Source organism: Bos indicus x Bos taurus, chromosome 24, assembly GCF_003369695.1.
Source record: "Bos indicus x Bos taurus breed Angus x Brahman F1 hybrid chromosome 24, Bos_hybrid_MaternalHap_v2.0, whole genome shotgun sequence".
Lineage (NCBI taxonomy): Eukaryota > Metazoa > Chordata > Mammalia > Artiodactyla > Bovidae > Bos > Bos indicus x Bos taurus.
The window spans coordinates 60633104-60866687 of NC_040099.1; the positions used below are offsets into that span (position 1 = coordinate 60633104).

Genomic DNA, 233584 nt, shown 5'->3' on the forward strand with positions numbered 1-233584 from the left:
CTAACCATTTCAAGTTCCTTAATCCAATCTCCTAGCAACCCCATGGACCGTAGTCCACCAGGCTTCTCTATCCATGGGATTCTCCAGACAAGAATACTGGAGTGGTTGCCATTTCTTTCTCCAGGGGATCTTCCCAACCCAGGGATCGAACCTGGGTCTCTTGCATTGCAGGCAGATCTTTACCAACTGAGCTACAAAGGAAGCCCCCTAGCTGACATATAGAGGCTCAAGCAAAGTTCTTTAAAGGGAGAGAGAGAGAGAAAGGGAAGGGAGGACGATGGGGTAGATGAATGAACGAAAGAGAAATTCATTTTGTTTCTTGATCTTTGTTGTTGTTCGGCTACTAAGTCGTGACTGACTGACTCTGTGACCCCATGGACAGCAGCACACCGGGCTCCCCTGTCCTTTACTATCTCCCAGAGTTTGCTCAAACTTATGTCTGTTGAGTCGGTGATGCCATCCCACCATCTCATCCTCTGCCACCCCCTTCTCCCTTTGCCTTCAATCTTTCCAGCATCAGGGACTTTCCCAGAATCAGCTCTTCACATGAGGTGGTCCAAGTACTGGAGTTTCAGCAATTGTCTTTCTTGAAAGAAGTCACATTTGCTCTGTTGGCAGCCAATAGAACTGATGGAATTGGCCAAGTTGAATTTGATGAGGCAGGAAATGGGGAGTTTAGTAGAGCTGACTGTAGCACTTCAGGGTATATTCAGGAGCAGGGCTGTAACTTCGAACTGCCAGTCAGAAAACGGGAGGGGAGAGGCGACCAGGTGGCAATAGAGAACAGCGCAGGTCCTCCTGATAGGTCTGTTATTAAAGGCCGTCGAGGAACAGACAGCAGTCGCGAGCATCTGCAGTGCGTGTTGAAGCACTCTCTGCCCTGGGCCAAACCCACCAAACCTGATCCAGGCCCCACCAGCTTCCCGATGCCGGCGCCTCCCGGAGGAGCCAGTCCATCAGACAGACGAAGGAAGCAGAGCACCTCATGCCACACTAGGGCAGAGACCCAGGGGACAGCTCAAGGGCCCACCTCTCCATGTTCCTCCCTCTCAGACCTCCACGGCCTCAGAAGCAGTAAAAGCAGCAGCTCCATCCAGCCTGCAGACACACATGGGATAAGACCTCGTGAACTGGAACGTCATCACACGAGACTCACGGCTTCACAAGGGGCTCGCCACTGGAAGGCATCCCTCTCAGGTGCAGAGAGTGTGCTCACGGTGGGCTGCCGGGCCGTGGCTCATGCTGAGTCTGGACCAAAGGCTGAGCGGACTCGCGTGCAAGGATCCCGTGGAAAATGCCCTCACCTCGATGAGGTCACGGACGCCACAGGGTCAGGGCAGGTGAGGCCGTGGTTTAAAGGACAACCAGATGCAGGACTTTCTGGCTTTAACTGAATCCAGACATAGAAGTACCAAAACTGAAAAAGCCTCAGGATCTCTTGACTACTTCCAGAAAAATACGGCAGGAATGTCCTAGGAAAGCCATCAGCGATCTTGACGTTATTTTACTGTTCACACTTCAGGCTGAACTATGGGGCTCATACTCATGACCTGGTGAGCAGTATGGCTTAGCCAAGCAAGTGCTAGAGCAAGTGCTCCATCTGAAAAGTGGCTGATGAGTCTGTAAAAGTCACCTCCCCAAGTGTGTTAGCTTCCTTGGGCTTCCATAACACATCACAAATGGGGGACAACAGTGGAAATTTATTCTCTCATAGTTCTGGAGGCCAGAAGCCCCTGGTCACCTTGTTCTCTCCTTCCTGCCTCTTCCAGCTTGCAGTGGCTCCGAATATCCCTTGGGCTAGGGCAAATCACCTCGATCTCTGCCTCGGTCTTCACAAGGACTTCTCCTCCTTCTATCTTCCCCTTTTCTCTCTATCTCCTTTTTTGGTATCTGTTCATTTATTTATGGCTGCGCTGGGTCTTCATTGCTGCACCCAGGCTTTCTCTAGTTGCAGCAGTTGGGGGCTACTCTGCATCGCAGTGTGTGCGCCTCTCAGCACGGGGGCTTCTCATGGAGCGTGGGCTTCTCACCGCAGGGGCTTCTCATGGAGCATGGGCTTCTCACGAGCGTGGGCTCTAGGGGGCGGGTTTCAGCAGCCGTGACTCACGGGCTCAGCGGTGTGGCACACGGGCCTGGGGGGCGGGTTTCAGCAGCCGTGACTCACGGGCTCAGCGGTGTGGCACATGGGCCTGGGAGGCGGGTTTCAGCAGCCGTGACTCACGGGCTCAGCGGTGTGGCACACGGGCCTAGTTGCCCCACTGCATGTGGAATCTTCCCGGACCAAGGACTGAACCCACGTCCCCTGCACTGGCAGGTGGGCTCGTAAGCACTGGAGCACCAGGGAAGCCCTCCTTTTCTGTCTTTTCTACGGACTCTCGCCGTTGGATTTACGGCCCACCTCGGTAATTCAGAATGATATCATCTCAGGAGTCTTGACTTTACTACTCCCTCCACGACCCTTTTAAACGTCACGATTCACAGGTCCCAGGGGTTATGAGGTGGACCTATCTTTAGGGATTGAATTGGGATCCACAATTCAATCCATTGCACTAAGCGTCTTCTGGTCTTCCAGGACTTGACAAAACTCCAAGTGCTTGAAAATATTCCCTTCCTTCCAATATTTCCTTCCTTCCTTTAATGCTGATTAAAAAGAAGAGGGAGGAAGACAGCTGACACGTGCCTGAAAGATGAATGGTAAGAATCTGGGTACACGTGTGCTCCATGCCCGGTGCACACGTGTGGGCAACTTCAAGGGCTTCCCAGGTGGCTCAGTGGTAAAGAATCCGCCTATAATGCAGGCGACGCAGGAGACAGTGGTTCGATCCCTGGGTTGGGAAGATCCCCTGGAGGAGGGCACAGCAACCCACTCCAGTATTCTTGCCTGGAGAATCCCAGGGACAGAGGAGCCTGGCGGGCTACAGTCCATGGGGTCACAAAGAATCAGACATGACTGAAGCAACTCAGCACACATACAGGCAACTTCAAAAGCATGTTTTCCTAATTATAGTGGATTAGACAAACACAGCTGAAAAAGTCTACCTTTTATGCCACCTGCTTAGGTACAGTAACTGTGTTTACAGAAGCAAAAAAATCTGCAAATGCTCTTATGCAGATTTCAGGATAGAATGTTTGAGGGGAGACTACTCATTAAAAAAAATTTTTTAAAGGCCTCATGCTAATTGTGGGATCCTGGGTAAGTTATTTATAACCATCCTGTGCTTTGGTTTTCCCATCTGTAAAATAGTAAAATAATACCTCCTTCACAGGGTTATTATGAATATCAAAAAGGTAGTATTTGTAAAGCATTTAAAACAATGCCTGGCACACTGTAAGGGCTGTATAAGTCTTATCACAATATTTTAAAAAGCTGTAATTAGAAACCACACTAAGCATTGAAGAGACACTTACAAATACATGCATATCAATTAAAGTTCTTGGGGTGTGAAAGTAAAAGATGCAGATAAAAATTTTAAGGAAATGAATGGCTTATGGAATAATTAGGAAGAGTTAAAAAATGGCTGGAACCAAGGGAAGCTGAGCAGCAGAGGAGACTGCCTAAAGGGACTGCAAGGACACTGCTGGGCCGTTCTGACCCGTTGACCCCAGTTTGGAAGGGATAAACAAACAAGTATATACAACTGAGCGCGCGCGCACGCACGCACACACACACACACACACACACACACACACACACAGATAAACAGCACGTAAGTGGAACTTTGGACTTGTCATTATCCACAGTGTTCTCAGAAATACCAGTAAAATCAATCCCTCTTTTTATTGCATAAAGATGTGGTGGAAAGTTACTCATTGGAAGGTTACTGGACGGTCTCACTTAGCCATCAATGACTCCTGACATTTGAATCTTAGTGTCTCTTTGTTCTAGCTTGAAAATCTTGCCCAGAGCTCAGATTGGCCTGGCTTGGGTCAAATGTGTACCCCTAGTCAACTGTGGTGAGGGAAGTCATTAAAAACCATGTGACCTGCTAGAGACACGTGGTTAGCAATGGAGGCAGTTACTGCAGAAGAAAGAGAATGCCACGGAGATGGCCCAGCTGAGCGCCACGTGCTCACACCGCATATTGGATTTAAGAACTGATGGGAATTATAATCAAACCTAGAATAAAAAGTTTTTAAAAAGAACTGATGGAAACTAATTCATAAAGAAAAGCACATTCACGAAGAAAAACACTGTGTTCTAACATAACTAAGGGAGGGGAGAGGAGTGACCTGGGAAGAGAGAAATAAGTAAAATAAAAAGCCAGGGAATGCACAAAAATTTAACTAGTAATCACCTTCTCTAGTGGCAAGTCACAAGAAAAGGTGTCAGTACTTGTCATGAATTTATTTTTCTGGTAGAGGACCTAACCTCGGATGCATAAAGACTTGGTTCAATTTCTAGTTGACTGGATGTCCATCCCTTACTACTGAAGGTTACCAGTCCAACATGACTCATGCAGAGGCAGGGAAAATTGCCAGTACTTTTTAAAGTTTTCCCACAATAAAAGTAAAAATGAAAATGTTTTTTCGAGCTCTCAGAAAAAACAAAGATTCAATTAAGTATATGACACTATTTTTTGAAACAGTGTGATAAACTGAGGTTTTTAAAACATAAAGGTATGTAGGGACATTTCTGAAGTATGTGTACTATGCTGAAGGGGAACTCGGAGGTTGGGTGCGCAGTCAAGCAAGTGGAAATTTGGGGCATACTGCTATCTTTTCTCTTCACAATGCATTCATCAGGTTAAATTCCCCAGTTTGGACCCATAGCAACTGTGAAATGTATGCTTTAGGCTGGTAAGTTTGAGGTAGTTTGCTATGCAGCAGAAGATAACTAATATCTTCATTTTTATTTGTCTGACCTTTTATCTGTAGATCAAATCCATGGGCTTCTTGCCCTTGGTACGGCCAGCATTTGACTTATTTCCAAATATATTTGATCAGGGAACGTTTTTTTATTATGACATCTATTTGGATCCTCAGAAACTCATGCTCCAAGGGATATACTTTGAGAAATGCTGCTGTGTGGCAAGTACTCCAATGCTCAGGGTGGTGACTTGACAATTAACGACCTGTATTAGTGTCTCTAAGGAAATTAATAAGTGATACGTTAGTTCTGAAACATTTTTATAGAATGAGTATTAAGAGCAGAAATCCTGCCCACCTTTTTTTTTTTTTTAACAAACCATGCTGATGCAGAAATGGGAACACACTGCAAGATATTAACATTACCATAGTGTTGAAAGCACCCACCCTAACAATCCCATTCTGCAACACTCTACAGATGGAGAGAATGTTGATATAAAAAGAACTCTGAAAGGCTGAGAAGTTACCGAGCCATCTCCCGTCCCTTAAAGTGGCTCTCAGAACTGCTTCAAGGGGACCCTCTCCGAACGACTGAGCCGGGTTGGCTCACCCTCCTCTGGGGGGTGGTCAGCCCTCCTACCAAAGGGCATCCAATGCGTGTCCAGAGCTCACCTGGTTCTCCCCAGGAGAGCACCAGGAGCCCGCAGCTCGGTGCCATCTCGAGACAAGCTCCCTTCAGCTCGGCCCGCTCCATCGGAAATGACGTCTTTGATGGCCCAGTGGTGGATCAGAGGCGGAGGGGCACACGTGTCCCCGGCCACCACAGAAGTGGAGGTGGGGTGCGGGTGGGGGAGATGCACGTCCTCACGTCTGGGCTGGAGAAACTCAGGGCCAGTTTGTCATGAGAAACAGTGAGTGGTGGGTGGATTTTCTAGGTGTGTAGTTCAGCTCTATCATGGTTCAATCATCTGAGGGGATTATTGTGAGAATATGCCTGGTTGGGAAGGTCCCCTGGAGGAGGGCATGGCAACGCACCCCAGTGTTCTTGCCTGGAGAATCCCATGGACAGAGGAGCATGGGCAGGCCATGGGGTTGCAGAGTCAGACACGACTGAGTGACTAACACTTTCAAACTACCACTTATTTCCCTAAAAAATAAAAAAAAGCACTTTGTGTTCTGAATATAGCACATTAAATAAAATGGTATAGAGAATTAAAGCATTAGTAACTTACAGACAGGCTGCAGGCAGTTTCCTAAATCCTTAGAGTTTCCTCCAAGATTTATTCATGCTCCATGAGACAGTGGTTTTTGGTCACTGTTGTTGCTCAATATTTTCCCAACCTGATATCCCCACCTTAATTCTTACACCATTCCTAATTTAAACACATGTTAATCAGCAAATGCCTTAAGTCCTGACTTGAAAATCTGGTATTCATAGTTTGGATGAAAAAGTAATTAAATATCTTAAACAGAAATACAATTTACTAAATTAAAAGCCCAGGGCGGAGTAGAAAGACGAGTCCTCATCTTCTCCTGCCAGAGCACCAAAATCACAACCAGCTGTTGAGCAGCCATTGGCAGGAAAACACTGAGCCCACCCGAAAAAGATACCCCATGTCCAGGGACAGAGAGGAAGCCACAGCGAAACAGCAGGAGAAATACATTTCACTTACACTTTATTTTTCTGTTATTCAATATAAAAATACGCATTTCAAAATACTTCAAGATATTGTGATAACCCGTGCAAAAGAAAAGGCCCAGCGTGCAAACTCTGTCCCCAGGTGGGTCCGAGCGGTCCCGTCTGGGTACTGCAAGGCCGGCCTGCAGCTGCAGGGGCGACCCCTGTTGTGTAAATTCACACTGACTTGAAATAATATTAAAGAGACATGCTTCAAAAATAAAAATAAAAATAAAGTACAGAGCACCTTTTACCCTGTTGCAATAAAATATTCAGTAATTCCTCTGTGTGAAACTCTGGAAAAAGATGAAAGGCAAAACTAGATATAAAAGGAAAAATAGCAATGTGTTTATAAAGTCAGTTTTCTCTGACTTGTGAAAAGACTGATCAAACGCCCTTTGAGGCGCTGTGGAGGTTCACGGGCTCCCCCTCTGCCAACACGGTTCCAGCCACAGCGGCTTCCTCACCGTCCACCTCGATTCTGTACCACAGACCGACACGATATCTCATATTGACATCAGCACATCTTTTTTTTTTTTTGTACTACTGTATGCTTTTGCTGTTATACCATGAAATACTATCACAATACTATTTATACTTCGTCATAAATAGGCATTAAGAAAGCAGTTTGCCAAGCTGATTTTTGAATCTCCTAAATTATATTTCTTCACTCACCTGCCAATTTGAAAAATCTACTAATCTGTAGAGGGCTTTTCCTCATCATTAATGTGAATTAGTGATGCTATAACTTAATTTAAAATCAATTATTTTTTTTTAATGGGACTCAGACCAAGAAAGCCTAGCATCAGCCAGACTCTCCTGGCACATCATGGGCAAACACCCAACTCCACAGTGATATGTAAAGGTCACTTCAAGAAAAATCCAAGTAAAAATTACTCTCAAGATGTTTTGTCCATTACAGTTAGTTTATAAATAGAAATTAAAATTTAATAAGAAGGCTTTGGGCCTGTGGCACAACCTGAAAGAAAAGCAGCTTCAACATGGATTCTTATGACAGTGCCAGCAAGTTTAACCACTGATTAAAGACTCTGCCAGGGGCTTTTCCCTGGAGGCACAGAGGTTAAGGCTCCATGCTTCCAGTGCGTGGACGGCACAGGTTCAACCCCTGGTTGGGCGAGACCCCGCGTGCCGTGCAGTGCACCCCGAAAATAAATTAATCAAAGATTTCTGTTGGAACAATGCATGATAAAAGCTACGGAAATTAAAGTTATTAAGTCTTACAATTAAAAAACACCTGCAAACATTTTTCTCCACATCCTGATTTTTTCTAGTGCTGTTGAGTCATTAGAACTACTTGCAAAACCAGTGCTGAGAGCTGATGGATATTTACGGGGCCGCCTGGTGATTGCCTTCAAGTTCAGCCAGTGCACTGATTCCGGATGTGATCAGCACTGCCCCCTCAGGAGCATGTTACACAGGAAGCTGTACAGTGGGGGCTGGAGATTGCTATGGCTGCTCTGAAACATCAGTGAGAAGAAGAGTTTCCAACCAGAGGGAAAAATGAAAATGGAGAATGCCTTACAAGGCTTTTCCACAGGTGTAGCCACCATTTCACGCACGCCAAACCTCAAGAAAATGGAAGCTCTTTTATTCCAGATAACCTGTAAATTCAGAATTCCACATGTAATTTCCTTATAGATGCAGAATGTGCTACACGTTGATTTCCATCTTCTTAATGAATCCTTGACAAGACTTTAGTTGAAAAGGAGAACGAGAAACAGCCCCTGGATGCTGAAAGATGGCTTTGGCAACTTTATATGACGTGGCTTTTGGGTCTGCCACACAGACTGAGTTTCCTTGTCGTGAGCATCTGAGCTAGGCAGTTGAGAAACACCATAAAGATGGTCATGGACATGACAATCACGTAGTGGCTGATGCTGCAGGAGAAAAAGAAACATGTTACAGGCGGACAGAACACTCAAGAGGAAGAGCATAAGACTCCGCTAACATTTCTAAACGTACAGGTGATCCTTGAACAACTCAGGGATTAGGGGTGCCAAGCTTCTGAGCAGTTGAAAATCGATCTACAACTTTATAGTTGGCCCTGAGCCTCCTAGGTTCCTAAGTATCTGAGGTTTGGTCTCTTTGCCCTCAGCCAACCACAGATCATTAGTACTGCAGCATTTACTATCTAAAAAAAAATCCACATATAAGCGGACCCATGCAGTTCAAATCCATGTTGTTCAAAGGCCAACTGCATATACAAAATACATAAATTACAAAGGATATGAATGCTTTTTAAATAGAATCAAAATGTTAAAAAGAATGAATTTGTTGCAGAAGTAGTAGTGAAAGTAAGTAACATTTTGAGACAGCTCCGACAACTATAACCTGACGTGAAGCTGGTATTAGCAGTGCCCGTGTCTCTGTCACCATCAGAAACTGAGTTTAAACATCTAGCTTCTACAAAATAAATGTAACTTTCCCCTTATAATTCTCATATCCTCTGAATCACAGCCACAGACTCCCCAAGATGTCCCCAGATTCAGTAATATGGTATTTTGGAGCACGGCATTCCATACTTTGACAAAAATACAGGCCACAGAGAAAGAAAGAAAGATGTTACTCAAACTCAAAGTCAGTGAAGTGAAAGTTTTAGTCAAAGAGTCTAAACAAAACAAAAAGGACACATCTCTCTGTTAATCTGAGTCAAACCACTGTGTGCCAGACTTCTGGAAAAAGAACACTGTTAGAATTACTCAATCCCAGCTCCCATCTATCAGCAATAGTAAACGTTCAGTTTTTCTTTTTAAGCACCATACTACATTGTCCACGGCTTGATAATCAATTTGCAAATATGGAAAGAAATTGAGGATACAGATCTGACAAACGTGCAATAGAGCAGAGGTCTCCCACAGTGAATGCCAAGCTGAGCTTCGGATGACACTGGCAAGTTACTTATGTACTAGGCCTATCAGAGTTACACTGAAGGATCTAACTTCATAATAAACTTATATCCGGCTTCCCTGGTGGCTCAGCTGGTAAAGAATCCACCTGCAATGCGGGAAACCTGGGTTCAATCCCTGGGTTGGACCAGGGTTGGACCATAAAGAAAAAATGAGCACCGAATAATTGATGCTTTGAACTGTGGTGTTGGAGAAGACTCTTGAGAGTCCCTTGGACTGCAAGGAGATCCAACCAGTCCATTCTAAAGGAAATCAGTCCTGATTGTTCATTGGAAGGACTGATGCTGAAGCTGAAACTCCAATACTTTGGCCACCTGATGCGAAGAACTGACTCACTGGAAAGATTGAGGGCGGGAGGAGAAGGGGACGACAGAGGATGAGATGGTTGGGTGGCATCACTGACTCGACGGACATGAGTTTGAGCAGGCTCCGGGAGTTGGTGATGGACAGGAAGGCCTGGCGTGCTACGGTCCATGGGGTCGCAAAGAGTTGGACACGACTGAGCGACTGAACTGAACTGAGAGTTACACCCTTCAACAAGCTGCTTCTCAAGGATGGCCCCCAGGGCAGGCCCCAGGGAACTTGTCTTAAGAATATCTGGGAAAGTGACTGCTGGGTGAATGTAAAACAGGGCAATCACCTAGAGGGACATGGAGACTAAGAAGGAAAGAGGGAAAAGAGGCCTGCAGTCCACCCTCCCACTCCCCCAGTAACTCTGGTCCAGCAGCTGGGCAGCCCCCAGATGCCAGGTTGCGGGCTCTACACCAACTGCGGCGAAGCTTCAGGGTGCTCACCCATAATGGGTAAGGCCCTCAGGCCAGGAAAGAAGAGCCTCTACGCTAAGCAGATTTATTTTATTTATTTTTGGTATTATAAGCTTTTAAGTAAGAATCTCCAATTATCAAGATTTATAGTTTGATAATATTTTCTTTGGAATGGCACTGGTTAGGGCATTCTTATTTAGAATCTTTCTCTAGATTAACTGGTTAATCTTATAAAGTAAATTTGAAATAGAAAAAAAGAACTGGCTAATTAAAAAATAAGAACGAGAACTAGTTATGTCAGAAATCTGGTTCTGGACTAGGGTAGGCTTCTGACCTAAAAAGAAAACAATACAATTGGATCTTTAATTGCTAGACAAATACTAGCATTAAGGCAAGATTTTTGAAATGTTTGTTTTCATTGTAAAAATAATGGAACAGAATATTGGACGTGGACTTCTTTCCTGCTTAAATGTATGTGTGTGTGTGTTTGCATATATGTGTTTTGGTATATTTTTAACATGGAATGGATATGATATAGATCTTATCTACCACTTAATTATGCAGATTTCACAAAGCCATTTTCCAACTTTAGTAGCCACAGTGGACATAAATCACCAATAATTATCTATTTAAAAATGAAAATGATGACATTTCTCATTCTACAGAGCCCTCCTGGGAACAAAATGATCGAGATATTCATTTTAACAGAATACTCTTAAAAACCTCATGCCAAAATAGACAATATTATGTTACTAAAATTATGTGAGTTATGCTGAAATTTTATCACACAGAAGTTGGTAACTGGTTGACTGATCTTACTTTATGTGTCTTCCAAAGGGGAGCAATTCAAGCTCATCACAGCACAGAGGTGCCCAGAAAACATGGTATTAGAACACTAGAAACTTTCAAACGAACAAAAAAAAATCAGAAAACTTTCCTTTTCCGGGAGATGGAGTAGGTGTATTTTCCCCTATTCCTCCTGCCAAGTGCAGCTAAAACCTCTGGATGCTGTGTATAAAAGAAACCTAAGGAGACTGAACAGTGGAAAGACGACAGATGGGTCAGGAACCTTGGGACCCAGGGAATGACACGGTGGTTGAATTTGCTGGATTTTCTTCTTGCTGGCAGAAACTGGCCAACCAGAAAAGCCAATGTTCATAGACTAAGAACCCCAAACAACCCAACGTGGTAACAAAAGCCTACTCTCTCCAGTCACGGATGGATAAGGAAAGGGGCGGCCCCCAAAGATGGAAAACTTTCAGACACTAGCTGCTCCATTTCAGCCAGACAGCACAGAAGAAGGCGGCTCTGCTCCCGCCTGCTCTGCAAAGGCCGAGGGGGAGCACACAGGTCTACACTCACGCTGCTGGGATGGGGCAGGAGTCAGTCCTGACTCATCGTTTTCTTCCAGCACATCCAGTCCGTTAACAGACTCCACTCGCCTCTCTTTCGGGACACTTTGTCAATCTAGCCTCTTGCCACCGTTCTGAATCGCTGCCCTAGTTCAAGGGCATCATCTCTAGCTGAGCCTCTTAAGTAATCGACCTCTTCCCTTTCTTGGCCCCTCAATGGGTTCTCCATCCTGTGGCCAGAGTGTTGCGTTAAAGTGTAAAGCGTATCAAATACGTCCCTGCAGAGTCTAATGCTTTGCCTCACTTAGAATAAATTCCTAATTCCTTACAGTGACCTCAGTCTAAACCGTAAGTGATATCACCTGTCTTTCTGAACTCTCTCCCTACCATCTTTCTCCTTGTATCCTTCTCATCATAACAGCGTTCAAATTTTCAAAACTATTTGATGACATCGGGAAACGTGACTTTCATAGAAAGTCAACTTAAAAAAAAAAACCCAACCCTGAATACATTTGCATATAAATTAAATCTAAAACGATATATATCAATCTGTTGGACTCTGGGGCTGAATTACAGTTGACTTCTTATTTTTTCTATGTGCTTTCAGTATTTTCTACAATGAGCTTATGATACATTTCTTTTTATGAGACGACTACAAATTATGGTAGGCTTAGACACAGCACTCCTAGGCTGAGCTCATAATTTCCACAGATACCTCCTCTATCCCATTTCTGTTCCTCACAGGACATTTCAAAATCTGCAATGGATTCTGAGATCAAAATCCTCAACCCAATAAGCTGGATGTAACGGTCATAACTTGTTCATGTTATGTAAGAAGGCTCACTCCCCAACCCAGGGACTGGAGTTTGGAGTCAGCGGTGAGAGGAGGGAGGGAGTGTAAAGTGCCCAGGTTACAGCCTCAAGGACCAAATCCAGGCAGCCCAGACTGACCCTGGTTCCCTGGGGAGGCCGTGTTCCATGGGGAGAGCAGGCAAGGAGGTCAGGAGGCAGGCGGACGAGAGGAACGCCATGAGGTTGTACGAGAGTACACTCCAGAAGTGTGTACAGGGTGTGGCCCGTCCACACGGTGGAACACCGCTCAGCGGTGAAAGGGAACAAAATACTGACACACTGCAACACAGGGGAATGCCGGAAACGTCACACTGACTCAAAGAAGCCCGACATAAAAGACTACATGTCGTCCGACTCCATTTCTCGAAATGCCCAGAGCAGGCGAACCTGTGGAGACAGAGAGCAGCCTGGCGGTTTCCTGGGGCTCGGCGTGGGAACTGGAGAGACCAGAATCAGGCATGGGGGAGTTTTCTGGGTGACGGAAAGATGAAAAACTTGATGGTAGTGATGGTTGCACAAATCCATCTATCTGCTGAAAGTCACTGAAGTAATTTAAATCGTTTAAAACTTTAAAATGGACGGAATTTATGATATATAAATTATACCTCCATAAAGCCATAAAAACAAAAAGATTATATTACAGCAGGTGATTTTTTTTTCCATTAAATTCTGCTATCACTTTTAGGCCTTTTATCACTTCTAATATTTTTTTAAAACTTTAAAATATTAAATGACTTGATCTCCGAACAAAGTAAGTTTTGTAAAACCAGAAGGCAGGTGACCCCGCCTCAGTCTGAGTGACAATCTATCTCTAAAGGGTTTTCCACACATCACCTATCTCCTCGACCTGAAATGGCCTGAAATCACGGATTCTTGGCTCGTTTAAGCTAACACAGTCGGCAGGGAACAGGTGTGAAGCTCGTTGTCTCATAGTCTCCATGCGACTGAGTCCAAGGAATTCAGTTTGTGATAGCTTCCATCAAGTCTGGGAGCCACCACAGCGTAGCAGACTTAAAGGAGCATCAAATTTCTATCTGAAATGAGTTCAGCTGTTCCCACTGTCTCCTCTTGACTGTTCTGTCATTTAAATCCGCAGTTCTAACCCCTGAAGAAGGAAATGGCAGCCCACTCCAGTATTCTTGCCTGGAGAATCCCATGGACGGAGGAGCCTGGTAGGCTACACTCCACGGGGTCGCAAAGAATCGGACACAACTGAGCGACTTCACTTTCACTTTTTCTCAAGGTGTGCATCATATGAGACGGTGGAGGGCAAGGTGTACGGGTACAGAATCACCAGGCAGGTCTGTTCAACCCACACAATGGGTGATGAAAGGCTGATGATTCTTCTCAATTAGGATAATGGGCAATCGAAGCTGGTCCTACCTGTCAGATGTACTGGGAAGACACAGGTGGAGACTCATTAATTTTAATAAAACTTAATGTTCACTGTCAAGAGTAAAGAGATTTTATGGTGCTTATTAATTACATTTAGGAGGACATTAAAATATCACTGAACTTAATGATAAGTTTTCATACAAGGAGAAACGACGCTGTAGCTGTCATTTATATTGTGGTGACGTGTAACAAGAGCGCTTGGAGGAGAGAGTCCAGATGAATCCTGCTGTCAAACTAAAGCGCCAACTGATGGGGATGACGATGCGCCTCGTACAAGTGCGTTTAGAACATACATTTAAATATGCTTTTATAGTTATGAAAGCTCCCTCAATAGCACTTTTTCTCTAGTTCAAAAAAATACTACTTCTCTCAGAATGCAAAATAAAGGCAATACTCTGTAAAGTTTATGGCCTGCCATAAGTGAAGAAACAGTGTAAAATATTAAATCAAGAAAATACGAAATTATAGCTCGGTTGGCCCCACTCAGTTTCACAGCCTGGGTAGGATATTTTTCATATGGCTGTTAAAAAAAAAAAACACCCAATGCCAGAAGGTTCTCCAGAAAACCACTGAATTTACACTCATTGTTTCAGTTGATCCTACTGACTGGAGTGTATTCCTTTAAGAGTCTCAATTTAATTCTAAGATCTACTCCAAAGATGCACTTCAAACATATTGAACTACATTTATAAACAGATATCCTGCCTCATGCCCTAGCGGTTCGGTCTTTATTTTTAAAGAAGCCATTACTAACCTGGAACTAACGGCTGAAGAATCTCTCCAGCCTATTTTGAAAGCCTGCTGCAGTGCCCAAACGATACTACAGACACTGCAGATACACAGGCTGTATTCGTGTACTGCATTCGAGTCCTCCTCAAATTCTGGGACAGACTCTCACCATTTATACATTTAAAGAGCAATAAAGTAGAGAGGACAGAAGGACAACATTCCATCCCTGAGAATAACAGGCAGGGAGTGGCTGGAGTTATTAGCTGTGTCACTGATACAAAGGGCTTTAGAAGTAAGATTTGTCACCAAGGCGAAGCACCACAGGAGCACAGTTCAAATGACCCAAGCTCCCATTAAGGAAGCTCCGCCAGTGAGATTAACAATATCTGCAACATGACAAGGAGCAGCTCGGCTTTTCAAATGTATATTCACAGAGGAATAATTAGAAAGCTGAAACTAAGACCAACATTCTCACAAATAAAAGGCAGGGACAAGTAGCATAATGAAGTCTTGATATATGAACCTTGTTATATGGTGCTTAACTTTGAAGTCTTAAAGTGTATTTTCCCCTACTATCCAAGTCCTTTCCTGCCAATCAATTAGATGTATATGAAGACACATGAACCGCTTCCGCCCCTTAGACCTATATCACGTGGTTCCCTGCGGCTCTATATACCATTACTGCCATACAGGATGTGAAAGGAAGATTTTAGAGTCCTAACTCACCAACAGAAGCAGCAGCAGCAACAAAAACCTCACTGTGCAGCATCAACTGGGCAATTCCGTTTAGGAAGCCCAATTCTACTAACTCAGAGTTCATTTTGTTTCTCCATCCCAACCTCTTCCATCTCCCCACCCCTCATTGTCTTCCTTTCTTAAGTGGGAATCTTTTGTACAATACAATAATAGACAAAGAAGACAAGCAGAGCAGAGCGAGGAGGAATGACCGGCAGAGGATTCAGGGAATTTACGTAGGTTAGTTCAGTGCCCTCAGTCTGATGAACAGAACTGAGCTCTGAAATCGTCTCTCAGAGCAAGCATCCCATTTAACCTAGGGGAGTTAGACCGGTGAGGATGAAGCGCTGAGACTGAGATAAACTGAGGTTTAGCAGGCTTAGTACCTGGCCGTGCCTTTAGCCTCTTCACATGCACTCTGGGTTTTTAACGTTGTATAGATGAGGATGTAATGATTACACGGGAACAAATGGCATGAGCCAGGACTGCGCCAGGTAAACCGGGGTTACTGTATGTGCAGGGCAGCTGCCTTTAGAAAATACTGTTACTACAAAATATTTCTACAGCATAGTTTTTACCCTATGTAGCATCAATTAACTATGTATTATTTTCCTATTTATCATAAGTGAAGTATAGGGCTGGCACATGGAGTTAACGTCCTTTTCTCATGGTTAGTGCTGCAGTGAGGGGCTGTTGGTGCATCACAGGCTAGGAGTGCTAAGGCCCCGTTCTGTTTCCCTTGGTTTGAATGATGCTCACTGTGTGTTTTATGCCTCTGCAGTCTCTTTTTTGCTATTATTTTGTGCTCTGATGAACACTTTATTCCCATGATGGTTGTGTAAAGGAATACAAGGAATAGGCCCAGAGGTACCACACACATGCCAAGAAGAACATCACGCTAGATATTAAATTTGAGTTTTGTAATGGCTCAAAGCCTGTTTTAAAACCAAGCAAGCATAGGTAACAAAAATAAAGATAGATTAGACTACATCAAAATTTAAAACTTCTGTGCAAAGGACATAATCAACAAAGTCAAAAAGCAACTTACAGAATGGCAGAAAATACCTGCAAGTCATCTTATCTGATAAGAGGTTAAAGTCTAACATACATAAAGAAGTCCGCCACTCAACAACAACAAAAATAACTCTATTTAAAAATGGGCAAAGGACTTGACCAGACATTTCCTTAAGAAAGACACACAAATAGCCAACAAGCACATGAAAACTGCTCAACATCAGTAATAATGGGGAAAAGCAAATCAAAACAATAAGATACACTTCACATCCGTCAGGGTGGCTACTATCAAAAAAAGAGAAGAAGAGGTGGCGAATCTTCTGCACTATCGATAGCAATAAACTGGTACAACTGCTACGAAAATCACACCAGCAGCTTCTCAAAACAGTGAAAATATAACCACCATATGATCTGGCGGTCTCATTTCTGGGCATGTATCTCAAGGAACTGAAAACAGAGACTTGAATGGATAAAATGAACACCCACCTTGCAGCAGCCTGTGCACAGCGGCCAAAGGTGGCACAACCTAGGTGCCCACAGATGGAGGAATGGACAGCATGCGATATACACATTCAATGGAATATTATTCAGCCTTCAAAAGGAAGGGAATTCTGATCTGTGCCCCAACATGGATGAAGCTTGAGGACATTATGCTAAGTGAAATGAGCCAGTTACGGAAGGACAAATATTGTGTGATTTCACTTACATGAGGTACCTAGAGTAGCCAAATTCAGAGAGATAGATAGTAGATAGTGGATTCCAGGGGCTGAGGGGAAGGGAAAATGGGGAGATATTGGTACAGAGTTTCAGTTATGCAAGCTGAGAAAGTTCTGGAGATCAGCTGTACAACAATGTGAAATCACTTAATAAAACTGAACTGTACACTATAAGCCCCAGCAAGACAGTAGGCGCTGCAGCGGCTGTGAAGAGATGCCCCATGTCCAAGGGAGGAGGAGAAGGCGTGGCAAGACAGAAGCAGGGGGTGAAACTGTGTTTAGAATCAAACCCCATTCCCACCAGAGACGCTCAGAGGGCTCAAACAAACCCTGTGTGCACCAGGACCCAGGGACCCACAGAGACTGAGCCAGAGCTGTGTGTGAGCATCTCCTGCGGAGGTCCGGGTCGGCAGTGGACTCCCGCAGGGGCAGGGGCTCTGGGTGCAGCAGACCTGGGCCTGGCACAAGCCCTCTTGGAGGAGGTCATCATTAACCCATCATAGAGCTGCCAGAACTTGCACAGGAGTGGGAAATAGACTCTTGGAGGGCACAACAGAACCTTGTGCACCAGGACCCAGGACAAAGGAGCAGTGACCCCACACGGGACTGACCCAGACTTGCCCAGGAGTGTCCAGGAGTCTCTGGTGGAGGTGTGGGTCGGTGGTGGCCTGCTGCAGGGTCGGGGGCACTGAGAGTAGCGGTGCCTGCATGGGACCTTTAGAAGGAGGTTGCCATGATCTTCATTACATTCACCCAAGTTTGGCCCCAGGTCAAATAAAAGGGAGGGAACACAGCCCCACCCATCAACAGAAAACTGGATTAAAAATTTACTGAGCATGGCCCCCCCATCAGAGCAAGACCCAGTTTCCCCCTCAGTCAGTCTCTCCCATCAGAAAGCTTCCATAAGCCTCTTATCCTTCAGTATCAGAGTGCAGACAGACTGAAAACCACAATCACAGAAAACCAGCCAATCTGATCACATGCACCACAGCCCTGTCTAACTCAATGAATCTATGAGCCATGCCGTGTAGGGCCACCCAAGACAGATGGGTCATGGTGGAGAATACAGACAAAATGTGGTCCACTGGAGAAGGGAATGGCAAACCACTTCAGTATTCTTGCCTTGAGAACCCCATGAACAGTATGAAAAGGCAAAAAGATAGGACACTGAAAGATGAACTCCTCAGGTCAGTAGGTGTCCAATATGCTACTGGAGATCAGTGGAGAAATAACTCCAGAAAGAATGAACGGATGGAGCCAAAGCAAAAACAACACCCAGTTGTGGATGTGACTGGTGATGGAAGCAGGGTCCAATGCTGTAAAGAGCAATATTGCATAGGAACCTGGAATGTCAGGTCCATGAATCAAGGCAAATTGGAAGCGGTCAAACAGGAGATGGCTAGAGGGAACATAGACATTTTAGGACTCAGTGAACTAAGATGGACTGGAATGGGTGAATTTAATTCAGATGACCATTATATCTACTACTGTTGGGCGGGAATCCCTTAGAAGAAATGGAGTAGCCATCATGGTCAACAAAAGTCCGAAATGCAGTACTTGGATGCAATCTCAAAAACGACAGAATGATCTCTGTTCGTTTCCAAGGCAAACCATTCAATATCATAGTAATCCAAGTCTATGCCCCAACCAGTAACGCTGAAGAAGCTGAAGTTGAACGGTTCTATGAAGACCTACAAGACCTTATAGAACTAACACCCAAAAAAGATGTCCTCTTCATTATAGGGGACTGGAATGCAAAAGTAGGAAGTCAAGAAATACCTGGAGTAACAGGCAAATTTGGCCTTGGAGTACAGAATGAAGCAGAGCAAAGGCTAACAGAGTTTTGCCAAGAGAACACACTGGTCATAGCAAACACCTTCTTCCAACAACACAAGAGAAGACTCTACACATGGACATCACCAGATGGTCAACACCGAAATCAAATTGATTATATTCTTTGCAGCCAAAGATGGAGAAGCTTTATACAGTCAGCAAAAACAAGACCAGGAGCTGACTGTGGCTCAGATTATGAACTCCTTATTTGCCAAATTCAGACTTAAATTGAAGAAAGTAGGGAAAACCACTAGACCATTCAGATATGACCTAAATCAAATCCCTTACAATTATACAATGGAAGTGAGATTCAAGGGACTAGATCTAATAGACAGAGTGCATGAGGAACTATGGTTGGAGGTCCGTGACACTGTACAGGAGGCAGGGATCAAGACCATCCCCAAGAAAAGGAAATGCAAGGCAAAATGGTTGCCTGAGGAGGTCTTACAAATAGCTGTGAATAGAAGAGAAGCAAAAGGCAAAGGAGAAAAGGAAAGATATACCCATTTGAATGCAGAGTCCCAAAGAATAGCAAGGAGAGATAAGAAAGCGTTCCTCTGTGATCAATGCAAATAGAGGAAAACAATAGAATGGGAAAGAATACAGATCTCTTCAAGAAAATTAGAGATATCAAGGGAATATTTCATGCAAAGATGAGCACAATAAAGGACAGAAATGGTAGGGACCTAACAGAAGCAGAAGACATTAAGAAGATGTGGCAAGAATACACAGAAAAACTGTACAAAAAAGATCTTCATGACCCAGATAATCACGATGGTGTGATCACTCACCTAGAGCCAGATATCCTGGAATGCAAAGTCAAGTGGGTCTTAGGAGGCATTACTACAAACAAAGCTAGTGGAGGTGATAAGAGTTCCAGCTGAACTATTTCAAATCCTAAAAGATGACTTTGAAAGTGCTGCACTCAATATGCCAGCAAATTTGGAAAACTCAGCAGTGGCCACAGGACTGGAAAAGGTCACGTTTCATCCCAATTCCAAAGAAAGGCAATGCCAAAGAATGCTCAAACTGCCGCACAATTGCACTCATCTCACATGCTAGCAAAGTAACGCTCAAAATTCTCCAGGTTAGGCTTCAATAGTATGTGAACCGTGAACTTCCAGATGTTCAAGCTGGTTTTAGAAAAGGCAGAGGAACCAGAGGTCAAATTGCCAACATCCTTTGGATCATTGAAAAAGCAAGAGAGTTCCAGAAAAACATTTACTTCTGCTTTATTGACTATGCGAAAGCCTTTGACTGTGCAGATCACAACAAACTGTGGAAAATTCTTCAAAAGATGGGAATACCAGACCATCTGACCTGCCTCATGAGAAACCTGTATGCAGGTCAGGAAGCAACAGTTACAACTGGACATAGAACAACAGACTGGCTCCATATTGGGAAGGAAGTACATCAAGGCTGTATATTGTCAGCCTTTCAATTTAACTTATATGCAGAGTACCTCATTAGAAATGCTGGGCTGGATGAAGCACAAAGTGGAATCAAGATTGCCAGGAGAAATATCAATAACCTCAGATATGTGGAAGGCAATGGCAACCCACTCCAGTATTCTTGCCTAGAGAATCCTGTGGACAGAGGAACCTGGTGGGCTGCTATCCATAGGGTCGCATAGAGTCAGACATGACTAAAGCGACTCAGCTTGCATGCCTGCATGCACTGGAGAAGGAAATGGCAACCCACTCCAGTATTCTTGCCTGGAGAATCCCAGGGACGGCGGGGCCTGGTGGGCTGCCATCTATGGAGTCGCACAGAGTCGGACACGACTGAAGTGACTTAGCAGCAGCAGCAGATATGCAGATGACACCACCCTTATGGCAGAAAGGGAAGAAGAATTAAAGAGCCTCCTGATGAAAGTGAAAGAGGAGAGTGAAAAAATTGGCTTAAAGCTCAACATTCAGAAAACGAAGATCATGGCATCCGGTCCCATCACTTCATGGCAAATAGATGGGGAAACAGTGGAAACAGTGACAGACTATCTTTTTGGGCTCCAAAATCACTGCAGATGGTGATTGCAGCCATGAAATTAAAAGATGATTGCTCCTTGGAAAAAAAGTTACGACTAACCTAGACAGCATATTAAAAAGCAGAAACATTACTTGCCAACAAAGGTCCATCTAGTCAAAGCTATGGTTTTTCCAGTAGTCATGTATGGATGTGAGAGTTGGACCATAAAGAAAGCTGAGCGCTGAAGAATTGATGCTTTTGAACTGTGATGCTGGAGAAGATTCTAGAGAGTCTCTTGGACTGCAAGGAGATCCAACCAGTCCATCCTAAAGGAAATCAGTCCTGAATATTCACTGGAAGGACTGATGCTGAAGTTCAAACTCCAATACTTTGGCCACCTGATGTGAAAAATTGACTCATTGGAAAAGACCCTGATGCTGGGAAAGATTGAGGGCAGGAGGAGAAGGGTACGACAGAGGATGAGATGGTTGGATGGCATCACCGACTCAATGGACATGGGTTTGAGTAAATTCCAGGAGTTGGTGATGGACAGGGAGGCCTGGAGTGCTGCAGCCCATGGGATTGCAAAGAGTCGGACACGACTGAGCAACTGAACTGAGCTGAACTGTACACTTTAAAATGATTAAGGTGGGATTTTTATGTTATATATATATTACTATAATTTTTTTCTAGGCAAATTTTATAATTATCAAGGGAAAGGATAGTAGAAGCTGACAGTGCATTTTTGCAAAGTACTCTGACGTGGTGAGGGGCCCTGCAGCATCACGGCAGCCTGGGAAGACTGACCTTAGAGGGAGCTGGAAAAAACTGTGCCTGGGAGCACAGAAGAACTTCAGAGGGTCAAAGTGAATTGAAGCCTGAACGTTAGGGGCATGACACCAGGAAGCCCCGGGGACAGTGCTGTCATCACCCCGGTGGTGCGGGTGTGGTCAGTGCCTCGTCTCCAGACACACATCCGCCTCACTGTTCACTCCATGGAATGCACTTGCATGAAAGAGGCAGTCAAGATTCACTTGTGTAAGCAACACCTACAATGTTACAGCTCCAGCAGAAGCAAAGTACACGGCCCCTCACTTATTTGCCAACAGAATGTACACTGTAGTTTTGTATTCAAAGTTCTCCAAATTAAGGTTCTCAAAAGCTATTTGCTAGAAATTTCTTTATCCGAAACCAATGGTTTCTGAAATTCTAATTATCACACTGCAGATACGAGGGCATTGGGCTTTTTACCCCTCTGCTTTGCCCACATCCATTCTATCTTCCCCAGCCTCTAAGTTCCCAGCTGAAATTACACTCTTCACTCGGGGTTCAGCCCATATGCCGACCTTGCACAACGTGTTCTCGGTCACCGAGGCTGGAAGCGAAGCGGCCTCTGCTCTGTACTCACCAAGCCCTTAACCACATGCTGCCTCGTATCACAGTGATTTTGTCTTACAACCTGACAGCAGGGGCCAGATGCTTCCAGGGCTGGAATATCCGTTATAAGTTACACATTAGAATCTCACACTCAGTGCCTGAATTCGCTACAAAACACTCTGATGCAGTCATCTGTCTCTAGAGGTGGGGCATCACCAAGTCTGGAGGAGGCAATGCCATTTGTCTTGGGTCCTTGATAACATCTGGGAATGCTTTATGGATGGTGAGAGTGCTCAGTACATAATTTCTTCTCAAGAAATGATCTGTATATTAAATGTATACACATACAAAAAAATGGAACCTCGGTATGCCATGTTATTGCTAAAGTGTTTCAGAGCTGGTTTCCTCCTCTGTAAGACAGAAATAATTATACTTTCCTCATATCATTGCCATGAAAGTAATGAAATAACATGTACAACTCCAAATGCACTGTGTACAGTAAGTGACATTTAAATACTCAGTGGTAAGAATCCGCCTGCCAGTGCAGGAGACCTGGGCTCGACCCCTGGGTCAGGAAGATCCCCTGGAGAAGCGAACGGCAACCCACTCCAATATTCTTGCCTGGAGAATCCCATGGAAAGAGGAGCCTGAAGGGCTACAGCCCATGGGGGTTGCAAAGAGTCAGACATTACTGAGCTACTAATATACACATTATATCAATTTAATACCTTTCTCAATAATCAGTAATCTTTCACTTTCCTCATTTGCTACTTAATTTAATCTGGCTTTCCCCTAGGTTTGGGTATAAGTTTTTTTCTATGGCAAAACAATGCAATCCTCTAAATGGTTTCTGGGAAGTTTCAGGGACCCTAGAAGGGTGATTGCATCAAATTCCTTAAACCAGTTGTACTGAACATTTCTAAAGAAAGACACTCCAGAATTTTCCAGAGAAAAATGGTGACTATCTTTAAATAAGCAACATAAAAGTCTGGGAAAGAGAGAAAGTAGCTTTGGGACAAAGACTACAGGACTTCCAGAGTGGATTCAGGGCTGAGGCTGATGCCAGGAGATGGAAAACAAGATGCTCAAAAGGGGCTTCTTTTCCTTCCCCTCACTCTTTCCCTCCCTCCCTTCTTTCCTGCCTCCTCCACAGCCCTCACCTTTTCTTCCTTCCTTTTTTTTTTTTTTTTTTTTATGAAACAGTATATTATTAGAGAGGAAGAAAAGAAGGTAATTTGCGGGGTGTGTGTTGAGGGGAACATTCTGCCAATTAAGTCTTAGATGAAAGACTGCGGGTGACAGAAAGGAGACGGGAACAACCGTGTTGAAAGGAACGGGGTCCACGAGGCACTGCCAGGAGATGGGTGTGAGCAGGAGGCTGGGACGCCTGTAACTGGACAGACAGGCGAGGAGTCCTTGCTCAGTAAGTACTCGTTGAATGAAAGCAGGGAAGACTAAGTCAGTCGGTAAAGGGGGAAAAGGTCCTGAATTCTGGGATCCAATGCTGAAAAGAAATCTCAAGTGGAATACTGAGTAGAAGGTAATCAAGGTCGGCAAAGGTGGCGAAGCTCAGGAGACTTCCTGTTCGGGGCCTTGCTTAGGGGTATCTTGCTTCATCACGATGTTCCTGAATTTGCTCTTGACTCTGTAGCCCCAGCAGAAGTCCTTCTAGAGCATACGCAAAGCCTCAGAATTTCAGGGTCACCGCGATACTGTGGCGTGTCTTTAACTCTTTCAACTCCCCTAGAAAGAGAGCCTTCTCTATGTAGAAGGTTTTCCTCTCAAACAGGGATGTGAGCCTCACTATCTGCTGCCTCTTCTGACATAAACAAGAAGCCACTGTGCCAGCCATTTGGTTGGCGGTGTGTGCCCGGGTATGTGGCACCTGTTGGCACCCTGTCTGCCCTGCGACAGCCTCTCCTAGCAGAAAGCCACCTCCTGCCTCACTCCCTGTGTCTCAGCGTTTTCTCTTCGAGGAAATGACTCTGCTCTGTACCTTTAACAAAGGCTCCTGGCCCCAAACAGTTCTTTTCTGGCTGAAGACGCCCTAACTCTTGGCTCACTCCCTTCTAATCAGTATCTCTTTCTCCTGTAGATCCTAAATTTATATTATTCAAAAGTTTGCAACAATCACAAATATAGGATTAGACACAAAGCCACTTTTCCGAATAGGTTATCAGAATTACAAAACAAGGACTTGGGGCAATTCTCTCCAGGGAGACGCAGTGAAGGACAGTGGGGATACACAGCTGTGAGACCCAAGAGCTGCTGCCTGACCTGTTCAACTCTTCCCAGGCTCCGTGATGCGAGCGAGTTGCAGGCTTTCAGGGCCACAAGGTCCTCGGGGTAAAATGAGGCAGTGAGCATATCTTGCTGTGGAAAACAATGTCTATGTCACAGTGCCAAGATAAAGATCACGTGAACTAACAGACCAGAGGATCCTGTAAACACGGTGGTGATACCAGCATTGGCAGAGCTGTGACGGGGGAGCCTGTGCCCAGCGTCCTGGGCCTCCCACCCAAGTGTGAGCCTCCGTCTCGCTCTGCCTTTTCCAGAGCACAGACGGACCTCTGCCCTCTGAGCTAGCTGCCTGTCTGTCTCTAAGCCCACAGCTCGAATACCCAATGGCTGGTGTGATTCTGCTGCAACACGCAGCCTGGTTCTGACTTGTGCGGACAGGTCACTACCCTGCTCCGGAAACGAGCTTGTTCTATTTGGGCCCGCATGCTGGGCTCCAACTTAGACAGAGGCTTCCCTGGGGTCTCAGGTGGTAAAGAACCCGCCTGCAATTCCGGAGACTTGGGTTCAATCCCTGGGTCGGGATGATCCCCTGGAGAAGGAGTGGCTACCCACACCAGCATTCCTCCCTGGGAAATCCCATGGAGAGAGAGCCTGGTGCTTAGAGTCCATGGGGTCTCAGAGAATCAGACGTGACTGAGAGGCTAACACTTGTACTTTCAATCAGATCTAGGGAGGTTCATGCCTTCCAACCGGGATATCATCCCTCACACCTGCTCATGAGTGAAACGAAACGCTAACAAAGTCTCAAAAGGAGGTTGGTTTTCCCAGGTGGTTACTGCCCTCCTTCTCCTCCCCTTTCCAAGCAAGCTTAAGAGAGTGGTCGAGACTGAGAACTACCTCCTGACCTCCCATTCCACTTACGCCTTTTCCCTTCATTTTTATATGAGTCATACATGCAGTACTAAAACAGCAAAATAATGGAGAAAGACTCCACTGAAAAGCGACAGCCTTGTTCCTCTTGCTCACTTCTCAAACAACTACTCTAACCTCCTCCTGTTTTAGACCCGCTGGTGGTTGCCTCCATGGCATGAATCAGTATCTTATTGTTGCTCTACTGATGCATCAATTTAAAACATCACTTACTAAGTTCCTGCTAGGAGAGAGGGAGGATTTGGTTGACTTATACCATACCCTACTCATGTCAATTTTAGGCAATTATTTTAGTTCTGTTTTTCCTTATGAATCAACTTTGAGGTATAATTTATATACAAGAAAATGAAACCATTTTAAGTATCCAGTTAAATGCATACTGACAAATGATTCACCCATGTATCTGTCAGCACGCTCAAGACACGGAACACTTCCATCACTCCAAGGTTCCCACACACGCATTCAGTCATGCTCACCGTAATTCCCAGGCCCAGACAGCCACTGATCGGTTTTCTCTGACTGTAGACTACTTCCGTCTGTCCTAGAATTTTACATAAATGGAATACTACAATATGTACTCTTGATGCACCAGGTTTCTTTCACTCATTATAAAATATCTGAAATTCATCCATGTAGTTGAGTTCATCAGTCATTCATTTCTTTTTATTAATAAGAAGTTTTCTATTTTATGCATAGAGCATAATTTACCATTCAAGTGCTGATAAACATCTGGGAGGTTTCCAGATTTTGATTATTATTAATGTGTTAGTCACTCAGTCGTGCCCGACTCTTTACAACCCCATGAACTACGTGGCCCACCAAGCTTCTCTGTCCATGGAACTCTCCAGGCAATGATACTGGAGTTGGTTGCCATTCCCTTCTCTAGGGGATCCTCCTGACCCAGGGATCCAACTAGAGTCCCCTGCATGGCAGGCAGATTCTTTACCATCTGAGCCACAAAGCTACTATGAAAATTCCCATACAAGCCTTTCTGTGGACCTATTTTTCCCTTCTCTTGGGTAGACGGCTCGGAATAGAATTGCTGTACAATTCAAAATATCAATTAGAGGGTGGCGTTTATTTAGGTTTTTAAGAAAGTCTTGTTTTTCTCTAAGTCTACCTCCCAAATAGGGCAGTTGCCAGTAAGTTGTGGGTGTGTAATAAAAATCGCTAGGTTGTGTTTTGGGACGAGCAGGAGAGGGGCCTGTCTCCGTCCTTTGGGCCGGGGGCAGAGGGAGCTCCAAGCGTTTGAGTGGAGACAGGTTTCCCAGGAGTGGGAAGCACCTGGACGCAGCGGTCGCCCTGTCTCTTTGCAGCTGTCCTCAGGTGCTCCCGAGAGTGAGATCCTTTCTGCACGGGGATGGGGGAAGCAGAGGTGTGGGCAGACTGCCAGCTCCATCACTGGACACAGAGATGGTCAGGTCACCCCCGGCCCCCCTCCTCATTCCTACGCGACCCGTCACCGTCCGACTGTCTGAGCCGTCAGGGTGCCCGGCCTTCGGCAGGACTGCTAAGAGGCTCTGGGCTGCTGCTTCCTCTCTCGGATTATCCATCTTCCAGAAATCTGTTGAACTTGCATTTGCTGATGATCGTTTTTCTATTCTCTTTCATTTTGGCTGGGTTTGTTATTTCATTGAAGAGTTGGCAGAGAGGAGAAAAATGATTATCTTTGGCTTGCAGTCCTCACCCAGACATCAATGAATCTGATTCAGTGCAGACATAAGTGTTAAATCAGCCCTGAGCCGCCCCTGGCCAAGCTCATCAGTGGCTGCTGCTTAGCCCCATGCACATCTTCACGTCTTTCCCTACTCGCTCTCCCTGTGACATCTCGGTGACCTTCTTTCCCGAATGTTCTTTGGATCCCACAGCTCTGCTCTCACCTGGTTGCCTCCACCTTTAAGCTCCCCAAGAGCTCCAGAATGTGCTTCTCATCCCCAGCAATTCACTGGTGCTGCCTGGTTGAATTGAGACCATGGATATTTAAAAATGCTTTGTGTTTTATGCTTGTTATTACTGATAATAACAGTGAAATGTGTACTTTGAAGAAAAAAACCTGCCATGTAAAGATAAACCTCAAGCTAATTAGAGAAAACCAGATCTTTAGTTTGTGTAACATAAATTCATGATGCTGTGAAGAAGTTAACAATGCCTGTCTTCACGTGAGGAGAAGGCAATGGCACCCCACTCCAGGACTCTTGCTTGGAAAATCCCATGGATGGAGGAGCCTAGTAGGCTGCAGTCCAGGGGGTTGCTAAGAGTCGGACACGACTGAGCGACTTCACTTTCACTTTGCACTTTCATGCATTGGAGAAGGAAATGGCAACCCACTCCAGTGTTCTTGCCTGGAGAATGCCAGGAACGGGGGAGCCTGGTGGGCTGCCGTCTCTGGGGTTGCACAGAGTCGGACACGACTGAAGCGACTTAGCAGCAGCAGCAGCAGCAGCAGCAGCAGCAGTCTTCACGTGAGAAGTACGTCCTCTTCATTCTTTGGCACTTCCTAAGGGCCAAAACCAATATAGGTCCCTCCCACCAAAAAACAGGGGGATGGCTGCCAGGGCTGGTGGAGGTGAAGAAGTGAGTTGTTTGCGAGAGGAAACAGGTATGGAGTGGACGTTAATGACAGCTGGGTAACAACGTGAATGCACTTAGTGCTACTGGAGTCTGCACTTAACAAGGGCGAAGGTGGTAAACTTTATACTACGAATGTGCCTGTTGTCGCTCAGGCGTGTCCGACTCTTTGCGACCCCACGGGCTGTAGCCCACCAGGCTCCTCCATCCATGGGAATTCCCAGGCAAGAATACTGGAGTGGGCTGCCATTTCCCTCTCCAATGTTATGTATATCTGGCTACAATTAAAAATAAGATATAAAGTCTCACATGTCAAAATGTTACCTTTTGTCAGGATATTTTCCAAACAAAATTCTGATCTGTATCTAAACTTAAATTATGAAGCGAGTAAGGAGAGGGGTGTCAACACAAGAAACAGTCTGAAAGAAAGAAACAGAACTGCAGGGTGATGTCAATAACAGTGGTTTCCACTTACTGGAGGGAACTTGATGCCAGGCACTGTGCTAAATGCTTTACATGGGTTAATTCACTCAAAACGACTCCAAGAGACAGAAGATTAGACACGTCAAGTCAGCTGCTGACAGGCTCACAGCTGAAGACTGGGAGAAACAGATCAACCCCAGGAGGTCTGGGTTAAAGCCCTGCTCTGACCACTACCTGCCTGGCCAGTCTGGGGTCAGAGGGTGGTGAGGAGGACACATTCAGACACCCCTAAGCTGCAGGCTTAAGAGGCTCATGAGACCAAACCAATGGCCTACGGTGCCCCCTCTCTGTGCCGGGCGCACCGGGAGGGAGAGACTCCCGGCAGCTGACTGCGGAGGGAGGCAGACGGGCCACAGACACCAGGCGGACACGCCCAGCGGCCTCAGAGGCGGGGACCGAGGGGAGGACCGGGAGCCGGGGGCTCGTCCAAGCCGCACAATCCCTGGCTGAACAAGTACCGACTAAAGAAATAAAATTCGCCTATAGAAATGTATTCTATCTCTGACTGCATTTGAAAACAGACCGGTAAAAGAATCAACCTCACTTTCTTCCCCTCAAAGAAAAGAAATTTAACAGACTGTGGCCATCCTTGATGTTCAAATCACAATAAGGAGGATACTGACTTTTTGTTCAGATTATACTTGAAGTAATGATGTTACAGGGATCCCGTGTTAAAATGTCCCCACACTGAAGATTCCAGGAGGCGTATGGTGACCATCTGAAATGTAAACTGCAGCAGAAAGTTCACGTTGCAACCTGAAGCGTGCACTGTCGTCCAGACAGAGAGATGAGGGGAAAGCAGACACCGGAGTGAGCCCCCCTGAAAGCCCAGATTCCAGCAGCTCTCCTCGCACCTGCCTGCTGCCCTGCATTCCTCTCAGACCCCGCCTGCCTTCGCAGCGTCCCAGGAGAACAGCTGGTAACGTGCTGACGCAAGAACTGGAGGGACGGGTCTCACCTCTAAAGGCCAAAAGTCACTGCTGCTTGCGACGCTTGCTTGCTTCAAGAATCAAGTTACTTCTTGAGAGACTGCGATACAAGTTACTTCTTTTTTTAAGTACAGTCTTAAGAATTCTACACCATATATAGATATTCTATACTATACACAGTGAATGCATACTATACCTTGTTCCAATATCAAGCCAGCTGCCATAATCTTTGATCAAGAAGAAAAAATGCTGTAAAACAAAACAAGATACAGGCCCATTAAACACAAAGGCTACACAGAGTCAGGCTAAAAACAACGTCGCTTTAGGACTGTGTCTTTCAGATTTCCCTCAGAACCGCTATCTGACTAGAATCAATAAGAATTCGCCTTTTATTGAAATTTTCGCTTGGACTAAAATGAGCAACAGCCTAAAAGCAGAAACAGCATCTCCATTGAGTGACATGAGCACAAAGGTGACCCTGTGCACAGCTAGAGAGAAGGCGGCACCGTCAGCAAAGTGACTAGTGACACGGAGGCTCAGCGAGCAGAAGCCAGTGTCTAATCATCATCCTGAAGATAAACTCTTTCAGGAGCTTTATAATCTAGTGCCTGATTCAGTCAATGATCAGGTGTGTGTGCTGGGTGTGTGTGGATGTGAGATGAGTGTTGTCACTGGAAGTACAGGCGAGGACAGGAGCTCAGAGGAAGGGGGCAGACTCCAACTAGGGCGGACTCCAGCCAGGGAAGGCTGTCCCAACAAGAACTCTAAACGTCTAAGCGACAAGTAAGAGGTGAAGGGGAGGCTGGGGAGGTCAGCAGAGGAGCGTGATCTGACAGAGGGGGTAACTATGAGCATCAGGAGCCCACGGCCAGGCTGAGTCCAGGAAACAAGGGCAGGGGAGAGGCACGGCGCCGGGCACAAGCAGCGCTTTGCCCGAACGCGGCTCTCCAAGCTGAGCTCAGCAGTCTGATTCTTCACACAAAATTAACCACAGCATTTAAATTCCCTTCTGTTAACATGTCTCTGCCTTTCTGCCACTCTGTGAGCACACCTGAAAGCCCAATCGTCCTGACGTTATGTGAGGTCCATGTCAGGAATACATCCAGTTCAATACAGCATAAAAGTGCTCTCCTCGGAGCCAGGTGACGAGGACTCTGATTTGGGAAGCTGTCCTAACAGCCTCGTCACCTCCAGCACACAAAGGTGACTAGCGAAGAGGGACCCTTCTCTAAAGAGAGGGCGGCTGTGGCCGTCAGCGACTACGGGGCGTCAGCAGGTCCTGCCTGACAGGAGCCTTTTGCCTCGGGGACCTCAGCCACTGGACGGTCTTATCCGGTCATTTATGTTCAGGGCTCTGGGTCGTGTGTTATCAGCTCCACCTCCAAAACGGCTGGAGATGAAAGACAGCCGTGGGAACGTGACTGAGCCCAGTAAAAAGTCTGGCCGTCGCAGCTCTGCCGAGCACTGTCGCTGTCGATGCGGGGGAGCCCAGCTGTCCCCGCTCCACGGGGCGGGCGGCCAGCGCTCCACCACGGGACCCTGTTGGACTCCGCCCTCAGCACATCTCCCCTTTGCTCATCTGCATCTGCTCCTTCCACTGTAACGGCCTTCCCTGCTGGCTCAGATGGTAAAGAATCTGCCTGCAGCGCAAAAGACCTGGGTTCGATCCCCGGGTCGGGAAGATCCCCTGGAGAAGGGAATGACTACCCACTCCAGTACTCTTGCCTGAAGAATTCCCATGGACAGGGGAGCTTGATGGGCTACAGTCCATGGGGTTGCAAAGAGTCGGACACGACTGAGCAACTAACGCTTCTCCCTGTAACAAGTCACACTTGTGAATATTAACAGTCTTCAGTGAATGCTCTGAGTCCATTCAGTGAATGATCAGACGTGAGGGTAGTGAGGGGAACTTCCTGGACTTGTAGGTGTAAAACAGCGTCTATCTGTTCATGCTATGCTATGCTATGCTAAGTCACTTCAGTTGTGTCTGACTCTGTGCGACCCCATAGACGGCAGCCCACCAGGCTCCCCTGTCCCTGGGATTCTCCAGGCAAGAACACTGGAGTGGGCTGCCATTTCCTTCTCCAATGCATGAAAGTGAAAAGTGAAAGTGAAGTCGCTCAGTCGTGTCTGACTCTTAGTGACCCCATGGACTGCAGCCCACCAGGCTCCTGCGTCCATGGGATTTTCCAAGCAAGAGTACTGGAGTGGGTGCCATTGCCTTCTCCGCTATCTGTTCATACACTACATATAAGAGGCCCAGCTACCTGTCCCTCTCTAGAACTCGTTATTAGAGCTGTGGTCTTGATAATATTATCCTCTTTCCTATTTCCCTTCCTTCACCCCACTCTTTTTCCTTTTTCAATCTGACTAAAACATTAAAAACCAACATTTCAAGTAGGAAAATGATGCATCACCTGACTCTAAAGCTAGCTGTTCATGTTACCTTCCTATGGAAGTTAATACAACCCACCATAGAAGACCATGTATAAGATACAGGTTCTGATAAGTCAAGTTAGATGATTTTTGACACCCTAAGAAGAGCATTTGTACTGCATTGAAAGTCAAAAAAATAATAATAAAAAGAAAGTAATTTATGTGTAACTTACACCAGCACTTATAACTCAGTATCTAAAGAGTTCATATACAGACATGCACTCATATTTCATTTGATTAAATTAACTTGTTTAGCTTCTCAATCTTATTTATATTGAATATCCAGTAATGTCTTACCAAAGCCATGATGTCTGATATGTTGATAACCATGAGGAAAAGACTGGAAAAAAATAAATAAAGGATACATGTAACACAGCGGGCACATTTTAAAAGCATATTAATATCAAAATTAGAATAATCAAATGACCTAACATTCTGGTATTAGTATTTCTGCTTCTGAAAATACATTTGACAAAAGCTCTTTTCACATTATCATGGACTCCTGTCCCACAGTGATGGGCTAGACTTCAAAAATGTTACTTAACATTTTGAATATTTATTTTAAGTATACGAAAGGGACATGAATTTTGATTTTTTATTAAGCTTTTTATATAAGATAATTACAGATATACATGTAATTTCAGAAATGATATAGAGGGAGCCCATGTACTCTCTTCTTCTCCAAGATTCTTGAGAGTCCCTTGGACTGCAAGGAGATCCAACCAGTCCATCCTAAAGGAGATCAGTCCTGGGTATTCATTGGAAGGACTGATGTTGAAGGCTAAAACTGTAATACTTTGGCCACATGATGAGAAGGGCTGACTCATTTGAAAAGACCCTGATGCTGGGAAAGATTGAAGGGGGGAGGAGAAGAGGATGACAGAGGATGAGATGGTTGGTTGGCATCACCGACTCAACGGACATGGGTTTGGGTGGACTCCGGGAGTTGGTGATGGACAGGGAGGCCTGGCGTGCTGCCGTTCATGGGGTCGCAAAGAGCTGGACACGACTGAGCGACTGAACTGAACTGAGCTGTTGCACTCTCTGCCCGGTTTCCCTACTGGTGAGTCTTTCAAAGCTCCAGGACAATATCACAACCTGGACACTGCCACCGGTGCTGGCAACACACACAGTGTTTCCATCGTCACAAGGATCCCTTATGATGCTTGTGTTACAGATTTTACTCTGGGTGGTTTTACCTTTTTACAGTGTTATTTGGTGTTTTCTACCAAGTTCAATTTTTCCCGGGCCACGTTTTTTCAGTGCTCTAGGGAATCGGAAGGTTGAAGACCTTAAGTCAGCCTTGTGTCTAAAAGAAATGTCACAATGTGCGGTAGCAGCCATTTCCAGTTTTATCTTATGCTAGTAACTTCTACCACTAATTCAGCAGATAAGTTTTCAGTTTCTATGGCATGCCAGTCACTGTGCTTATTGCTGGTAATACATCAGGTGACCAGAGCTTACCATCTAACGAAGGGAGACAAATAATAAATAGAACGTTTGCAATAACAATACAAGGTCAGGTGGTGTTAAATGTTAGAAGAGAAGTGGATTGACTGGACGAATATCTACGAGGAGGAGACATTTAAGCAGAGACGTGGATGAGCGGAGCGGACCACGAAACCGAATGAGCAGGAACACTACCGGCAGACCTAGCGTGGACCTACAAAGGGCGTGCGGACCGAGCGCGGACCTACAAAAGGCGTGCGACAGAACTGTGCATGGCGCCCAAGGAACAGCGAGCGCGCAGCCGGAAGCGGAGTGCGCGCAAAGGGCTGCGGGAAACAAGGACGAGAGGTGCAGGGCGGACCACAGGGCCACATTCAGGGCTGCAGAACTGGTCCTCGCTGGGACAAGAAGCTCCTGGAAGATCTAAAGGCTGCACTATCCGTTGCGTACATAACAATTCTCGGAGGACAGGAGTACAAGCAGGGAGGTCAGCTAAGGGTCCACTGAAGATGAATGACAATAGTGGGCTGTGGTGGTGATTGAAACGTGGACAGAAAGATGACACTGGTGACATTCAGCAAGTGGAAACACCAATGAGGGATGGGCGGACTTGAGCTTCTGCACTGGGTCAGAAAAAAAACAGGAGGAGCAGCTAGAGGTCGCCAGGAGGAAAGGGACTTGCTGAGTTCAATGTGCACAAATTGAGTGGGTCAGTATAACATTCCGGGGAAATGTCAGTGACTTATAAGGGTTTAAAGGTCAAAGAGAAGACATTTACAAAGTCACACTTTGCCTTCTTTGCCTCAGTTCTCTCCCTTTGAATTCAGTTGTATTAAATACTTAAATACTAAAACTGTGTATTTAGTTTTTCCCTGTACTAAATAAATTTAAGGGACTAGATCTGATAGACAGAGTGCCTGAAGAATTATGGATGGAGGTTCGTGACAATTGTACAGGAGACAGGGAGCAAGACCATCTACAAAAAAAAGACATGCAAAAAAGCAGAATGGCTGTCTGGGGAGGCCTTACAAATACCTGTGAAGAGAAGCGAAAACAAAGGAGAAAAGGAAAGATATACCATTTGAATGCAGAGTTCCAAAGAAGTTCCAAAGCAAGGAGAGATAAGAAAGCCTTCCTCAGCGATCAATGCAAAGAAATAGAGGAAAACAACAGAATGGAAAAGATTATAGATCTCTTCAAGAAAAAGAGAGATACCAAGGGAACATTTCATGCAAAGATGGGCTCAATAAAGGACAGAAATGGTATGGACCTAACACAAGCAGAAGATATTAAGAAGAGGTGGCAAGAATACACAGAAGAACTGTACAAAAAAGATCTTCACGACCCAGATAATCACGATGGTGTGATCACTCACCTAGAGCCAGACATCTTGGAATGTGAAGTCAAGTGGGCCTTAGAAAGCATTACTATGAACAAAGCTAGTGGAGGTGATGGAATTCCAGTTGAGCTATTTCAAATCCTGAAAGATGATGCTGTGAAAGTGCTGCACTCAATATGCCAGCAAATTTGGAAAACTCAGCAGTGGCCACAGGACTGGAAAAGGTCAGTTTTCATTCCAATCCCAAAGAAAGGCAATGCCAAAGAATGCTCAAACTACCGCACAATTGCACTCATCTCACACGCTAGTAAAGTAATGCTCACAATTCTCCAAGCCAGGCTTCAGCAATACGTGAACCATGAACTTCCAGATGTTCAAGCTGGTTTTAGCAAAGGCAGAGGAACCAGAGATCAAATTACCAACATCCGCTGGATCATCGAAAAAGCAAGAGAGTTCCAGAAAAACATTTACTTCTGCTTTATTGACTATGCCAAAGCCTTTGACTGTGTGGATCACAATCAACTGTGGAAAATTCTGAAAGAGATGGGAATACCAGACCACCTGACCTGCCTCTTGAGAAACCTACATGCAGGTCAGGAAGCAACAGTTAGAACTGGACACAGAACAACAGACTTGTTCCATATAGGAAAAGGAGTACGTCAAAGCTGTATATTGTCACCCTGTTTATTTAACTTCTATGCAGAGTACATCATGAGAAACGCTGGGCTGGAGGAAGCACAAGCTGGAATCAAGATTGCTGGGAGAAATATCAATAACCTCAGATATGCAAATGACACCACCCTTATGGCAGAAAGGGAAGAAGAACTAAAGAGCCTCTTGATGAAAGTGCAAGAGGAGAGTGAAAAAGTTGGCTTAAAGCTCAACATTCAGAAAACGAAGATCATGGCATCTGCTCCCATCACTTCATGGCAAATAGATGGGGAAACAGTGGAAACAGTGTCAGACTTTATTTTTTTGGGCTCCAAAATCACTGCAGATGGTGACTGCAGCCATGAAATTAAGACGCTTACTCCTTGGAAGCAAAGTTATGACCAACCTAGATAGCATATTCAAAAGCGGAGACGCTACTTTGTCAACAAAGGTCCATCTAGTCAAGGCTATGGTTTTTCCAGTGGTCATGTATGGATGTGAGAGTTGGACTTGAAGAAGGCTGAGTGCCAAAGAATTGATGCTTTTGAACTGTGGTGTTGGAGAAGATTCTTGAGAGTCCCCTGGACAGCAAGAAGATCCACCAGTCCATCCTAAAGGAGATCAGTCCTGGGTGTTCATTGGAAGGAATGATGCTGAAGCTGAAACTCCAGTACTTTGTCCACCTGATGCGAAGAGCTGAGTCATTTGAAAAGACCCTGATGCTGGGAAAGATTGAAGGCAGGAGGAGAAGGGGATGACAGAGGATAAGATGGTTGGATGGCATCACTGACTCAATGGACATGAGTTTGGATAAACTCCAGGAGTTGGTGATGGACAAGGAGGCCTGGGGCGTGCTGCAGTTCATGGGGTTGCAAAGAGTCAGACATGATTGAGTGACTAAACTGAACTGAGTCTCAAGTTAAAATTACTACACACACACACACACACTTTGATGAGTCTTCTATTTCTTGTCCCACATGTGCCAAGCACTTCTTGAAAGAAAGTGAAAGTGAAGTCGCTCAGTCGTGTCTGACTCTTAGCGACCCCATGGACTATAGCCTACCAGGCTCCTCCGTCCATGGGATTTTCCAGGCAGGAGTACTGGAGTGGGTTGCCATTTCCTTCTCCACAAGCTCTTCTTATTTAGACTTTAATTAAAAGTCCTTCTTAAAAAATTGTGTTCACTAACAGAGATGCAGGAAAGCACATGTCTGTCACTTGACTAGTTTTTTTTCCTTTAATTGCATGTAAGTCACTATTTTCTATGTGGTATTGACAAGGTATAAGTGCTTTTAATGTTAAATTCAAGTAAAAATCCTGTAAAAATGTACTAAATTAGACTAGAAATAAGATTTCTACTATTTTTAAACCATGGAAGAAAACCTTTTTTAATAAAATTATTATGGCATACACATAATAATATGCTATACTCAGTTCTAGCCTAAATTCATCAAGAAGAACATGCAAATTTATTCTAATATTCATTATTTCTTTCAGTATTGAATATTCCAGTTTGATTAAAGAATAATAAAACTGCTAGGAGACTACATATTTATCTCAAGTGTCTTTCAGAAAGGCTGATCAGTCCTATGCAGATGAAACAATTTCATTGCTTCAGAAGAGCAAACAGTTGGGTTGACAGCTTCTCTTCCAGTCTTTGATTACTTAACACATTGATTGTTCCACAAATTCCTAGAAACTCAGAAACAATACTTCCTATTCCATTTGTCAAAAGTTTAGTAATCAAGACTGAGAAACCACATAAATTAGGGACATCTAGAAGCTAATTTCAACTGATATAAAATGACATAATGTTATAACACATGTATCTAATACACATTTATGAGAGAATCCAAAAGAAAACAGGATGATATCACCTGGAGTTGTAGGCACAGCTATATCTACAATGAACAAGTTACTAACTACAAGAATTTGACATTTATATTTTATAGTTTTCTAGGGGGGGGTTCCTCTCTAGCTGGGGGCATTCTAATAATATTTTATAGTTGAAAAAGCATATTTTTATGTTACAGGCTGTAATCAACTATTTCCTCTAATGACTACACAATTCTGGCTAAAAGGGCGGAACATTTTTTCCCTCATTTTTATAATAAAAATCTATGTTACAGTATCTTAATAGCAATCACAGAAAATACCATCAAATGTTTACTTTCGTTTCCTAAAAGTGAACAAATTCAAAGCATTCATCTTACCTTTTTGAAGATAATTGAGTAGTTACCTGAACAGCTTCAAAAGCACACATCACAAGAACAAAGGGGATTAAAATCTGTTTGAAAGAAAAACAAATGATGCCGTGGGTGCCTGTAGCATTTGAAGAAATACTTCGATTTCTCACAATTTATCTGTGTTAGTGGAAAGCAAATGCTGAAATACAATCAAGATGCCAGTGACGTGTAGAATAGTGATCAAATTGATTTAGAAATCCACGTCAGCAGCAGAGGCAGAAAACGATAACAACAAACGTTTCAGATAAAGCCTATAGGGATCAAATGGATTTAGAAATCCACGTCAGCGGCAGAGGCAGAAAAGATAACAACAAACATTTCAGATAAAGCCTAGTCCAGCGTTTTGTTCTCCTGAACTCATTGTAATAATTAACGACTATGTTCAAATGATCCCAAGAGGGTGTGAAAGGCACACAGGCCCAAATCAAATTAATTATGAAGCCTGAAGATCTGACTCACAGATCCTTGAACTCATCTGGTTATTTGTCACTACAACTCTGTTAACATGATTTAACTGCCTAACCGTTGCTGTCTGTGGTTTTATTTCAATACTAATTTATTCCTGATTATAAAATTCATACTCGGTAAAAAAAAAATGGAGAAAGGTATAATAAAATTTATATTGGTTGAAAAAAAATCCTATAAGCCAGAAATAACACCATTAATATTTTGAGATACTGTTTTCCAATGACCAGTTAAAAATACACACACATGATGCTTAAACAAAGAGGGGAGGGAGAAGATATGGAAAAGAGATGATGCTCACAACTACATAAGATTCCTGTTCAAGTGAAGACTACATGAGTGAAATAGAGTTCTAAGAGGACTTTCACTTCCAGCCACATCAGTCAATAAAAGTGACCAAATACATTTAGTCAGTAAAGCTTACTGAATTAAGCTGGAGATTACAGATTGAGCATTTAACGTAAACTTTAGTTTTTCTTTCTTTTTTTCTTGTTTTTAATTAAAGGCTCATGATCTTTAACAGACTGAGAAAAGAACTACCACCATCAAGAAAAATGTACATAGACTAAAGAAACTATTAATACACATTTCAAAATAACAGTATGTGACATAAGAAAATGAACATCTTTTTAACATTTCCTAAAATCACCTTTGCATTTGTGCAGTAACAAAACAGGATATTAATCCTATTAAGATATACATACTTTCAACAATTATTACTTATGTAATCTGAATAGGAAACAATCAGATTTTAGGCAGATATTAGTTCTTGTATTTAAACAAGTACATACTAAGTATATAAAATGTGCCAGGCACTATGGTAGAGGGAATAAGACAAGCTTAATAATCCTAGAGAGAAAGGGAAAGAATGTGAATTACATTCCACTGGAGAGTCTGAACCCCTGGAAAGCTGATAATTTGTCATTATCTTAGAATCCTCAGGACCCAGCTGGTGCTGATAAGCCTTCAATGACATATTTATTGAATGAATAAATCAATTCTAGGTACAAGGATTATGAGAAAAGATGATAACGTGCTGGCAGTCTTGTGGGTGGGGAACACGGCTTTGGGGAACCTTTCATCTCGAGGAGCAAGGCAGTTTTGATCCACCCTTCACTTCCCAGGCTTTAATCACCTTTGATAGGACTTCCTGGGACTAACAGAGATTCTCTACTTTTTTGAAGTTAAATGGGCTTAAGACTAAACCAAGAAGATTAACTCTATTTTGGAGCATAGGCTAAAGCGTCCCCCACTCCCATTCAGCAGTGTCTGAGAAGGTGTCTACTTTCCAGCTACTTAGCTCTGCCACTTCATAATCTTAATGTCACGTGTCACATGATCTTCATGGGACAATGAGTTCCTAATCTTAATTAATCAGTATCTTAAGAAAAGAAGAAAACCAACCTTCCACATTATCAGGGCTCCCATCTTGAAAGGACTAAACACGGTCAGAAAGCAGTAGACGGAGGAAGGGTCAAAGCTAAGGAATCAACAAGAAAAGGGATTTCAGAATTCACATTATTGCAACTTGAATGTTCTTCTGAAAAGGATGTTTAAATTAACTTTCTGAAAGCTATTCTTACTATAACACAAGTATACAGTGTATCAAGAATTATTATGGGGGCTTTTCTGGTGGCTCAATGGTGAAGAATCCACCTGCCAATGCAGGAGACACAGGTCTGATCCCTGATCCGGGAAGATCCCACTGGCTGTGGAGCTACTGCGTGTGCGGTGGAGCCTGGGAGCGGCACTGCGCCCATGAGCCGCACCTACCAGAGAGGAGCCCCCGCTCTTCGCAACCTGAGAAAGCCCGCATGCAATGACAGAGATGCAGCGCAGCCCAAAGTAAAGAAAGTAAATATTGTCTTAAAAGAATTGTTACAGTATGAATGAGATAGACTTGTACGTGCCAATATGTACCAATTTCCAAAATACATCCTTCAGGATAAAAAGCAAGAACAAAATCCCTAATTTGTATATTTTCTGGTTATATATATATGGATATATATAGTTGTTATTTAAAATTACCTGTTAACAGAAGCTATATTTCCAGTTCCAAAAAAGGCTGTCACTAAGAAGAAGACCTAAATAGAGTTAAAGGAAATGCCAGAACAAGTCAGAATCCATAGAAGCTCCTTTTCGTTTAGAGAAGGCATATCTATTCTACCACGAGGGTAATTTGCTTTCTCTACTTGTACACTTGGTGGTAAATTGCTGAAAATGAGTGTTGCACCATATTTCCTCGTGAATGCATTTGGAAAGAACCAGGCTGAACAAGCGACATACTAAGAACAGCAAGGCCTGGGAGTCACACTCGCTCGTCACGGTCACCTCGGGAAGGTTACGATTTTCCTCCCCTCTCACATAGGTGTTGGATTAGTGTTATCTGTAGCTGGCAGCTAAAGATTAAAAAAAGAAGTGACAGACATTTTCAGCTGAAACCCAGGTTCAGTTCAGATACGCTCGCTGGGCCCACTATACGTGACATGGCTCTTCGGGAGGCTCAGGAAGAAATAAGACGCCGTGTTTTAAAAGAGTTCCGTTAGAAGATGAGAAAGTGTTAAACATCTTTTTGACGTTTCTTCAACTTATATTTGTAATAGTGCAGTAATAAAAAGTAGAAATTAGTTTTATTGGTGTCTAAGAACTTACTGCTAGTAAAGCATTTAAAATAGTGTTTGGTCCCCTGAAAGTGCTCGATAAATGTTAGTTACTTTATTATTATAGGCACATACACAAAAGTGGTACAGAACAGTGAGGAGGGAGGATGAGTCACGGCAGATCTCACCGAAGAAGTGGTATCTGAGTTGGTGACTTGAGCCTTAAATATATTCATGGTTCTATCCATTCAACCAATTCACTAACCAACCAATATTTATCACCTAGTATGTCAGAAGCAGAGCTAGGCACTAATAATATAATTATAAATACAACAGTATAAAGTGCTCATATGGTAACTAAAATTTGGATGATAGGTAGAAGTGGGTAAGATTCATTAAAGGTAAATAACGGGAAAGTAAGGGCATTAATGAAGGGTACAGAAAGTTGAAGCAAGAAATACAGATTGGTGGCATATTAATAAAAAGCCGTGAACTTTATTGTGGAGACGTTCAAGAGTCAGCAAGCATTTTCAGTGAGTGATACAAACAAGAAATATCAACAACAGTGAAATATTTGATCAGGGAGACTAATAATTAGAGGCAGGAAATTCAGATATGAAGCTCTTTTAATAGTCCATAAGTTGGGGACCAAGAAAGTCTGAACTGGTGTGGTCAGAGTGGAAATGGAGGAGAGAAACCGGGGGACCTTGGTCAGGGGCTAGTTAAATATGACAACAAGTTTGACGGCCTGGGAACACAGCAACAACATTAAATGAGATGAGGTCAGGCAGAGACTGACTTTGGAGAGGGGTGGGCAGTCGCCAGTCAGTGTGGACATATATTTGGTGACGCCCAGCAGGATGTGGTGGAGGTGGTGGTAAAGAACCGCATGCCAATGCAGGAGACATAAGAGATGTGGGTTCGATTCCTGGGTCAGTAAGACAGCATGGCGATCCAGTCCAGTATTCTTGCCTGGAGGATCCCATGGACAGAGGAGCCTGGTGGGCTACAGACCACGTGGTCGCAAGGAGTCAGACACAACTGAAGCGACTTGACACGCACGCAGGCGGCAGGAACGGTAGTCACGTGACTCTAGAGGTCAGGGCTGGAGAGGTCGGTCTCAGGGGTGTGTGCACAGAGAGAGGTGTCAGTCAGAGCTATAGGAGAGGGTGACACTACCCAGGCACGTTTAGAGGAGAAGGTTAATACAGAGCTCAGAGGAAAAGCATGCATCGTGTAGGAGCAAAGGAAGAGTGAGTTTTCGTGAAGCAGAATAGAGGTGGTGTAGAATCTGAGAAGAGAACCTGGATCGTGTTCTGGAGGACAAAGGAAAAGAAAGAAATCAGTTGAGGCGAATACTGTAAGAGCGGTCAAGTGAAACCAAACACATGGGACTGTGCGACGTCCACTCCTGGTCTGCAGGCCACACACACGAGAAACCAAACACACGAGAGGGTGCAGGAGAGGACGTCAGCACAGCAAGGACAAGCATTCAAAGGCACCCATCTAGGCTGAGGAGATCGCACATAAATGGGGAGGAAACGGTAGCAGCAGGGAGCTAGGCTGTAAACACTACGGACAGATGAAGGATAATTGAGGAGGAGGCAGGGCTCAGCAGAAGGAGCATCTTATTAGCACAGGCTGAGTGGAAGGAGTCGGCAAGACAGAAAGCCAAATTGAGAGTGAAGGCAAGAGGCAGAGGAGAGAAGAGGAGCACTGATCTCCCGGACCTCAGTGGTCCAGACTCCACTGTGTCCGTTCAAAGGAGATACCTCCCGATGGACACCTTGAAGCCGGTCAGCTCGCCTTTCCAAAGCGAGACGGTATTCCCGTTACATTGTCTTTCAAACTTCTAACGCTAACAGCTGTCACACAAGGTGATCCAGCGACCTCGTGAGACATGTTATATGAGTACCGTATAAAGTACACATAAAAACATACAGACCTAACACATTTGTCTGTTGCATCATTCTTTATGCTTTTCTACAGTTTCAGACATTTTCTGAAGTGCAATCTGTATGAGAAAACCGTGTTTGGGAGGCCGGGGAGACAGCCTCCAAGGTTGACACCACTGTCAAGCGACCGGTGGAAACCGCACCTCCCGCTCCCCAGCACTTCTCTTATTCCATTAAACGGGAGGCTGTAGCGCCTTAAAACAAAACCCCACAGAAAGGATACAAGGAAAAAGGCCCTGCGGATGTCATCCAGGCAGAGGTCTCGACACTGGGCCGCGTCAGTGTTACAGGCAAACTGGATGGTGGAGACCTGTGGGATGAGAAGAGAGAGAACGCACAATCGCAGGCTGCTTCCCTCCACCTGCAGGGCAAACTCACTGTCTCAGCTACAACAGCCAGGAAGATAGCTTGTACTGACACACAAAAAATAGAAATCTCTTCCTGCAGCTTAATTTCACTTAATAAAATCTGCCAAGGTAAAACACACTGTTAATAATACACTGAACAGAGTTGTAGTAGTGCCGTACGAGTAACAAAAGCGACACTTGGGGTTCCCTTACCCTGTATACATGCTTCACTTATCCTGTATAAATGCTTCACTTATCCTGTACAAATGCTTCACTTTAAAAGCACTATTATAATCTTTCCCTTTTCTAACACCTGATTTCTCAATGTTCTGATCTTCTCAAACTCAGGTATAGAAAGATATTAAAAAAGCATTGATAAACTAAATATTTCTCTGTGTAAATAAGTAAAATATTTCTGTCCTGCTAAAATAAAAAGTCTCTCAATTCCAACAAGATGGGTGCACTCTTGCTTAACCCCCCTTCCCCCACAAAACAAAAACTCATGGACAAGTTTAAAGGGAGGCTTTCCCTATCTCCCACTTCCCATGTAATCTTCTACTAAGTTCGGAAGATGCTTTAATCTTCTTCTTTAGAAAAAGACATATCTTTCAGTTAAAATATAGAATTTAAAAAATAACACAATGAGCCTCATTTTTAATTTAATAATATTTAGTTATTAAAATATTGAATATTTAATACTAAAGACAGTCTGATCATTTACTTGAATCTAATTAAAATTACTTTTTTATGTATTGTTTTAATATTCCAGGGCCGAAAGCTTAAAACCAGTAATTACTCAATAATATTTCAATAAAATTTCTTTATTGAAATTATTTATTCTAAGTCATCAAGTACTCTTTGCGAACTCAACTAGAACCAGCTAAGGCTGAATCGATGGATCAACTATGAAGGTATTTTCCTGCAGCATCCATTTTATCTGACCTCAGTAAAACTTTAAATATTCTATCATCAATTTCTTATAATTATCTTCAGTTTTGAAATAAGGGCAAGAGGTATCAATCAACTCTCCAGCCCAGCATGATAAAGGTACCCTTAATATTTGGTTGGCTTTTAGCCAATTCGAAGGACGTTATGTTGAATAAACAGTCTGAGATTTGGACGGAGGCCACGTCACTACGGCGACAGAGTAAGCGCTTTGGATTAGAATCACTAGACAGAGAGACTAACCCTGGGAACACATGTCTCACTTCACGGTCAGACTCATGCGCTGATGTGTGGCAACACGAATATTCTTCCAACAAAAATAAATGGAAGGAAACAAAAATAAATGTGAAAACAAAGGGAAACAAGATAAATAACACTCTTTGCCCTCTGTTCTTTCACTTATATTAATGGCTTTTTACATCAGAGAGTCACAAACAGTCTTTAAGAAAAGCCCAACCCATATGTTCATAAAACAATAAAATCATGCTTTTCTAAATGAAAATTTCCTTACAAACTGTTTGACTTAATTTTTAACTTAATTATTAATATGTTAAGTAGTATAGATTTTTAAGTAGAATTTTTTGTTCTGGCTGTGCTGTGTGGCATGTGGAAATTTTAGCTCCCCAACCAGGGATCAGATCCATGCCCCCTGCACTGGAAGCGCAAAGTCTTAACCGCTGGACAGCCATGGAAGTCTTAAGTAGAATTTTTGATGAAATAACATTGCAACTTCCTCATGGGATTAGAATGGGACTATTTTAGTATTCTCAAATGCAAGAGCGCTTTTGACAAGCTACCTTCTGTTTACAGGAGACAACAGAGTGCTGCAGGGTCTCTTGCTCCATGTGTATCCAGACAAACATCAAACAGGACAGCACTAAGGGGAAGAGAGCTTCATACCTGAGGGGTCGGGGGTGGGCATGGAAGTGAGAGGGCAGAAACGAAAGGAAAAAATTAAACACAAAGGCAAGTTAAAACAATTTTGATAATACTTCTAAGTTACATTATCATAAAATTTAATTTTTTTAGGTTTTCCAGAGGAAGAAAGTAGGGAAAGAAAGCAACATTTAAATATAAACTCCAACACCATCTTTTTTTGAAATTTATCAAAACTGGAGACCATTACGCGTTTAAAATAGCAGAGATATTTAAGTCACTCGTAAGGTAAATGACAGAAGTGCACCAACAAAGAAAACATAAGGCAGAGGCAAAAGTCATCAATATAAAGAGAACAGCAAGATAAACACTTCAAATTTCTTTAAAAATGGGTATAATACAGGAATACAAACCTCTCAAAAAGAAAAAAAGAGCCTATACATTAAAATATGTTTGACTTTACGGAAAACTGATGTAGAAATTAAAAAATAGATTCCACAGCCACTTAAAATATTTACTCATTAAAAAAATAATCCAGATAAAAGTATAATAAAAGAATAATTATAAAAGTATAATAAATACTTCCTGTAAGGCAGTCCAGTACTATGCATCAAGAACCTCAAAACTATTCACATAGTACAATCTAATAATGTTCCTTCTAGGAATTTACCCTGAGAAAATAATCAGACATATGCACCATGATTCCCATATGAAGACATTTGTTGTAATATGTTTATGGAAAAGAAAAACAAGAAAACAAGCTAATATTCACAGGGGAGTTTGATTAAATAATGTACAGTATTTCGCGAGGCTGGTGTATAATGTGGAAATTATAATGTGGACAAAGGAGAGATGTTCATGAGATGACACAGTGTCAGATGCTTTTCTAGTCCTTTTCTGCCCTAGTTTAAGGCGTGTTTCATTTCTGTAATCCCCCAGACACTCTCCACATGACAGCAGTTGTCATCTGCTCTGACCACGTTTACTGACGCCTTCCCCAGTGGTCTGCAGAGTCTCTGCCTGCGCCAGTCTTCTCTCCACACAGGCCCAGCTCAGAAGCACTTGCTGATGAGCTACTTAACTGGGTGGAAGTTGCAACACAAAATTAAGCAAACCAAATCGAAACAAAACAACCTGTATTTCTCATTCAACTTTTTCAACTACCGAACTCTAATCCATATGGTACTATTTCCTAAACAAGAGAAAGCAAGAAAACCAAAACCCTTTAAATGTGACCACCAATCATAAAACAAGACCCTGAAAATTGGGCAGAAGAAAACATTCAGCTTTGAGAAAGCATATATAAATCACTTGGTATATACGGTTTAGAACAGACAATACACATGCGAGAAAACACTACTAGTAAAACAAGTGCAGAAAATACACAAAGCTGTACTGTTTTCGGCCTACTAAAATAGCTTGTGATATTCTTATGTATAAATTAAAGTACAAATACTGCGACGGATATGATGAAGTGCGTCCCCTCATAGGTTGTTGGTAATATTATAAACTGGTGCTGTTCTTAAGACAAAAGTAAAAAAAAAAGTTCATATTCTATGGCCCACTTATAATACAGCTGAGAAGTGAGCAAAGAAAATAATCTATTAATAACTATATAAAAAGCTTATGCAAAACATATAACTCAAAATATTATTTATGATACTAAGAATTAGAAATAAAGTGACCAAAAATAGGGGAATAATAAAAGCATCAAGGAGTAGTGATATTACATAATATTAAAAATCTATTAAAATGATTCTTAGGAAGCCTGTAAACCACCTGGGAAAATGCTTCTAAAATTAAGTAGAAAATAAAGATACAAAATACTACATGGACTATCATTAATACTGTATTAAAAAGATAAGTACAGAGCTAAGACTGGAAGGAAATACGACAGAAGATCAAGAGGAGGGGTAGGGTTAGTATATGATTTTCTTCCTTATCTCTACTTCGCAAAATGTGATTGTATGATGTTTACAGTGATTTAAAAAAAACAATTGAAAAGGAAAGATTTAGAATGCCTGCATCCTAGCCATTCTTGAATATACGGTTCAATTTTCACCTAAGTCCGTGATGGCACCAATTCAATCCCTTTCTCTAGTCATTCTTTATATCATATTTTCACAATAAACTTATGATAATTTAACTGCAGAGTACAGCATGAGAAATGCTGGGCTGGATGAAGCACAAGCTGGAATCAAGATTGCCGGGAGAAATATCAATAACCTCAGATATGCAGATGACACCATCCTTATGGCAGAAAGTGAAGAAGAACTAAAGAGCCTCTTGATGAAGGTGAAAGAGGAGAGTGAAAAAGTTGGCTTAAAGCTCAACATTCAGAAAACTAAGTTCATGGCATCTAGTCCAATCACTTCATGGCAAATAGATGGGGAAACAGTGAAAATAGTGGCAGACTTTATTTTGGGGGGCTCCAAAATCACTGCAGATGGTGATTTCACTGTAGCCATGAAATTAAAAGACGTTTACTCCTTGGAAGGAAAGTTATGATCAACCTAGACAGCATATTAAAAAGCAGAGACGTTACTTTGCAAACAAAGGTCGGTCTAGTCAAAGCTATGGTTTTTCTAGTAGTCATGCTGAGCGCTGAAGAGTTGATGCTTTTGAACTGTGGTGTTGGAGAAGACTCTTGAGAGTCCCTTGGACTGCAAGGAGATCCAACCAGTCCATTCTGAAGGAAATCAGTCCTGAATATTCATTGGAAGGAATGATGCTTGAAGCTGAAGCTCCAATACTTTGGCCACCTGATGGCGAAGAGCTGACTCACTTGAAAAAACCCTGATGCTGGGAAAGATTGAAGGCGGGAGGAGAAGGGGATGACAGAGGATGAGATGGTTGGATGGCATCACTGACTCTAGGGACATGAGTCTGAGTAAACTCTGGGAGTTGGTGATGGACAGGGAGGCCTGGCGTGCTGCAGCCCATGGGGTCGCAGAGTTGGACACGCCTGAGTGACTGAACTGAACTGAATTGCTGCATTATATAATTGCCTAACATTGTAAAATAGAGTCCACATTTTATAGACGTTCACAACTGTTACAGACCTGGGGTATACTAATTATTCTATCCGTATGTCTGTCTAGTGTTTAGGATACTAGAAATGTGAAGGAACACAATTGTTGACTAATTGAATCAAGGTGTACTTTGAGGATAAAAAAAACATGATCTTAAAAAATATTTGTATTTATATGTGAAATTATTCTTTCCTACCACATAAAAATAGAAATTCCATAGTTCAACAAATAGTGCTACAGATTTACTTCTTTTCAAAACTATTAAATACAATTTTTGTAAAATGTAGGTGAATAAATCTGATAAAGACAATCTTCTTATGAGACTTTATTTGAGACAACTAATATCTCATATAAAGTCTCTGTATCTGAATTAATAAACTGAAATACCAATAAAATGTCATTATGGGCTCACAGTGTACTTAAAAGTTAGACTAAGTTAGGATCTGTTTAGTTTGGTCTCTGTGACAACTGAATTGGGCTGAAAAGACATTCAGTTTATATTACACTTTGTTAAGCAAAGGAATAATCAAAATTTTGGAAAAACATGTTTAACCAACTTAAGAAAACTATTTTTAAGTATTACAATAGCTTCCATTTGCATAAAAATAATCAAATGCTGATTAAAAATGAATCTTCTTTATTCACTTAATCAAGGATGCATTGTTAGAATTTAGAATTTCTATTAATGTACTTTTGTAAAGTAATAAAACTGCATTTCTTTTAAATATCCTGTAATTCTCACTATTCACACTTATTCACATAGAGAACCCTCTGGGTTGTCCAAAATAGTGGTGTGGAGCAATGGCAGGTGGACTACGTTTTGCAAAACTGATTTGCCATTGAAAGATGTACTAACTGAGATTATTAGGCTCCTGTTTCAGCTACCTCTGTTTTAATTATTTTTGCAAAGGTAAATACTTTTTGATGTTGCAAAATATATTTCTTAATACATTCATTAATAAGGTCACACTCATCATTAGTATTCTGATTTCAGATGTGATTTTTCACTTTTTAGATTTTTTTAAATTAAACATGCTTATGATAATCTGCTTTGGTATCTTTTGACAATGAAATTGATAATTTAAAACACTAGAATACTAAAAAAATTTTTAAATAAAAGATAAAACACTAATACTTTCCCTAATATAAGTCATATGATTAACTCACTCTACACTATGAAATATTTTTGACTTAAAATTCAACTTTAATTACTCTTCCTTCCTTCTTTTATTCCTAATCCAGGAAACCAAATATATTTCTAGATTTGTTTGAATTTTTGAATCTATAATACATTTCTTTAAATATTTAGATTAAAAGATATAGATTGCTTTAGAATTTAAAGGCTCAAAAAAGATCTTAAAGTGACTATGTAGGAGCTGGCACATATTCTGAACACTCTTAAACATCCACCTCCTAAAGACAACCTCCGGGTGTGATCTTAATGAAACTTGTGTGTTGTCCCAAATGGAGGGTTAGAAATGATTTTTTCTTCTACTTTTTAAATCTAGACTAAAACCTTGTGCATATTCTAATTCATAGGTACTTTAATGGATTCTGATTATAATTTAACTACTTATCCTGAAATTTCACCAATAAAGGAGAAAAGAGTGAATAGCATTAAGTCTTATTATGTTTACACTCTTGAGTAAGAACATGCTGATAGACTTCAAGTTTTATTTGAAAACTGAAAATTCTAGGCCTCAAGTCAAGGTGACTGGTGAAAATGTCCAAGTTGTTCATATTACATCTTCACAGACACACAACAGATCAGGTTCTGGGGGAGAAATGAAAAAACAGGTATGGGGAACTTTGTTAAGAGAAGGAGACTACAAGAACTCCTGGGTTCTAGATCACTTAGGATGTTAGAGTCTATATGAAAAGATTTTGAGAACATCCCTCTAATTCTGATATAGGAGATATTAGGCTTCCCACAAAATGAACCCAAGTCTTGGACACAAAATGGCTTTACAAAATCATATATAAACTATTGATAGATGATAATCTGTTGATAGCACAATGGTGAATCCCTAGGTTTATTCTAATTGAGATCAAGATCCTATATTTAGACTGAATTTTGAAACTCAGTAATGTGCGTATTTTTTGCCCCCATAAGGATTTAAGTAAAGATGAAATAAAATTTGAAAGCAAATGAAGAACGCTGTTCTTCAGAGCAGACACGGAGAGTATCATTGTTCTCACTGATTTCTAGAGAATGCTTCAGACTAACCCAAATCAAGCTGTTCTTTTTTGGTTTTACAAGAAAACTTCAATCTTCAATGACAATGTATTCTCTCACTTTTAAGAAAATATTCTAAAAGGTTTCTGAATCAAAAGGAATATTTGTACTAAGACATATTTAAGGGTAAATATAACAGAAGATGTATTCAAAAAAGAATGAACAAATCAAAACATAATTTACAGTGGATGAAAGGAAAGCAACAAAAACTAAAATTTTTATAAGTCATTGTTTGAGATTTAAAATTCCTCTACAATCTATCTGAACTTTCTAACACTGTATGTAAGCAACATTTTAGCAACTTTAGGAAATAAACAGAAACACAAGACAACAGGTAATACTCTGAAAACGGTACGACAAAGAAAACTGCAGAGAACAGATAAAGGCATAGACAGTTTTTACAGAGTAAAAATGCTTGCAATGCATTCTCAAGATTCACATGTTTTTCATTTCCAGAGGTTAAATACTTAGAGAAAGGTCAGTATATCATTTAAAACTTGCTACTAAAAATTAAAATCTTAAAACAGTTTATACCCTGTACTTAGAAGTAGGTAGGTCGACATCGAGGAAACAAGAATGCTGAACAATCGATCAAAGAGGACCGGAGGGCTCAAGAGAGGCATGACGAAGGAGGAGGCTGCAATAAAACAGATTTGGGTGGAGTCAGTATGAGGGACACAGAGTACAGAGTTTAAAGCACTGAATAATCTATTATCACTTACAGCATTTATTGTTGTGTGACATTTAAAAGGAAACTACACTTGCCCTACTCATTTTTGTAAGACACTTAAAACTCCATATGTTTAATGACATTCCCTCACTTTAACCACATTTTAGTTCAGATTTTTTCAGTGTATATCCTCACTCTTGCTCACTGTAATAACTCCTAAGAGAATAATGTAAATAATAAAAATAAATATTACTCAAGATTCAGCAACTTTTCTCTTAATTAGACATTTAATTCAAAGACAGAGGTTGATTTTCCCTAAACCCCACCCCTCCCCGCTTTTCCCCAAGTTTTCCCACTGCAAAGTATTGCATTGAGAGTTACAGCATGCTAGTTAGAAAAGGAGACAAGAGAAAAGGAGTTCACCATTCAAGAGAGCTGTAATAGGAGTAATCCAAGTAAGGGAAGTCGTCTTTCCTCTCAGGGTCAGAAAGCAGTCACGTCACTAGGGAGAGCAGATGAACTGGGGCAGGGGTGGTTACAGCTCAGCTAGGAAAGAATCTGCCTGCGAGGCAGGAGACACTGGTTTGATTTCTGGGTCAGGAAGATCCCCTGAAGAAGGGATAGGCTACCCAGTCCAGTATTCTTGGGCTTCCCCGTGGGTCAGACGGTAAAGAATCTGCCTGCAATGTGGGAGACCTGGGTTCGATCCTCGGGTTGGGAAGATCTCCTGGAGGACGGCATGGTAACTCACTCCAGAATTCTTGCTTGGAGAATCCCATGGATTCTGGTGGGCTACAACAGTCCATGGGGTGGCAGAAAGTCAGACATGACTGAGCAGCTGAGCACAACTAAGCATAAACTTCCCAATCTTGATTCTGGGAAGAAAATGTGCATAATTTCCTAACCCTCCTGGTTAAGATTGGCAATATGTGCCCCACTCTGCTAAGCTGTATCAGTTGGGTCTGACTCTCTGCAACCCTATGGACTATAACACACCAGGCTCCTCTGTCCATGCGATTCTCCAGGCAAGAATACTGAAGTGGGTTGCCAAGCCCTCCTCCAGGGGATATCCTGCCGCAGGCATCAAACCTGCCTCTCTTACAGCTCCTGCACTAATGCATTATGGCAGGCTCTTTACCAGTAGTGCCTCCTTTGGAATTAATGTTTCAGTGGAGAAACAACTCCAGAAAGAGTGAAGGGATGGAGCCAAAGCAAAAACAACACCCAGCTGTGGATGTGACTGGTGATGGAAGCAAGGTCCGATGCTGTAAAGAGCAATATCGCATAGGAACCTGGAATGTCAGGTCCATGAATCAAGGCAAATTGGAAGTGGTCAAACAGGAGATGGCAAGAGTGAATGTTGACATACTAGGAATCAGCGAACTAAAATGGACTGGAATGGGTGAATTTAACTCAGATGACCATTATATCTACTACTGTTGGGCAGGAATCCTTCAGAAGAAATGGAGTAGCCATCATGGTCAACAAAAGAGTCTGAAAGGCAGTACTTGGATGCAATCTCAAAAATGACAGGATGATCTCTGTTCGTTTCCAAGGCAAACCATTCAATATCACAGTAATCCAAGTCTATGCCCCAACCAGTAACGCTGAAGACGCTGAAGTTGAACGGTTCTATGAAGACCTACAAGACCTTTTAGAACTAACACCCAAAAAAGATGTCCTTTTCATTATAGGGCACTGGAATACAAAAGTAGGAAGTCAAGAAACACCTGGAGTAACAGGCAAATTTGGCCTTGGAATACGGAATGAAGCAGGGCAAAGACTAATAGAGTTTTGCCAAGAAAATGCACTGGTCATAGCAAACACCCTCTTCCAACAACACAAGAGAAGACTCTACACATGGACATCACCAGATGGTCAACACCAAAATCAGACTGATTATATTCTTTGCAGCCAAAGATGGAGAAACTCTATACAGTCAACAAAAACAAGACCAGGAGCTGACTGTGACACAGATCATGAACTCCTTATTGCCAAATTCAGACTGAAATTGAAGAAAGTAGGGAAAACCACTAGACCATTCAGGTATGACCTAAATCAAATCCCTTATGATTATACAGTGGAAGTGAGAAATAGATTTAAGGGACTAGATCTGATAGATAGACTGCCTGATGAACTATGGACGGAGGTTCATGACATTGTACAGGAGACAGGGAGCAAGACCATCCCCATGGAAAAGAAATGCAAAAAAGCAAAATGGCTGTCTGGGGAGGCCTTACAAATAGCTGTGAAAAGAAGAGAAGTGAAAAGCAAAGGAGAAAAGGAAAGATACAAGCATCTGAATGCAGAGTTCCAAAGAAGTTCCAAAGCAAGGAGAGATAAGAAAGCCTCCCTCAGCGATCAATGCAAAGAAATAGAGGAAAACAACAGAATGGGAAAGACTAGAGATCTCTTCAAGAAAATTAGAGATACCAAGGGAACATTTCATGCAAAGATGGGCTCGATAAAGGACAGAAATGGTAGGGACCTAACAGAAGCAGAAGATATTAAGAACAGGTGGCAAGAATACACAGAAGAACTGTACAAAAAAGATCTTCACGACCCAGATAATCACGATGGTGTGATCACAGACCTAGAGCCAGACATCCTGGAATGTGAAGTCAAGTGGGCCTTAGGAAGCATCACTATGAACAAAGCTAGTGGAGGTGATGGAATTCCAGTTGAGCTATTTCAAATCCTGAAAGATGATGCTGTGAAAGTGCTGCACTCAATATGCCAGCAAATTTGGAAAACTCAGCAGTGGCCACAGGATTGGAAAAGGGCAGTTTTCATTCCAATCCCAAAGAAAGGCAATGCCAAAGAATGCTCAAACTACCGCACAATTGCACTCATCTCACACGCTAATAAAGTAATGCTCACAATTCTCCAAGCCAGGCTTCAGCAATACGTGAACCATGAACTTCCAGTTGTTCAACCTGGTTTTAGAAAAGGCAGAGGAACCAGAGACCAAATTGCCAACATCTGCTGGATCATCGAAAAAGCAAGAGAATTCCACAAAAACATCTATTTCTGCTTTATTGACTATGCCAAAGCCTTTGCCTGTGTGGACCACAATAAACTGTGGAAAATTCTGAAAGAGACGGGAATACCAGACCACCTGACCTGCCTCTCAAGAAATTTGTATGCAGGTCAGGAAGCAACAGTTAGAACTGGACATGGAACAACAGACTGGTTCCAAATAGGAAAAGGAATACTTTAAGGCTGTATATTGTCACCCTGCTTATTTAACTTCTATGCAGAGTACATCATGAGAAATGCTGGGCTGGAAGAAGTACAAGCTGGAATCAAGATTGCCAGGAGAAATATCAATAACCTCAGATATGCAGATGACACCACCCTTATGGCAGAAAGTGAAGAGGAACTAAAATGCCTCTTGATGAAGGTGAAAGTGGAGAGTGAAAAAGTTGGCTTAAAGCTCAACATTCAGAAAACGAAGATCATGGCATCTGGTCCCATCACTTAACGGGAAATAGATGGGGAAATAGTGGAAACAGTGTCAGACTTTATTTTTTTGGGCTCCAAAATCACTGCAGATGGTGACTGCAGCTATGAAATTAAAAGACGTTTACTCCTTGGAAGGAAAGTTATGACTAACCTAGATAGCATATTCAAAAGCAGAGACATTACTCTGCCAACAAAGGTTCGTCTAGTCAAGGCTATAGAGAAGGCAATGGCACCCCACTCCAGTACTCTTGCCTGGAAAATCCCATGGACGGAGGAGCCTGGTAGGCTGCAGTCAATGGGGTCGCTAAGAGTTGGGCACGACTGAGCGACTTCACTTTCACTTTTCACTTTCATGCATTGGAGAAGGAAATGGCAACCCACTCCAGTGTTCTTGCCTAGAGAATCCCAGGGACAGAGGAGCCTGGTGGGCTGCTGTCTATGGGGTCGCACAGAGTAGGACATGACTGAAGCGACTTAGCAGCAGCAGCAGCAGTAGTCAAGGCTATGGTTTTTCCAGTGGTCATGTATGGATGTGAGAGTTGGACTGTGAAGAAAGCTGAGTGCCGAAGAATTGATGCTTCTGAACTGTGGTGTTGGAGAAGATTCTTGGGAGTCCCTTGGACTGCAAGGAGATCCAACCAATCCATTCTGAAGGAGATCAGCCCTGGGATTTCTTTGGAAGGAATGATGCTAAAGCTGAAACTCCAGTACTTTGGCCACCTCGTGCAAAGAGTTGACTCACTGGAAAAGACTGATGCTGGGAGGGATTGGGGGCAGGAGGAGAAGTGGACGACAGAGGATGAGAAGGCTGGATGGCATCACTGACTCGATGGACATGAGTCTGAGTGAACTCCAGGAGATGGTGATGGACAGGGAGGCCTGGCGTGCTGCGATTCATGGGGTCGCAAAGAGTCGGACACGACTGAGCGACTGAACTGAACTGAACTGAGAATGAAGACAGATCCCTCAGGAGGGCATCCTGGATGAAAGGCTTATGACTGTTTAACCATGAGGCAAGTCTGTTAACCCATTTAGGCGATCTCTTATTACTCTCAGGGAACAGAAGAGCACCAGAACATAGTACCATCTGAACACGTTTTTTAAAAAAATCCAAGAGTAGTCTGTCTATTGTCATGTAGAATAAATTTAAATAGTAACTCCGGCAATCAAGATAATTTAAAAGGAACAGTCTACATAAAGCCCATAATGAAATAAAGCTCATACAGTGAAAACAGAGTTACGTTTACAAGAGATGCTTCTTGTCCAGCTCCACTTACACAATGACCACAGTGTCTGGAAAAGGTGCAAATCAAAACTTGGAGAGACACATGTCAGTTTCCTGCTGTGTTTTTATACATCTGCTTGGATTTTAAGAGTAATCCAAGGTAAAACACTCCTATCCCTTAATGCTCCTTGTAAGGCAAAGATCCGCCCAACGATCTTTTTTATTAAAATGATGAACAAAAAGCATTTTTAAACAAATAAAGGTTAAACTGCACATCACATCATTCATAGGCATGACAAACTGTCGTCTTCTCCTTTTTTTAATGAAAAATCTGGACTTCCCATCTGCCCCTGCCTTCCAGCTGGAAGGAAAAGGCTGCCTTTAAATGGCGTGTTTGCTCCACATGCACATTCTCCAGAGAATGACAGAGGAGAGCGCTCTGAAACACACAACTGGCTTTATAGATGTGTGAGGTGTTGGGAGGTGACTAAGCAATGTTATTTTCAGCAAGGGAAATACAGATGAAATTTAACTGCTTCCTAGTCCCTGTGTAAGAACTGAGAATTTATGAACTGACATGAAACTTCAGCATAGGAATCTCTTCACAAAACCTTCTTCCCTCCTGGAATCACTTTTTATCAGGTGTGAATAAATATGCAGCCTTATTATCAAGTCATAAATATTCTCTCAGGAATTCTTATTAACACATGAATGCTCACAAGAGTTCTAATTTTCTTTATCAAATTCTAGCAAGAGACAGAAATAATAGGTACTCGTTATTTTCTCACAACAAATTTGTTTCAGTAACAATAATACAGATGTAAATGGATAATTTTAAGATGTACCCTGATGGAAAGTCACCTCATTCGATTTGATTGACCTCTTACCTAATATTGTCCAGCTAACAATCTGATTAAGAAGAGGCAGTCCTTGTTTCTTGAGTAGACTGTTATGGGTGCTGTACACAACACACATGGAAAACACGATGCTCAGCATCTGAAAACAAACCCAGAAGACGTGAGAAGAGAGGAGGTGGTGAGTGGCCAGGTATATATTGGAAAGATACTTAGAAAACCGCTTCAACCGCTGGAATCTGGCCAAAATGCTATTGAAATTGGACCAGCTCACCTTCCTGTGGCTAAGACCAAGGGTCGGAATTCCTGGACTAAGCAAAGGGCCGTCCTTTATAAGCACGAATGAGGCACTCTACACTTTCAACATACGTTACCACACTGTGTCTGCTTGGGAATACGTTCTCAATCTTGAAGGTTTCTTAAATCACGGGCATGCAGAGGGTGGACTGCACACAGCCTGGTGTGTCTGCCTGAATGTCTTCCCCCTCTGGCCTCACTCACGGCAGGTCTGTTTACACATAAAGTACACATCTGTGGCCTGAGGGGTCACTGGTGCTGAGAATGCAAGGAGTGTAGAATTCTTTAGGGAGTACACATAAACTGGCGGAGCTGGAAAACTATGGCTTGTAGGCTGGTGCTTGCTTTTAGAAATGCTGCTTTATTGAAATCTTGTTTTCTTTACTGTTGTAGTCACTCCCATTCGTTTACCTATTGTCGATAGCTCCCTTTGCCCTACAATGGTAGAGCTGAAAACTGACAAGACTCCATATGGCCCACAAGCCTAAAATACGTACAGTCTGGCTCTTCAGAAAAATGTGTGCTGACCCCTGAATTAGTGGATTAACAGCCAGTTTAAGAAATGAGCTAAACTATGGTTGTGAACCAAGTAAACTCTCTTAAAGTTCAGATTAGCAACCTGATCACCAAATCCTAAAGACACATTTAATTTACTCATGTTTTCAGTGAATTAAGGAGAAATGCTGTCAATAAATCTATGACACAATCCTAGGATCCTTTCAATTGTAAGACACATTCTCATTTCAGATATGTTAAACTGTGAAAAAACACAAATCTTCAAATCAAACATATATATATATATATGGTACACAACAGAGGAGTGAATGCAAATTAATAAGGTTAATATAAGAGGCAATTTGATTTACCTTATATTTAGGAGCATTTCTAACAAAGTCCATAAGAATTTTAACATGGTATTTTTTGTTCCTAAGAGTGAGATGCAGAAACACTCACCTTTGTCAAAATATTCACTATTACAGGTGAATTTTGTCAAAGCTACTATGGTTTAGTGTAAAGCCAATCCGTGTACCAAATACAATGAAAAGATATGTTTCAATGGCTTGATAGGATCTTTAATTAAAATATTTCTCTTTTTCATATGTTCTGTGTTGTTCTCCAGAATGAGTTAACATCTTTCATGTGTTGTATATTTTAATTTTTGAGTGTTCTTAGAACAACTATTATCCCAGCTTTACTCTGAGTAAATTTTTTGAGAAGAGTCAGATATGTTTTCTTTTTAATCAATGTTCTAGATGTGGCTTATTTTTTATTGTTTAAAAGGAAAAAAAAAAGTGACTTCTACTCTTATCTACAGTAAAGCTATCATTTTACAGAATATGACATCATATAACCTCTTACCACCCTATTGAATATTGTCTCTACTGATTAAAAACAAGCAGACTGAAGCTCTATTACTGAAAATCACACATCTACGTACAAAGAGTAGCTGGGAATTAACTCAATTTGGAAACATCAAGTTCAAAGTTCTTGTCACCACTCCAAAGCCACCAACCACGGTGAAGTTTATTTCTCCTAGCGTGTCATCTGAAGTCTTAAAGTGGCTAATCTTCATATAAACATACTCAGCGGCTGCTTTTACTTCAAAGAACTTATGCTTTCCTGACCCTAAAGAGGACAACACAGAATCTCAGAACAGAAGAAGCCCTTTTCAGTTCAACCTCTTGGTCAATACCTCTTCAGTTTAGTTCAGTTCAGTTGCTCAGTTGTGTCTGACTCTTTGTGACCCCATGGACCGCAGCACGCCAGGCCTCCCTGTCCATCACCAACTCCCAGAGTTTACCCAAACCCATGTCTATTGAGTTGGTGATGCCATCCAACCATCTCATCCTCTGACATCCCTTTCTCCTCCAGCCCTCAATCTTTCCCAGCATCAGGGTCTTTTCCAATGAGTCAGCTCTTCGCATCAGGTGGCCAAAGTAGACTTATACCTCCTTAATCTCTGCTCTCCAGGCATTTAGCGGCGAGGGGGCAGGGGGCAGCTCCTGTTGACCTTTTTGCTACTTAAGAGAATGTATTTCCTTTATTCCTTCTAGAGAGTGTATTTCCTTTTAATATCTTAAACAGAAAACTCTCTTCTCTGCTCTTTTTATTGAGAAGTAAAAACATGATGGCATCTTAAGAACAAGATAATTAAATACAACCATAAGGTGCATTTTATCATGTCATATATATAACATACTATTGAAAATCTGTAACCCACCTGTAATAGATGTAACACCAGCTCTTCATTTATAAAACTATCTTTTCTTTTTATGACAGATGTTACAACAAACAGGGAGAGTAGAAGAACCAGCAAGCCTGCACCCACTCTGTTTTAAAACACAATTCACAATAGAATAGGTCAGTGGCAAACTTATATGGAGACGATTTATAAACTTCTTTTCCTCTCAGCCTGAGTCCTGCTCATCTGTATCAACAGTGTTTGAACAGGACGGACAGGGAGAGACTGATGAAAGGAGCGGAAGGGTCTTTACAGAGACAAGAGAATCAGAGCAATGGGAAGTAACAAATAAATCAAAATGTTTGAATTCATCTTTGCACATGCTGTTTACAGTTTAAAACAACTGCAAAATGTTTTCACTTAGTAATCATAAGGTATGGCTAAGAGAGAATAGTCCTAGAATTCAATACTGTTTTTTGAGCTCTGCAGATAAATTGATTTCACAGAATAATTTCTAATCTAAGTCCATAATTATTATTCTCACAGAAATGAGAATAAATGTATTAATTTATAGATAACACATACTTTAAAATTAACATATACTTTAAAAATATTGTTGTGGTTTCTTTCAGTTAAAAAGAATACCATCATCTATTAAAGATTGAGTTAGACTGCTAAAAAATTTCCTTACACAGAGTTCAAAAGAAAGTAATGAAGATGATTACATAATTAGAAAACAAGAGAGTAAAAGGTTAATGAAATAATGATCATTTAGCTTCCCAAGCACATACACACACAGCCAATAGATTATATGATAATAATTTAAAATTAAAAACACAGGTAACCAGTAATTTTACAGATTCGTTTGGGACACACTGAGGGGAAATAAACCTAAGAGCAGCAAGGAGAATTCAAGTAACGTATAAAGAATTTTCTAACCGCATACGTGATTAAACATGAGAAAGCTGTCAAGGTGCACAGAGACGCCCCCCTCCCCAGTGGAGATCTTTATGTTCAAAGTAGAAGAGAATTTCATCTTTCTAAGACATTAAAAATGTGGACTTGCTCAAAGGCAAAGACAGAGTGTATCAGTCATCAGCAGCTTTTTAGACCTGTTAATTTCAGCAACTGAACATGTTTTTCATGTGAAATCATATACTGGTTCCCCCAACATACAAGAGCTTCTAGACATTTTTTAAATTGTTGGAAATTTAAGTTACCACTGGCACAATTTCATTTTTTATGAAGGCCCAGAAGCATCTTCAGGGAGTTTCAATGCCTCTCAGAGCCGGGCCAAAATGATGACTCATGGTTTAGTATTAATATTTTAACTTCCAGGTTGTTCACATGATTTTAAACTCATGGCCAAGATGTGGTTCATATAGTGTTGATTGAGAAAAACAATTGTATTCAAAAGAAAGTAAGTTAAAATAGTGTCCATACACTAAAAAGATATCTGGCTGTCGTCCAACAACAGGCATAAGTGGGAACACGGCCAGTAGCAAACAGAAGAAAATCCAACTCAGCGAGATGCTCTAAAATAAAGAAAAAAGTTATCTTTAGACATTATGGTACAAACAACTGTCTTCGTTGTTTCACAGACTACGTGGTTGTGAAACTAAGAGGAAAATTCAAAGCCTTACATTCGTTTACTCTAAAAGTAATAGAGCTACTACCTGTGAAGGATCTGTTAAGTTGGAGGTTCTCTATTAAGTATGATTTAGGTATTATCTCCTTTAATTCTCACAATAACCTCAAGAGGTAGGCTATATTATTCACAGTATTTCAGATTAGGATACTGAGCCCAGAGACGTCAAAGTGTGTAGCACCAGATCTATGACTAGTAAATGAAAGAGCCAGGATTTAAACCTGGATTTAAACTCTTTCAAAGCAAGCACTTCATTCAATTCTTTGTGCATGCTCAGTCGTGTCTGACTCTTTGGGACCCCATACTTTAGCCCACTAGGCTCCTCTGTCCATGGGATTATGCCAACAAAGAATACTGGAGTGGGTTGCCCTTTCCTCCTCCAGGGGATCTTCCTGACCCAGGGATCAAACTCACATCTCCTGTGGCCCCTGCACTGGCAGGCAGGTTTGTTACCACTGAGCCAACCGGGAAGCCTCATTCAATTTATAGTCTACTGTACGCTGATGACATCTTCAAGAAAGCTGGCCTAATATTAAATGATTGCATCCAGGAGGGATAAAAGTAAAAACATTTTTGTAGTTAGATTAAGGCCAAAAAATTATCAATAATTCCACTAACTGGAACATCTTGTAGGTTCTCATAGAAGAGAAAGAAGAAATGTCTATCTTCGTGCTACCTCCACCAAAAAGCATCAAAGTGGAAACATGAGAATATTTTTTGTAGCACATTGTAATTGCCTATATAGTTAAAGGCAGAAAATCAGGGTAATTATAATAATCATTCAGTAAAAAAAAAAAAAAAGTTGTGAAATATGAAGTATAGGATGATTCCTTTCTTCCTCTGTAAGAATAAATGTGTAGGAAAAAAATCCAGAAGAGTTCACAACATGCAATGTCTGGGTGACGGGACTGTGGGTGGTTTTTTCCTAATTCTTTGCTTATTTGTGTATTCTCATTTGTCTTCAGGGATACATGTAATGCATAAAAAATAAGCTCTGCAAAACATACACAAAACAAACAACAACAACAAAAAACCCCAAAAATCAGGAGTAATTCTATTTTAAAATCATCTATCATGAACAAATTCTTCTCCAGAGAAAGCATGATGGGGCCCTGGACCAGGGGACGTGACCCCTCGGATTTGAGCCCAGAACGCGGCCCCTCCTGCCAGCGCTCTGCTCTGGGCAGCTCCTCGGTGGCATTTAGACATTTGAGGCTAAAGGAACCTAGGAAGCCTTTCAGAGAAGGATGTATCAACTGCACTTCTTGAGTATTTCAATCACCAGAAGATGAGTTCACTTTGCTATGAAAATCTACACGAATCACTGACACCTTTAAGTCAACCTCAGTCCTCCTGTCAAAAGGATCAGGATCTTTATGTAAGGACACATTCTACGCTTCTCTTAAAAAATGAACAATTCCCAGAGTTAAAACACATATCCAAAAAAGTCGCTACGAATCCGCCCAGGGTTGAAGTGAGTAGTACTTATACCTTTGCTCGAGTCCACAGCGCAGTGATAAACGGCCAAGCGGCGAGGGCAACGAGTCCAGCTGTGAGCATGTAGCGGTAGAAGAAACTGAGCACCTGAGAATGTAATTCAAAGAAGACAGGGAAAAGGAGGTCACTGCCAACGAGATATGCACGTGCATGAAAGAGACCTGAAAACGTGTAAGTGGTAAATTACTTACTAATACTTCAACTCCCAGGATAAAGAGCAAGAGGTATCCAAGGAAGCGTCGTGGAGGGAAGGTCGACAGTAAGGTGACGAAGCCTTGAATAACTGGGATTCTGTGTAACAGGATTATTTATAAAAAAATTATTTATAACCTATGTTGAGTATAAAAAATTAGTTCTCGTATAGCAAAACATTAAAATCTTGTGTGTAGAAATCAGGAAATTTTCGATTCATAGATCTTTCAAAAACTAAGATAATTTCTAACAGATTTGTTTCAATGCTTTAACTTACCTACATCTTTTTTGAAATCTGTAAGTATATTAGGAAAAATGTATCTTCTGAATTAAGTTGATAATGATCATAATAATTTGCTTGGTTTTTTATAAACATTAATGACAATAAATGAGTCTTACTTGATCTGAGTTTAAACATTTTGTTGTTTAGTCGCTAAGTTGTGTCCAACTTTCTGCGACCCCATGGACTGTAGCCTGCCAGGCTCCCCTGTCCATGTGATTTCCCAGGCAAGAATACTGCAGTGGGTTGCCATTTCCTTCTCTAGAGTTGAAACATGGGCACATTGATACAACATCAGAAATAAAATAAATGAACCCAAATGAATAAAAACTGAGAACATTTTTAAAATTCACTAAAATTAATTTTATATTGAAATCTCAACTGTCTTCAACTTAATCTAGGTAGAGAAAATCTTAATTGCACTTTTTCATTGGGCAAAATAACCTTTTCCAAACTCAATTTAAGATGTCACTAATCGTACACTAATTATAATTAAATGTGACTTCACAACCATTTAAAATGTATTACATACTTGAGTACGTTTTACTTTTTATCACTAGAATAAATTTTTTAGCATTTGTAGTGCATTATTAAGTAGGCAATTATAAAATGTCAGTATGATTTGGTTTATAACCTTTTCTAATTAAAAACAATGGTTACATATTGTCATCAAAACAATTAAAGTACCATGTAGGGAAGAAAAGCTAACACCAGTCAAAAGGAGAATATTTCTTTTGTTCTCAGCAGTGATGATTCAATAAAATCACTTAGTTTTTTTCTAGAAGAAAAGTGAAATTTTATGTTTTATTTTCTTTATCTATCAAAAAGATACAGAACACAGCGTATTTTCAAAATCACAGTGTCCCTTAAAATTTAAATATACATGTGTTCTTCACAAATAGAACATTTAATAATTTACGAGGGAATTTTAGATAAAACTTCTCATTCTAAAAAGTTTTAAACCAGAAAAAATGACATTAGAAAAAATTGATTTAAATATGTGTAACCAGCAACTGTATTCCTTTCAAATGGAAAAGTAACAGGCTGTTCTTTCATCAGTGTCTTTTTACCTTGTATTTGAAAAAGTTAGTATTTAAAATATTTTAATATTAATTTTTATTTTTGATATTAAGAAGAGGTGATCAAAGCTGGAGTTAACACAAATTAGAATAGAAACATACATTGTATCGTTTCAAACGTGCTTGCCAACCCTGACAAGACCCTTATTCTGCACTGTCATTCCCTGGTCTGCTTTTGGGGTCTGGCTTGCTCAAAGGATGCCCAAGATTAAGTTTATATTCTAGACTACTGGTGCAGATGCAGAAATCAACACGGTCCACACCACGATCCTCACTTCCTATGAACATGAACCAACCCAGCGTTTCAGCAATTTTGTTTTAAAGAGCACAAGAGCTCGGCCTTGATGTTTTCTATGATGATAGAGTCCATTTCAAGTTCAACCTGTGAGGAAGTACTATAAGATGGAACCACAGCATACAGGAATAATCTCCCCTAATCCTTGCAAGTACACATTACTAGATTGAATTTAATTACAAACTTTCATTCATCTAGGTTTACATGATAGCTGAGAAAGGAGGGGCAAAAATGTAAGGAGCCAAAGCATGCAAACTGCCTCGTGAAAGATAAAGATAGGCTGGAAACTGGGACGATGAGACTTCAAAAGGCAAGCCACTCCTGACACAGAACAATCCATGTTAATTATTTTGTTTTCACTCCAGATTTTTCTTCTAAAAGATATATGAAGAAAGGAACCGAGGCCAAAGCTGTCTCAGGGGAAAAAAGATGAAGTCAAAAGGGAAAAGTAAAATAAAAAGCGTATTTAGGGAATTCCCTGGTTGCCCAGTGGGTAGGACTCCATGCTTCCACTTCTGAGGACCTGGGTTTGATCCCTGGTTGGGAAACGAAGACCCTGCAAGCTGTGAGGGGCAGCCAAAAAAAAAAGAGGATGTTTATATGCACCATTTATGCTGTTATACATGAAATCAGAGGGCTGGGAGATTTGACAGTACCGTAAGTCTCTTTCATGACTTATGCTACAGAAATCTACTTATGCTACTTAATGCCTTTGAAATACAGATGTAACTGTCAGTGAAGTGAGAAACAAGACCACAAGACACATTACTTACTCTCTGAGAACCGCGTACCATATTGGCAATGGCAACAAACAGTATATGTAGTAAGTCCAGGGGCAGGCTTGAATCAGCAGGAAGAATGTGACGGAAACGCCAACGGCTCCAAAAGCACACGGCAGGAGACGGCTGGGGTTCTGCAAGTCAAACAGAACACTGAAAACACTCTTAAAAGACATTTTACGAAGTAAAGGAAACATATTACTTTCTTTCAGTGACTCCACAACTAGATGATCGATCTAAGAACTGCATTTTAAAAGAAACCTGTCACTGGAGAATAGCAGGAAGCCTGGGACTGCGGCACTTAGGCAAGTCTCCATTTAAGGGGACGACGTTCCTACAGTTTGCTGTCAAATAACTCGTCTGGAACTCTGAGCATAGCTCTCCTTAGTAACAATTTATAGATGTTGACTGAGCTCACTGCCTAGCGCACAAAAGCCCACTGGATCTACGGTAAACGGTGGGACTTCATTGGGAACAACGCCTCTATTTGTTCCAGCTTCAATTGACCAGCCGCGCACGCTGCTCTCCCCACCGCTTAACCACAGGAGGATGGCTCGGGCACATCTTCGCTCCTGCCCCCCGCCAAGCAGCAAGGGAGCCGCTCAGTGGCAGCGCGTGGACGCGGCAGGCCTGCAGGTGCTCTGGGCCGGGAGCAATGAGGCACGTCGTCGGGGGAGGCAAGGCCAGCGATGAGGACAAGAGCATGCCGACAGCGGGAGGAAGGAGCAGGACTGCAGGGCCAGGCGGCGCCCTCTTGCCTCTGCTCCTTGTTTCCCCTTGCCTTGCTGCCCAAGCTGAATAAGGGGAGAATTACGAATTACCTTCTGGAGCAGGTGAGGTTAGGGAGGAAAAGCAAATGAGTTTCCCCCTTTATAATTCCTCCCTTCTGCTCTAAAATGTCACCAGAAAGGGAGCGAGGAACCAAGGATAAACTAGAGCAGGGTTTTAAAAAGGAAGGTGAAACACAGCACTGTGATTAAGCGTTTGGAGCTACACAGATCAGAGTTCAAATCCTGCTTCTGTCAGTGGCTCCCTGTATGACCATGAGCTGGAGAAAAAAAAAAACAACTTTAAGATTCTGAGACTTAATTTCATCCCATCTATAAAATGGGAATAATAATATCTGTATCTATTTATCAGGGCTAGTCATGGTTAAATGAGATTATGAAAAGAGCTTACCAAAATGCCCATAATATTACTACTGCTTAAGAAATAATGGCTCCTATTATCGCCTCTATTTTCCTTCTCTCCTCCTCTCCTTCTCTGCATTAGTCCCAGCAGTCAGCGGAGAAACCTACCCAGTGACTGGCCCTGGAAATGGAGACACAGGCCAGACAGGATGGAGGACCCCGAGCAAGGGGGCAGGAGGAGAAGGGGCAGAACTCAGAGACGGACAGGGAGGGCCCTAACGCAGAAGGTGCCCGAGGCAGGCAAGCACTGTAGGGATTGAGACTGGTTTCACATCACTCTGAGAAGAGCAAAATCATAAGAAAATAAATTTAAACAAGTACGTAAAAAGATCCTCGAGGGATCTTCCAGGTCAGCACAGTATCGTATAATTATCCAAACCTTTGACACATAAAGCAACAGACATTACAAATAAATATCTACTTGTAGGAAACCAAATCAAAAAGAAGTCAGTTCAGCTAAAGTAAAAATGGAAAGAACTTTAAATAACAGGAAAGGGAGACATTTTCTCCCTCATCACAATTAACTCGGGGCCTTTCCAGATCCTCCAAAAAACACCTGAGGATAATGAACCATGCTGTGTGCACTGAGGTTACCCCTCCATCCAACAGTTCTTAAGTCACACCGTCTATGCCACGCTCTGTACGAGGTGCTGACCAAGAAGGAATTTAATCCACACAGAGATGGAATCACGGGGCTTGGTTTAAGAGGTTAACCTTTTGAGATTTACCCAAGTAACAAGGGAACAGGAAAGCATGCAGATAAATAAGGATATTTACTTCTAAAGCAAAAGACGTCTGAACTAGCAAGCAGAGAACGGATGCAAGTTAAATGCAGAGTTCAACTTGGAGGAGCTGTGGCAAATTACCTTTAAAGAGAATGTTCACTGCAGACCTGTCTGTAATGGTGATACGTCAGAAACAACCTGTATAGTCTGAGGGACACTGTCAGGCAGAAGTGACATCAACTTTGGTGGTGGTTGTTCAGTCGCTCGGTCGTGTCCCCGTGTACGACCCCATGGACTGCAGCACACCAGGTTCCCTGTCCTTCACCATCTCCGGAGTTTGCTCAAACTCGTGTCAAACTCCCAGAGTTTGCTCAGACTGAGTCGGTGATGCCATCCAACCATCTCATCCTCTGTCACCCCCTTCTCCTCCGGCTTTCAATTTTTCCCAGCATAGCTGGAGTCAGACCAAAAGTTAATTTCAGCGCTTCTGTTCTATTTGCCGTCAGTCTGGCTAAACCATTTGACTCACTTTCACTCTCTTCACTGGCTAAACCACTTAGCTTGTCTCACGTCTGCTCCCACGTCTGGAGAGGAGGGCAGCGTTTGCTGCGAGCTCCTCTCTCCCTCCCTCCCAGCCGTCGACCAGCCCCCTTCTCGGTGACGTGCGGTCCCTCCAGGGAGCTGGGGTACCACGGACTGCTGAAGCCTCCATGCTCCCCAACCGGAGGCACCAGGCTCTGCAGCTGCAGCTCCCTTACCCCCAACTGCTCTCCATGGCCCCCTTTCGTCAATGCTTCCGATTTCTGGCAATGTATTCTTCCTCCCAAACTGCTTAGATGCTGTCACTTCACTAGATGATAAACTCTCACTGAAGAAGAACCAGAATGTTTTCGCAAACAGAACCAAAGGGTTCAAAATACTTTTAATGAACTCAACTGCAGTGGTCAGTTTGGGGCGATTTTTTAAATACTGTTTATTTTATATTGGAGAAAAGACAACTAACAATGCTGTGATGGTTTCAAGTGGACAGCAAAGGCACTTGGCATTACTACCCAGCACTCAAACCTCACTTCCTCCCCATCTTAGCCGAATGGCCTTGTGCAAGTTACTTAAACAACTCCAGTCTCCTCTTTTGTACAGCCTGCTTCCAGCACTGTTACAAGCTTAAAGGGGCAAAATAAACTTCAAATAGCCAGCTGAATGCCTAGATACATCCTTCACTAAAACATCTTTGTTTTTGTCTCTTTTCCTGTCATGTAAGAAATTATTTTTATTCTAGCTCATTTCACAATCATTCAAATAATGAAAATTACTTGGGTTAAATAATTTAAGATGCATTAAAGCACTATAAAAATGCAATAAACACTACTGTTCTTCCTTCCATTATAGAAAAATAAAATATAAAGTTGAAAAAACTTACTGTTGGAAATGTGTACAGACTATTACTATCAATAATACACCATCCGGATATATTACTTTTTAGAAGATTTAGACAAGGTAATCATCATTAGAGAATGAAGTAAAGAAAATGGAAGTGGCATATTATCCCTGGTAAATGACAGTAATAAATTTTAAAGAGTAAAGTATTTTAATATAGTAAACCATATATGTACTGTTATATTTTCTCAGTTGTATAAAGTATTACTAAAGAACAGGGGTTTTTTGGTTTTTTTGTTTGGTGTTGAAAGTACAATAAATGAGGGACTAGTTGTTAAAATGAGAATTAGAGGAAGTTCTGGAAATTCATGTTTAAGAATTTTAGAAAGATGAAAAAGGGAAGGACAGTTCCAAAAATATATCCATATTGTTTTAAAAGGAACATTTTGAACAAGTGATTTTATTTCTTTCCAGCTCCTAAACTTAATATCAGATGAAGTTAAATATATCGCTCTGAAATTGTTTTCTGATTACCTATACTGTAGAAAGATATGGAATACTTATAACACGCTAAATAAATATACAAATAAACAGAAAGTCCACACAGTTAATGCCATAGGTGAATGTAAACTACACAGCTACCTTTATAGCTCTCTTCTGTTACAGGACTTATTATTGATACGCTCTTTTCCCCAGTAAAGAAATAGAGATTTCTGAGAAAAAAAGACCTACCGCGACAAAAGCGAGAAAAAAAGATCCACCGCGACAAAAGCGGACGAGAGAGCTGGCCTGGAACAACATGTACCCTAAGCGAGCGCTCTACAGCTGGTCAGATTCCATTTCCTTCCTCAGGCCTTTGGCCTGGCAGTGTCGCCTGAATCTTCAGTTCTTCTGAACCTACCTTGGCCTCTGTGCTAACGCCTCTCATCAGGTTGCAGTGAGACTTGATGATCAACAGAGACGCGTAAGAGGTCCATCCCACGAAACCAAGGACGACGTTGAAAGCCAGGAAGAACCTGTCATAGGTGTGGTAGTAGGCCAGGCCTCTCAGGGCGAGGTGGATCAGCTGCCGACAGAGCGAGACCTGGAGGGAGCGGGGGCACAGCGGCCACGCGGAAAGGAGAGAACCAGGCGTCAGGGGGAGGGAAAGTACTACAGTTAACGTAACTGCAGACGGCACAGCAAAAACAGATTCTGGTTGTTCAAGGGTCTTCTTGCAAGGGATAAATAAGAAAAAAATCCTGAATAAAATAAAATTTAAAATCTTGATAAGAAAGGATATTTTAAGTGCAAACTATCAATGACATGTGTAGTGACTTTACATGATTCATTTTGTGAATTCATTCTCTTCAGAGGACACATGAAGGAAATGGCTCTTTAACTCACAGACTTAGCGGGTGAACATGTGGTTGCTGGGGAGGTGGGAGGGGACAATCAGGGAGTCTGGGATGGACACGTACACACTGCTGTATTTAAAATGCATAACCAACAAGGGCCTACGATGTAGCAGGGGGAACTCCGCCCACTTATGCGGCAGCCTGGCTGAGAAGGCAGTCTGGGGGAGAATGGGTACATGTATATGTATGGCTGAGGCCCTTCGCTGCTCACCTGAAACTATCCCACCAGTGTTCCTTGGCTACACCCTAATACAAAGTAAAAATATTTTTTAAAAAATGGCTCTATATGTCCCTAACAGAAAGGCCCATATTTATATTTTTTTACTCTATTATTATTAGATTACCCAAATCAGTTATAAAGTGAAAGTCACTCAGTTGTGTCCAACTCTTTGTGACCCCATGGACTATACAGTCCATGGAATTCTCCAGGCCAGAATACTGGAGTGGGTAGCCTTTCCCTTTACCAGGGGATCTTCCCAATCCAATCAGTTACAAAACATTATTAAAATAGCTTAATATTTAAGAGGAGAGTAATTTGCCATTGAAAAACTATAATAAAAATAAGCATTAGAAATGCCATTGTACTACTTAGGCAATTTTAGAAATGAAAATAGAATTCTCTTTTACTTTAAACTTTTATGACCATTTAACAAAGAGGAAATTTTATGAAAAAGACAATGGGGTAGGAATTGGGAAAAGTCAAAGCTTCAGAATAAACTATTAAATTTATAATAGTGTGAAAGTGAAAGAAAGTGAAAGTGAAGTCGCTCAGTTGTGTCCAACTCTTTTCGACCCCATGGACTGTAGCCCACCAGGCTCCTCCATCCATGGGATTCTCCAGGCAAGAGTACTGCAGTGGGTTGCCATTTCCTTTTCCAGAGGATCTTCCCAACCCAGGGATCGAACGCAGGTCTCCCGCATGGCAGGCAGATGCTTTGACCTCAGCTACCAGGGAAACCACATGATAGTGTGAAGCCAGCTCTAAATGTACGAGTATGTCACGTTCTAAAATACCACGCATAAGCAGGATGACAGAGGCTTGGGACATACTTTCTCATTACAGAAAACAGCAATCGTTCATTGACAACATTAACCTAAAAAAGTTCACCTACAACATTGTCTGAAATTAGAGAAGTCTATCCATGGGGCCAAAGCAGCTGCTTCTGAAATTCAGCCCTTCCATGCAGGGTCAGGACAGCTCCCTGGCTGGCTCACTCTGCTCTCACCATATCTGCCCCTCTCCATACCTGAACGGTCAGCTGTTTATACACACAAGGCCTGCATACTTACTGCTTCATCATACTTTTTCTGTTTTATGTAGTATCTTGCTTTTCTTAAAATGTTGGCCTGTTTAGTATCAGATAGCGACCTATAAAAGAGAAAAAAAAAAGGCTTAGGTTTAAAATGTTTTCTCATTTCAATTATATTTTTGCTTTTTTTTTGCTTGATTGAAAATAAAAGAATAGAATAGTGAAAATTGAGAAAGAGGGAAAGAAACAAACTCTGAGCCAAACTGCATCTTTGCTGGTTATCTGAACTCTCCCGAGAAATAGTTTATAGTTAAATTTGGTTTTCTGGACTCAAAGTTGCAACTGCCAAATTCCACTTAAAACAGTCATACAACACGTCACTGGAAGAAATGGAATGCTCTGGCTAACAAAGAAAAGTATGATTAGATCAATAGAATCAGTGAAACAGCAAACGAGTGATGTGCGTTACAACACTCAGCCCTCTCACGCTCGTGGTAGATGTAACAGACAGGGCGGATTCATTATCCTATCTTGTGTCCCTGGGGGTTTCCCTGTGGCTCAGCTGGGAAAGAACCCACCTGTAGTGCAGGAGACCCTGGCTAGATTCCTGGGTCGGGAAGACCTGCTGGAGAAGGGATGGGCTACCCACTCCAGAATTCTTGGGCTTCCCTTGTGGCTCAGCTGGTAAAGAATCTGCCTGCAATGTGGGAGGCTTGGGTTCAGTTGTCCCTGAGCCAGACATGGCCCGACAGTTTTCATTATCAAAGAGAGCTGGGCAGAGCTTAACCAGCAAGTAGTCAGTCAAAAATCTGAATCGATTTGCAATTTTGGTACTCTACTATATACTTTTTTGGTTTCCCTATCTTTCATTTCTCTTTCTACCGTTTCCCTACCCTGTTTTACCACAGTAAAAACCTTAAAGACACAGGAACAACACTCCTAATACTGCATAAGTAATTTTTAAATAAGTATAAACACAAAATTGAACACAAACTGCTTAACTAGAATCTACATTCCTAAAGTGCATACCTTTACATTATAAAAGTGTAAAAATGTTGAAGAATGTATTAGGTCAGATCATATGACGCTGATGTTTCTGTACGTCAAAAACTACTAAAAATTTTTTGACAATTTCATATAGCTCAACATATAATCACTTGTCTTTTACTACTTGGTTTCAGTAGCTTCTAAAGAGGTAAGATGGTGACTTGCAGGAAAGTCCTCTTTACGCATTGTTATTAATTTGGGTGGGTCACAGACATCTTTCAGGATCTGAAACTCACTCGAGTTTTCAAAATAAACATGATTCAAAATCTTACATAAGATTTTAAGAAAATTCAAGAACCATAGAAACTCATCTGTGAGCTCCCTCGAGTTCTGTACAGACCCCTGACTAAGAAGAATCCGTGCCCACTTCGAGGAATCTCAGATCCTCCAACTCATGGGAACCCGCACACTCTGTCAGGGCTTCCCTGTAGCTCATATGGTAATGAATCTGCCTGCCATGCAGGAGACCTGGATTCGATCCCTGGGTGAGGAAGATCCTCTGGAGAAGGGGATGGCAACCCACTCCAGTAACCTTGCCTGGAGAACCCATGGACAGAGCAGCCTGGGGGCTGCAGTCCGTGGGTAGCAAAGAGTCATACATGACCGAACGACTAACACTACTGTTAAACACTTCGCCAGACTGGAGGAAGATCCCGGGACTCACTGGGATTTGGAGGAAAAGGTACCAGGAAGCAGGAATTCATGAAGAAAAATAAGTTACTTCAAAATGTTGCCATGACCCAGTTCTCTGTCTTTCAGACACCTCGCAGTTTGGAATATCTTCTTAGAAGTCTCAGAAATGGAATTACTGGGCCAAAGGGCACAGGCACTCATTGAAGGCTACATCTAAGATGTAATTCCAAAGTTCTAAAGAAACCTCCTAAGATGATCTCCCTTCTCCTTGTTCTAATCCACTCCACACCCTAAAATCTTCTAATGAACTTGACATTGAGATGGGCATCTTATTGTCTACTTCATCAGTTCTAAACTTCCTGGACTACTGATGACCATCTCCTTCTATTCTATTTAATTTCCTGTTATCCCAAATATAAACTCTCAGCTTTATAAAATGGTTAAGCTTTTCAATCATCACCTATCTCGCATTCACGTCTGAGTTATTATTCATAAGGATCCTCTTGTCTCTGCTTTCCAAAATCAAATCTGCATCATCCTTTATGACCCACTCCAAATCTCACCTCACGCCATAAGCACTTTAGTGTGGTCTAATCACCAATTCATTTCTCTCCAACTAAATTTTAACCTCCATGCAGGCCGTTAATTATTTTCATTAATATCAATAATGCCTAGGAAAGTGCAAAGCACATCAATCAATATATCTTAATTGATTAAAGTGCCATCAAAATATCGCAGACCTAAAACAGGAAGAGAACAGAGGTGTGCTCGCTGCTCTTCTGAAAGCACCTAACACTTTCTAAAAAGAGGGGAAAAGCTTGTCCAGAAATTAATTCCTGGACATCAGAATGTTCATTAAAATGTTTTAAACAAACCTCACTGGAGCATTATGACATTAAGACTCTTATTCCCCATGTAATTTGTTTTTTAGTTTTCTGTTAAGTTGAGAAGGGTACAAAATAAGTCTTAGTATCACGTATTTTAAATATAAAGAAACTTTATGAAAAATGGAAAGTCCAGAATTAAGGTACGATATTTTAACATCATGGAAAAAAAGACAAAACAAATAACAACAATAAGCTAAGTGGGGGGTTGGCAAGGAAGCAGTCAAAGGAGCAGCACATATAAATTAAAGTGAAGAAGGGGTCTGTGTGCTCCATACAGGTAAATCTTGAAAATCAAACTGAACAGAAAAAGGAGAACTGTAAAAAAAAAAAAAAAAGAACAGATTTTAAAAATGGGGATTCAATGATATTACACCATTTTATTTCTTAAGAGAAAGAAGATCTAAAGAAATATGGTAAAATGTTGACGTTTCTAAAACCTGGATTGTAGGCACAAAGATTTTTATTATAGTCTTTATTCTTCTCAGTGTGAAGAGTTTCATAATTAAAATCGAAAAGATGTTAGCAAAAGGGATATATACACAGACGTACGTGTGCACTCAAGATGCACCTACAGACACATGAGAGGCTGCAGCCTTGCCCACGGGAGCAAAGGCTGTGAAGGGCGGAGCACAGGCACGGGGACGTCCCGTGGTCATCTGCGTGGTTTTTTATTGTGGAGATGCATTACTTTCTCATTCATATTTGATGAGCCAGATTTTTTAAATAAAATAATTAAAACATTAAAATTTAACCACAGCTTGATGGAAAAACTCAGGCATGCCAATGCTCCCACCAGTAACAATCTGAAAGCCTGACCAAACAAAAGAGGGTGGGACTAACGGAGAGAGCAGCATGGAGACGCATGTATCACCGTGTGGAAGTTAGACAGCCAGTGGGAATTTGCTGTCTGACGCACGGAGCTCAAATCTGGGGCTCTGTGGCAACCTAGAGGGATGGGATGGGGTGGCATGCGGGAGGAGGGTTCCAGAGGAGGGACATACATGTGGCTGACTCCTGCTGAGGCATGGCAGAGACAACACAGTGTTGTAACTAGCCTCCGATTACCTTCTTTAAATAAAATTTTTAAAAATAAATAAATTTAAAGGTACTGGAGAGCTAGCAGACCATCAAGAATTGAAGAGCTGGGAGCCTAGAGAGAAGAAAACCACACAGAAGGAAACCAACATTCTAAAAACTGTGACCCTTTGAACATCCCGATACCAGGAAAAACACTGAGAGCCTGGGCAGACAGCCGCTGCTGAGACCCAGAGAGTCCAGCAAACCCCCGGCAATGTGACCAGACTACAGAGACAAAAATGCGGCAGCCCATGCAGCCAGGACTTGGGGACCCAAAAGAGAATGAAACAAATAAAGACTAAAGAGAATAAAATAAATTAAAAGACAAGAGAATAAAAACATACGACGTTCATTCTGGATTTTTAAAAAAGACATGAAAAGAAAGCTATCTGGAATTACTTTACCTACTTTAATACAGATTTTGAAGTGAAGTCTGAAGATGAATGAGAGGAGTTTTGTAAGAAGAATTTATACGTGGAAAACTCAGATAAAAAAACAGAAGCCAAGTCCTGGTAAGAGGGGAGATGAACTTTAACATCAAGTTTTAAAAGAATCTATTATCAACATGTTAAGCTTAGCTAAAAAGTAAAAGAGAATATAAATATTAGTTGTGCACGTTTCTTTGCTGTGCTTGCTATTGTTCCATTCTTCTCATGTAGTTGTTTGAATGCTGTAGAAGAAACTAAATCACGTTTCAGGATTAACACGAATTTCATCATCAGTTTTTCAGGGTAAACTAGTATTTGGAGAGTGAAATCGCTTTAAGAGGCTACCCTTTGAAGTATTACATCTTATCCACTCACATTTTTATTACAAAGATATTTCACTTGCTTTAGAGATCTACCTAATGATATTTAGAACATTCTTTTTTAGAATATCTATTTAAAGGACATTATCAAGAAGACAAAGACAGAAAAAGCGGGATAAAAATTATTTCTAGAACAATCAGCATTCCTTTAGACTGACCAATGATGTAGAAGCTTATATTATATTTCATGTCACAATAAGGTAAATATTTTCCTATGTAGGTATACGATGTATAAAAGTTACTCTTTTAATGATTATTTTGAGTTTAAGGTAGAAAATTACACTTACAGTAAATAGTAAGTCAGACAGATGAAGTGGTAGAAAGATTCACATTAAAACCAATATTTAAATTTGCTCTAAGGTAGAAATGAGAAGTTTTTTTAAAGCTAAAGCAAATGAAGTATTACTAAGTATTAGAGGAACATGTGGAGAAGGCAATGGCACCCCACTCCAGTACTCTTGCCTGAAAATCCCATGGACGCAGGAGCCTGGTGGGCTGCAGTCCATGGGGTGGCAAAGACTCGGACACGACTGAGCGACTTCACTTTCACTTTTCACTTTCCTGCATTGGAGAAGGAAATGGCAACCCACTCCAGTGTTCTTGCCTGGAGAATCCCAGGGACGGGGGAGCCTGGTGGGCTGCCGTCTATGGGGTCGCACAGAGTCGGACACGACTGAAGTGACTTAGCAGCAGCAGCAGCAGCAGCAGCAGAGGAACAATGGAAACAGAAACGACTGAAGCCTTAATATTAAAATACCCTGAGGTGAACAACTATCCCTTATAATCCTTATAATTTTTTTTTCAACTAAACTGAGGCACTTCTGAGAGCAGCATGAAAATGAATAAAGGAAATAGCATCTAAGTGAAGGAAGCCCCGATCACTGGCCGCTGCTCGCCGAGCCGGGCAGGAGGAAAGGTGTCCTCCCGGCCCAGCAAGAGCGCGCCGCCGCCCCGCCGCCAAGGAGGAGCCGCGCAGCCCTGCCCGAGCCCTCCCTTCCGTTGGGCACGCCCCTCCTCCGCTCTACAGGTGCGCCTACGCTTCACCATTGTCTGCTTGTCCCAAGTTGCAATTCTCTGCTATTCCAAGATAAACTCCTTTCGCTGGTTTAAAAAAAAAAAATGGTCTAAGGGAGGACCTTTAATCTGTATCAGACTGAAAGAAATGTAAAAAAATATATATCTTTTATTATTTTAGTGGAAAAACATATTGAAATATTTTCTTAACATTTATTTCCGCTCCCTGAATTTATATGGTGATTTTTAAGTAAAATATATAACAAAATGTTTTGGCTTCAAATGGCAAGATATTAATATACTATCCCAGGTGGATAACCCACCTGCCAATGCAGGAGACTTAAAGACACCTGGGTTCAATTCCTGGGTTGGGAAGATCCCCCAGGAGGAGGGCATGGCAGCCGCCTCCAGCATCCCTTGGACAGAGGGGCCGGGTGGGCTGCAGCCCAGGGGGTCGCAAAGACTGAAGCGGCAAAAGCACACAGCACAATATAATGTCTCCTTCCCGTCTCCATTTTTTCCTATGTTATCTCTTAAGAGACCTTTCTTATTTCATGGAATTTTTTTTAATTTTTTTTTTTTTACTCTGGCCTCTATAGTACACAATTTTCAAATAGGGTATGTTTTTCCTCCAAGTCATCTTCGCAGGCAAACTACTTTTTCTAGTCATGCAGCCCCACCTGCTGGTCACTTCTAGGCATAGCCTCAGGGTCCATTAGACCCAATTTTAGTTTTGAGGGGTTTTTTTGAGCAGTTCTATCTGTCATGAGCATTTCATGATTTTTATTCTTCCTTGGAGGTCTTTAAAATATATAAGAAAATAAAATTTACTTACTTTTAAATAACAGAATAAAATGCTGCTTAGTCGCTTCAGTCGTGTCCAACTCTGTGCAACCCTATGGACTGCAGCCCTCCAGGCTCCTCTGTCCATGGGATTCTCCAGATGAGAAGACTGGAGTAGGTTGCTATGCCCTCCTCCAGGGGATCTTCCCCGCCCAGGGATCGAACCCGGGTCTCCTGCACTGCAGGCAGAGTCTTTACCACTGAGCCACCAGGGAACATGTGGATCCACTGGACCCTTTAACAAGTTTAAGATGTAAGATTCTAGCAATCTTGTGTTTCTGAATCTTGATGATACATTTACTATTTCATCACCCTAAGAACTATGACATTATTCATCAGTTACTCATGCTAAAAAAGACTAAATAAGACAACGGAAGAATGGTAAAGAGACATTAATAAACCAAAATCTAGTGATGCTGGTGAAATTGATCACCTGAGCAAAATCTCAAGACTGAATTTTCAGTTCTCAATACCTCAGAGATAAATTTTCTCACACGTACCAATGAGTGAACAATATATTTATAAGAAGAAAAAAAGAAATACAGTACTTATTCAAGAAGGAAGGATTTCATTGAACAATTACTTGTAACAAGAACCTGAGTGAGTGACTGATAGTCGCTCAGTCTGTCTGACTCTTTGCGACCCCATGGACTGTAGCCTGTCAGGCTCCTCCGTCCATGGAATTCTCCAGGCAAGAATACTGGAGTGGGTTGCTATTTCCTTCTCCTGGGGATCTTCCCAACCCAGGGACTGAACCCGGGTCTCCCACATTGCCAGCAGTCACCAGGGAAGCTCTGTTGTACAAAAAGAATGTGTAACCTCAGTATACTTTCATCTTTTATAATGTTTATGTGCCAATAATTATATTGTAGTTTCAAAGCAGACAGTGTTGACATTAGGTGAATATATAAAGGTGACTGAAACAGATGTGTAGAAATGAAAAAAAACTCATTGGAATAGAGAAAATTAAAGAACCCATTGTACTCAAATGATAAATGATGATAACTGTTTTTCCTGGTATACCGAGCATCTGTAATACGAAAAACAGGATACTACTCATAATATTTAGAAATAAAATATCTAGGAATAAAATAATGAGAAATGTATATTGGGTGAAGAATGATAAAATTTTACTTAGGGATATAACAGAAGATATAAATAAATAATATTCAATACTGTAAAAAATGTCAATTCTCTCCAACTGCTTCCTAAGTATATTAAAATAACTAAAGAATTTTATATACAACTGAACATGATTCTAAAATTTATATGAAAGAAGAAACTTCTTTTTTATCTGTGCCCATAGACTGCATGACTTTATGATTCATGCCAATGATTAAAGTATCTATCTTTTAAATCACTTTAATATTCACCATTTTTATTACTTATCTATTTTGCTGCGTTGCACAGCTTGCATACTTTTAGTTCCCCGACAGGGATGGAGCCTGGCCCACATCAGGGAAGCACCAGGCCCCAACCACTGTGCCACCAGGGGATTTTCTATTTTTTATTTCTTTTTAAATTATATTTTATAAAAGCTATATATATTAATATATTTGGGCTTCCCAGGTGGCATTAGTGGTAAAGAAGCCAACAGTCAATGCAGAAGACATAAGAGACACGGGTTCAATCCCTGGGTTGGGAAGATCCTTTGGAGAAGGAAATGGCTACCCACTCCAGTATTCTTGCCTGGAGAATCCTATGGACAGAGGAGCCTGGCAGGCTACAGTCCATAGGGTAGCAAAGAGTTGAACACGACTAAAGAAAATTCTGAAAGACATGGAAACACCAGACTACCTGAGCTGCTTCCTGAGAGAAATCTGTATGCAGGTCAAAAAGCAACAGTTAGAACTGGACATGGAACATCAGACTGGTTACAAATCCGGAAAGGAGTACGTCAAGGCTATATATGGGTCATGCTGCTTATTTAACTTATATGCAGAGTACATCATGAGAAATGCCAGGCTTGATGAAGCACAAGCTGGAATCAAGATTGCCAGGAGAAATATCAATAACCTCAGATATGCAGATGACACCACCCTTATGGCAGAAAGGGAAGAACTAAAGACCTTCTTGATGAAAGTGAAAGAGGAAAGTGAAAACGTTGGCTTAAAACTCAACGTACCGAAAACTAAGATCATGGCATCTGGTCCCATCACTTCATGGCAAATAGATGGGGAAACAATGGAAACAGTGACAGACTTTATTTTTGGGGGGCTCCAAAATCACTGCAGATAGTAACTGCAGTCATGAAATTAAATTACACTTGCTCCTTGGAAGAAAAGCTATGACAAATCTAGATAGCATATTAAAAAGCAGACATCACTTTGCCAACCAACATCCATATAGTCAAGGCTATGGTTTTTCCAGTAGTCATGTATGGATGTGAGAGTTGGACTACAAAGAAAACTGAGCACCGAAGAATTGATGCTTTTGAACTGTGGTGTTGGAGAAGACTCTTGAGAGTCCCTTGGACTGCAAGGAGATCCAACCAGTCCATCCTAAAGGAGATCAGTCCTGAATATTCATTGGAAGGACTGATGCTGAAGCTGAAACTCCAATATTTTGGCCACCTAATGCAAAGAACTGACTCATTTGAAAAGACCCTGATGCTGGGAAAGATTGAAGGCAGGAGGAGAAGGGGATGATGGAGGATGAGATGGTTAGATGGCATCACCGACTCGATGGACATGAGTTTGATTAAGCTCCGGGAGTTGGTGATGGACAGGGAAGCGTGGTGTGCTGCAGTCCATGGGGTCGCAAAGAGTCAGACACGACTGGGAGACTGAACTGAACTGAACTGAAAGTGCCTTACACACACACACACACACACACACACATATATATACACAAATATAATTTTTAATAACAATAAATAGTACAGAGGGGCATAATGACAACCAATAAATCTCTGCCCCATCATTCTCAACTCTCAGCTTCCCAATACAGAAATGAACCCCTCCCTATGTCTGCTCTGACCAAGTCGTCTCCCTCAGTTGTTCCAAATCACGTCACATCTTCGGTTGTCGCACACTGTAAACAAATGTTTCCTTTTCCTAAAGTTTCCACTGCAAGAGGGATGAAGAAATGATGACTTCTAGTGTTTCCTCTAGCTCCTCATCAATCCATATATTACTGAAAATCCATTTCACTTCATTTGAGGTCTACTTGCTGTTCTAATTTGGAAGACTGGCCTCCCCTTTCCTCATTCCTGTACAATTTATCATTCCATGAGGTTTTAGACACATTTCCCATTTTTAAACAATGCACCGTATACTCCTCCTTTTGTAAAGTTTGAGCCACTTTTTGTCTTATGGATAAAACAGCTTCTCAGATACTTATGAGGATTTCAAGACTTTAATGTTTTTCGTCCTTTGCTATTCCTTCAACTATCTATTTCCTCGTAAGTTAATTTTTTATTTTATCTTGGGCTTTTTTGGTCATGCTGCAGGCTTTTGACACGTGGTGCTTTTCAGCCAGAAAAGTTTGCAGGCAGGATGGGTGAGCCAATGGATGAGAATCAGCCCTTCTGTCAGGTCCCCAGCTGACACAAAGCTAGCAGCGGCTGCCAGGCAGGTGCTGAGCTTCAGAGCAGGGCAAGGTCACGGTCAGCTCCCGGGCCGAGGGGAAGAAATCAGGCAACGTGCATTTGAACCTCCTGCAGAAGAGCATCTCCCTGGTAAGTCTTTGTAAGGTTGCTGACCTAAGGTAGCTGTTATTTTCAACGTCCTGTGTATTTTCTTCATACCAAGAATTGATAAAATATTTATTTAGTTATTTATTTAGTTAGGTCTGACTATACTACTGTGTTATTAATAAACAGATGCATATGATATCTATATAATATACTATAGGGAACATTCCAATTGGTGGATTAGAATTCTAACTCTAATTCTAATTGATAAAGACTTGGCTTATAGTCTTTATAAGCATATGTGATGACCTTACAGCTAGGGACACTCTTCAAATGATAATTCTATCTTTGACATATATAATTAGTATAATATTTCACTAACATTATTATATATATCATTATATTATATAATTAATTTTGACTTGTGAAATCCTAATTTCGCTTTGTTTTTGCTCCCCTACACACACACACACGCACGCACAGAAGCAAGCTGCCATGCTGACTGGTAATTACGTGATTCCAAGGGTAAACGCCGTCGTTCAGTCACTAAGTCGTGTCTGACTCTTTACAGCCCCGTGAACTATATACGCCAGGCTTCTCTGTCCTTCACTATCTCCCTGAGTTTGTTCAAACTCATGTTCATTGAGTCAGTGATGCCATCCAACCATCTCATTCGTATCGTCCTCTTCCCCTCCTGACCTGATCCTTCCGAGCATCAGGGTCTTTTCCAGTGAGTCAGCTCTTCGCATCCTGTGGCCAAAGTACTGGAGTTTCAGTTTTAGCATCAGTCCTTCCAGTGAACATTCAGGGTTGATTTCCTTTAGGATTGACCACTATTGCTATATGGAGAAGGAAATGGCAACCTACTCCAGTGTTTTTGCCTGAAGAATCCCACGGACAGACGAGCCTGGCGGGTTCAAGTCCATGGGTTGCAGAGTCAGATACAACTGAAGCGACTCAGCACACACTAGTGCCATAGAAGATGGGTTCCCAGGTGGTGCTAGTGGAAAAGAACCTGCCTGCCAATGCAGGAGATGCAGGAGATGTGGGTTCAATCCCTGGCTTGGGAAGATCCCCTGGAGGAGGGCATGGCAGCCCCCTGCAGTATTCCTGCCTGGAGAATCCCATGGACAGAGGAGCCTGGTGGGCCACAGTCCATGGGGTCGCAAAGAGTCGGATACACCTGAAGCAACTTAGCACGCTGTGTAAGTTGTCAAAAACGACTCCAGTGAAGTCACGCAATCACATCCCTACTACCCATATTTGAAACAAATTGTATTTATTTTGGTCAAGAGAAAAATCCTTCCTAATTCAATGGGAATCCTTGCTAACTGCACACGACGCCCCAGGAGGCGCCCACCCGAGTGGGTCAGCCAGGTTTTGTCTCAAATAACCCCGTTCCCAGTTCAAGGAAAGCACATCTTTCTGGGATGGGACAATCTGCTCCCCACCAAAACCTGCTCTTCTCTTTGCCCAAGCAGTTGTCAGTGTTTCCCAGAAGTAGACCATCGGCCTTTTCACTTCATACGTTCACCCTAGGCCTCCTACACGTGCAATGGTTTCCACCCCATCTTTATGCTGATGGCTCCGATATCCTCCTAACCAACTCTCATCTCTATCTTGAGATCCAAATCCCTATTTCTAACTAATTCATGTATCTTCAAATGCAAGTTGAGCTCAGTAGCCTCCAGCCTCACCTCTCACGCCAGCTCTCCTTTCTTTCTGTAAGCCAGAATGGCATGAGCACCTCCCTCCTCGGCCAGGCTAAGAGCCGCACCCCTCCCCAGTCAAGCCGTGCTGAGTTTATCTCCTTCATGCTTCCTGTCTTTCTACACCCCTGTATCCCCTCTACGAGCCACTCAAAGGTATACAGCACCTGGTTCATTACTTGCAAAACGACAGAAGAGGCTTTCATTTGGTATATGACACTAATGTACACAAAAGAGACGAATTTTCTAAGAACCTAATCTATTGTGTCAAGCATTCAAACTCAATGAAAAATTCTTTCCTACAAGTTAATAAAAACATAAGAGACTTACTTAAATGGTGTAAACAAAAACGATAAAGTAGCTTCTTTTTTCTGAGTCATTTTTACCTGGGAACCAAGCGTGAAAATATTTTATATTAGATGAGAGAAAAAATGAACTAATTTCATTTCGAAATACAAATATCCATTAAAATGGTTCTTCAGAGACAGAAATAAATGGAATTTTGTGTTAGTATCCTACTTCATAAATATTTAAAGAAAATGTTAATGCTATATAGTACCATTACAACACGCTGAGGATGAAGTATATCAAGCCTGCAAAATGTCATATAATTAAGCTATACTTTTTAACTCTTAGGAAACAAAATAAGTCATGCTGCATTAACAGTATTATGAATAGCAGCAAGTTTCAGTAAAATGGTCATTTCTGTAAGTTGTTAATGCAAATAATAATATACGCAGAACGACATGAAATGCTGCAATCTCTAAAACTACTTCTACAAGGCAGAGTCCATTGACAGAGACTTGGTTTGTAGTCTTTATAAGCATATGTGATATCTACCAATTCGGGACGCTCCTCAGAGCTAATTCTACACCCTCAAACTGATTCATGAAAAGTGCATCTCAGAAATGTGAAACTTCAGGACACTAGTCAAATACAAACAATTTAAAGATAATAAATAATGAAAATCATTTCTTAAAATGCAAAATCAAATATTTTCACAAGATACATTCAGTTTTAAAATTGGAATCATGTCCATATTTGTGTGTGCTCTTGTTTTACCTTGAACTGCTCAAGAATCTGTACTGCATTTGTGAACATGCTCTCTGCTTTGAAGAGATCAGAGGTATTAAGCATATCCACAGGAATGATTCCCTGTAAATAATAAACACTGGTTTAATATTAGCGCTAACAAAGCTCAGGTTATTCTTATAAAACAAAACAGACTTACAAGGGAAGCAATAGAGATAAGATATATGGACAAATAAATTCTTAGAATAATTAAAAAATATTTTTTTAAATCGTAACTGAAAAATGTTCTATTACTTTTCTCACAAAATACATATAATAAAATAAATAAAGCAAAAGAGATGAATTAAGTCCAATAAAACCTAAAATTTATCAAAAGATTGCTATATGGCAGGCAGTGCACTAAATGCTCTGCACACACGAAACGCTACTGTGGCGGGCCACAGCCAGCACACTAAAAAAAAGACATAAGAAAACAGGAGTGTGCTCTCAGGGCTTAGCTGCTACATCTGTCCAGCTCTTGTGACCCCACAGACTGTAGCCCACCAGGCTCCTCTGTCTATGAGATTTTCCAGGCAATACTGAAGTGGTTTGCCATTTCCTTCTCCAGGGGATCTTCTTGACCCAGGGATCGAACCCGGGTTCTCCTGCACTGAAGGCAGGTTTCTTACCGACTGAGTGACCAGGGAAGCTCCACACTGTTACACTGTATGTAAAAGTGAGGCTGTTTTCTGCAACTCTGGTTTCAGTTACAGACACACACACACCTTTATGACTACAGGGATCAAATGACAGAGCTCTGAGGCAGATGATATTATTTTTTTAAACTTTGAGCTGAAGGGCTAAAAAGAATGGCTGATGGGAATGGATTCTGTTTGTCTTTTAGGTTTTCAGCATCCAGCTCCCATCTTAAAAACATTTCCATTGGAAGCTGAGATATTAGATGGAGCATAGTGGGTCTAACGAGGTCCCCTGCCTTCCCATACTGAAGGGTAGACAAGTAATCCAGGCTGGACCACTCAAATGCTAACAAACACTGGAATTTGAAGCTTTAGGGTCAAGGAACAGACGGTGCAACAGGCACGATGCGGGTCGGTGACCCTGCAGACTGGCTCTGCCAAGGAACTGCAGTGACTTTCTTTGTCCTGAGTCTCTGGAGCACTGATCTAGCAAACCAGCAATATCTTTGTAATAAATTTTCTTTAAATGGATTCAGAAGCACATAAAAAGTAAATTTTACTGTATGATAATTTTTCTTTTATTCTGAGAGTTGATAAGAAAATTGTACTCTTTACCACTGAATTAAGAGGGAAGGGAACTCCAATAAGAGCTGCCATCAACGGTGCAACATCAGCCTGCAAACAGAAGAAGTTAAATCTAAGACAGCGACAGATCAACAAGGACATTAAGTAATTTAATTTGTATAACTGTATTTTGAAAGATAACCATGATATCCATTTTAATCCATTATCATCAAATACTTATTCCATGCACAGTAGATATTGATCTCTAAAAAAATGTCATTTGCTAGAGGTACATGAACGTATGAAAACCTAAATTTGAAATCACTAGGAGCCCCCAAAGTAAAACATATAAAACAGAAAAGTCACTTATTCTACAAGTTAAAAGCCTGACCACCTAATGTAACAGTTTTTGGGTATTATGACAAGGATGCGTACTAGACAGAAAATAAACAGCAAAAGTAGACTTCAACTAGATATATATATACACATATATTATATATTAATTAAAGAAAGAATACAGCAGAAGGAGGTTGGCTGGCCAGTCAGTGACGTCTAGAAAAAGGCATCAAGCAGGATAAGAGGCTCTTTAGACACAAGTCCTCGAGCACGGCTTTGGAGGCCTGGAGAACCCCAGGGACGGGGGAGCCTGGCGGGCTGCCGTCTATGGGGTCGCACAGAGTCAGACATGACTGAAGAGACTTAGCAACAGCAGCGGCAGCTCCAGGTCCAAGTGTCCAGAAGAGCGGTCCACGCATCCAGTCTCCATGGCCTCACCTCCCCATCCGTCCTTGGGCTGCTCTAACTTGTTTTCACTCTTTATCATCCTGTAGACTGCACTCACTACAGAACTAATAACCTCCATTTTCTACATCTAATTGATTGCTTTTGTATTAGTCCCAATAATGTTTCAGGCAATCAAGTGCTTGGCTGTCAGAATGCCCAATTTCAAACACTTTGCTTGTGATCTCTGAGACCTTGGGCAGGTTATTTCAACTCTCCAATGCTTCAGTTTTCCTTGTCAGTTAAAAAATAAATAAAAGTTTCTCCCTTACAGAATTATGGCATGATCCAATGAGACAATTTATAAAGTACTAGTGTGTAATAATCCCACACTAACCAGCAGCTGCAGACGCTGCTGTGATTATAATGATCCGACCACTCGGCACTGTGCAGACCACCCCCTCTGGGTCTCTGTAACCCGGCAATTAGAGTCTCCAGTCTCCTACTTTCTCAGTTCAGTTCATTCAGTCACTCAGTCGTGTCCGACTCTTTGCGACCCCACGGACTGCAACACGCCAGGCTCCCTGTCCATCACCAACTCCCAGAGTCCACCCAACCTCACATCCTTTGAGTCGATGATGCCATCCAACCATCTCATCCTCTGTTGTCCCCTTCTCCTCCTGCCCTCAATCTTTCCCAGCATCAGGGTCTTTTCCAATGACTCAGCTCTTCACTTCAGGTGGCCAAAGTACTGGAGTTTCAGCTTCAGCATCAGTCCTTCCAATGAACATTCAGAGCTGACTTCTCAAGCCCTCATTTAAAGTTGGAGTTTCGTCCCAGGCTCTCAGTCTGTCTCACTTTCACCATCTACGTCCTCTTTACCAAGCCCCATCTCACAGAAAACTGACAACACCCCTGGCCGCCTGATTGCACCCTCTCCTTCCCCAGCCTCCACTGCTGGCCTCTGAATTGTCCTCCAACAGAGAGACGACCCTGTCGTAAAACCTCAGATCATGCCACCCCCCAGGCTTCAAACACTAGGAGGGCTTCCCCCAACTTAAGGATGAACTCCACAGGCCCACGAGGCCCTGCACGGTCCAGCGTCTGCCTTCCGCCTCCCACTGAACCACGGTGTCTGTGCTCTGTTCACCCGCCTTCTTCAGGGTCCTTTGAAGTGGCATGTGCCCCCTCCCAGACCTCTGGGCACCCGCTGCCCCTTGGCCTGCGAAGCTCCCGCCTCCTGCCCTGGCCTGGCCTCCTCTACTCAGGCTCAGTCTCAGCTCAGGCCTCAGTTTCTCAGGAAGCCTTTGCTGACCACACAGCCCACCGGACAGATCTGCTCTATGCCTTCATGGCTTCCCAGGCCTCCTCTGCTGCACTTATCACAGCTATAATTTTACATTTATTTGTATGATAAGTAAAGATAAATGTAAAATTTATCTTATTCCTAAACTATAAGCTTCCTAGGGGAGGGACTGTGTCTCTTTTTTCTTCACCATTATAGCTGTCACATGAAGTTTAATGTTAGTATGTCAATGCTGAGTGTCAGTGCTAATGTTTGCACAGGGCTTAAACATACTGCAGACGCAGAACGACACTGGCGGAAGGGATGACTGCAGAACTCTCATCTAATGCAGGTCTGAAGCGGCGTTCAGAGAGCAATGGCATTCACTGTTTGATTACAATCCAGTCTGGCTATAAATAATACATGCTCTTATTTTATGAACTTCAAGATATTCCTATCCCTCTGACAGTGGTTTTTATTGCAAATTAATAGACTGCTATCCAATTCTACACATTTTCATTTGCTTGGGTAATAAGCATTCATCTGGAGAGATGAGACCATTCTTAATATGCTGAGAAAGAAAAGGCTTCTGTAAGCACACAGCTGAAAATGAGACCCCAGGCCTTGGTTAATCCTCCACAGTAAGGAAATCCAGCTTCTGAGGTGAACGTGTGAGGTGACCTGGAGGAGGTGTAAGATATTCCTGCCATTCTGGAGGACACACACCAACGATACCATGCCTTTCACTTGCAGACAGCTATCTACATAGCACAAGAAAATTATGTGCTTCCTACCTCAGGTGAGGCTGCCAGTCTAACTATTCGATCGGCCGGTGCTGTCCTGTGGTGTAAGGTCTCCTACGGTGTAAGGATTCCTATAATGTAAGGTGAGGCTGCCGGTCTAACTATTCGATTGGCCGGCACTGTCCTGTGATGTAAGGTCTCCTACAGTGTAAGGATCCCATAATGTCAGGTTTCTAACCTATATACTCTTGTCACTTTTTCCCACTGCATTTGTAAAAATTTGGGGGTAGAATTAAAGATAAAACTTGTGTTAATAAAAGAGAAACAGTAACTGACACACTAAGAGGAAAGAAACCCACCACGGGGTTTTATTAGATCTGTGCTGAAAGCAACTGAGCAAGGCGCCCATGACAAAAAAGCCTCACAAATGTAACAGGCGTGCACATTTCAATTTGCATCATAAGTCTGTAATTAGCCAGTGGTATTTGGAGGCAGTCTTCTCCTTTCAGTTTTATTTGAGGCTGCTTTATTTTGCCAAAAAAGGATTACTCGGGGTGAAAATATTCACACTAGCAGGATTTCTCTTAGTAAATGAAATGTTTTAGAAAAATCTTTTATCATCTTTAATACAATTTTCTTTCCCAGATTTTTTTGTTCTAAACTTCTTATAGGAGAGAAAATTAAATTTGAACATGATTAAATATAATGAATACCTGATTAATATCTTGTCTCTTCCAATTCTCCAACTTCCATTCTGAAAGATACAAATAAACATAAGTGCTGATGTTAAGAATTAAAAAAAAAAGAAGTTATTTTATTATTACAGGTGGTCAATGGAAAAACAAAGTATTGGGACAGTCGATTTTAAGCCAAGTATGAACCACAAGGGTGCTAAAAAGGCAGAGCTGCAAACTTTTTTAAACTAGAATTTTAAAAGAGTAACTCAATAAAATATATTTGATGTTTTCTGTAATAGTTTATTAAACTTCCAAAATGCTCATTAGGGGATAATTGTTTCAAAACATCAAATGGCTAAGGAAGGAAAGATGGAAGCAAAAGGCACAATGATAACAGCTGTCACACGACAGCAGCGACAGTCCCGCTCCGATTACTAAGGCAGCCGACCGTCTGGTAGGCAATCTAAGCTGTTCCTTTTTGTAACGGCTGCTGCTGCTGCTGCTAAGTCGCTTCAGTCGTGTCCGACTCTGTGCGACCCCATAGACGGCAGCCCACCAGGCTCCTCTGTCCCTGGGATTCTCCAGGCAAGAACACTGGAGTGGATTGCCATTTCCTTCTCCAATGCATGAGAGTGAAAAGTGAAAGTGAAGTCGCTCAGTCATGTCTGACTCCCAGCGACCTCATGGACTGCAGCCCACCAGGCTCCTCTGTCCATGGGATTTCCCAGGCAAGAGCACTGGAGTGGGGTGCCATTGCCTTCTCCGTTTGTAACGGCAGCTGCTTGCAAAATACACGAACGTTTTTGGCTCTGACGCTCCTGCCACCACTAATTCCAAATGTGAGAGCAGCACGTGCTTAGCAGCTCAGTCTGTCCTACTCTGTGACCCCATGGACTGCAGTCTGCCAGGGTTCTCTGTCCATGAGGATTCTCCAGGCGAGAATACTGGAGTGGGTTGAAATCAACTGCCAAAGTAAAGTTCTGTTTCCTAAGTACAAACATACCGTTTAACCTAGCTCCTACTTAGACCCAATCTAATCCATTAACAGGCTTCCCTGGTGGCTCAGTGGCAAAGAATCCACCTGCCAAGCAGGAGATGCAGGTTTGATACCTGGGTCAGGAAGATCCCCTGGAGAAGGAAACGGCAACCCACTCCAATATTCTTGTCTGGGAAATCCCATGGACAGAGGAGCCTGGTGGGCCATGGTCCGTGGGGTCTCAAAGAGTTAGGCACAACTGAGCAACTAAACAACAAAAACAATCTATTTAACACAGAGTATAGGAATACAAAATGATGCAGCTGCTTAGGAAAACAGTTTGGCAGTTTGGAAAAATAAACATAAGGAACATATGACTGTTATTACTCACCTAGGAATCTATCCAAGAGAAATAAAAACACATACCCATACAAAAAGGTTCGCTGCATCATTGTAAAATAGCCCAAATGTGGAAACCACCCAAATGCCCATAAGCTAACTGAACAGAATATGATTTATACACATACAATGGAGAGGGGAGTGAGGAGCGACTGCTAATGGACAAGGGTTTTTTGTGGGGTGGGGGAGAGCAATGAAATTGCATAGTAGAGGCAAAACCGTGTGAACATGCTAAACAAAATTCAATTACAGACTTTAAAACGTGAATTTCATAGTATGAGAATTATATCTCCAAAAAATTCAAAAAAAGACAGAACATGTAAGAAAACTTTATTATATAAACCCAAAAGTCTTCTAGTAGAAACACCTAATACAGCTGTGAGTTCACATCCCTGGAGAAGTTTTTAAAAAGAAAATTTCCAGGCCTCACCCAGACTCATGGAATCGAAATATCTAGAAATCTGTAATTTTAAAAAAAATCTATATTCTTAACAAGTACTTTGAATGAGTTGACACAACTAATTCAGAGAAGGACACTTGGGAGGAATTTATTTTGTCCAATTAGTAAAAGCTCTGAAATTCTAAAAAGACCCTTACCTTACAAGATAACCAGAGCTCCAAGGAAAAAGAAATTCCTTTTTATCATGGATTGGGCAAGGAGGCTTGCACAACAGAGAAGGCCTTCAAAAGTACTAGAGACAGGGCAAAGTCTGCCCAGTTTTGAAACATAAATTATGACATATGTGTGGCTCATCTGATTGATAGTCTTTGCAGGTAAGATCTAAGCCAAGGGTTTAATCTGAGTCCTAGAGTAACAAGGTTTGTGAAAAAAGAATAGTACACTTGAACTTTCATAAGGCAAATAATAATGTGTATTTTAAGCTGAATATCATAAATGAAATATAAACTATACAAAACTAATACACAGAAATAGTAATGTCACAAATAACAAAATGAAAGCTATAATTTGAAAAGTCATTTTTTTAAATTAAACTTTGATTTTAAAATGTCACATTCATAAAAACAATAAAGGTAAGCATACCTACCTTGCAAATATGAGTCATCAAATTTCTGAGCTGACACTTTTTGGGGAAGCCTGATTCCAGCTCCCCAAGCGATAAAAGGAGTACAAGTCTCTAAAGGATGACCAGCTCCATGGGAGCCTACAAATAAGACACAAAGAGCAATGTAAGTATATAAAGATGAATCTATACCTGATTAACCTAGACCTAAATATTTTTTAATACTTCATTGTAAAGGGTTGACCCATAAAGAGCTAATTTCCGCCACCACACTCCCAAAAGCTTGCATCTCTATTTAACAATTAGTTTTAAAATATTCTCCAGGCAAATCAGAGCATCACAACAAACAGGCAGAAAGAAAAACCAGAACATCCGTGGAGTGGCTCTGGTTGAAAGAAGATTAAGAGCAACAACAACCAAGGCTTGGAGGAGACGCCACCAGAGGGCAGCGAAGGCAGAAACCACAGGGAAGGCTCCTCTGGGGAGTAACCGCCCAGGTTTGGGGCGGGCGGTCGAGGCCAGGTCTGCTCTGAAGAGGACAGCAGAGTCTCGGTCTGCTTTTCTTCCTGGCCACTCTGGCTGGTGTAGCCCAAACCCCCTTATAAAGTGGGACCCGCTCATCAGAATTCTACACTGTGATTCGGGGACCCAAGTCTCCGCTTTGCCTTGATTTGCTCTCTGGACACTGTGTCTGCCTTGGGAGTCTGGCAGAGTGGACAGTCTCCTCTAGTGGACAAGGTCAGTAGCCCTAGGTCCCCCAGCAACACCACCTTAAACTCACGCCCTATGCCATCACATACAGTTACTTCTAGGTAGATAACGTGGGTTTGGGGGAGGGGGGGTCCCTCTGTGTGTGTGTGTGGGTGTGGGTGTGCACATGTGCACACACACAGTTGTGTCCGACTCTGCAAGCCTGTGGACTGTAGCGCTCCAGGCTCTGTCCATGGAACTTTCCGGCAAGTATACTGGAGTGGGTTGCCATTTCCTACCCTAGGGGATCTTCTCAACCCAGGGACCGAACCCGTGTTTCTTGTCTCCTGCACTGGCAGGTGGATTCTTTATCAACTGTGCCACCTGGGAGGTCAGATGAGAATATGTTCCTTTCGTAGTTAAAAGAAACACTAAATAAGATTAGTCTTTTTTACACTAACATTTTATGCATACTATTATGTGCTAGACACTCTGCATATACTAAGACATCTAATTCTCTGCAATACCCTAAAATATTTGCAAGCTACATTAACCACTACTTTAATCATAAAGTATATATATCACTTAGAGACAAACTAACCCCAGTCTGTCATTCCATGGTCAGCGGTAAAGATAAATGCTGTTTTCCCATCGTTTCCATAAAAATCTTTAACAGTAGACTCAATTTCTTTCAATTCTTTATCAACTAATTTAATATTGTCTGAATATTCCCTGTTTAAAAAGAAAAAGAAGAGCAAATTATATTAATTACATTAATTTGGCAAAATCAAATTTATTCAACATGAATTTATGATAAAGTCAATAACTCCCAAAATACTTTCAGATTTCAACCTTAATGTTTTTAAATCAGAGCTCTGTAGATTGTTAAAATCACTTTTTCCTCTCTTAAAGAAGTAAAACAATCTGAAATCATTTTCAGAATTTTTTTTAAAAAAAGTATTGATCAGCAAATAGATTTTCATGAATGCTTTTTAAGTCTCAAATGCAACAATGATGACTTTTAAATTCATGTCTCTAATAATGTAAACTATGTTGCTTTTGCCACATTTATCAAACAGTTTAAGTATCACTGTTTCAGCTATAGAATATTTTCTTTCTTTAGTGTGTTTATGATATGATATAATACATTTTGGACAAACTATATTTAAGCTTTCCATACAGTTGAACAAGGGGTGGTTTAGTATAAGTTTTATTACTTAAGACAATGCATTGTGTTAAAGATGAGAAGCATGAGGTATTCATTACTGGAAGTTAATAGACTTTACTACCAGTTAGACTAATCTAAATCTAATCTAAAACGAAAAATAAAAGCATAATATGAATTCTTCCTATCTTATGCTCTGCAAAAGTGAGAAAAACAGTTGCTGTTTTATATAAGGAGTGCTACTGAAATATAGGATACAAAACTTTATACTATTATATAAGGAGTGCTACTGAAATATAGGATACAAAACTTTATACTATTATCTGCTAGATATAGCACTGTTTAAATGGAATGTAAGGAACAGCTAGTTACTTTTTGTGATATAAATATTATCATAAAAATGCTTTTTGTTTCAAAATTTATTACAATCCTTCTGAAATATAATCTTTTTCTTTCTGCTTTGATAAATGAGTCATATGGAACACACGTACAGAACATATTTTACTTATATTAATGTGTAGTGTGGTCACAGCACATGTGATTTTAGCCACAATATCATACTACATATAACTTAGAATGTATTCTAGAGTTATTTAAAATATAAGTTCTGTTGTGATCATTACAATGAAGACATTATAGTACTTTAAAAGTTCAAACAGAACAGGGATTTCCCTCAACACCATGAAAGTAAGCGTGGCATTAACATTACCTTGATGATGGTCGATGAGCGTGTCCATTTGTGTCTATTCCTAATAAATGTAAGAAAAAAACGATTTTGTCTTCATTTACTTTAGAAAACAAAGATTGGTTGTTTCTGGCAGCATGAAAGAATTCCTATATGTAACAAATCAGTTAAAAATTTTTAGTTCATTAATTTTATTTAAAAAATAATTCCGATAAAACATTTAATTAAACTTATACAGAACTAAAAAACTAAATTGTCCTATTTTGTTTAAATTTGTCCTCAGGACCTACCAACACAAAGTACTTGTCAGTTCAGACATCTACATTCAAAAAACAAGTGAGCTATTTTCCATGTTATAATTAGGCTGAAAAAAGATTATAGAGACGGGATCTCAATTTCATGAAATTCTAATAATACTGGAGAACTATTCTGACACGCGCCAACAATAAAACAGCACTAATGGCACAGTTTAGGAACGCTTCCTGAGTTTAAATGTTTTCCTGCTTCTTGTCCCGTGTTAGCATCCCAGTTCAACCATAACCTCTCCCTTGGAACATAGCAAATAGCCTATTTCTACTGTCCCAAGACTCGCATCTGTGCTTCACAAGGTATGATAGAAAAATGTCCACATAATGAATGGAAATACAGTTCAAAAATGATTAATTTCACAATGATAAACTGGGTTCATAAAGCCCTCTGAGAAGAGGGCTCATCCTGTACTTGCACACACATGAATGTGTAAGCAAGCGCCTATGGAAAGTACTTTTAAATTATTTTGAATAAGTCAACTGACTGCCAAGATATAGAATGATTATTCACATAAATGTCTTTAACTATATAAGATGTTAATTTTAACAAGGTATTTAACTTTCCAATAAAAGCCTGAAGTATTCCTTCAACGAATTCTTCATTATTACAAACACTAAAAAATATAAATGGTGCCATTAGAGAAACTATCTATTTCCGAATAGGAAAAAAAAAAGGAATACAGATGAAATTAAACATAAATAAATATAAATATAAATAAACACAATCATCCTTAAAAGCATAAAATGGCCCCCTAGCTTTCATATACATTCTAATTAGCCCTAAGAAACTTTAAATCTAGATGGAAATGGGAAGTTTTTCAAGATTAAGGACTTATATTCTAAAGATGTAATTGAAAAGCTGACAAGAAACAAAAAAACTTAGCAATTGAATTGGAGTCAAATTTACAATCTGTTTCATGACTGATATGATTCAGCTTTGTAAAAAGTGCTATTCATTCAAAAGTGGACACACGATCTGGGAAACCATGAAATACTAACCTTGCAGAGCTCAACCTGACAGATTCCCACCGCCTTGTAAAAAGTCAGTCTTCTGCACGCAGGAGGGGATATACACTCCTAGCTTCTTCCCCACTCCCAATATTTACTACAATTATGCCCACCAACTCCATTTTTTTCTTAGCTCAAAGGCACTTGTTCCTTCTTGTACTTAAATATTTATTATGCATTATGGGAGAGTGCATGCATTCTCCCTTTTTCTCCAAGTAAAACTTCTGATTTTATGGGACCATGTCAGTGCTTCAAACTTAAAACCTACATGTTTCTTATTCTCTCCCATGGCTACCTGTCTGTACCTATTTGGTTATGGCCAATGAGACAGAAATCAAACACTTCAGTCAAAAGACGATGGGTCTTTGAAATAAATTTAACTATTTATTAAGGTCTTTTTGAAATAAATTTAATTTAGTAGAAGAGAAGGTCCTTTTCAATTCCGCGTATTGTTGACCTAAAACACTGAAATAATAGCTGGAACTCCAGCATCTCCTGTCGTAAGACGACTCAGAAGCTAAGGCCACGCTCTGAGGACAGAACAGACGCTTAAGAGACCGGGTCTTAACGACACTGGGGAGCCACCACGGCAACCTTGGACTGCATCAATCCTGGGCTGCCTACTGGCATTATCGTTCACGGAGAGACAAACAAACTTCAAAGCAATATTTTCCTCTATTACAGAGTTCCTTTGGAGCCCAAGTTATCATTATGCTGTTGGCCTGAGATACTCTTCTCTATATGCAATCCGGGTCCAACCGTTTCTTTGTTTCCTAGGCTTCTCCATAGATTACCTCAAAAGTCACAGGAAGGTCTTCCTCTAACTGTTCGGCTTAGATTGGACTTGGATGATTTCATATTTTTGTTGTTACCTGATTAATGTACATACCTCTATCATATCTTACGAAATTATGGGGAATTTTTTTTTCTGGTCAATAGCAGTGTTGAAATAAGGTAAAAAACGCATAGAATCAAGCCAGCCACTAACTCTGTCTGCCTATCCACAAGGAATCAAACCCACGATGCTGCACATTTTTGGCTATGCTTATGAAGTTAGAAGCCAAGGGCCTTGAAACAAATACTAATGTAAATTGATTATATTAACAAGTGATACTGGGCAAAATCATTTGCTAATTTTGTAAAGAGATTTTATTTAACTTGAAGATTTTCACTTTCACTTTAAGTAAGAAAAGAAAATCTTAAGGAAAAAAATTCTAAGGAAAGAAATAGGGTTTATCAAAGAACATATTGAGCACTTTATTATGCATTGTGGGAGAGTGCATGCATTCTCCTGATGAATATGCAGACACCTACTGACTGTTTACAAACAAGCAATAAAAAATGACTGTGTTTTGGAGAGCCCACAATGTCAGTCCAGAGACACTACTGGTAAAAAGAAGAATCACTAAAGGTCAGTCAATGAATGCCTCTTACAATAGATGAATTATGAGTTCCAATTTTGAGATGAGAAGGAAGAGAATGATAGATAGGAGTCAGCCAATATCCAGAGTTTAGATTTTCTCACAATTTCTGAAAACATAAATTCTATTGGATTCCTGGTGAAACCATGAGGACTGACACTAACAAAGAGTCCAAAACACGACCTGTATTTCTTAAAGGGACTCAAATGTTTTATTATGATTAACTTATGAACTTGTTTTTTGATTATCTAATTTTTCTTTACAAATATGTAAAATATCTACCTTGTTTTACAATAAATGCCTTAGATTTGAACATTCAAAAGACTTTAACATACATCACTGCTTGTAAGAGACTGGTTCTGTGGTCAACAAAAGACCAGAAAGGTTATTCTGGGGTGAATAACCTCATTCAGCAAATGAGGAATGAAATGTGGGGTTCCTGAATCCCATCCAGGGCTCACTTCACTGTAGAAGTGGGGAACTTCATGAAAAGGGTTTACTTTTTCAAATTTTTAAAAAATCTGTATGTTTAGTGTAGAATGTGCAATTTCTTAGAGTCCAGTCTTTTCAAAATAGTATGCTACAATAAGGAACTTTCAAATTCATCCGAGCAGAAAAAACTAAGATGGATGTATTACCAAAGCAGTTTCTAGCACACTAGGTGCAGGTACTAGACAATCCCTGCACATTAGACAAATACCTGCACCTAGTGTGTTGCAGCGCAGCCACTCAATAGCACGTACCTTCACATGATCAAAAACCCACGTGTCCAATTTTGTCACATCGTGGGCACCAAAATCCTCACTGGATGCGTCGTAACTCTCTGTAAAAATATGGCTTCTAAGGTCACCTGAAGAGGAAATTTGGGAGAAAACATTTTAACGATACGCCATGGACCACAGTGCATGCTTGAGCATATGCTGCTGCTTTTGTTCTCACAATAACATTTTCCAATTTTACAGACACAGTTCAGTTCAGTCGCTCAGTCGTGTCCGACTCTTTGCGACCCCATGAATCGCAGGACGCCAGGCCTCCCTGTCCATCACCAACTCCCGGAGTTCACTCAGACTCATGCCATCGAGTCAGTGATGCCATCCAGCCATCTCATCCTCTGCCGTCCCCTTTTCCTCCTGCCCCCAATCCCTCCCAGCATCATGGTCTTTTCCAGTGAGTCAACTCTTTGCATGAGGTGGCCAAAGTATTGGAGTTTCAGCTTTAGCATCAGTCCTTCCAAACACCCAGGACTGATCTCCTTTAGGATGGACTGGTTGGACCTCCTTGCAGTCCAAGGGACTCTCAAGAGTCTTCTCCAACACCACAGTTCAAAAGCATTAATTCTTCGGCGCTCAGCTTTCTTCACAGTCCAACTCTCACATCCATACATGACCACTGGAAAAACCATAGCCTTGACTAGACCTTTGTTGGCAGATACAAGTGAGTTGTAATTTAAAATGCTAAGAAAAAAAAAATCACAATGCTAGTTAGTATATAATAGCACAAAGTAAACAACGGAGTTTGCCTTCAAGTAAGGATGAAACTAATCAAAGAATTTGGGCATCTAGGAATGGTACAATCTAAAACAGATTAAATCACCTGTTTTACAAAATTCCCTAACCAAGAAGAAAATTCACATATTTCAATTCTTTTGTTCATAAAATACATGCATTTTCCTCAATATATGAGAAAAAATATTGATAATTGCCAAATAGTTTGAAAGGGTCAACAAATATATTAATCTTAAACACTTGTATGATTTTATTAAGGATCTAATCAACCTAGTGAATTTCTGTGTTAGCCTCTCAAAGGTCAAAAGGAAGAGATATAACAAAATAATGACAATCTCTTTTAAAAATGACAAGCTAAGCTCTAATGATCAGAGAAGGCAATGGCACCCCACTCCAGTACTCTTGCCTGGAGGATCCCATGGACGGAGGAGCCTGGTAGGCTGCAGTCCATGGGGTTGCTACGAGTCGGACACAACTGAGCAACCTCACTTTCACTTTTCACTTTCATGCATTGGAGAAGGAAATGGCAACCCACTCCAGTGTTCTTGCCTAGAGAATCCCAGGGACAGAGGAGCCTGGTGAGCTGCCGTCTATGGGGTCGCACAGAGTCGGACATGACTGAAGCGACTTAGCAGCAAGCTCTAACGATACCGGTTCCACTCCTCAACCATTCTACTCTTCAAATCCCAAGTAAAGATCTGAGTGGGACTGTAAATTACTATAAGAAATGGAACACTCCTATTGGATTGTCTCCAGTTAAGGCATTGATCCTGTCCTATGAACTGCAGTCAGAAGTAGGGAGGTGAGTTTAGTAAACCATAGCAACTTCATCCTCACCACTGCTGCTGCTGCTGCCGCTGCTAAGTCACTTCAGTCGTGTCCGACTCTGTGTGACCCCATAGACGGCAGCCCACCAGGCTCCCCTGTCCCTGGGATTCTCCAGGCAAGAACAATAGAGTGGGTTGCCATTTCCTCCTCCAATGCATGAAAGTGAAAAGTGAAAGTGAAGTCGCTTAGTCGTGCCCAACTCTTAGCGACCCCATGGACCGCAGCCTACCAGGCTCCTCCATCCATGGGATTTTCCAGGCAAGAGTACTGGAGTGGGGTGCCATTGCCTTCTCCGATGGCCAACCTAGACAGCATATTAAAAAGCAGAGACATTACTTTGCCAACTAAGGTCAATCTAGTCAAAGCTATGTTTTTTCCAGGAGTCATGTGTGGATATGAGAGTTGGACTATAAAGAAAGCTGAGCACTGAAGAATTGATGCTTTTGAACTGTGGTGTTGGAGAAGATTCTTAAGTGTCCCTTGGACAGCAAGGAGATCCAAACAGTCCATCTTAAAGGAAATCAGTCCTGAATATTCATTGGAAGGACTGATGCTGAAGCTGAAGCACCAATACTTTGGCCACCTGATGCAAAGAACTGACTCATTAGAAAAGACCCTGATGCTGGGAAAGACTGAAGGCGGGAGGAGAAGGGGATGACAGAGGATAATGTGGTTGGATGGCATCACCGACTCAATGGACATGGGTTTGGGTAAACTCTGGGAGTTGGTGATGGACAGGGAGGCCTGGCGTGCTGCGGTCCATGGGGTCACAAAGAGTCGGACACGACTGAGCGACTGAACTGAACTTCAAGCAGTATGAGTTTTTGGACCTGCTCTACATAATAATGTTCTGTAACTATCGTACAGAAAATTCTGAGTATCTGTTTTGCTTTTGAGATATAGAATAATCTTTAATAATTCCAATTATTATAATTTATAGTATAATTATACCCATGGCTAAAGGTCCAAACCTTTTCATTAGGTGAAATGACTACAATGCTCCCACTAAAAAGCACTGAATAACATAAAATTCAAGTGGAATCCAGCTGATTCTAGAAAATGACGCAAATGAATTTTCTCATCAAGAGATTTCTCATATTTGCAGATTCATGCACAGAAACACAACAAATACAACAAATCTCAATGGTATGATCTGAATACATGAAAATAGAAGTTATAAATCTTAACATTTAAATCTTTATGTGATTATCTACTAACTTCTTACTAATCAAAGTAAGTGAACATCACCATCATAATGAGATCATTGTAATAAGCATTTTGGTCAATATTTCACATGAATTAACTTATTTAACTCCCCAAACAAACCTATAAGATAGAAATTATTATTATCACATTTTACAAAAAAGAAAACTGAAATTTAGAGAAGTTATCTAACTTACCCAAAATTAGAAAGCTGTTAGATGTTAGAATTATATACCATTTCACTGAATCCAAGGTATTTAAACTGTATAATCCAACATTTTAAGTATAACTAAGATGAAAAAAAGTCAAACTCACACATCTATTATAATTATACACTCACTTCAGAGACGTTAAATATGTCAAAACATGTATCTCATAATGAGTAAAATGTAGTATATATTTTAAATTACCATACTGATTTATTGCCTACTTAGTATCTGGGGAAATATAATCCGTGACTCCTACCTTTGGCAAACATAGCCAGGATGTCTGGGCTTCCCCAGGACCATGTGTACCTGGTTTCATTAAGAAGAGAATCAAATTCTACAGGATTTTCCTTCCATCCTTCAGGTAATTGAGAAAAAAAAACAATGACAATAGTAATATTTAGATGGTGACGTACTGGTATGGCTCCTGAAGAAGTATTTTTCAAATAATAACAAAGAGGATTAACTACAGAAAAAATGCAAAACTAACAACAGATTTTGTTACCTGTATTATACTACAAATTTTTTTTATAAAAAGCTTACAACAGTTAATTGACTTCTTACTAAAATACAGAATCACTTTTGAACTTCTGAGAGTTAACATCTAGGAAAACCAGAGATCCATGCAGTCCTATTCTATCAACAGGACATGATGATATAAGATTAAAGTTTTATTCTTGAGTCAGTCCCAGTGTGTGTTGAGTTAGGCAAGCTAAACGACTTGTCAAAAGGGTCTCAAAACATACTTCGCTTTGTGTCAGTACAAAAGAAGCAACTGCTTCAGTATTAAAGAAGCAATATTTATGCAATCAATTTCTTCATGTGATAAAAATCGTCTAAAGAGACAGTACCTTTGGCAACTGCGCTGACATCTTCGTAAAACCCTGCAATCATGGCCACGTGCCCAGGCCGAGACTCGGTCGGCACACGCGTGTGAGAGATCCCCCAGCTGCCTTCATTCATTATGATGTTCCTGAAAGATATCATAGATGAAGAGTCAGCATATACTATGATCACAGGCTCTGCTAAGGCTTTAGAAAAACAAAATCACCACAGAAGAAATCCAGTCAAAAGAAGGAGTCAAAATTTAAGAAGGAATCTTTCTGATCCCAGCTGGGCTCAGTGCAGTTCCTCCCACCAGCCGGATTCTGTAGCGTAAGAAAGCCCAGGCAAGACAAGGAACCACCCAAGCACTGCACAGAATCACAAAACAAAATACACGCTACGGCTCTAAGTCACAAAGTACTGAAACGCTGTGTCACAGAAGAAATCACCGACACACAAAGTATTACTGTGTCAGCCTTAAATTTTATTAGGCGTGATGATGGTGTTGTGATCATGTTAAAGTCCTTGTTCTTAGGAGATACACACTGAAGTGTTTAGGGGTAAAGTGTTAAAATATTTTGCTTTCAAATTATTCAGGAAAAAATAATTAAAGTTTAAGTGTATATATGTGTGTGTGTGTTGAGACAAGAGAATGAAAACATGAAAAATGTTTAAAATGGTCATATCTAGATTAAGGATATACAGATGAATATTCATGATATAATCCTTTCAGCATTTCTGTAGTTAAATGTTTTTCAAAATAAAAAATTAAGAGAGGAAACAGCTATACTCTCAATTAGGAGTTAAATTATCTTTCTAAATTTGAGATTAAAACAAGTCAAAAGTTTTTTTGCTAAAATGTATCACCATTCTTTGTCTAAGGGTGATTTGCAAAATCTGGAGAAAAATGCAAAATGAACAGTAATGCCATTGCAAGTGAAAGGTCAGCAGAGCAACAAGTTATGAAACACAAATTCATTTGTAACAGTTTTCAAGCTAAACTCTCAGGTGTCAAAATGTTCTGGAGAGAAGTACCTAAAAGTGCTGATTTAGATACTTTAATTGACTTATAACCAAAGACTGGTAAAATACATACATAAAAAGTCAAAGGCTTGAAAAACCATTAAACCACATGTTAAGGGAAAAATATTTTTTAACTTCTTCAGTTCTATAATGGAAACTGAACTCAAGCAAAAAAAGGGAGGTATAAAGCAATGTGGATACCTCTCTTGAGAAACATTTGATCAGATCATATTTTAAAAAAAACGAAGTGAGAAACAAAGAAAACCTATCAAAAAAGGCTTCAGAAGCAGCTAGAATGGCAAACAACACACAGCAGATCACCTGGGAGCCCTTGGCCCCCCCAGAACACCCCAGGGAGAAACAGGCGCGGTCAGAACTGCTCATCTTTGCCTTAACAACCAGTATATTTTAATGTCATTAACTTTGCAACGAACTACATTTCTCTCCTCTATGACAACTAAGAAATTCAACCAAATATATCACCCCAATTTTTACACTAGTCATAGAAATCTGCTACATATTTTTGTGTATTGAACCTAACCCTAACAATCTTATTTTCCTACATATTTTCCTATTGCCCTGAGTTGCTTGTTTCTTTGTATCCTTTAATATATTATCCATTTCTTTGACGCACCATAAATTTATTCCTGGAAATCTGACATAGAATTCAGGTTCATTCATTCTTCTAGCAGTCAACAAACATTTATTCACTGCCTACTATGGCATCTGGTCCCATCACTTCATGGGAAATAGATGGGGAAACAGTGGAAACAGTGTCAGACTTTATTTTTTGGGGCTCCAAAATCACTGCAGATGGTGATTGCAGCCATGAAATTAAAAGACACTTACTCCTTGGAAGGAAAGATATGACCAACCTAGACAGCATATTAAAAAGCAGAGATACTACTTTGCCAACAAAGGTCCGTCCAGTCAAGGCTATGGTTTTTCCAGTGGTCATGTATGGATGTGAGAGTTGGACTGTGAAGAAAGCTGAGCACCAAAGAATTGATGCTTTTGAACTGTGGTGTTGGAGAAGACTCTTGAGAGTCCCTTGGACTGCAAGGAGGTCCAACCAGTCCATCCTAAAGGAGATCAGTCCTGGGTGTTCATTGGAAGGAATGATGCTAAAGCTGAAACTCCAATACTTTGGCTACCTGATGCGAAGAGCTGACTCATTTGAAAAGACCCTGATGCTGGGAGGGATTGGGGGCAGGAGGAGAAGGGGACGACAGAGGATGAGATGGCAGGATGGCATCACCGACTCGATGGACATGAGTTTGAGTGAACTCCGGGAGTTGGTGATGGACAGGGAGGCCTGGCGTGCAGCGATTCATGGGGTCTCGAAGAGTCGGACATGACTGAGCAACTAAACTGAAGTGAACTGAACTATGTTTTAGGAACCAGAGATAATGTGTACAAAACAAAGTCCCTGCCTTAGTGGAAGTTGTACACGCTGAGTAGTACTATAAACAAAATCAAAATAGGGTAGAAGGATAGGAAGCAATGATGACAGGTAGGGACAGGGGAAATGTAGACAATTTTAGACAAACTTCCCTTGAATTTGAGCTTTAATCTCTCCACAGTAGCATTAGGAAGGGCTTTTGAGGGGCTTGCTATGAATGAAAAAAAAGAATAGTTGATTACAAGAACCCCACAGGTCCAAAAAATTAAATATTTCTTTTCAAAGCCACTTAACAGAATCCAAAATTATCATATTACAAAGTGATGTAAATTTGGAAGGCTTTATTTTATAGAAAATGTATTATGAACTGAAATTTATATTTTTTAGATAAATACCTTTGTAATTGGTAATTCACTGAAATTTATGCTTGTCATTACTTAAAAATTGAACAGTCTTACTTTACAAAAAAGAAAAAAAGATAATATACTGAGTTGTAAGCCAGGATTCAGAAATTAGGACAAGTGAGGCTAGGCAGCCAAGGTCATGCATTTCAACCACCTGGTATCAACTTCTACAATAACAGAAGTAACTGTAGAAGGAAACACACTTGCTAATTTCTATGACAGAGGCAGAGGCATAGGTGCCCTGCTCTCTTTTTCATCATCACCCCTCCACCCAACATGAGATAGACAGTATCAGTGTAACAATTTCCAGAGACGTCTTTGTACCAGTTGACATGCTTACCTAACAAACGGTGCCCTAGAATTTCCATCTTCATCTAATTCATAAAGTTTATCTGCTCGCAGGCCATCAGCAACAAACAGCATTAGTCTTTTTGCTGGGGGAGGCAGGGGCGTAAACTGAGGAGTCATTCCATGAACCAAAGGAGAGGTAAAATAAATGTCGAAGATGGAGGCGAAGAACACGAAGTGTACGAGCAATCCCAAAGTGATGTACAGCAGCATATCCAGAGGAGCTAAGCCCCAAGACACACTGCAAAGAGGCAACAGAGTCAAAGCTGGGTAAGCCTCAGCGCAAACAAATATGTTTTCAGTTTATTTGATGACTAGAGCTGCCTGCCTCATTTTTCAGTCTCAAAAAACTTCTTAGTTTGGTGGACACTTCTTACTTCCTCCATCTTTCAATAAGCTTCATTGTTCTGCGGCTACTTGCCTTATCTACATAGGTAATCGTTTTCAAGTTGTGGGAAGAGGGCTTCCCTAGTGGCTCAAATGGTAAAGAATTAGCTGGCAATGTGGGAGACCTGGGTTCGATCCCTGGGTTGGGAAGATCCCCTGGAGATGTGGAATGGCAACCCACTCTAGTATTTTGGCCTGGAGAATTCTATGGACAGAGGAGCCTGGCGGGCTCTAGTCCGTGGGGTCATGAAGAGCTGGACACAACTGAGTGACTTAAAAAAAAAAAAAAGGAGAGAGAGAGTTCTTAACATAAGATCTACCCTCTTAAATTTTTATGTGTAAAATACAGTATTTCAAACTATAGGCACTGTTATACATCAGATCTCGACAACTTCCTCACTTTGCATAAGTGAGATTTTACAGCCCTTGAACAACCACTTTCATTCCCACCACCCACCCACCATGAGTTCGACTCTTAGATTATCTCAGACAGGGAGAGATGTGCACATTTGTCCTTCTGTGACCGACTTGTCTCACTGAGCGTTATATCCTCAACGCCATAACCATTACATTGGCCAAAGCTTGGTATTGTAATGTGTTTAATTTTGTCCAGTCTTTTAACTTATTGGGGTTTTAATTTACATTTCCCTGGTGATCAATAACGTTGAGCTACTTTACATGCATGTAATGGACATTTTAAAATCCTCTTTTATCCCCTTTTCATTTTTTTAACTGTGTTTTTCAAAGAGCAGCCAGTACTTATAAATTCTGAAAGTTCAATGAATTAACTTTTCTTTTGGCAATTGTATTTTGTGTCCCACCTAGGGAATTTTTGTAGATGACAACACTTTCTTTAGTACACTTTTAATATTTTTATTTTAAAACAATTTCAAGTTCAGAGAAAAGCTGCAATAATGGTACAAACATCCATACACCCCTTAGCCATATATCTCTAACATTATCATTTTCCTCTGGTCCTTGCCTCATCTCTTCAACTTACCCCTCTTGTGTGTGAGTGTGTGTGTGTGGAGGGGTATACTTCAGTGCTTATTTTCTGACAATAACGATACTCCCTTATGTACCTACGGTGGCTACCAACTTCAGTAAACTCAGCGTCAGTATTTTACCTAATCTACCATCTATACTCCAACTTTTTGAAGTGTCCCAGTACTTTTCTTCACAGCATTTTTATAGCTTTTCTGAGGCATAACTGGCCTATAGTAAGCTGTGTACATATTTAAAGTGTATAATAATCACAGGAGAGAACATACTCATAACCCTCAAAAGTTTCCCCATGCCCCTGTGGTTCATCCCTATATATTCCATTTTTAATGTTATTGTAAATGGCATTTTTTATTTCAGCTTCCCCTCATTAGTTTTTAAATTACCACTGATTTTTACATATTCACCTTGTATTCTGCAACACTGAAAAACTGTTTGTTATAGTAGTTTTTATGGAGATGCCTTTTGATTTTCCAAGGAGAAAAATTATGTCACCTGTGAATAAAGGACTTCTTCCTTATCAATCTATAGACTTTTTATTTATGACTCATGCTTGCACTGTCTAGGACTTTGAGTGTAACGTTGAACAGGCGTGGAAACAACAGAAATCCCTGCCTTGTTTCCAGTCCTACGGTGAAAGCCGTCAGTTTTTCAGGTTTTTTTCATAGACTCCTTTTGTTGCGTTAATGAAGTTCTCTTTTACTTTTACTATGCAGTTTTAAAGTTGTGAATGGAAAATGCTGGATTTTGTCAAGTGCTTTTGACAAAAGCAGACATGAGAGGGGAGGATCACGTGAGGTCCTCTCGCGAGAGAGGACCAAGGCCATCTGGATTTTCCCTTTTGGTCTCCCCTGGCGTGGGGTCTCCCCTGGCGTGGGGTCTCCCCTGGTGTGGGGGTCTCCCCTGGCGTGGGGTCTCCCCTGGTGTGGGGGTCTCCCCTGGCGTGGGGTCTCTCCTGGTGTGGGGTCTCCCCTGGCGTGGGGTCTCTCCTGGCGTGGGGTCTCCCCTGGCGTGGGGTCTCTCCTGGCGTGGGGTCTCTCCTGGTGTGGGGTCTCCCCTGGCGTGGGGTCTCTCCTGGTGTGGGGTCTCCTGGTGTGGGGTCTCTCCTGGTGTGAGGTCTCTCCTGGTGTGGGGTCTCTCCTGGTGTGGGGTCTCCTGGTGTGGGGTCTCCTAGTGTGGTGAACTACAGTGATGGAGTTTCAAATGTTAAACCAAGCTAGGGTTCCCAGAATAAACTGAACTTAATCATTAAGTATTATCCTTCCTCTATACTCTTGGATTTTATTTGCTAAAATATTTAGCATTTTAAATTAATATTTACTAGCGATATTAGACTATAAATTTTTTTTCTAATATCTTTCTCTGGTTTTGATGTCAGACAATGCAATGGGAAGTGTTATTACCTTCTATTTTTTGGCAGAGTTTGTGTAGAATTAGTACTATTTCTTCCTTTATTGCGTAACAGGATATCAATGGCTCAGAGTGTCCTTTGTTGCAAAGTTTTAACTATAAACTCAGTTTCTTCATATCCAGAGAGACACTAAGAGTATCCGCCACTTGCTGAGTGGGTTTGGTGGTTGTATCTTTGGTCCATTTGTCCATTTCATCCAAATTGTCACATTTATGATTCCAAACTGTCCATAATATTCTGTTCACTTGTTCTTTCTTCTATCCTTTAGCTCACAACTCTTCTATCAGGTATCATATTTAGTTACGCAAAGTAACTCACTTTTCAACTCATTTTAATTCATTTCAGTAAGATCTTAAACTCTATTTACAACTAAAGTACATATGGTATCTGCCTAGATGTAGAGAGGCTCCCATTGACTTAAACACTCCTCTCTACCATGGAAACCTGAGTACTCTCCTTATCATGTTCACTAATAAGGAAATATCTCTATCATTTCTCACTTTCTTTTGCATTTACAAATAACTCCCTGGACTTATGTTCTTTCTTTTCCCCACTATTGTTACACAACTTTTTTGTAAAAAGTATCAAACTGTCTGTGTTAAAGGATAATACAAATTTTACTCTACCCTAAACCTTACTGAAGTAGTAAAACAAACATTTTATTTGAGAACTTTGACCCTGAAGCTGTAATAGCTAACATAAAAATCTAGCTCTCTTGTATAGTAACAGTGGGATCTTAGGTCCCTCCCGGGCACTTTCCAGCATCACTTCCTCAGGGACTACTCAGTCCAAATCAGAAGCTCAAACCTTTACTTCAGTTTATAATTATACAGCTATGACTCTGACTGTTTGTAGTAATGGCTGCCTCTATAACTTCATGCTGATTCCAGGAAAGCAAGACAGGCTTTCTCCAGTACTCAGCCCAGTCCTGGGCACTTAGTCAGGGCTATTAAATTACCTAGGATTATCACTTCATGGGAAATAGATGGGGAAACAGTGGAAACAGTGTCAGATTTTATCTTTTTGGGCTCCAAAATCACTGCAGATGGTGACTGCAGCCATGAAATTAAAAGACACCTACTCCTTGGAAGTAAAGTTATGACCAACGTAGATAGCATATTGAGAAGCAGAGACATAACTTTTCCAACAAAGGTCCATCTAGTCAAAGCTATGGTTTTTCCAGTGGTCATGTATGGATGTGAGAGTTGGACTGTGAAGAAAGCTGAGCACCGAAGAATTGATGCTTCTGAACTGTGGTGCTGGAGAAGACTCTTGAGAGTCCCTTGGACTGCAAGGAGATCCAACCAGTCCATTCTAAAGGAGATCAGCCCTGGGTGTTCTTTGGAAGGAATGATGCTAAAGCTCAAACTCCAATACTTTGGCCACCTCATGTGAAGAGTTGACTCATTGGAAAAGACTCTGATGCTGGGAGGGATTGGGGGCAGGAGGAGAAGGGGACAACAGAGGATGAGATGGCTGGATGGCATCACTGACTCGATGGACGTGAGTCTGAGTGAACTCCGGGAGTTGGTGATGGACAGGGAGGCCTGGAGTGCTGCGATTCATGGGGTCGCGAAGAGTCGGACATGACTGAGCGACTGAACTGATACATAATATTTCAGTGATTCCAAAAATCATCCTTCACATAATACTTACATTATAGCTGCTGCTGCTGCTGCTAAGTCGTTTCAGTCGTGTCCAACTCTGTGCGACCCCATAGACGGCAGCCTACCAGGCTTAGCCATCCCTGGGATTCTCCAGGCAGGAACACTGGAGTGGGTTGCCATTTCCTTCTCCAATGCGTGAAAGTGAAGTCACTCAGTCCTGTCTGACTCTTAGCAACCCCATGGACTGTAGTCCACCAGGCTCCTCCATCCATGGGATTTTCCAGGCAAGAGTACTGGAGTGGGTTGCCATTGCCTAAGCACATATAATTAAGCACTATTATAATTTAAGTTTTCTCTTTTTTTAATCACTTTTTATTCAGATTCAGTGAAAAGGAAAACTTTTTCATGGATGAATCATTTGGAAATCACCTAAACAAATTAATAACTACTAAAATTTTTAAAATACATGTAACCATGTATCAATAAAAGCCATTTAACTTATACCTCTGGGATGTTTACCACACATTGAAAAACAATGTCAAAAATTACAATATGTAAAAATGTATAAAAAATTAGATATTTATAAAACTTTACATCAATGAAAAACTTGCACTGAAAATATTACTTGTGGTTATTTTAAAAGTACTAAAACAAAAAAATAATTTTTTAATCAAGAAAACAATTGAGGTGCTTGGAAAAGAGCAATCTTTCATATTTTTATCACTATCATACAAGCATCAATGACTATCCAGATTATTCAGTGAAACACTGGCTGTAAAGACCTAGATTAATGCAAATTTTGGTAAGTAGAAAGAAAATTCCTCAACAATATTAATGGCAAATTATTATTAAATAGAAATCAGCTGTTGTTAATAATATCCTAGTATGCACTATTAATATTTCTTCAACATTTTTAATTGATAAGCAAATTTCTATGTGCTAGTGGAAGAGAAAAGTACTTACTGAGACGACTGGCCAGTTGATTTGTTAGGGGCTTGGAAAGGTCACACTGACAAGTCCATGATTACAGGATGTGAGGTAGAACCAGGAAATTACAGATGTGCCATAGGAAGCTGCTGATCAAGGAAGAACTTCTACATCCAACTTCTTACAGCTCTCTAAGGAAACATATTTTAAATCTATTTTCAATTTTCATTTTAGAAATCAGATCCTAAAGATATTCCCTTTGGGGCCTACCACCTTAACTGCTTTTTCTGGCTAACGCTAATAAATGACTGACATCAGGTCTGTTTTGCTTTACTTTTAAAAATCTGTCAAATATTTTCAATACACAGTTACTCCTGCTGCTGCTCTTGCTAAGTCGCTTTAGTCGTGTCTGACTCTGTGCGACCCCATAGGCGGCAGCCCACCAGGCTCCCCCGTCCCTGGGATTCTCCAGGCAAGAACACTGGAGTGGGTTGCCATTTCCTTCTCCAATGCAGGAAAGTGAAAAGTGAAAGTGAAGTTGCTCAGTCGTGTCCAACTCTGTGTGACCCCATGGACTGCAGCCCACCAGGCTCCTCCGTCTGTGGGATCCTCCAGGCAAGAGTACTGGAGTGGGGTGCCATGGCCACACTAGTAGTATATTAATTGATACATGATTATAACATTTGTTGTGTACTAGGTACCAGATACTGTGACAAACACATTCCTAATTCTGTGTATCTCCTTGACAGAGGAGGCTGAGAGAAATCAAGTAACTTTTAAAAAGTCTCATGGCAAATAACTGGCAGGATGGGGATATGATATGACTGTCAAGCACAATCCTTGACAGGAAGATCCTAAATGTGGGGACTTTAAGTACAACAGATGTGTAAAATTCCCATTACACAGGCAGAAATATTGCATATAAATAACCCATTTCCAAACATGCCCTTTCCATGCCATTCCCTAATCCTTCCCATTTTTCATTCCAGAAATTGTTTCCATTCTCAATCTCTCTGGCAACTCAATTACAATAAAGATCAGCAATCCTTTTAGCTAAGGACTATGAAACCACAAGAATACACAGAAGAAGTGTACAAAAAAGAGCTTCACGACCCAGATAATCATGAGGCTGTGATCACTCACCTAGAGTCAGACATCCTGGAATGTGAAGTCAAGTGGGCCTCAGAAAGCATAACTACGAACAAAGCTAGTGGAGGATGGAATTCCAGTGCAGCTATTTCAAATCCTAAAAGATGATGCTGTGAAAGTGCTGCACTCAGTATGCCAGCAAATTTGGAAAACTCAGCAGTGGCCACAGGACTGGAAAAGGTCAGTTTTCATTCCAATCCCAAAGAAAGGCAATGCCAAAGAATGCTCAAAGTACTGCACAATTGCACTCATCTCACATGCTAGTAAAGTAATGCTCAAAATTCTCCAAGCCAGGCTTCAACAATACATGAACTGTGAACTTCCAGATGTTCAAGCTGGATTTAGAAAAGGCCGAGGAACCAGAGATCAAATTGCCAACATCTGCTGGATCATCGAAAAAGCAAGAGAGTTCCAGAAAAAAACATCTACTTCTGCTTTACTGACTATGCCAAAGCCTTTGCCTGTGTGGATCACAATAAACTGTGGAAAATTCTGAAAGAGACGGGAATACCAGACCACCTGATCTGCCTCTTGAGAAACCTATACACAGGTCAGGAAGCAACACTTAGAACTGGACATGGAACAACAGACTGGTTCCAAATAGGAAAAGGAGTACGTCAAGGCTGTATGTTGTCACCCTGCTTATTTAACTTCTATGCAGAGTACATCATGAGAAATGCTGGGCTGGAAGAAGCACAAGCTGGAATCAAGATTGCCAGGAGAAATATCAATAACCTCAGATATGCAGATGACACCATCCTTATGGCAGAAAGTGAAGAGGAACTAAAAAGCCTGTTGATGAAGGTGACAGAGGAGAGTGAAAAAGTTGGCTTAAAGCTCAACATTCAGAAAACTAAGATCTTGGCATCTGGTCCCATCACTTCATGGCAAATAGATGGGGAAACAGTGGAAACAGTGTCAGACTTTATTTTGGGGGGCTTAAAAATCACTGCAGATGGTGATTGCAGCCATGAAATTAAAAGATGCTTACTCCTTGGAAGGAAAGTTATGACCAACCTAGACAGCATATTGAAGAGCCGAGATATTACTTTTTCAACAAAGGTCCATCTAGTCAAAGCTATGGTTTTTCCAGTGGTCATGTATGCATGTGAGAGTTGGACTGTGAAGAAAGCTGAGCACCAAAGAATTGATGCTTTTGAACTGTGGTGTTGGAGAAGACTCTTGAGAGTCCCCTGGACTGCAAGGACATCCAACCAGTCCATCTTAAAGGAGATCAGTCCTGGGTGTTCATTGGAAGGAATGTGCAAGCTGTGCATTAAATCACAAGTGCTTGCTGCGCTCCTAATAGTTTGTTACCGAAGTGGAGTGAAGTGAAGTGAAGTCGCTCAGTCGTGTCCGACTCTTTGCGACCCCATGGACTATAGCCTACCAGGCTCCTCCCTCCATGGGATTCTCTAGCCAAGAGTACTGGAGTGGGTTGCCATTTCCTTCTCCAAATTCGAGACTATCGGGATATTCCCAGATCCAAGCAGATCCCAACGTCCCCAATGCATTTTCTATTGGCTCTGTCCCTGTGCCGCACCAAGGCCCCTGGGGCCCGCAGGCACGAGGCTGGGAGGGCGAGGAAGAGGAAGCAAACCCCCTTCCGACCACCGGCCCTGCCCGGCACCGGCCACCCCTGCAGGGAAAACATCAGTACCCGGCAGCGGACACAGCAGGAGCGAAGGAAGAGGGGGCAGTGCACCCCGGCGAGCGCCAGTGTCGGGGCCCGGCGCCTGTCCCCACTTCTCCCGGACTCTACCTGGGCTTGAGCAGGTCAGGCCTGACCTCGGGAACGAGGCCTCGTCAGCGCGAAGGCGGGGCCCGGCTGCGAGTCAGAGCTCCCCTCTGGCTCAGAAGAGAAGGTTCCTAAGCCACCGTCACAACCGCCCCCCAACCACGAAAGGTCCCTGACACTTACCTGGCCAGAAGCTACTCTCGCGATAATTCTCGCGTCAGTCCTCCAATCCCCGCCCCCACCTTCTGCGACCAATCAAAAAGGAGTGGGGCGGGGCTTTGCCTTTGAGCTGGGCGCGGGGCCCCTCAGTCTCTGCTCACAAGCGTGGGGAGCAGGCGGGGCGGGGCGGGGCGGGGAGAGGGGCGGGTCACGCGCCATTTCTCGCGAGACCGGGGACCAGGAAGACGCCCGCAGAGCCGGGCTGCTGGTGCAGCTGCGGCTGAAGCTGTGGCTGCTGTTGCCGCTGCAGCCTCCGGACGATTCGCCTCCAAGCCTGCGCCTGGTCTCCAGGTGAGGAGACGGGACGTGGCAAGGCCGGGGCTGCAGAAGCGAGCGGCGACCGCTGAGGCTGAGCCGGGACTCAGGCCGCGGCCTGTCAGAGCCAGACAGGGAGGCGCCCACACTCCTGACAGTGTAAGATGGCGGCGATGGCGCCTGGAGGTGGCGGCGGCGGCGTGAACCCTTTCCTCAGCGATTCGGACGAGGACGAGGACGAGGTCTCGGCGACCGACGAGCGGCGGGCAGGACTTCGGCTGGGTGCCGGGGGCGGCCTAGACCCGGGCTCTGCGGACTCGCTGTCGCCCCAGGACCCCGTGGCCTTGGGGAGCAGTGCCAGAGCGGGGCTCCCCGGGGAGGCTGCGGCGGCGGCCCTAGGGGGCCCTGGGGAGACCCCGGCCCGCCTGTCAATTGATGCGATCGCGGCCCAGCTGCTGCGCGATCAGTACCTGCTGACCGCCTTGGAGCTGCACACCGAGCTGTTAGAGAGCGGCCGTGAGCTCCCTCGGCTGCGCGACTACTTCTCCAACCCTGGCAATTTCGAGAGGCAGAGCGGGACCCCCCCGGGGACGGGGGCGCCGGGGGTCCCCGGGGCAGCCGGCCTTGGAGGCGCAGGAGGTCGGGAGCCGAGTACGACGTCGGGTGGGGGACAGCTCAGTAAGTGAACGACGGCGCTGTCCCTCCGGCTGGGCTGTTGGGGTTGTGGGGGGTTATTGTGGGGAGGGGGTGCTTGTGGGCTGGTGCTGAGTACTGGGAGCGTTTCAGCTAGAGGGTTGGGGCGGGGGGCGGGCGGTGATCTTTTACAGTGGAGGCCAAAGGATCTGGCAGCGACTGTTCTCTCCCTGCCTGCCTACAGCCTTGCACCAGCACTGTTGGTGACGATATCTATTAAACATCCAGAGTTTCTAGTTCACTGGCTACTACATGACCAGAAGACTCCCTTGCAACCTTGGTTTATCGCTTTAATCGTTTTTCCATTCTCTCCCATCTCCTGAATCGCCACTACCAGGAAACAGTGTTCCTTATGTTGTTCGCAGTAATTATTTGACTCCAAGTCAAGAGAGAAAAGAATAGGAAATGTTGTTGCTCTCTCCCCGAAGCCAGATCCACTTGAAGACCCTTTGTCTTTGGGTAGAGTTGATTACTCAAAAGTTGCATCTTCTGCTGCATAAAATTTGTTCAGTTTAAATAAACTCAGTTTCATTCACTTTCGGTTCCTTAATTTCAATGGGTGTCCAGAATTATAGGAGTCTAAGGAGCAGAGTAGGCAGGTTCTCCCTGCAGTATTACCTCCTGGTCTCAGTACCTTGTAGGCTTTTTTCTCTTTGGAAGTTTAGGAATTAACTTTTCTGCCTCATTGTAATCATTGTTAACTGTGTAGAGAGGTCGTTTACCTCATTCATCATGTATTTATAAGTATTCATGTCTTTAAAACGTACTGCCAAGAATGCATATTGGAGTCCCAGTACCTATCCTTCTTAAGAGGCATCTTAGATTTTCCCTTACTAGTGGTATGAGGTTTTCAATGTGTTATGTGAGGCCAACTGAAATTTGCTCACACATGCTAAAATACATGATTTAAAATTGTAGCCGAACTGATGGTTTTTTGTCAGTACTTTTAAGTGGTGCTAGAGACTGAGATAGCCTAACTTCAGTTCAGTTCAGTCTCAGTCATGTCTGATTCTTTGTGACCCCATGGACGGCAGCCCGGCAGACCTCCCTGTCCATCACCAACTCCCGGAGCTTGCTCAAACTCGTGTCCATTGAGTTGGTGATGCCATCCAACCATCTCAGCCTCTGTCGTCCCCTTCTCCTCCCGCCTTCTATCTTTCCCAGCATCAAGGGCTTTTCTAATGAGTCAGTTCGTCCCATCAGGTGGCCAAAGTATTGCAGTTTCAGCTTCAACATCAGTCCTTCCAGTGAATATTCAGGACTGATTTCCTTTAGGATGGACTGGTTGGATCTGGTTGAGATGGACTCTCAAGAATCTTCTCCAACACCACAGTTGCCTAACTTAGATGTAACTTAGTTAGATGTAGTTAAACTGCAAAGAGTGCCATTTTCCATCAAGGTAAATCCAAAGCAGTCTTCTCTCTTGAGTATGGAGTTTTCTCAGCAGGTGTAACTTCCTTACTCAGTACTGTAGGATTATCTTCCTTTTCCTGAAACTGGTTTTTCTGTTGCTGACCTTTAAGACTATAAAATGTAACAAAAGAGCAGTGTAACAAAATTGTTAGACAGCTGGCTTTTGTTTGTTTGTTTTAAGGTTTTTGAAGTGTCTAATAATGATTTTCACCTGATAAGCTCTTAATACTTCCTCAAGACCCAGCTCAACTCTCATCTTTGTCAGTACTTCCCACGCTACCAAGGCTTCTTTTCACTGTACTACCTTCAAACCTCAACCATAGCCTTTAACTTTTTATTTTGATTTATTAACAGTATCATTTCTCTCCATTAGATAGTCAGCTTCTTGAGGGACATCTTTTTATTACTCACAGTTTGTATAGTCCCTGGCCTGTCGTTGAACATAACTGAATTGTATCTGCTATGTTTTTCTACTGTATAGATATAATGAAATAAGTTATTCCTTTATAACATTATTTTATTTAATTCAAAAGAATTTATTAATCTTTTCAGCCTACCTTATTGTGTGGAATCACTGTTTATAGTGAAAATTTCTGTTAAAAACTTTTTTGCACAGAAACAGTTACATTTATAATTTAGGCTCTAAATATAGCTGTGTTTTAAAGTAAAAGTTGACTTGTAAATGCCTTTGCATTATACATTTTTATAGTTTCTTGAATAACTTTAGCCTTGTGATCACACGTTGGGATTTGGCTATAACCACACATTCGTGTGCGGCGGTGCTCTGCCATGGTTTACTTGGACCTGTTTGGGTATAACTCAGAAGCACATTATTACATAATATATTTTCAAGTGAATACAAAACAGATGAGCAGTAGGGGAAAAAAAATCAGAGTTATCCATAATCCAACCAATAGTACTTGCCTTTTCCGTTTTTTCTATGCATATATGTTTAAAAGCAAAATATGGATTAAACTGTTTTTGTAGCTTTATTTGATAGGCTATAATTTTTACCATCAACTTTGAGGTAAAATTGCATACAATAAAATGTGCCCATTTGAAGTGTACAACGTGGTGAATTTTGGAAAACAAATTACTACTACAAATAAATGTCTGAGGACATTTTTATCATCCCCAGAACGCCTTCATTTTCATTTGCATTCTGTATCTCAAGCCCATCACTGACCATAGTAGAAAACAATTTTCCAACCTGGGCCTAGGCACTATTGGAATTCTGGGCCTGATAATTCTTTGTTGTGTTAGAGTCCTGTACATTCTAGAATGTTTAACAGTGTTGCTGGCCTCTGTGTCCACTGCATAACAGAAGCAACCACCCAGCCCCCATTCCCCAAGTTGTGACAGTCAAAAAATGTCACCAGCACCGTCCGAGGAAGGGGAGGGCAAAATTCCCCAAGTGAGAACCACTTCCTTAGATAAGTTTTGCCTGTTTAAAAATTTCATACAAATGCAGTTTGGAGCATATAGTCTTTTCTGTATGGCTTCCTTTCCTCAGTATAATGTTTTTGAAATTCATTCAAATAATGCTTTGATGTGTAATAGTAGTTCATTCCTTTTTTGGTTTTTCCATTCATCTGTTATTAGACATTTTTTTTCCCCATTTTTGGCCTATATGAATAAAGCTGTCATGAACATGCTTGTATAAGTTTTACAGAGACATATGTTTTCATTTCTTTTCGATAATACCTAGGAATAGAATTGCTGGTTCATATAGTTAGTATACATTTAAATTTGTAAGAAGCTGTCAAACAGGTTTTCCAAAGTGTTTGTATCATTTAAAATTTCCATCACCAGTGTATGAAAGTTTCAATTTCTATACATCCCCCAAACCCTTGGTATTTTCAGGCTTTTTATTTAACTCATTCTAGGAGAAGGCAATGGCACCCCACTCTAGTACTCTTGCCTGGAAAACCCCAGGGACGGAGGAGCCTGGTAGGCTGCAGTCCATGGGGTTGCTAAGTTGGACATGACTGAGCAACTTCACTTTCACTTTTCACTTTCATGCATTGGAGAAGGAAATGGCAACCCACTCCAGTGTTCTTGCCTGGAGAATCCCAGGGACGGGGGAGCCTGGTGGGCTGCAGTCCATGGGGTCGCACAGAGTCGGACACGACTGAAGCGACTTAGCAGCAGCAGCAGTGAGAGTATGGTGGTATTTCATTGTGGTTTTTATTTCTTGAGGACTAGTAATGCTGAGCTCCTTCTTTCAGCTTTTGGCCATTGTGGGGTGTCTCTACTGCTATTGCATATCTTTTGTGCAATGTCTGTTAACAGCTTTTTATTGAGTTGTAGTTGTTTTATATATTCTGAACCCAAGTCCTCCAGCAAATATGTGTTTTCCAAGTTTTTTCTCCTAGCATGATTTGCCTTTTCATTTTTTAACAATGTGTCTTGTGAACAAAAGATTTTCATTTCATTAAGTCCAGTTAATTGTGTTTTTCCCTTAATGATTCATGGTCTTTGTTTCCTAAATAAATATTTGCGTATCCTAAAGTTGCAAAAATTTTCTTGTGTATTTTCTTCTAGAAGTTTAATGGTTTCTCTTTCTAAATTTAGGCCTATGATGGCATCATAAAAAGAAGAAATATTTCTAAAATATTCCTCCTATAATTATGCAGATACTTATAGCACTAGCTTTAGTATAATTTAAATCCAAATGCATTGTATATCAAAATATTAATATACTTAAATGTCTTAATACAGTCAGAAAATAGATAAATGCTAAAATAAGTCTGTAAATCTATGGTTAGTACCATGTTTTGAAGATTTTGACTAAGATTCGGATCATACAAATTATATTTTAGAAACTCTGAGGATGAATCTTTCTTTAGGACCAGACTACTGCTGGTTATAAGGGTCCTCTGTATTCAGTTCTACCATGTTAATTGTTGCTAGTTGGATTATTACTTTATAATACTCAATGAATACTTTTTGGTTGATTGTAAACAGTATAAACATTGATAGTGTGGATTATCTAAAACATTAAATTATTTTTGTTTTATGTATTTTTGATTAATGTGTGTCTGATCTGAAAATTCATAAAACTTCAGAGTAATAAATGTATAGTCAACAGTGGTTTTCTTTGTTTAAAGATTTCTAAAAGGCTCACCTGGTGGCTCAGATGGTTAAGAATCCAACTGCAGTGCAGGAGACCTGGGTTTGATCCCTGGGTTGGGAAGATCCCCTGGAGGAGAACACGGCAACCCACTCCAGTATTTTTGCCTGGAGAATCCCCATGGACAGAGGAGCCTGGTGGCTACAGTTAATGAGGTCGCAGAGAGACAGGACTGAGCAACTAAGCACACACAAAAGCAGTTTAATTTTGTAAGATTTACTAAATTGTTTGCCCCAAAGTCTGTATTATCTGACCTAGATAATAGTATAGTGGTAATTCTAAAATACAAGAAGTCTTCATACTATCTTTTTTCTTGCCTAAAAGAGTAAGTCAAATGTATAAAACATATAAAAGAACTATAGCTTTTTAAATTTGATGTTTTCAGTGGAAGAATTTAAAATGAGCTCTCATGGAGTCTCAGTGTTTGGTAAATTGTAGCATCCTTGTGATGGTCCTGCTAGGTCCACTTGATAAACTAATTTGATCTTTTGCATGTAATGTTGCTTGCTTGAATATAGACACACATTAATTATATATTGTCCTCTCTATTTTTGCCAGTTTAGCCAGTTTGGTTTCCAGTTAGATTGCAAGATAAAAGTTGTGCCAATTCCTTTGGCACAACTTAATTACAAATTACAGTATTTTATGTAGAGGAATGATATTCTACTCTGAGCCTTCAAGGTCTAATCAAAATCAGAAAAATTGCCTAGAATGAGTCAGCTCTGTAGAGACAGTAAGTGGTCAAATAACATGCCTTTCAGTGATGAATTTTCTTTTATTCTGTAGCTATCATGCTTCCAGATGTTCTTAAGGCAGCTTATCAGGAGCCATTTATGACTGACTTTAATAATTTAACTTACAAGCCTGCAGACTTCTTGAGTTATCTCTCTCCTTTTTAAATACTCTTTCACTGTCCTGCCTGTCTTTTCTCAGAGCTCTGAGAGAGCACTTGGTTCACTGTGCTCTGTCCCCTTCTTTTATCACCTGTGCTGTGATTCCCATCTTCCAAAAGTTCCCATCTCTTCCACTTTAACAAAGCAGTTCCTCCCCGGTAGGTTGGAATTGGGTTTAGTGCTTCCTCTGGCTTCTAACAAAATATCAAGAGAATATTTCTGATATGTTAAGTTCACTGCTTTTAGCTGAGTGAGACTTGCTACTGTTGTCTGGACCATATTCAGTTCAGTTCAGTTCAGTGGCTCAGTCTGGTCCAACTCTTTGCGACCCCATGAACCACAGCATGCCAGGCCTCCCTGTCCATCACTAACTCCTGGAGCTCGCTCAAACTCATGTCCATTGAGTCAGTGATGCCATCTAACCATCTCATCCTCTGTCGTCCCCTTCTCCTCCTGCCTTCAATCTTTCCAGACATCAGAGTCTTTTCAAATGAGTCAGCTCTTTGCATCAGGTGGCCAAAATATTGGTAGTTTCAGCTTCAACATCAGTCCTTCCAATGAACACCCGGGACTGATTTCCTTTAGGATGGACTGGTTGGACCTCCTTGCAGTCCAAGGGACTCTCAAGAGAATTCTCCAACACCACAGTTCAAAAGCATCAATTCTTCTGCACTCAGCTTTCTTTAAAGTCCAACTCTCACATCCATACATGACTACTGGAAAAACCATAGCCTTGACCAGACAGACCTTAGCTGACAAAGTAATGTCTCTGCTTTTTAATATGCTGTCTAGGTTGGTTATAACTTTCCTTCCAAGGAGTAAGTGTCTTTTAATTTCATGGCTGCAGTCACCATCTGCAGTGATTTTGGAGCCCCAAAAAACAAAGTCAGCCACTGTTTCCCCATCTATTTGCCATGAAGTGATGGGACCAGATGCCATGATCTTAGTTTTCTGAATGTTGAGCTTTAAGCCAATTTTTTCACTCTCCTCCTTCACTTTCATCAAGAGGCTCTTTAGTTCTTCTCATTTTCTGCCTTAAGGGTGGTGTCATCTTCATATCTGAAGTTATTGATATACTACTACTACTACTAAGTCATTTCAGTTGTGTCCGACTCTGTGCGACCGCATAGACAGCAGCCCACCAGGCTCCCCCGTCCCTGGGATTCTCCAGGCAAGAACACTGGAGTGGGTTGCCATTTCCTTCTCCAATGCAGGAAAGTGAAAAGTGAAAGTGAAGTCACTCAGTCATGTCCAACCCTCAGCGACCCCATGGACTGCAATTTCTCTCTTATATGACTCATTTTTTACCCATGTCTTTCAGCAGCTTCAAACTTTTTAATTCTTGTGGAAAGTCAGATATTTTCATTGCCTCGAACAGTGACTTGTGTATAGTTGATATTCAATATTTTACATTGACCAGTAAATTTATGAAATTATGTACAGCTCAGTATTATAGGAATCCAAAGAAGTTTAGTGCATATCCTTGAGCATATTATATTCTTAATGGAGAAGCAAGACTAACACCTGAAAGTCTATAGAGTAGTTTTCTGTGGTACAGGTAATAGTGTAAGCATTCAGATATAGAAAAATCATTGTTGATTGTGATAATTGTGGAGAAAGTAAAATTTTAATGTGATTCTTAAGTATGAGTGAAATTTTAATATAAACAGTAACTTTCTTATTTGGCCATATTTAGAGTCTTCGTCCTGAGTGAGGAAGAGGAAAAGGAAGTGAGGGTAAAGAGAAGATAATGTTTATTTTATATTTGGCCTTGTTTAAAACATCATCTGGGAACATGGTTGCCGTTATCTGGCTCACAATTAATTGATTCCATTTGGGTAGTTATAAAAATGCAGTATGACACTTCAAGCCATTGTGGTACATAGTTTAAAAGGAAACAAGATAAGGGTATCAATCATCAAACAGGCCTTTTTATGTTAAAAACTAAGTTTACACTTTCTACTTTAGAGATGACCTCACTGTCTGCTTTTTTGTTTCTTTGCTTGTTTTCTAAGCACCTTTGTTGGAAAAAACAATTCAGGATTGGCTCGGTTTTCGTTTTGTATATTTGGGTCAAAAACTACATTTTTTTTTTTTTTGTATGGTGGCTTTTAACTGTGCCTACTACCTTAACCCCCATGGTTTTAGGATGATTAACTGGAAAAGAGCACTTACCTTGGTCTAAAAGTACAGTCTGCGTATACCTAAATTGTGAATATCGATTGAGAAGGGCCTTAAATATTAATAACCTATTTTTTCCTTCAGATAGTTGTTTTTATTGGCTTCTATGTGTATGTACTGTAACTAACTAAACACACACAACACACACATCTGTACTGTAAGAGTTGATGATAAAATGTGGTTTCTAAATTATTTATACTAAAAACATACTTGTTGATACTTAAATAAATTGTGTTCTGCTGTTTGGCCATATTTTGAACACGATGCCTCTTTGGTTGACTTTTGGGGGATTTGCATTAGTTTAGGATTGATGAGAAAGCAATGGCACCCCACTCCAGTACTCTTGCCTGGAAAATCCCATGGATGGAGGAGCCTGGTAGGCTGCAGTCCATGGGGTCGCTAGGAGTTGGACACGACTGAGCGACTTCACTTTCACTTTTCACTTTGATGCACTGGAGAAGGAAATGGCAACCCACTCCAGTGTTCTTGCCTGGAGAGTCCCAGGGACGGTGGAGCCTGGTGGGCTGCCGTCTGTGGGGTCTCACAGAGTCGGACACGACTGAAGCGACTTAGCAACAGCAGCAGTGGTAGGATTGATCTGCTTCAACTCCCTTATCATATGAATGTTTGTGGAGGTATTACCATTAACTTTTTTTTGAGATCTAATCGTCATGACATTTTACTAGTTTTAGATGTCCAGCAGAATGATTTGATACATGTCTGTATTTTGAAATGATCACCACAGTAAGCTTAGTTAGCACCCATCACCACATAGCTACACTTTGTTTGTTTGTTTCCTTTGATGAGAACTTCTGTGATCTACTCTCTGAGCAGCTTTGAAATACACAAAACAATATTGTTAACTATGGCCACCATGCTGTACACTTCATCCCCAAGACTTATTTATCTTGTTGGAAGCTTGTACCTGCAGTTAACTTTTTAAAGTGGTTCTGGCCCCATTTCAGTGGAGCGTGTGAAACTGGTAACTCTCCAATTCCATATGTGCATATAGTTTCTACAAACTAAGGAAATCTGCACAGGAAAATCTGAGAAAGTTGGATGTAAATTGTCGAATTTACTTTAAAAATAGATTCTTCAGATTTCTGAGAAGTGAATACTTGATGTAATTGAATACAGCAATGGTATTTACTAAGATTGAGCAAAAGGTAACTGTAACAGGATCAAGAAGAGTGTCCTAGAGCTGATGTGTTTGTATTATAGCAAGCTACGTGATAGATCTCTCACATTGATGTGAATAAAATAGAGAAATATGAGCTTGGTAGAAGAGTAACAGTGGAAACATGTGTGGCTGATAAAACAGTAGTAGGTCTGTGCCAGTGTGTACCACCTATACTTTTGAAAGTGAAAGTGAACTTGGCCTATTTTTTGAAGACCACCGAAAAATTGATGCTTTTGAACTGTGATGTTGGAGAAGACTTGAGAGTCCCTTGGACTGCAAGGAGGTCCAACCAGTCCATCCTAAAGGAGATCAGTCCTGGGTGTTCATTGGAAGGACTGATGCTAAAGCTCAAACTCCAATACTTTGGCCACCTCATGCGAAGAGTTGACTCATTGGAAAAGACCCTGATGCTGGGAGGGACTGGGAGCAGGAGGAAAAGGGGACGACAGAGGATGAGATGGTTGGATGGCATCACTGACTCGATGGACTTGAGTTTGGGTGAACTCTGGGAGTTGGTGATGGACAGGGAGGCCTGGCGTGCTGCAGTCCATGGGGTCGCAAAGAGTCGGACATGCCTGAGTGACTGAACTGAACTGAATGGGTATGTTACATCCTAATTAAAATAATTGTTTAAAAAACATACTAGGAACATCTGTACTTGAAATTCACGTGAAAATGTAAAACATTTCTATTTGAGTAGCCACCATAAGTTAAAGAAGTAAAACTGTATAGTGTAGAGAGCTAAGAGCACAGAGTTTGGAGTCCTGGCTTTGATCCTGTTTCTGCCACTTTTTTATTCTCATTTCTTAATCTCTCAGTGCCTCAATTTCTTCATCTAAAAATGAGGATTGAGGATAACAGTACCTACCTGTTAAGAGCTGTTATGAGAGTCAGCTGAATTAATATTTATTATCATCTGCAGTAAGTGTATGTAAGTGTAAAATCGATTATTGATATTAAAAGACAAACATCGGATTTAAGATTTTGTAATGGTTCATTAAAACCTGCCTCCATACAGTTAATGCATTGTATTTTATATCTATAAAGGCATTGTACCTCCATTTTTGTAGATATTTTAAATTACATTCATATAAGTTACTTTTAAATATTTTTGTGTGTGTTCCTCTTAGGCAATGGTTAGTTATTTGATTTTATGACCAATACATGATGAGAAAATGGGATTTGTCTTTTTGGAGCTTACTAAAATTTTTTTGAAACCAATGTATGTTGCTGTCTGCAGAACAAATATTTAAAAGTAAAGGCAAGCAGAGCTAGACAGATTGCAGTAAGGAGAGGTTACAGGCCAGAGACAAGCTCCGTGACTCTTTTGTATGAGAAACAGAGTCAGACAAAGGAGGAGAGGGTAGACTATTCAATACACTTTTTTCCTTCTAGAGGGAAGTTCTTTCTTTCTTGCCTACCATATACATGCACACATCAAAACAAAGTTTCCAAATGAATTGAAATACTAAATGTGGGAAATGGAACTTGAAGACTTTTTGAAGGAAATATTAAAACATATTTATGACCTTGAGGTAAGATTGCTTACACATAAAAATTGTAGACTTTGAAGAGATTGATATATTTGTATCACAATTAAAATTCCTGTATGTGAAAAGATAGCATAAAGTAAAAGACAACCATAGACTAGGAGTACATATTTGGCACATACATACAGTAGTCAAAAAGTGTTTCAAATATAGAATCTGTATAGAATCCCTGCAAAGTAAGGGAAAGAAAAATAACCTAATGGAAAATAGGCAGAAGCAAACCGATGAAAAGTTGCTCAAGTTCACTAGTAATCAGGGAAATGCATATTGTAAAACCTATACCTGAGCTTTTGGCAGAATATGAGGAGGTCTGACACTTAGTATTCCTCATACGGAGGAAGCAGGCACCAGTAGAGCTGTCAGTACAACTACGATAAAAAATGTTTTGATAAAATACAGTAAAACTGAAGGCGGTGCACACCGGTGAACCCAGCTTTTCCACATATAACTATTTATCTAGAACTTAGGAGGATGCATAACGAGGTGTGTGCAACGTTGGAAGCACTGCTTTTGGCCATACACAGTGGAATCACTGCTGCTGCTGCTCAGTCGCTTCAGCCGTGTGCGACTGAAGCGTCCATCTGTGGTCGTGTCCATCTGTGCGACCCCATAGACGGCAGCCCACCAGGCTCCACCATCCCTGGGACTCTCCAGGCAAGAACACTGGAGTGGGTTGCCATTTCCTTCTCCAGTGCATGAAAGTGAAAAGTGAAAGTGAAGTTGCTCAATCGTGTCCGACCCTTTGCGACTCCATGGACTGCAGCCTACCAGGCTCCTCCGTCCGTGGGATTTTCCAGGCAAGAGTACTGGAGTGGGGTGCCACGGCCTTCTCCGGTGGAAACACTAGTTATAGTATATTCATAGAATGGAGGTCTTAGCAGCCTTAATCAGATCTATTGTGAAGCATCACACACAGTTCAGTGCCATTATGTACATTTTCAAATGCATAAAACAATATATTATTTGTGGGTACTTAGACTCCGGGAGTTGGTGATGGACAGGCAGGCCTGGCATGCTGTGGTTCATGGGGTTGCAAAGAGTCGGACATGACTGAGTGACTGAACTGAAGTGATATGTGCTATAGGTTTAAAAACATCAACTAGAGTCACACTGAATCCATTACTGCGATTGCCTTTGAGGAAGGAAACATTGCTAAGTTGCTTCAGTCGTGTCGACTCTGTGCAATCCCACAGATGCCAGCACATTAGGCTCCTCTGTCCCTGGGATTCTCCAGGCAAGAACACTGGAGTGGGTTGCCATTTCCTTCTCCGATGCATGAAAGTAAAAAGTGAAAGTGAAGTTGCTCAGTCGTGCCCGACTCTTCTCGACCCCGTGGACTGCAGCCTACCAGGCTCCTCCGTCCATGGGATTTTCCAGGCAAGAGTACTGGAGTGGGGTGCCATTGCCTTCTCCAAGGAAACATTAGGGATGTGAACTTTAAGGTATTTCTTTTTAAATTTTGCAAAATGTTAGCCATTGTTCATATCAGGTGGTAGCTATATGATGGTGTACTTTGTACTTTTCTTTTTTGAGTCAATTTAAGGTATTTTTGTCAAATTTTGCATGTAATAAATTCTAGCAAAACAAGAAACATTTGTAATGGGAATTACAGCTCCAGTGTTCTGCCATTAATTGATGCCAAATCCTATAACTATGCAGTGTACACCGAGTTTTGTGTTTCTAGTGATGTGAAATACGAATATCGTCTTGACTCTGGTATATGAACACAAAGAATATGTTCTGCATTGTTAAGTTATTTCTGCATATGTGTTTGGTACATGTCTGCCTTTTTTGTTGCCTTATATTGAATATCTGTCTTGTATCATCTATTAAATTTGCACACTTCAGTTCAGTCGCTCAGTTGTGTCCAACTCTTTGGGACACCATGAATTGCAGCACGCCAGGCCTCCCTGTCCATCACCAACTCCCGGAGTTCACCCAAACTCAAGTCCATCGAGTCGGTGATGCCACCCAGCCATCTCATCCTCTGTCGTCCCCTTCTCCTCCTGCCCTCAATCCCTCCCAGCATCAGGGTCTTTTCCCATGAGTCAACTCTTCGCATGAGGTGGCCAAAGTACTGGAGTTTGAGCTTTAGCATTATTCCTTCCAAAGAACACCCAGGACTGATCTCCTTTAGGATGGACTGGTTGGACCTCCTTGCAGTCCAAGGGACTCCCAAGAGTCTTCTCCAACACCACAGTTCAAAAGCATCAATTCTTTGGCACTCAGCTTTCTTCACAGTCCAACTCTCACATCCATACATGACTACTGGAAAAGCCATAGCCTTGACTAGACAGACCCTCGTTGGCAAAATAATGTCTCTGCTTTTCAATATGCTATCTAGATTGGTCATAACTTTCCTTCCAAGGAGCAAGCGTCTTTTAATTTCATGGCTGCAATCACCATCTGCAGTGATTTTGGAGCCCCAAAAAATAAAGTCTGACACTGTTTCCACTGTTTCCCTATCTATTTGCCATGAAGTGATGGGATCATATGCCATGATCTTCGTTTTCTGAATGTTGAGCTGTAAGCCCACTTTTTCACTCTCCTCCTTCACTTTCATCAAGAGGCTTTTTAGTTCCTCTTCACTTTCTGCCATAATGGTGGTGTCATCTGCATATCTAAGGTTATTGGTATTTCTCCCGGCAATCTTGATTCCAGCTTGTGCTTCTTCCAGCCCAGCATTTCTCACGATGTACTCTGTATAAAAGTTAAATAAGCAGGGTGACAACATACAGCCTTGACATACTCCTTTTCCTATTTGGAACCAGTCTGTTGTTCCATGTCCAGTTCTAAGTGTTGCTTCCTGACCTGCATATAAGTTTCTCAAGAGGCAGGTCAGGTGGTCTGGTATTCCCATCTCTTTCAGAATTTTCCACAGTTTATTGTGATCCACAAGGTTTTGGCATAGTCAATAAAGCAGAAATAGATGTTTTTCTGGAACTCTCTTGCTTTTTCGATGATCCAGCAGATGTTGGCAATTTGATCTCTGGTTCCTCTGCCTTTTCTAAAACCAGCTTGAACATCTGGAAGTTCACGGTTCACATATTGCTGAAGCCTGGCTTGGAGAATTTTGAGCATTACTTTACTAGTGTGTGAGATGAGTGCAATTGTGCAGTAGTTTGAGCATTCTTTGGCATTGTCTTTCTTTGGGATTGGAATGAAGACTGACCTTTTCCAGTCCTGTGGCCACTGCTGAATTTCCCAAATTTGCTGGCATATTGAGTGCAGCACTTTCACAGCATCATCTTTTAAGATTTGAAATAGCTCAACTGGAATTCCATCACCTCCACTAGCTTTGTTCGTAGCGATGCTTTCTAAGGCCCACTTGACTTCACATTCCAGGATGTCTGGCTCTAGGTGAGTGATCACACCATCGTGATTATCTGGGTCACGAAGATCTTTTTTGTACAGTTCTTCTGTGTATTCTTGCCACCTCTTCTTAATGTCTTCTGCTTCTGTCAGGTCCATACCATTTCTGTCCTTTATTGAGCCCATCTTTGCATGAAATGTTCCCTTGGTATCTCTGATTTTCTTGACGAGATCTGTAGTCTTTCCCATTCTGTTGTTTTCCTCTATTTCTTTGCGTTGATCGCTGAGGAAGGCTTTCTTATCTCTTCTTGCTATTCTTTGGAACTCTGCATTCAGATGCCTATATCTCTCCTTTTCTCCTTTGCTTTTCGCGTCTCTTCTTTTCACAGCTATTTGTAAGGCCTCCGCAGACAGCCGTTTGGCCGTTTTGCATTTCTTCTCCATGGGGATGGTCTTGGTCCATGTCTCCTGTACAAGACAGTAGCGAAACACGCCATTCTTTGCTCACAGATGGTTGGTACCTGTGTGCCAGCTTCTCTGTTCTCAGTCTCCTATTGCTATTTTACCGTGAAGGTCAGTTTTATTTGGAAGGGAAATTTTGAGACTCAGTTGATAATTCTTACTGTCATGTTGACAAAGATCTCTTTTAGGATACATTTGACATGTTTCAAGCAGACAGAATTACAGCAATAGCTTCTTATTGCACTGTAATAAGTATTGCAGAGTATTGCCCGCACATTACACTGTATGGGGAGTCTTGTAAATATTCTGTATATATGTGCAGAAATAGTACCACCATTGGAGAAGTGTGTAGCAACAGCCTTAAAAGCTTCTAATTTTTTTATTCAAGAGTAGTTCCAGATTATAGGCATTCTTTACAATCACTGTAAGGAATAAAGCTTGTGTGTGTGTGTGTGTGTGTGTGTGTTGGGGGATAGGCAGCGTGGAGAATGGATGTATGAATAAGGAGAAATGTCCAGAGAGTATAAGATGAGATGATGAGAGTAACGAATGTATCACCAGAATCTCTTAGTCATATTTTATTATGTTCTTAATGTTTAATATTTGCATTGTGGTAAGTTGTAAGAATACTGATTTTTGCCTCTTGAACCTTCTAATAAGATGTCTGTAACAAATAGGTAGCTTGTATTGATATGTGGGTTTTTGAGTCTACAGGCTCACTGAACTCTTCCTAACAAGTTTTTTTTTTTTTTTTTTTTGCCTGTAAACAGTGTTGTCTTCTGAGTGTAGTTTTGATCAAAATACATATAATACAAAGGTTGGAAAGTAAGATGTATACTTATATACTCTTGGTAGGACACTCTTTGAGAGTAATTTGGTGGTATCAAGCACATTTTAAAAATGCATGTTCCTTAGTGTCCAGTTCCATTCCATATTTTATTAAAGACAAGCTCGTTTGCATCAAAATTATTGAACCTAGATTTTTTTATATCTTCTACATTCAAGTAAAGGTGTCAAAGTTTTACAGCAACCTGAATGTCCAACAGAGGGGGATCAGCTAATTAAAGCAGAGTGATCTGCATGCGCTGACATGGGATGACAGAAGATACATTACAAGTTGAACTAGTTAGGATGCACGCAATATTGTGAATTGTTTCCATTGACCTACAAAAAGGGAGAAACTGGTCTATGCCTAGCGTATTTCTGAAAGGATACGTACAGAAGAGTCTAAGCCATGACTGGTGACGCATGGGCGATGGTGGCTGGGGAAGGCGGGCTCACCTTTTATTTGTGTGCCCTTTGGTGTTTTAGTGCGTATCGTGTCTTAAGTGGCAAGACTGGGATTCCAAACCACATCATCAGCTGCCAGGTTTTCATTCTTTTCATTGCAACACAACTACTGTTTTGTCCATTTTAAAGCACAGTTAAGCAAATGTTCTTGAGTCATTTTAGTATGTGATCAGGCAAAGTATCTTAGTAACCCATTCAGAGTATATCTTACTGACTCAGAGTAGCCAGTCATTTTAATGCAGAGGGCAGGTCGGGTAGAATAATATTGATCATTTAACAAATAAATGGTAAACTGTAGCACCACACCAAGACAAAGGAGAGGAATCATTTGCTGAATGAAATTCACCTATGGAAATCCACAGAGTTGGACAAGTACGTCCTTCTTCTTTTCAGTCCCAAGGCTTTGGTGCATGGTTACATCTCAGTTTCTGGTCTAGTCCTTGAAGATGACTAAGCTTCGAGGAGTGGGGACCACGGTTGCCATCATGGGTGTGACCTTCTCCACATTTCCTCAGCAGTCAGAAGTGATGTTCATTTGTTTCTGAAACCAGTTGGTCCTGATGAGGTGGCTACTGCTGCTCGAGGTGCTGTCACCCTGTTCTCTGGGCTCTTCCCAACCCTCCGTCAGCCCTGTGCTTGTGTGCCACCCTAGTTCAGGCCTTAGCGCTCATCTGGACCTTCAGCTTTACCTTATCGCTGGTTCCTGTGCCTTTAATCGGCTCCTCCATCCTTAATTGATTTTAAAAGCAGTTTGTTCATGTGACTCTAGCTAAAACCTTTTAAAATTGCTCTCATCCAAGACAGTTTTTTTGAACGCTTTTTGATAGCAGAATTATATATTGCAGAAAAAAAATTTACAAATCTGTTTAGAAATTTAATTTTTCCCATTTTTGCACAGTATATGATAAAAATGACTTTGCAGTATTTTACTGTAAATATGCCTCACAAAGCTCTCCCTGTACTTCTGTTTGTCCTGTGTGTGCATCCGCACTGCCATATACAGCCCTTTGTTGTGCTCACGTCGTTTACTTAGTGTTTCTTGAACTTGCTTTATGTATTCTTGTCTCAGTGCTCTTGTCCGTATTATTTTTCCTTCTCTTCATGTTCTTTTCCTCCATCGTTCTTTTCTGCTTTCCAGATTCTGTTTATCTTTAAGGGAAGGTCCAGTTAATCTTCCTTCCTCATAGTGGTCTCCAAGTCCTCTGAACTTTGTTTGTATGTTTGTTTGGTCTCTCTCTCATGGAAATTAATTATATGAAACTTGTGACTGTGGTTCTGCTGCTCTTGTTTTTGTGTGTTGATGTTTTCACTGACTAGATTTTTTTTTCAGCTGTTTGTTGGAGTTCCTGTCTCATATAGCTTTGTCTTCTTTCACACCTGGCACAAGTGCCCAAAGTAGGCAGTTCATAAATATGTATTTAGCATGAATAGAGAAAAGAGACCATATTTTATTTCTCTTTTTGTCACCAGTGCCTAATATTGTGCCTGACAAATAAGCCTTTAAATAAATCTAGATGGTATGTTAAAGAGATGATCTTTAGGTATTGGGATCTTTTAAATATGTAACTTTGGAATATTCCTTGTAAAATTAGCTTTTCCCTCTGTAGCCTGAGGAAAGTTGAGTCCAGGTTGACCTTACTGAGATCATTCACAGTATCAAGCCCAACGTGGCTGGTATCTAGGAGATGTGAGCCTGCAGGCTTTCACATGTTGCTCAAGAAAACTAATGGTTTAGAGCACAGGCTTTGGCGTCAGAGGGCTTGAATTAATATTTCTACTCTGCTCCTTCCCAGTTGTGTGAGTCTGGGATAGTCTCTTTATCCTTTACTGCAAAATGCAGAAGGTAACAGCTCCTGTTTATCTGTGAAAAATATCTGGCACAGAATAAGTGGTCAGTTCAGTTCAGTTCAGTCACTCAGTCGTGTCCAACTCTTTGCGACCCCATGAATCGCAGCACGCCAGGCCTCCCTGTCCATCACCAACTCCCAGAGTTCACTCAGACTCACATCCATCGAGTCAGTGATGCCATCCAGCCATCTCATCCTCTGTCGTCCCCTTCTCCTCCAGCCCCCAATCCCTCCCAGCATCAGAGTCTTTTCCAATGAGTCAACTCTTCGCATGAGGTGGCCAAAGTACTGGAGTTTCAGCTTTAGCATCATTCCTTCCAAAGAAATCCCAGGGCTGATCTCCTTCAGAATGGACTGGTTTGGATCTCCTTGCAGTCCAAGGGACTCTCAAGAGTCTTCTCCAACACCACAGTTCAAAAGCATCAATTCTTCGGTGCTCAGCTTTCTTCACAGTCCAACTCTCACATCCATACATGACTACTGGAAAAACCATAATAGCCTTGACTAGACGGACCTTTGTTGGCAAAATAATGTCTCTGCTTTTCAATATGCTATCTAGATTGGTCATAACTTTCCTTCCAAGGAGGAAGCGTCTTTTAATTTCATGGCTGCAGTCACCACCTGCAGTGATTTTGGAGCCCAAAAAGATTAGGGTTAGGGTTAGGGTCTGACACCGTTTCCACTGTTTCCCTATCTCTTTCCCATGAAGTGATGGGACCGTATGCCATGATCTTCGTTTTCTGAATGTTGAGCTTTAAGCCAACTTTTTCACTCTCCTCCTTCACTTTCATCAAGAGGCTTTTTAGTTCCTCTTTACTTTCTCCCATAATGGTGGTGTCATCTGCATATCTGAGGTTATTGATATTTCTCCCGGCAATCTTGATTCCAGCTTGTGCTTCTTCCAGTCCAGCGTTCCTCATGATGTACTCTGCATAAAAGTTAAATAAGCAGGGTGACAATATACAGCCTTGAAGTACTCCTTTTCCTATTTGGAACCAGTCTGTTGTTCCATGTCCAGTTCTAAGTGTTGCTTCCTGACCTGCATATAAGTTTCTCAAGAGGCAGGTCAGGTGGTCTGGTATTCCCATCTCTTTCAGAATTGTCCACAGTTTATTGTGATTCACACAGGCAAAGGCTTTGGCATAGTCAATAAAGCAGAAATAGATGTTTTTCTGGAACTCTCTTGCTTTTTCGATGATCCAGCGGATGTTGGCAATTTGATCTCTGGTTCCTCGGCCTTTCCTAAAACCAGCTTGAACATCTGGAAGTTCATGGTTCACGTATTGCTGAAGCCTGGCTTGGAGAATTTTGAGCATTACTTTACTAGTGTGTGAGATGAGTGCAATTGTGCGGTAGTTTGAGCATTCTTTGGCATTGCCTTTCTTTGGGATTGGAATGAAAACTGACCTTTTCCAGTCCTGTGGCCACTGCTGAGTTTTCCAAATTTGCTGGCATACTGAGTGCAGCACTTTCACAGCATCATCTTCCAGGATTTGAAATAGCTCAACTGGAATTCCATCACCTCCACTAGCTTTGTTCGTAGAGATGCTTTCTAAGGCCCACTTGACTTCACATTCTAGGATGTCTGGCTCTAGGTGAGTGATCACACCATCGTGATTATCTTGGTCGTGAAGATCCTGTTTGTACAGTTCTTCTGTGTATTCCTTCCCCCTCTTCTTAATATCTACTGCTTCTGTTAGGGAATAAGTGGTCAGAAAGTGTTAAATATAATAATAGCTAATGCTGTTAATAATAACCCTCCTCTTTACCTGACAGCTGTTCATATGGTTAAGTCATCCCACATTATAGAAACTTTACCTTTAGTGAATAGTCAATAAAGTTTCAGTGTTCGCCTGTTCCTAAGTGTAAGTCTTTTAATTTGATATTTAACTCAGTGAAATCTTGTGACAAAGAAAAGACAGTGAACTGGAAACTGGGAGACTTAAATTATACCCCGAGCTTCTCACAAAGGTTGATTTGCTTCACCTTTAACGTAGTCTAATTGTATTGTTATTATCTGTGTACCCGACTGAATTCCAGTGGTTTATAAGCTTACTCAAGGCTAGAGCCAAGTCTCACTGAATTTGTATCTTTCTCCTCCACCCCATGGATTAGTAAATATACACTGAATGAATACACACTGTTTTTTTATTAGTCAAGATGGAGGGTTGGGCTGTCTCTAAGATTCCTTCTAGCTCTCAAATATTTTGAACATAGGGGCCAGTGAAATGAGTCCCCATGTTAGAGAAGAACTGAAGATCATGAAATCTAAATGTAAATTTTGCCACTGAGAAATTTCTAAGATCCATTTTTTAATTTAAATGGATAATATACTAGAGTGTTTATGTATGACCTCAAATTTAGATATAATTATTTTTAAGGTAAATTTGTTATCTATTACTGAATTTATAAACTATATACTTCTTTTCTTTGCTTTAACCCTAACCCATGACACAGGTGTAGTTCAGTAAATGATCTTTACTAAGCAAATTGAAATTTAAATCTAATTGCTTGACATTATTTTTATTTAAATCCATTAATTGTAAATTGGGTACTTTAATGACTTTTTAATTATAAAATGCCCATATTACAAAAAGTATTAATTGTAAAAAATTTAAACAGTATAGAGAGAAGTATTCAGAAATTTTAAGTCTGTTCTTCAGAATCAGTTATATCTATAGTCTTTAAAAATTATTCTTTAATTCTTTATTGTATTTTCCTGTTATTAACCTGGTACACAGTAGTTGTTCACTGAATGTTCACTGAATTAACCAATGCAGTTTACCAGTCAGGAGCTGATCAATTTTTCTGATACATTTTTCTTTTACAGTGCTATTGATATCTAATTTCTATAAAAGATAGCTTTTTAAGAATCTGAAACTAATTTTTTTAGCTATTGTAAAAGTACATTCTGTCATCAGTACTAAAAGATTAAATGTATATAAATAAGACTACTCTCATACAGTAATTTATGAAATCAGTCTGCATGCCTTGTAGTTACACTGTGTCTAATGGTTTTAGTTTTCAGGACTACTGAAACTTACATACAGGTTTTACTGGTTTGCCAGCTATGATGGAAGTCCCTGATCATTCAGTTTCTGAGTTACAAAGTGAATTACTAAGAAGTTACACAATCTTGGAATTTGAAGAAATGCTTTGTGGTATACTGTATATTAGAAAGTGGTAATAGCTTCTTTCTTAAGAAAAGAGGCTAGTTTTTCCAAACTCTTCCTCTTTTATATCAGAGTATTTGGAAAGGTATGTGCTTGCCCTGGAAAAGAATTCTGGTTGAATCCAAAGAAACTTATTTATCTAGAAGCTATAATCTTACCTCAGTTCGGTTCAGTCGCTCAGTCGTGTCTGAATCTTTGCAGCCCCATGAACTGCAACATGCCAGGCTTCCCTGTCCATCACCAACTCCCAGAGCTTGCTCAAACTCATGTCCATCGAGTCGCTGTTGCCATCCAACCATCTCGTCCTCCGTTGTCCCTTTCTCCTCCTGCCCTCAATCTTTCCCAGCATCAGGGTCTTTTCCAATGAGTCAGTTCTTCTCATCAGGTGGCCCAAATATTGGAACTTCAGCTTCAGCATCAGTCCTTCCAATGAATATTCAGGACTGATTTCCTTTAGGATGGACTGGTTGGATCTCCTTGCTGTCCAAGGGACTCTCAAGAATCTTCTCCAGCACCACAGTTCAAAAGCATCAATTCTTTGGTGCTCAGCTTTCTTTATAGTCTAACTCTCACATGCATACATGACTACTGGAAAAACTGATAAATCTTACCTATTAGTATTAAATTCCAAAGTATATTTTATATACAAACTGTTATAGGTTAACTCCATCAAAGTTGAAATTACTTTCTTCCATACATAATTATTTTCTGACATGGCATATATTTTAATACACTGGGAGATTGCTTTTACTTTTATGACATTAATGTTATTGTAGTTTAAAAGATATTAAAGTTTTTTTTCCTTGGAGAATATAAAATTGTTGGCTTGGAACTAAAAAGAAAAAGAATATATTTTTCAATGGTCATAATAATACCAAGACAGAAATTAAGCTGCATTTGCTTTCTCCAAAGACTCTTTCCTATTACAGACTTCTGGAGAAATAGTTTAGTGGAGAAATATGTATGATGATCAAATAGGCTCTAACCTAGTAGGCCTGTATGTCTGACTGAAAATACCAGAAAGAGAAATACTTAGAAAACTAACATTAGATACTTAACATATAGAAATATATATATCTGAAATCAACAACCAGCATCATACTTCACCATTCATGAAACTCAGGAATAAAACAGTGAGGTCTGCTACACCGCCACCAGAATGTTGGTTGATAAAGATTTATCCTACTGGGTGTACGTGTTTTAACACACAGGTTGGAGACATGAGACAAGCTAGTGAGGAGCTAAAACATGCTTCTGAGTGTCAGCAGAGGGACTAGTCCTCAAGAGGAGCTTCTGATCAGGGCAGTAACAGCAAAACAACTTACCAGGAAAATCTGGATGCTAGTTAACATGGTCAAAGAAAATTTGCAGACATACACTCAAAAAAGGTAGATGGCCATCATATCCTTAAAAGACTGTTCAGGTTCACCAGGAATCAAAGAGATGCATAATTAAATAAGACAACTTTATAGTATATGTTAAATTGGTGAGATTAAAAATAATAATACCAAACATTGACAACTGCTGTTGTATACTATGGATGGAACTCAGATTGCTGTGCTTACTTAATTTAGAAAGTGGTCTAAGCAGTGTGTATCCATCGCCTTATCAATATGGCAAAATCTCACTACATGATCTTCATTTTTAAAAAGCAAGTTACAAAGATGCAAGTATCCATTCTGTTTTTGCAGAAATGTATATGTGTACTTACACAAGGGGAAAAGAGTTCAGAAAAGAATATCTAGAAATTCGGGGGGGGCAGGAATTAATAATCTCTGATCATGTTTCAATCTTAGTAAGATTGGAATGGTTTATCTACTTTTCTATGTACCTCTATTTTTATAATTATTTATAGTATGTGTATTTATATAATTGGAGGAAAGAAAGGTCCCTCACACCTCTTCCCAGTCACTCAACCCCTGGTCCTTTCAACCGCCACTCCAAGAACCACTATAATGATTGTTTCTACCATAAATTACTACTGTCTATTCTAAAACTTCATGTAAATGAAATTACACAGTGTGTATTCTGTATAAAGATTCTCTCATTCATCATAAAGCACTGAAATTCAGTCATGTAGTTTTTTTATTGCTGAGTAATATTCCTAATTTCACCCTATTTTAATATGAACTTTTGAGATTTCTATAGTAAATTGCCGGGGTCCAGCCCCGGCTGATCCAGAGTATTCGAAGGAGAGATGGCGTAGGCGAAGATCAGGAAACAATTGCTTAATTAAATGTTAATTAAGGATATAAAGAGTAATAGAATGAGGATAGCTCAGTAGGAAAATTCAGTGGAGAAAAGAGGCTGAGTAGCTTGGTTTACGCGGGAGACCAATAAAACTTCAAGACAAGAAGTTTGCACCACTTACGTAGGCCGCAGGCGTCCTTCCGTTCTCCCCAAGGAGAGGAGACACTGAGGCCTCCCCGGTCGGATCTTAGAAGCCCAGGCATAATTAGTAAGCATGGCGGGGTCCGCGCTCCAGGTGGAGACTCAACCAGAGTGAGAGAGAGAGCGACATGGGGAGACCAGTATTTCGAGAAACTGATCCCAATTCTTTATTTTCCATGGTCTACTTTTATACACTGAGATGTTATGAAAAGTCACGCGGGGTCAGCAGTCCTGACTTTTATCAAAGTCAGGTGCTTCATACAAATGTATACAGAGGTCTTAGGGGTGTTACATCATCTTCTGGCCAGGGGGACCTGCTGACAATTTACGACCCTCTCCTTGTGACAGCAGTCAGTCAACCAGGACACTTATTTCTCCAGGGCTGATTATTCTCAAAACAGACACCACCCAAATAAAGTTACGTTCCTATAGGGTGAGGGTGTAGTGGGTTTTAGTTAAGGAAAGAATTTACTTAGCCTAAGGTCTAACGTGATTAATATCAAAGGTTAATACTTATTTCTTCTATATATTCATTAATGTGTGTAAGGGCAGGGGATGTGGAAACTTAGCAACAAACATTGGCTCAACAAATGAAAAACCCTTCACCAATACAATTTCTAATCAGCCCATTATACTTATACTAATAGTTTTCTAACTTTTCTAAGGAACCTGTTTTTAGAAGGTTTAAAGCATCTCGTGCGTCTCATGGTTGGGAGGCTGTGAGCAATCACATGTGGCCGGACAAGCCTGTCAGGCAGGCTAGAGAACCTTCAGAGGAGTTTGTAGGTTAAAACACTCTTATCACGCCCAAGAATTATTATTAACTGGAGCTCTAGGTTAACTCCCTCTCCGAAAGAGGTGGTGGGGGACAGCCCCCCGTAAAGTCAGAGATGTAGGTGAGAGCACAAAGTAGTAAAGTAGGCAGGCTCTGGTAATGGGGGTAGATGCTCGAGGAGTTCCAGGGGGACTCCTGAGGCTCGATCCCGCCTTTGCGTATGTCGAGCCTCCTTCCTCCTCCACCTTTGTCACGGGCAGAGTACCTCACTCTGGCCCCCAACATCTCCCCCTTTTTTATTTCTTAAAACAACCAGATGCAGCTCAGTCGCGAGCTTCCGAATGCTCTGCCAGAGAATCCTGACAATACAAGGAAGAATGATTATGAGAAGTAGGATTAGAGACTAGGGATATTAGACAGAATATTTTTTCCAGAAATAAAGTTAGAGAAGGTGTTAAAAAAATCATTAGCTGCTCCAGTGGCCGTAAAATCCAGTTGAGAGTGTTCCAAGGTCTGTATTTGATTATGAAGTTTCCCTAAGTCCAGGCCAATATCAGAACTGTTCCAAACACCTGAGATATGATTTTTAATCTTTTCCCATTCATAATCTGTCTCGTTTACCTTCAAAGATGTCACGCATATCCACCTGTAATCAGCGTGGCATGTCAAAGCCATCTTCACCTTTAAAGCCTGTAACTCAGTCCCAATATGCATAATTGCTTCTTCTAAGGCGTCTACTCTCATCTCCAATTTTCTATCTATAGCTTCCTGAGTTGCTAGAGTTAAAGAAACAATTTGAGACATGGTATCAACATATTGGGCAGTATGCACTTGTTGAGTCAATGATATTGCTGCCGCAGTAACAGAAGTCATTGTTGCTATCAAAGCTGATATTCCTAAAATAAGTAAGCCCACAAATCGTCGTTGTCGCATTAAATCTTGTAGTTGTTGTAACACAGTGAGACCACAATTAACATATCAACAAGTGGTTACATCATAAGATAAGGTGGACGTTGTAGCACTACAAAGGAGCAAACATTACATTGAGGGTTTAAACAAGATGAAAGCATACATTGTTCACAAGTCACTACGTTAGGTCCACCTGAATAATTCATGCCTACAATAAGTTTGTTGGAGTCATTAGTAAAAAGGAAAACATAAGGCGAGGGTGGATAAGCTAAAACAGAATAAGTAGAATTATTTTCTGGTTGGAGTTCACGCTGCAGCTGCCCTGTCAGTCTCGCCGGGATCTCGATGTTTATCTTGTCTCCCCTGCCGGCGGGCTCCTCTTTTGTGATCGAAGCAATGGGGGAACTGGATGTCTGGGGGTCTGCAACATGGCGAATCAACCTGTCCCGGATCTAAATTGGAGAATTTGCATCCTGTGGAAAAATACAAGCACATCCTCGACCGCTAGTTAATAATGGGTCAGGACCCTTCCATTGTCCTGAGAGGAGGTCCTTCCATTTGACTAACGGTTTTGCATTTAATTGCTCCAGGCACCAATGACGAAGCATTGCAGTAGTTCCAGCCAGATCAGTATTTAGAATATTTATTACGAAAAGAGCGTGTTGCAAAATTTGATGGGGAGAACTATACTTAAACTCCCCTTCTGTTATTTGATATTTCTTGGTTTATGCTTAAATAAATTATGCTCTAATGATTTGATGTGTACTTGATTCCCTGTTATTTGTTTATACCATCTTACAACATAAGTTAATAGTAAGTTGTTATTTATCAGATATAATTAAAGTGCAGAGAAATTAAATGCTTCTCTGAATACAAACACAGTGTTCTCAGAAGAGTACACAGTTCACCTTAATAGGAGTTTAAAGATAAGAGGTACATTGATAATAGCATAACTCTATTTGAAAGTCAACCATTTCAATTATTGGCATATACTGATTGTTTTAAAAGGAGGTGGGGGGGCCATATGTGATTTCAAATCTGTATTTCTGTAATCTGCATTTATTTGCCCAGATAGTGCTTTCTAAACAGATAATCTGTTCCTTAGAGCAGTAAGCACTCTGTAAGTAGCATGACTTAATGAAGAGTTGACCTATTGTCCCTTCTTTGCGTTAGCTAGGTACATCTCCCTTAATAAATGTCAGCTTTGATTTCTTCCTTCAAGTGAGAATTTTTACAGTGTATTTTTCTGTTTAGAGACACTTAAAAATCTGCCTAAAGCTAAGAACATTCTATACCACCCCCTGCACAGACCTCCTAAAGCCCCTGCATTCATCTTTTGCATCTCATATTACAAATTCAGTAAATGGAGTCTTCAGGAATCACCTTGTTTTCTCTCTTTTACTTAAACCTACATTCAATTCAATACCAGGACATGTTTTACACCAAAAAATAACCCAAATCTGCCCACTTCTCATATTTCTAGTACCTCTATTCTAGGCCAGATCTGATCATCTCTCACCTACACGCCTCTGTATGTATGCTGCGCTAAGTCAGTTCAGTCGTGTCCGACTCTTTGCGACCCTGTGGACTGTAGCCCACAGGTTCCTCCGTCCGTGGGATTCTCCAGGCAAGAATACTGGAGTGGGTTGCCATGGCTTCCTCGGGATATTCCTGACCCAGGGATCAGACCCAAGTCTCTATGTCTCTTGCACTGGCTCAGGTTTGTTTTTTGTTGTTGTTGTTGTTCTTTTTTACCACTAACGCCACCTGGGAAGCCCTTACATGACTCTAGTAGCCTCTGTTTTTCAATTTTTATTTTTAATGGAGTATAGTTGATTTACATAATAGCCTCTGAGCTGGTCTCTCTGAAAACCACTTTGCTTACAGCAGCCAGTTTCTAAAAATGTATGTGTTTCTGTTGTTTTTCCACTGGACTTGGAATAAAATCCAAATTGTTTGCAGTTCTGTTGTCCTTAGCTAGGCTGCTTGCATTGTACCCTGAGTGTGTCTTGTTCGGGAGTTAGAGATCTGGGCAGGGAAACTTGAGTTACCTCAAAATACTTTACTTGGTATGAGCATTTTTACGTTATAGTTGTAATAGAATTCCTACACCTTAGAATCATAGTTTATTAACTGGAGAAAAAAATCATAGGTAATTAATTGATTTCCAGGTGCTTATTTTGGCAGTTAAATAAAAAGCTGTTTAATTCTTCTTCTTCTTTTTTTTTTTCTGTTTTTGATTTATTACAGATCGAGCCGGGAGCATCAGTACCCTTGATTCTTTAGACTTTGCAAGATATTCAGATGATGGTAACAGGGAAACAGATGAGAGAGTGGCAGGTAAGAGTCTAAAGACAGATTTGGATGTTTTTGACATTCCAGAAATAATGAAATGACTTGAAAAATTCTCTTTCTTCTATAGTTCAGTATGTGAATAGAATTAGATAGTTATCATACAAAGTTATGTTACTAATTTATTGGTTTCAGGGAGCGTTCCTGAATGTTCAGCAGCCCCATCCGCTCTTTCCAGTGATGCTCTGAGTTCTTGGTTATGTGTGCCTGCGACTGCTGAGTTCTGCTCACATCTAACAGTTTACAGCCATATAGTTATAAAACTGGTGGAAAGCAGGTGTAAGTCAGCCATGCTTTAGTGCAAAGTTATTTGGACCTTGCTCTCCTCTTTCCTTTTATCCTCCAGACCAGGGCTAAGTAATATTTACATGATATGCTGCTGCTACTGCTAAGTCGCTTCAGTCGTGTCTGACTCTGTGCGACCCCATAGACGGCAGCCCACCAGGCTCCCCCATCCCTGGGATTCTCCAGGCAAGAACACTGGAGTGGGTTGCCATTTCCTTCTCCAATGCATGAAAGTGAAAAGTGAAAGTGAAGTCGCTCAGTCGTGCCCGACTCTTAGCAACCCCATGGACTGCAGCCTACCAGGCTCCTCCATCAATGGGATTTTCTAGGCAAGAGTACTGGAGTGGGGTGCCATTGCCTTCTCCATTTACATGGTATATACCAATGCAACTCTGCTGATGGTTAAAAATTGGTTTACATACTTTCATGCTGATTGGTGATCAAAACTTTGTCTTCATTCCTTGGATTCTCCATGGCCACCACTGCATCCCTCTAGAAACTTCATTTGACTTTCCTGTGATCCTGAAAATAAAGGTTGTTAATACTTGGTCCACTCAGGGCTTCCTGGACTTTGCCCATTCCAAAAAGAAGAGCAGCATCCTTTTTAGTTGCTTGGTTCCTCATTCCAGTCTCCTTCCCCTCTCCACTCTCCCACCAGTTTTGCCTTTTTGGCATTGCCATTGGATCTGTAGGGACTTCAGAAGACCAATTTGTACCCTCTGTATTCTGCCCTCATCAGATGAGGCCAGTTGGATTCTTCTGGGGGGTCCACCCTGAATTTACCAGTATAGAAGCTCTGGCTCCTCAGATGTCAAGGGACTGGCACCTTTCTGGTGCTTCAGGCTGTGACTGTTAGTTATTGAAGTAGTTCCTGAATGTCTTTATAGGAATTGTGGTTTTCATGGGACGTTGACTCTGAGATAGACGGGAAGCCACCCTCAGTTAGGCATTTTCCCCCGCTGGGGTGGTGGGCACACCTGGTGTAGGAAAGATGCCACATGAGACAAGTGGAGCCTGTGAGGGCCCTTTGGGGTCAGGGAACATCCACACTGTGGCTCCCTCTCTTCATCAACCCTGTTGAATTTTTTTTCCCTTTACTGGAACAAGGTTGTTAAAACCTGCCATATATTTGCCTGTTCTAGTCATGAATAAAGATGAGTGCTATGGAGCACTAATTTTTATAGAGCACTTGCTCTTTTCTGAACACTTTGTAAAAGTATCTTAACGCATTAAGTTATAGAATTATCCTCATCTTCCACTCCCCAAGAAACTGAGGCACTCAGAGAGTCTTAAGACTTTAGTGGCAGAGCGAAGACTCAAATGTAGATAGCCCAGCAGCAGAGCCCACGACTGATCATACCATATGCCACCTCGTAGAGTGAAGGATTAAGTTTGACCTATGTAAAATGACATTCCAATATGTGCTTTTCATTTCTTGCTTGAGAAAAGAGCTATTGAATGTTTAAAAATCTCAAAGAGTATTACATGAGTTAAGGGGGAAAATGATGTAATCATTTTTAGTTCAGCAGAGGCTCAGAGAGGATGCGGCAGTGAGAACAATAGCAGTGTCAGCTGAAGGAGGAAGTCACTGGAAGACTCAGTGCAGCTGCCGCCTCAATTGTCATGATTTAGTCCTAAGCATTGTTAGTTGACAGATGACACGGTAATTATCTCTTCTCAATTACTGGTCTTTCAATTAGCTTCTAAGTTACTGCCAATGGTTAGTAAAGAGCTGTGTCGAAAGTGCAAATCACATCAGTAATATCTGAAAATTAGCAAATCAAATGGGAATTATTTCAATAATTTTAGGACTTATCCTCCTAATTACATCATTTGTTAAGTGGCATTATGTTATATTTAATTATATAGTAAATGTTGGATGTTATATGTTATTTATTAAGTGTTAAATACATGATATTTTAGTTTATTTGAAACTAATGACTCATTTGAAAAGACCCTGATGCTGGGGAAGATTGAGGGCAGGAGGAGAAGGGGACGACAGAGGATGAGATGGTTGGATGGCCTCATCGACTCAATGGACATGGGTTTGCGTGGACTCCAGGAGTTGGTGATGGAAAGGGAGGCCTGGCGTGCTTCGGTTCATGGGGTCGCAAAGAGTCAGACACGAATGAACGACTGAACTGAACTGAACCAAATATGTTTAGTTTTGTATATTGTATTATTGTTCAGATGGTTATGTATTTGAAAAAAACTTCAACCCAGACATAGACCATGTAATTATTTTCATTCCTCTAATTTTTATTTGAAAACCTAAAGTCAAATTTAAGAGGTTCATCGTTATTCTTGTTATTAGGTATGCTAGTATTTTTAATTAGGGGAAACATGGATGTAAAAGCAAGATGTTATAACTAAGCAAAATACTATAACCAAACATAACTAAGAAGGAAAATTTTAAATAGTTGGTAGTTTTGACCTTGTATTTTTAATCTAAAGATTATACTCTTTCTCTAAGTTTGGGAACATAAAATAATTTTTGCTTACTATATAATGCTAATATATAAATACATGCAGTCTTGAGAAAGACAAATAGTATGTGATATCATTTATATGTGGAATCTAACAATAATACCAGTGAATCTATGTATAAAACACAAATAGACTTACAGACATAGGAAACAAAGCTGTGGTTCTGCAAAGCGGGGAGAGAGAGGGGGATGGGACAGGTTAGGAGTATAGCAGTAACAGATACGAACTACTAAACGTAAAATAGATCAGCAACGAGGGTTTACTTCATAGCACAAAAGTTTATATCTAATATCTTGTAATAACCTATAATGAGATATAGGCTACAAAAAATGGAATAACTATGCTATACACCTGAAACGAACACAATATTATGAGTCAGTGATCCTTCAGGATAAATGCATGAATGGATGCAGTCTTTCATCTTCACTGGGAAAAGGAAGAAAATACATGTTATTCCAAGAAAATAACCTTTAGACTCTTAGGGCTCTTGTACCATAGCCTGTTGTTTAATTAAGTGTGTGATGTGTGGCTGAAAATTTAAATTAATCACAATTCCCATTTCCAAAGAGACTTTTGTCTCTTTACTAACCATTGATAGTGACTTAGAAGCTAATTGGAAGGCCAGTAATTGAGAAGAGAGAATTACCACGTCACCTGTCCTTGGATCACGTGTAAACCTTACTGAGAAAGAACAACAATCTCTTTTTGATGTTCCTGTACCAGTCTCGGGCAGAAGGAGTTCATAGGTAACACAGGCTTTGAGTCCATTGCCCCATGATGCAAATGCGAGTCTGCTCCAACCATTAGTAAACTGTTTATCTGACGTATATGTGTGTGTGTGTGTGAGAGAGATATATACATGTATGTATGTGATGATTTTCATCATCATTTTCCTAAATTTAAAAATCTGGTTATAAGTCTATGCAGGTGTTCCTTTAATGAGGAAAAGATCTCTAAATGAACAGATGTTTATAGAGCACCATTATTTTGACTTTTGTGCCAAAAGAACTAAGACTTAACAAATATTTTAAGATAGTAGTGATACACACTGGCATATATCCCAAGTTATAAGTGCCTCATCTAGTACCACTGATACAATACCAGTATTAGCCAGCCTTGACTGAGAAATAACTGTTTCAGCCAATCTAGAACGGCTGATAATGACGTAGTCATTAATTATTTTGGTAAGATTATAATATGCAGTATTACAGTATACCTATATCTTTGCAGTTGTTACTTTAGCTCCACTAAAATGACATTCAGCAGTATTGGGCTAGTAGAGGCTGGGGCGGTGCAGTGAGCAGGCTGGTAGCTGGTGCCTACAGTGTGTTTTAAAAGCATTCACTTCTTCAGACATTCTTATGAAGAATTATAATGTTTGAAAACTACTTGGAGGTCGTTTGGTATAATATATTGCTTTACAAAGTAATAAGTCTTGAGTTTTAATCCAACATCTTTGAATAAAGAAGTAACAAATACATATGTGTGTAAATATATCTGTTCAGACCTTTCATGGAAAACTTTTCACATAACTGCAATTATTTGATCATACTGTGCCTTTATAGAGATGTGCTATAGCTTCAAAGATATGCCTTTGTCTTTTAAAGTCTGTATTATATATTAAGAAACATGCAGCAGAGTGAGTTCATTTTGATAAGCACTAGCTTTAAAAGCAGTGGTAACTTCTAATGGCATTTGGCAATGTATGTGTAGATGTGCATAAAAATATAAATTCTTGCCGTCTGACATGGGTTTTTCTGGCTTTCTGTGCCTTGATCATTCATTGTTTTGCTCTTGGTCACCTAAACTTTCACCAGTTGAATTGTTTCCCCCCCCCCCCAGTTTGTGTTTTAACCAATTTTTGGTGTTTTTTTTTTTTTTCATATTCTATCATTCTGGTACAGGGCATTTCTGATCTGCAATTGTTCTGTAATATGTCTTAGTAAATTGTAAGTGATACTGAAAGTATGATATGTGTACTTACTTTGCTTATGGTATAGTGAAGTGTTTTTAAATCAAAACCTAGAGTTTTGAAATAGAAGAAAAGTAAATCTATTCTGTACTTACCTTACACATCGAATCTGTGCAGTCTGACTTTAAATACAAACTCTAAGAGCTTCCAGAAGTGTAATTTTTAGGGAAAATGTTTCTACTTTGTTGCACAGAAAGGTTTGCAGATCAGCATTGCTGACGACCAAAAAAAAAGTCATATACACATCATCTGATTTTTACTGTGCTTTCATGTTGCTGCGGTGAAATTCTGTGCATCAAAATAATTGGCCTTCATGTACTAGATGTGATTCAGTTACATCTTAAGTTTTTAAGGAAAATGTGCAAACTGAGTGAATTCTATTTTTTCCATATATTTTTATAGCTTTGTTGTCTCTGATAGCATTTCATTTGCCATCTTCTTTTTTCTGTTTATTAGTCAATCAGGAAAAAGTTGCATCTCTAAAGTTTTAAATTTACTCATCTTTATGCAGAACTATTTAGATAATAATTTTTTTAATATCCAGTTGTGACAAAGATCACTTAATTTTCTCAGAGCTTTACTTCACAGAAATGACTTTTCCCTCCAATACTTTTTTCTTCAAAGCAGTATTTATATATTTTAAAGAAAATTCCCAGTAAAGACATAGTTAAATCTTGTTCATGATGAAACATTTCAAAAAGCTCATTAAAATGTTTCCTCAATATTCATGTTTATTGTATTAGAGTCTGCAGTAACAGGAGGAATCTTTAAGTTTCATTAGTACCTCTTAATGTGAACAAATATCTATTTGAAGAGTTGTCAGAAACTTTGAAATTCTACTTAATTTTATTCAGTATCCTTAGATAACTACACTCTTATTAGAATTGCACACAATCATTTGCTTTAGAATGATTTTAATTGTAACTTAAAAAACAAACGCATGTCTATTCTTTGGCTTTAAATGAAACCTAAAATAAATCCCTTGGAACTTTTTTTAGATATGTATTTAACATATCTGTGCTTATTTACAGAAGATATATACTTGTTTGTAGAAAAATTGATAGACATCCCACATTTGTAAGATACTTAAAACATACTTCTTCAACATCTTAATGAAAGAATATATTCACTGTTTCTGTATGTTGATTTAAAACATTATTCTAGATAAATACTTTTTTTTAATCCTAAGATTTTCTTTAACTGTATTTGCTGAACTTCATCTAAGTTTTGTCTTTTCCCCTAAATTATGTCACCTGGAAACATTCCATTCCATTTCCTACCTAGACTGAGTGAAGCACAACACCCAAGGTTTTTATTTGCCTAAATGAGAGTCTGCCATAGATTTTATTTTTAAATAGAGCTATTCCTTGTCAGACAGCTAGAACATGTGATCAGTAGTCCCCTGTATTCTAAAACTATGGAAAACATTCACCAGTTTGCTTGCAAATCAACTCTGCTGCATGCGTTCACAAGTTTCATAAAGATTGCATGCTTTCTGTTTTCAATACAAATTGTATTTTTTTTCCATACCCATCCTTGCTTTTTATTTTTTATTTTTGTTTCCCTTTTCTTGGTTGGATGCCTGTGTGTGTTTATTCCAAATCCCTGTCCAGTCCTGGAGTTTGAACTACGGAAAGCCAAGGAGACCATTCAGGCCCTCCGAGCCAACCTGACAAAGGCTGCAGGTGGTGTACATACAACTTTTTTGAGACTTTTTCTACTTTGACAATGTAGAAGTAGCTGAGATATTTTAAAATGTAAAAGAGTAAAATATTATTTGTATTTTCTTCCACCAGAACATGAAGTTCCTTTACAGGAACGAAAAAATTACAAATCAAGTCCTGAAATTCAGGTGGGTGAATGACAGATCTAAAAGTATCTTCCATGTGAAATGGAGCACAAGTATTGAAAGCAGAAGACTTACAGTACTGTTTCCATCTTCTGTCTGTCTCTAGGAGCCAATCAAACCTCTTGAAAAGAGAGCTCTAAACTTCTTAGTCAATGAATTTTTATTGAAGAATAACTACAAGCTGACATCAATAACGTTTTCAGATGAAAATGATGATCAGGTACAGTTTCTTTTTTTTACAATAATTTGTTTCCTTTCTAATTTATAATGTACTTATTTCTTTTATCTAGCTTTAATTTTTTTTAAAGTTATACATACAGTAAAATTCCATAACACCAAAATACTGAATAGAAAAGAAAGAACATTTGAAATTGATGAAGATTGGTTTCTATTTTAAGAAATTAGAAAAAGAAAACTAACTGAAGTCCAAAGAAATTAAAAGGAAGAAAATATTAAAAATGAGAACGTATCAGTGATACGGAGAAGGCAATGGCACCCCACTCCAGTACCTCTTGCTTGGAAAATCCCATGGACGGAGGAGCCTGTTAGGCTGCAATCCATGGGGTCGCTGAGTTGGACACGACTGAGCGACTTCACTTTCACTTTTTACTTTCATGCATTGGAGAAGGAAAGGGCAGCCCACTCCAGTGTTCTTGCCTGGAGAATCCCAGGGACGGGGGAGCCTGGTGGGCTGCCGTCTATGGGGTCGCACAGAGTTGGAAACGACTGAAGTGACTTAGCATAGCATCAGTGATATAGGCAACAGAGAACAACAGAGAAAAATTAATAATAACAAAAAACTGGGTTTTTGAGGTTAATGAAATTGGTAAACCTCTAGCCTGACTTATTAAGAAAAAGCGACATGAAGCAAATTATCAGAATCTGGAATGAGCAAAGTTATATCACTATAGATATCTACTAGACTTTTAAGGAAGAAGTAAAGTAAATGAGCAAGGTTATATCACTGTAGATACCTACCAGATATTTAAGGAAGAAGTAATACCACTTCTCCACAAACTCTTCTAGAAATTGAAGAGAAGGGAATTGTTCATAACTCATTCTATAAGACCAGCATAATTCTGATTTCAAAACCAGATACAGACCTGGCTAACAAAGAAAATTGCAGGCTCATTTTCCTCATAAGCATGGATATAGAAATTCTATATAACATTTTACTATATTAAATCCAACAGTGTGTAAAAGTGCTAATACACAATGACCAAATGGTTTATCTGAGGAACATAAGATTGATTAGTCCAAAAATCAGTCATTGTAATTCACCATTTTAAGAAACTTTTCAAAAGAGAAATGATATGATCAGCTCAAAACACTTGACACAATCAAACATGTCTTTCCTGTAAAAACTTTAAAGAAATTAGGAATTGTGAGGAATTTCCTCAGATTCATAAAAGACATTTATAGAAAAACTATCACTAACAACATACTTAATGATGAATGATAAGGAATAGATAAGGACTAAAACAGGAATATCTGCTCTCACTACTTCTATTGAACATCATACTGAGGAATCTAGCCAGTACAAGGCAAGAAAAAAAAATAAAAGGCATATATTTTGGAAAAGAAGAAAGAAAACTTTCACTGGTAACATGATTCTATGTATCGAAAATCCTATAGACTGCTTATAGTGTTAAACACTATAATAAGTGATGATAGACAAGCTGTAGGATTCAAGGTCAGTAAACAAAAATGAATTGTATTTCTGTATGCTAGCAACAAATAAACATTCAATTTTAAAGATAACATTTATAAAAGTATCAAAAAAATAGGAAATACTTAGGGGTAAATATGATGAAGGATTATGCACTGAAAACTATTATACATGCTGAGAGAAAATAAAGAAGACATAAAGAAGAGACATATTGTGCTAATAGATAAGATTCAGTATTGTCAAAGTATCCATTTCTGTAAATTGATTTGTACTTTTAATACAATCCTAATGATCTCGCCAGCTTTTTTTGTAGAGGTTAGCTGATTCTAAAATTTCTGTGGAAATGGAAATAACATAGTATAGCCAAAACAACTTTAATAAAGAATACAAACTTAGGGGACTTCAACTAGCTGACTTTAAGATATTATAGTTCAGACAGTATCTTACTGACATAAACATAGACAGATCATTGGAACTTAGTGGAGAGTCAAGAGATTAGCTCACACATAGATGATCTTTTGATGTCTAACAAAGCACAAAGTAAACCCCATTCAGAAAGTATAGTCTCTTTTACAATTGGTACTGTAACATTTCGATATCTATATACCTCCAAAAATGAACTTTGAACCATACCTCACACCATACACAAAAAGTCATTCAAATGGATCATGGATTTAAATGTAAATTCTAAAGCCATAAGGCTCCTAGAAGAAAACATGGAAAAATTCATTGCAACCCTGGAAGGCAGGCCAAGATTTCTTATATATGACACCAGAAGTATGGTGTTCTTCATCAGATATTTGTTCTCATCAAAGTCAATAGCTTCTACTCTTTGAAAGCAACTCTAAACAAATGAAAAGATGAGCCATAGATTAGGTAAAATATTTCAAGTAACATATCTGATAAAGAATTTCTATCCAGAATATTTAAAGAATTCTATAAAATGAATAATAAAAAAAGACCCAATTTTTAAAAGAATGGACAAAAAATTTATATAGATGATTTTATAACAAACATATATACATGATTTATAAAAAATATAGATGATTTATAACAAAGAACCTATATGGATATCAAATAAGCACATGAAAAAAGATGTTCTACATCTTTAGTCATTAGGTAGATAAAAATTAAGTCACAATGAAATCCCATAGCACACTTATTAGAATGTTTAACTGAGACTGTACCAAGTCTTGGCAAAGATGTGGAGTAAGTAGAAATATCATCATTGCTCATGGGAATCCAAAATGGTACAGTCACTTTGGAACATTTTTTAGCAAGCTATTTTAAAAAAATTAAAACCTTCACCACCTATATGACTTGATCATTCTGTTTCTAGATATTACAGTCCAAGAGAAGTGAAGGGAGATGTTCATACCAAGACTCCTACGCAGTGTTCACACCAACTTTATTTGTAATAGCTGACATTAGGGAGACAACCCAAGTATCCAAAAGCAGGCAGTTGAATAAAAAATTCTGATGTATCGTTACATCAAATGCTAACTCAGCAATAAAAAAAAATGAACCTCTGACAGATGCAACATAGATTACTCTGAAAATCAATAATCTGGATGAAAGAAACCAGGCAAATAGAGTACTTGCTGTATGCTTCCACTTATATAAAATGCTAAGAAACATAAACCTGTAACAGTGATGGAAAACAGAGCAGTATTTTGCCTAGGAACGGGGCATACGTGAGGAAAAAGGGGGAAGTTTTGCAAGCGGCCGGTCAAACTCTAGGGAGTGAGCAAGTTCATCTTTTTTTTTTCCATAGCTTTGGTGTTTAATCTTTTTTCTTTTTTTTCTCTGCTTTATTTGTTTATGTTTGGCTGTGCTGGGCCGTCATTGCTGCTCTGACTTTTCGCTCTTTGCAGCGAGTGGGGACTACTCTTCAGTCGCAAAACTCGGACTCTGGGGGTGTGGGCTCCAGTAGTTGCAGAACATGGGCTCAGTAATTACAACTCCCAGGCCTGAGATCAAACAGGCTCAGTAGCTGTGGCACACAGGCTTAGTTGCTCCATGACAAGTGTGATCTTCCCAGATCAGGGATCGAACCTGTGTCTCCTGCATTGGTAGGCAGATTCTTTACCACTGAGCCACCAGGGAAGCCCCCAAGTTCATCTTCTTGATTGCAGTGGTCTCTTCAGGTGTGTAGTCAGATGTCAAAACTTAGCAGATGGCACATTTTAAGTTAGCTTGTGGATTTAAGACTTCCCTGGTGGCTCATATGGTAAAAGTGTCTGCCTACAATGCGGGAGACCCAGGATTGATCCCTGGGTTGGGAATATCTCCTGGAAAAGGAAATGGGAACCCACTCCAGTATTCTTGCCTGGAGAATCCCATGGACAGAGGAGCCTGGCGGGCTACAGTCCCTGGGGTCGCAAAGAGTCAGATTTAAATTGTGCCGTTTGTTACTTATTAACTATATACCCCAATAAAGCTATTTTACAAAGGGCAGTGCAAGTGCTCCTCAGTTCCTTCTTCTTTAGCCACTGGATGCTGCTCAGTGGTATCTCACCCGACCTTAAAGCAGCTCTGTCCTAGGGCCCTCACAGCTTTCACATTTCGCCTCTGGCTAAAAGGTAAGACTTTTTACCTGAATTTATCTTTGATCATTTATCTTAGTGGCCTGGTTTTATCTTAATGGCTCTGAGATTACCTAAGATTATCCCTGACTAGCCTATAATCTTCTTGAGGCTAAACGAATCTCTTGTTCATCTCTGCCTGCGTGTATAGTAGCACTCGGTACATACTTACTGATAGTTCTCTTACATTCTTATCTGCATATAATCATTATCTTACTGTTTTTTGGTTCCCTCTTGCCAGTTCTTTCCTTTACTTCCTATCCTTCCTTTCTGTGGTGCTATGTGAAATTTTCTTATTATAAATAAAGTCTTTATTTTCAACTTCTCTCTGAATATCCCTTTTTGTTTGTTTTTTTAAATTTTATAAATGTATTATTTTTTAATTCTTTGGTTGTGGTGGGTCTTTGTTGTTGCACGCGGGCTTCTTCTAGTTGTGGCGAGCTGGGTCACTTCATTCTGGGGTGCATGGGTTCCTCACTCCTTGGTTCCTCTTGTTGCGGAGCACAGGCTCTAGGTGCGCAAGTTTCTGTAGTTGCGGGTGGCAGGCTCAGCCGTTGTAGCCCTCGCGTTCTAGAGCTTGCCCTCAGTAGTTCCAAGGCATGTGGAATCTTCCCGGACCAGGGACGAAACCCAGGTCCCCTACATTGGCAGGCAGGCTCTCATCCACTGTGCTACTAGGGAAGTCCAGAATATCCTTCTTGCTGTAAAGAAAGCTTGTCTCTCCACTGAGTACCCTGTTTCCCTTATTTTCCAAGTATGAGGTGGGGGTGCATCTCACACTCCTAGACACTTCCTGACTCCCAGGATGTTATTCACCGGGCACATACACTTTGACATTATCACACAATTATGTTGAGTTTTCAAGATAGTAGCAATAAGGAAAAGATACATCTCAAAAATGCAAGATAAAACCACCACGTAGATTTTTTTATGTTACTGTTTTTTATCTTTTAGGATTTTGAACTATGGGATGACGTAGGATTAAATATTCCAAAACCTCCAGACTTACTGCAACTCTACCGAGATTTTGGAAATCATCAAGTAACTGGGAAAGACCTTGTGGACGTGGCCAGTGGTGTAGAAGAAGACGAATTAGAAGCTCTGACACCAGTTTTAGGCAACCTTCCTTCAACCCTTGAAACTCCTCAGACTGTAGAGGTGAGAGGTATTAATAATCAAGTCCACAAAAAGTGTTTAAGCCATGTAAAAGCAGACTATGAGATGTTGAGTTTCTGTTTTTCTCCCATTTTGATTTTAGAACTCCTTGCTAGTACAGAAATTAGAAGATAAAATTAGTTTATTAAATAGTGAGAAATGGTCTTTGATGGAACAAATCAGAAGACTTGAAAGGTTAGTACTTAATCATCATTTCTATAAAACCTCTTAAAATTATTAAAGAAATTGACAAATTATATAAACATATAAGATAATATTTCAGTTGTAAGGCATAATTTTTCATATTCTAATACTTCTGGGGAAAAAAATCTTATAATTGTGTATATACTTAATGTGTTCTTCACTGCCAAAAGTTGTTAATCACTGTAATAATCATAAAATCATATATGTCTTAGAACCAAGGAGTAAGATATTTTTTACTTTCTTCAGGTTGTATCAGTAGTAATAAAGGAACTTCTTCGTGCTAGTGTTATACATATTTTCCATTCATTATTTCATTTAATTCTTATACTCATGATGTGGGTTAGATGGAATTTTCCACATCTCACACACGAAGAAGGCTAAGTGATAATCCAAAGCATAGTTTATAAAAATATTTTTATGTTTTGTTGTAAGAGTTTGTGGCTACATTTCTATATGAAGCATCAATATCTGTGGTACAGAAAAGATTAATTAGTTGCCAAATCACTTTCTATTAATATGTTATACTTTTAAATCATTAAACCCAGTATGAGGTTTATGCTATTGCCAAAGTCTTAAAAAATACAATTTTCTTCTCTAATAATTTGTCTTTCTTTTACAGTGAAATGGACTTCCTCAAAAATGAACACTTTGCCAGCCCTGTAGTTTGTGACTCTGTTCAGCCTTCTTTGGATCAGTCTCCCCACAAAGACTCTGAAGACAGTGGACAGAATTCAGTTATAAATAGTTTGGACAAGGGAGAAAACAAGGATGTCCATCTTTCAAAATCAGATGAAGTTGATTCTACTGTTCCTAAAGAGACTTTCCCGCATTCTTTCCCCAGGAGAGAAAGAGAAGGAATACCATCTTCTTCTCCATCAAGTAAAAACACAGTCCATTTTGATAAACCCAATAGGTTAGTATGTGTCCTGTGTTTTGAAATGCATCTTTCAGCTATTTAGTACATTCTCAAACTAGAAGAGTTTCAGTTGTTATTTTGCATATCAGATACATGAATTTTTATGTGTCTGGCATGAACTTAACACATAGCAGAGTCCACATCACTGTGAAAAATCACAAGTAATTACTAAGTTAAATTGTGTTGCAGAGAAGTAGACCATGAGTGAACTAGGTCCTGTTTTAGCTCAGTGCTTAAACCCATAAACAACATGCATGCTCTCTGGGCTGTATTGTACCCAGTGCTTTTACCTTCTCTGTGTTCTACAATCATTATCAGATTCAGTAGAAAGTTTTGATATTAAATAGTTGCCTTTACTAAAAAGGTGATTAGTTCTTGATCTTAGTCCTTTTTTCTGTTTCTGCTTCCATTAGTAACATTGTGTCATTAATATTATCTTAATTCATTTAATTTTTATTGAATCACAATGATTGAACTTAGATGAGCAAAGCAGGGTCCCTTGCCCATCATGATTATGTTTTCTAGTAGAGGAGACAAAAAGTGTTTACATTATAATGTGGAAAAAGAATATTCTCTGAGAGTGGAATATTTATTGAGTTCTTTTTATATATCAGACACAGTTCTAAACGCTTTACATATGCTAGCTTAGTTAATCCTCACACACACCCTGTGATGCATTCTGAGCCAGTCATACTTCCTCCTCCTAATAAATGGAGGAGTATTATAGCAAGTGTTGGGATGTAATAGGAAAGCATGACTAATTTGTTTTAGACTTAAAGGTACTCATTATTAGTGAGAAGTATTTGATTTTTTTTTTCCAAAGCAAACTTTTTGACTCATATGCCACAACTTTGTGTGTGGTTGTGTGTGTGTGTGTATGTGTAGGTATTATGAGGGGGTCACAGGATTGAAATAGACATGGCCCAGTCTTCAAAGTGCATTTAATCTAATATGGTTAAGATATAGTCATAAAAATAATGCAGTGGCATTTATAGTAGTTCCATATATCTCCTCTATACTCCAAAGCCACTCTCAGGAGAAAGATGATTGTTAAATTTGTCCAGCTAACTTTTTTAGCTCTTAACTGTGTGTCAGGCAATGTCAATGAAGAGTTTGAAGTTTAAAGAAGAGTGAAAGTGTTAGTTGCTTGTCATGTCTGACTCTCTGGGACCCCATGCACTGTAGCCTGCCAGTCTTCTAGCTGCTGCTGCTGGCAAGTCACTTCAGTTGTGTCCAACTCTGTGCGACCCCATAGACGGCAGCCCACCAGGCTCCCCCGTCCCTGGGATTCTCCAGACAAGAATACTGGAGTGGGTTGCCATTTCCTTCTTCAATGTATGAAAGTGAAAAGTGAAAGTGAAGTCACTCAGTCGTGTCTGACTCCTAGCGACCCCATGGACTGCAGCCTACCAGGTTCCTCCGTCCATGGCATTTTCCAGGCAAGAGTACTGGAGTGGGGTGCCATTGCCTTCTCTAAATGAAGCCACTAGAGGAGCCCAAATGAAGAGTATAATAACAGTAACCAAACATATGGTACCCTTCGGTTACAGACTTTACAGTATGAGAGAGACTGTCAGGCAATTATAATATTGTAAAACGTAGTAATATGAGAGAAGTTCAGCTTGCTTGGGGAACACACAATCAGGGTACCTAACCTAGTCGTCAGAGTAGGAAAGATTTCAGGGAAGAAGTATTTTCTAACTTTATACCTAATGAGTAAGAAGTGAACCAGGCCAAGAGATAAGAGGAAGTCTTCCCACTAAAAGGGACTAATAGGAGCAGAAGAACACTGCACTTGGAAGCAAGAAAGGGTTTATGAAGACCGAAGCAAAGCATGCAGATGAGAAGACAACAGAAGGGGAAGTCGGAGAATTAAGCTGAGACCAAGTCACATAAGCTGTGTTAACTCATTTTAGAGACTTGGAACATGATGGTATCTAAGTTTTAAAAGAAGGTAGGGAAAACCACTAGACCATTCAAGTATGAACTAAATCAAATCCCTTATAATATACAGTATAAGTGGGAAATAGATTTAAGGGACTAGATCTGATAGTGTCTGATGAACTATGGACAGAGGTTCCTGACATTGTACAGGAGACGGAGCAAGACCATCCCTAAGAAAAAGAAATGCAAAATGACTCTCTGGGGAGGCCTTATAAATAGCTGTGAAAAACAAAGGAGAAGAGGAAAGATATACCCATTTGAATGCAGAGTTCCAAAGAATAGCAAGGAGAGATAAGAAAGCCTTCCTCAATGATCAGCGCAAAGAAATAGAGGAAAACAATAGAATGGGAAAGACCAGAGAACTCTTCAAGAAAATTGGAGTTTCCAAGGGAACATTTCATGCAAAGATGGGCTCAATGAAGGACAGAAATGGTATGGGCCTAACAAAAGCAGAAGATATTAAGAAGAGGTGGCAAGAATACATGGAAGAACTGTACAAAAAAGATCTTCATGACCCAGATGATCACTATGGTGTGATCACTCACCTAGAGCCAGACATCCTGGAATGTGAAGTCAAGTGGGCCTTAGGAAGCATCACTGTGAAGAAAGCTAGTGGAGGTGATGGAATTCCAGTTGAGCTATTTCAAATCCTAAAGGATGATGCTGTGAAAGTGCTGCACTCAATATGCCAGCAAATTTGGAAAACTCAGCAGTGGCCACAGGACTGGAAAAGGTCAGTTTTCATTCCAATCCCAAAGAAAGGCAATGCCAAAGAATGCTCAAACTACCGCACAATTGCTCTCATCTCACACGCTAGTAAAGTAATGCTCAAAATTCTCCAAGCCAGGCTTCAACAATATGTGAACTGTGAACTTCAGATGTTCAAGCTGGTTTTAGAAAAGGCAGAGAAACCAGAGATCAAATTGCCAACATCCTCTGGATCATGGAAAAAGCAAGAGAGTTCCAGAAAAGCATATATTTCTGCTTTACTGACTATGCCAAAGCCTTTGACTTGTGGATCACAATAAACTGTGGAAAATTCTGAAAGAGATAGGAATACCAGACCACCTGACCTGCCTCTTAAACCTGTATGCAGGTTAGGAAGCAACGGTTAGAACTGGACATGGAACAACAGACTGGTTCCAATTAGGAAAAGGAGTACTTCACGGCTGTATATTGTCACCCTGCTTATTTAACTTATATGCAGAGTACATCATGAAAAACACTTGGCTGGAGGAAGCACAATCTGGAATCAAGATTGCCGGGAGAAATATCAATAACCTCAGATATGCAGATGACACCACCCTTATGGCAGAAAGTGAAGAACTAAAGAATCTCTTGATGAAGGTAAAAGAAGAGAGTGGAAAAGTTGGCTTAAAGCTCAACATTCAGAAAACTAAGATCGTGGCATCTGGTCCCATCACTTCATGGCAAATAGATGTGGAAACAGTGGCAAACTTTATTTTTGGGGGGTTCCCAAATCACTGCAAATGGTGATTGCAGCCATGAAATTAAAAGACGCTTACTCTTTGGAAGGAAAGTTATGACCAACCTAGACAGCATATTAAAAAGCAGAGACATTACTTTGCCAACAAAGGTCCATCTAGTCAAGGCTATGGTTTTTCCAGTAGTCATGTATGCATGTGAGAGTTGGATTATAAAGAAAGCTGAGCCCCGAAGAATTGATGCTTTTGAACTGTGGTGTTGGAGAAGACTCTTGAGAGTTCCTTGGACAGCAAGGAGATCCAACCAGTCTATCCTAAAGGAGATCAGTCCTGAGTGTTCATTGGAAGGACTGGTGTTGAAGCTGAAACTGCAATACTTTGGCCTCCTGATGTGAAGAGCTGACTCAATGGAAAAGACACTGATGCTGGGAAAGATTAAAGGCAGGAGGAGAAGGGGACGATGAAGGATGAGATGGTTGGATGGCATTACTGACTCAATGGACATGAGTTTGAGTAAACTCTGGGAGTTGGTGATGGACAGGGAGGCCTGGCGTGCTGCAGTCCATGGGGTCGCAAAGAGTTGGGCATGACTGAGCGACTGAACTGAACTGAAGTTTTAGAAAGAGTCCTCTAGAGTAGTGGTAATTAGAGGGTAGCAAGAACCGAAACTCGTGGGATATCTGTTGGAAGAGTCCAAGAAAGAAATGGTGGAATTTCCTGTATTGGAAAGACGTAGATAGATTTGTAAGATAGTTAGAAGGTAAAAAAAATTGATTGGATTAGGAGGTTAAAACTAAGGGAAGGATAAAGGCTTTCTGGCTTGGGCAGTTAGATGCCTTGTAGCTCCCTCCGCTGAAAGATTAGGGGAGTGGGGACATAATGAGCAAACAGGCTTCAGCTTTGGCACACTAAGTCCATAATCAGGTGCTCCTGAGGGCTACTTTGTGGTGTATACTAAATAACCTTTGTTATGTAACCTTAGATGTGATGTCACCCCTTCTCTTTGTAGATTGAGCACATAAAATACAACCCATAGTTACAATATTATGAATACTATTACATAGAGACCAGTGTTATTTTACAAATATAAATGTTTTAACCTTCTTTATTAAACATAAATAGGCTAATATTTTCAATTACAAAAAATCCTTCATTTAAAATATATGTGAACATTGAATGAGCCTCTCCTTCATTTATTTTTAATTTTTTATTCTTTTATGAGGGTTCCTAACATTGAGGGTTATCATTATCATGATACAGATCTGCAAAACTTCTCAGCAACATACCAGGTTAGCCTTTGCAGCCACCCTTTACCTTTCTGGGACCATAGAGAATTAGGGAAGGGGGGAAAAAAATCCTCATTTCAGGTTTTGCAAACACTTTCTGTAGTCATTGACCTGCCATACAACTTCAGGTTTAATCTGTTAACATTTATAAGACATTCATTCACATAATATCAGCTCCTTTAAGCTCAGCTGCTGCTGCTAAGTCGCTTCAGTCGTGTCCGACTCTGTGCGACCCCATAGACGGCAGCCCACCAGGCCCCGCCGTCCCTGGGATTCTCCAGGCAAGAACACTGGAGTGGGTTGCCATTTCCTCCTCCAATGCATGAAAGTGAAAAGTGAAAGTGAAGTCGCTCAGTCGTGCCCGCTGTTGCTATTCCTTTTTCCCTGTATGATTCTCCAGTGAAGTGACCTTAAATCTTTTGTGGCTAAGAAATTCAAACATGTGTGAGGTAGGATTCAAGTAATGATGGGAATTAAAACCTGCAACTTAGTTTCTCCTTAAACGCCAGTTTAACTATTCGATATTGTCCCATTTTCCATCATTGTTTTCTTCTAGGAAGTTGTCTCCTGCTTTCCATCAAGCACTACTCTCTTTCTGTCGAATGTCAGCAGATAGTCGTTTAGGATCAGAGGTAAGTTATACCAGATTCCTGCAACTTTCTTAAAACATTCCGTTTTTCTTCTTAGCATTTTACCCAAAAAATAATTGTAATACAACTCTGTTTCAAGTAAAAAAATCTAAGAAATAATTCCAAAGTTTTCTGCTTTCAAGCAAAGTAGTTGATTATTTTTATCTTTGGATTAAAGCTCTGTTTAGTAAGACAGTGACTCTATACAGTATAGTTTTAATTTTTTATGTCTACCAACCTACAATTATATGCCTCTTTATGGTGTAATTTAGAAAACCAAGTCAGGTGTATATATTATTTATAACTTCAGTTATTTTTAGATTACTCCATTTTTAATTTCTCTAGGATTGATTGTCTTTGATTGCAGAGTAAATTGTCTCTCAGATTTCTTTTCATCAAGTCCTTTGTAACTGTTATTGCAGGCTTATCTTAAAAGGGTATTTTTTTCTCCTTTCTTTATACTTCTCCCTTTCTATTAATACCTTTCTTGCGGTTGGTTCCACGTCACCTCTTCTGAGCGTCTGTCCCACAGTGTTGTTAACAATCTGGAGCTAGAGAATGGTTTGGATGCAGTCTGCAGTTCTCATTGTAAGACTCGGGCAGCCCCCATGGACTTCCCCTTGCATGTGTTTTCATTATACAAGCTTCTCTTTCGCCTTAACCAAAGATCGTGACTTTGTGGGTACCTTTCCCCCCAGAACAAAGATTAAAAGCCATTGAGGCTGCCCCAGTCCTGTGTTACCGCTATTTGTTCCCAGAACTGAAGCCTAGTAAGCCTCCTTGTCTGCTCCCTTGCTTCTTCCTAGTGTTTTAAATCCTTTTCTGGTCTACAAAAATGTCTGTCCTGTTTGGAATCTCAGGTTGTTCTTGTTTTTGTTTTCCTCCTCATAAATTGTCCTTTTGAATGTGTGTTTGAAACAGAAGTGACAGGGTCCAGACCGTAGCCGTGAAGCCCCGTCGCGCACACGGCCCTCCAGCGCAGCCTTGACTAACCCTGTGGTCTTCCAGGTGTCTCGGATTGCGGACAGTGAGGCGAGCGTCATGCTGATGCTGGGGCGCTGCCTGCCGCACATCGTCCCTAACGTGCTGCTGGCCAAGAGAGAGGTGAGACCCAGAGAAGTACTGTCGTCCCTAGACCATCATGTTGTCCATTTTTCGTCATTTTGAAGTTTAGTGTTATATTTTTATTTTGTTAAAGTCTATTACTTGCAATCATATTCTTACTTTTGTGCATGCATCTCTGCTCCTAGAGAATGGTTTTACACCTCTGTCAGGTGAGTTCAGTAAAACTGCATGGATTCATGTTTTCCAATTTTGCTTAAAGCATCATTAGCTTCTGCAACACTAACTATTACTGTAGGTCCATCTACGTGCCGTGAACACTGTCCGTTCTCTGCATCACCAGTTACCTAGTTTATTTGATCTCTCTCTATATATGATACGTGTGACTTGCCTACAGAAGTAGACAGTCTTGGGATTGAACATTAATAGGGACTAATAATATAACTCTTTTCTTGTACTTGTAGTTACCTCTTATTAGTGTTAGTTTTATTGTATTTGTTTGGCAGTAGATAGACTTGTCTTAGAATAGGATAGTTATAATATTGTCTGCAATAACTTTTGAGAGTATCTTTTTCATTTTTCTTGTAGCTAACCTGTTGTTGACAGATGCTTTAAATGTCTAAAATAGAGTAGCAGATTTATTTTGGTACACATTGCCTATGTTATAAGCCATAAATACTATAGAAAGTATTCTTTAGAGTTATATTTCGTCATTAAAAGATTAAGGAAAAATTATCTGTAATCTCATTTAAATAGTGAATGATTTATTTGCAAACAAGTTTATTTATTTGAATTATTCAATTTATGAAATCAATTTGCAATTCACAAATTTTTTAAATAGGTTAAGAATATTATTGAACGTGTCCTACAAGTTTTCTTTTGTTATCCTCTTAATCTTTACCACTGGTTTTAATCATAATTCATGGGACCTACAGTATGATAGGTACACAGTGCATTGGCAAAACCCATATGAGAGCTTATCCTTAATTATCTGTTTAGCACAAGAAATTTGTACTGATCCTCAAGAAAACATATATGTAGAGCTTTAGTAATTCTTATACCTATAGGTATTTTTAATTTAAAAATGATAAACATGACTGTTTTCTTACTGATGGTTTTATTTTACCTAACATTTAAGAATGGTTGTGTGAGATATTAAGAAGTGAAAATTTTCTGTGTCTTGAAGGATCAGTGTCCAATTTCAGATTGTTTTGCAGTTCTGCCTGGCAGAATGGTGTTTGAGCTTCTTTTTCCTTTTTCAGCTTGTAACATATTCTGTGCAGTGCATTAATGTTTGCATCCCTTTTACTATGTTTCCTTAAGATAATATTTAAAATAGCATAGAAACCTAATTGTTATGAAATGCAGTTTAAGCTTTTTTTTAATTTTTATTTTCCCTTTTTTAATCATAAAAAACTCTACCACTAAAATCTGATTGTACTGCATGAAGTTTTTATAAATTTGCATCATCAGTAATCAGATATATTATATATATAAATATATATATAAGCATATATTTATATATACATGTATATTTTATTTGTGGTATGATGTTTACTTTTCTGGCTGATTTTAAGTTTTTTATATATAAAAATATTTTTATACTTATAATTTCATGAAGAATTGATCACTTATCTTTGTTTATTTATTTGTATCATATTTTGTTTTATTGGAAATTTTACCATTTTTAATATACCAGAGTTGTATTCCCTCAAAATTAAATTGGTAAATAATGAGGTTTATCTTGCCTTTCTTTGAAACTAATCCCAGGGCATAAAAGCACAAAACTTTTATTTGATTTTATCCTTTGATATTGGATTACTTGTATTTAATATTTTACCCTAGTTCCATAAATTTATATTTTTTAAAAGGTCTTATGATTTAAGAGTTAATATTTTTGCTTTTTCTTATTTCTCAATTTTTTGTATTCATCAGTATAAGCCTTTTTATTGATATGTGACTACAATTAAAATGTCCATTTGTATGATTCATCATAGCAATAGCCTAGATAATTTAAAAAGTAAAGCATTAAAAATAGAGTATAAGGTTTGATTAAATAATGCATATTCATGGGCTAACATCTTTTGAATATGAAAAGATGTACAATACGAGCTTTTATTCCCCTGTCCCTGAGCTGTCATCTCACATGCAGTAAAATTTAGTAAATCCTTTGCCCATTTTTTAAGTGGATTGTTTGTTTTTGAATTGTAAGAGTTCTTACAATTCTGGATATTAAACTCTGACCTCATATATGATTTGCAAGTATTTTCTTCCGTCCTGTAGTTGATGTTGTCCTTAAATGGACAGATGTTTTTCATTTCTGTGAAATCTGATTTCTCTATTTTTTTCTTTTGTTGCTGATGTTTTTGGTATGCATCTAAGAATCCATTGCCAAAGCTGAAGTCAGAAAGATTTACCCCTATGTTTTCTTCTAATAGTTCTATACCTTTAGCTCCTGTATTTAGGTGACTGACCCCTGTTTGTGTTTTGTTTTTTGTTAATGTATGGAGTGAGGCAGGAGTTCAGAACTGGACTCTTTTCATGAAGTCACCCAGGTGTCCCAGCACCATTTGTTGGGGAGACAGTTGCTTCTTTACTGAATGGTCATGGCACCTTTGTCAAAAATCAGTTTGATGTAGATGTTTGGATTCATTTCTATACTTTGAATTCTGTACCATGGGTCTTTATGTTTATCTTTATGCCTGTTCCACTCTATTTTGATTGCTATAGCTTTACAGTAAGTTTTGAAATTAGAAAGTATGAGTCTTCCAGATTTGTTCTCTTTACACTATCATTTAGCCATTTAGGGCCCTTTTTGGTTTCATATAATGGGATGCTCAGTTTTGGTCTCTGCCATAAAAGTCATTTGAATTTTGATAGAAATTGCACTGAATCTGTGGATCACTTTGAGGAATATTGACATTCAAACAGCATTAACTCTTGTATTTTATGAACAGGAAATTCTTTATAGTATTTGCACACAGAATGTCTTAAGAATTGTTCCTCCTGTTCTGTTCTTTCAAAGAGTTGAGTACAATCTGTATTAATAATTCTTAAAATGTGTTTTAGAATTTATAAGCAAAGTCATCTGATCCTAGAGGTTTTTTAACTTTTGATTCAGTCTATTTGCCTGTTACAGGTCTGTTTTGATTTTCTGTTTCTTCTTGTGTCAGTTTTGGTCATTTTTGTGATTCTCGGAGTTAGTTCATGTATTGATTATCTAACTTGTTGGTAGACCATTGTTTATGGTATTCACTTATAATCCTTTTGATTTTTTTGTTACTAATGTCTTCTCCTTTATTTCTGATTCTAATTATTTGTATCTTCTCTATTTTTCTCTGTCAGTTAAGGTAAAAGATTGTCAATTGTATTGATCCTTTCAAAGAGCCAACTTCTGATGTTGTTGATTCTGTTTTTTCTCGTTCCTATATTTCACTTACCTCTGCTGTAATCTTTATTATTTTCTTCTTTCTGCTGGCCTTTAGTTTCCTTTTTCTGGCAAGGTTGTTGAATTGGAATCTCATTTTTTTTAATGTGGGTGATTATGGCTATAAATTTCCCTCTGTGTTCTGCTTATGCTGCATCTCACATGTTTTAGTATGTTCTGTTTTTCATTTATCTCAAAGTATTTTAATTTCCTTAGTGATTTCTTTGACCCATTGGTTGTTTTAGAGTGTGTTGTGTGAAATGTATATCATTAAAGCTATAAAAAGAAAAAAGATAAAGGAGAGCACCAATTCCCTAAAAGCCTTAAAAATTAGCTAGTACCTCTAAAGACTTGTTCATCTTCTAAGAAACCAAACTTTACTCTTTTACGGTACCTTTTGTGGTTGCTCTGTGGTAAATTTTTCTTAAGAGTAGCGGTATGATTCTCAGTTACACGAGTGTGCTGTGCTAGTACAAGCATAGTAGAGTAAGTAGTAAGTTGCGAAAGTTTGGTCCACCTTCTTTGCCCACGTTGTGTTTGTGTGTATGTGTCTGGTAATTTTCAGAGTAAACCACATGCTCTTGAGCAGTATCAGAGTTTAAAAGTCACTTAAGTATTTCAGTTAAGCTTCCTAAAGGCTGAGACCTGGGAATTACAGATATTAATAATTCTAAGAATAGGTATTTTAGCAGCCCTTGAAGTATAAAACTTTTCCAGAGGTGAGTAATCTTGTCTTTTCCTTATATAAGTCTTTGTAATGTTTTTTTTCTTTATATGTTACTACCAACATCATGACAAATTTCAACTGAAAATCCAAATCCAAGGGTGTATACTTATCAACATTTGAATTATTATAATTCATTATTGCTTAATTCCTAGGAAAAAGACTAGATGAGAAAAATTTAGTAACAGCCATCTAAAATTTTTTCAAAGCTGAGGTTATAGGAAATATTTTCAGTGGAATAGTGAAGACAAGTGGTGATCTATAATTAATTGGACTGATATCACCTTTCTAGAATTGCAGAATTTTGCTTCCTGACCTGAAGTACTCACATATTTCCTCATTGGTATCTGATCTACGTGCAATACTTCCTTTTGTATTTTAGATTCCTTTCAGATCTTGGAGTTATTATCATATCAACATTCCCATACTTTTTTGAATTTTAAATTGTGCCTGATCTCATTTCCTACTTCATTTCTTTTCCCTTTAACATCTGATCACTCACATTGTTTTAGATCCTGTTTAGGTACTATTTTTTCTTCTGTGTTTGTAGTCTGAACACATACTAATCTTTAAAGACTAAGAAAGTCAAGTAAAAGTATTCATTAAATCAAATGTAATCATCTCTGAAGACATTTACTGCCTTGAAAATGATTTCTTTGTTATCATTAGAATTTATTTTGTTTTACTTGAAAACTGAAAGAAAAATACTGGAAACCTTTCCTGTTGAATTGTGGAAGGTGGGAAGCTCTCCATATGGAGAGAGCTAGTGCTGTCAAAGTGGCGGAAGTCACACCAGGTGACGTGAAACTCATTCACTTGGGTAAAGCACAGATTACTAAGTCTTTTAGATTAATGATTTCTAAAGGCCTTAGAAATGTCTTTCCTAGTGTCCATGGTAAGAAACTACGGGAATACCTTCTGTAATAGGATTACTACACTGATTTCCTCTCTAATGATCAGTAGGAGATCAGTTTTATATTTCACTTCAGTACACGTTAACTGATAAAGCATGTTTGGAAATATTTAAAATGTCTGTTGCCTTGAAATATGAACTCAGTAATGTTTTTGTGCAGGGTAGGCAAGGGATTCCTTTTGTATATAATGTTTATCAAAGCTTTATTATTTTTCCATGGTTATTATTCAAAGACATTTTTAAAACCACTGTCACATTTTCTGAAAATCTAGACACCAGTTTTTAAATATTTTATTTAGAATTATAAGGAAACTATTTAAACACTAGATTTCTTCAGTTGGAAATGATGATACCAATGGGAAAATATTGATTCAAATCTGTACATTTATGCGTACCATCGACCCTCCCTTGAACAGTGCACAGATTATGTGTGCTGACCGCCACACAGTTCAGTATCCAAGTATAACTTTACATTCAGCCAGCCACAGATCTGTGTAGTAATGTAGTACATGTTTATGGGGTAAAATCTGCATATAAGTGGGCTTCCCTGGTAGCTCAGCTGGTAAAGAATCTGCCTGAAATGAAGGAGACCCTGGTTCAATTCCTGGGTTGGGAAGGTCCTCTGAAGAAGGGATAGGCTATGCACTCCAGTATTCTTGGGCTTCCCTAGTGGCTCAGACAGAAGAATCCATCTGCAATGCAGGAGACGTGGGTTTGATCCCTGGGTTGGGAAAATCCCTTGGAGGAGAGCATGGCAAGCCACTCCAGTATTCTTGCCTGGAGAATTCCCATGGACAAGGGAGCCTGGCGGGCTATAGCCTATGGGGTTGCAAAGAGTCGGACACAACTGAGTGACTAAGCACACACATACTTCATATAAGTGGACCCACAGCACAATTCAAACCTGTGTTGTTTAAGGGTCAACTGTAGTGTGAAAATCCTAAATTAGAGTCTTGTGGATAGACCAGTACGTCAGAGGCTTGAAAAAGGTGAATTTACAAGCAGTAAGATACGCAGCACAGCAGATAACGTACTTACAGAATTCATTATTTGGAGAGTGGTATAAATGGAAGTTGTGGTTAAATGAATGACAGAGGAAGAGGAAATTAGGATTTTTGAAGCTGGTCATGACTTAGCAATTAAAGTTCTGATGGCTCTGTCACACAGACTACAGCTTCCACTTTTCCCTGCCATCGCCTTCTGGACCTCCTCTCAGCTCAGCGATGCTCAGGAAGAGGAAGCCATCTGGCACACTTTATAACTGCCGTTGCCATCGAGGTGCCAGGATGTGCCCAGTTCTCCTTGGTGTAGAGTATCAACCGAAGTGTATTGGCACTGACTTCCCACATTTGCTATTATAGCCAGCAAGAAATAAAAACAGGTGGCAGAGTAAATTATTACTAACTGTGATTGAGAAAAGTGAATGTTTCTCTAAAGTCCTAAATTCACAGAATTGTAGGGTTCAAGGAGACAACGACTGACCGATTTTTTTTTTCCTTTCCTACGTGTCCGTTGGAATCGGTCGGTAATGGCTGCTGTGTTGAGAAGGGTTTTGAGGCCAGCTTTGATCTCAGAAAGGAAAATTAACAATCTCATTAGCAATAGATAAGAAAATGACAAAATATATGTATTTTTGATTTCTGTACTCAGCTTAATTCCTGTATGTTTCAGTTGAGGAAACAAAAACTCAGAGAGGTTCACAGTTTTCATTGGGTTCTTTGGTACTTAGGAGTTTTGAGACAGGAGCTCTTCGAACTCCGAGTTTAGCGTTCTTGGTTTGGCACAACTGTAGCCACATTCCAGTTGAAAGATTCATTACAGTAACGTATAACATAAAATTCCTCTTTGATTAAGAATCACTAAGCCTCGTGGTTTAAAAAAAAAGAAAAAAGGAAAAGAAAATGTAAGGCACAAAAGTAAACAGTAAGACAGTTATTTTGGTATACCTGTTTTTGAGATAAAGAAACTGTTATTCTGTATTTTAGACAGAGGGTGTATGCGTGTACTTGCAGTTAGAGCAGATATCTTACCTACACTTCATAACTTTATTTCTTTAATGAGTAATGCAATAGGGAGAGAGTAGAGTGAGATAGTTTAAGAGTGAATATTTGGAGATGACTGGGAAGCAGGAAGAAAGGGTTACGAGAAAGCAAGAAAACCCATAGGAGAGAAAGAAAACCCATGGGACATGAAGGAAAAGTACAAGTTAAATATTTAGGGCCTTTTTGATTTTTCAGGCATTAAGATATTTTCTCTTTTTGTTAGTACTTTCTAGAATAACTAGCTTTTCATCCTTAACCTTTTGCTCTCAGTGGAGTATGCTCATGTGTCATCCTGGTCCTCTCATTAGTGGCCTGGCCCTTAGCAATCTCAGTGGAGCTCTCTAAGGACCCTTGGTATTAATGGTCCTCACCCATCAAGCCTCATGGTAAGCATATTTGGGAAACATCAAAATACAAGGATCCATACATACACTGTTCCATTCCCAGTACAAAATTATTTTCTCCGCTTTTCAGTTATTCACTAATCTAAAACCCACAGAGGCTCCTAAACAGAAAGATGACAGAATAAGTGTTTTAAATTTAAATTTGCTTTTGCTTCTCAGATTTGTTTCTCCTCTTCTTATCTACATCTTTGTGCTTTGAATTTAGATTTATACCGAGTAATTATAATTTTAACATAATATATGTAAGACATTAGAAATAATGGAAAGGACTTCTAGTCATGCCTTAGTGTCAGTCTCAACTCCTCTAAAAGCATATCATCTGTTTCTAAGGGAACGTCCTCAGAATAATGTAGACTTTTTTTAAAGTGTCATGCATTAATACATAGTGATTAATTCCTATTTTAAATCTGCTAATACTTTTTGGGGGTAGGGAGGTAGATGGGAAAAATAAACGAGAATAATCATTCTGCCCTTTTTATTATATCATAGTGATTTCTTTAAAATATCTGCAAAATAACTTAGAGGATTTCTCTCCAAAAATACTTTATCACTTTTGAACTTTTATTTCATTAGATTTGCAAATCTACTTCAAAAGTGAAAAACATTAATATCTTTTAAATGTATTTTAGAATTTTGCCTCAGTTTAATTAAAATGTGAAAAAACTTTAATTTTCAAATACTTTGTAAAAAAAAAATAAACTTTTGTCTGTTTCCTTGAAAATACTAAATTTACTTCTCTATGTTGAAAGTGGAACAAAATATTATTTAAAATTTTCATTTCAAAATAGAACATTTCTACAAGTGCTTTTACAGAGAGCATTCAACACCTATGAAGATGGTCTTTTTAATTACCCACTAGGTTAGGTGCTAAGGGTATAAAGTTATTAATTATTTCTGATCCTACTGTGCTTATGGAAGTATGAAGAGTTATCTTTATTTTCTGTTTTTCATTTTAGGTTTTAAAATATAGTTAACTTCTGCAAGTTTTTATTTAAAAGCACTTTCAAAATGTAAACTATATGAGCTTATAGTAAGATAAAATGTTACTTAATGTAAAAGGTGATAGACCCTTGGGAAGTATTGGATGAGAAAACAAGGTTAGTTCAATCGTAAGTTACTTTATTACATTGTGATGTGCACCTTCTGCACAGTCACTCCATAACTGTGTTTATCTCTTGAATTATCAGCCTTACAAAATAAAAATTTGCTCCTATGTTGAGGTTTATTTCATTTAAAACTTCCACTTATGAATACTTTGGGGGGAAAAGAATATTCTGCGATGCGTTTTTACTTTGGCTCTTTCCACCTTCGTGTCTCTCTAGGAGTTGATCCCCCTCATCTTGTGCACAGCCTGCCTGCACCCTGAGCCCAAGGAGAGGGACCAGCTTCTCCACATACTCTTCAATCTGATCAAGAGGCCCGACGATGAGCAGAGGTGACTATGGCTGCTTCTCTGGGAAATAAATATAATGTGGACTTGCTCTTTATTGCTTTGACATCATGATTGCCTTTCTAATCTAAATGCCGTCTCTCCTTTCTAAGGTCTCTTAATAAAGCAAACACTGCCCCTGTTCACAGTGCCCTACAGCGCTCTCCTTGTCATTCCAGCTGCTCACGTCGCACTGCCACACTTTTGTGTTAGGTATCTTTTGGGCTGCTAATTATGCCATTAAGTCTTTGCTTTTATCTTTCACATTTGATTTCCAAGAACTCCTAAATATTTCCCTTTTCCCCCCACAGATGAGCTAGATACAGCATGGCCTCTTAATAGTTATGGTTTACCAGAAATAAAATATTTAACATAGGAATGTCTGCATCACCGATCAGTTTCTGTATGGCTAGAGGGATACAGTGTTTTGGTTAGTCCTGATTCAAACGCCCACAATCAAGGATGCCTGAGTGGAGAAATGAGTTGTACTTGGGAGTGGTGAGGGGCATGAGAGTGTTGGGGGCAGGGGGACAAGACACATACCCAGGAGACTTCTGGAAGAAAGGGGAATGGGTTTTTTGCTCAGGCAGCCGTGATAGATGTCTCCCCAGAAAGCAGACTTTTAAATACTAGGAGAAGCTGTGCAAGTGTGAACGTGAACAGAATATCCTAGTGGAGGGTAAGCAGACCAAGCACCAGTTGGACAAGATTGAGCTGTTGGAATGTTTCCACACTGTAATTTTCTGTCTTAATCAGATAATTTTTGCTTATACTTTCGCAAAACAATAGAGTTATACATTAAGATTAGGTAACTTGATATAATTTTAGTTCTTGTTTTATTGACTATTACAGTTTTTACCTCTTCTGAGAATGTTGGAAAATCATAAAGTGAACCATACGACAAATCAAGCCCAAAATTTAAAACACAAGGAATCTCTCCACCATGAGAATAAAAAGTCATGTAGACTTTTAAACTCTGTGAACATGTATCTCTTTCCTACCCTTATTAAAATATACCTGAGCAAGCAGACATGTTTTTTTTCAGGATCCAGTCAAGATTAATCTACATGCTAGCTGAACAGAAGTAAGGGAAATTCAATCAGGTTCCATTCATTGCAAACCGAAAATTTTCTTAGGACAATTTGATGGTTCTGTCTGTGGGATCGCACAGTCGGACACAACTGAAGCGACTTAGCAGCAGCAGCATATAGGAAAATTAATATTTTATCTTCTCCTTGAAAATATTATTCCCTATCTTGGAAACTTAATTAATAAATACTACTTATTACATTGTCATTTTTAGAATGCAAGGCAAAAATCTCTCAATTTACATAGCCTGTTTTTACAGACTCTGCTGTAAAGCTAACAGCTGCCATCTGGTGGCCAAAAGTACCTGTCAGCCTGACTTCAGGTCAAGATACGTCAGGATTTAAACACGCATGTTCACAGCTGATCTTCCACTTTTCAGAAATAAAGTTATTTATTTAAATAAGCTAAACTGTTAACTACATTTGATATGAATAAAAAATAAAGCAAAATTTTTAAATTAGCATAAGTTTGACATGTAATCGTTTATTACTTTTCTTTACTTACTGAATCACAGGCTTCCTTGCGTCCTGAGAAGGACACAAGGACTGTCCAGTTCTGTGCTCAGCTATATTGCCTTTTTGGTAATTCTTTGCTAGCAGCCATAACTAACACCGTATTTCCGCCTATTGTGTCAGTTCAGCTGCTCAGTTGTGTCCTAGTGTTTGTAGCCCTATGGACCAGAGCCCACCAGGCCTCCCTGTCCATCACCAACTCCCGGAGTTTACCAAAACTCATGTCTGTCGAGTTGGTGATGCCATCCAACCATCTCATCCTCTGTCGTCCCCTTCTCCTCCCGCCTTCAATCTTTCCAGCATGAGGGTCTTTTCCAGAGAGTCAGTTCTTTCCATCAGGCGGCCAAAGTATTGGAACTATAGTCCGTGGAATTTCTCCGGGCCAGAATACTGGAATGGGTAGCCTTTCCCTTCTCCAGGGGATCTTCCCAACCCAAGGATTGAACCCAGGTCTCCTGCATTGCAGGCGGATTCTTTACCAGCTGAGCCACAAGGGAAGCCCATATGTCAAATAGCAGTCAAATAATTTCACAAGTAGGAACAGTGTTTATGATTCCCCACAAGTAGAAGCAGTGTTTTTACTGTCACAGGAGTCTGTTTCCAATGCTGTTAATAATCTGTAGCCATCTGATCTTTTCTGTTTTCAAGTCTGACCTACTTTTTAGAATTGTGACTCTTAATTCTGCTAAGAAGTTTATTTTGAGGGGCTTAACATTTTTTGAACAAATTTGTACATGTTTAATATAGTGATGGTGACTCACGATTTAAAGTTATTTCACATGAAGGTCTTATACAAGTGTATACTTCTTACATTTGTTCAAAATGCTTAAATTTCAACAGTTTATTTATTATAATTATCAAATATTTCTGAAACCTATGTATGTGACTTCTCATTATTTTAACAGACTAGTAGGGGTAGAAATGATCAGAAATGAAGAAGTTTTTAGTGGGAAGCTAAATGTCTGTCTTAAAGCTTGGGAATTTCTTTTTCCATTTTTCTTTTATCCACTTAATTTGCCTTCCTAAAGTCGGAGCAAATAGGAAGAGAAAAGTTGGGAAGCCATCAGAGAAGACAATGACATAAGCATAAAGGGAAATTATATAGATAAAATTTAGAAGGTTATGGTGAAAGGAAGCTGCCGTGTGCCGTGAAGACATGCTGGCTCACACTCTCCTGCCTCCCACAGGCCTACTGCCTGTCACTGCTCCCCTCAGCCTGAGAGCCGTTGTCGCTGACTTGGGTAGCCTAAGCAGAAACCTAAAGTCACGCTTCAGTTTTCAGTTGAAGTGACATATCTTAAGAAACAGCAATGAGGAACTGCTTTTATAGTTGATATGAATTAAACTTTATGTTTTGTTTTCCCTTAAAGTTGGCTACTTTGAAACATCTATGGAAAACATGCTTTTTTTTTCCATCAAGCTTTACTGGTTTTGAAGTCATAGATAATCAGAAGTAAAAAAAAAAAAAAAAAAACTAACATTCTGACTTTCAGAGTCATTTTAAATGTACCTTCATTCTGAAAAGTGAAAAATCTTTTTCAAAATTTTGAATTATAAATCTATCATCAAATGAAACTGTCATATTAATTATTTATATATTGTTTTATAACAAATTACCCCAAAAGAAAGTGGTTTAAAGTAACACTTGTATTATGATTTATGTGAGTCAGCTCATCTGGGTCTCTTACAAAGCTGTGGTCAAGGTGTTGTCTGTGGCTGTAGTCACCTCAAGGCCCGTGGGGGAAGGATTTGCTTCTGAGCTCACTCACGTGGCAGGATTCGGTCTCTCATGGATCTTTGGACTGGGGGCCTTGGTTCCTCCTGCACTGACTTATAGCCAGAAGTTGCCTTCAGTGCTCTTGCCTGGAAAATCCCATGGACGCAGGAGCCTGGTGGGCTGCAGTCCATGGGGTCGCTACGAGTAGGACACGACTGAGCGACTTCACTTTCACTTTTCACTTTCATGCGTTGAAGGAGGAAATGGCAACCCACTCCAGTGTTCTTGCCTGGAGAATCTCAGGGACAGCGGGGCCTGGTGGGCTGCCGTCTATGAGGTCGCACAGAGTCGGACACGACTGAAGCGACTTAGCAGCAGCAGCAGCAGCAGCCTTCAGTCTCTCACCACCTGAAACCGTTCCAGCGTGGCAGTGTCTTCAGAGCATGCCCGCTGAGAAGGCAGAAAAGACTGTCTCACGAGATGGCTGTCACAGGCCTTTGTAACCTGATCTCGTAAGTGACATCCCATCCCATTATTCTGTTCATTAGAAGCAAATCCTTGGGTCCAGTCTACACTCAACAAGATGGGGTTACACACAGGCATGAATATCAGGAGACAGACCTCATTAGGAGTCGTGTCAGAAGCTGCCTACCACAGTTATCTTGGGTTCAGTACCAAAAATTCTCACTTAAGTATCATTTTACTAATACAGTGTCAGAGTTTTTAATTACAAAGATCTGTCTGCTCAGTCATGTCTGACTGTTTGTGACCCCATGGACTGTAGGCTGCCAGGCTCCTCTGTCCATGGAATTTTCCAGGCGAGAATATTGGACTGGGTTGCCATTTCCTCCTGCAGGGGACGTTCCCAACCCAGGGATGGGACCCGAGTCATTCGGGTTTGCTGCATCGACAGGTGGACTCTTTGCCACTGTGCCACCTGGGAGACTGAGCTATAGGAATACTGGGAAAACAATCATAGATTGATTAACTAGAAACAAATTCATTAGAAATGGAAGCATTAAACATAATCTCAAAATGTATTATATATATGGGAAGTTAATTTAGGAGATTCAGCTTTACAGCTGTAGAGAATCTCTTCACAACATCTTTCAAATGGTGTTGCCGTTGCTGGAAGGACGAGTCTTAAGAAACTCACTCCCTTGGGGCAGCCTATCGATTGGGAAAAGTCAAGAGTGAAATTTGATCATACAAAAATAATTGCACTCCATGGTAACTAGAGCTGACCTTCTTAGCCCTTCGTCCTAGCCGCGCTGCTGACGCAGATGCTGGTCTACAGTCATTGGTTTTGTCTTTCAGGCAGATGATCCTGACGCAGATGCTGGTCTACAGTCGTTCGTTTTGTCTTTCAGGCAGATGATCCTGACGGGCTGTGTGGCATTTGCACGCCATGTTGGACCCACACGTGTTGAAGCTGAGCTTCTACCACAGTGTTGGGAACAGGTAAATAGCTGTATTGGGTCTTCTCTAGGTTATTGGAAATGCTCACATTGTCTTTTAAAAATGCTGTTAGGAAATATGTGGGATATAAACTATGCTAGGACTTCTCTTGCCCAGCCCAGTGATTTAACAGTGCTTAAGAAATGTCTGGCATGTTTTGCTTTATTCTGAATCAAGTGAGATACAAAATACAAAAAATATATATAAAAAACTAATGAGTTCAGGGAAAGCAAGAGGCTCTGTGTATGTATAAGCAAGGAGGTAAATAATAGACATGCTTTCTGTATATACTGTATACTTGTATATATTACAAATATATACAGAATATAAAGTGTAAACCTTTGATGTAAGAAGTCTGTATATTTACAATTCAGCTCACTATTTACTAACAACACTTTTGGTTTTATATTGAATATTCCTGTCTTCTCTAAAACTCAGGATCTTTGACTTTGTACACTTGACATTTAGGTCATTAAGTAACTCATTGTTCCATCTTAAAAAGATGAGTTTCTTACTTATGAAGACAGATTTCATGGCCTTCTTTATACCAGCTCTGTCACTTGTTCTTAAGAAAAAATATGACTCTCTGGAATATTGCTAAGGTATATGGTCTTTGAGAATTCTCTTCCCACTTTCTTCAGATATTCATTTTTTCTCTAAAATTTAGTAGCGTCATCTAATTTAGTAAGCTAGAGACATTGTTTGAAAGGCAACATTATGTGTGTTCACGTTGTCTCTGACGTCCCTGTGCCTCCTGTGTATTGTAGTGCACAGAAGCTTAGGGTGAGACTAATCACTGAAAATCAAGTTAAATTGGAAACAATATGCACAGCTTTGAATTTACAGTTCTCTACAGTTCTGTATACGTACATGTCTTTTTTGTTTTTCCATCTTCTTTTCAGCTTTATTGAGATTGTGATTCAGATAGCATGCGACTCACCTATTTCAGGTCTCCAGCGCAGTGGTTTTTAGCAGTCACAGAGATACACAGCCATCACTACAGTCACCTGTAGAGCAGTTTTATCGCCCACAACAGAAGCCCCAAACTCTTAAATTGGTTCTTGTATTTCAAGGTTGTTTTGGCTATTCTGAGTCCCTTCAATTTCTGTATAAATTTTAAGATCAACATATCGGTTTCTGCAAAGAAGCCAGCTGAAATTGTAAGGATTGCCTTGAATCTGTAGATCAGTCTGGAAAATGTTGCCATTCCAATAGTGAAGCTTTCAATCCATGAATTTAAGATGTCTTTCCATTTATTTTGGCAATGATGCATGTATTTCTTCACCTGTAATCACCGCAAAGAGTAAAATCTGAGCTTTTTACTCCACTGGTAAAGAATCCACCTGCAATGAGGGAGACCTGGGCACGATCCCTGGGTTGGGAAGACCCCCTGTACAAGGGAAAGGTACCCACTCCAGTATTCTAGCCTGGAGAATTCCATGGACTGTACAGTCCATGGGGTCGCAAAGAGTCGGACACAACTGAGCGACTTTCACTTCACTTCTCCATTTGTTTAGGTCTTTTAAATTTCCTTTCAGTAATGTTTTATGGTCTTCAGAATATAATTTACATACTTTTAAAGTTTATTCCTGAGTATTTTATTCTTTTTAATACTATTGTGTAAATAGAATTTTCTGTACTTTTCTGGTTGTTCATTGAAAGTATGTAGGAATACAGTTGGTTGTTGTGTGTACATTTAATTTTGAGACTTATCCTGCTAGACTAAAGAAATGTGTAAGTTTATGTGTAACATATTATGACATTCAAACCATTTTGTCTGGAGGTTACTGTTCCTGGGTTAAGCCTAACTTGGAGATCTCAGTTACCAACAACTCCCCCACTATCTCTTCTGTAACCCGAATAAACATGGACATCAGGGATTTGTCAGCCGCCTGCCTCCAGTTTGTTGCCCAGTAGATGGCTGCATAATATCTTTTCTTAATTTTAGGCATCCAATACTTTAATGAATTATGTCACCTTTTCATATGGGAGTATGAGAACAGATATACTTCTTTTCCAGTCAAAGAAAGATTTCTATCCTATGAAGAAGACATATGGGAACAAAACCCAGTATGTGTCCTTTTTTTGTTTTTGGTATTTTTTGTTACGATTCCGTGTCGTCATTACAATAGTAAAACCCCATCGTCTTGCGTATGCAAGCAGGAATGAATTGACATCTGCTTGCTTTAAAAACAAAGCCACAACACCAGTCAGGAGCTCTGGTTAAATCATTGATGATTTGCAACTTAATCCTTGAGGTGAAAAAGAGGAATGACGTATCATTCCTGGTACATCTTGTAGGCCATGTCAGTAAATATCTAGAAGCTGGATTTTCCAAATTTGAAAATATAATAATGTTCCTAGGGAAGGAAAAGGTTGCTCCTGACATCCTAAGGAAAGCTTTCTTGGGTAAGCCCACAATCTCTAGATACCTTGCCATATTTTCATCTTTGCTTTATCCTCTTTCTCTTCAATAGATAACCCCTGTGATCTCATTTTTTAGGCTCTCTCTGAGTCCCTTAATCCTGATCCAGGTATAGGGATCCCCAGAAGTGGAAAGAAAGAAGCTTTATTGCATTCCTAACAGGATTTGTGGTGAAAAATAATTCTCTTTTGGAGGAAGGGAGAGTATGTTGTTTATGTTTGATTTATTTATTTTTTACTCTAGATTAATCACAAATACCCAGAAAGAAGATTGCTTGTGGCAGAATCTTGTGGAGCGCTGGCACCTTACCTTCCTGTAAGAACTGTAATTTTTTCTTAAAAAAAAAAAAAAAAAACAAACCTTTTCCTTCTTTGTTTAGCAATAGAGAAACCTTTTTTTCAGGTGTCTTATTATACGTTTTAATCCACATTGTGTCCTAACAAAGGAAGAAGATGAGCTGAATAAAGAAAGCGCACATTGGTACCATGTGACATTGCAGACAGAGGGGCACATTAGCCATTGATTTTACATGAGTATAAATATATTAAACCTCATCAGGAATTCTCAAAGTTTAGTCTGAGGACCCTGGGGAGTTCCTTGATCCTTTCGAAGAGATCCATGAGATGAAAATTATTTTCATAATAATACTAAAGCATTTCTGTCTTCTTCTGTGTGTTGACAGTCACACTGCTGGTGCAAGCACAAGTTGTGACGGGCCCAGTGCCAGTGCACCAGCGGTGATCAGAGCAGGGACCCCCAGAGAGACAGGCAGTGGCCGCACTCTTCACCGTGCACTCACAGGGAGTCAGCTGCACTTAGACATGAACTTGGTGAACCAGTGAAATTATTAACCCTACTAAATTTTGACCCTAAGTATGCCTCTTGTTTAATATTCTGTATAATCAGCTGGAAGATACTGATATTAAGCCCTTTTGCTGCATTCTGAACTATGATGGCTGTTGCAGAAAGAAAGCACTCAGATAGTTTGAGTTGTGAGCTGAACCACTGCTTTTCTCATGGGACACCAATTTTACTTGATAGATCACTGAAAAACAAGCTGTGATTATTCAAACTTGGGTATGTGGCAGACATTTTCATGAAGATAAGTGACATGGAGCCTTGCTTCAAGAAAAACAAGTACAGTTTTCATTGCCAGTGATAAAGTTAGAACTTCTAATGAGAACAAGAATTTTGGAAACCTTGTATTCACCATTCAGAGCTTGACAGCTTCTATCCTTCTCAGAAGAGGCTATGGAGATACTTCTCCCTTTCTGAGTTACACATTTCTGTGAGGCCCGGTTTTCTTAAGTCCTCCCACCCAAGCAACAACACAGTTGAGTGCGAGCAGATGAGAGGATCCGCCCTGTCTCCTTTTGAGTCGGACGTCACTGAGACTTGCAATATAAAGATGAGAGGATCCTCCCTGTCTCCTTTTGGGTCGGGCGGCACTGGGACTTGCAATATAAAGATGAGAGGATCCTCCCTGTCTCCTTTTGGGTCGGGTGTCACTGGGACTTGCAATATAAAGATGAGAGGATCCTCCCTGTCTCCTTTTGGGTCGGGCGGCACTGGGACTTGCAATATAAAGATGAGAGGATCCTCCCTGTCTTCTTTTGAGCCGGGCGTCACTGGGACTTGCAATATAAAGCAGCACTATTCCTCCCACTAGTTTTTTTTGATTATAGTTATTTCCATTAAAATTGTAATTTCATTAGTCATGTTAACCTTTAAGAAGTTTATTGTTTTTAATGAGTTAACAATTTGAAATTTCTCATTTTTAATTTCTGATATGATAAATGTCAGGATGATATTCCCCAGCCAAACAAAAGCTGTTTGAGGTGCTCGTTAGTTTCTAAATGACCAGGAGCCTCCCGCCAGGAAGAAGACTGAGCACGCTGGCCTGCTGTGCTCCAGCAGGTGTCTCCTGATGGGCCCAGGGTTTACAGGGGATGGAAGCAAGAGGTGACAGCAAGAATGGTTTTACTTTGAACAATGGTCCTTTAAAGCAGAGCTTGACAAAATACAGTCTGGAGACCAAATGGAAACCACAGCCTGTGTTTATAAATAAAGTTTTATTGGCATGCAGCCACACCCATTTCTGTGTATTGTCTGTGTCCGCTTTCGTACTGCAACAGCAAAGTTCAGTAGCTGCAGCAGAGACTTTTTGGCCCAGTTTGCTGACCCCTGCCCTGAAGGGTCATTTCTGTAAGACTGCTCTTTAAAGGGAGTACAAAAATTGGAATTGTGCAACAGTACTTGGGAGAAGGCAATGGCAACCCACTCCAGTACTTTTGCCTGGAAAATCCCATGGACAGAGGAGCCTGGTGGGCTGCCGTCTTTGGGGTCGAGCAGAGTCGGACACGACTGAAGCAACGCAGCAGCAGCAACAACAGTTCATGAGCTATTTTGTTACATTTACCGTTACCTCACATTCTGTAGTGTGAGGGTGAGTGAAGACTGAGAAACCCAAGAGTCAGACAATTGTCTTTTTAAAAAATAAAATTTATCTTTTCTTTTTATACAGAAAAATACAAAGAATAATTCAAGAACAATTCATAGTCTCCACTCCCAGAAATGTTGTTGTTGTTGAAAATAAATTTTCAGACAGTACAGAAAAGAGTAACATGAAAATCAAAGCCTTCCCTGGCCCTAGCCATTCTCTCCAAAGACAGATATCTATCGTTAACGGTTTTTAATGAATACTTAACAGAAAATAAAAATTCATGCATATGCAAGCTTACAAATTTATATCTTTAAAATTTTTCTTACTCAGAATTAATCACACTGTACAGTGATCTATATATGCCTTGTGTGGGAATCTATGCATTTTAAATTTTCACATATTGTTGAAACCTCTGTATCGTGCTTCGGTTGACATGTGGATTTTTAAATTTTGACAGTGCTCAATTGCCCCCAACCAAGACAGCACAGATTGTACTCCCATCAGCAGTGCATCAAAGTTCTTATTTTCCCATACTTCTACCAGGAACTGGGCATAAACTTTTTTTTTTTAGTGTTTTCCTATCTTTTCAGAGAAAATTATCTTATTGTGATAAATTGTGTAGGTTTATATCCATGAGTGAGTCTGAGCACCCTATTATTTATTGTTCCAAGAGAGAGCTGAATATCCCATGCTCTCAAGGAAGGAAGAAACTGTTCCACACTGCTCCTAGGACTAGAATGCGAAGCAGTGTTAGTAATGGACTTGATGTTTCCTGCATGAATCTCCACTTGCCTCGTTACCCCACTGTAACTGGTAGCAGTAGAACCTCAGTGTAGTCATAGCTCAGATGGCATGAAGCCTCCTAACTTGTCCCGTGGGTTTCCTTAGCACGTGGAAGCTGCCACAGTTGACCTCAGCCTCGATCGCTGCAAAGCGTATGCCCGGCTGAGGTTCACTCACCTCTGTCGTATTGCCTGTGTAGATACCACCCAGAAAGCCCTTTTAATTCACTTTTAAAGTGACCTTGGGAAGCAGTATTTAACCTAAATGATAAATAAACAAGGCTGTACCAAAAGGTATATTCACCACCCTAAATGTGACCAAATGTTTCTATAATTACATATATTTTTGTTTTTAAAAATTAAAAACTAGATTATTTTAAAATGTCTTTCAGACCTTGCTCTGCATACCAAATCACACTGACTGGAGATTTACAGGAGTGGTTATTTCCTTTTATTGTAACTGTTAAATGTAAAAGTGACCTAAACAAGTTTAGGTTTAAAGAATTTTATACATTGATCAAGTTACAGTAATGGTACAAAAAAGGGAAGGAAGGGCAAGAATATGAAAATAATGACACTTTATTCTAACCTCAGACATTAATTAGGCTGAATCCATGGGGGAAAAGTTGTATGAAATTTAAGACGCAGTAGTAGTTGACATTATATTTAATAGTAGCATCGGAAAATAGCCGTGCAGTTTTATAAGCACTTTTAAAGTTTACTCTCGTATTTTATCATTCTGCTTTTTTTCCCCCCCTCAGTTCTTCAAAAAAAATAGCAACACCAGGATTTTCGTTTCCATGCTCCTATCCCAGGCAAATGTTTTGATTACCAAAGTGATTTCTGTAATCCTTCCTGTTGTTATGACTATCAGTGCTTTTCTGAGTTCCATAGGTGGTGAGTGATAGAATAGTCATTTTACACAGAAGAGCCTGTTTATGGCAGAGTGGTGACGGTTGACTTGCCAAAAGTGCATTGTGAAGGTTTCAGGGATTGGCACATACATAGTAAAAATACAGAAATATGCTGGGAGATGATCAATACCAAGTTCAGGGTAAATGTTACCTTTAGAGAGGAGAATTAGGGGAAAGGGGAGGGTGGAAGAGAGTCATGCACTTCGGCTGCATCTGTAACGTCTTCTGTGTTTCAGAAATGAGGACTTGAAGCAAACATAGCAACGTGTTAATATATATTTAATCTGGATTGTGAATACATGGGTATCTGTCATTTTTTTCTATTCTTTTCTGCTGCTAGTATAAAAAAATAGTTAAATATGTTCTTGTTCATTTCAGAAAGAGATCCGTAGCTCCTTGGTTCTTTCAATGTTGCAACAAATGTTAATGGAAGATAAGGCAGATTTGGTAAGAGAAGCTGTGATCAAAAGCCTTGGTATCATTATGGGTTACATCGATGACCCAGACAAGTATCAGCAGGTATGCTTTTCAGAATAAATCCCATCTATTCCATTATAAAATTCCGAATGGTGTAATATCCCAAATCTCTGATTCAAATACCCCGTACTCTATAGTAGGCATCGCAAACATGTCAACCTGAACAAGGTAAAGTTGGCTGCCTGGTTTCAGTTCTGCAATTTCAAGGAGAAAATGCTTTGATTCATTTATAGTATCTGCCACAGCTTTGTGGCAGGAAATTGGCAGCAAGCATGCCATTTTCTCTCTGGTTTCCCCATCAGTGGATACATGACGTTTTTCTTTAAAGAAATTGGGGAAGGTAGGCTTACGAATGGCTTCTTTCTCGCTTAAAATGTCTTCTAGATGTATTGGAATGTATGTTTGTTACATTCTATTATGTTTTAGGCTTCTGTTTTGTTTTAAATCTGCGTTATGTCTGTTTCCGTTTGGCAGGGTTTTGAACTGTTGCTGTCAGCCTTGGGTGATCCCTCAGAAAGAGTCGTTAGTGCCACACATCAAGTGTTTTTACCAGCCTATGCCGCCTGGACTACAGAACTTGGAAATTTACAGTCTCACCTTATACCCACATTGCTGAACAAGATTGAAAAACTTCTCAGGGTAAATGCTTCCTTTATTTATACAACAGAAAGTTTAAAAGTGTGTTTTAAGGCATCTTGAAAGAATGTTGGGGAAACAGAAAGTACCACTTCGCTGAACATTCTAATTAATTACCCGTTAAAGATTCTATTGGTCTGGAGCCAAGAGAGATTTGAGGAAGTTTTGCTTGACTGAAGCTAAGGAGAAAGGGCATGATCTGACTTTGTTAGCTAAAATAGCATCTTTGTGGCACCTACTCTGACACTGTTCCCAGTGCTGCCTCTTCCTAACCTCTTCTGAATACTTAAATACTTTAAAGTATCAGCTTCAGTCCCCAGAAGGCAGAGATGACTTAAAATATGAGTCTTCAAAGCTTTCTTATTTACACAATGTCAAAATGTTTTAACTTTATTTCACTGCATTCCTTCATGCCCTCACTCTTTAAAATGAATTTTCTTTTCTTTAAAATGAATTTTCCATTCTTCCTAAGAAGAAAAGTTGATACAACGAAACTAATTTTTATACTAAAAGTCTCAGTGTCTAGGAGAAAAACCAACATTTCTTTCATGTGTATTATGTACACATTGTGTACCATATTTTATAAATAAAATCTATTATTGCATTCTTAGAACTCTTTGAATTATATTTTGGTTTTTTGGTGTGGAAACTGTTTAACTTACCACAGCTGTCAAATGACAGGACCAGGATCAGGATCAGCCTCTGGAACTATACTGTTGCCCTTCCCATCTTTATAAGAGTCCTAACATAAAGTATTTTAACATATATATATACTACTCTGTGTATAGTCTTACATGTATGTATGTGCATTTATTTAATTTAAAAATTGGACTTTTTTTCCCTATAAATTTCAAAATGCATGTTGCAGACTATAAATAGCTAGACTGCAGTACTTCTTTTTATGAAACCTAGGGGATTTCTCAAATATTTTATTTTTTCTTTAATATTTGCATCCCTTCTATCTGAGAATTATCCATACTGGGTTTTCTTTGTTCCATTCCATAACACAGCTAATCCCACGTTGCTCCTAAGCACAGCTGCAGTATTCCGCACAGGTAATGTTCCATAAAGAAATTAACTAATTTAGAACCTGATAGTAAAAAAAACCTAACAAATCTGGTGTTTCTGACACAGTGTTATTTATGATATAACGGCATCCCAAGTGGATCTGAGCAGCATTAAATGCTCTGTCTCTAACGATTCTGTTTCACTGTGATGCTGGGTTTCTGTGACCAGTGATCGTCGCACTCTTTTTGGTTGTTGTTTCTGTATCTCTTTTGTTTCCTTTTGAAATTTCTTCTGCATTTTACCTATACGCTGAATTATTTTAAAGTGCATTAAATACTGGCAAATACAGTTGTCATCAAGTCTATGAAAGGAGTTTGGAAGTAGAGAGAAAGTAGTAAGTGCTACTGCTGGTTTAACGGTTGAGCATTTCAAATAATTCCTTTGATCACTTTAATATCTTTCACCCGATGTTTAAAATTTCAAAAGTTAAGACCCTCTTAAAAGAAGAAAGCTCTGAAAGAAGTTCCATACAAATGAAATGACCTATGTTCGCCCTGCAGTTTTCCATACGAAAGATCTGTTACGTCCACAGTGCCTTGTGAAAGTTAAAATGTTAGCCAACCAGTAGTGTCCGACTCTCTGCAACCCCAAGAACTGCAGCCAGCCAGGCTCCTTTGTCCATGGAATTCTCCAGGCAAGAATACTGGAGTGGGTTGCCTTCTCCTCCTCCAGGGGATCTTCCTGATCCAGGGATCGACCCAGGATCTCCTTCATTGCAGGCGGATTCTTTACCTTCTCAGCCACCAGGGAAGCCCCCACAGTGCCTTAGCTTTTCATATTTTCACATACTCAGAGCAATTCAGAAAAGATTCTTGGTCGTCTCCATTAGGTTTACTGTGAGGCTAACATACATGTACTTCAATGTTTTATTGTTGGCCACTGAAAGGAAGAGCATCATAAATGCATACTCTTGGGAAACTAAATTAGCTTCCACCTGCTTATGTTTCAGGAAGGCGAGCACGGGCTGGATGAACATAAGCTCCACACGTGTCTGTCTGCCTTGCAGTCCTTGATCCCACCTCTCTTTGCATTAGTGCTACAGAACGCACCCTTCTCCAGCAAAGCCAAGCTGCATGGCGACGTGCCACAGATAGAAGGTATTGAACTTAAATTATGGAAGGAGGATGTAGAACATTAACAGCTTAGCTTCCCACAGAATTGTTTTTGATTAAAATTGTAAAAGTCAGGTTTTTTTAGTTGCTAAATCATGTCCAACTCTTTGCAACCCCAAGGACTGTAGCCCACCAGGCTCTTCTGTCCATGGGATTTCCTGGACAAGGTTACTGGAGTGGGTTGCCATTTCCTTCTCAGAAAGTCACTTTATGACAGCATAATTACTAAAATGTATTATATGTGTGGAACCACATGGTCAGAGATTGTATGATACCTAAGGTGAACTACATGGCTTCATCGTTTATGGATAAGCCTCATGGGGTTATTTTACATTTATTCTTCCTCTCCATTCTTAATCTAGAGCCTTTTTATAGCCTTTTTTTTTTCAGTGTGGTAAGTCAGAAGTGTTTTCTTTCATTAACAGAGCTGAATTAATAGTTACTAGGGCCAGTTTGTGAAGCTTTTCGTTTTCATTGTCTTTGTATTTTTTTCTTCCTCAGCTACTTTTTCTTATTTTCAGTAGGGAAAGAAAGTGTGATTACTATTTCCTACTGTGTCCTTGATAGGAATATAAGCATATGCGGCACAGTTTGTTGTTTTTCTTTTTCCCAGAAAAAAGAATATGATTTATTTTCAGGAATGCATGAAATTGATAGCAAAAGCCATTATTTTCTTAGCTCAAAGTCCAGCTAACCAGTAAGTGACCTTTGATCCATGGCACATGGTAGCCCCACAGCACCCAACCCCCAGGATAAATGGCTATAGACAAGCTATTAGTATATATGAGATTTTCAGATTTGTGAAATTATCCATATCTCTTATGGGCTTGTAATAAACAGGAGTATAAAATCAAATGTTTTTAGTGTTACAATTTCAGTATAAAGTAAACTGGGCCACCTATAATCTCTGGGATATGAAACAGTATATCCAACAATACGCAAAGCATCGTGTAAAAATGGTATATACTATAAGAATGCCAGTTTTACTTGGAAAATTGAGAATGGATAGGGTAGAGTTAGTTTAATATTTTGTAATTATAATTATTGAGGAGAATGAAAATTCAGACTTAAACCACAAAATGCTCACAGCTGGCCACTTCAGGTTTACCCCTTCGCTCATTAAGGCACTTCAGCTGCCTCGGGACTTTCTAATTCCCTTTTTCTTTCTGTCTAGCTGTACTGTTCTGCTACACCCACCATAACAAAGTAACATAAGCGTAGTGCTTTAACATCAGGCGCTTGTTACCCCGCAGTTCTGAAGGCGAGGGGTCTAAGGCCAGGCTGTCAGCAGTGTTGGCTCCTTCTGAAGGCTGTGAGGGGAGAGCGCTTTCCTGCCTGTCCCCTAGCTTCCGCTGGCTTGCTGGCGATCTCTGGTGCTCTGGCTTGTAACTGCACCCCACCCCCCACCCCCCGGTCTCTGCCTTCATCTTCACGTTCCGTTCTCTGTGTGTGTGTGTGCATGCGTGTCTCTGTGCCCAGACTTACCCTTGTTATGAGATCAGTTATATTGCATTGAAAGTCCATGCTGTTCCAGGGACTTCATCTTATCTAATTATATCTGCAACAGCACTATTTCCAAATAAGATCATATTCTGAGGTCCTAGGGGTTAGGGTTTCAACATACACATTTTTAAGGGAGACACAGTTCACCCCCTAGCATTTGCTATCATTCATTCACTTAGCAGATAATTCTTCAATGTCACCTATGGCCAAGCACATGCTAGAGGTTAGACAGAAAATTTTCAAAACTACTTTACCATTCTGAAGGTGTTCATGTGACCTTTCCTTGTCATTATGTCTTTATCATGTCAAAAATAATCTTAAGTTCTCACTGACTTAATTTGACCTTCTGACTTTTAATAGTAGCTGTAAATGTTAATGTTGTTATGCTCACTTGTAGGTTATATAATACATTTACTATAAATGAGGAAATATTATATCTGTATTTAGGGTCTGTCTATATAGCTGTGTCTATATGTCTGTCTATATGCACATCTATATAATTTGGGATACAATTTATTACAAGTGAAAATTTATTTGTTTTTCTCTTAAACACTGAAAATTTCACAACACTAGATAATATTTATGCAAGGTACTATTTTGAACACTTCAGATCCACTCAGGAATAAAACAGACAAAACTCTCTGACATCATAGAGCTGACATTTTGGTGGGAAGGAAATACATTAAAGAATCATAGCAGCTGTTATTTTGCTGGATTTGGATAATTTTGGTAATTTTTAGACAATAAAATGCTAGTTTTTGCCAGTCTATTGAAATGGCATTCTGAGGACTTTTCTGTATGTTCACAAGTTAGATGCTTACATTTTTAAAAATCCTTTTAAATAGAATAATACTTTGAGGTTTCTAAACCATTCCGACTACTTATCTTTTACAACTGAGTTATCCATGGTGTATTAGTTGCTCAGTCATGTCTGACTCTTTGCGACCCCATGGACTGTAGCCCGCCAGATTCCTCTGTCCGTGGAATTCTTCAGGCAAGAATACTGGAGTGTGTAGACATTCCATTCTCCAGGGAACCTTCTCAACCCAGGAATCGAACTCCGGTCTCCTGCATTGCAGGCGGATTCTTTGCCATCTGAGCCCCAGGAGACCCCTGAGTTATCCAAGTAATGGCTCATTTCTATTCTTTACCATCTGAGCCCCAGGAGACCCCTGAGTTACCCAAGTCGTGGCTCATTTCTGGTTTTGCTTCTGTTGGACCTAGCTTTAAGTCTTCGGACCTTCCTTTTCCTGTAATAAATCTTAACATTATCTATTTTACTCTTAACTCTTCCACTGTTTTTCAGTAATTTGTCGTATTTCTGAAGGAATAATATGCATTTCATCATAGTATCACAGATTGTGACCAATATGATATACTCCTATTTGAAATGATCAGATGTGCTTCGACATGATATAGAAATATGAGGTACAGCTGTCCCTCACCGTCCAAATCTGTTTGATTCCTAGGTTGAGATAAGGACAGTTCATGCAGAAATCTCAGAGAGTATGGGGTACCATTTTACCTAAATTCATTTATTTGTTTGTGTATTATGATAGCAAATAGAGACTTGAACTAACAAGGGACAACCTTTATCTGTACTTAGATATTGTTAAATACCTTAGGAAGCATAGGAAGAGAATACCATCTTAATTTTGTCTTTCGGCATTTTAAAAGTTGTTTCATGTTTTCTTAAGTTTAATGATTATCATTACGCCATTCATATGCTTTGAGACAATGCTGCATCCTTCCCTGTGTCTTTTTAGGGTGTTAACCTCGACGCAGGAGCTGTCAGCCACTAGGAATTTCTCAACAGTAAAGAAACTGTTGGTAGCGTTCTTCACTTAAGAGCCAGCTAAGACCTGGAATCTAATTGTGATCTGTAGGATCATAGATTTTATTGATATGTTCAAATTTGAAAACGTACTAATGTATATTTGTTATTTATTTACACAATTTTAAAAGTCATTTTTTCAGTTTTCCCCTAAAACTTTTAAAGTTTGTATTTGAGACCCTGGTTATAATATTTATAATATTTTTTATTATTATTACGTATAGCTTTATCTTACTGGTCACTGCTTTTAACACTTTATATTAACTTAACGTTTATCAAATTATGGAAAACTTTCTAAATAAAGTATTTAATATTGGAGATTAAATACTTAAGAATCCTCTTCAGCACAAGCTTTAATGCATTTTAGGTTATTTTCTGGTATTAAACAACTTTTTCCTGCTGTCAACCTATTCGTTTCTTACTCCATGAAAGAAATACCTTATAGTTATTATTTATTGACATAAACAGTCTGGTGGATTTACAACTATGTTTTTTTTTAAACCAAATTCAAATCCATATTTTAACTGAGATCTTATTCTGGAGCAAATTTTTAATTAAAATAAATAAAGTTTTGCTTTTTACTGGCAAACCCTTTCAGTTTTCATTTACTAGATATTTAGTCTTATAAAATCTTAATTTTTGAGATCTGTTAAATTTGTTCACATGCAAGAGAAATTTACAGTTGACCCTTAAACAACAGGAGTTTGAGGTGTACACACCCACTTATATATGTACAGTTTTCCGTAGTTAATATCATAGCACTGCCTGGTCCATGGTTGGTTGAATTTGTGGGTGTGACAGAATCTCTGACACAAAGGGCTGACAATAAGTTAGACAGTTTAACCCCTGATTGTGCAGGGATCCGGTACATTTCATTTTTTTTCTAAAAGTAATTTAATGTATTTTAGTTTTATATTTAAAGTCTATAATATGATAGATAGATACTAGGAGGCAGAACCTTAGTTTTCTTTTGATAAGATAGTTAACTTTCCAAACTGCCATTTTGTACATGATTTATTTCGCTGCTCTTTTTTATAGTGACTAGGTTCCCTCGGCCTATGTCACCTCTTCAAGACGTGTCTACTATTATTGGAAGCCGTGAGCAACTGGCACTGCTCCTGCAGCTCTATGACTACCAGCTGGAGCATGCGGGCACAACCGGCTGGGAGAGTTTACTGTGGGTTGTCAATCAGCTGTAAGTTACCAAGCCCACCCATGTTCATTTGGTACATCTCAGCTACTTGAATGGAAGATAGCTCACTATACTTAGCCTGGGAACTGAGGGACAAAATATAGCAAAATATTTTTTTAAAAATAACAAAACGTAACTTGGCGTCATCTGTGGTAACTTTCTTCAAGAGAGAAGAGCTATACCTGTAGACATGTAGCTGCTTATCTGTGGAAATGGTGCGTCTGTTATTGCAGACAAACCTGTCTGCTACCGTATTATCTAAAAGTGATGGTGGATTGTAAACTGCATCCACACTTCTCATTTTTGAGGCTAAAATATATGGTGCCATGTGAGCCAAGCTTTTGTATGACGTGTCGCCTCCATTGACTTGAGTCTTATTAACACCTCACTTAGAACTCTGCCATTAAGTTTCCATATATTTCATGACAACCTGTTAAAATTTAAGTTTACAGAATATAAAGTTAAGACTTTTTCAGAGGGTCCCAAACAACTCCTTTGCATTCTGATTTTGCTGGCTGTGAAAAGCAGAAGAGCTTGTTCGCTTTGGATGGGCTCGGAAATTGGCGAGGAAGCGGTCGCTTATTTGTGTCCCTGCCTGTTTTCCTTCCTTTCTTGTTCAGGTTGCCACAGCTTATAGAAATCGTTGGCAAAATCAACGTCGCTTCCACTGCCTGTGTCCATGAGTTCTCCAGATTTTTCTGGCGCCTCTGCCGGACATTTGGCAAAATTTTTACAAACACTAAGGTAAAAACTTGTATTTCATATTTTCTTATATGCAAGACATATAAAAATGTAATGTGTTAACTAATGCTATGGCAGAGTAAGTAAAAGCAGGAGCCCTTCCTTTATTCTAATTATCTTTTAATATCTTAGAAAACTATGATAATAAAAGAAAATTCTGATCTGTAATATTCTTACCTTTATTGATTTTCAAAAAATGATTTAGCCAAAATTTAGTCTGTATCCACATTTGAATATAAGGTCTACTCACTGTGGATGTCTCAGGGCTTTCCAGCATAGAAAGTATCAGCTCGGGGACTCCACTGCATTTCCTTGAATGTGCTTCTTGTACTGAATCTACCACAGATTCAGGAAGCCACCATTTCCTCTATATGCTTTGGTCAAAACTTCAGGTGATTATGGGCTTCCCTGATAGCTCAGTTGGTAAAGAATCCCCCTGCAATGCAGGAGACCCTGGTTCGATTCCTGGGTCGGGAAGATCTGCTGGAGAAGGGATGGGCTACCCACTCCAGTATTCCTGGGCTTCCCTTGTGGCTCAGCTGGCAAAGAATCCGCCTGCAATGCAGCAGATCTGGGTTCGATTCCTGGATTGGGAAGATCCCCTGGAGAAAGGGAAGGCTACCCACTCCAGTATTCTGGCCTGAAGAGTTCCATGGACTGTATAGTCTACGGGGTTGCAAAGAGTCAGACATGACTGCGTGACTTTCACTTTCACTCAGGTGATTATAGAAACAAAGCAACTAGGTAGAATACTTGCTACAAGATAGGAGCTCCTAAAACCGAATGGACACTTGAGATAAATGCTGCATATTTCAATCACTGTCACATTTGCCTAACCAAGTTATTTTGTTGTTTAAATATTAAAATTGGAAAGTCCTTAACTCCTGCTTTCTTCTTTAATCCTATTAATCCATTTTTCTTCATAACAGATTGTTGAGCCAGTTCTTTAGAGCATTAACAAAACCTTATAAAGATGTAGTTGCTATACGTTGAGACATTTAAAAGGTAAAAATTCTGTGGCATCTCTTTACTAAGCCTATAGTTTTTGAAACGTTTGGAGCATAACAGTTTGGTATAGTGGACCGACAGACTTCAGAAAATGGGTTGTGACTCTCTGTGTCCTCGAATAAATCATTTAATGTATCTGTACTTAATCTCTTTATGTGTGAGATGAAATTTAATCCTGTACATCTGATGCTGTAGGTTAATCTTTTCACAGTGGTCTACATCTCAGTTTAAATGGCATTTGCAAATTAATATGCCTGACCTATTGATAGAAGGGCAAAAACCAGAGCTTAATGTTACTGTAGGAGAAAACAAATCATTCATTAATATCTAATTATTAAGTATAATTGGATTTTACTGGGAATCATTATTGGCAAAAACTGACATCTCCAGAAGTAACTGTTATTTATTTTACTTTTTCTTACAAAAGCAATTACGAATTCACTTTAACACTTAAGTGGTTGACTTCAGAGGCCTGAAATCTGTGATGTTAAAAATAAAAATTGAAACAAGCATTTTCTCTAACTTAAAATTTTAATGTTAAATTCTGTCTTTCATGTTTAAAATTAAATTTTAAAAAAGTTAAAGACTAATCTAAGCCAATGGATATAACATAATGAGTATGTTACTGAATATCCTAAATGAATGGAATTTCATTTTCATTCCTTTTATACACAACATTTTTTTTCAACAATTTTAATCATATAATATCTGCCTAAATACCCTATCATCAAGTTCAGTTTTGGGAGGTAGTAATTTCAAACACTTAAAGTCACTGGAAATTATTTTAATTTAGTGAAAGAATCTAAACGCCCTTCAGAAAACTTGCTGACCTAAATTGAGTTTTTAAATATTTTATCTCTAAAAAGATGTTGTTTTCAGAAACTTGACACTTCTTTTTTCCTGTGGCTTTTAAGAACTGTTATGTTTTTGACTACTTGTATCTTTAAAAATAAGTAGTAGTAGCAACGGAGAAGGCAATGGCACCCCACTCCAGTACTCTTGCCTGGAAAATCCCATGGATGGAAGAGCCTGGTGGGCTGCAGTCCATGGGGTCGCTAGGAGTCAGACATGACTGAGCAACTTTACTTTCACTTTTCACTTTCATGCATTGGAGAAGGAAATGGCAACCCACTCCAGTGTTCTTGTCTGGAGAATCCCAGGGATGGGGGAGCCTGGTGGGCTGCCGTCTATGGGGTCACACAGAGTCGGACACGACTGAAGTGACTTAGCAGCAGTAGCAATGGTAGGAAACATTTTATTTAACCATTGATTGGTCTGTTGAACCTGAGACTTTCTGGATCTTTTCTTTGGGTTGCTTAGGTAAAACCTCAGTTCCAGGAGATTTTAAGGCTGTCTGAAGAAAATATTGGTAAGTCTGTGCATTATAATTTATAAAAACAATTAAATCTCTTTACTCCAGAAAAATACTTTATTCATTATATGCAAATTGTATAAATAAACTAACAAGTACAGTTGAAAAGGAAAATTTATACTATGGAGTTCTTGGGTTTACAGCACTGCTACATCTAATATCCTTTCCGTGGAGTAGTAATAAGATTAATCTCCCTCAGTTTTATTGTAAATATCTACCTTCACTGTAATCAAATTGACCTAAACCTGACCTTCTCAGACTGTGTACTTACTGTACCCTTGGAGGTTTGAAGTGGTGCAACTGAAATACTAAAAAGGAAAAAATACAGAGCATGTAATTCATAATTAGTTACTTAGAACTTTTAAAATTAAAACAAGTGTAACTGAACAGAATGTAAGATGAACATTTTTTTAATGAAACATGAGATTTTTGTGAAACTACAGGCTTAAATGGGCAGCTCCAGCCCCTCTGTTCGTAGTTTTTACTAACCTGTCTTAAGAAGTCTGGTTATAGCGCCAAGACCTCCTTCATGTTGGGATCTTATGTCCCTGTGTGTTTTTCTAATTTCTAGGAATGAATTGTAGAAATATTAAGGACAAGAATGTACAGCCCCTGTGGTTTGTACCTTACCTTGGCTGTTTTGGATGGATAGCTAATTCTTACCTCAGTCTCACCTTAGTGATGTAGGTAATTCTTACCTCAGTCTCACCTTAGTGATGTAGGTAATTCTTACCTCAGTCTCACCTTAGTGATATAGCTAATTCTTACCTCAGTCTCACCTTAGTGATTTGATTTGAGTCATCTGGACTCCATTTTTGTCTGTCATCAGAGGTAATTAGAGAGTGAATAAATGATTCCTTTTAAGTTTGAAAATGTCAGTGAGGTTTTTTTTTTTTTTTTTTTGACAAATGCTTCCTAAAGTTTATATTTAATAGGTTTCTAATGGTTTAATTACTTGGAATTAAAAAATGGTATTATCTGTTTAGTTATTCATTCTAATGATGATAGCTTTCAGAATTATTAGTTAGGAGGTGATTATATACAGTCTGTATGTATGAATTCAACTTAAGCTTATGTTTGTAGCCTCAGATTTACTTCTCAACTACCATAGTCACACTCAGCCAACATCAGCACTCCCCAAAAGATAAAATTACTCTTGCCAGGAGAATAAAGAAACCTCAGATACTAATTGATAGGAAAATAGATTCGTTTTGGGTGAAAATACTTTCAAGACAGTTAAATACATGCTTTCAACTGAATTCTGTATGTACTACTTTCTGAAAAGAATTTAAAACCATGTAAGAGTAGAAAAAAGTAATTTTTAAAAGTTTGAGTACGTAAAAGCAAATGTGAAGAGCTTCAAATAATGCCTAACATCAGTGAATGAGAGCTCTTGGTGCTATAAATAGCAACTGCCATATCATCTCTGGACATTTTTTTAAAAAATCGTCTACACATGCTGCATAAGAAAATCTGATGTGTTAAAGTCGTCACAGGGACATTCAGCTGTGGTTGGGTGCTTTCCTGTCTCCCCAAGCTGTATTTAGCCTCCCTACTCCATGAAAATAGTCAAGGTTCTGTCTGGCTTCTGAAAACCCCTGTGCAGGGTACAGGAAGAGCTCTGGAACTAGGCTAATACTAGAAACTGGGTGGTGTCTCATGTCTAGAAGCAGGTTAAATGCGTATCTAGGTGTCTCCTTTCAGCTGAGTGCCTTTATGCTTTACTGAATACTGCAAATTAAAAGCCTGAAACTTTATAGAACATGCTTGTATGGCCACTTGGGAAAGTGTTAAAGAAAGCTCTGACTTAATGACTGTGCAAATAACAGTATAGCATCTCATTTTGGTCATTAAAGGTTTTCCCATCTATCAAAACTGTGTACGCTAATGGTTCGGATAAGTATTAAGTTACATTTTCACAATCACCAGTGGATATGTATGTTTTGATCAAAGTATTTTTAAAGTAATGATAACGTTTATTTGTAAGCCTTGTAACCAATTGTAATTTAAAATATAATTTGTACTGTGACTTTTTGGTTTAAAGTGTACTCAGATATTTAAAATTATTTTTGTGATTTTTAGATTCCTCAGCAGGAAATGGGGTCCTCACTAAAGCTACTGTCCCCATTTATGCAACAGGAGTCCTCACGTGTTATATTCAGGTAAAGGAAAAATTCTTTGGCTGGAAAATGTAAAAGCACTTTCTATTTAGAAGGATAGCTAATGTTATGTCTTTTAATGTGTTCATAAGTGAAAATAATACCCATAAATAAACAAATTTATTTATTATTCTTATTCAATAAATAATATATAGTAGAAAGCATATTTTGATAATAGTCTCTTGAGGACCATCTCTGTTAAACAAATAAAATTAGAGATTGTGTGCTTCTTGATATTTTGTTTAAAAGTGTTAGATTAAAAAAAAAAAAGATTAAAAAAATAAAAATTAAAAAAAAAGTGTTAGATTGTACTTACGTAGCAATTTCTTTGTGTTTCATGATAATTTTTTCATTAATAAACAAAGCACATGTGTTAGGTGAAGCAAACTGCAAAATGCCGTCACATACTGTTTCATCATTTTTAGCCAAGTATTTTGTAATCCCGAAACATGAAGGATTGTTGTAACTCTTTTATTGCTCATGGTCTTTGCTCAGCTGGGCATCTCTTCCGCTGTTCTTGCTGATAGTCGCTGTGTGGCTGCGTTCACCTGGTTGGTTGGTGGGGCTCCTGGCAGGATGACTGAGCTTTAGTCCCCATGGAGTCTTAGGGCCTCTCTCTGTCCGCAGGTCCTGTGCAGCAGCAGAGCCAGACTCATTCTGTGCTAGCTTAGGGCTCCCAAAATTGTAAGAAACAGAATCTTCTAGGCTGCAGCCTAGGCTTTGGAATCAGCACACTGCTACTACTGTATTCTGTTGGTTAAAGCAGTCACAAGTCCAACCCGGATTCAAAAAAAGAGGAGACTCAATGAGAGCTTGACCCAGGAGGTGGGTTCACTGGTGATCGCCAGTATAGCAGACCACCTGACTCTACTTAGCATTGTTTTAAATAAACACGTTGTTCATTAAGGCATATCAGTTGTTTTTAAGTGTGAGGCAGTCCCACCTGTGAGTTGAAAATATGGACTCAAGATAAAGCATTTGTAGAAATTATGACACAATAATTCCCATGTAGTATTTCTGACCACTCCCTCCAATTAATCTGAATGTAATCATAGGAAAACAATAAAATAAATCCAAATTAACTTTTAAAAAGGAATTAGAATGGGAAAATCAAAGAGGAAGATCTTTTTCCCCCCAAATTTTCCACAATAATTCCTAACTTTTTTTGCATTTAAATCTAAAAGTATAGCCGTTCATATTTATTGCACTCTTCTTCCGAGACAGATTTGAAGCATCTTATAATATTAAACTGCAGTTCCCCGTATCATAAGATGCCTTGCAGTAGAAGCTCCAGCTCGGTTGGAGGAGCACGGTATTCTTTGCACTTTTCTACCCTAGTTTCTCAGACTGCCTCACAATACGGATGCACACAGGATCTCTGTGTTTAGAATATTTTAAGTCATGTAACCTTAACAGATCGCATCCATTGTTCTCCTTAAATTTGTGAGGATTAAGTCCTAGCACATTACCAGGCACAGCAGCACGAATACCGTTTCCTCTTTAATTTTAGAAGCTCTTCCAGCAGAATAACAAACGTGATGTCAGTATTTTCCTCTCTCATTTTTAAGCTTGTGCAGTAAGTATGCTAAGCATGTTGATTTTGACCATAAACAGTATTTTAAGGCATAATAAATATGAAATACATATTTTAAGTTTGATAAAGTATGAAATACAAGGTTTGTCTCATAGTAGTCCCTCAGAATAGATTTATTGAATAAATCAATATAGACATGTTTTTTGAGTCACTGTGTGAAATCCAAATATCTAAAGAGATAAGAGCTTTGCTGCTATTTACAAAATGAGAATTGAGTGGCTATCATAGATTGTCAGCACTTAAGGAAGCACACGCCGGTGTTTTTCTTACTAAACAAAATTTTCTATTAAGGCAAATTAACTGTCCTTGTTGCTTTGATAAACAAAGCCTATTTTGAATCAAGTACCGAAGCAGTATTACTTGTCTTGAAATTTCAAAGTTGAGAAATTGTGTTGTAGTAAATTTTCAAAGCAAAGAATTCATGCTCATTTAGCAGTATATTTTATAGCTGTTACTTCACAGTTAAGTTTTTTCAGATTTACAGTTTATTTTCCAAATTTTATGGATCCTCTGGTACAGTAAGCACTAAAAATGGGTGAGATCTGTGTTCCACCATAGCTCTAATGGTGGCTTGCCAGCATTTCCGTTCTTCACTGAGCAGACCAGCATATTATAAACTGCCGTGTCCGTCCTTTATTCATGGAGCATTACTTTTGTCAGTCCTCTATTTCTACCTCTCTCTGGATTAACCTAACCATGCAGGAAAGGTTGGATGGCAATCCAGTCTTCCTCATGGATCTAGTGATGGATGTGCCTTTTTAGTCACTCAAGTCATGTCCAACCCTTGAGACCCCATGGACTATAGCCTGCCAAGGCTCCTCTGTCTATGGGACTTTTCAGGCAAGAATACTGAAGTGGGCTGCCGTTTCTTTCTCCAGGGGTCTTCCTGACCCAGGGATCGAACCTGCGTCTCCTGCATTGGCAGGTGGATTCTTTACCACTGAGCCACCAGGAAGCATTGATACTGATATATATAGAAGCCATTTATTGTTGACATAATATAGCCCTAAAGATAAAATATTTGACTGTAATTTATTATATATTTATTTCCTGATAGAATGTCAGATTCTTTCCCTTATAGATTCTGGCTAATTTAACATACAGTTATGTTTTTTAACTTTTCTATTGAGCAGACTTGCTTTTTCTAACAAATTTCTTAATAGTGTGCTATGTAAAAAAAGAAAGAAAGAAATATTTTCTGATTATTAAAATAATGGTTTGTCAAAGAAAGCTTAAAAGTAAAGGTAATTTTTTTAATCAAAGGTGTGACTATTTTTTTAAGGACACAATGGTCTATATTTCAGCAAGTGTGTGACTTCTCACTACTAATAATTTCTCAGATATCAATTTCTACTCTTAGGAGGATAACTGTTTTAGTGGCTTGTATTTAAGTATTTGGAGCCAAAATTAATGGGAAGTAAAACTGTTAAAATGAATTTTAATTAAAAATATACCTTTTATGTTTCAAACCAGAACTATCTTATCAAACTCTGCAGTGATGCAAGTAATCTATATCTGAGTTGTCCAGTGAGGTAACCATACATGGAGGTTAAACAGCTTGAATTGTAATTAGTGCAACTCAGGAACTGAATCTTTTATTTTCCTTCTCTTTAGTTTGAGTATAAGTTACCACATGTGGTGAGTGGACATGGACAGCTCAGGTCTAAATCAATGAATCAGAATAGTATTTCTCTTCATACCATTGTGATCGTAGACATGCTTAATAAATATCTTTAATTAAAATGTTTACAAATTAGAATATTTTCCCCTTATTTGATAAAATTTTCTAATTGTAGATAGGAAATGATGGTTTTTAAGTTCTACTTGATTGCTTGGAAATTGATTATCAGTCTTTTTCCTCCATAGGAAGAAGACCGAAAGCTGTTGATTGGATTCTTAGAGGACGTAATGACCTTGCTTTCATTATCTCATGCTCCTCTTGATAGCCTGAAAGCTGCTTTTGTGGAACTGGGGTAAAAATAATAGCTGATAGTTTTTAAAAGCTATAGCAAGTCTTAAAATTGGTTTTATAGAGTACATATTTTTAGTCTAAATAAAGATTACTATACACACCAAACTTCTTGATTTCTTACTTAAGATCTGTTCTTTTTTTGTATATTTTAATATTTTATAATCAATACATTGTGATAAAAGAATGAGGTAAAGGATACAGATATGTCTTCATTGAAGCAGCTGGAGGCATAAAATCAAGTACAAATTCGAAGAAAATTCAGTGGCCCCAAATTGGAAAAGGCGTCCCAGTGAAAGCCAGACCACTGGGCTCCCCTTCCATTCCATTTGACTTGCCTGGTTTACCACACAGTTGCACTCATCTCACCAGCAAAGTAATGCTCAAAATTCTCCAAGCCAGGCTTCAATAGTACGTGAACCATGAACTTCCAGATGTTCAAGCTGGATTTAGAAAAGGCAGAGGAACCAGAGATCAAATTGCCAACATCTGCTGGATCATCGAAAAAGCAAGAGAGTTCCAGAAAAACATCTATTTCTGCTTTATTGAATATGCCAAAGCCTTTGACTGTGTGGATCACAGCAAACTGTGGAAAATTCTGAAAGAGATGGGAATACCAGACCACCTGACCTGCCTCCTGAGAAATCTGTATGCAGGTCAAGAAGCAACAGTTAGAACTGGACATGGAGCAACAGACTGGCTCCAAATCAGGAAAGGAGTACGTCAAGGCTGTATATTGTCACCCTGCTTATTTAACTTCCATGCAGAGTACATCATGAGAAACGCTGGGCTGGAAGAAGCACAAGCTGGAATCAAGATTGACAGGAGAAATATCAATAACCTCAGGTATGCAGATGACACCACCCTTATGGCAGAAAGCAATGAAGAACTAAAGAGCCTCTTGATGAAAGTAAAAGAGGAGAGTGAAAAAGTTGACTTTAAACTCAACAGTCAGAAAACTAAGATCATGGCATCTGGTCCCATCACATCATGGTAAATAGATGGTGAAGCAGTGGAAACAGTGACAGACTATTTTTGGGGGCTCCAAAATCACTGCAGATGGTGACTGTGGCCATGAAATTAAAAGACACTTGCTCCTTGGAAGAAAAGTTATGACCTACCTAGACAGCATATTAAAAAGCAGAGACATCACTTTGCCAACAAAGACCCATCTAGTCAAAGCTATGGTTTTTCTAGTAGTCATGTATGAATGTGAGTTGGACCATAAAGAAAGCTGAGCACCAAAGAATTGATGCTTTTGAACTGTGGTGTTGGAGAAGACTCTTGAGAGTTCCTTGGACAGCAAGGAGATCCAACCAGTCCATCCTAAAGGAAATCAGCCCTGAATATTCATTGGAAGGACTGCCGCTAAAGCTGAAACTCTAGTACTTTGGCCACCTGATGTGAAGAACTTACTCATTTGAAAAGACCCTGATGCTGGGAAAGATTGAGGGCAGGAGGAGAAGGGGACGACAGAGGATAAGATGGTTGGATAGCATCACTGACTTAATGGACATGAGTTTGAGTAAACTCCTGGAGTCGGTGATGGACAGGGAGGCCTGGCGTGCTGCAGTCCATGGGGTCTCAAAGAGTCGGGCATGACTGAGGGACCGAACTGAACTGAACTGAACTCATAATCACATCATCTAGCTGCTTAAGTAGTTTCTTCTCATTCTTTACTAAAAACAGGTTTATGTATTTATTAATAACACTATCCCACATTTAGATAAGTGTCACACCCAACTTAACCCTTCCATATGGTGGTTTGAGTTATCCTTGATTTGGGTTATCCTAACTGATCCTATACCACCCATATGGCATATATAGGACAGTATTGTTTTACCACTGTTTATAGATGTCAGAAATTAAGACTCACAAAGGTTACAACTTACCCATCTGACTCTTAGTCCAGTGTTTCTTCTCATAAGTAGTAAATTTTATTTTATTTTTTTATAATTTTAACTTTTATGCTATTAAAGAGTTGAAATGTCTATCGTCTTTGCACATGCTTAGAGAAACTTAGTTCCTGAATGTGCTAAAAGTTTGTAGTTGTATAAACTGACTTCCTTTTTTTAAAGAATCTTAGACATAGCCTATTAAACCATAGAAAGTAATTCTATATGTTTTGCCAATATTTTTGTCACTAGTATTCCTCAGAAAGGTAGAGTTTTCAGTACCCCAGTAAGACACTGTGGCTCTCACTTTTAGCGTTGATTTTTCTCTTGCAGTGCAAATCCAGCTTACCATGAGTTACTGTTAACTGTTCTGTGGTATGGTGTTGTCCACACGTCAGCACTCGTGAGGTGTACTGCTGCTAGAATGTTTGAGGTATGTAAACAAGATTTTCAGATCACAGTGATTTTCTTTGGAAGAGGGAGAGGGAATATTTTTTTGAAGGGAGGGAGCTTTTCATACTGCATTACGTTGATGTATGTTTTGTGGCATTGAATAGTATCTAGTTGTGTCCTGTGGGATGGGGCAGAAATTTAGTTTTGGAATATTTCGGATTGTTTTTTAGCCTTATTGGTTCCTCGAATGTTATTATATTATCATTTCCTCTCCTCAAATTTCTTTTAAATCTTATTTATTTCCGTCCTATGTAAATCTTCTTGGCTATACTTTTCTATTTACTGAGGCAAATGGCTATTAAAACAAACTAAAACAGTAGAGGGCATTTATAAAGTTGTAAAATATAGTTGAACTCATGAGTAAAATATACTTTGATTCAATCGTTGCAATTACGGAAATATTTATTGATTATTCCTACTTTGTTATTTCCTCGCATATCATATCTGGAATAATAGCATCTCTAGACTTTAACTGCCCGTAGACTTAAAAGAGAGAAGACACTTCGTATAATTTAACTAGATTTTCTTAAATTGCCACCTACCCAAGTTTAGTATGAAAATTGAAATACCTATCTTTTTTATCCTTCACAAAGGAAATTGTGTCAGCCTAGTTCATGTATGTATGTTTTTAGAACTAGAATGTGAGCACTAAAGTTGGCTTTGAATGTTTTACTGTTCTTGAGTCTTATCACAGAGCCATCCTGCCTGGGTTCAGCATCTGTCTCTGCCACTTAATGCCAGGTTCAGACTTCTCTGGCCTTGGTTTTCTCATCTATAAAGTGAAGATAATAATAAGTATCCATCTCAAAGGATTTTTTGTTAATATTAAATGAGTTAATACTTATAAAAGCCTTAAGACAGTGTCTGACACATAATTAGAAGAACTTAATAAATGTTAACTATTATTATGATTGTTTTTTAAATCTATGCCATTACTTCACAAGATAATATAATAGTTTAAGAAAAGTATGTTTGTTCAGGCTAAAACTGTCCCTATTGTGTCTGTCATTTTTAAAATATCTTAAAGCATTTATTTTCATAAGAAGAAGGAGAGAATTCATTTCTTCCTACATTTCAGAATTTCTAGATAATTTAAGGTAAATTGCAATCAAAGGATTAGAGCACTGATAGCTTTTAAAACATATACCATCTAAAACTTTTAACTGTTTGTGGCATCTAAAGAAAATTCCATTCTTATCAGAAGATTGAAAATCCTCTGTCCATGTTATTCCACAGTTATACAAATTTGATCCAAAAAACCAATCACGTGGTCTTTATCAAGACAAATGCCAAATTAAAAATTTAGTTAGATGCCTATCATAATAAGTTCCTTTTAGGTACAAATAATTTTTGATTATTCAGTATGCTGAAAAGTTATTACCATGAAAGAAGAAAGTCTTTCTTTAGCCTCCTCTTTCCCCCAAAAGAAAAGAGCATCGTATTTCTTTAATATACTCTCTTCATAGAATTGTATTCTAAGACCATAAGAGCTATTTCTTTGTCTTAAAACATTTATTTCTAATGTGTCTATATATACTGATGAAGCATACCATATAAATGAAAATAGTTTAAAGAAAATGAGGTCTCCTCCCTCTTTACTTGTTTTTGTATTTTTTCCGCCTTATTTCTTACATGTGACTTTTGTCTGGTTTTGGTTTTGGTTTCTATGTCTGCTGTCAGTCCTGGTTGGAAACTATACCTATGCTTAAGCAGTTTTCAATGTTCTCAGGTTGATTATGAATTTCTGAGTCTAATTTGAGAGACATCTCAGTATTTTTTCAAATTCATTTATGATAAAAGTAGTTTTACTGAGCATGCCAGTAAAAGTCATCAGGAAAAATTAAAATTATTTTTGTCAATGAGCCTTATTTTAAACAATATTGTATTAAAAGATTATTTCATAAGATTTCTTTTGATACTAATACATTATAATTTGCAATTATGCTTGCTTCCCCTGCCACCCAAAAATGACTTAATTCAAAATAAAAATGTAAAAAGGGGGGGACTTAAAATTTTTTAAGTTTTTAATGTCAGAACAGAAACTATTGATAAGAAAGTGAGAAATGGATATATCAGGAACTTGATATTGGATACTTAGTGAAATTGAACACTAAATTTAGCTCTGAGTTTTCAGACAGCAGGACAAAAAGGGGAAATCTAGTCATTGTTAAATAAGAGAAAGTATATTCTTGATGTAACAAGTTAGTATTGAAATTGATTTATAGAAGAGACCCTCTTGTGTGACTTGTAGTGTGACGTGGTGGGTTTCCCAAAAGATGCAGAGAGTTAGTTTCAAATGATTTCTTACATCACTCAGAAGGAAACAAAGCAAGTGGTATTAAGACCACAACTCAAAGGAGGCATGGGCTTTTAAGACCAGTGAATGAGTCCATTTTAAGGCTTTTTGGCTGGCACAATATAAACCTTTCAAAATGTACTTTACTGATTCAAATCTAAGCTATTTTGTTTATAAAATGATACAGAAAAGAGAGTTTTATTTAACAGTCCAACTCTTTGTGACCTTGTGGATGGTAGCTTGCCAGACTCTTCTGTCCATGGGATTTCCCAGGCAAGTGTACTAGAGTGGGTTGCCATTCCCTTCTCTAGGGGATTTTCCTGCCCCAGGGATTGAACCCCGGTCTCCTGTATTGCAGGCAGATTCTTTACTATCTGAGCCACCAGGGATGCCCTTTTATTTATAAAATGATACAGAGAAGAAAGTTTTATTTAACAATATTTTAATTTCTTCCCCCTATTTCTTTCTACCTGACATCTGTAATGCTTTTAAAGTAGTAACAAATTCTTTTGTCATTTTATTCCTGTCTAAATTATCCATGGTTCTGTTGAAATAAAAATTATTTCAGAATACTGAAGCAGATTCAAAAGTACCTGTTGGGTTTTTGTTACTAAAGATTCCATGACATCTTCCCTCTTCTTGGAGGACTAGTTCCCTTACAAGGTTAGCATTTAAGATTAATAATTTGTATTTACATTCTGAAATTGAGATTATAGGATTAAGATGTTACCCTTCTCTGTTGAAGCTCATAAAATGCTGTGATTTCTATAAAAACAAAATGCATATAGCTCAATATTGTCCTCTTGTTCTACAATTTAGGGTTGGCTGCTAAAAAATTGTTTTATAGTTAGATTATAGAAATAGGTCTAATTGTGGTTATCATATTTTTTTTAATTTGAGCTGTTAGAGAAATGAGCTATTTGTCAGCATTGCCTCCTTGGACCAACCGGAAACATTCTTTAATTCAATGTCTTTTTCTAGATGTATCACGAAGCTTGCGTCCTTTGAGTCATCACAATCATTGCACTTGCATTTCCTGAATGCCTGGACTTTGTCAGACACATTGTTAAGTGTATTATGTGCAGCTAGTAGTGCGTGATCCCTGGAGGTAGATGACAGTCACCATTTTCAGATGAGAAAACTGAGTTTCAAGGGATGGTGTAATATATGTGAGGCCACATGCCTAATAAGTGGAGAGCTACAGTCTGAACCCAGGTCTGATGCCCACATGAAGTAACTCCTTTGCACTAGGCTGTCTTAGGTCTCTATACCTCAAGAAAGAAAGCTCTGTGATGTGAAAGACTGGGAATTTTTGTATGTGATTTTAAAATTTACGTGCTTTAGAACAGTCAAAAGCAATTTAGTGGTGGCTGCTAGCCGTTTGAGTTTGGTTTAAAAACAGTCCAGTTTGTACCTTGTTGGTCAAAACAAAATTATAGCAGATTTATTTAAAGAATTTAACCACAGAACCCAGTATGTCGTCTTTTTGGCTTCTTTAAAAAAATAATAATGATAAAGAATAAAGCTTTATTTTAAATTGCCTTTTAATTGAATATGGAAATTGTGTAGACTGTGTGACCAAAAGTACAAATTGCCATTGAATTGGTGACAAGCTGTTTTCGGGGACTGCTAGGCTGTGGAAGCTTTATTTTCCTCCTAAGCGTTCTCTGCCTTTTTTAAGCACTCCGGTAGTCATATTGGCTTAGCTTCTAATTTTGGTTTTGCTTTTGTGTTTTCTCTTTCTCTTGGTTGTTCCTTTCTTCTTCCCGTGGCATTGTTATTTGTTCTTTCCATGCATCACCTGTGAATACCCCCTGCGCTGACCAATCAGCTGTTGGTGAAGGGGGTGAATGAAACTCTGGTAGCTCAGAGGGTTGTTCCTGCTCTCATAACTCTCTCCAGTGACCCTGAAATGTAAGTGTCGTCCTTGCCTTTTACCTTCAGCATCCCTTTCAAAACGTGCCTGTCAAGAAATAACCATCAGCTTTTAAATTCATTGAAGAGTAGGTTTAACTCTCTAAAATAATAATATGGGATTATGCTTACTTGATTTTAAACTATTATACTACTGTTCATGTATGGGTTTTGGGTTTTTTTAAGTCTGCCTTCACAGTAAACGTAATGACGAGGCCGTGTATTGCAAGGGGTTATTAGTAGCACTGTTCCTCAGTAAACATCTCCAAAGCTTAACACATGCTGATGGACTATTTCTTCCAAGCCAAGAAGGGATGCTCTGCTAATCTCACTAACATGTTGTTACCAGTAAGTATAGTGGCATGAACCAGAGGCTTAACGTTTTAATGTCTCATGTGGGTGACTAAACCAAGAAAGGCCAGTGAGTCTGCCTGCCCATCCTCAGTCACAGCTAACCCAGTTCTCATTCCAGTTTACCAAACCATTTTTTATTGCATGTTGACTGGTTTACAGCTGACTCTTCGAGGCATGAGTGAAGCGTTAGTTGACAAGCGGGTTGCTCCGGCCCTTGTTACCTTGTCCAGTGATCCTGAATTGTGAGTTCCACAGACTGCGACCTTAAGTTATCCTGTCTGTCTTTTTGAGCATTCTTCTTGGTCTGCTTTTTTTAAATTTAATTTGTCATTGCTAGCGACTAATACAGTATATTTACCTTGTACTTACCTTGATATATTCTTTAATAATAACCAGTTTTTCATCTCAAAGAAAATGTCAGTTTTTTTCTTCTTTTATTCTAACAGCTCTGTCAGGATTGCTACGATTCCAGCCTTTGGCACGATTATGGAAACAGTTATTCAAAGAGAGGTAGGAAATGAGTGAAATTTATTTATCTGTATGTACTTCCGAGGTGATGAAAGCATATGACCATACACATACCCTGGGGTTGGGGGCAGGGAGCATATGCATTCATTTTATTTCTTAGTTAATTTTGGGCCGGAGGGATCTCAGTATTTGAAAATATGGTAACCTACCAAGAGTATCTTTTCATATGCTAAGGCAATCTCTAGTCTTTCTTCTCAGTTAGAAACTTCAGTATAAGCCAGCTCTCAGATGTTCTTTTCCAAGCTTGTCTGGATATTGCTTAATAATCAGCAATTGAATAATCCTTCACAGCAGATCTAGTTTCAAAGTCTTCTCTTATTCAGTAGCCTTCTGGATAGTCCGCATAAATTCCCAGTGGTTAGTGCGTGCAGATTTGAAGAGAACAGGTTTCCTCAGTTTCGGGAATGGAGGCTAGAGGTTCCGATGTTCTTGTAACTGTCATTCATGTCAAGCTGCAAGTCATGTCGTAGACTGGTGTCATCTTCTGGCAGTCCACACCACTGTGACAGCCTCTGTCATGCCTGCTTCAGGAGATCACCAAAGTCTTCCTCCCTCAAAGTGTATTTTGATTCAGAAACTTGTGTGATCTAAAGTTTGTTCGGTTCTGTCTGCAGCATTAACTGTTAGACACTTATCAAAATTAGTATCAGAATGTTATTCTCTGTTATGAGATTGGACATGTCCTTGCACAATGAAAAATTCTGTACACTAGAAAATCAATTATTTGTGGACGTATTAGCCACTTAAATGGAAAACAAGATTTTCCATCTCATAGGCGTTTCACACACACACAAAAATTATATATATATAGACTGTTTTGTAAAATTTTTGTCATAGAGATTTTTTTTATAACAAAAAACTAAACAACTTTGTTAGTTGTGGGAAAAAGTGTTCTCTGTTTTTTCACTTACATATATATATATATATATTTTACTGGTGGAGCAAAATTAAAAAATACATCATTCTGCAAAGCTTGCAGTCTTGGCAGAATTTCAACATGTTCTTAAATCCCAAAATAAAAACTTTTAGGGAAATATGAGTAATATATAAGTCACTAATGACTCATTGCTTTCAGAAGGTGAATAAGAGGGTAACTTACACTGTGATCTGTTTTAAGAATTCTGACTTAGACACAAAATCATCATACATTTATGTTTTTCCCTAAATATTACGGGATCTTTCTACAGTTTGTCAGGGAATATTTGTGTTTAAAAAAAAAATGAGTTGGCAAACATAAATATGTAGGATCTTTTCTGAGCTGAAAGACTAAAGAAGTACTTAATTAATTTCAAACTTCAACTCATGTTGATATAAGTCATTTGAATCCAGTTATGCAAACCATGTTTAGTGTCTATCTTTCTCTCAATCTGACTGTATAATATTCAATTTTAAGTTGCTGGAAAGAGTGAAAATGCAGTTGGCTTCTTTCCTGGAAGACCCTCAATATCAAGACCAATATTCTCTGCATACAGAGATCATAAAAACATTTGGTAGAGTTGGGCCTAATGCAGAACCAAGGTTCCGAGATGAGTGTAAGTTGTGTTTTTTTACTCTTTCCTGAATTGACATGTAAGAGCAAAACCATCAGTTTCTCTGAGGATGTGTCATATGTTAAAGCCTTTTCTGCACTTTGTCTTTCATGCACTGAAAGCTACCAAGTGAAACAAGTTTTTTATTGGGGATTGATCATTATTGCTGTCACTCAGTGGTTTCTTACACTATGTCCTGTAGACATATGAAAAGTAACTCATAAATAATTTCAAGTTATTTTTAGAACAGTTCTTAATAACTTAATTTCAAAATAACTGTGTTCCTTATATTTAGAGATTATTATTTAATTCTATTTCTAAGGAAATTTATATGTGTTTTTAGATATGTTATGAAAAATGTACATTTCTTCCACTTAGCGTGCCATTCAACAATTTTAAGTCACAGCTTGTCAATCTGCTGAATAATCTGCATAATGATCTGCTAAAGCATTTTTTCCAGTTTCTATAGTGTTACTTCAACAGTGAGCCTCAACCTTTATGACTACAATTTCTGAGTGGTATCAAAGCACCCAATAATTATTATGCCAAAACCATGACAATTATCACTGCTACATCTTAGTCCTTTTATTTTTAGCCATTGACATGCTCTTGAAAGGATCACAGGCTTGGTTTCCTAAGTCAGTTTATAAGAATTATCACCAAAAATATTGTAAGGATTTGGACTGCAGTGTCCAAAAGGGCATGAATACTTATGGAGCTACAAGAACACAGTCAGAGGATTGTTTCTTGATGGGTAATAGTGTTGGTAACGTGAGGAGGAAATAATACTTCACATATTTCACAATTAGTTAACAGAAAAAGGTTTAGTATTTTAGTGAGCAGCAGGGTTAGTTCCTCATAGTAGTAACATTAGATTTACAGATGGCCCTCTGCAGGAGCTTTGACTAACTTTACTGAGGCTGTAATTGCCCTGAAGCAGGTCTTGGCTATTGAATCAAGGAACAGTCTAAATAGTCAGTGGACCTTTGGTGGGCACCACATTGTTGAGAACACAATCAAACCTTTGTATGTACATTCAAGAGAAAGGTTGACACATTGCATAGAAGAAAGAAATTTTCTTTTCATAATGATCCCAAAATAACAAGGTTTGACTAGAGAAAGGATTGAGAATAGAAGTTTCCAATGCTTGAATAGGTGTAGTAAACCATTATCCCTGAAGCCTTCTACAAGTTAACTGTATATTGATTGACCAGTCTGTTTTAAGACAAAAAACAAAAATTTTTTTCTTCTGTATTTACTACTCAGTCAGTTGATTTCTCTTTTGCTTTAAAACTTTACCCCAAGGAACTTAATGTCTTATATTAATAAGGTGAATGGTAGACAAAGTAGAACCCATATTGACAAGGATGCTATATTGTTACCTATCTGTATTTACAGACAATTACTGTTAGGAATTAGAGAAAGATCAGAGCATTGCAGGGTAGTAACTGCTGTTTCTTGGAGTGATACTTTATAACTTTTCTATTTCTTCTCTCCCTCTGTTTCTTAGAGAATAGGAGACATCGGTCCACCCAGTGCCCCTTTTTCTTTCCCAGACTCTTAGTTATCACAGCCCTTTTGGTTTTTATTTTTATCTCGAGGGCCATTTGGTTTTTCCAGTGAGTGAGTGAAGTCGCTCAGTCGTGTCCGACTCTTTGCAACCCTATGGGCTGTAGCCTGCCAGCTCCTCCGTCCATAGGATTTTCCAGGCAAGAATACTGGAGTGGGTTGCCATTTCCTTCTCCAGAGGCTCTTCCAGACCCAGGGATTGAACTCGGGTGTCCCGCATTGCGGGCAGACGATTTACCGTCTGAACCACCGGGGAATATTTTTCAGACTATGATACAATTTTGTTTTCCACTTTTTTAACTTTATAAGGCTCTCTGAAAATGTTCAGTCATACTTCAGAGATTTTCTAACATGGCAGTTTTACATTTCAAATCAGTTTTGTTTTGTTTTTTAAGTTCCTTATTTTAGATCTCAGCCCGTTTATAAAAAGAGAGGACATGATTCCCTTCATTTTTGCTATTGGATCTACCCCAGAATATATTTTGGAACTTTACTAAAATCTATTTTTTAAAAATTTCCTGTTGATTTATCTTTACTTTGTTTGCAGTTTTGAATCTTTAAGTGAAAGGCTCCAGAAGTGGCCTTATGTTGTGTGTTTCCTATTTTCCTTGCCCACTGAAGGTCATTTGTAGAAATACTCTCATTTCGGTTATTAAATCTTTTAACCATTTATCTCCATCTGAGGGGTTAACAGTTGAGTGAATTAATTGTTACAGATATGGTAACCCAGGACAGTACTTATATAATGAAATGTTGAATTCTGTAATAAATGTCTGTCTTCAGAGATTTAGGAAGATCCTACATGATTGCCTTTAACTGTCAGTAGACTAGAATTTAAAGAAACTTGTTTAGGTTTGTTTTCTAGTTAAGCAGTTTTAAGGGGATATTGTGTAGTGTGGTTGTTGAGTTTCTGAGAAAAACATTGAGGAAAGGATTGCTTGAATAAGAAATAACAGAATGAGCAGAATGAATAGAGAGGCCACGCTTTTATAGATAAACAAGTGCAAGGAAGGTAAATTTGGGCAGAAATGAAATAAAGACTCTTTGAGAGACTGTCTCAGAGCCACCATTTTGTTGAGGCCTCAGCATGCCAGTTAATGAATCAAAGTTTCAGTAAATTGATTAGGAATTCAATGAATAGTTGAAGTTTTTGTCTTATGTTTTTAGAACACCTCTTAAGTATGTTGTTACTAATTTTGACAAGTCAAAAAGTCCCCTAAAAATGGCCGTAGTTGTCCTAAGTTTTTGTAGGTTTGTTTTTTTTTTTTACATTTACTAAGGTAAGCTTAAAGATTGTAATTATAGTGCTGATCTATTGAGAAAGATTTTTCGATAAGGAGATTGTGGCTTTAACATATGCAAATTCAGTGTAAACATGAAAGAAGTCACCTCGACTGTCAGAAGACGCCCTGATGAGCCATGCTCTGAGTCCCCCAACCAAGCAGGGGCTAGAAAGGGACCCTGTGATCAACAACTTGATAATCACTTACCCTGGAGCCATTTCTCCAAGGAACCCTGGTTTTAGTGGGAAATGGTATTTAGAGCTCATGATCTTAGGCAGTAGGGGTGCTCAGCGTTACTGAAGTGGTTATTGTTTCTTGGGCCATCTCTTTTATTTTAGTAGCGTGTTATCTGTATTTTTGAAATTTTACGCTGTTCATTGAGATATCACATACTGAGCCCTTGAGTGACTTGAAAACTCAGCCACCTGTGCTGTTTGACATTGGTCTTTGCTATGAACTTGAGAGACTAAAGCCAGTAATATTTTCATGAAGTAGTGAAATCATTTGATATTGAAAGAGAATAAGTATACTTTTTATCTTTTAATAGCAACATTAATACCTGATTTGTATAAACTTTATAATAATAACACAAGAGGTAGGTTGTTTACATTTATTTATTTGGTTTTCATTTTTCAGATTGGGAAACTGAGTTGCAGTGAAGCTAAATGACCTGTGTGCATCCTCACAATTAGGTCATGATGGCACGCTGTGATCTCTTTCTCCCAAATTCTGGATCACTCTTTATTCTGAAAAAACATGCTTTCTTCCCTAGTAAGAAAAAGCAAGTATAGGATGTGGGTGATCTTTCGAAATCATCCAAAATTAAAATAAAATTTTATAAAATGAAATATTATTTTTCAAATGGATAAAGGACATTTTAGGTTAAAATTAATAATTTCTTTTCCTCTTTTCAGTTGTTATACCGCATCTGCATAAGTTAGCCTTGGTGAACAACTTACAAATTGTGGACTCTAAACGACTGGATATCGCTACCCATCTCTTTGAAGCCTACAGCGCACTTTCCTGTTGTTGTATCCTTGCTTTATTATGTTATCTATATTTAAGGATCAGTTTTGCTGTGAACCTCAGTTGTCAAAGATTGAGAAGTAGAATGTTTTTTTTCAGCTTAAATAAGTAGAGTAGAAGTTTAAAAATTTGAGTTGACCTGCCCCACTCTTCATTCTAGCCATCCCCTAATTTTAAAAGACAACTTTGAGTCTTCTATTTTTATATGTTCTATGGTCTTGAAAACATTGACTAAAATTTTGTCTGTGTTAATCAGCTGTATGACTTAAGCCACAAATGAGCTACAGCTGAGGCTTCTCTGTTAATCAAAAGGAAGCCTTGTCTTTGTCCTGGCATTCACTTTTAATTACTGTTTAACCACCTTTATGATCGTATGAATATCTCTTGGAGACATATCACTCATTGAAAAAAAAATACAGGGCCACCCAGGTTAATCATTTGCATTGATAGCAGAACTGGAGGAAAGTTCAGAGATCATCTAACCCATGTCACTCACTACTTTCTATAAATGATTAAACTAAAACTTGAAGACATTAGTGACTTCTGTTTTTTAATAGTTAAAAGCAAAATTGTGACTACAACAACGAACTTTAGCTATCCTGTTAAATGTTCTCTTTACTGTCCAAGACCTAGTAAAATAAAACTAAGAAATAAAAATGAAATAAAACTAAGAAGGAAGTAAAGATAATGATGGGCAGAGCAAACTCCAGCTTTCAGGCTTTCCCATTAAAAGCAGAATAGCCCTAGAAAGGGGAAATAAGAGATTGAAAAGGGGTGAACACTAAACACTTGAATAGGACTGTGAAAGTACGTGCCGCAGAACATAATCAGAGAATTATGGTTAGGACAGGAGAGATGATGGTAGGAAAATGGAAATGTAGAACCGTGTGTTAAGGAGCTGCTGGTCCTTTTCAAAATGGGAAAGCTTGAAGCTCAATGCATGGTTGAGAGCATTTCATTTTGGGACTCTACTGAAAATTGCCTAGTCATGTGGCTGACATAAGCTACTTTTTTATAATATAGATTATAAAATGGGCAGAGATACCATATTTTGATAATTTTGCCTCAACTAACCATATATTTTCTATAAGTTTAATTCCACTAAAAGCAGAAGTTAACTATCATTCCTAGTTTATCTTGTTGGCATTTTCAACTTAGAGAAGATAGAGGAAGCAAGAAGAGGAAGTGATAATTGTGAATTCTCAAGGAAGGACTCTAGTAATGGAGAAGTGACAGGACCCTTCCAAGAAAGAAATAATGGCATGTCAGAGTGTGGCGTGTCAAAGAAAGAGAACACGGATATGTTCATACCTGTTCCCTAAACTTTGCGAAAGTAGATGTTTACAAACTTCAGTGAAAAGCTACGTGTAATCTTAAATTTTCTTCGAGTTTCACGTGAAATATGCCTCAAGAAAATGAGAAAGTCAGAAAAAGAAAGATCAAACATTTCAGCTCTGTAAACGTAATTTTCCAGGTGAACAAGGCAGTGGTTTCTGAAAGCAGAGGCGTCCGTATGGAAGGGGCATCACTGCATGGTTAGGCGTGCACAGAGCATCGCTGCAGAGGACACACAGGAAAAAGCCTCCACACCAGCACAGGAAGGGGAAGAAGCATCTTAACGGTAGACCCTGTGCGAGCCCTTCTCCATGAGTCAGAACTTGGACTTGAGTGAGCAGGGTGGTTATGGCCACCAAGAAAATCACATTGTCTGTCTATCCTGTATTCCATTGCATTCTGAGCTGATAGAACACATCATCATCTTTTAATAGGTTTGGCAAGGTGTTGTGTCAAGAAATGATGTTTAATATAAAATTTGAAGGAGTCTAGAAATATTTGACTTGGAATGATTTAGGGATAAAAAGATAATTTGAAAATTAGTTTAAAGGTTGTTATGTAGAAAAAAACTTAGGCCCATTTGTGTAAATGCTGACGAGCAGGGAGGCCTGTGATCTGAGAAGAACTTTCTGAGTTATCTAAAAGTACAATGGCCTCTTCTGTGAGACTGAATGTCCTGTCAGAGGCCTTGTGCCATCACTCACGGATGAGGTAGAGGTGGTTTCTAACCTCAGACAGGACTAAATGACCTATAAGTTTCCAACTCTTGAGACACTGTGGGGTTTCATGGGGGAGAGGACCAAACAGTGAGTAGGGAGAGAGGAGGCTTTATTCCTCTCTGTCTTGAAAATAACTATATTTTCAAGGCAGTAGTTATATGGATTTTTTTTTTACTTAATAAAGTTTATTGTAATTTGCTTCAGAAAAATCAGTTCATCTTTATAGGGGAAGTCATTTACTGGCACTTTTCACTTTAATATTAATATGGTATATTAAATAAGAACTATTTTTAAATGGCTCACAACTATGATAGGTGAGAAAGTGTCATTAAGTAATGTGAATGAACAGGGTGAATTGTTTTCTTGGGAAATGCATCTACTTTCCCGACTCCCTTCAATGTCATATAATCAGCTAAACTCATAGGACTAAGAAATATAGGCAGTACTAAACTCATTACAGCAAAACCTCTCTCGCCCAATTCAATCAGGACCAGTGTGGGTCAGTTTAACAGAATGGTTGAAGTAAGAAATCAAGAAAATGATAGATACCTAAGGTAACTTCTTTTAACTTAAAACACATAAATGTAACTTATTTTACCAATCTTTTGGTGTAGAGTTAAAGAATTTCTTCTGTCAGTCTGCTGATTAGAGTTTTAAACATCAGCCGCCTTAGAATAATCACATTTGTAATATAATTGTCTATGAATTTCAACTTAACTTTGTTTAAAGAGAATCCGGAAACATTTCTGATAATGGGTACTGAATTTTTCTAGATTTTTGTATTTTTCTTTATATTTTAATATGCATATATTTTAAACAGCAATGTTTTAAGCAACTGGGCTTTCAACTTAAATGTCATGGAAACATTAATTTTCTTTTTATCCTCATTTAATCATCCAGTTAAATTTCATGATTTCATTTTCACCCTTATTATTTCGTATGTTTACATACCATGTTATTAAACTATGTGCTGTAACAATAACCAGTGCTTCTGACATGAAGAAATTTGTGGCAATAAACACAGTTGACTTTTGACAAGTAACTAACACAACAGATAAGAATGAGGCTTGAGGGAAGCCTGTTGGCTCTAAGTGATAAGCATACCATGGGCATCATTTAAGAAATCTGCTTCTGTTGTTCTGTTGGACATACCAGTTTGGTTTTTGTAAATGTCCTTAACTACTTTCTCTCAAGTCATTTCAGAGGATTTAATGGTTAATCACTTTTTACCTGGTCTCAGATGTTTACGCATCGACATGGAACATCTTTCTCCAGAGCACGAAGTAAGCTGCTGTCATGATTAAGCCACTGTGATTATCAGCACCATGACCATGTGTTTTAATATCTCCTATGCGTGCGTGCTAAGTCGCTTCAGTCGTGTCTGACTCTTTGCAACCCCATGGACTGTAGCCCTCCAGGCTCCCCTGTCCATGGGATTCTCAGGCAAGAACACTGGAGTGGGTTGCCGTGCCCGCCTCCAAGGGATCTTCCCCACCCCGGGATCCAACCTTGTCTCCTTGTCTGCTGCATTGGCAAGCGGTTTCTTTACCACTAGCACCACCTGGGAAGTTCATTTTCTCCTATTCAGACTTTCATTCCTCTTCGTGTGAGGCCTGATTATGGTATGCTGTGCTTAATTTTTTCAAATTGAGTTCAGTGTCATTTTACAGATTTATTAACTAGTGATGAGATCTTAAGCAGCTCCTTTTGCATCTCTCTGAAGTAGGCATAACGAACTGTCTAGAATTTAGCAAGGAATGTATGTGAAATGCTTTTTATCTGCAAACTACTGTACAGTATTATCTCAGACCATCAGCTTTCTTAGAGGCAGAGTTTCTATTTTCTGTCTCCATTTCCTCATAACACTTCTCATTCTGTTTATCTTCCTGTGACCTCAGGACAGAAGACACAGGTTTTATCATTTATTTCCTATTCTATGTCATCAATCTGTTTTTCTATCAGCTTTTCTTTAGCCTATTACCATGTTTGACTCTCCGTCCTAAACAAAACAAAACAAAACAAAAATCTTCCCGTTACCCCTTCACCACACCTCTTTTTCCTCCCAGTAGTCCACGCTCACTCTCAACTCTCACACACTCAGTACAGCGTATCCACCGTCACACTCAGCCAGCAAAGCTTCTGTCTCTGAGCTCACTGGTGATCCAAGTGCTGCACTGAACGGACACGCTGGAGTTGTAACCTTTTCCTCCTTGTCTTTGTCAGTGCTCGATGTTTTTGGACTTCTTTGAATTCGGTAGATACAAAGTGGTATCTCATGATGGTTTTCATTGCATTTCCTTGATTGTTTTCAAACTTGGAATTCTTTATGTGCTTACTAACATCAAAGCCTTTTTAGGTTTTTTTGCCCATTTTTCTCACTTTGGATGATATTTTTTCCTATTATTTCTTTGATGTTTGTTATATAATTGGAATACCAGTATTCTGTTCATTTTGTATTTTGTGAATATCTTTTCCCAATTTTTTTTGTATTTTTGGCCTATTTGAACACTGATTTTTAATTTTAATAGATTGATTAAATCTTTCTAAGACATGATCTCCTATACTTTCTTCTTAAAATGTTTAAAATTGTATTTTTACAATAAAATTCATAATCCATCTAAAATTAGTTTTTATGTATGGTGTGAGGTAGTGCTTAAATTATGTTTTTTTCTATACAGATGACCAGCTGTCCCATTATTGTTTATGGAGCAGTTCATTATGTCTGTACTGATTGGCAGTTCCACTTCTGTCATACCTGATGTTTCCTTGTATTCCTGTGTCTGTTACTCAGGAACATTCTTTTCTGCTGATCTCCTTGGTTATTATAACATTGATATGAACTGTATCATTGTAATGAACTGTCTTTATTACAGTCACTTGTTAAAAAGTCCTGAAATCTAACAGGGCAGGTTCAGCATCCTGTCATTTTTTTAGAACTTTTCATGACTCTTATCATTTTTATGTAAACTTTAGCATTAAACAAGGTTCCCAGAATGATCTTGTTCATATTGTGATGAAGTTTAATTGATTCTATAAATTAATTGGGAGAGACATCAACTTCATAATTTTGAGTCTTCTATCTAGAACATGGGGCTTCCCAGTGGTAAAAAAAAAATCCACCTGCCAATGCAGAAGGTGCAAGAGACACAGGCTCCGTGCCTGGGTCAGGAAGATGCTCTGGAGGAGAAGGTGGCAATCCGTTCCAGTACTCTTGTCTAGAAAATCCCATGGACAGTCCATGGGGTCAAAAATAGACACGACTTAGCAACTGAGCATGCACGCAAGCATCCAGAACATACTGTATCTTACATTTATTTAGGTCTCCTTTAATGTCTTTCAATAAAGTTTTATAATTTTGTTTGAACAAAACTGTCACCTTATATTTATAATGCTATAATGCTAACTTTTTTTAGGATTATATGTTTTTTAACACTTTGTTATTGGTGTGTAGAAATGTATGTAACTTTTATATGTTGAATTTATGTCTGGCTAACCTGAGAAACTTTATTATTAATTCTAATAATAAAATGTCTCTGGATTTTTTAAGTAAGTTTCAAATGCAGGAAAGTCACTATTATTATAGTAAATAATATATTATTTTCTAATACTTTTACTGTATTTTTTTCCCTTTTCCTTACTGTAGGCTCTATATTGCTATACCTTTTTACTTCTGATATTAATTTGTTTTTTGCTTTCTTTTTAAAATAGTTTTGTTAAGGGTTATGAATTTTATTAACCTTTTCAAATACTGAACTTTGTTGATTTTTCTCTGGTTTTTAGTTTGACTACTATTTTCATCTTTATTTCCTTCTGCTTTCTTTAGGTTTGATTTTTTTTTTTTCCTGTTTTTCTAACTCCTTAAGGAGGAAGCTTGGATTTTTCACTTGTTAACTTTTCTTCTCTTCTGATACATAAATTTAAGGCTGTCAGTGTTCCTTTAGCCACATCCCTTTTGCTCCACTGTAGCTTTGTTATCACTTAGTTCAAATTAGATTCTCATTTCCATTATTTCTTTATTGATCCCTGGATTTTTGCTTCATGAGGTAAAGGTAGTTAATTTTATGAGCCAGTTCTCTTATATTTGTATTAACTTTTTGTGATCTGATTGTTCTATCAGCTATGAAAGACATGTTAAAATTATGATTAGGAATTGCTTTCTTTCCCTCTTTTTAGCTTTTTCCCTATTGTGCTTTGTACATTTTATAGTTGCCCTTTCCAACCTGAGGGAATTCATTTTTACTGCTGGTTGGTTGAGTATTTTTATCATGAGGGGTGATTGGATATTGTTAGATGTATTTTTCTGAGTCAGTTGAGATGATTACATAATTATGGTTTTTTATTCTCTCACAATATTTGATATTAATGGGTTTTTATATGCTAAAGCAATCTTTGAACCCTGTAAAAAATCCCACTTAGTTATGATGCATAATTCCTTTTATTAATAGATGAAGGTAGATTCAACTTGCTAGTATTTTGTTCAGGATTTTTGCATCGAAGATGGAGGCTATCTGTAGAATAGAACAAACAAGAGGCAAGCCTTTAACAAAGTAACTGCCAAAAGTTTCCTCTTTTAATTAACATATTAGCTTATGGCAATATTAAATACTCAATTAAATCTTTAATTTTACTGTGCTACCTATATTTCACTAAAGTCAATTTTTTTTTAATCAGGTTATTTTAACTTCCATGATAAAAGAATGTGAACAAAAAATAGAGAACAAGACCGTCCAAGAGCCTCAAGGGTAAAACCTTAATTCTTTTTATGGCTTTGTGTTAACCTTAACTTCTCTACATAAAATTTTTGTCAGTGGGTCAAGTGTTTTATATTGTGTTGTTTTGTGGTAATTAATTTAGAAGGCAAGAAAAGCCTTTAAATGGGCAGTTCACACATACTAATCCATAAACCATCTAGGGAATTTAAAATTCAGATCTCTGCCTCATTCTCTGTGCCCTCATCTTTCTAAGATGGCCTAGAGATTTGTATATTTAAAAGCTTCCAGCCAAAACACCAGTTCAAAGAGACTTGCACCCCAATGTTCATAGAAGCATTATTTACAATTGCCAAGGTATGGAAGGCAGACTAAGTGTCTATGAACAGATGAATGGGTAAAGATGTGTGTGTGTCTGTATATATACACACACATAATGGAATACTGCTACACCATAAAAAAGAGGGTGTTCTACCAAGTGAAATAAGTCAGGGCAAGACAAATACTGTATAATATCATTTATGTAGAATCTAAGAAATACAACAGGATTGAATAATATAACAAAAAAGAAACAGACTCAGATACAGAAAACGAACCAGTGGTTACTAGAAGGGTTGAGGAAACGGGGAGGGGCAATATGGGGGCAGAAGATTAAGAGGAACAAACTGTTGTATGTAAAATAAATTACAAGGGTATATTGTACAATGCAGGGAATATAGCCAGTATTTTATAATAACTATAAATGGAATATAGCCTTTAAAAATTGTGCATCATTATATTGTACACCTGTAACTTACATAAGATTGTATACCATCTATCAGTTCAGTTCAGTTCAGTCACTCAGTTGTGTCCAGCTCTCTGTAACCCCATGGACTGCAGCATGCCAGGCCTCCCTGTCCATCACCAACTCTCGGAGTTTACTCAAACCCGTGTCCATCGAGTCAGCGATGCCATCCAACCATCTCATCCTCTGTCATCCCCTTCTCCTCCTGCCCTCAATCTTTCCCAGCATCAGGGTCTTTTCCAATAAGTCAGTTCTTCGCATGAGGTGGCCAAAGTATTGGAGTTTCAGCTTCAGCATCAGTCCTTCCGATGAATATTCAGGACTGATCTCTTTAGGATGGACTGGTTGGATCTCCTTGCAGTCCAAGGGACTCTCAAGAGTCTTCTCCAACACCACAGTTCAGAAGCATCAATTCTTCAGTGCTCAGCTTTCTTTACTGTCCAACTCTCACATCCATACATGACTACTGGAAAAACCATAGCTTTGACTTTGTTGGCAAAGTAATGTCTCTGCTTTTTAAAATGCTGTCTAGGTTGGTCATAGCTTTTCTTCCAAGGAGCAAGTGTCTTTTAATTTCATGGCTGCAGTCACCATCTGCCGTGATTTTGGAGCCCAAGAAAATAAAGTCTCTCACTGTTTCCACTGTTTCCTCATCTTTTTGCCATGAAGTGATGGGACCAGATGCCATGATCTTCGTTTTCTGAATGTTAAGCTTGAAGCCAACTTTTTCACTCTCCTCCTTCACTTTCATCAAGAAGCTTTTGAGTTCCTCTTCACTTTCTGCCATAAGGGTGGTGTCATCTGCATATCTGAGGTTATTGTTATTTCTCCCGGCAGTCTTGATTCCAGCTTGTTGCTTCATCCAGCCCAGCGTTTCTCTTGATGTACTCTGCGTAGAAGTTAAATAAGCAGGGTGACGATATACAGCCTTGATGTACTCCTTTCCTGATTTGGAGCCAGTCTGTTGTTCCATGTCCAGTTCTAACTGTTGCTTCTCGACCTGCATACAGATTTCTCAGGAGGCAGGTCAGGTGGTCTAGTATTGCCATCTCTTGAAGAATTTTCCATAGTTTGTTGTGATCCACACAATCAAACGCTTTGGCATAGTCAATAAAGCAGAAATAGATGTTTTTCTGGAACCCTTTTGCTTTTTTGGTGATCTGACGAATGTTGGCAATTTGATCTCTGGTTCCTCTTCCTTTTCTAAATCCAGCTTGAACATCTGGAAGTTCATGGTTCACGTATTGTTGAAGCCTGACTTGGAGAATTTTGAGCATTACTTTACTAGTGTGTGAGATGAGTGTAATTGTGCAGTAGTTTGAGCATTTTTTGGCATTACCTTTCTTTGGGAATGGAATGAAATGAAAACTGACCTTTTCCAGGTCAGGTCTCCTGCATTGCAGGCAGATTCTTTACCAGCTGAGCTGCAAGGGGAGCCCAAGAATCCTGCAGTGGGCAGCCTATCCTTTGTCCAGGGCATCTTCCCTACCCAGGAATCAAACCAGGGTCTCCTGCATTGCAGGTGGATTCTTTACCAACTGAGCTATCAGGGACGCCTTTATAAGCTATATTTCAATAAAATATTAAAAAGAAAATAAATAAAAACTTCCAAAGAGATTCTGACAGGTAGTTGGATTTGGGAATCACTGGTGAAAATAGTTTCTAAAAATTTGTGACAAGAATTGTGACAGTTAATGTGATTCACTGCATAAAGGGTTGTCAGCATGTGAATGTTCTAGTCACGTGCTTCTAACCAGACTAATTAGAGCTCAAAGATTTAGTGAAATTAAAATATGAACATAGATGTGGAAGAATAAAGTTGGTCATTTCAGGATAGGAAGTAATTTATAAATAGTCTGTTGTACTCTTTCTAAAGTAACCTTGAACAGTTAATCTTAAGTGGAATCTTTTAGGCATGAAAAACTCAAAGGTGTTTCCTTTATAAAAGTGACTCCCAGGAATAAGTGTTTCATCTTGTCAGGCCAGGTGCCCATACAGACACTCCTCCATACTCCCAACCCCAATACACACACACACACACTCACAGTCTTTTCCTCCACACTCCCAACCCAGATACACACGCACACATACACACAGTCTTTTGCCCCTTAGCACAGCTCAGAACTGTTGCCTTCGTCTCCTGGAATGGTGGGGGCTCTTCTATCATTTTAGCCATGGAAAGTTGTAAAATAGAAATACTTTGATAGGTTTCTACTCTGAACACAAAATCCATAAAGTTATCATTAAAGCATATAATTCTGTTCATTTTTATACATTGAATATGAACAGTTTTGATGCCTTATTAGTTTAAAATGTAAAAGGTTTGGGACCAAAATTGAGAAAAATTATATGTGAAATACCTTCTAAATGACATTTCATAAAGTAGCATGCAGGAAAGAAAGAAGTCTCTGTACTGTCCTGAAACACATTTGGTTATATGACCTTCCATTTAAAAAGAAAAGTTCACTTTTATAATCATAGTTTTCCTGTGTTATTCAAATCTTCTGTATTATTATTTTTTTAATTCTTATTCCACAGAATTTCAAATAGACACAAAAAATAAACATGACATAATGAATCCTCATCGGAGAAGGCAATGGCACCCACTCCAGTACTCTTGCCTGGAAAATCCCATGGATGGAGGAGGCTGGTGGGCTGCAGTCCAGGGGGTCTCTAAGAGTCGGACACGACTGAGCGACTTCACTTTCACTCTTCACTTTCATGCATTGGAGAAGGAAATGGCAACCCACTCCAGTGTTCTTTCCTGGAGAATCCCAGGGACGGGGAAGCCTGGTTGGGCTGCTGTCTATGGGGTCACACAGAGTCAGACATGACTGAAGTGACTTAGCAGCAGCAGCAGCAGCAGCAATGAATCCTCATGTATTCACTACTCAGCTTATATATAACAGTCAATATGAGAATTAAGGTGGATTCAGGATATATTCAAATGTGAGTTCAGTTTAACTTGGCAACAGGTTAGACTAAGAACTAGAATCTAAGGGTTCCTGGGTTGGGTGATGGCACAGTACAACCCAGTGGAGCTATTCTGAAGAGAAGTGTTTATTCACAGTTTGAAGTACAGTTAGAAAAGCACTGTAAGCAGTTACTGAGATTTAGGAACTATTAAAATATTAGTGGTGACCAGAGGGGTGGAGCTGGATGGATGATCTCACGTGGAAAGAGGGCTCAGACATAAAATTAGACCAGTGTTTAAAATGCAGCGTCTAGGAGAAGCTTGGGCTTTCCAGGTGGCTCAGTGGTAAAGAACATGCCTGCCAGTGCAGGAGACTCAGGCTCAGTCCCTGGGTCAGGACGTCTGCCTGGAAGTGGGCACGGCAATCCACTCCAGTCTTCTTGCCTGGAGAATACCATGGACAGAGGAGCCTGGCAGACTACAGTCCATAGGGTCGCAAAGAGTCAGACACGACTGAGCAACTAACACTTCACTTCAAGAGAAGCTTCGCTTAGAATTAGGAGGCAATTCAGAGTGGTGTCAAAAAATCAAACAGGAATTTAAAAGAGAAGGAGCAGTGGTCTTCCATTTGTAAGATAGAGTGATGTGGAGAGGGAGAGAAGTATTCTAGGACATAAATAATTTTAAAACTAGGCCAGAAGTAAGAGTTTCTATAGATGCAGAATCAACAGGTAGTGGGAAGTGGTTGCCTATGACTTGCAATGGAAAGGTCAGATTTCCCTGAAAGCCTGCAGTAAGAAGACAGTACTTTACAGGGCAGTCCATTTCATTTTTAACCACTTGTTTTTTAAAAAATTCCTTTCATATTCTGAGTTAAAGTCTCCCTTCCTATAACATCTACTCTCTAAAACAAGTTTTGGCAGAGGGGTCAGAGTCAGACTCTTTTGTCAAAGTAATAAAAAATGTAAACTCTTCAGAAAAACAAAACAAAAAAATGCTATAATGCAGTGGTTCTTTACTAGAAAGCTTTGTAACATACCTACCTGGGTCCTCGACCCTGGAAGGAGAAACTCAGAATCACTGGGGTCAGGTCTAGGAGCCACATCCAGAAGCTCCCCAGATGATCGTGGTGCGCCTCACAGGTCTCTGTAGACGCACACAGCTGTGCGGATGCGTAGCACATGTTTCGTTCTTCATGGGAAGGTGTCGTAAGCCCCTAACTCCCCTCCAAACTGAACGCTGGTCATTCCGTTCACTTCTGTGTGCTGGCTTCTAGACTCCGTTAGCATACTGTTGTGCTCCTCTTAGAATCATTGACTTGATGGTATCTCAGATATTATCTGACCCATGTCTCCTGTTTTTCTAGATGCAGACTAAAATAATACTTATCTTCTGACTTAACACTGTTTCCTACAGAAAGAAAACAGTACCATCAACCTACAGTGTTAAGGAAAGGCATCATGGAATTTAAAACTTGGTTAGACATCAAAGAAGAGATATTTAAGTTGAGAATAGTTCGAACAGTTAGACTAGGCAAACATGACTCAAGGGAGTCGAGGAGTTAATCAGTGAAGGTTGGTTTAAAACACACACCCACACAAGAATTAGATTGCTGTTTCTTGAATCCCATGCATATTTTATCTTGGAGGTAGTAAGTGGCCACTGAAGATTTTGAGAAAGGGGTGTGATATAAAGAAGTGATTATTTAAGTGGTGAGTGACTAATACAAGAAGACCAGATCCAAGATTATTGGAATAATCCAGTTGTGAAGTGTTGGCATTAGAAATAAAAGTAAACGATAGAGATGTTGTAAAGTCACAAGATTTGACGATAGTTTGAGAGCCATCATACTCACTGCTAGGAAGAGAGGGAAACGTTAGAAGCGCTGGCAAGGAAAGACGTAAAAGCAGGGTTGTTGCTGAGGCACTAAACCGTGTCTGACTCTTTGCAGCCCCATGGACTGCAGCACACTGGGCTTGCCCATCCTTCACCGTCTCCCTGAGTTTGCTCAGACTCATGTCCATCGAGTCGGGGATGCCATCCAACCATCTCATCCTCTGTCCCCCCACTTCTCCTGCCCTCAGTCTTTACCAGCATCAGGGTGTTGTCCAGTGAATTGGTTCTTCGCATCAGGTGGCCAAAGTATTGGAGCTCCAGGGAGTTATTTCTAAAGTTAGGGTCTGAAAAAAATGCTTGGGACGTTGCTTGATCCAGTGTACAACAGTTGATGACTCTGGCCCTCAGCGAAGTGTTGCGTTTCAGTAACCATTTTGTAGTCATCCTATGGAAATTTATTTGAAACATAGAGAATGAGTATATTTTGTAATTGAAGAACTACTGAGCCTGCTGGAGGATTACTTGTGGGAAGAGGGAAACCAGCAAGAGAGGCATGCTCAGAGACACAGGGACACAGCAGGCGGAGGCACTGGTGGAAGAGCAAAAGGAAGAAGAGATTTTCAAGGCAGTGTCACGGCCGGGTACTGAACTCAGTGACTTACAGTGCCTCCTATAAAGACCACACGGAACCAGAAGGGCTCGTAGCAGTGCGTCCTCCGTGTGTAGATGTAACAGACGTCTGTTGAGCTCCTGTACCTGGCTCACCGCTCACTTGTCTCTGACAGGGTCAGACATATTCTCTTACTTAGACCTCAAGACATTTTGCAGAGGAGGAAACTGAATCAGAGTGATTTAAAGTATCTTGGCCAGAGTCACAAAGCCAGCAAGCTGGACTCCTGAATCTACTTATTACAGCACAATTGTTGAATCACTGAAAAATGTCCCTGATCAATAGTTTGTTCAATAGTATGATGTATCAGCAGTCTTTAGTAGTCATTTGGATTGTGCTTACTCCCCACACAAAAGGTTGGCTAAAGAGAAACAAGATTTGGCGTTGTTGACTGACACTAGTGCAGTTGGTGATCGACCTCAAAGACCTCAGTGTGGCTTTGTTTATGCATTTGTGAAAATAGGAATAATATCTATCTTCCAGGATTGCTGTAAGCATTAGATGAAATAATGCTAAGAAGAAGAAGAATAACTAACACTTACACCTGCTATTAATGCCTGGCACTGCTAATGAGCCCTGTATACTCATCAGGGAACCCAGTGTCAGTCGCTCAGTTCAGTTCAGTCGCTCAGTTGTGTCTGACTCTTTGCGACCCCATGAACCGCAGCACGCCAGGCCTCCCTGTCCATCACCAACTCCCGGAGTTCACCCAGACTCAAGTCCATCGAGTCAGTGATACCATCCAGCCATCTCATCCTCTGTCGTCCCCTTCTCCTCCTGCCCCCAATCCCTCCCAGCATCAGAGTCTTTTCCAATAAGTCAACTCTTCACATGAGGTGGCCAAAGTACTGGAGTTTCAACTTTAGCATCATTCCTTCCAAAGAAATTCCAGGGCTGATCTCCTTCAGAATGGACTGGTTGGACCTCCTGGCAGTCCAAGGGACTCTCAAGAGTCTTCTCCAACACCACAGTTCAAAAGCATCAATTCTTCGGTGCTCAGCCTTCTTCACAGTCCAACTCTCACATCCATACATGACCACAGGAAAAACCATAGCCTTGACTAGACGAACCTTTGTTGGCAAAGTGATATCTCTGCTTTTGAATATGCTATCTAGGTTGGTCATAACTTTCCTTCCAAGGAGTAAGCGTCTTTTAATTTCATGGCTGCAATCACCATCTGCAGTGATTTTGGAGCCCCCCAAAATAAAGTCTGACACTGTATCCACTGTTTCCTCATCTATTTCCCATGAAGTGATGGGACCGGATGGCATGATCTTCGTTTTCTGAATGTTGAGCTTCAAGCCAACTTTTTCACTCTCCTCTTTCACTGTCATGAAGAGGCTTTTGAGTTCCTCTTCACTTTCTGCCATAAGGGTGGTGTCATCTGCATATCTGGGGTTATTGATATTTCTCCCAGCAATCGAGTTCAGCTTGTGTTTCTTCCAGTCCAGCGTTTCTCATGATGTACTCTGCATATAAGTTAAATAAGCAGGGTGACAATATACAGCCTTGACGTACTCCTTTTCCTATTTGGAACCAGTCTGTTGTTCCATGCTCAGTTCTAACTGTTGCTTCCTGACCTGCATACAGATTTCTCAAGAGGCAGATCAGGTGGTCTGGTATTCCCATCTCTTTCAGAATTTTCCACAGTTTATTGTGATCCACACAGGCAAAGGCTTTGGCATAGTCAATAAAGCAGAAATAGATGTTTTTCTGGAACTCTCTTGCTTTTTCCATGATTCAGCGGATGTTGGCAATTTGATCTCTGGTTCCTCTGCCTTTTGTAAAACCAGCTTGAACATCAGGAAGTTCATGGTTCACATATTGCTGAAGCCTGGCTTGGAGAATTTTGAGCATTACTTTACTAGCGTGTAAAATGAGTGCAATTGTGCAGTAGTTTGAGCATTTTTTGGCATTGCCTTTCTTTGGGACTGGAATGAAAACTGACCTTTTCCAGTCCTGTGGCCACTGCTGAGTTTTCCAAATTTGCTGGCATACTGAGTGCAGCACTTTCACAGCATCATCTTTCAGGATTTGAAATAGCTCAACTGGAATTCCATCACCTCCACTAGCTTTGTTCGTAGTGATGCTTCATGTCCAATTCTTTGCAATCCCATGAACTGTAGCCCACCAGGCTCTTCTGTCCATGGAAGTTTCCAGGCAGGAATACTGCAGTGGGTTGCCCCTCCCTTCTACAGGGGATCTCCCTGACCCAGGGCTGGAACCCGGGTCTCCTGCATTGCAGGCAGATTGTTTACCAGCTGAGCCACCAGGGAAGCCTTTTTAATCCTTGAATAGCCCTATGAGGTAGGTACTAGAATTATGTTCATTTAATAGATGAGGAAACAGAGATTAAATAACTTGCCCAAAGTCACACAGCTCGTGAATGACAGAACTGAGCTTCAGTCTCATTCCAGACTTGCTCCTAATCACTACACCACACTGCTTCCTTTCAAGAAATGATTAACACAAAAGCCACTAACCTCCGATGGTACCAAAAAGCTCTACTCCCTAAGTGTTAGTTTCCCTTTTGTGATACCAGTTCAGAATGTATTTCTTAATGTTCTGTTACTAAAGACTTGAAAAAAAACATAAGATAATTTTCATTTTCTAATTGCTTTACACGAATTTCAAAATCTTTTTCCTAGCTCAATGTCAATTGCTGCAAGCTTAGTGAGTGAAGATGCGAAGACCAAGTTCTTGAACAAAATGGGCCAGTTGACAACATCCGGCGCCATGCTGGCCACCGTGTTTCAGAGGAAGAAGTAAGCGTGGGAGGAGGCCCCGGCGAGCGCTGAGGTGGGCCCCAGGCAGACTGGCTCCTGGTACTGGACGTGCTTGCCTGTTTATTTCTGGTTTCCGTTCTTGCATCCTAATGTCATCTTAACCTCCAAAGACGCTGGCACTGCTTCTGATCGTTGCTGTATGTCTGTCAGTGTTGGAGTGCCCACTGTGGTGGTAAACCTGAGTTGACAGTCTGTACCAAGTCCCCTCTATGTTCTTGTCTTTCAGAATATTTTTTTTATATATAATATATATATATAGTGAAGTTTTTTTTTTAATTTTTGGATGGGATATTAGCAAATACTTGTATGATACACTAAGCTATTACAGTGGTACTTAAAATAATGTAAATTTGAAGTCATTGTTATAAAGTAATAAAAATGGAGATGACTTAAGTATTTAAATTACGAAAGGATGACGCAGACTTTATTGCTTCTTAACTGACTAGAAAGAGCCACCAGCATCACTCTGTGCCTTTGGACTCAGTTTGTGCGTCTGTAGGACATGTGTGCGCTCCATTCACACGGTATTTACAATACTGTAATGAATCTGAATTACACATCCTACAGTCAGTAGATAATAGTGTAACCTTCAACATTTCAGTGCTCTCATGAGTGTTCTTTAAGTGCTATGTAAATCTCCCCATTACTTATATGGATATAACGGACTTACCTGAGGAAGGAGAGCACGCATCGCATGGGGAGTGGTAACCAAGGTGAATTTTACAAACTGGTGTGTAGTAGATTTAAATACTCAAACTAAATTTAAGTAAGAAAAGCTAATAATTGTGACTTTTTTTTCCCAAGTGGGAAAAAAGAAGAAAGTATGGTTCGGATCTGAAAGTTAATACTTATTTACATAAAACATTCTATTTAAGGTGATAAATTTTCTGATGAATTTTAATTTCAGAGATTATCTTTTCACCCTATGCGTTACAGAGAGGTACAGAAAAGTTCGGGACATTTGGGGCTGCTTTTTTCCCTAGAGACAAAAAATGACATTGGCTTCCTTACTATTGGTCTCAGTCGTCACCTTGTCCCCTAAAGTCAGTGCCTGTTCTTGTGTTTGATATATATCACATAGAGTCTTAAGTCAGTGTACAGTTCCCTGGAATTTGACAATTGTCTGTCAAGTAATGCAACTTTCAGTAGAAAAGAGTGATCCTGGACATAGGAGGGAGGCGGTTGGTTTAATGGTTTAATGTGAGGCCTTTCTGAAAAATGCGTATTTCGGTAAAGAGAATTCTCTTTTGAGCACAGCTGATACACATGGGTGATTGTCATGTTTGTTGTATAAACTGGTTTTAATACACTTGGAATATAGTTGGATTACATTCACTTCCTGGGCAAAGCTAGCTTACTACACATTCAAGCGTATAAAAAATAAGTTTCCATAGGCAGAGCCATTTAAAAAGTGTATTCTGAAATTATTTCTTTAACCTACAGTGAAATAATTGTTAGCTAGTATTTATGGAAACTGTTGGATTCTAGGCATTCCTGAGAAATTGAAAGTGGCTTCCTTTCATGTCAAAAATGTTGATCTATTATAAATAAAATGTTTTTGCATACTTCTTTTGGTTTTGATTTTGGCTATGTGTATTTATTTTCATTTTGAAACACTATATCCTCCAGCCAAGCAAAATGAAATGAGAAGCTGTATATCCACTTCAATATATTTTAATTTAGGAATATAATCTCCATAAGTTACCTCTTTTAGTTTACTTTTATTTAAAAAGCATTGTGTTGTATAAAATGAAAACATTTCTGAGATGATTTAAAGAAAAAAATGTTTAAATTCTCATTTGCTTTGAACTATAGTAACATTAGTATGTTTGTTACCTGATGAATAAATATAATGTATTTTTAATGTGATAAGTTTTATTAATTTGTGAATCCATTTATCCAAATGCTAACAGGTTTTCATGAAAGGCACCATCCAGTAAGATACACAGTGTGTTTCGAGTCCCTCTTATTATGCTATTAAACCCCTTAATGTCAGTAAGACTTTACATTTATTTTTTTCATGGCAAAATATAGATTCTTTAATGATAAAACAGACACTAATCATAAAACTGGGTGCGTTCTTCCAAAACAAGCTGGAAAACTCCCATCCTCGCTCTTTTTAAACAGACGTAAAAATGATACAAATAAAAGCAAAGTTTGCAAAGTAATGAAAAGTTAATTTGAAATTATGCTCCAAAGCAAGCCAGAGACTAAAATTTTTCAGAAATCCACAAGAACTGTAGTTAACAATTTCACTGTATTAACCTGAGAACATTGCTTGCGTGGTAGCATCACTATATGTACGTACCTCTGTACACGGTATCCTTGACCTTCATCTGTTGGCAGTCAGCACCTCTTTTGAGAGATTACTTGCTAAACATCAGATTAACTTAAAACCTGAATGAAATTGTGAATAATTTAAGTAACTTTAATGGGGTATCAATTCAGGTGCTATCAAGCTTCCTTTCCTTATAGGAAAAGAAAAAATGGTTCAAATAAATAGTCTCTGAAATAAACTAAAGTTTGGGGACGTGAAATCAGTGTGTATTGAGTTGTCTTTTCACGAACCTGCTTTTTAAGATAAACTATTTTAGGCCATTCAGTTCAGTTCAGTCACTCAGTTGTGTCTGACTCTTTGCAACCCCATGAATCACAGCACGCCAGGCCTCCCTGTCCATCACCAGCTCCTGGAGTTTACTCAAACTCGTGTCCATCAAGTCAGTGATGCCATCCAGCCATCTCATCCTCTGTCATCCCTTCTCCTCCTGCCCCCAATCCCTCCCAGCATCAGGGTCTTTTCCAATGAGTCAACTCTTCACATGAGGTGGCCAAAGTACTGGAGTTTCAGCTTTAGCATCATTCCTTCCAAAGAAATCCCAGGGCTGATCTTCAGAATGGACTGGTTGGACCTCCTTGCAGTCCAAGGGACTCTCAAGAGTCTTCTCCAACACCACAGTTCAAAAGCATCAGTTCTTCAGCGCTCAGCCTTCTTCACAGTCCAGCTCTCACATCCATACGTGACCACTGGGAAAACCATAGCCTTGTTTGACCCTTAGGAACATAACTTTGTCTAGACCCACCTTGTGGATATTTAAACAGTGATAGCCAACCGCAGCTAACATTTTATGCTGATTATAAGTTCTTAACTATTTTTTGTGTAAATAATATATATTTATTTTAAGAGGTTTGTAATTGGCTACTCCAAATCCTCAAATTCTTCAGATTGCCCAGGTAAGTATATTCCAGCTTTATCTTAGCTGTTAACTCTTACAAGCAAACTGTGAAATAAACTTAGCCTTTCACATGAATAGACGTGTTTGAAAACTTTACAGTGTACCTCATTTGGTTACTATTTTATTTCAGTATATTTAAAAAATAATAGGTTAAAGATATATGTTACTAATAAAAATAATAAATGTATCTGGTATCTGCATATCGGTGAAATAATTGGGTTTTAGACTATTTTCATACTATATAAGAATGTTCTGTTTACCTTTCATCTAGCTGTAACCTAATGTTCTTTTCATAGAGCCATTATATGTGGATCAGAATTGTGTAGTCTTACACATTTTGAACTCAGCAAGGTATCTGACTGATTGTCTTAACGTCTTTCTTTATTTCCAAGGTAAAAAATATAGGTAAATAAAAGCAAAAATAAAGCGCTGTGCTGTGGGCACATGGCCTAAAAAGCTCAGCAGAGCTTGTCTCCTTATCTCTGGCTCTGAGCAGCCCGATTTATCAACAAACCTTACCACGTTTGCTAAGCCATTTGTAAATGTAGTAAAACCATCCCTTTCTAAAGATTATAAAGTCACTCACCATCAACATGTTTATTATTTATGGAGTACCTATGTTGTGCTGGGCACGGGAGGTGATGGATAAGGCCAACATAGAACAGAGCTTGCAGCCAGGCAGGGAAACAAACAGTTTGAGAGGGAAGGACTGAGGAAGCCTTACCGTAAGTAGGATGAGTACTTTGGAAGGCCTCCGTAAGGTGACGTTGTACCTGAAAATTAGGAAGACTGGGCTTTACCCATGTGAAAACAGGAAGAGAAAAAAGAGCAGTACGTGCAAAGGCCTTGGAGGGTTTAGGGAATTGGAAAAAGAAGACCAGTGTGACTCCAGCATTTCGAATATGATGGGGTATCAACAGATTAAACTGGAGAGGGGTATAGCCAGATCACACAGGTTCAATCCCTGGGTTGGGAAGATCCCCTGAAGTAGGAAATGGCAACCCATTCCAGTATTCTTGCCTGGAAAATTCCATGGATGGAGAAGCCTGGTAGGCTGTAATCCATGGGGTCGCAAAGAGCTGGACCTGACTGAGCGACTTCACTTTCTTCTCACATAGTTGAAGTAGTACACTGGCTTGATCAGTTTACATGATGGTTAGACAGGCTTTGGAAGAACGCTTTGGAAAAAGGCAGGAGTAGAGGCTGCAGGGGTTCCCCGAGTGGCACTGGTGGTCAAGAACCCACCTGCCAATGCAGGAGACACTGGAGAGAACGGATCGGTCCCTGGGGTAAGAAGATCCCCTGGAGGAGGGCGTGGCAGCCCAGACCGGTGTCCTTGCCCGGAGAATTCCACGGACAGAGGAGCCTGGCGGGCTACAGTCCATGGGGTTGCCAAGAGTCGGACACGACTGAGCAACTTAGCAAGCGTGCAGAGGCTGCAGAAGCCAAGGCAATGTCTAAGCAAGAGGTGGTGGCAGCCTGGACGGAAAGGGCGGGGAAAGGGCAGACCTGAGGTAAACTGGGGATAGATTTGGGACGTAATATTGGCATGACAGGTTGGGTATGAAGAGTGAGGGAAAAAGAAAAGTCAAAGATGTCACTGAGATTTTTGGCTGGATTAACTGAATAAATAATGAGTGATAACAACAGGAAATTTTAGGATGAATCTACAGTTTGAGATGTGCCAGAATTGAGATATCTGAGAGGTACCTGTCTCGAGGTCAAGTGAGAAGTTAGTTATCCAAGTGTGGGTCTCAACAGAGGTCAGGCTTAAATCCAGATTGTGGGGTCATTGATATTTGACTAAAGCCACGAAACTAAATGAGATGGGCTGGGGAGAGAGCACCCGTGGAGAAGAGTCCGACTCTGAGCCCCGAGACACTCCCGAATCTGGACGTTCAGTAGAGCAGGAGAACGTACTCATAAGGCTCAGGGGAGTGAGGCTGGAGAGAAACCAAGAAAGGGTGCTTTCCTGGAGCCAAAGAAGAACACCCCAAGGAACAGCGGTGGCCCCTTGGCAGTCAGTAGGAGGGTGGATCTAAGATTGGTGGAAGATTAAAGTCACTGATGACGTCAATCGTAAGCTCAGTGGGTCTGTGGAGATAGAGGCCTGACTGCACACGGTGAAGAGAGACGGACAGGGTTGCCGGCTCTTTCAGGAAACGTTGCCATAAAGGGGAGCAGAAGCCCTGGCATCTAGAAAGGATCGTGAGGTCCAGGAGAGGTGTGGAGGGAAGCTTTGTAACAAGAGAAATTAGATCTGTACATAGGCTGCTGAGAGCAAGTCAGTAAATTGAGAGAGAATGGTGGTGCGACAGCAAGAGTAGGTGAGGACTGTGCAACAGTGAAGTCCCTGGGAAGGCAAGAGGGGGTGCGGTTCAGGACACAAAGGCATCGGGGCCTCCTCCGTGATTGGAGAGAATAGGTGCGCTGGAGGTAATTTGGTAGATACAGTGGTGGGAAGGTTTGGGGTTTTCCATCTCTTCTCAGTAAAGGATGAAGCAAAGATATTAGTGTGGCTGGCATGTGGAAAGTTTTGGAGGTTTGAGGAGAAAGAAGGTAGAAATGGTTGTCTCCAAGAATAGCAGAGTATTACGGACACAACGGTTAAATTGCCAAGCAATTGTGAGAGCTGATTTGAGAATAGTAATTACGAATTTAAAGACAGGCAGTTAACACAATTGTGGTTTGTTGTGTTTTTTTTTTTCTTCCAGACAAAATTAGCTGTTCAGAACAGATGTGAAGTATACATACAATAAAGTAGAACCAGGTCTGGGTTTTTCCAGATGCATAAGATGAGAAAAGACAAGGATATTAAACCTCTTGCAAAGAAATTATTATTGTGATGGACCCACAGAATTGAACTGGGAACGAGGGGGAAACAATCGGACGGATGGGCCTAAATAAAGTCAACAGTATGTAAGTGAGCTGGAAGGAGCTTCCTTTGAGAGTAGAAGTGAAAAGCAAATACTATTCCTGTTCTACGTCCAGCCTTTAAGGTACAGAGGTTTGTGGAAACAAAATGGAAAAGCCTGCACTCTACAGAATAGCAATGAAGGTGATGTTTTAGGGGTGATGGTGGTTTAGTCCCTAAGTCGCATCTGACTCTTGCAACCCCATGGGCTGTAGCCCACCAGGCTCCTCTGTCCATGGGGTTTTCCAGGCAAGAATACTGGAGTGGGTGGCCATTTCCTCCTCCAGCGGGTCCTCCCAACCCAGGGATCACACCCAGGTCTCCTACATTGCAGGCGGTGTCTTTACCAAGGGGTAGTCAGGATTTAATTAGCGTAAGATGTGTCCAAGAGAAGCGGCTGAGGGTGTAGATGAGAAATCTGAAGACACCTTGAGTCCCCATGTGCCCAGTGCGAAGGGTTAGAGATTGAGGAAGTTTTCCGCTGACATCTGTGAACCTGGTCGAGCTCCTGGAGGTAAGAACAAAGAGCAGGGACCTCTCTCTGGCTGGGCTCCCTAGAGTCTGTGACTTAACACTTGTCCTCTCTGGGACTCCAGCAGTTGATCAATTACAGTTCTAGTTTTTCCACCCCTGCCTCGGTTCCCACAGAGGTTATAGCTTGTGAGTTTTCTGCTCTGATAATTTGTGATTCTCTGTGTTTACCTGTCAGTCTCTCCAGTTTGGGGGGCAGTGGTATGCCCTGGGACCTCCCTTCTCTTAAATGGATTTAGGAAGAGTTACTGATTTCCTGGTGGCTCAGTTGGTAAAGAATCAGCCTACAGTGCAGGAGACTAGGGTCCCATCTCTTGGTCAGGAAGATCCCCTGGAGAAAGAACTGGCAACCCACTCCAGTATTCTTGCCTGGGAAATCCCATGGACAGAGGAGCCTGGCAGGCTGCAGTCCATGGAGCCGAGAGAGTTGGACACGACTTAACGACTAAACCATTGATCGTTCAGCTTTTTACTCATCAGGACAGAGTGGGGACTTCAAGCTCCCTATATGTGGAACTGGAAACAGGAAGCAGCACAGATTTTTTTTTTTTTTTAAATGCAAAACACAGAAAAGAGGGTAAAAGTCATTTGGGGCAGAAGGGAAGAGAGAGATTGGGCAGAAATGTTATTTGAGGAGAGAATGGACACAAAAATGCTTAAGCTGACAAAAAACATCAAGAAAGGCAATGAATTACAAACAGGATCGATTCAAAGAAAACTAACCTCCCCACGTTGGTGTAAACCTGCTGAAAACCAAATACAAACAAAATCTTAAAAGCAGCAACTGTAAGGCTGATAGTTGGCATATCAAAGAAAACAAAGCAATTATGTTTTTTAAATGCCGAAGGAAAATAGCTGCCACCCTACAACTTCAAATGAAGGCAAGTTAAGGTATTTTTAGACACTCTTCCCCTAGAAAAAAAACCCAAAACAGAATTTGTTAGCAGCAGACTCACCCCAAAGAAAAACCCGAGAAAGTTATTCAAGCGAAAGGAGAGTGATCCTAGGTAGCATCTTACAGATGTAAAAAACAATATGGAGCAAAAAAAGGATACATAGGGACTTCCCTGGCGGTCCAGTGGCCAGGACTCTGTGCTCCCAATGCAGGGACCTGGGTTCAAGCCCTGCTCAGGGGACTAGATCCCACATGCCCCAACCAAGACCTGGGGCAGCCAAATTTTTTTTTTTTTTTTTTTTAGGAAACTGGAAAATATCAAATGTTAGAGATGTAAGCAATGTGCTTTTAAAAGGAACCATAGGTTAAGGAAACTACAACAAAATTAGAAAACATTTTTATTAAATAATGGGAAATATGAAACTTGTGAGATAAAACTAAAGCCATTCTTACAGGGAGCTGTACATACAGCTTTAAATACATAAATGAGGAAAGAATGTTTAAGGTCAATTAACATTCATTTTAAGAAGTTTGAAAAGAACCATGAAGCAGAAGAATCAATAAAGTTCAGAAATTAAATAGAAAACTCAAACACAATAAAGAAGATAAAGAAAGATAAAAATTTGATTCTAATTAATTGAACTAATAAAACCTGATTAAACCCCAGAAAGACTTACCAAGAAAAGGAGAAGGCATAAATAAATTACCAGGTGGTGTTCAGTCACTCAGGGGTGTCAGACTCTTTGCAACCCCATGGACTGCGGCACGCCAGACCTCCCTGCTGCTGCTGCTGCTAAGTTGCTTCAGTCGTGTCTGACGCTGTGTGACCCCATAGACCGCAGCCCACCAGGCTCCCCCGTCCCTGGGATTCTCCAGGCAAGAACACTGGAGTGGGCTGCCATTTCCTTCTCCAATGCAGGAAAGTGAAAAGTGAAAGTGAAGTCGCTCAGTCGTGTCCGACCCTCAGCGACCCCATGGACTGCAGCCCACCAGGCTCCTCCGTCCATGGGATTTTCAAGGCAAGAGTACTGGAGTTGGGTGCCATTGCCTTCTCCCTGGCCATCACCAACTCCCAGAGTTTACCCAAACTCATGTCCATCGAGTTGATGATGCCATCCAACCTCTCGTACTCTGTCGTCCCCTTCTCCCCTGTCCTCAATCTTTCCCAGCATCAGGGTCTTTTCCAATGAGTCAGCTCTTTGCATCAAGTGGCCAAAGTACTGGAGTTTGAGCTTCGGTCCTTCCAATGAATATTCAGGACTGATCTCCTTTAGGATGGACTGGCTGAATCTCCTTGCAGCCCAAGAGACTCTCAGGAATTTTTCCAACACCTCTGTTCAAAACATCAATTCTTCGGCAGTCAGCCTTCTTTATGGTCCACCTCTCGGACACATCCATACGTGACTACTGGAAAAACCATAGCTTTGACTAGACGGACTTTTATCAGAAAGGTAATGTCTCTGCTTTTTAATACACTGTCTAGGTTGGTCATACTTTTCTTCCAAGGAGCAAGTGTCTTTTAAAAATTTCATGGCTGCAGTCACCATCTGCAGTGATTTTGGAGCCCAGGAATATAAAATCTCTCACTGTTTCCATTGTTTCCCCATCTATCTGCCATGAAGTGATGGGACGAGATGCCATGATCTTAGTTTTCTGAATGCTGAGTTTTAAGCCGACTTTTTCACTCTC

The 233584-nt window shown here is 39.8% G+C and overlaps 2 protein-coding genes and 1 non-coding gene across 16 annotated transcripts; 2 read left to right on the plus strand and 1 right to left on the minus strand.

Moving 5' to 3' along the window:
* Window positions 1–6465: 6465 nt before the first annotated feature.
* PIGN (phosphatidylinositol glycan anchor biosynthesis class N) lies at window positions 6466–111534 on the minus strand. Of its 6 annotated transcripts, none has more exons than XM_027525614.1 (30): window positions 111287–111447; window positions 108412–108566; window positions 103034–103282; window positions 99891–100012; window positions 99299–99397; window positions 96041–96147; window positions 92585–92709; window positions 91312–91442; window positions 90045–90161; window positions 87660–87700; window positions 84250–84309; window positions 82988–83080; window positions 82256–82311; window positions 70314–70392; window positions 68528–68710; window positions 64329–64468; window positions 61901–62000; window positions 61704–61796; window positions 60008–60099; window positions 58604–58712; window positions 56119–56227; window positions 50406–50508; window positions 44525–44627; window positions 42659–42745; window positions 39909–39964; window positions 39285–39360; window positions 37383–37456; window positions 32028–32070; window positions 29491–29543; window positions 6466–8382 (listed from the first exon to the last, which is right to left on the minus strand). In XM_027525614.1, exons 3-30 carry the CDS (start codon window positions 103252–103254, stop codon window positions 8259–8261), a joined length of 2796 nt encoding a protein of 931 aa, XP_027381415.1. In that variant the 5' UTR covers window positions 103255–103282; window positions 108412–108566; window positions 111287–111447; the 3' UTR covers window positions 6466–8258. The 6 variants fall into 6 exon arrangements, with proteins under 6 accessions (XP_027381415.1, XP_027381417.1, XP_027381416.1 ...); XM_027525615.1 differs by having other exon boundaries at window positions 8073–8382; window positions 111446–111534; XM_027525617.1 differs by lacking the exon at window positions 6466–8382 and adding an exon at window positions 26374–27269 and having other exon boundaries at window positions 111287–111438.
* Window positions 111535–111650: 116 nt separating this feature from the next.
* Window positions 111651–225894, plus strand: RELCH (RAB11 binding and LisH domain, coiled-coil and HEAT repeat containing). Of its 9 annotated transcripts, none has more exons than XM_027526270.1 (30): window positions 111651–112414; window positions 139189–139278; window positions 145648–145719; window positions 145831–145886; window positions 145990–146103; window positions 151092–151295; window positions 151396–151487; window positions 152116–152409; window positions 157644–157719; window positions 158725–158820; window positions 158967–158990; window positions 167611–167723; window positions 172406–172496; window positions 175162–175233; window positions 179436–179576; window positions 180009–180173; window positions 182188–182335; window positions 186726–186882; window positions 187500–187623; window positions 189949–189997; window positions 192083–192162; window positions 195620–195726; window positions 197951–198050; window positions 202198–202280; window positions 203081–203144; window positions 204556–204694; window positions 208458–208574; window positions 211818–211906; window positions 215295–215365; window positions 224185–225894. In XM_027526270.1, exons 1-30 carry the CDS (start codon window positions 111901–111903, stop codon window positions 224303–224305), a joined length of 3663 nt encoding a protein of 1220 aa, XP_027382071.1. In that variant the 5' UTR covers window positions 111651–111900; the 3' UTR covers window positions 224306–225894. The 9 variants fall into 9 exon arrangements, 8 of the variants coding, with proteins under 8 accessions (XP_027382071.1, XP_027382072.1, XP_027382075.1 ...); XM_027526271.1 differs by lacking the exon at window positions 202198–202280 and adding an exon at window positions 202794–202876; XR_003508515.1 differs by lacking the exon at window positions 202198–202280 and having other exon boundaries at window positions 224185–225893.
* Window positions 173753–173821, plus strand: LOC113883076. Its single transcript, XR_003508559.1, has one exon. It is a non-coding gene; the product is annotated as a small nucleolar RNA SNORD36 (small nucleolar RNA).
* Window positions 225895–233584: the final 7690 nt, after the last annotated feature.

Coding starts and splice junctions, on each gene's coding strand:
- RELCH (XM_027526270.1), top strand. CDS start 111,901: ATGGCGGCGATGGCGCCTGGAGGTGGCGGCGGCGGCGTGAACCCTTTC. Junction 146,104..151,091: donor CAGATGAAAATGATGATCAG/GTACAGTTTCTT, acceptor TTTATCTTTTAG/GATTTTGAACTATGGGATGA. Junction 186,883..187,499: donor CTGTGGGTTGTCAATCAGCT/GTAAGTTACCAA, acceptor TTTCTTGTTCAG/GTTGCCACAGCTTATAGAAA.
- PIGN (XM_027525614.1), bottom strand. CDS start 103,254: ATGCTGCTGTACATCACTTTGGGATTGCTCGTACACTTCGTGTTCTTC. Junction 70,393..82,255: donor TTTTTGTTTACACCATTTAA/GTAAGTCTCTTA, acceptor TCTCTTTTATAG/GTCGCTATCTGATACTAAAC. Junction 29,544..32,027: donor TATCAGACATCATGGCTTTG/GTAAGACATTAC, acceptor TTTGTTTTACAG/CATTTTTTCTTCTTGATCAA.